Source organism: Pseudopipra pipra, chromosome 28 (genome assembly GCF_036250125.1).
Source record: "Pseudopipra pipra isolate bDixPip1 chromosome 28, bDixPip1.hap1, whole genome shotgun sequence".
NCBI classification, from domain to species: Eukaryota; Metazoa; Chordata; class Aves; order Passeriformes; family Pipridae; genus Pseudopipra; species Pseudopipra pipra.
The window spans coordinates 2,375,529-2,657,767 of NC_087576.1; the positions used below are offsets into that span (position 1 = coordinate 2,375,529).

General features: G+C 47.2%; 6 protein-coding genes and 2 long non-coding RNA genes across 22 annotated transcripts; 5 read left to right on the forward strand and 3 right to left on the reverse strand.

Moving 5' to 3' along the window:
• Positions 1-78,976: 78,976 nt before the first annotated feature.
• On the forward strand, positions 78,977-83,926 carry NEFM (neurofilament medium chain). Its single transcript, XM_064637946.1, has 3 exons — positions 78,977-80,075; positions 80,356-80,480; positions 81,828-83,926. The coding sequence occupies exons 1-3, from the start codon at positions 79,014-79,016 to the stop codon at positions 83,179-83,181; spliced, it is 2,541 nt and encodes an 846-aa protein (XP_064494016.1). The 5' UTR covers positions 78,977-79,013; the 3' UTR covers positions 83,182-83,926.
• A 4,811-nt stretch (positions 83,927-88,737) lies between these two features.
• NEFL (neurofilament light chain) lies at positions 88,738-94,633 on the reverse strand. The gene is made up of 4 exons (XM_064637949.1): positions 93,543-94,633; positions 91,746-91,870; positions 90,581-90,900; positions 88,738-89,324 (listed from the first exon to the last, which is right to left on the reverse strand). Exons 1-4 carry the CDS (start codon positions 94,593-94,595, stop codon positions 89,149-89,151), a joined length of 1,674 nt encoding a protein of 557 aa, XP_064494019.1. The 5' UTR covers positions 94,596-94,633; the 3' UTR covers positions 88,738-89,148.
• A 319-nt stretch (positions 94,634-94,952) lies between these two features.
• Positions 94,953-98,985, forward strand: LOC135403579 (uncharacterized). Its single transcript, XR_010425434.1, has 2 exons — positions 94,953-95,502; positions 98,743-98,985. It is a non-coding gene; the product is annotated as an uncharacterized LOC135403579 (long non-coding RNA).
• Positions 98,986-118,493: 19,508 nt separating this feature from the next.
• LOC135403722 (uncharacterized) lies at positions 118,494-119,822 on the forward strand. The gene is made up of 2 exons (XR_010425473.1): positions 118,494-118,549; positions 118,842-119,822. It is a non-coding gene; the product is annotated as an uncharacterized LOC135403722 (long non-coding RNA).
• A 4,827-nt stretch (positions 119,823-124,649) lies between these two features.
• Positions 124,650-208,686, forward strand: DOCK5 (dedicator of cytokinesis 5). 4 transcript variants are annotated; one of them, XM_064637982.1, is made up of 52 exons: positions 124,652-124,965; positions 141,762-141,845; positions 147,680-147,720; positions 148,634-148,689; positions 149,440-149,536; positions 152,587-152,735; positions 153,401-153,536; positions 153,664-153,821; positions 154,563-154,644; positions 155,219-155,348; positions 156,555-156,627; positions 158,052-158,194; positions 158,780-158,905; positions 159,433-159,557; positions 159,661-159,759; positions 160,837-160,909; positions 161,755-161,858; positions 162,184-162,376; positions 163,164-163,261; positions 163,852-163,941; positions 164,334-164,434; positions 165,746-165,880; positions 166,542-166,653; positions 167,709-167,779; positions 169,066-169,172; positions 169,811-169,947; positions 170,618-170,713; positions 171,796-171,894; positions 175,127-175,221; positions 175,797-175,875; positions 176,090-176,190; positions 176,947-177,005; positions 177,942-178,096; positions 179,627-179,712; positions 180,115-180,271; positions 180,835-180,875; positions 180,980-181,070; positions 181,440-181,559; positions 182,495-182,584; positions 183,787-183,891; positions 185,758-185,899; positions 188,976-189,057; positions 189,259-189,343; positions 189,736-189,822; positions 190,220-190,396; positions 193,141-193,224; positions 194,181-194,318; positions 195,138-195,322; positions 196,082-196,259; positions 198,270-198,405; positions 200,102-200,199; positions 202,259-208,686. In XM_064637982.1, the coding sequence occupies exons 1-52, from the start codon at positions 124,923-124,925 to the stop codon at positions 202,358-202,360; spliced, it is 5,631 nt and encodes a 1,876-aa protein (XP_064494052.1). In that variant the 5' UTR covers positions 124,652-124,922; the 3' UTR covers positions 202,361-208,686. The 4 variants fall into 4 exon arrangements, with proteins under 4 accessions (XP_064494054.1, XP_064494055.1, XP_064494052.1 ...); XM_064637983.1 differs by having other exon boundaries at positions 124,653-124,965; positions 195,156-195,322; XM_064637984.1 differs by lacking the exons at positions 193,141-193,224; positions 194,181-194,318; positions 195,138-195,322; ... (2 more) ...; positions 200,102-200,199; positions 202,259-208,686 and adding an exon at positions 189,474-189,603 and having other exon boundaries at positions 124,650-124,965; positions 190,220-190,359.
• Positions 208,687-209,030: 344 nt separating this feature from the next.
• Positions 209,031-213,239, reverse strand: GNRH1 (gonadotropin releasing hormone 1). Its single transcript, XM_064638001.1, has 4 exons — positions 213,145-213,239; positions 212,466-212,607; positions 211,735-211,830; positions 209,031-209,191 (listed from the first exon to the last, which is right to left on the reverse strand). Exons 2-4 carry the CDS (start codon positions 212,604-212,606, stop codon positions 209,153-209,155), a joined length of 276 nt encoding a protein of 91 aa, XP_064494071.1. The 5' UTR covers position 212,607; positions 213,145-213,239; the 3' UTR covers positions 209,031-209,152.
• Positions 213,240-215,346: 2,107 nt separating this feature from the next.
• KCTD9 (potassium channel tetramerization domain containing 9) lies at positions 215,347-224,375 on the reverse strand. Of its 3 annotated transcripts, none has more exons than XM_064637999.1 (12): positions 224,260-224,375; positions 222,352-222,473; positions 221,696-221,739; positions 221,316-221,412; positions 221,059-221,117; positions 220,318-220,446; positions 219,754-219,821; positions 219,560-219,655; positions 218,488-218,637; positions 218,146-218,251; positions 217,760-217,893; positions 215,347-217,550 (listed from the first exon to the last, which is right to left on the reverse strand). In XM_064637999.1, the coding sequence occupies exons 1-12, from the start codon at positions 224,305-224,307 to the stop codon at positions 217,524-217,526; spliced, it is 1,080 nt and encodes a 359-aa protein (XP_064494069.1). In that variant the 5' UTR covers positions 224,308-224,375; the 3' UTR covers positions 215,347-217,523. The 3 variants fall into 3 exon arrangements, with proteins under 3 accessions (XP_064494069.1, XP_064494068.1, XP_064494070.1); XM_064637998.1 differs by having other exon boundaries at positions 215,347-217,566; XM_064638000.1 differs by lacking the exon at positions 220,318-220,446 and having other exon boundaries at positions 215,347-217,566.
• Positions 224,376-224,502: 127 nt separating this feature from the next.
• CDCA2 (cell division cycle associated 2) lies at positions 224,503-237,091 on the forward strand. Of its 10 annotated transcripts, XM_064637996.1 has the most exons (16): positions 225,178-225,308; positions 225,853-226,431; positions 227,432-227,586; positions 228,134-228,281; positions 228,870-229,063; positions 229,363-229,441; positions 230,225-230,469; positions 231,124-231,211; positions 231,807-232,015; positions 232,482-232,560; positions 233,123-233,175; positions 233,835-233,975; positions 234,719-234,893; positions 235,359-235,486; positions 235,595-235,687; positions 236,060-237,091. In XM_064637996.1, exons 2-16 carry the CDS (start codon positions 225,912-225,914, stop codon positions 236,852-236,854), a joined length of 3,102 nt encoding a protein of 1,033 aa, XP_064494066.1. In that variant the 5' UTR covers positions 225,178-225,308; positions 225,853-225,911; the 3' UTR covers positions 236,855-237,091. The 10 variants fall into 10 exon arrangements, with proteins under 10 accessions (XP_064494060.1, XP_064494061.1, XP_064494059.1 ...); XM_064637990.1 differs by lacking the exon at positions 225,178-225,308 and adding an exon at positions 224,503-224,722 and having other exon boundaries at positions 235,359-235,687; XM_064637991.1 differs by lacking the exon at positions 225,178-225,308 and adding an exon at positions 224,503-224,693 and having other exon boundaries at positions 235,359-235,687.
• Positions 237,092-282,239: the final 45,148 nt, after the last annotated feature.

Here is a 282,239-nt window from a genome sequence, read left to right on the forward strand (position 1 = left end):
TTTTCAGGAGGTTCTGTCCCCACCTGCTAAAGGGTTTAATATCAATTCCCTGCCTGTCCTTGCAGATTGCATTAAGCAGTCTGGGACTGATGGACTTTTTAATAAAGTGAATATTGGAGACAGATTTGATAAAAGACATGCCACTCCTAATGATGGGTAATGAAAATAAAAGCTTTGGGCTTTGGTGTCCTGCCCATTAAGTTAAGTGTGATTATATTTATTGGCCCAGCAGGCAGCTCAGCACAAACTCAGGCAGAAAATGGAGTTTTAGTGGTACAGTAAAACCAGCAAACAGGGTTTGGTTGGGGGACAAACAGGGCTTGAGAAGGTTAAATCCATGGGAACAGGGACAGGGATGGAACTGGGCTCTGGGGGTGGGAAGGAACAACAAAACACTGCAAATATTCCTGCTCCTGCTGGGAGTTGGAGGGTTGGTGTGGAACCAGAGCCTTGTGCTTCCTTTATCTCCCTGCACCCAAGTATTCCAGGAGGGAATTCTGTCCAAGCCCCACACTCGCCATGGAATTCTTTGGGAATTGCTGAGCTGCACCATGGAATTCTTTGGGAATTGCTGAGCTGCACCATGGAATTCTTTGGGAATTGCTGAGCTGCACCATGGAATTCTTTGGGAATTGCTGAGCTGCACCATGGAATTCTTTGGGAAGTGCTGAGCTGCACCATGGAATTCTTTGGGAATTGCTGAGCTGCACCATGGAATTCTTTGGGAAGTGCTGAGCTGCACCATGGAATTCTTTGGGAAGTGCTGAGCTGCACCATGGAATTCTTTGGGAAGTGCTGAGCTGCACCATGGAATTCTTTGGGAAGTGCTGAGCTGCACCATGGAATTCTTTGGGAAGTGCTGAGCTGCACCATGGAATTCTTTGGGAAGTGCTGAGCTGCACCATGGAATTCTTTGGGAAGTGCTGAGCTGCACCGAGGCAGTGCCGTGACCTTTGGAGCCGCCCCTTAAACCATCTGCCTGGGCTGGCAATAAAAGGGGTGATTTTCTGTGCCTTCAGCTCCTGAACGAGATTTCAGCAGCGTTTTTGGCTGGAAAAAGAAGGATTTTTTGTGCCTTGAATCGGTAGAAAAGGCTGCAGGGAGGTTTTGGATGGAGCCAGGGAGAAAAGGAAATGAGCATCAGCACCGGGATTGTTTTCTACTCAGTCACCCCAGGGAGCTGTAAATATTCATTTATTTGGTGTGATATTAGTAAGATATTAGTAACTGATCTTATCTGCAGGCCTTGGTAAATATTATGAGTTAATAATGATGTATTTAAATTAAACACACGCCCCAGCAAGTCCTTTTGATCTGCAGCATGTTCCTGCAAGGGGAGGGGAATCCTGGGGAGCTGGAGCTGTGAGTGGCACCAGATGGCCAAGCTGGACCCTGGGGAACTCTCCCCAGCTGAGAGGGTTTGTGCAGGGAGTCAGCCCTGGGGGCTTCAGGAATAAGTGCAGAATCACCCCTTTGGTGACCTCTGCTTGTCAGGACGGGCTCAGGTCACAGAGAGAAATCCCAGCTTAAGTGCTCTGCTGAGGCAGAGAGATGCCCAAGCACGAGAGCAGCTTTATCTGCTGCTCCCTGGGCATTCCAGCCTTTATCCAGCCTGGGAATCATCCCCAGGAACAGCCTGACAGGCAAAGGTTTTCCAGTGTCAAACCACCATCATTTCCAGTTGCCTCTGGAATGCCACAGCTTGTTTCCCACAGCTCTTTGTGACTCCAAAACCCAAAGCTGAGCCCTTTCAGCCTCAACCTGCACCACAGAGAGTCACTCCCCAAATCTTCACTTTGTCCCTAATAAATTACCTATATTTTAGCACCAAAAAAAACCCTCTGATTACCTTTATCTTACGCCCAAAATGTTCATTCTGTCCTCTAAGAATTTCAACTTTTCCCCCTCATATTTTCCCTTTCAATGCTGATCCAACCTGTGCTCCTCTCCTCTCTCACACCCAATCCCAAATTCATGCACAATCCCAAATTCATCTACAATCCCAAATTCATACACAGTCCCAAATTCTCCTTTTGCCTGCAGGAACAGAGCCTCTGACCCAACAACCCCCCTTTTGTTTTATCTATTTATTTAATTATCCGAAGCCAGGGCTGCACATACCGACTCCATTTGTAATAACAAGTCTCATTGAACCCCAGAGTGGATTTCCCAGAACTTCCCTCCACCTTCTCCCCGACTATTCTGTCAGAACAAGGAGCAGGAGCAGCTGAGCATTCCTGGGATTGGGGAGGGGGGTTGTTCCAGCAAAAAGCACTTAGGTCAGGGACACCTGGGAGCAGAGTTTTCCCAGGCAGCCTCCCAGCTCTCTGCTGGCAGATGTTTGGGCTCTGACAGGGATCACACCTCGGGCACAGCAGGAAGGGAAGGGCTCTGAGCAGATGGGGTGGAAATCCTGGGTTTGTCAGCGTTGAACAAGCACAGTCCTCGGAGGAGGTTGGAGCCAAAAATCACAGAATCACAGAATCACAGAATCAGAGAATCACAGAATCAGCTGGGTTGGAAGGGATCTCTGAGATCATCCAGTCCAACCCTTGATCCAACCCCGCCGTGGTTCCCAGCCCATGGCACTGATGCCACATCCAGTCTCACCTTAAAAACCTCCAGGGATGGAGAATCCCCCCCTTCCCTGGGCAGCCCATTCCAATGGCTGAGCACCCTCTCTGCAAAGAAATTCTTCCTGATCTCCAACCTAACCCTCCCCTGGCACAGCTGCAGACCCAGCCCTCTTGTCTTGCTGATGGTTGCCTGGGAAAAGAGACCAACCCCCCCTGGCTCCCCCCTCCTGTCAGGGAGTTGCAGAGAGTGAGGAGGTCTCCCCTGAGCCTCCTCTTCTCCAGGCTGAGCCCCCCCAGCTCCCTCAGCCTCTCCTCCCAGCACTTGTGCTCCAGTCCCTTCCCCAGCCTTGTTGCCCTTCTCTGGACCTGCTCCAGCCCCTCCATGTCCTTCCTGAGCTGAGGGCCCAGAGCTGGACACAGCACTCCAGGTAATACCCCAAAGATCAGGTCATTCCAAGAGAAATCTTCAAAGTGGTGGTTCTAAAGCTGTGCAGAGAGAGAGAATGTCACTGCAAGGAATTATTTACCCCCCTGAAGCATTCCATTATCACCTGTAGCCAGGAAAACAAGTGGGTTTTATTCCCACGGGGCTGAATGCCACAGCTTTTCCTCCAGAGAATTTCGAGCTGTGTCTGGCACCATGTCCCAGCCACCATCCTGTGACACATCCAGTGTCACTGTCAGGGTGAGGGGAGGGTGGGAGCCACCACCTGGAAGGGAGGATCCAGCCATGAGCCATAGGGATATTTGAGCTGCAGAGATCAGAGGAACAGGGAATGGTTCGGGGTGGAAAGGACCTGAAAGACGATTTAATTCCAGCCCCCTGACATGGGCAGGGACACCTTCCACTAGCTCAGGTTGCTCCAAGCTGGCCTTGGACACTTCCAGGGATAAATGTTCTGGGAATTCCATCCCAGCCTTTCACCCCCCTCCCAGGGAAGGATTCCTCCCCAGCATCCCATCTACCCCTGCCCTCTGGCAGTTTGAAGCCAGTCCCCCTTGTCCTGTCCCCTCCAGGCCCTTGGAAATAGTCTCTCTCCATCTTTCCTGTTGGCCCTTTCAGGTCCTGGAAGGGCACAATTAGCTCACCCCCATTAAACCACGTCCATGATTTGACACAAATGTCCATCCCACAGCAGCACTTGGTAGCTTGTGGCAAATCTTCTGTTGAGATCTTGTGGCAAATCTCAGCAGAAGGAAAACTGGTGCCCAATAAATCCTCCCCATCAAGAATTCTGACCTCTCTGGCTTTGCCAAGTGGTGACAGACTGGAGATAACTCCCAGCACTTTGGTGGAAGAGTTGGAATGATTTCCACCCTCTTCCAAGCACATCTGTAACAAATAGGCTGAGTGTGTGTCCTATAAATCTTGGCAGGGAGATTTGTCTTTAACAAAGGGCTCTGCCCACCCCTCGTGCTGCTGCAGGGCTGGGATGAAACCCCCCCCTGTTTAAATCTCTTTATTAACGTCTCAAAGTGCCTGAGTGATGAGAGCCCTGACACAGCACGGGCTGAAAGCACTGAGAACAGCAGCTGCTTCATCTGAGGGAATTAATCTTTATAAAATTCATCATGTTTTGTGTCAGGGCTGGAGACATTTGTGCTCACCCTCTTTTCCCTCTCAAAAACACTTTCACCTTTCAAACAGGATTTTTTTAACAAGAGAGAGTGATATAATATATCCCAACACAATAAAAATACGTCTTGTCACACAATCCAGGACTTGGGGGGGAAACCTTTGATTATTTCACAAGGTTACATCACTATTACAACTTAAGAAACACGAAGAGGGTTCCAAATAACCAAGCAATTCTTTAACACTACCCACGATGGTTTTCTTTTCAAGGCAGCCGGGGAGAGACAGGATTTCAGGGCAGAATTGTCCTTCCTAAATGCGGGGAAAGAGAGAAAAAAAAAATGACAATGTGACCTCCAGGCGTGCTCCTCTTATGTTAACCTCGGGAGCTGCTTTATTTTCAGAAAGGCTGACTCTGCAGAAAGCTTTGTTGGAACATTCCCAGAGGGAATTGGAGATTACACCGGGACAGCTGAAATGTCCCTGCTGCCAAGACAGGCAATTAAGAAAAACTAACAGAAAAAAAAAAAAAAAAGAAAGAGGAAGGGGAAAAAAAAGCATCGTGGAGAAACTCGGTGTCAAGGTTAAAAATAACGGATGGATTAAATGGAACCACACTCCAATTACCTCCTTTGGAAAAAAATTTATGGCTCTCGGTTCCAGAGGGGGGAGAGGGATGAAAAACGACCCAGACAGACACAGCCGGGCTCGTTTCCCCGCAGTGTTTGTTTTGTGTCCCGCATTAATCAAGAGCGTGTGGGCACCCAGCAGACAAATGGAAACGTTTCCCAACCCCCCCCGTTTAAAAGGTTTAATTGGCAGCGATTTGACTGCAAAGCTCTTCCAACCCAGTCACAGCTAAAAAGCCACTTTGCTCACGGTGTGGAGGCAACCTGGGCTGGGGGGATGCTCTGGGGTTGGTCCCCTCACCCTGGAATTGTTCTTAGCAGAGGGTGGGAGCCCCTTTTGCCCCCAAACGGGCACCTGAGCCCTGCCAGAGGTGCCTCCGAGCAGGAATTTCCCCCCTGAGCCCCCGGGAGTGCAGGAATGCCCCCTGAGCCCCAGGGAATGCAGGAATCCCCCCCCTGATCCCCTGGGAGTGCAGGAATTCCCCCTGAGCCCCAGGGAATGCAGGAATCCCCCCCCCTGAGCCCCCGGGAATGCAGGAATCCCCCCTGAGCCCCAGGGAATGCAGGAATCCCCCTGAGCCCCAGGGAATGCAGGAATCCCCCTGAGCCCCAGGGAGTGCAGGAATCCCCCCTGAGCCCCTGGGAATGCAGGAATCCCCCCTGAGCCCCAGGGAGTGCAGGAATCCCCCCTGAGCCCCAGGGAGTGCAGGAATCCCCCCTGATCCCCAGGGAATGCAGGAATTCCCCCTGATCCCCCGGGAATGCAGGAATCCCCCTGAGCCCCAGGGAGTGCAGGAATCCCCCCTGAGCCCCCAGGAATGCAGGAATCCCCCCTGTCCCCAGGGAATGCAGGAATCCAGTAAGTGCAGGAGCCCAGAGGCAGGAATTCCTGCATCTCTGAAGCACTGGGGGGGTGTGGCTGGAAATCAGCCCCTGTCTGAGTCCCAGGCACTTTTCCCTGCCTGTGAAATGATAAATATCCTGTCTCACATCATCCCTGACAAAGGTTTCACTGGTGTTGGGCTCCTAAATGCCAAAACCCACGGGTTGCAAAGTGTTCCAGGTCCCTGACACAGCCTGGGTTTAGTCTGGGGGTTGGTTGGTTTGGTTTTAATTTGAGGGTTGCAACCAAATGATCTTTAAGGTTCCCTTCCAACCCTAAACCCTCTGGGATTCTGGGATTCTAATCCCAGGGCTGGCTGGTTCTCTCCCCCCAACCACATCCCAGCCTTGAGGTTTGGTTGGAAATCGAAATTTCTCAGTCAGGGCAGTGCCTTGGGGTGGATTCAGATTTAATTCCCCACAATCTTGCCTCCCCCACCCTGAGATCCTCCTGATCCCACTGCATTCCCAGCCCTGCAGACACAGCCAAGCCCTGGCTCAGCATCTCTCTGTCCCCCCAAAAGGACAAAGGACGTCACATTCCCACAGCCTGACCTTCTAAACCACTTCTCACCCTCAAACACCCAGCACAGCATTTCCTCCTCTCAGAACAGGGGCAGAAAGAAACCTGCTGATGTCAGGAATTAATGCAAAATCCTCCACGGACAGAGGAAGGTACAGATGTAAATTAATTCTGAATAATGTATCATAAATCATGGATTACCCCCTGAATTTTCTGCATTGCAGCTGAATCCCTGCTACAACTCACTACACTGCTGCCTGCAACTCCAGCTGTTCATTTAATTATTAATATTCTTAATGGGCGTTAAAAACAACATTTTAATTAGAAGTTAACTACGATCAGCCAGATCTTAATTCTGAAAAATACATTTCCAAGCCCCTGAATCAGATGTATCCCAGAAAGGTGAAGAACTGCGAGGTCTGCAGGACAAAAATCAACATTTACCTCCTAAATGCTCTTCTCTCAGTAAGGACTGAACATCATTGACTCAGGGCAGGGTGGGGTCCTACCAAATAAACCTGCTCTGCCCCAGCTGCACGGTCAAACTTCCAAAATCAGTTCCAAAATGAGTCTCTCTCTGTGTGTGTTCATTAAATCTTTACACATCAAGGCTCTACCCAAATATTTCCTCCCAGATCAGACTCCTTTCCTGCCCCAGTTTTGGTGTGCAGGTCGTTTTTACATCAATATTTCCCCTCCTGCAAATAAACCCTCCTGAGGGGGTGAGATTAAAATCACTGAGGGCGTGGAAAGGTGAGGGGGAAAAACCAACTGTGGTGGAAATAGCTGGGATGGGACTGATTGTAGCAGACACGTGGAAAGGGAGGGAAAGGCTCCTGAAGGGCAACTCAATTTGTTCCACATCAGGAATCTCAGGAAATCTTCCCCCTTTCCCAAATAAGGGTCTCCAAATCAGTGGGAGTCAAGAGTAATAAACTCCACTTATTGAGCTGGAACTGCCTGGAGTTGTTAAACTTCAGTTGTTTTCCCTTTCTTAATTTTATTTTTACATTTTGTTTTTAGATTTTCGAATTTCCTTCGTATGTTCCCCCCATTTTTACTCGTAGATTTTTATCATTTTATTATTAAACATCTCCCTCCAGGACTGATGAGCGAGTCGAAGCCACCAAGACCCTCCTGAGAGAGATCTCCTCTCTCACCCACAGGAATTTCTAGTTGCAGACCACAAACAATGTGAGATACAACCCAGCAACGACTTTTACTCCAAAGTTTCTTGCATTAACCCTTGGATTTCCATGGAGTTAAAGGCTGACACCCCACTGCTCCCACTGCAGGGATGTTGATCTGTCAAACCACGGCTCAGACTGGCAGGAAACCCACCCCAAATGTTCCCCCCCATCAGTAGGACAGCACAGCCCTGTCCCACATTCCCATATTCTTGACAAGCTGGTGAAGGTTGAGGAGGTCTGTGTGAGACAGAAGGTCCAGCCAGCGAGGTCAGAGCCACCAAGACCCTCCTGAGAGAGATCTCCCCTCCCACATGCAGGAATTTCTGGTTTCAAACCACAAATAACGTGAGATACAACCCAGCAATGACTTTTACTCTAAAGTTTCTTGCATTAACCCCTGAATTTCCATGGATTTAAAGGCTGACACCCCCCTGCTCCCACTGCAGGGATGTTGATCTGTCTGACTGGCAGGAAACCCACCCCAAATGTTCCCCCCCATCAGTAGGACAGCAGAGCTCTGTCCCACATCCCCACACTCTTGACAAGCTGGTGAAGGTTGAGGAGGTCTGTGTGAGACAGAAGGTCCAGCCTTCTGCCCAAGGAGAGCTGACTAATGAGAGCTGGCAGCGTGGCAGAGCCACAGGGAGAAGGTGGTTGTGTCACAGGGTTGTCAAACACTCCCAGTTACTCTCCAAGAGTTCTCTCCCTTGCAAGCAATCTGGCAGCTTGTTAAAATTCCCAGGCAAAGCTGACCTAACACATGTTCAGGCTGTGAAATCACATATACTTCTCTCCCCCTCTTTTAAAGTGAATTCTTATACTCTGTTATTGCAATAAATCCAATTAAACTTATCGACTAAACATCAACCTGTGAGTGCCCGTCACAAACACGGGAGGGCTTCACCAGGCAAGGGCAGTGCTGGCTCTGAGAAATCTTAATTACAGCCCAGGGCACAGACAATCCATTTTCCCCCAAGTTGTGGTGGGTGTCAGGGAAGGTGACAGCCTGCACAAGGCACGTGCAGCCAATAATTTGGTTTTTCAGCGCTGGCTCAGCTCGCCCTGCTCGACACTCTGCTGCACAAACAGAGTCTGCAGGAAACAGGGAAAAATAAAAAACGTTCCTGCTCGGAAGGGGAATGGAGACTGAGCCTGGGGGATGAGCTGAGCCACTGGGGGGGATTGATGCAGCTCCTGGAGAGGAGGGCGGTGGCCCCACAAAGATATGCATCACTTTGGTGGCTTTCCCCCCCCTCCTTATTTTATTTTTTTATTAAAGAGATTGAGTGCTTTCTCCAGTAAAGGCAAAAGTACAAAGGCTTTTCTTTGCAAAAAAAAGGAACAGCACAACTGGGAGATGTGGACAAATTAGATAATTTTCCAAAGCATTTTTCGCTCTGAAGGAACCTGAAGAAGAGCAGAAATTCTCCCCAGTGGAGAACATTTAACCCAAGTGGGATATGAGGCAGCTCAGTCCCTGCTCCAGCTGAACTCCCCCAAACTGGGCAGCTGAAATATCACTTTAATTCAGGGGTTTGGCTGCAGTTTTTTCCTCCCAGCTCTGCCTGTTTGTGAGCCAGATGTCAGCTCTGCATCCCCATTGATTAATGCTCTGCTCCCACAGCTAATTTTAGCCCGTGGTAAACGCTGGTAAAACACAGCAGGGATATTTATAAAACAACACCTCACAAACAGAGGCTTTGTGTATTTACACAGCAAAGGACAGGCGGGGTGGGGAAAACAGAGGATCCAACAGGGGTTGGAACACACGAGTTGCTCCGTGGGAACGATGGAAAATCAAATTACAGCCAGGAATTAAAGCAAATTTATATTCCCAGCCCAAACTGCAGCACTGATGCACCTCAGCATCCAGGCCTGGGGTTTGTTTTCTTCAGTTGTCACTCTGGGGTGTCTTTGGGCTCCCCAGTTGTCTCCTGTGCCAGTTCCCCCTCTCATGACTCAAAACCCAAACAGTTTGGGGTTCGTTCCATTATTAGAAATCCTCCTCTTGCATTCCAACTTTTCCCAGTGTCTTCCCAAATTTCCCACAATCACTGAGGTTGGAAAAGCCCCCCAAGACCAAATCCCACCTTCCCAATTAGCCCAGAGCACCGAGAGCCACGTCCAGCCTTTCCTTGGACAAATAAATCCATTGGAAAAAAACCCAACAAACCAAACCAAACCTCCACTGCAAATATTGATGTCAAACAATGATCCTAAATCACCTTTTGTATTTCCCAGCAGTTCTGGGACAAACCCAACCCTCAGACAAGATCATTTTTCCCCCTCTGCTCCTGCTGGCTTTTCAATTTGCACACGTTTAATAACAGGACAAGGATCCATCGGGGCCGGAGTTAAATCAGCTGCCATTAGTTAGTTATTGATTTAGGAGGGAGCAGCAGGGCATGAGGAATAGACTTTTTCCTTCCCACTGGCCCATAAAATTGCAGCAATAATCTAAAGCAACGTGGCTTGAGCTGTTCTGGAGGCTCTCCCCCACCTCCTCCTGTCGATGAGCAGTTTAAAAGATAACAAATCCCCAGTTTAAAAGATAAAAAATACCCATTTATTGCCCACTTAGCAGCTGCCAATGGCACAGAAGCACACACATGGATGTATGAGCAGAGGAATCACCCCTGCTATCAAAGGGGGGGCCCGAATGAAAATTAACTCAGACAAGCTGCTCCCACTGAATTAGATTTTTCATCACTCACCACGAGAGCTCTTCATTTTTTCCTCTCAAAGGCTGCATAAATTTGGATGCTGGTTCCAATCTGTGCCCCTGACACAGTAAATTAAAGCTCCTTCACCCTTTCCCTTTATTATTTCAAGATCCTTCCTTCAAACAACAACCAGCTGTTTGCCCCCCACCTCCTCCTGTCAAATAAAGTTTTTTCATTGCTTATTTTCCCTCTTTTTTTATCCTAAGGGAGTTGTACATGTGTGCCCTGCTGAAAACATCCTTAGCAAACACCCCCCAGCCCTTGAGACGCGTTTTATGGGGCATGAAAGTTGCACAAAGCAAGTACAAGGCAAATAAATGAGTGTTGAACACGTTGATAACTTGGCTGGGAAGAACATCAACCACTTAATCAGGCGATTAATAATTACACCGAGCTGGGAATATCTCCCTGGGCTGACTCCAGAGCTCCCATGGGCTCACTCCTTTATATATATAAATATATAAAAATATATATAAATAATATAAATATAAATATATTTATAAATATAAATATATAAAAATATATATAAAATAAATATTTATATTATTTATAGCCATTATTATTATTTAAGAGCTATTTTAATAATAATAATATTTTAATAATAATAATAATAGGTAATAATTAATGATAAAAAATATAGATAATGGAGATAATAATATATAAGGAAATAATAACATATAAGGGAAATAATAATAATAATAGATAATTAATGATAAGAATTATAGATAATGGAAATAATAATATAGAATGGAAATAATAATAATAGATATAATTAATGATAAGAATGATAGATAATGGAAATAATATAGAATGGAAATAATAATAACAATAGATAATAATTCATGATAAGAATGATAGATATTGGAAATAATAATATATAAGGGAAATAATAATAATAATAGTTATAATTAATGATAAGAATGATATAGAATGGAAATACTAATATATAATGGAATTAATAATAATAGATATAATTAATGATAAGAATGATATAGAATGGAAATAATTATATATAATGGAAATGTGGAAGGTGTCCCTGCCCATGGTAGGGGCTGGAATTAAATAACCTTTCAGGTCCTTTCCAACCCAAACCATTCCATGATTCCCTGATTATTTGATTTGGACCATTTTTCCCTTTGCCCTTGGATTTCTGGCCGGTTTGCCACTAACCCACCCAAGAGACCCCCCTGAACAGAGCCCATGGTGTGAGGAGGTGGAACCCAGGGAGCAGAACCACGAGATCTTTGTGCAGTGCCCTCCCAACATTCAGGGCTGACATTACAGAGGTGGAACCCAGGGAGCAGAACCACGAGATCTCTGTGCAGTGCCCTCCCAACATTCAGGGCTGACATTACAGAGGTGGAACCCAGGGAGCAGAACCACGAGATCTCTGTGCAGTGCCCTCCCAGTGTTCAGGGCTGACATTACAGAGGTGGAACCCAGGGAGCAGAACCACGAGATCTCTGTGCAGTGCCCTCCCAACATTCAGGGCTGACATTACAGAGGTGGAACCCAGGGAGCAGAACCACGAGATCTCTGTGCAGTGCCCTCCCAACGTTCAGGGCTGACATTACAGAGGTGGAACCCAGGGAGCAGGACCACGAGATCTTTGTGCAGTGCCCTCCCAGCGTTCAGGGCTGACATTACAGAGGTGGAACCCAGGGAGCAGAACCACGAGATCTCTGTCCAGTGCCCTCCCAGCGTTCAGGGCTGACATTACAGAGGTGGAACCCAGGGAGCAGAACCACGAGATCTTTGTGCAGTGCCCTCCCAGCGTTCAGGGCTGACATTACAGAGGTGGAACCCAGGGAGCAGGACCACGAGATCTCTGTCCAGTGCCCTCCCAACGTTCAGGGCTGACAATATTACAGTGAAAATCCAGCCCAGGCAAGGCCAGCTCTGCCCCTGCTCCTGTCCCAGCCTTGGCTCAGCCTCGGAAACAGAGAATTTCTTTCCTATTGCCTCCCAGATGAGCCCTGGGAGTGCCAGTGCTGTTGGCAGATGATGTGCCACTGTCCTTGAATCCAAGCTTTCCACCCCCTGTTCCATTGGAACATCCTCTTCCAGACGCTGCAGTGATGAAATCAGAGTGTGATGTCACCCCAGATTAATGTCACCTTCTCCTTCCTGGCCTCTCGCTGCTGGGATTGGTTCTGGCCCTGATTTTAGAAGCACTTTTACAACTTCAGCTCTCCCACAATTAACAGAGTTCTCTGCTCAGGGAATGAGTCCAGCCAGGAAAAAAAATTCCTTCCAAATTGAATTATTTGCAGCTCTAAAAATGCAAATAAATTCACACACTCAAAGTCTTCTTGGTTGAAATAAAAAAATAAAAGCCTCAAGCTCTTCTGGGGAGTGACTGAAGCAGGAGCAGCCCCAGCTGGGTGCTGGATTCAGCACCGTGTCCCTCTTTGGAATGTTTGGAATTTGTCCATCAGGAATGAATCTGTTGGGAACAGATTCCACTCCACACACCTTCCAGATCCACAACCAGTGCTCGGGGTCTGGGGCTCCTCCTCGTCCTTCAGAGCACATCCCAGCCCCCTGGGAGGGTTTCACTGCATTCCAGGACCTCCGAGCCCAAACCAGGACAAATCCCATGGATTCCAGGCTCCTTCTCTAATGGAAAACCCTGCCTGTTAAAGGGTTTTTAACCCAAGTGGGATTCACTTATCCCAGAGCTGGGAGGTGGAGCAGGGCACTGAAGGGCAGCTGGAAGAACCCCAACAGGAGCTGGGATTCCTGGGCCAGAATTCCCAGTTCCAAGCCCTGGGGTTGCCTTCACTTCCTACGAGGAGCAGGGCTGGAAATCAGCCCCTCTGGGGAGGAACTGCTGCTGTTTTCTCCTCTCACTCGGCTCTAGATTCACTTCTAATCCCAAATGTGGACTTCAGAGGGAGGCTGAGCACATCAAACCCCTCCAGATCCCGGGATGAGCCCGTTGCCTGATTCCCCTCCGTGTCTTGTGTGTGTGCTCAGAGCACAAACTGCTTCCAAAGGACTTGGAAATGTCCAACCTGCAGCTCCTGCTGCACCTTGGCTTTGCCAAACCCAGCTCAGAGGGGCAAAAGAGCCTGAACTGATGTTCCATTATTGCCAGGGAAGGACTGCCCAACCTGCCAGAGCTTGGGAACAGTCCTGGAGCCCCTCAGTGCAGGGTTTAATTACAGTTGAAACACTAATTGGCAGAAAATTACTCATTACTAGTTAATAACCTGATCAGGTCCTTAATGTTGGATTTATCAGCAGCATCTTTGGGCATATTCAGCCCAATTTCAGCCCAGGTTCAGTCCTTTAACAGCACAAACTGCTTTGCATTCGTTACAGAGAAGTGTTTAATTAATGAAGACTCGGGATGTGAGATGGAAAAGGAATTAAGAGCCACCCAGCAATAAAAGCAAACACAAAGACTCCAGGTGAGCCCGGGCCCTCGGTTCTAATTACAACCATTACCCAGCTGCTGCCAAATGAAATAATCCATATTTATTGCAGCAAAACCCCCCCAGGGATCTTATTGAAGTCACTGTGTGATGATGCCTTGAAGGGGAAAACTCAAGGTGTGGGGTTGTTGCCAGGATTGCCAGTTTTCCCACATTTCCCACATTTTCAGGGCTCCACAGCCCAGCCCCTTCCCCTGGCTCAGGAGCAGCAGCACAGGAATTCCATCCCAGCCCTTCATCTCCCTCCCAGGGAGGAATTTCTCCCCAATATCCCACCTAACCCTGCCCTGGTGCAGTTTAAATCCCTTCCCTTTGTCCTGTCACTCCCTGCAATATTCCTGCAGATGCCCCCCCTCTTGTCCAAGCTTTTCTGGACCCATTACTTCCCTAAAATTCCATATCCAACCCTTACATTTAAAGTGGAGGAACCTCAGCTTCTTGCTCAAGGACTCCAAGTCATAAAAGGCAGTTTCCCTGTTTGATCTGGGCCTACAGAAGCCACATCAAGGGACCAACTTTTGCCCTCCTGCATTTCCAGCCATTGGAACGTGCAATGCATTGCAAAAAAAAAAAAATAAATACGTTAATAAAAATCTTTTATGATCATATTCAATGCTTTTATCCCCTCCCCCAAACCATAATCAGGAAAAAAAAAAGTGGCTGGAAGCATTAGCATAATTTCCTGCCTGATCTTTAGCTGCCATCTTTTTCATGTCACACTGCAATTTCCAGAGGAGGGGAAAAAAAAGAAAAAGAAAGCCAGAATAAAATGAATGTATTGCCTTTAGAAACGCAGAGAAACTTCAAAATATTTGTCTTCTCGTGGCACAGAAAAGGTTATGGCTTTTTAGAAGGATGTTTAATAATTTTTTACCCTGTCCTTCCACAGAACTCTCCATTCCAACAGCACTCGGGAGTTATGTCCCAATTTGCTTTCTAAATGTCTTTTTTTTTTTTTTTATTTTGCTGCATTCAAGCGCTGGAAAACGTTCAAATCAGGAAAAATAATAACCCAAAGTACTTCTTATAGGAGCTGCCTCCCTCAGAGACAGAATGTTTTGCCCACAGGGAACTAATGGGACTCTGCAGGGAGCAAAGGTCCCTCCTGACACTATTCCAAGCCTGTCACCCTTCAAGTGACACCAGTGATTAAGGACCAGCCATCCCCTCTGGCTTTGATTTGTTGTTTATCCTCCTCCCCAGTTAAGCCTGGCTCTGCTAAGCCCAGCCCAGCAGCAGGAAAAGGGGCCAGCGCACCTCAGGGGCTCAGCAGCACCGAGGGAATAAAAACACATGGAGCGGGAATCAGTCCCTGGATCGACACAAAGTCACCCAGGACTTCCTCAGCTCCAGCTTTAAGTGCATTTAAGCCCAGATTTAGGCAGCCCAGGACTGATTTCTTGGCCTATCAGTGGGATTTCAGGGCACCAGAAATGCAGAGTTTGTCAGAGAAGGAGAACCACGGAATGGTTTGGGTTGGAAAAGCCCATCCAGTGCCACCCCCTGCCACGGGCAGGGACACCTTCCACTGCTCCAAACAAATCCTGACCCCTTCCTGCCCCAGCTCCCTCCTTTCCCAGCTTCTGCTCCACCTAAAGCAGCAGCTCTCAGGTTTAACAGCTCCACCTCACCCCATTTTTGGGTGGGGGTGTAACACAAGCTCCCATTCCACAGGGAACACAGAAATCTTGGAGGTTCCCACCTCCTTCCAAAGCTGTGGGACACAACTATTCCCCCACAACTATCCCGAGGGATAAAATTCCATCCCAAGGGGGTAAATTCAGGTTCATTCCAGTGGATTACACCAATGGATGAGAGTTGGGGAGCTCGGGTTGAGTTTTACCCAAGGATACATCAGGCAGAATTCCAGGGAGAGCAGAATAATTAGAGTAGTATAAAAATAGCACAGGGAGGGGGAAGAGAGAGCCCTGAAGTCAGGAAAAGCACAGGAAATTGGAGAATTTGGAACTATATCTTAATATACAAGAAAATTAAAGTGTAGGCAGGGCCTGCTGGAGGGGGGGCAGAAACGAGAAGGATTTTGGTGGAGATTTATCTATTCGGGGCAATTTTTGTTTTTCTAGGAATGTTCTGGATTGGAAGGGACCTTAAACATTATTTAATGGGCAGGGACACCTCCCACTAGCCCAGGTTTTGAGTTTGGGAGGTTATTGTGTCACCTTAAAATGCCATTTTTACTCGATTATCTTGATTTTCCCTCTATATTTTGCCCTGTGCACCTGTTTCTTTGCTGGCATTTTGTTTTCCAAGTCCCCAAAAAGCAGCATTTTGATGTGCTGACCCCCAAAATGTGGCAGAGAAAGGCAGAGGAAGGTGGCAGCCCATCAGTCGGTCTAATTAGCACTGCACACTTATTACCAGTGCCAGGAAATCCTGCTGGATTGATCCCTGTTTGTCTGGGAAAAGGAAAGGAGCTGGTGGAGAATCTCAGGCAGCAAAGGCACCAAACTCTGAGCCTGGGCAATAAAAAAACAACTCTAGTTCTCAGCTTTATTCTGCATCATCACCAGCTCTCAGCCTGCTTTGTGAAGCCCAGCCAGTCCTGCAGCAGCAAATATTCATTATCCCAGCAAAATATTCATTATCCCAGCGAATATTCATTATCCCAGCGAATATTCATTATCCCAGCGAATATTCATTATCCCAGCGAATATTCATTATTATCCCAGCACATCCAGCCCCTCCACACGAGGCAGGGGGGGTTTCCTGCTGCACTTGGCCCAGCCTGTCTGTAAAGGCATTTTAGCAGCTCTCAGAATTGCCAGGGGAGAGTCTTTTCTTTCCTGGTACGAAGAAGAGGAGGGAGGGGGAGGAAGGAAAAAAAACCAACTGCAGCCCCGTGGGTGGTGGGCATGATCTGCAGGCTGATGTCAGATCTGCTCATGCTGACCTAGATGTCCCCACGGGCTCTCGAATTCCTGCTGCAGAGACTGCAGAGAGATGGGTGGGGTTTTCTGGATGGGGAGAGGAAAAAAAAAACAACAAGCCAACAAGCCATCACCAAACTCCGGTGGAGAATAAAGAGATTTAAAGATATAATCACAGGGAGATGCTGTGCCTTTGGAAAAATGCGCTGAAATTAAACTTACAAGAGGAAGGTTAATTTTAAAAGTCGTTCTGGAGACAGTTTGTTGTTTGTTTGTTTGTTTGTTTGTTTGTTTTTACTTCTGTTTCACATAATTAAAAATTAATTGCTGCAATTTAGCAAACAAAAGGCACAACAGAGCAGCAGAAGGTGGTTTAGCAACCCCAAACATTCACCTGCTGGAAACCTCGCTTGGAGTTTGAACCCAAACTTGCTTTTGCTGCATTTTTAGAAGGTTTTTGTTTCTTTCTTTGTTTGTTTGTTTTAAAACAAATGAGGCTCCTTGCTTGGGCAAGGGCAAGTTCCCACTTCTCATTCCCTGCTTTGGTGCTGCCATTGGGATTTTTAGTCTCTTTTTCCATTTCCAACCCCCCAGAACCACAGAATTTGCCCCAATTTAAAGCAGAAACACACCCAGTTAACAGGTCCTGGAGGAGCTTTAAGGTCCCTTCCAACCCACTTGGCCAGGAGAACTGATTATTTTTTTTTAATTATTATTTCTTTTTAAAATTTTTTAATCTTTTTTTTATTTAAGTGCAACATCCCAACCATCCCCACGTTCTAATCCAGCGTGTGAACTGCCACCAAAAACATATGGAGGGAACAGATGGGAAGGGAACTTCCTGTAAACCAGAGGAGAGAGGGGAGGAAAAAAAAACAACAAACCACTACAGATTAAAAAAAAAAAAAAGGATTAAAAAAAATTAAAGATAAAAAAATTAAAGATAAAAAAATTAAAGATTAAAAAATTAAAGAAAAAAGTAAAGATAAAAAATTTTAAAAAAATTAAAGATAAAAATCAAAGATAAAAAATTAAAGATAAAACAATTAAAGATAAAACAATTAAAGAAAAAAATAAAGATAAAAAATTAAAGAAAAGAAAATTAAAGATAAAAAATTAAAGATAAAAAATTAAAGATAAAAAAATTAAAGATAAAAAATATTAAAGTTAAAAATTAAAGATAAAAAATTAAAGACAAAAAAATTAAAGATAAAAAATATTAAAGGTAAAAATTAAAGATAAAAAATTAAAGACAAAAAATTAAAGATAAAAAAATTAAAGATAAAATATTAAAGATAAAAAATTAAAGACAAAAAATTAAAGATAAAAAAATTAAAGATAAAAAAATATTAAAAACACTTCTTGACAATTTACACTTACAAACCAGACAGAAAAAAAAAATTAAAATAATAAAAAAAATAGGAGCAGGCAAGAAGAAATGGATTTTCACCCTGGTGGGAGCAGCTGCCTTTGTGTCTCCCACCTTCTCCTGCTCTCTCTGCTTCTAAACTTCACTTGCACAAAAAATTCAGGTTTTTATGGCATGTTCCTCATCCCTCCTCTTGGCTGATCCCACCAAATATCTCTAAAGATCTGGGTGTCCCAAACTGGTCCCAGAACATTCCCAGTTCCCCAGGACAAAGCTCTCCAGCCCCGGGCAGGACAAGGGCCAGGACAAGGACACACTTTGGGACCATTCCTGGCTCTCCTGGAGGTTTTGTTTTGTCTCAGGGCCAGAGCAAAAAGTGATGTCATCGGGAAGGTGACTCACCAGGCTCCAGAATTGGGAATGAACAGAAAATTCCCTTAAACCCCAAGTCACTGCTCTAATCAGTGATTAATTATTATTAATTTATTTCTGAGAGGTGGCAAATCTCCCTGCAAACCACCCCTCTGCCCAAAATCCTTGTATCCTTGGACTTATTTCCCTATAAATTAACAAGCAAAGACACCTGGAGAGCAAAGGGAAAATAAAAAAGAAGAGGAGAAAGGGGACAGACAGAGCCAGTTGTCTTCCCCAGCTGTGATGATGCATGTGCAGATATTGGATTAATCTCTGGATCAAACGAATTGCTGGAATGAAAAGATGATGATAATAATAATCCTGCAGCAGCCTGGGAGGTTGTTTGCTGACATACTGGGCATTTTTTCAGTTTGCCAGTGCTTTAATCTCTGTCTGAGTGATGAAACCCAGCCCAGAGCTCTTCCCCAGTTGTGATGGTGCACGTGCAGATATTGAATTATTCTCTGGACCAAACTAATTAGCACGCCCAAATTAGCCAACCACCTTTGGATCCAAGCACTGACAGATCTCCTCACAATAACTGCACCTTATAAATAGGTTTTTTAAAGCTCCACACACGTGACAGGGCCCTTCCATCACCCTGACCACAAACTCAGCTTTCAGACCCACCCTGGAGGCTTTCTGTGCCTCTTCCTTTTGGCAGCTCCTGTCCAAGGGAGCATTACATCACCTGTCTGGATCCTTTTAGCCATCCCATGCATCCCAAAGCCTGCAGTGCCTCCTAAAAGTGCCTCTGAATATGCATCCTGTTCCCTGAGCCCGAGATTAATCCCCTTTATTGGCAGGATGACTCAGGCAGTGGAGTCAGCCTCGTCTGGTCTCCCTGCATTGGCAATGAGATTCCCCTGATTTATTTTATCTGCAGTAATTAAGGCACTTCTCCCTCGCTGCCACCACGCAGGGAAGGTTTAAAAATAACCCCAGGAACAGCAGTAGGCTCGACAGAGGGATCAGCAAGAAAACTGCTCTGGTGGGGGGGGGGGTTTAAAATCTCATTTTCACACACAGAGAACAGTTTGTGCTGCTCAGGAGCCCCCCTGGCCTGGGAGGGCAGGGCAGGGCTGGGCTGAGGGGGTGCAGAGCCCACCCTGAGGGGGTGCAGAGCCCACCCTGCCACTGGAACCTGCTTTATTTTGGGGTGCTGACCCTCAGCATCCTCCCAGACAGGCCCAGGCAGCACCAGGACCCCTTCGTGCAACACCTGCAGCATCAACAAGAACCTTCAAGGCATCTCCTGTAAAGAGATCTTGCTCCTGCACTGGGATTCCTGCAGCATTCCAGGGGTTTTATCCTTGTGCAGCAGAGCTGCTCAGGTGTCTCCTGGAAAGAGAGGCTCCCACACTGAGATTCCTGCAGCATTCCAGGGGTTTTGTCCTTGTGCAGAGGGAGCAGAGCTGCTCAGGTGTCTCCTGGAAAGAGAAGCTCCTCCACAAGCTCCCACACTGGGATTCCTGCAGCATTCCAGGGGTTTTGTCCCTGTGCAGAGGGAGCAGAGATGCTCAGGTGTCTCCTGAAAAGAGATCTTGCTCCTGCACTGGGATTCCTGCAGCATTCCAGGGTTTTATCCCTGTGCAGCACAGCTGCTCAGGTGTCTCCTGGAAAGACATGCTCCCACACTGAGATTCCTGCAGCATTCCAGGGGTTTTGTCCTTGTGCAGAGGGAGCAGAGCTGCTCAGGTGTCTCCTGGAAGGAGATCTTGCTCCTGCACTGGGATTCCTGCAGCATTCCAGGGGTTTTGTTCCCTTGCAGAGGGAGCAGAGCTGCTCCCCGAGGCAGCTGCCAAAGCAAAGCTGCTGCTGCTGCAGCTGCTTTGCTCTTTTCCTTCGGGAAAAAGCTTTTCCTCAGCCTGGCAGCCCTGGCTGGAATGGCAGCCCCAGCCTGGCCAGGCTGCAGGAGGAGGGTGGGATGAGGGTGCTCAGGCCTGGGCAGGATCCTGGTGAATAAGAACCTGCTCCAGCTCAGCCCAGCCCTGGGCCAGCAGGATCACTCACCTTCCCCTCCCCACATTCCTCAGGAGCAAGGAGGGAAGGCAGTTTTTGCCCAGTTTTTGCCCAGTTTTTGCCCTGCTGCTGAATTTTACCCTTTTTCCAGCAGTGATTTTAACCCTTCACGTGCTTCCTGGGCTCAGTGCCCCAAGGCTGTGACTAAAAATGGATTACATTTTTAATGTGTGTTAATTTTCATCCTAATATCCCACCTAAATCTACCCTCCTGCAGCTCCATGATGCTCTGGACACGTAAATAAAATCAATTAATGTCAATAAAATCAGTCAGCCCCAGAGGCCGTTTCTGCTGCGTTAATTGCAAAAATCACCAAATTAATTTATTTTTTTTATTTAAATGCCTCATCTGAGAGCAGAAAGTGCAGAGGCTGGAGATGCAGCCTGGTTTATCCTGTACCTGCTGCATCACTCCAGCAGCACCTCTGCTCTGCACAGGAACAGATAAAACCTCTGGTACAGTAACCACACCAACCACTGATTACATTCTGTATTATATTCTATATGATATCTTATATATATATGTATCTCAAGGTTATTCTGTCACTGTAATGTTTTCACTTGATGATTCTATGGTATTTTTCCTCTGTATTTTTTCCCCCCTCACACAGGGCTGGATCCCAGCAGTTCACACCTCTCCCTCCCTGCAGACGAGCATTTGTCCCTCTCAGCCTTTTTTCCCCCTCCAGTCCCCGCTTTCTGCGACTTTCTTCCCTCTGCAAACTATGTCAGGCACTTAACAACTGAGCTAATTAAGGCAAGGATCCACACTGCAACCTCTTGTGCTAATGAAGGGCTGGGTGATTTGCCGGAGCTCTGCTGCGAGTGTTGCAGTTTCTGCTCCCTGGCTACGGCGAAATAATCCCATTTTCCTGGGAGGGAAGCACAGGCTGGCTGTTTGCTGCCAGCCAAGGTCAGGCAGGGCTGCCATCAAAATATAATCAGCAGGAACTGAACAATAAGTACAACCCAGAGCTGCAGGCTCACAGACAACAGGGGCTCCCACACTCTGGTGCTCCCCAGCCCAGAATATTTGCAGAGAACTTCCCAGCTACACCCAAAGTGTGTCCAGGGATCAAGTGATTTAGAAGGTGAGCTCGTTACAAACTCCTCCAGGCTGTGGGGCTGATCCCACCCCAGGAATGCGCCATCCTGCTGATTTTTACTTCCAGTAAACTGATTTTTACTCCCAGTTTACTCCGTGCAGAGCAGCAGTGGTGCCTCCAGGCTCCAGCAGCTGCCCCTGAGCGGAGCAGGGTTCTTATATTCTGATTTTTAGCAGCCTTTTGACTGATCCCACTCCCTCAGAAGATGCACATCCCGTTCCTGTGACAGAAAGCCTGAACGCAGCAAAAAAAAAAAAGAGACAAATTCCCCCAGTTTCAGCCGGTCCTGACTCAGCAGCAGCACTTTGTGCTCCATTTACTGGGCACTGGGCACCCGAGTGCAAATTTAAGTCCTGTATTAGCTCCAGGGGCCATCAGTCCTCGTGCTGGGAGGCAGAACAGACAGGAAGGAAATGCCCACTTAAATGGGATCACATCCCAAATTCCCCTCGGGTGCCTGAGGGGCTGTTTGGCTCCAATTTGGGTGGAGTTTGACCCCGGCTGGATCATCCTCTGTGGCCAGAAGGGTGGTTTCAATCTGTTCATGGAGCCAGGGCAGAACTGAAACCCCACTTTTCACTCTGAACTCGCAGCCAGCAAATGGGAACTGAAACAGGGGCTGGGTAATAAATGATTATCCGAGTGAAATTATTCAATAAAAGGGCTCATAACAAAGAGCTCTGGGCTGGGTTTCATCACTCAAACAGGGATTAAAGCACTGGCAAACTGAAAAAATGCCCAGTATGTCAGCAAACAACCTCCCAGGCTGCTGGAGGATTATTATTATCATCATCTTTTCATTCCAGCAATTCGTTTGATCCAGAGAATAATCCAATATCTGCACGTGCATCACAACTTTCCCCTTCCTCCTCTTTTTTTTATTTTTCCTTTGCTCTCCAGGTGTCTTTGCTTGTTAATTTATAGAGAAATAAATCCCAAATTACCATGATACAAGGAAAGGTTTTGTGCAGAGGAGTGGTTTGCAGGGAGCTTTGCCACCTCTCAGGAGCAGGTTCAGCCACATTTCCCAGCCACTAAAAGTGGTGCCTCTGGCAGCTTCCACATCCCTCCAACAGCAGCAGAGCCCAGACAACAGCAAGAATTTGGCCAGCAGAGTATCCAGAAGCGTGGGAATTAAGGGCAGAAGATGTCATAGAATCATGGAATGGTTTGGGTTGGAAGGGACCCTAAAGGTTATTTAATTCCAGCCCTGCCATGGGCAGGGACACCTCCCACTGTCCCAGGGTGCTCCAACCTGCCCTTGGACACTTCCAGGGCTGGGGCAGCCACAGCTGCTCTGGGAATTCCAGCCCAGCCCCTCACCACACTTTTTTAGGTTTTTTTTTCCCTCCAAGCCCCTTTTTTGTCAGTTTAAATCCCCCCTGCCCCCAGGAGGAGAGGGGGAGCTCCCAGCCCAGCCTGTGAACGACACAAAAATCACTTTGTCGCTTCTGGTTTATCACTTCCCATCCCAAAAAACAAGCTCTGCTGGAACGAGTCCCTGGTGCCCAGTGGAGCTGTTCAGCTGCTGCCAGTCACAAAACCCCCCCACTTGTCTATATTTAGCCCCTCCAGGATGCAGGTGAGGCAGCTCCCAGATTTATTCCCTGCAAAAGCATCATGCAATTTTGATGGCATCGATCCGAGGCTCTGAGTTGCCTTTAGTGCTCCTTCCCCAGCTCCCTGAACTCTTCAGGGCTTTGCAAGTGGTTTTAATTTGTACACTGCCACCACTACAAGTGCTTTCCATGAAAGTTGTATTGCCTGGATTAACATTCCCTGAGATCCCTGATGGGGAAGGGGAAGCCTGGAACTCCAGGGAGCGACAGAGCCTCCGGGCTTTTATTTCCAATTCCCATTATAAACCTTCCATTAGTTTTTCCTGGAGTGGTTTTTCTCCCTCCCCCAAGCCTGAGGAATAGCAGGAATTATCCCACTTGCTGGAAAATACATCACTGTGGCTCGTGGAGCTGTGAAACCTCTGATTTCCAGGCTTTGTGTGCAGAGATCTGACAGTGAATTAATCCTTTTAAAAACAAAGCAGAGACACTGTGCTGTGAAAGCAGTCCCTTAAATCAGAGGAATTCTGAGCCCAGATCTTGAGATCCTTTGAAATCCCATTGATTTTAAGAGGCATTTGAAGGAATTCTGCATTTTCAAGAGCAGTTTTTGAAAGGCTGAGGGGGAACAAACACGCTGCTGGTGTGGAGGTCACAGGGCAAGGCTTTCTTTAAATAAGAATTCAGCACAGTTAAGATTTGATATGCAGAGTTTCAGCCCTTGCCTGCATTATTTTATTCAAATTCAATGATGGTGTTAATTGGCACAGCTAGGCTGACTTTAATTGCACAATGCCAATTAACTCTGTGAGCTGGCACCCCCATGCTGGGATCCAAAAACAGGAGAAAAAAGAGAATTAGGGTTGTCTGATCTGCACATTGGAGGAAGACTTTGGCCATGGAAAACAGTTGTTTTGTGGGACACAGTGACATTGAAGTCCTTAAAAGGCAGGATTTGTGTCTCCAATTCAGATTGCCTGCATTTGGAAAATGATTGTTTCTATTTGAGGCCAAAGCAAACCAAAGACATCCCTGGCACTTCTCTGCTTTTCTCTGCCCAGCCAAAATGAAATTACACCTAAAAGTCATATTTATTTGCAGGATCTGCTTATCTACAATAGCTATTTATTATCATAATTACAGCAGGGCTTCCAGAATAACAAATCTAGTGCATTATTAAAGCCTGGAGCGCTGCAATTGCCACCAGCAAACACCAGCCCAGCACAACTTTGGGGTGTCACCAGATTTGAAGCCAAAATCCTGCAAAATCTGATGAGAGAAGCAGCCTGAAGAAGCAGAAATCTCTCCAGCAGTGCTAAGATGCAGCATCATGGCTCCCATTAAGAAATATCTTGGGTTTGGGGGGGTTTATTTGTCTAAAAAATATAAAATATACCTGCCAAGAAATGCCCTTGGAGCATTCAGGCCACGCTCTGTCTGCCTGGGGGTGCTGATAATGGGTTTTGGAGAGGGGTCAGGCTGCTGAAAGGCTGTGAAGGACATATGGGAACTATGAAAACCTCACCCAAACCCAGCAGGCAGGGAGTAAAATCCCATTTTTCAGGAGGATGGACATTCCCAGGGAGAGGGGCAAGGGCTGGGGCAGGGGGTTGTGTTCTGGAGGAGAAAGGATTGTTGGGCTCAGGCTGCAGAAAAGGGATGGAACAGGAAGGGCAAGAACAAAGGATTTAAACACTAAAAGCCCAATTAATTTCCTGTAAGTTACTTTGAAAAAGTCTGGGCTAATGAGCTGCAGCCAAGGCTGAACAAAATATCCAATATCCAACATTTTCCTGCCTTCCACAGGAGAATTCAGCGTGATCCTGGGCAACATTTTCCTCTCCCTCCCATGGCAGAATTCCACATGATCCTGGGGGATCCCTGAGCCACCTGAAATGTGGCTGATCCCAAATATTTAAGTATTTCTCAGCCTTCCACAGCCCTGCCAAACAGCACCACCAAAAAAAACCCCAAGGAGAACAGAAAAAAACAACCCAAAAGCAGGTTGTGCCTTGATTTTGGTGGGTTTTTTCCCCCTTTTTTTCCCTTTAAAATGCAGTTTGACCCAAAGGCCACTGGTTTGCTGGGAATTACAGCCACACATGAGCCATCCAGGGAGGATTTCAACTCAGGGCACCTCCAGGAATTGAGGATTTTAATCCCTGCCTGTCACATTTGAGCAGGAAATTTGATGGATTCTGGGATGTGATAAAGGGGTCTGAAAGGCCCAACCAAACATCTGGATTTCACACACACACATCTGGAGTCAGGTGGGCTTGGAAATGCATCTGCAGAGCTTCAGGTGTGATCAAAGCCAGAAGGAAAAGCTGCCATTTCATCCTCTTGGGCTGAACTGGAAATTCAGGCTCCATTTCTTGCCCTCGTGGTGATTTATGTCAGGTTTTCTCAGGTGAGAAGAGTCTTTGCAAGCAGCAGAGTCCCCCAGTTTCATGCCCAGCTCTGACCACAGCTGGAGCTTCCAGCAACAAAAATACAGTGGGCAAAGAGATTCCTTATTCCTGGGTGAAAATATCAGCAATTAAATTAAGGATTAAACGTTGGGCCTTGGGGCAGATCTCTACAGCAGCACTTAGAAAGAAAGAAATGCCAAATAAATCCATTAATTTATGGCAGCATCCACAACTTTCCCTTCTCAGTGCTAATTTAATCAATAAAGAAAGAGTTGAGCTGTTTGATTTTTCTTTTAATGATCAGATCATCAGCAGAACAGCCATGGATAGCCCCCTGACACTGGACCCCAGCAAACTGGACCTACAGGAGAGCTGGAGAGGGGCTTTTCCAGAGGGCACAAAGGGACAGGACAAGGAGGAAGGGTTTTAAACTCGAATTGAGGGGGTTCTTCCCAATATCCCTGAGTTCCTGCATCCACCTCGTCCCAAAGCACACGGGAATCTGCCCCGTTTCCTCTTTCTCATCACAAATGTGGGCCCTGGCACAGACACAGCTGCTCAGGGGGGTGTGTTACGTCTGAAAAATCCTCTCACACTGAAAAAAAATTGTGTGAGGGGGGCTTGGAAATCAGAAATTGGATTTTTGGGGCTCTCAAACCGCGACAGGAGGGAAACCAGAAGTGACTCTTCGGAGAAACACAGAATGATTGGGGTTGGAAAGGAACTCAGAGATCATTCATGGGCAGGGACATGGGCAGGGACACCTCCCACCATCCCAGGCTGCTCCTGGCCCCAGTCTTGAGGACACCAACCACGCCCTCAGCGAGTAAAAGAGATTTTACTACACAGCAAAAGGCAAAAAAAAAAGCTCCCTGCCGTGCTCTGCAGGAGGAGCCTGTGCCCAGGAGAGCTGACAGGGCAGATTTACCCCACACAACCTGCCCAGGCACATCCCCTGAGGGCTGGGGAGTGGGGCACCGGTGCCCCCAGCCCCTCACCATCAATAAAACATCCTGGCACGGAGCTCCCTCAGGTGCCCCCCAGGAGCATCCAGGCACGGATCTGCTGCCCCCAGGGGCACAGAAGCCCCGAGCAGCTTTTTCTACCCGAGCAGTTTTACTCCACCTCTGCAGAGCAGCCCTGCTGCTGGAGGGCATGAATGATTTAGAGGTTCCAGGAGGGCGAGGCAGTCACGCAATGTGTCAGAGCCACTCAGCCTTCACCCCAGGAAACCCCTCCTGCTCCTGGGAGAGGCCAACTTTGGGGTTTAAATGGGTTTAGATGGGTTTGCATGTTTGCTCTGAGCTCTTAATTCAAGCAAAGCTCGAGGGACAGACCCTGCCAGGGTGGATCTGACTGCACGTGCAGCAACTGGGGCACCTGACAGGACCTGAGGGACTGGGAGGGCAGGGAACGGCTGTTTTACAGCAAACAGGACCTGCAAGAGGGCTGCAGAGGGACTTCTCACAAGGGCACACAGGGACAGGCCAAGGGGAAATGGTTTTAAACTGAAAGAGGGGAGGTTATGCTGGGTATTGGGAAGGAATTCTTCCCTGGGTGGGTAGTGAGGGGCTGGGATGGAATTCCCAGGGAAGCTGTGGCTGCCCCATCCCTGGAAGTGTCCAAGGCCAGGTTGGAGCAGCCTGGGCTGGTGGAAGGTGTCCCTGCCCATGGCAGGGGAGTAGAACTACATGATCTTTAAAGTCCCTTCCCACCCAAAGCATTCCATGATTCCGTGCTGGTGGCTTTAGGGAAGAGCCACTTGCCTTCCACAGAGGAGGAACTGGCCCAAGGAAATGATGTGGGGAAAAGCAAAGCCCAGAACAAGCCAAAGTCATCAGCAATTCAGCTGCAGAGCCAAGAACACAGCCTTGGCAGGAAGAGCCAAATCCATCCGAGGAGGAGACCCTTCCAAGCCCACTTTCCATTTGCCTTATTAATAAAAAACCTCTTAGCAAACAACCAGGAGACAAATTGATTCCATCCTCTAAGAGAGTGGAATCTAATCAGGTTACACAAGGTGACATCTCCAGCAGCCAAGGGTTTGATCAGGAGGATGGGGGCTTCATTAAAGGCCTGGGGGCTTAATTAAAGGCCTGGGCACTGCAGCTCGAGGATCTAATCAAGATCAAAATAACCTTGGGGGACATTTCATCCAATCTGGCCCATCATGGAAACCATGGGAAAGGACAGGGAGTTCAGGAAAGCTCTGACTTCCTTTCCACTTGTAAAGCCTTGGAACTCTCTGCTCATCATCCAAGTGCACTGTTTAATTCTCATCACTTGGATGATGAGAATTAAACAAACTCTGGGTTTGTTTAATTCATAACAACACAGGGAACTCCAACACCCAGGATGGGAGATGAGCATCTTCCAGTGCTCCTTCCCCAAAAAAACCCACCCAGTCTCACAGGACAACACCGTGGAGGGAGGCAAAGATCAGCCTAAAAATCAAGCAGTGAAGCTGTGAGAAAACACAAGTTTGATGCTGTTATTTCTCCCAAGGAACAAGTGAATGTGGCTTTATAAGACCAGGAGTGATTCTGGTAAATACATCTTGCCATTTCCAGCTTAGAAGAAGGAGAATATAGACCTTATAAACTATAAATTGGGGTATTTTATACCATAAAGGCTGTTTTATGGTGGTTCCCAGACAGTGTCTGAGCAGGAGAGGAGGAGGAGCCCCCAGGGTGGGGAGTTTGCCCTCACTGTGCACTGGAAAAGAACCTTTTCCAAGGCCCCTCTAAAGGGTGACAGAGAAGGGGACAAAGCAAAGGATGGGAGGCATCAGGACAAGGTTTTTCCCTGCTGGGAATGGGCAGCAGATCCTTCGGGATAAGAAATCAAAGGCTGCACCAGCCACGGCCCCGGGAGCTGTGAAAAGCCTCGTGCTTTAATCAGCCTTCCCAAAAGATTCCCTTCTCCACTGGAAAACTCCTCATCTTTTGATCCAGAAAAAAAAAAAAAACAACCCCAAAAGAGTGAGAGTCCTGAGGAAAAAGCTTGGGGCTGCCTCAGCTCTGCAGCAGCTCTGACATCTTGACCCAAATAATGAGGATATAATTTAATCATGTGCAGAGGCACCAAAATGAATCTTTTGGAGGTGACTGGCCCCAGGCTGGTGCTGATGCAGGGAACATCCCTCAGAGGCTGGATTAGCAGAGATAACCCCCAATTTCTCTGATGATTCCACCCCAGAGGTGGAGACCAAAAGCCACGTTTCCTCTGGAACTAAAGCAGCAGAAGGGTTTTTCAATTAGGAACGAGCATTCACAGAATTAGGGAGGGATTTGGGTTAAAAGGGAGCTTCAGATCATCCAGTTCCACCCCTGCCATGGGCAGGGACACCTCCCACTAGCCCAGGGACACCTTCCACTAGCCCAGGGACATCTTCCACTAGCCCAGGGTGCTCCAGCCTGGCCTTGGACACTTCCAGGGATGGGGCAGCCACGGATCCTCTGGAAAAACTCATTAATTAGTGTATTAATAAGGATTGCAAAATGCAGCCCTCGCCCTTATCCCCAGGGCAGGAGGATCCTGTAGGGAAGGACAAACCCAGCAGTTCTGGCTGCCCCAAAAAGCCCTATTTTAGTGCCACTGAGTTGACACCTGAGCTGGAGAGGACACAGCACCTCCCAGCTTTAATCCCAGCCCTCTGTGATCCCAAACAACCCCCAGCCCTATGAAATGGAAATAATAATCCTGCCTGGGTGAGCAATTTAGGACCTTTCTGATCTTGGCTGAGGCAGCAGAGCCTCAAAACCACTTTCTTCTTGTGTTTCTATATCAAATCACTAGAAAAAATTGTTCCTTCAAGAAAAAAACCCTCCTTCCTTCTCGTGTTTCCACTTTAAACACCAAAGGAAATCCTCTCTTTGAGGCATCCCCCTTCTAAAATATCCATTTTCTTACACCAGGATACTCTTTGGTGTTGGAAAAGTCGAATTTCCATGAGTGGCACATTTGGAGACACAAAGAGGTGGAAAGAGACTTTTGATAAAAAAAAAAAACCACTTTGAAATGAAATTTCTATTCAAGTGCAGCTGAAGCTTCCTAAAATCTGAAGGTAGTGAAGCAACAAACCCCAAAATAACAGATGGAAAACGGGGGAAGCAGCTCCCAGGATTTGGGAGCCCCAGAGGACTTTCCCATCAATATTTCCCAGGATTAAATGCTAAGATTAATGGGCACATCTGTGACCAGGAAAAGGTAACTGAAACGAGCAATAACAGCATTTTTGCAACCACCCAGAGTCGATGAAATTAGAAATTAATTGGCTGGAAGTGGAAATTAATAACTGTTTGAACGTAATTTAAATGCAATGTACAATCAAACCCATTATTTAGCACGAAATGCAGCTACAGAAACATCTTTTAAAGCATTAATCTCTCCCAGCCTGACTCAGACTGGGAAGTTAATCTTTCTAAATTTCATTTCTTTTTTAACACAAGGAGGGGGGTGTTTGTGGAGAGTGTGTTTGAGGTTTTGTTGTACTCTAACGAGCTGGAATTGCTCAGGGCTCAGCATTTGTGTTTATCCAAGTTGGAAAGTGGATACATTTTGAAAACAACCATTTTTTTTTCCTTTCACTGGAGCTCCTGATTATCAGAGCAGTTGGAAGGAAGGCAAAGGAGAAGGGGCCAAGGGAAAGGAAATGAGGGAAAGGGGTCCAAGGGAAAGAAAATGAGGAAAAGGGGTCCAAGAGAAAGAAAATGAGGAAAAGGGGTCCAAGGGAAAGGGAACCAGGAGGGGGTTGGGTTTGTTCTCACTCCCTTTTCTCCTCCTTGCCCACATTTCAGACATTTATTACAACACCACAGGGATTTCCCCTAAATTAGGAATTTTGGGGGACCCAAACCCAGAGCCCAGCTGACACCCCCCACCCCCCTCAAACACTAAATGCCACATCTCTGCCTAAAACCCCCAAAATTAACCCCTTAATGCCCCTTTCCTCCGGGTTAACAATGCCAGGGCTCCTCCTGGAAAGGGATTATTGCCCCAACTCCATGTTAAAAAGAGCAGAGTGCCTTGTCTTTGCTTTTTGGTCACACAGAGAAAGGGGAAATTGGGGCATAAACCTGATGAACCCTCTGTGTTCATAAACTCTGCACTCCAGGACCCCCCTTGCTGCTCCACCCTCTCCCCCAAATCTCCCTCCAGAGACATTAAACCCCATCATCCCAAAGCTCAGCAAATTTTGATCATCCCTCCTCCATGAAGATGCTGCAGAGTCTAATTATTATTTGGAGAGAGGGATATTTTCCCTTTTTCAGGTAGTGCAAGGAGATTAAATGGGTGCAGCGTGTCCCCAGAGCGAAAAATCCTGTAATTCAGCTGCTTTTGCAGATCCTGCTTTAATTCTCTGAAGTGACTCATCCCAAGTGGGAGCATCTGTGGGTCTCAGCTCACAAAATCACTCTGGGGTTTTCAGAAATCCTCCAAAAAAAAAGGGAAAGCCTCTTGTCTAAATCCACCTCCAAGCACGGGAGGGACGTCTCCATCCCAGGACTTTGATGTTCTGCATCCCAGATTTCCAAAGGATCTGTCCTTGCCCTACAAAAGGCTTCCCAACACGAACCTGCCCTGCTGCCCCAGCAGGAGGAAATTGTGTTTTAACCTTCTAATTGCCAGGGATGGAGAAATCATCCAATTAATTGAAAGGGGGGGGAAGGCAAAGCAGATTTACAGCAGGATGTCCTCCCCAGCCATCAGCAGCCCAGAACAACATTTAAAGGAGTTTAACGAGGCTAATGAATGATTAATGGGCTTGTATCCTGCCTGGCAGAGAAAAACAGCCATAGATCATGGAACAAATCATGGCTGAGGCCACAGCAGCACATCCCAGAGCACCCAGGGGTGACTCTGCTTTTCCTCCCCATCAGCAGATCTGCTCCTGCAGCTTTGGCTCCTCATGCATTTTTTAAAAGCTTCTGTCTTTCTCCTTCTGTGCTCCACATGGCTCCAAAATCACTTCCCAAATGCAATTAGCACGTGAATTAATTATTATTATTATTATTATCGTTATGACTTCAGATTTTTGGTGGGGTTTTTGTTAATTCCTGCTCAGGTCTGTGAAAGCAGCAGGTTTTTTGTGGCCCCTGAACTGCCCAGCTCTGGTCTCTGCTCTCCCCTCCCCAGGAGGGAGACAACAAACAACCTCCAGCTCTTTATTCCCAGCCAGCATCACTCCACGCCTGAGAAACTTGTTTTCTCTTTCTGTGAGATCATTCACAGCCCTGAAGGTCTTTAATTTCTCCTCCTAATTTATGGTGCTGGCTGCAAAAACAGAAAGATGTTCGAATTCTACAACAGCTACTCCTACACCAACTTTGCAGGGTCCATTTTCCTGCCCCATCCCCTGGGGATAAAAGGGATTTTTTCCTTTCAGGGCCTGAAGGTGGGAAATCTTTTTGTTCAGACAACCCAGGCCCTGAAGTGCAGCAACAGCAGACACTAAAAATGACCCCTAAAAATGACTTAAGCTCAGCCTTGTTTGCTGGAGGCTCCTCTCAGAGCTGCAGCACTTCCCTCTGGGGGCAGAGTGAGTCAGGCAAGAAAAGAACTCATTTCCCCACGTCCTCCCTTCTTGGAGCAGTGATGTGAAAGGTTTCTCTTTTTAATTAAAGAAACATAAAAAAAAGAGCAGTTTGCAGCTGCCTTGCAAGATCACACAGCTCTGATGGCTCACCTTTGATTTCTCCTTTTTGTCTTTGCCAGCCAGGAGAATATTCAGGATTAAGTTACATCCCTTGTTGCTGACACACACACTGGAGCCTTAAAAAACCCACAGAATCGATCTCCAGCCACGCTTAACCTTCCTCTGCAAAGAGCTGGACAAGTATTAATGAATTCTGCTCTCTGGCAGGCTTGGATTAGCCTGGAAAGAGGGGGAAAAACCAAAACCAATTAAAAAACCAGCACCTTGTTGAAGAGCACGGGGCACGTCAGGATGATATTTGATTTTTATCAAGGATTCCCTTCCCTGCTGCTCATGGATCAGATGTTCCTGGTGCTCCAGACATAACTGGGGGGGGAAATAATCCAAATTTCAGCTGCATGTGCCCATCAAGGGCAGGCATCCTGAAAACCCAGGGATAATCCACCTTCCCCTTTCCCCTGGATCAGTGGGGAGGGTCAGTGGGGTGTGAGTGGTTAATTGATTTTTGGGCAGCCCTGAGCCAGCTGTGAGCCAGCTGTGCTCTGCTCCCCTCCCTGTGCTGGGCAAGCCTTTCTGGGAGTAAATGAAAGAGGAACACACTGAGCTCAACAGCCCTTCCCTCCTCCTGGCTGACACCCAACAGCTTGGCTGCCTGCAAAGAAATGCAAAGGCTGACCAGCAGCAGCTCAACAGCCAGAGGCAAAAATCAAGGCAAGAAAAATGGGTTTAAATCCACCTTCAGCAGCTCTTGTCACACATCTGCTCTTAGCCAGGCTCTTGTCCTCCACAAATCACAGCAATAAAGCCTCAGACAGCTCCAGGGGCTGAAAGGAGGACGTTGAGCTCATCTTTGGGCAAATGGAGTCACTTAAATAAATGACTCCCAAAACAATGAGCTGCCCTTGATTATTAAATAAATGACTCCCAAAACAATGAGCTGCCCTTGATTATTAAATAAATGGCTCCCAAAACAATGATCTGCCCTTGACTATTATCATTTGTCGTTGTAAGGAATGGGGGTAAAACCCAAACAAACCATGAGCTTCATCAGCATCCTCACCAGAGAGGCCGTGGCTGCTTCATCCCTGGATCTTTTACGAAGATTAGAGAAGTAATTTTGCATTTCTCAAGGTGAAACTCCCCCCTCCTGGGCAGTCCCTGAGTTCCAGGTGGGTTCTGTGTGACTGCAAAGTTGGGTAAAAGGACCTGGAAGGACCTGCAGAGCTCAAGTCTCACTGGCTGCCACCAAAACTTTAAAGAGGGAGGTGTTCAAAGATGCACAGAGAGTTTAAATGTTCTCTACTCAAAGCAAATGAAGTCAAAGAGAGAGGGAAAAAAGAAAAATTAAGTTCTTCCAGGTACAAAAGTTCTTTCAGGTACAAAAAGCCACCAAGATAGGGCAGAGCACTGAGATGTTACTGAGGCAAAAGTGCCTTGGAGAAATCCCTTTGTACCTGAATTTAAAGGGAATTAAGCCATGGAAGTTTTCTCTCTCATCTGATGTGAAAACCTGGCGTGACTGAAGAGAACAAAACACCTGCAAGGGGAGGAAGAGGCAGAGCAGGGACCTGCTTTTCATGTGTCAAGACTTAACTTGGCCGTGGGGATGCTCATCCCAGGGCAAGGAGCCCCCAAACACAGCCTGGGATGCTGGAAAGCCACACCAGAGCCCCAAAAATGGGCTCAAATCAAAGGAAATCTGATTTAATTCGAAGAAATTTCATTGCACCGAGGTTGGTTGGTGGTTTTTTCAGCAGGGTAGCATTAAATAGGGTGACAGGATAAGGGGGAATGGCTTTAAACTGAAACAGGGTTAGGTGGGATGTTGGGAAGGAACTTCCCCTGGGAGGGTGGGGAGGGGCTGGGATGGAATTCCCAGAAAATCATCCATTCCCTGATTTTCCAATTGGCCAATCCATGGATTCCTGCCTGGGGGCCTGCAGAGCCCCCCTAAACCTGCAGCAAAGGTGAAGCTGCTACAGAGAAAAAACTGTGAGAACTCTGAGAGAAATGCAGATTTCTGTCGGTCCCACACGTGGGCAGAACCTTCAAACCAGAGCAGGGGAGTGTCAGGAAGCTGCTTTTTTATCACTGTACAGATATTTCCCAAGGGAATTCCTGCCCCCTCTGCTGAGGCAGCACAAAGTGACCACATTCCCAAGGGTGCTGGAGAGGCTGGAACAGAGTGGGATCAATCAGGTAATTCCTGTCTGGCTCCTCTCTGTCCCCAAGGTGAGAGCAAAGGGCTCCACGCAGCAGTTTTTGATCTCTGCCGGTGCCAGATAATTGTGGGTCATCAATTCAGTCCTTTCAGCCACAGAAACAAATGCTGGGAGGAATAAACAGGCAGCTGCTGCCTGGCAGGGACAGATCCGAGTGTAAAACAGGCACAAAATCAAATATACAGAGATAAAACCCCAGCTCTCCCTTCAATTCATTTTCTATCTCCTTGCACGAGGGCCTAAATGCAGAATATAGAGATTAAAAATGCACAGAAGGATGGCACCAATTGCCCTGGCCACATAAAATGGTGAAGGGATTTGGATAATGGATATGTGACATTTAGGCAGCACTGATAACAGGGTTGGATGCTGAATAACCAGTGACTATGAACAACCAACTGACCCAGGATTCCAGAGGCTCCAGGAGTTATTAAGGGATGCTCACAGGATTAAGGAGCTGCAGGATTTGGCTCAGAGTGTGATTTGCAGCTGATTCAAGTCCCCAGAAAGGTTTCCCAGGGCTCCAAGGGGCTGTCACAGAGCTCAGACACTTCCTCAGCATCGTGTCCTTTCCTGGGATGATTTGCAAAGGAATTCCCACTTTTTTTGCCACTGTAACTCCAAGTTTTTGGGTCCAGTGGAGATGTTTTTGCAAGGTTTACACGTGAGGGCAGAGCAAGAAGAGGAACAACCCAGCCCATGTAAATTCATTAAAAATGAATTTACTGCAGCAAGTGTGGACTGAAGTTGTTCATCCATATCCCTGGAATGTTAAGGATATGTAGGAAAGGATGTCATAAAACTATCCCTGAGCTGCAGGACTGAATAACCACCTTCCACACAAATTTATAACTATATATGTACATGTGTATTGACACGCTCTGCTCAAGCTGCAGCACCAGGGTGGGACATTACACAACATAAAAAGCAGGTTTTGGACAGGACATTTTACTGGAAAACACCTCCCTTTTATTGGAAAACACCTCTCTTTTTTTTGGAAACCACCCCCTCCTCATCATCACCCCACAACCCTCTCCATGTCATCCTTGAATTTCAGTGATTAACTGGATGGAAAGGAGCCTGGGATCAGGCTTGGACAGAGCAGAAGAAATGGCAACAGAGAAAACAAGTCACAACAGGAAGGAAAAGGGAAAAATCAAGTTTAGGACTCCCCTATTTTCAGCCCCTTCAGGAAGCAGAGTCAGGAGGCAGAGAAGGAGCCTCCAGATAATCTGAGATCTTATAAATCTAATTTAGGGTAGATTTTAGTGGCATACACATCTCTGGCACCTCAGAAGGAACATGCCATATCATTCCAGGGGGAAAGTGTCCCTGCCCGTGGCAGGGGAGTGGAACAAGGTGATCTTTTAAGGTCCCTTCCAACCCCAACCATTCCATGATTCCAAGTGCCCTCAGATCTCCTGCCAAGTGACAGCCTGTGCAGACACAGCCTTTCCATTTTTGCTGTGTAATCAGAGACCCACCAGATCCACCAAAAACCCAGCCCTGAACTGCCCCCACTGTGTTCCCAGCTCCCTCCCCAACACCAAACATTCCCAGGGTGATCCAGGACTCTCCTGGAAGTGCTGCTAAAATGCCTGGGGCAGAACATCCCTTTCCCTGTGTCCTTGAAGGTCCCTCGGGAACAAAGCTGCTCTTCCCATTAACTAAATTCCTTTTCTCTGCCAGCTGATTGGAGATCATCCCCTTGCAGGGCACACTTTGGCTTCATTTCTTCTTCCTTCAGCTTTTCCATCTCCCAGAGGAATTTTTTTCCCTTGTGAGGGTGCAAAAGAAGCTCCAAAACAAGCGACAAAAAGCCCACGATGTTCTCTCACCTCCCAATAAAAGTGTCTCGCTGCTGCCACTTTGTCTCAGCAAATTCCAGTCTCAGCCCTCAGGAAATCTCGGATTTCACCCCTTTCTGAAAGCAACAAAGCAAATGGAATGTTAACACTGACGATTTTAAGGGATTATCAGCAATTTAGCTGAGGGAAGGGAGGATTTCCCCCATTTTCAGCATTTCCACGAGGAAGCAACAGGCTGGGAGGGAAATTGTTGCTCTAAGGAGTTATTTGAAGAGTCCCCCAAGAGCTCCTTTCCTCCACAGCAAATAAAAACTCAGTGTAAACCCAGGGCTGAAAACCTCTGAGAGAGTTTTAAAGAGTGTTAAAAAACAAGTTTAACCAACCAGCCCATTTATCAGCAGCTTTTCCCTCACAATAGTTAATGGTGGTGCTGAATTGGGGGGGGTTTTTTTTGGAGATAAAACTGTGCTGATTAATTGCTCACACCTCCTAATTCACTGAAGAGTTTTTCACTTACACTTCTCTGGGAAATGGCTGGGAATAAATGCAGAATAAGCAGGAAAAGGGTGTAAAACACAAGCTGAGGGGGTTGCACAGGGATGTAAAAGTGCATTTTTGGGATTGCTACAAAAAAAAACCAAATGGAAAAATCGTTAATGATGGGCTGAAGTGTCTTTTCCACGGGAGATGAAGATGGAATGTATTTTATGGGGGAAGAGGAAGATATAGGCTTGATCTATTTTAAGGAAAATAAAAGAAAACAAGCAGCAAAACAGGACAAAGGGCAGGAATCTGGTGGAAAGAGCACGATCTGAATGTTGGGGATCATAGGAATTGGGGATAATAGAAATGTTTGGGATCATAGAAATGTTGGGGAGGATGTGCTGCAGGAATTCTGTCGAGGAAGGAGCGTGTATGGGAGTGCTGGAGGACCTTCCACCCACCCCAAGGACACGAGCAGAGGGTTTTGAACCCCCCATCCTGCTCACAGGAGCTGGCAGAGGTGCCCACACACAGAGCAAAGTTATTTTGAGCCCCAGATATCGATCCCTGTCCCCCAAAGCAGATTTTTCTTGTCACCCAGGTGATGTCAGAGCCATCAGAGCCTTTGTGGCTCCTCACAGCCCACCTGCACCCCCTTTTCCAGCGTCTAAAATCCACTTTCGTGCCTCCAGCTCCTTCCCCAGCCAGCACAGGGCGACAGGATTGAGAGAGTGCCATCTACTGTCACCGTCTCAGCTCTTCCCGCAGCAAACAGAAATAAAACTAAACTCAGAAGAGCCCCAGAGCGAGAACAGGCTGAGCTGGGGGAGCTGCAGCAGTGCAAGGGGTGATCCCATTCCCTGAGGAACTCCAGTGCAAAGGAGGGAACAGCAGAGCAAGAGGAATTTTTGTGGCAGGGGCTGGAAAAGAGAAATAAGTGCAGTGCTGGTTTGTGGTAGGAAAAGGGATTTGTTTCTCCAAGTTCAGGGTTAGGGTTTCTTTGAGCTCCAAGTGTCCCAGATCTGGGAGGGTCCCACCTGATGGTTTCCCTGCCTGAGCAAAGGACAAAAGCTCGTGCCAGGCGGGAGTGGGACAGAGGGATGGGACAGAAAATAGATGGAGAGGGACTTTGGACAAGGGGGAACAGCTTCCCACTGCCAGAGAACAGGGTTAGATGGGATACTGGGGAGAAATCCTTCCCTGGGAGGGTGGGGAGGCCCTGGCACAGGTTGCCCAGAGAAGCTGTGGCTGCCCCAGCCCTGGAAGTGTCCAAGGCCAGGTTGGAGCACCCTGGGCTGGTGGAAGGTGTCCCTGTCCATGGCAGAGGTGGCACTGGATGGGCTTTAAGGTCCCTTCCAACCCAAACCATTCCAGGATTCCATGACCTGGAGTTGGCAGCCACAGAAGGGAAAGGAACACCCATCCACCCACCCATCCTCCAGCAAGTTTTCCTCTCCCTGTGCAGGATTCATCCTCTGAGCACCCCCTGGAGCCCCCAGGACGGGGCTGTGCCCTCCCTGCACCCCAGGGAGCTTTAACCTGACCCTGGCACACCCAAACTCTGCCCTGGAGCAGCACAGGGCTCCCCCCAAGCTGCAGCATCCCCCAAAACGGGGTGCCAGGAGACAGCCCCATCTCCTCTCCCTCCTGGGCATTGCTGGGCACCCTCAGCTGGATGGGCTTAAGGTCCCTCCCAACCCAACCCATCCCTGGATTCTCTGGGGCTCAGGAAGCAGAAGCCAAACCAGTACCAGGTCTCAGGGCTGCCCAAATCTCCTCAGTGCCACAGGAACCACCACCCACCACCCAGCTGGAGACAGAGACACAGGAACCAGCCCTGCTTGACTGGGAATGACCCCCCCTGGGATGCACCTCGAGGCACTGATGCACCTCCAAAAGCCTAAACACAGATCCATGGAATGCTCTGGGCTGGAAGGGACCTTAAAGCCCATCCAGTGCCACCCCCTGGCACAGGCAGAGCCACCTCCCACCAGCCCAGGCTGCTCCCAGCCCCGTCCAGCCAGGCTGGAACACACAGTGAGATGATTTTCAGACGCCCAGGAGCAAATTCCCAATGGTTCCATCAGTGCCCCTGTTTTCCAGCAGGATGCCAGGAGAGCACAGGGCAGGTATGGTGCCAACAGCCCTGAAGAGCAGAGCACAGGGCAGGTATGGTGCCAACAGCCCTGAGCAGCAGAGCACAGGGCAGGGATGGTGCCAGCAGCCCTGAAGAGCAGAGCACAGGGCAGGGATGGTGCCAACAGCCCTGAACAGCAGAGCACAGGGTGGGTATCATGCCAACAGCCCTGAACAGCAGAGCACAGGGCAGGTATGGTGCCAGCAGCCCTGAACAGCAGAGCACAGGGTGGGTATGGTGCCAACAGCCCTGAACAGCAGAGCACAGGGTGGGTATGGTGCCAACAGCCCTGAACAGCAGAGCACAGGGTGGGTATGGTGCCAACAGCCCTGAACAGCAGAGCACAGGGCAGGGATGGTGCCAACAGCCCTGAGCAGCAGAGCACAGGGTGGGTATGGTGCCAACAGCCCTGAACAGCAGAGCACAGGGCAGGTATCGTGCCAACAGCCCAGCCCAGCCCCCCCTGGAGCAGCTGCTTTGCTGCTCCAAGCCCGGACAACACTTGAATAATTCCCACTCTCTGTCTGGTCCCTCATTTCACCTCCCGTGCTCCCACTTAGGGATGGAAAGGAGGAGCAGTTGAGTCACAACCAGTTAAGCACTTAGAGCAGTGATGAGCTCTGGCTCCCAAAATGGCCCAAAATGACCCTGTCCCAGCTCGGGGGGGAGATCAGAGGGTGTGAGGACACAGAGCTCCCCCTGCTCCTCCTGTCCTGCTCAGCCAAGCTCAGCTCAGCAGAGCCGGGCTCAGTGTCACTGAGCTGAGCCCAAAGGAGCTCCCAAAAACTCAGAATGCACAGCTCACAACTCTCATTGCCAGGGCTGCTTCATTCCCTGCCACCACCCCGAGAAAAACAGAATTAGTCTGGTAAAAACATTAAAGAACCCACACCTTCCACACCCTCCTTCCACATCCCTCAGCTCACAACTCTCATTGCCAGGGCTGCTTCATTCCCTGACACCACCCCAAGGAAAACAGAATTATCTGCTATAAAATGATAGACTTTTCTCTTTTCTTCTTGGACTTTTGTTGAAGAAGAGGAGAAATTTAATTTAATGTAAATATATATGTGGGTGTAAATAAACCTTTGTAAATATTTTCCCCTTCCCTCAATAAGGAATGGTTGTGTTTTGTCTGAAAACTCTCCAGGTGGGGTGAAAAAGATATCAAGTCCAGACCATCACTAAACCCTCTCACAGGGGCAAACTGTGGGAGAGGGGGGCTTGAATTTAAAAATGAGATTATTGGGAGTTTCAAAGCACCACAAACCCACACCTTCCATCCCCTCCTTCCACATCCCTCAGCTCACAACTCTCATTTCCAGGGCTGCTTCATTCCCTGCCACCCCCTCGAGAAAAACACAATTATTTGCTAAAAAAATTAAAGAATCCACACCTTCCACACCCTCCTTCCATATCCCTCAGCTCACAACTCTCATTTCCAGGGCTGCTTCATTCCCTGACACCACCCCAAGGAAAACAGAATTATCTGCTATAAAATGATAGACTTTTCTCTTTTCTTCTTGGACTTTTGTTGAAGAAGAGGAGAAATTTAATTTAATGTAAATATATATGTGGGTGTAAATAAACCTTTGTAAATATTTTCCCCTTCCCTCAATAAGGAATGGTTGTGTTTTGTCTGAAAACTCTCCAGGTGGGGTGAAAAAGATATCAAGTCCATGCCATCACTAAACCCTCTCAAGGGGCAAACTGTGGGAGAGGGGGGGGCTTGAATTTAAAAATGAGATTATTGGGAGTTTCAAAGCACCACAAACCCACACCTTCCACACCCTCCTTCCACATCCCTCAGCTCACAACTCTCATTTCCAGGGCTGCTTCATTCCCTGACCCCCCCTGAGGAAAATAGAATTATCTGCTAAAAAAATTAAAGAATCCACACCTTCCATCCCCTCCTTCCATATCCCTCAGCTTCCACTGCCAGGGCTGCTTCATTCCCTGCCACCCCCTCGAGAAAAACACAATTATCTAAAAAAATTAAAGAATCCACACCTTCCATCCCCTCCTTCCTCATCCCTCAGCTTCCACTGCCAGGGCTGCTTCATTCCCTGCCACCACCCCGAGAAAAACACAATTAATCTGGTAAAAAAATGAAAGAATCCACACCTTCCATCCCCTCCTTCCACATCCCTCACTCCTCCAAGAGAGAAAACCCAGGGTTAAGGCTCCCCCAGCTCTGAGAAGCCAAACTGAGAGTTTGGCTCTAATTCCGTATATTGATTTAATTTGGCTTTAATTCTGCCTATTGATTTGTGCATTAATATGCCATTACCTCCACGATATATGAGGGCTGAAATCTAGACAGAGCTCAAATTTATTGCTGCTTTCTCTCTCTCTCTCTCTTTTTTTTTTTAATCCTGTTAAATCACTCTTATTGTTTCTTCCATCTCTCCAGAGGTACCTAATGAACAACCTTCGAGTCAGACATTAAAACTTCCAGTCAGGGAAAAATGTTAACTGTGCAAAAAAAAAAAAAAAAAGCCCATTTTTGTATCTCTCATAACATCATAAATCTTAATAACCTGAAATGTTTTTGATCTTCAGGGGGCTTTTATCATTAATTTCAGCCTTGGCTTCGAGATGCTCAAGAATTTTGCAGATCAAGGAGCTGCAGTGGAAGGAAATTATGGGATATTTTCATGGGATTGATTCTTCCTAAAGCCACATTTTGGAAATTCCACTGGCCAGTGACACACACACACAAAAATAAAGGGTTTAAAACCCAAAAAGAAAGTTTCCAAGGCTTCCCAAGTGAAATATCTGCATCAGGAGTGATTTCCACCCCCTGGATTTGAAATCCAGATTATGTGTGGGATTTTCCCAGTCACCTTTAACGTGGCAAAGAGCACTCAGAAACCTGCAGAAAAATCTAAAAAATCTAAAAAATCTATTAAATGCCAAAAATCGGCCTCTTCTGCCCCCAGTTCGACAGAGATTTCTGGCCACTGTCACACCTTGTGACAAACACTAACTGGGAGCTCAGGAAAAACCCCATTTATGTGTCCACAAACCTTGAAAGATCCTCCTGAGCAAAGGGGTTCTCATTGCAGACACCCAGGAGGCTTTTAGCACCTTTGGGGTTTTAATCTCCTTTTTTTTATTATTTTTAATTATTTTTATTATTAAATATTATAATAATATATTTAATAGATTATAATAATAAATATATATTAATAGATATAAATATGTAATATATAATATAGAATTAAATATAATCTATAGAATATATAATACATTATATGATATAGATTATATAATATTACATATACATATATAATCTATATAACCTATATGATCTATATAATCTAATATATTAGATATGAAATATATAATTATATAATATATATTATATATAATTATATATAATATATAATTATATAAAATATTATATATAATTATATATAGTATATATCATATACAATATATCATATATAATTGTATATATCATATAATTATATAATACATATTATATATAATTATATAGTACATATTATATATAATTATATATAATATATATAATTTAATACATAGATTATATATAGTATTATATATACATATATAATCTATATAATCTATATGATCTATATAATCTAATACATTATATATAATTATATAATATATATAATATAATGTATTATATATTATATAATTATATATAAAATATATATATTATATAATTATATATATAATATAATGTATTATATATTATATATATTATATAATTGTATATTATATGTAATATATAAAAATATATTATATAATATATTATATAGATTATATATAATTATATATATATTAATGTATATTAATATATTTTATATTATATATAATTATAGATTATATATATTATATATTATATATATTATATATATTAATATATATTAATATACTTTATATGTGTATACATATATTAATAAAATACCAAGGTAAATTCTACACCGTGAACTATAAAATAATTCATAAAATAATCTGAAACCCCCCAGGAAATCTGTCACTGGCCACCCCCCACCCCCCTGGGGGTTATCCCTCCACTGCAGTGGCTTTTTTGGGCTGTCATTTTACACGACCTCCCCTCCCCAAAGTTCTCTCAGGTGCCTCCTTTGGTATTTTTGCCCCCGGAGCGGAGCAGTTCTGCAGGAGGGCAGCGAGCCAGGAGCTGCAGCTGAGCTCAGCAGCCTGGGGGGAAGCGCAGCTCTGCCCAGCCCCGGGCACGGGGCCAGAAATAAAGGAATCCGGAGCTGCACAAACCTCCTGATGCATTGCAGATAAAACCCGGCTGGGAACATCAGTGTTCCTCCTTCTCCTCTCCTTGGCCCAGGGAAGGGCTGAGTTGGTGAAAAATTCCCTTTATAAAATCGATTTATGCCAGTAGCCCGTGGTCACAGCACACATCTCAGGCTTTGGGGGCCGTTCAGCCCAGCTCAACTTTCATATTAATGCAAATATTCCAGCTTTAGGAGCGATGGAATCATTTAATTAGGCAGCACTCCTCTGTAATTATATTAATTGTGCCTTTTACCATTTAAATAGCAGCTAATTGTACACCAGAATTCCATCAATCTGCTTCGGGACAGGGCATAAAATATTTTACTTCATTTTATTACTCTTTGCTCTTCTTTTATTCTTTTGATTTACCACTTCATGTTCTTGGTCAGAAAACCAGGAGGAACCTCAGTGGTCCTGCAAGACTTGAAGCTCAAAATTCCTTTTTCCCTCAGAAAATATCCACGTTTTCTGCTGCCTTTTCAATCAGTTCAGGGGAATTCTGAATCCAGAGCCACACCTGGAGGTCAGCTCTGCATTTCCCACCGTGCTGGAACAACTGAGGAGCTTGAAAACAGATCTATTTTTAATTTATAGCCAGAAATATTTTCTAAAAAAAATTAAATAAAAATAAAAATCTTGCTTGCCTCGCTTTCTCCTTGCTTTGCTGCCTCCTGACTTTTTCACCTGCTCAGTTTTTGGGCTCTATTTTACATTTTTATTTATAGTTATTGCCCCATCCTGCTGTCACACCCTTGAGAGCTCAGTGGGAGCCTTGGACTCACTAAAGCCTTTGGATCCAGCTCCTCCCTGTGCCACCACCAACCTCAGCCACGGATTTAATCCTATTTTTTTTGTCATGTTCTCACTCAGGTTCACTTTGAAAAATGGAAAAACTGCCACGTCAACCCTCCTGACTCCCTTTGCCAGCAGCCTGGGCAGGGCTTGGGGCCAGCTCTGCCTCTGCTCTCCCAGGGAAAACTTCAAGCTTTATTTATCCCAATGCCTTATTTATTCCTTATTTATTCCTTATTTATCCCTTATTTATTCTTTATTTATCCCAATTCCTTATTTATTCCTTATTTATTCCTTATTTATCCCTTATTTATTCTTTATTTATCCCAATTCCTTATTTATTCCTTATTTATCCCTTATTTATCCCTTATTTATTCTTTATTTATCCCAATTCCTTATTTATCCCTTATTTATCCCTTATTTATTCCTTATTTATTCTTTATTTATCCCAATTCCTTATTTATCCCTTATTTATCCCTTATTTATTCCTTATTTATTCTTTATTTATCCCAATTCCTTATTTATTCCTTATTTATCCCTTATTTATCCCTTATTTATTCTTTATTTATCCCAATTCCTTATTTATTCCTTATTTATCCCAATTCCTTATTTATCCCTTATTTATTCCTTATTTATTCCTTATCTATCCCGATTCCTTATTTATCCCTTATCTATCCCAATTCCTTATTTATTCCTTATCTATTCCAATTCCTTGTTTATCCCTTATTTATCCAAATTCCTTATTTATCCCTTATCTATCCCAATTCCTTATTTATTCCTTATCTATCCCAATTCCTTATCTATCCCAATTCCTTATTTATTCCTTATCTATCCCAATTCCTTATTTATTCCTTATTTATCTGAATTCCTTGGTGCCCCCAGCTCCAGCTGAGGGTTTCCTGCAGCACGAGCAGAGCAGACCAGACCAAGAGCAGGTTTAAGGCATTAAAAAAAAATATAAAAATAAATCCCCAAAGCCACAGATCAGCAAAATGGGCTTTTCTTTGAAATCACTTGGGGCTGGCTGAACATCAGCAATCAATAAATCCCCATCTCCCAGCCCAGGGGGGAATGAAGTGTTGGAAGCAGAGCAGGGATGTGGCAGAACTGTGGAGTCATCCTGCTGCAGGATTTAAAATATTCCTAATCCATAAAAAAATGACACAGCCCCCCACACTTCCAAAAGTCCCTTTTTTACACCAAAATTCTTCCTTCCCGGGGCAGGAACAATTTCCCTCCCACCTGCAGCCACCTGACAAGGTTTGCACAGGAGGATGTTTTAGTGCCAAGGATGGGATGCTCCTGAGGAGCAGCCCCTGGGCACCCCATGGCCCTGAAGGATCAAACCACAGCACAATAAAGTGGTTTTTTTCACTGCTGGGAACACAAAGAGTCGGTCTCCCAAAGGAAAGGCAGGTTTAAGAATTCCAGGTGGGATGGTTGGCACACCCTGAGGTCCGTTTTGGAGATAAAAGAAGAACAGAGGGATTAAAGCCACACAACTCTCAACTGCCACAGTCTGAAACCAAAATACACCCCAAAATACAAAACCCTACAGGCACCACAGTCCCCCTGAGAGCCAGGAGGACAAAAACCTCCCTGGGACAATTTATCAGTGGGGGTTTAAGGGGCTCAGGATCCCATATTATCATAAATAATATGTTATTTAATCCCTTTGAGTGCAGCACATCCCTTTGAGTCTGTGATTCCACATCCCATCAAGGCTTTGGATGCTCTTCCACTCCTGAGGAATAACTTTTGAGGGCAAATCCGTTGCTTTTGGGATGCACCACTAGAAATAGGACATGCACCTTTCAAACACCTGGTGAAGCTGATCCAACAGAAGGATTTTAATCTCCTGCCATCACTCCTTGAAATATTAGTAAAAATATTGAATATTAAAAATATTGGGAAAATATTGAAAAATTTTGAAAAATATTGAAAAAATATTGAAAAAATATTTATTGAAAAATATTGAAAGAAACCTTGAATATTAGGAAAAAACTCCTTGAAAAATTACATTTTCGTGTCTGATGGGGCTTAAATATTTCCAAAAAACTTGCCCTGGTGGTTTGGAAACAAATTTGGCTTTTTTCTGGATAATCTGCCTTTTCCTGATGCTGAGTGGAACTGAGACCTGGCCCGGGGTGGATTCCCAGATCCTGCTGGGATTTCTGGTGTTCTCCTCTTTTTTTTCCCTGCCTATTTTTCTTAAGTTGTATATTTAGTCTCCCTGCTTCATGCCTGACTTGCTCTGATATTTATAGATGCTCTTACCCAAGATCTTCTGAAAGGGGAAAAAAAAAACAAGTGAAGATGCTAAAAAAAGAAAAAAAAAAGGTTTTATTTTACAGTTCAAATCCTTGAATTCTCCACAGAATAAAAGAAGAGAGGGAGAAATCAAAGAAATATTCACAATAAAAACAAAACATTGGGGAATAATTTGCTTTAAGGATGATTTTTTCAGCTGCTTCAATAAAAAGTTGAGGTGGGTGAGGTTTTATGGCTCTAATAAGAAAGGTTTTGGCTGCCAGAAAACACCGGAGACTTTCCTCAGCTTTTTTCTAAAGAGCATAAAAAGGGGTTTTTTAATGAAAAACCGTAAAAATCTTTGCATCAGATTCTACACAGAAGGAAAAAAACCCCCCAAATATTGTCCACTGAGCATTTCTGCCTCTGCAGGACTTGGAAAACTCCTGCTGCTGTTCAGTAATTTCTATTTCAGCAGCAAAATTCTGTTTGCAGGCCCAGGAAAACTCCTTTGGTGCAGCAGCACAATTGCACATTTGGTGTCTGGCTTTTTAACTAAATCTCAATTAAAAAAAAAAATAAAAAAAAAGGAAAATTAACAAGATTTGTAGCACTAAAATCCTCCAGATTCCCACAGCTCCAAGTCTTCAGGATGGAGCAAAAGAAAATAAAACTCATTCTGTCCTAAAGCAACACAATTTCCAGGTTTTTAAATTATTTTTTAATATTTCCTGCTCAGCCCCAGCTGCTCTTTAGCATTAAACCGACTTGTTTAGGTTGAAAATCACCGTAACAAAAACAAGTTGGATGTTTATATTTTTCTTTTCCCCGACAAATATTTGGCCTCTTGTGTGCGTTTAAAAGTTACATTGTTGGTTAGGGGGAAGGGAAATAAATAAATAAAGCAAGATTGGTGCCTCTCTGGCTCTTTCTGCCCTCGGCAAATACCTACAAATCAAATTTTGCTGCCGTTTTTAGGCTCAGGGTTTTTTTTTTTATTCCATCTCGGGGTTTCTTTTTCCTCCCTGTAAATTGTGCCCTGGCCCTGGAGGTTCTGAGCCCCCCAGAACACACTTTGTCCCATCCCTGTGACATCCCTGCAGCCACACTCGGGCTCAGGGTGTTCCCTGCCCAGCCTGGGGTCATAAATCTCCAAAAAAACCAGAATATTCCACTTGCAAAACAATTGCAAAAATCACTTCTGAGCTGGGGGAAGCCCAAAAATGAATCCTTCTCCTCTCTTTGGAGCAGCAGCAGCTCCCAGAGGCCCCATTTGCCTCTATCCCTGTTTACACTTATTTTTTTTTCCCTTTCAAAGGCTTTTTTGCTCCCCCTGCATCAAACACATCCATGAGGTGGCAGCTGATGTGCAGTTAGAGGCAAATTTGATATTTAAAGGCTCCAAGTGACAGGTGAAAAACCCCCCCTGTGCTCTCCTCTTGTGTTTCTTGCCCACCAGGGCTCGACCTCCCACTCCTGAATAATTTCATTTTGATTTTCTCCTGCTGCAAACAGCCCAATTCCTACTCATTGTGTAGCATCCAAGTGCCATGTGGGTCAAATATGTGATTTTTCCAGCCCTCCCCAGCTTAGTTAAGCTGGACAAGTTAAGCCTTGATGACTAACTACTGTTAAACTCCATTTTTACCCACATACTGATCACTTGGGGGGAAAAACAATGATTTTATTGCATTAAATGAAGGGGTTTTTTTGCTCCTAATTGCTTTTCCTCTCAGAAATTTTGCTCCACTGACCTCCCCAGTTCCCCCCCTTCCTGCTCTGGAACTGCTTCCTTTGCAGAGCAAGGAGATAACTTGTGTGACAAGGCTTGGCATGTAGGAAAAAGAAAACCAACCCTCATTTCAGGGCTTTTTTGATTGAAAAGAGCTGCATTTCTATTCCCCCTCCCATCTGTCAGAGGCCATTAGCCAGAAATCTCATCAGAATTCCTCAGACAGTCCAAGAGATGAATTTCTTTTTATGCTCCTGCTGCCTGAACGTTTCTCTGGGTGGTTCTGGGAGACAAAAGAAAAACCACTTTTAATAATTTTCTCCCTTTCTCGTTGCAAGGGAATAAAATGCTGCTCCAGCCTTGCCTTTTGCCTCCTGAATATTCCCAATTTCCAGGAGCTGGGGGTGGATTTTGCAGCGGGGTCTCTGTCCAGGCTCGGGGTTTGGCTGCAGCTGGGGCAGGAGGAGAGACCAAACTCCAAAAAAAAAAGTGGTTTGAATATTTTCCAGCCCTTCCTGAGGTTCCTGGAGGATTTGCCTCACCTCAAGCCCCCAAAATTCCCAGGAATAAGAGGGTTTCCATGCCCAACTCTGTGGAGGATTTGCCTCACTTCAACCCCCCAAATTCCCAGGAATAAGAGGGTTTCCATGACCAACTGTGGAGGATTTGCCTCACCTCAACCCCCCAAAATTCCCAGGAATAAGAGGGTTTCCATGCCCAACTCTGTGGAGGATTTGCCTCACCTCAACCCCCCAAAATTCCCAGGAATAAGAGGGTTTCCATGCCCAACTCTGTGGAGGATTTGCCTCACCTCAACCCCCCAAATTCCCAGGAATAAGAAGGTTTCCATGACCAACTGTGGAGGATTTGCCTCACCTCAACCCCCCAAAATTCCCAGGAATAAGAGGGTTTCCATGCCCAACTCTGTGATTCCCTCCAAGCCAGATTTCTACAAGTGTCAAATCCTGCCCTGTCCTCCCCCCAAATCCTCGTGATTTTTAAATATTTTTAAACAAGATGCACACTGAAGACCTTCTTATTTATTCTGATTCCTGGGGGGGCCACGTCAGCAAAATATTTGGCTCCTTAAATATCAGTTCAGCCCCCAAATATTGCAGTGTGGACACCTGAGCCACGGAGAAAGGAGGGGAAATGGTTACACCAAACCCAGCTGACAGCAAATTTCGAGGTAAAGCCTGGCTGAAAACCCTTATTAAGCTGTTTAAAAGGAGAAAATCAATAACAGTCCTGCTTGGTTTGCTCCCTCATTTATCCTGCTGGAGTTTGCCCGGGCACCACCAGCCCAGTCACTTCCAATCAGCCCTCTGGGATGAAGCATTCCAGGAGTTCTGTGGCCAAGGTTATTCCAAGCCACAATCCTGGGGCTGTTCAGCATCACCCAGTGACTCCCAGAGCAGAGAACCTCAGGTGGGACCCACCTGAGACATCATATATTCGTTATATTTGATTATAACAAGCGGGATGAGGCAGGGCAGGAGGTTTTAGCTCTGCTTGCACCAGTTCTTTCTGCTTCCTCATGCTAAAAATCACCCTTTCTGTGTAAAATCACCTGTCCCAGTTCCTCATCCCCTGAGCACAGGTTTAACTCCAGCTTGTCCTGCTGTCCCCTCTGGCTGACAGCCCCACGAACTCCCTCCAGCAGCTGGTACCTGGCATTCCCTGCTGGATTTGCTGCTGGAGAAGGGGCCAGGCTGTTTGCCATGCAGGCTTTGCCTCCGTGTCTTCACTGCTGACAAGTTCTCTGCCTGCCAGGGCAAAGCTGCTCTCCATTAAAATACAGGATGTGACTTGCCCTTTTTTCCCCTTTTCTGAGGTGAATTATCCTGCTTGCTCATGTTTTCCTGCTGCCACTCACAGCCCTCACAGAAGGGAAGCTCTGATCCATGCAGGGACCCAGCAAAGCCACCTTGCACCCTGGCAGGGGGGATTTATTCCATCAAATACTCATTTCCATGTCAACACGAGCCCACACGAGTCCCTGCTTCAACCCTGAGCTGCTCAGGGCATCTTGGGCACATTTGGAAGGTTTTGATGGGCAAGATTAATATTTTCTGATATTTTCCCTGGAGATTTGAGGGCCTGTGATGTGGAGGGAAGCGTGAAGCAGTGAGTATTTGAACTAGAGAGTTTTTGGACTAGAGAGTCTGAGGAATTCATTTTTGCCTTCACACAAACATGTTTTAGCTACACTTTGTAACTACAAACACCCTGCAGCCCCAAAAATGCAATTTCTGTGGTGGGCTCTGTTCCATTACCTGTCCTGTCTTCAGTGTTAGGTTTTCCCTTTGAATTCCCACAAAGAGCCTCTTGCAGAGGTCAAGGACTTTGCATCTCCCAGCATTATTTCTGCAGCAATCACACACCCCGAGAGCCCAGGACACTCCAACCAGGGCAGAGCTTCCTGTCTGGACAAGGAGAAAAGCTGCAGGTGCACAAATAACCCTGGAAAAACAGCCCCAGGAATGAATTAGCCTGGATTTATCCCCCCTCAGTGACCTCAGTGGTGGAGGACAGGAGATAACCAGATCACTTCTCGGCATCCAGACACAGAGCAGTGCTTGAGATAAACATCACAACACGATGTTTCCTGCCTGCTTCAATAAAATTAATTAATTCCTTGCCTAGGAAGCAGCCCTGTCTCGAGGCTCATCCCTTGGACTGCTGACTGAAGAGTTTCTGCAGCTCCACATGTCATTAACCTGAGTATATAAAGCCTTTTCCTGGGGGAAGCAGCATTTGTTTGCTGAGCAGAGGCTGAAAGGGCCAGAAAAGATCAATTTTCCACTTCAAGATTTAGAAATGAATTAAAGAAATCCTTCCTGAAGGCCATGTCAAATAAAGACATCAACTGCAAGGCAGCTGAGGCGAGTCATGAACCAAAAATAGTCACTTTAGGCCTCGGTATTATCTGAGTTCAAGTGTTACTAGAGGTGCCAAATGTGACACACACTTCCCTGAGGGGGAAAAAAATCCAGGCTGCAGCTCCGCTGCCTGCCCTGAGCAATCCTGCAGCGTCTGCTTTGTGTATAATACATGTTTTATTGGCTAATGAAAGTTGTCTGGTGCTTCAAATCTCAAGTGATGCTTGTGTTTGAAACCCTTTTTGTGCCTCGAGCCCGTTTCTCCAACCAGGCTGGGGCAGATCAGTGTTCAAACCCCCCAACCATCCCCTCCTGACTTCAGGGCAGGTCCTTGGCACAGCCAGGAAGGTCCCAAACGTGGATGGATCATTAATATTAATTTACTACCTTTTTTTTTAGGCTCATTTGACACCCAGGACCAGCATCTGCAGCTGGTTATTTTGCATATAATGAGCCAAGTAAACTCAGAGCAGCCCCTCATCCATCCTGCACATCACTGTGGCCAGGAAAACAAACTGCTGGATGATCCAGAAATGAAAAACATCATTTATCAGCTTACCTCGAGCCTGAATTTTTATTTTTTCCCTCCCCTATCTACTAATCTTTCCTGACAAGAAGCTTTTGATCATCTGCTTTGAAATAGGAAGGCACAGTTTGCAGTGAAACTCTTCTGGAGGGGCACCACTCCCAAAAACTTGTGTTTGGGATAAAGGGAGGGCTGGTTTGTGAAACCCCCTCAGCTCCTGTGACCACATTTGGGGCTTTTCACTTTGAACTGAAGTGTTTAAAGGTTGAGATCAATGAGAGTCCTCCTGAAAGCTCCAAATAAAGCAAGTAAGGGTGGGATGTTTGGGAAAGGGTCTGCTCCCAGACAATGCTTTTGGCTTCCAGAACCAAAATCTCTCACCTTTCTGCCCCTAAAAAGAACTTGAAATGCTGAACATGCTCCTGAAGATGATTTAAGTGAAGAAATGGAATGAATTCCTGCTGGTCTTTGTGTGCCAAGCATCTGTTTGGGGCTCATTTATTCTGAGATCACTGCCCACTGCAGGCAGGACCCCTTTGAGATGACCCTGAAACCCCCCCTTATCTCCCACAGCTCCTCTTTAATATCTCCCCAGGATATTGAGCAGGAAGCTGGGCCAATTGCTTCTGCAATAAGTCACTGCAAGAGGATGCAGAGCAGGTAAAAAAGAAAGCATTTGGGTAAATCCAAGCAGTTTTATTCAAGCCTGAGGGGAGCAGGAGGGGCTGAGGGTATGAGGCACCTTCACAGAGGTCCCAGCATTGACAGTGCTCTGCCAGGGCAATACCAAGCTTGGATTCACTCTCAAATCCACTGACTTTATACTTAGACTTTGCTTTATTACCCAGCACTTGCTGAAGCCTGAATTAAAGCCAACCCCCTCATCAACCCCCACTGTGCACCCAGGGAAGTTCCCCTCCCTCAGCCAGAAGGGCAGCAGCTCATTAAAAGATGATAGAAAGGTCTTCTGGCTTCACCTTTCATGGAGGAGGGAAGTGGCTTCAGTTCTCTCAGCTTCCCTTGGAGTCGCTGCCTCCTGCCTGGGAAGAGTTTGATTGATTATTTCATCTCCCTCCCACCAGCTTTTCATTTCCTAATGTTTGATTTCTGCCCTGGTGAAGAGAGAAAAAGCCAGGTTAAAACAGACAGCAAGTGCTTCTCCAGTAACCTCTGAGAAAAACCTTAATTAACACTTGGGAACCCCTCACATCTCCCAGCATCACTGCCCTGGTGGCCAGGCTGCTGCTCTCAGCTGCCTCAAAGCCAGGCTGCAAGGGGAGTGTTCCAGCTGAAACCAGGATTAAAGTGCCTGGTAATAAAGATCCTGATGTCCCTGGTGCCCAGGCTGGCACGGCCAGCAGGGTTTTTAGGGATGAGAGACACAAACAGGAGTGGAAAGTGAAATAAAGGCAGGAGTCTCTTGGTGCTGCTGTGAAGTCAGGAGTGGTTTTGATCTATTTTTGGCCTCTGAGAAGCCCATAAGCCCAGGTTTGGCAGGATTAGTTATTCCTATGAATCCACAGAGCCACAGCCTCTGTTGTGCTGCCCCAGGAATCCCAGGGGACCATCAGCCCCTCCCTCCTGGAGCAGGGGCTGCTCTTTGTCCCCAGGATTCCTCCACAAGGTTGGGAAGTCACCAAGCTTAACGTTGTACCTGGACCCCAAAATTCACACTGTAAAAATTAGGATTACCCAGAGACACCCAAAAACCCCTCCCAGGCCCAGAGGAATCTCCATCCCCTCTTCAGAACGAGCTGCCTCCCAAATTGCCCAGCACTGCCTAAAATCCAGGCTGATTTGAGGTGCTGCAGCTGTTCCCAGGCGAGGAACAATGAAAATCACCTTAGAAGAGCTCGACCACACTTACATCCCCCCAAAAAACCCAACCCAGATCTCCCAGGAGCACAGGAAGAAACGAGCTGCTGGCCAGGCAGGGGGATTAAATGCCCCAGGAGGAAGGTGGGGCTGGAATTAATGCACTGGTAAAGTAGGATGGGGTCAGAATTGCCCTGTCTTGCCACTGGGTTAAACCTCCAGCTGCTAAAAATCGGTGTGGTTTGGTTGCAAATAGGATTGCAGGGAATATATTAGGAAAAATAAACCGTAAGGAATATGAAGCTCTTTCTATGGACACGGTTAAATTGCTTTTGAACGCCAGTGTCCTTCAAATATCTGCGAGGCAAAAGTTGAATTTTAATCCTGGAGCAGTTAAAAAAAGTTAAATTTTAATCCTGGAGCAGTTTTTTCCAAGGTCAGGAGCCCGTGGATGCTCTGAGCCTCCTCAGCTCTGAGCTTTGTTCTCTTCTCCATCTCTAATCACCTTTTTTTAAGCTCCCTCAGAACATATCGGGTTTTAAACCACCTCAAACAAGGGAGGGGATAAAAAAGCCACGCTGAGGAAGTGACATTCACACAAATAAACAATCAGGGCAGACTGAAACTCTTCTATTTCTTTTAGATTAGTTTAGAAAACAAAATCAACTCAGTGTGGTCAAAACAATCCGGGCTCGGTGAATCTCCTTTCATTCCAAGGGGGTCGTAAAGTGTGTCCCACTTCCCTTTATTATCCTGCTTCCTCGTGGATTTAAACTCGGGTACAACAAAAAAAATCCACTCAGAACTGAATGCTGAGCCTTGGCAGATCAGTTTGATGTTAAAAAGCAGGATTTTGGCTCCCTGCACAGAGAGCAGGGCAGACAGAAGAGGGGTGAGCGTGTCTTGAGCCTGATTTGCATTTCCACAGCCCCTGCAGTGAAACGTTTCCAGAGCTGCATTTTCCAGGGGATGAATAGAGTTGTACAGAGTTCATTCGCTGTGGGATAAATATTCAAGGTTTCTTGATGGAATTAGGGAGAATCTGAGCCTTTAAAGACACTGAAATTCAGCTGAAAGTCACCTGGAATAATGAACTAAGTGCAAGGAACACTCCAGGCTTTCTGGCACGATCATGGGGTGGCTGCTCTGGCTTTATCCTGACCCAAAGAGCATTAAAAGTCCACTTAGGACAAGATTTGGGCTTTTTGTCTCAAACAGCCCCAGTGCATCTGCCCACACAGCCCCCAGCTCTCCCCTGCTTTTCATGTCCTGCTCACTTCTCCTTTATCATCCCCAGAAAAAGGTTCTGAGTCCCCTCCCCCTTGCCAGTGACAGTTTTTCCACGGCCCCAAATTGCCAGGGCTGAATGCATTCCTTAAAAAGCCCCTGGGCTCCCATTCCAGCTTTGTGTGGGTTGAAATCAGGCTCCTCAGGTGATTCTAATTCCTCGTCTTCCTCCATCTGTGACTTGCAGATTTGTCCCTCATAAAGGTGCCAGTGGGGCATGAGGGGTATTAATAGAAGCAAATGATTGTACAAGCTTCCAAAAAGTGCCATAAATCAAACCCTCCAGAGCTGAACGTTCACAGCAGTCGGGGTGAAGTCACAGCTGCTGGGAAAAGGAGCAATTTTCCTCCCTGGATTTGCTCAGGGAGGATGAAATGACACCTCCAGGGCAGAGTCTCTCAGGAGAGAGCACGAGAGTGAAGGTTTGCTGGCTCTGAAATTTTGGTCAGGCTCCTGTTTGGTGGCTCCTGGTGACCAACTTGTCACCTGCCAGCAGATGAACAAGCTCCTGGTGGTCAGAGCTCACGTGTGTCAGCCCAAAAAAGGTTTCAGCTTTGTGCTGAAAGAGAAGCACAGCCTGAAAAAGCTGCAGCCCCAGCTCGGACAGGGGCACCCTGTGCTGGGTCAGGAGCTGCCTGCAGGGCCAGGCCCAAACCTGTGTTTCCTTCAGACACATCCCAATCCCTGCCATCCCTCCCCCAGCTGCAGCTCCACTGTGAGCTCCTTCTTTTATGGATTTTATAACCCCAAAAAAACCCCCAAACCCAACAGAATGAGCTGCATTTTGACCTTGAAGATGTCCCTGTGTTGGGACTGAGGGGAGCAGCTGATGAAATGTCAGCCTTTCCCATTAGATTTTCCAAGGGAAAGACCCTTATGGATCAATAATTCCTTTCTCTGGAGTTCCAGGAGCCCGTGCCCCTTTATTTCTTTATTAAACTTCATTCCTTCCTTAGGAAATCAGAGACACTTTTGCACACAAGGAAAACACAAAGCCCAACACAAACCCTTTCCAAATGTCTTTATTTTATCCCAGCTGGAATCCACTGGATGAAAAAAAAAAAAAAAAAAAGGCTCCTTTCTCTTGGAATCTTTAAACACAAAGCTGGGGACAAAGAAATTTTGTACATTTTCCTCTTCTTCTGGAAAAAAACCAGACACAGGTTCCAAAGTACAGATCTTATTTTGCATTTCAGGGATGAACTCCCTGCACTTGCTCACAGCAGTCTTTCAACAGGCAGAGCCCAAAATTAGGTTGTATATTTTGCAACCACATTTATATTTTTTTTTCCATGCTTTATAACACTCTCCATGCTGACAACAGAAACCAAGTTGAATTAATATTTATGAAAAAATCCCTTGCTGGTGTCAGAAGTACCTGGACCAAGCAGGGAGTTTCTTGACAAAAAGAGGGTGATTTTTTTTTTTTTTTTGTATTATCCTTTGCAAATTCGTGACCTAAATAATATAAAGTGTATTAAAGTGTTTGCAGCACCTCGTGCACCGATAGAAATATCAGGTTCCTGTGTACACCTGCCTGCATTTCATACAATAAAAAGGGATATTAAAATTTAATACTAAATAAAAATTCAGATGGGTATGGGGCCTCACGTGGAAAGCTGACAGGTAATTTAACCTGTGTGAGAACTGCAACTGGTATTTGCAAATAAGCTTTTACCTTCATTTTATTTTTTATTGTTGTTTTTTTTTGTACATTTTTACCAGGCAGGAATCTGCAAAACAAAAATTTAAACAGGAAAAGTCACTTAGGGGCGACTGGAATGTTTTATTCCAAGCAGGTTTTGTGCTGACAAAAGAGAAAACACGGTTTGAAACGGAAAATCCGGAATATTTCACCCTGAATGTTTTACTCCCCTTCATTGATTTTTGCCTTCATGGGCTTTCTGGGAGTCAGAATAACTGGGAAATAAAATATGGAGGTGACACCCGAGAAGAAAACATCCCATAAAAATCCCTTTTTTTGGGGGGGATTTTGGATTTTAATTTTTTTTTAACCACGTTTTAAGCAGGAAACGTGAGATTTTGAAAAGTCAGTGGATGGATCCAGGCAGAGCAAGCGGGTCTGGACTCGGGGCCGCATCCAGGGCAGGGCCGGGAGAGGCAGGAAAACCTTCCCCAGGAAAATTCCCTTGGGTCCAGGAGCGGGGGGAAGAGGCTGAAGCGCCCGATCGATATTCTCGGTCAGAGCCGGGGTATTTAATTCCGGGGGGGATGAGCTTGTTTGGAAGGCGATTTTTCGAGGCAGGCTGTTAAAAAGCTTTCCCTCTAAATATCCCGCTGGCCGGGGAGTCCCGGGAGGGGGTCCCTGCGCTCCCACCGGCCGATTTGGGGGAGCGGGAGCCTGGAAAAGCAGCTCTGCAGCCCCAGAGCCACCCTGACCCCCCCTCCGCTCCATCTCCCCCCATCCTGCGGGGAAGGAGCTGCTTCTCCAGCCTCTGGTGATCCATCTCCCCCCGGGAATGTGCCCCCCGGCGCGGGGGGGTTGCCTGGAAGGCCATCAGGAGCCACTTTGGCTAATTGGAATCCGGGCTTAAAAGCATCCAGGGTGCAAAGCAGCAGCCGCCTAATGCAGGGCCAGGGGTTAATGCACGATTACAGGGGAGCATTTCATCTTCCAGAAAGGGAAAGGGGCCCTTATTTATTTATTTACCTCTTGATTTGCCCGGGTTTGTCCCTTTAAAAGGGGAAAAAATGCTGCTCCACCACCAAATCACGGCAGATTTAAAAGGACGCCCTCCCCTCTCTGCCCGGCTCCTGCACTCCCTGATGCTTCTGCTCCTCCCGCCGTGTCCTTGGGGGCATTCCCGTGTTTCCATGGCAGGGAACTCCGGCACAGCCCCAGCCCTGAGCTCGGGGGGTCCCTGTGCAGCCCCAGGCTCTGTCTCTGGGTGCCACCCCCCCAAAAAAAATTAAATGGCAATGGGGCACCAGGCAGCGGCACAGAGGGGATGAGCTGCTCTGACCGGCAGAGCTCAGGCAAATCCAAGCCCCACTCGCTCAGCACAGCGAAGAAAACTCCTGCCAACGCCACGTCGGGGCGGGAAGGGGAAGGAGAACGATCCATCGGCTCGGCCGGGAAGGGTCAGCCCGGCTGGAGAGCGGCAGAGCCCTTTAATCCCGGGAATGTTCTCCCGGGCAGGGGGCTCGGCTTTCCTGACAGCCTGCCCGGGAAGGCAGCGGGGAGCTGAAGGAGGTTTGTTCCTGGGAAAGGTCTGATGGATGAGGAACAAGCCTGGCTGCAGCTGGAAGCCTTTTTGGGGATCTGCCACCAGCCCGGGCAGGGAGGGCTGAGCAGCAGCTCGGAAGGAGCAACTTGGCTGCTGCTCTCCTGGAGGGGTTTGTGGCTGCAGAGCCCGACCCTAAAAGGCTCCCTGGGCCTGGCAGCTCACAGGGATGAGCCCATGTGGGTTTGATCTTCCCCTGACAGCACTGGGGAGTCACTGGAACTGTGCAGGGTTTGCCAAGCAAAGCTGATTTGCACCAGCCGCGCATCTGCTCCCTCCGGCAAATCTGCCTTCAGGGGAGCCGGCAAATGTGTGCTTCCGGGGAATCTGACCCTAAATACACGGGGGATTCCGAGGTGACATCATTCCCTGGCGTCAGGGCACTGCCATGCCCCTGCATTCATCCCAAAGCCTTACCTGCTGTGCCCATCTGCTGCACACATCAGGATCGATATATCAGTGAGCTCTGCACACAAAACCCTGCAGTCAATCAAAAACTTGGCAGAATGGGGTTTCCCCCCCTCCCCTCGGCTGTCCCAATGCCCAGAGGGTGTTAGCAAGGCCTGGAAGCACTGACCTGTCCCTCCTGCACAGCTGCTGTGACAATGGGAGCAGCCTCAGCCCCCTCCCAAAGGGGCACAGAGCGTGGTGTTCCAGCCAGGCTGGGAAGGAGGCACCCAGGAGTCCGAGATGGGAAGAACAGCTCTGCCAGCCCCTCTGGTTAGCAATTCCTTGGGGAAAGATGAGGCCCCAGCAGCACAGCCAGGATAAATTTTGCCTGACGAAAAAATCCCACCAAAGTTTGAAGAAAGGAAAAAGAAAAGCCCACATGGAGCTCAGCACCCAGGGGAAGAGGAGGGGCACATGGTCCAGGCTGCAAAAGGGACATAGAAATGCTCTGTTGCCTTGAATTCAGTCTTGTCCCTGTCACTGGTCACTGATTTGTGCCCCTGTGCACTTCCAGGGTTTGTCTGATCCAGGGTTTTTCTGATCCCCCCAGGCTGGGAGCTGGGGGTGACTCAACACCTCTGATTAATGGCAGGGGCAGAGGCTGCTCAGAAAAAGCAATAAACCACCGAGCCAGGAAGGCAGGTTTGGGGCTGACACATGAGGTAATGTTTCAAGTGGAGATAATCTCCAGGAATGACCCTGTGTGGAGGGAACTCATTACAAACAGGAGCAGCATCCAGAGCCTTCCAGGGCATCCAGGGGCCAACACTCCCAATGCATTTCTCCTCCTGGTAATTCCCTGAGGAGAGAGTCACTGTTACCAGCACTGCACAGGCAGAGAATTCGGGTTTATCCCAAAGAAAATGTTGAGCAGAACAGAGACTGGACCCTCAGCCTCCTTAACCAGGGCTCAGTGTCCCAGACTGAGCCACCCACCTTCCAGCAGGGACCTGCAGGGGCCACAGAAGGGGAGAGAGCTGGGAGCCACTGTGCCATCCTTCCCTGCATCCCTCTGACCCTGCACATCCCAAAGGGGAGCCCAGAACACGGGGCCGGTGGGAAGATGCTTTTCCAGAGACAAGGTCTGGTGCACCACCTGCATCCCATGGGGAGCAGGGCCACCAGATCCCATAGGAAAAGTAGGTTTAACAAAGCCTGTGGGGTGTGCAGGACCACCAGATCCTGTAGGATGGGCAGGTCCCACATCCTGTGGGGTGGGCAGGACCACCAGATCTTATAGGATAAGCAGGTCCAGCAGCCTGTAGGGTGGGCAGGGCTACCAGATCCTGTAGGATGAGCAGGTTCTGCCACCAAGGCTGAGGGCTGCAGGATGCCATGCAGCACTCCCAGTTCCCTGTTTCCTGGCTGGTGGAACAGAGACAAAGCAGAGCTGCCTCCAGGCAAAGCACTTTGTGGCTCAGAGTCCCCTAGGTCTGATCCTCATCTCCATTTTCCACCTGCCCCTGTGTCTGGCCACTGGAAAGATCCTGCCACAAACCAGGAAAGAATCCAATTGCCACCCTTGGCACTCACAGCTCATCCTGTCCTCCCCCACATCCCGTCCCTGAAGGAATATTACCCGGCTAAAAGCCAGAATTCCCCCTGCAGCCCGTCCTTGCCATTAGTGAGATGTTGATTTACCAATAGATTTCTCATCAGGCCCCTCCTCCCTCCCTGGATCGATCACCAGAGGGGCCAGGGAGCACCTGCTCTCCTCATCTTCACCCCTGTGGCCCCGGAGCCTTTGTTAGGATGGCTGGGGGGGCTGTGGGGAGGGTTGTGGGGAGCCAGGCAGGCGCTGGGCTCAGCACAGGCAGCAATAAAAAACCCTTTAACAGCACAGCTGCCACCCCATCCCCCTGGCTGGTGCCTGTGGAGCTGTGAGGCTGCTCCTGAGGGGGGAAAAGGGGGGATCAGCTGGGCTCCTTCCCTCTGTGATGCTGCCAGGGGGTCATTCCTGTCACAGGGCACACGGGGCAGGGTTCCCAAAGGGCAGGCACTGAAACAAAGGAGGCTCCTGCAGTTTGGGGTGAAAGAAGGAGCTGAGGCAGTTTGCTTTGTAAAAAAAATAAAGGAAAGCCACAGTTTTGTGGATGGTTTGGCTCTGGAGGTGCAAAAGATAACAGCAGAGGCATCACACCCACACAGAGATGTGCAAGCCACTGATGGGAACAGGCTGCTCACCATCCACTGCACAGTGACTGGGACTTCATTTGTCTCTATTTTTAGGCTCAGTTTGAAACAGCTCAGGGAGAGATGACTGTGGAAGGAGAGACTTGGGGGGCTCTGAAACACGGGCATAAAAGGCACCCACCCATCCCACCTCAGCCCTGGAGCAGCCCCAGCCCAAAAAGGTGATGCTGGATGTGCCTTTTCACCTCCCAGCTCCTCCCTGAGCCCACGGGGCACCCAGACAGGGCTGAAAAAAAACAAACCCAAAAGGAATCAAGGAGGAAGAACAGGGTGACTCTGTCATCTATATATAGCCCAGGAGTGGTGCCAAGCCAAATGTAGGTTAGTGTAACATGTGAATCATCCTGCTCTGGAGAGCCAGGATGGAAATAAAGGGATGTGAGAAGGGGGTGGGGGCAGAAGTGGTTATAAAATCCTGCCTTGATTGACTACAAGTTGTGGTTTGCCAACAGCCTCTAGACAGGAGGATGGAGCATGTGATGCTCCCGTTCCCACTATGCTGGAGAGGATCTGCCTGTAATTCCCAAGCAATGTGCCAGCAAAATACTGTAAATATGCCAGCCCTGACAAAAGAAATCAGAACAGCTTCTCTGGTTGGAAATCTGTGGCTGGTTCCCCATAGAACAGATGGGAAGTGTTTCCTCGTGGGCAGGGCACGAGACTCTTCATTTCTTCCCCAATTCTTATTTTTCCCTGGGTTTGGGGAAGGGGTTAAAGGTAGTGACATCCCCCCCCCTTTTAAATCCCTTTGGGACTGAGCAATGAAAAATGAGTAGAAGCAGGTCAGCACCACCAGTGGGCACCAGCAATGCTGAGAAAGACACAGAAATCATGTGCAACTTGGGATTTAACTTAAATTCATTCCACTGCAAAGGGGCAGGTTCAGTGTGATGCATTAGGGTGTCTGTGCTCTTCCAGGTGTTTTATGACCCATGTGAAAATGAGGTGGTGCAGGGGGTTTTTGGGGCTGCTCCTGGGGCTGGCAGCCCCTCTCTGGGTGGTTTTTTAATTGGCAGAGTCAGGAATTTATAAATGTGTGTGATGTGCTTCACACTCGGCCACAGCACAAAGTCCCCTGAGCTCTGAGCAGCTCCAGGAAGGTGGGAGAGAAAAACAGCACACAGGGTTAACCAAACTAATGGTAAACAGGGGGGAGATTCTCACAGGGAGGTGTTTCTGTGCTAATGCACCAGAGCAAGACAGGGTGGGAGCAGGAGGAAGGAAAAGGTCGCTGCAGGAGCAGGTTCCATCCCCAGCTGGGAGCACCTGGGAGTTCTCAGAGAGGTCAAACAGAAAACCCGCAAGAAAACACCCGGAGGAAAGAAACCCAGAGGAACTGGGAGCCAAAGTTCCCCTTTAGGGCTGAGCAGGGCTTTGCTCACGCCAGGGCTGCCCAAAGTGGTCCCCAAAGTGGTCCCTAAAGTGGTCCCCAAAGTGATCCCCAAAGTGGTCCCCAAAGTGATCCCCAAAGTGGTCCCCAAAGTGGTCCCCAAAGTGATCCCCAAAGTGGTCCCCAAAGTGATCCCCAAAGTGGTCCCTAAAGTGAACCCCAGAGTGGTCCCCAGAGTGGTCCCCAAAGCATCCCCTGGCTCCCCAGGATGCTCTGAGCCCTCTCCTGGCTTTGCAGTGCCAAGGTGTCCGTGTGCCAGGGCTGTGTCATTGCCCAGGGGTGACCCAGGGCTGTGGCACTCGCTCAGGGGGTGCTGGAACCTGCCCCCCAAAATCAGCCCTCACTCCCAGCTCTCCTCCTGGGCTTTGGGATTGTTTGTTGCCAGAGTCTCCCCATGGCAGAGTGAAGAGAAAGGACAGGGCTGTGCCTGGGAGAGGAGGAAAAGAGGCTAAAAACCCCTCTGGAAATGAGTGTTAGCTCAGGCTTGGACATCACAGCCCTGTTTCAGGAGTGCTGGGGAAAAAAGCTGCTCTTAGAGGCAAATTTTTGCTCCTAGAGGCAAATTTTTGCTCCCAGAGGCAAATGTTTGCTCCCAAGGTGTGGGACTGCTGCAAACATTGTGGCTTTGGGCATTTTCCTGGACAGTCACTCACCCCTTTCCGTGCCCCAATCCAACCTTCAGGGATCAATCCCCCCCGTGATGTTTAAGGAAACCCTATTCCTGATTTTGTGCCATTAAGGCTGCCAGGCCCAGGGAGTTAATTAGCATTTGCTCTGCAGAATTGGAGTCCCCTGAGGCAGCTGAGCTTAAATCTGAGCTGTCATTAATCCCAGCTCAAGGTTTGGTCTTTGGGGTCACTGCAGAAGGGGGTCTGTAAATGCCAATAATCAGAAACCATCAATAGGAAGGCAAAAGGTCTGAGGAGTCAGATCCAGCCACCAGCAAATAAAGGCCTTTATTGCTGTTTGTTCCACCTGCCTTTCCTGGGCTCCTTTAACCTCTCATTATTTGCCTCACACATTAATTTCTTAATTAATTAATACACATCAACAGCAGCTGCCCAATCCAGCAGGATCTCCCTCTTCTTTTGGAAGACCCTGCACCTCGTGGTGTCTTTTTCCCGGTGGGGTTGACTGGCAAAGGCAGGAAGAAATGGAATTTTGTGGCCTGCAATGCACCAGCACAGGAATAAAAGTTCTTTGGGCAGCACTGTGTGTGTGAGGGACCAGCACTCAGCACCTGCTTTTCAATTTAACCCCCCCCAAAAAATCTCCTCAGCCTTATTTGTGTGGCCCTTCCATAAAAAAATGGGAATTCTTGCTTCCCAGCAAACAGTTTGAGCAAGGGGACAGTCAGCACCTGAGTTGCTTTTTTTGAAAATAATATGAAATTCAAATTCTGAAGGATTCAACAACAACAACAACAAAAAAGCCCCTTCCTCAGAATGTTCTCTCAGAGCTCTGCACCTGTTTTGTCCTTGGAAAAATCCCCAGCCCTGCTCTAGACAGCAAAATTTAACGGAATGAAATGTTTGCCATAGGAGGGAGAGAGTCTGGAATGCAGATGGTAAATATTCCTGGCAAGCTGCTCTGGAATGCAGATGGTAAATATTCCTGGCAAACTGCAAGCCGTGGCATTTTTGGTGGAAAACACACAGCAAGAAGTGACAAATTTACACCCCAGGAACACAAATCAAGGCAAGGGGTGGGGGTTTTGCAGGAAGCATTTCAGGATACAGACCCAGGGATCTTTATGTCTTGTTACCAGAGAGGACTTATTCCATGTCCATAAATCCCTGGCAATTCCTGGCCAGCAAGGACGGGAGTTCTGCACTACAGCAAAGCTCTGCACGTGGAAAAATGGGATTTTCAGCTCTAAGGAATCATGGCCAGGGCTGGATCAGAGAGTTCCAACCCCCCCTGAGCCAGAACAAAGAGCTTTTCCCTGGATCCTTCCATGGAGTGGATCCTCATGGGACTGTTCTTAGCTCTGGAAGGGCAGGAACCCCCTCTCCCCACTCCCTCCTTCCCTCTCACACCCTCCACCTGTTAATTTTATTTTTCTGCCTCGAATCTTTGTTGCAGGATTTCAAGGCACACCCCAAAAAAAGCGACTTTTTATCCACATCAGCCCAGTGACAGAGTCGTGGAGGAGGAGCATCGTTTATCAGGGGGTTAAAAAAAAAAGAGGCCACGCATTTCCCAGTCCCCACAAGCTCCTGAAGAACAAGATTTTGGGGGTTTTTTTAGGTTTTTTTTTTCTTTTTCTGTGGCTAAAATGCATCAAATAACTGCATAGTGACTCTGGTGTCTGGTCCTTGGAGTTTAAAGTTTCGTGCCTTAAAAAAAAAAAAAAAAAAAAAAAAAAAAGAAAAAGTGTCTATTTTTGTCTCAGTCTCTCCGAACGCGCTCTTTGCATTCCATAGAAATGCGAGCCATTAACGTTAATTAGGATTCATGCCCATTATCGCTTAGACATCCATTATCACCCAGAACATCCTCCACCCCTCTCTCCCCATCCTCTCCTGAGTCACAGATCCCTGGAGGATGTGCAGCAGCACCATCAGCTGCTCCCTTCGGGAGTTTTCCACACTTTCTCCGGGATAAATTGTAGAAAACTCCCCTCCTGTAATCGGGAATTTAAGGATGTGCCCCCCCACAGCTCTGCACGGAGCTGCCTTCCCTCGGAAATCAGCGTTTCCCTGGGAATTCCGCCTTTCCCTGGGAATTCCACGTTGCCGAGCTGCACATCGAGGGCTTCCCGGGTTCTGTGTCTCGTTTTCTGGGGGTGGAACATAAAAAAAGCCTGGAAAGCAGCGGGGTGGGAGCTCGGGGATGGAAGCGGGGCTTGGCCATGTTTAATTCATCGGGAGCTGCTGGAATCTTGGGAAGGAGCAGATCCAGCCCAGGCTGGCTGCTGACTCACGGCTGGGTGCTTTGGGAGCCTTTCAGGCAGGGATGTGAGGGAGAGGAGTGATCCCATAGCCATCCACAGGGAGAGGGAAAGGGGTGACCCCATATCCATCCACAGGGAAAGGGGTGAGCCCATATTCATCCACAGGGAAAGAAAGAGGTGATCCCATATCCATCCACAGGGAGAGAAGTGACTCTATATACATCCAGAGGGAGAGGGGTGACCCCATATCCATCCACAGGGAAAGGGGTGATCCCATATCCATCCACGTGGAGAGAGAAAGGGGTGACCCCATATCCATTCAAAGGGAGAGGAAAAGGGGTGATCCCATATCCATCCATAGGGAGAGGGGTGACCCCATATCCACCCACAGGGAGAGAAGTGACTCTATATACATCCAGAGGGAGAGGGGTGACCCCATATCCACCCACAGGGAGAGAAGTGACTCTATATACATCCAGAGGGAGAGGAGTAACCCCATATCCATCCACAGGGTGAGGGAGAGGAGTGACCCCACATCCATCCAGACGGAGAGGAATGATCCCATATCCATCCACAGGAAGAGGGAAAGGGGTGACTCCATATCCATCCAGAGGGAGAGGAGTGACCCCATATCCATCCACAGAGAAAGGGATGACCCCATATCCATCCACAGGGAAAGGGGTGACTCCATATCCATCCAGAGGGAGAGGAGTGACCCCATATCCATCCAGAGGGAGAGGAAAAGGGGTGACCCCATATCCATCCATGGGGTGACCCCATCTCCATCTCCAGGAACACTGTAGGATATGGGGTCACTCCTCTCCCTCTGGATGGATATGGGGTCACCCCTCTGGTGGATATGGGGTCACCCCTCTGATGGATATGGGGTCACCCCTCTGCCTGGCACTGGGGATAGATGTGGGGTCACTCCTCTCCCTGTGGATGGATGTGGGGTCACTTCTTTCCCTCTTACCATGGATGGATCCTCAGGTGATGTGAGATTTGTCCTGCAGGATCCCTCCCTGCCCCCGGGACACGTTTCTGCTTCCCGGACTTTTCTCCTCTTCTTGGGTTTCTGCAGAACAAAAAAATCCTTTTTGCCGGCACATTTAAACCCCGCTTTTCAACCAGCTCCCAAATCACCCGGCCCGAACAAAAGGCAATAAACCCCTCCCCGATGGCTCCGGTGAGGCAGCACAATGACCTGTGGCAAATGGAAAACGCTCCGGGGGAGGGAATTGCTCTGGAAAGGGAATTGCGGTGGGAGAGTCTGATAAAGGCACGGAAAATAATGAGAAATGAGCCCCCCCCCGGCTCCAAACAAAGCAGGGTGAACAACAGGATCCTTATCCAGGGCAGGTGAACCCTGGATGGGGATTTTACACCTGGATTTGGTCGAGTCACTCGTTCTCTGGGATTTGAATCAAGTGCAGGAGCTTTGGGATGTGCAGAGGGAAACGTCTCACCTGGGAAATGCAGCCCTGAACACACCAGATTTTCGGGGGGTTTTAACAGCACTGAGCCTGAATATCCTGAAAATACAGATACCCTGAGACACGGGTTAAAAAAATACAGATACCCTGAAACACGGGTTGAAAAAAATACAGATACCCTGAGACACAGGTAAAAGAAAAATACAGATATCCTGAAACATGGGTTAAAAAAAATACGGATTAAAAAAAAATAACGCTGTTCAGAGAGGGCAACGTGTAATAAAAGCAAGGAGGGCTTGGAAAGGGCTTGGAAAGGCTTCCCAAGCCCATGGCAAGCTGGCAGATGTTGTGCCCCGGGGGCTGGCAGTCCCTGCAGCTCCACAGGAGAGCAGTGCTCGGCTGTGGAAAACAGGGAAAATCCAGAGGCGGCAGGAGGGGATGGAACCGGCTGCTGATCCTGATCCCGGGGAAGGGGCTGGGCTGTGGAGCCCTGAAAATGCGGGAAAACTGGCAATCCTGGCAACAACCCCACCCCTTGAGTTTCCCCTTCAAGGCAGCATCACACAGAGACCTCAATAAGATTCCTGGGGGTGTCCAAGGCCAGGTTGGACAGGGCTTGGAGCAACCTGGGCTGGTGGAAGGTGTCCCTGCCCATGGCAGGGGGTGGAATTAAATCATCTTTAAGGTCCCTCCTCACCCAAACCACTCTGTGATTCCATGACTCTGCTGCTGAGTGGGAGTGTCTCTGTTTTGGATCCAAGGGCTGGAAGGGGAAGGAGCCAGTTTTGGGATGAGGATGAGGGAGGAGCAGGAGCTCTCAGCTCCCCAGGGTTGGGGCAGTTCTGGGTCCCCAAAGCCCCGTTCCCTCTGTACCCCCTGGCCCAGCACACACGTGCCCAGCACACACAGGGCTGTGCTGCCCCTGGAGCTGCTGGTCCTGATCCAGGGGAAGGGGCTGGGCTGTGGAGCCCTGAAAATGCAGGAAAACTGGCAATCCTGGCAACAACCCCACCCCTTGAGTTTCCCTTTCAAGGCATCATCACACAGAGACTTCAATACGATCCCTGGGAGTGTCCAAGGCCGGGGCTTGGAGCAACCTGGGCTGGTGGAAGGTGTCCAGTGGTGGTCCAGGCATGGAATAAGATGAGTTTTCAGGTCCCTCCTGACTCAAACCGTTCTGTGCTTCTGTGACTTTGTTGCAGGGGCTCAAGGTGAGCCCAAGGTCCAACCTAAAGCAGAGCATTTCACACCTGAGTGGTTCTCATTAGGAGAGATGACAAACAACCCCTCCCCTTTGTCTGGGAACTCTCATCAGGGGATCTCAAAGGCAGCACCATGGAGCTGGTTTCATCAGTGTCATTATCTCCACGTTCATCAGGCAGCAGCAGAAGCTGAGCAGGATGAAATGCTGTGGCCATGGGTCCCTGGTGGTAGAGGGGGAAAGAGGGGCCCTGTTGGGAGACCAGACAAACTGGGGGACCTCAGGGCTGGATTAAAGGTTTGGCCAACAAGAATTGCAGTTGTTGAAATGAGAGCTGCTCTTGGAAACAGCTCCAAGTCCCAGAGGGAAACGAGCAGGCTCAGACACTCTGCACCACACACAGGAGAAAAAGGGAATTAGAGAATGGTTTGGGTGCAAAAGGACCTTAAGGATCACCCAGTTCCACCCCCTGCCATGGGCAGGGACACCTTCCACTAGCCCAGGTTGCTCCATCCTGGCTTTAGACACTTCCAGGGATCCAGGGGCAGCCACAGCTTCTCTGGGCAACCTGTGCCAGCCTCTCCCCACCCTTACAGTAGAGATTTTTTTCCTAATATCCAATTTAACCCACTCTCTGTCAGGTTGAAGCCATTCCCCTTTTTTTGACACTCCAGGCCCCTGTAAATAGTCTCTCTCCACCTTCTTTGTTGGCTCCTTCAGGTCCTGGAAGGCCCCAACAATGGCATGGATTTCCTGGGTGTGAACACTACCACCACAAAGGGAAGGAAGTGCATAATTAGCCCAAATTCCAGCCCTTGGTGGGTGCTGTAATTAAGCAGTGACAGTGTGCTGGGCCCAGGGGCCACAGGGTGCAGTTCCACTTCTCCTGGAACACAAAATACATGGAAGAAGAGGATAACCCAGGGAATGGCTGGAGCTGTGTCAGGGCAGGCTCAGGTTGGATCCCAGGCAAAGGTTCTTCCCCCAGAGGCTGGTTGGGCACTGCCCAGGCTCCCCAGGGCAGTGGGCACAGCCCCAAGGCTGCCAGAGCTCCAGGAGGGTTGGGATGATCCTCTGGGGCACAGGGGGTGACTCTGGGGATGGACCTGTGCAGGGCTGAGGGTTGGACTGGATGATGCTCGTGGGTCCCTCCCAGCTCAGCACATTCTGTGGTTCTGGGATGCAAAGATTGGGGTTGTGGCAGAAAAAATCCCGGGAGAAAGTTGTGCACAGTGAAGTTTGGTGTGTCCAAGGAAGGTTCTTGTCCAAGCCCCGCTCAGAAGGGCAGGTTCCTTCCTTTCCTCCTTTCCCTCTCCCTAGGAAGCCAAGGAGGCCTCTCCAGGCTCCCACAGCCTGGAGCAGCAGGAGGAGGCTGCTCTCCTTTGCACCACTGCCGTCAGCAGCCACCCCCTGGGATTTGCTTCCCTTTCCCCTGCAGAGGGTCACCCCTGGCAAGGGCACAAATCCACTCCTGACTTTTCCCTGGGATGAGCAGGAAGAGTCTGTTCCAACCCCCCGTGCCTGTCAGTCCCATTCCTGACCCTTTTGCCTCGTGATCCCTCCCCCAGTGTGCAGCAGGCACAGGTTGTATTCCCCACCTGGCAGTGATAACCCGGGAGATAATTCCATTTGGGAAAAGCTTCTGAACATGGGGAAGCTCGTTAAGGAGCCTGATTTATGGCAGTGCAGGATCTGTCAGAGCAGCAGTGAGTTCTGCTGGAAAAGGAGCACGAAAATCCCTCTGAAGCCTCGCCAGCTGCCCCAGCCTGACCTTGGGAAGCTCCACTGGGTTCCATCCAAAGAAAAAGCTGGATAAGGCTGTGCCTGCTGCCTGCTGACTTGGGTAATCCACTCCATGCCAAGGACAATCCAGGAGAGCTGGGGATGCAGGGAGAGCCTCAGGCAAGGAGAGGGGAGAGGTGTTTTCATGTCAAATAAACCGAGGCCTCGGCACGAGCTCTGTGTCATCTCTGGAATTACAACTGTGGGACAGTTATAAAACCAGTCAGAAATCAAAACCAGTCAGAAATTGAACTTTTTAAGAGGGAGCAGCAGCATCCACAGAATGGGTGTTTTTCCTGTCGCTGACAGGAGAAGGGATTGCACTGAAACAGGGAAAATTCAGTAGGAAAACCAGTGGGAGCCACTGGAAGAAGTTTGTTGCCACCTTGGCCGGTGGTGTGAGGATGGAGAGGTCACTGCAAGGCACAGACAGGGGGGTGGAGGGAGCAGACTGTGGATCTCTGAAGAAATGAGATTATCAGGTGAAGCTTCCTCTCGTTCTCCACAAATAATTCCCACTGGATCCAGAAGGAAATCGGGTTAAGAGATCAGCTGGGAGAGTCTTTGTTTGCCTGGCTTTTGAATTCCTAACCCCCCTCTGACAGAATTCCAGACACAACCTGCTCTGCCCAGGCCAGGAGCATCTCAAGGGACGATGCAGGACATTCTGACCTTCAGATTGACACGTGATAACTTCCAAATTCCCTTCTCTGACTGTTTTGTGCCCGCAGTTAATTGAGGTGGAGTCAGTTAATGAGAGACAATGTCAGTCTGAGGCTCGGAATGAAAAAGAAAGCAATGCAGCAGCTGCACCACGTTGGCACCTCGTGGTCTTGGGGCATCACTGTGACCACAGAACCACTTGAAATCCTCTCTGTTGAGATGTTTTCTGCCCCTGTGGGTCCTTCTCACCCTCACTTTGGTGGGGAGAAGAAAGAATTCCACGTGGTGGTGGAGGGTCAGACAGACAAAGACTTGAAAACCAGGAATGTTGGAGTCTCAAAGCCAAGAGGAGGCTCCAGGACTCCAATGAATACAATCATTTCAAGGGTTATAGAAATACATTTGATGCTGGCAAATTTAAAAAAACAAACACATTTTTGATGAGCTTTCCTTCCATCCCAAAATGACAAACAAGCTCCTGGCTCGTGACCACCTCGATCATAATCCAATGTACAACTGTCCAGAACAGGCATTGATTTGAAATAACAGCAACAAAAAAATAGAAGCACTTAAAAAATATCTTTGGGGTTTTTTTTTCCATTTTTAAATCAGATTATGGAATAATTTCACAATTCCCTCTTCTCCTCCATCCCCTCAGGAAGGGTGGCTTTCCCAGCCTGTCCCCTGTGGGTGTTCTGTTCCCTCCTGGCTTTGACTCGCTGCAAACTGACACCACTGCTTTTAAATTTATATCAAAACCTCTGATTTTTTACCCCAGCTGAGGACCTTGAGATGAAAGGGAAGGCTCCCAGCTCCTGCTTAATCAAGACTTAGAGAAGCCACGTGGATTTTTTTTTTCCCCAGGAACATGAGCTTGCAGAACACGTTAGGAAAATTATTGATTTGCTTCCCCTGAGCCCCTGCATGATTGGATTTGATTCATATTTATTGCTTCCCTCCTAATCAGCTTATAGTTATTTCTACTCAGAATATTATTTAGATGTTACAAGAATAAGACTGGAAAAACTGAGCTGACATTCCAGCCAAAACACAGCTCAGATTTCCATAAATCAGGTTGCCCAGGCTCCTCAGAGCTCTTTGGCCAAGGTGATAATTAATATTATTAAATTGTCAGGTTTTTCACCCACACAGCACAAGGTGAGTCCTCCAACAAGCACCACTTTAATGGCCCCTTCTTTTATTTTTTTTAATTTTCTGTGGAACTTTCTTACCTGAAAAAACCTCCCCAGCTCTGCTCAGAAAAATAAACTCTTTTATGTCCAGCATCTCCACAATAACTGATCCCCCCGAGAGCCCAGCAGCCTTTTGCAAGGTACACTCTTGCTTTTGCACTAATTAAAAAGAAAAATAAGGGAGTCAGTGCAGTTCTGTGGAGCTGTCACTGAGCTGCAGCCTCTCAGTGGCTTTCTGCACACAAATCAATTAAACATCCAGCAGGAGAGCAATTAACCCAGATACAAATTAGCCTGGCAGGGGGAACGTGGTTCCTGGGCTCGGGCCTTTTGTTTTAGGAGTCAGGAGCATCCCTTTTGGAGTGCACTGCTTCTGCCTCAGTGAAAAACAAGGCAAGAGAAGGAAGGGAAAGGGGAATGTCCCAGGGATTGGGAGGAGAGGGGAGGGAAGGGAAAAAGAGGGACGGGGATGGGGGAGATGAACCCCAGTGGACCTGGAGGAGCTGAGCCCACACCCCAACCACTGAGAGGGGGCTGGGAGCAGAAATCCTCCTGGATGACCCAGTCATGGAGTGGTTTGAGTTGGGAGGGAACTTAAAGATCATTTTGTTCCATCCCTGCCATGGGCAAGGACACCCTCCACCAGCCCAGGGTGATCCAAGCCCTGTCCAGCCTGGGACTGGGAGGAGAGGGGAGGGAAGGAAAGCAGAGGGACAGGGAAGATGAACCCCAGTGGACCTGGAGGAGCTGAGCCCACCCCCAAAGCACTGAGAGCTGCCACAGATCATCCCTGCATGGGGACTGGGAGCAGAAATCCTCCTGGATGACACAGTCATGGAATGGTTTGAGTTGGGAGGGACCTTAAAGATCGTTTTGTGCCACCCCCTGCCACGGGCAGGGCCAACTTCCACCAGGCCAGGGCGCTCCAACCTCACCTTGGGCACTTCCAGGGATCCAGGGGCATCCAAAATTTCTTCAAATATCCAATCTAAAGCAGCACATGGAATGGTTTGGGTGGGAAGGGGTCTTAAAGCTCATCCAGTGCCACGTGGGCAGGAACACCTTCCACCAGCCCAGGGTGCTCCAAGCCCCATCCAGCCCATCCTTGGGCACTCCAGGGATCCAGGGGCAGCCAAAATGTCTCCAAATATCCAGTCTAAACCAGCACATGGAATGGTTTGGCTGGGAAGGGATCTTAAAGCTCATTCAACGCCACCCCCTGCCATGGGACACCTTCCCCTATCCCAGGTTGCTCCAGCCTGAACTTGGACACTTCCAGGGATCCAGGGGCAGCCACAGCTGCTCTGGGAATTCCAGCCCAGCCCCTCACCACCCTCCCAGGGAAAAAGTCCTTCCCAATATCCCATCTGAACCTGCAGTTCCAGGCTCTGTTCCCAACCACAGCAAATGGAGGCATCTCCCTGAAATTACTGGGGCACCACTAATTTCAACTTTGATTTTAAATTGGGGTTTAGTTTTGATTTCAATTTCACTTTCCACTCTCCCCAGAGCCTCCCCATCCCCAAAGCTCCACCCTTCCCAGAGCTCTCAGCCCCCTTTGCACCACCAGCACTTTGCCTGTCTTTAAATCCATTCTCTCAGGGGCTCTGTCAGGTCCAGAATATTCTGAACAAGCCTGTCCAGGGAGGAGATATTTGGGAAAAAATGATCCCTAAATATTGGGGTGGTTGCACATCAACCCAGGCAGGTTTTCCTGACATCTGTGTGCTGCAACTGTGCTAAAAAATGGGAATTCTATCCCAATAATTCCCCTGACTGCTGGGATGACACCCATGTGTGGTACCCAGGGGCAGAGTTCACTGTTCCTGTGCCCAACTCCCCCTAATTTCCAGCCTACAATAATTTCTCCCCATTTTTTTTCCCCTGGGAAGCAGCACTCTAAAAATAGCTTTGCCCTATGGCAGCCTTGTCATCTGGGATGTAGAGCTCCAGGAAAAGTGGTCATAAAAGGCAGAATTGCAGCCACTTTTCAAAGGGATATTTTTAGAAAGGGAAGACTAGGAGAAAAAAAAAAAAACACAACTAACACTCCAAAGGAGGTAGGAAGAGCTATTTTTGATCACTTTATCAGCAGAAGATTGCTACCCTGACCTGGATATATATATTTTCTGGATGGCAATTTTCAGTTTGAAACATCAGGGCAACACGTGTGGCAAAAAAAGGAGCAGTGAGAAAACCAGGCAGCACCAAGGAAATAAACCCAAAGGAAGTCACTTTTTTCATCCCAGGCAATTAAACCTGAGTTTTGCTGTGCCTGGGGTTGGCTCAGAGCTCCTCCTTTGCAGGGTTTGGTCCTTTGTGTGCCTGTAGGTGATGATATAAAAGAAGGGAAACTGAGGCTCGGTGTCTTCCTTCCCTTCAGAGGTGGGATCTTCACCTCCAAACTCTTTCTGCCTTAAAAATAATAATAAAAAAAGCTGTTCTAGGCAGGCTGCTTTCTGCTGTGTCAGGTTTTGGCTTGTCTGGTAGGACCAAGTTTTCCAAAACCTGTCTTTGTCCGTGGCCTTCGCTCCAGGAGGGTCACTGGGAAGGGTCACAGTTCCTTTGGGGGCTGAGTCTGCTTTTCCCTCGGATTCAAACTGTTAGATGGGATGTTGGGATGCAGTTCTTCTCTGGGAACAGTTAACTCTGCCCTGGGTACCACACATGGGTGTCATCCCAGCAGTCAGAGGAATTATTGGGATAGAATTCCCATTTTTTAGCACAGTTGCAGCACACAGATGTCAGGAAAACCTGCCTGGGTTGATGTGCAACCACCCCAATATTTAAGGATCATTTTTTCCCAAATATCTTCTCCCTGGACAGGCTTGTTCAGAATATTCTGGACCTGACAGAGCCCCTGAGAGAATGGATTTAAAGACAGGTAAAGTGCTGGTGGTGCAAAGGGGGCTGAGAGCTCTGGGAAGGGTGGAGCTTTGGGGATGGGGAGGCTCTGGGGAGAGTGGAAAGTGAATTTGAAATCAAAACTAACCCCCAATTTAAAATCAAAGTTAAAATTAGTGGTGCCCCAGTAATTTCAGGGAGATGCCTCCATATGCTGTGGTTGGGAACAGAGCCTGTAACTGCAGGTTCAGATGGGATATTGGGAAGGACTTTTTCCCTGGGAGGGTGGGGAGGGGCTGGGCTGGAATTCCCAGAGCAGCTGTGGCTGCCCCTGGATCCCTGGAAGTGTCCAAGGCCAGGTTGGATCAACCTGCTTTAGTGGAAGGTGTCCCTGTCCATGGCAGGGGGTTGGAATTAAATGATCCTGAAGGTCCCTCCCAACCCAAAGCATTCCATGGGCTGTGATTCCCACAAAAAGTCCATCACACACCTATAATTAATTGCTCAAAGGGCAGTTAGAGGAGTGGGGGGACAGAGTTCCACACCCACTTCAGTGGCAGGGACAGGGATTTTGCTGGCCAAGGATTCAACATTTTGCTGGAATTTATAGGTGGAAAATCAGAGACATGAACATCTGTCCCAGAGTTTCCCTCTCACCCAAGGGTGTGCTGTTATCCCACAGAACACCAGAGAAAGCTGCAGGAATCTGTGGCGGGATCTGAAACTTTTACTGGATATGTTTCAGTTATTAACCATCAAACTCCAGGCTAAAAGTCCTTCACTGGGGTAATTCAGCATCTCCTGCTGCTCTGTGGATTCCCACAGACCCTTTGAACCGAGGCCATGGAGGAGAACATCCCCCAGGCCTTGTAAAAAATCAGTGTGTGCAGTGCAGGGCTTTCAAACTGCAGGGGAAACACCACTGGGAGACGTGGGTGGGGTGGTGAAAGTCGAGTTCTTTGAAGTGAGTAAATGACTGAAGTGTGTCTGTAGCTGTGAAATTGTTCTTGGCAGGGGAGCTGCAGGGAATTTGGGTCTGGGTGTTCGACATCCAGAGGGGGCTTGGAGCAACCTGGGATGGTTGGTGGTCCCTTCCACCCAAAGAATTCCATGATTCCGTGGTTCTGTGAACTGCCCCTGCAGCCAATAAATGCAGGGGAGTGAAAGCAGGGATGATAACCTTTAGGAATCTGCCAGAAATTTCCCCTCACTGGTCCCTGCAGTGCAAAAGCTCAGAAATATTTCACCTTCTAATGCAACACAGAGAGTTCCTGCACGAGGCAAACACCACCAGTGCCTGGCAGGGTTTGTTTGGAGGCCCTGAATTACCACCCCCAGCCCAGTGGGAATGCTGAAAAAAGTGGGATGTGTTAGGAAATGTTATTGTGCTGCAGCTCTGCCTCGGGAAGGTCCAGCTTGGAGCTGAAAGAAAATGAACTTATCAATTTTTCAGAGCACAAGCCTTTGCCCAGCAGGACTTTTTTTGTGTTTTATGCTGTGGCCTGACATCAAAAAAGCCTGACATACCCTCCCCTCCCAGCAGGACAGAGGCTGGACAGCATCCCAGAATGGTTGGGGTTGAAAAGGACCTTAAAATCAGCTTATTCCAACCCCCCAAGTGCCCCCGGGGGCTGCTGCAGATGAAGTGAGTGACCCTGACAATCCATAATTAACCCCCTCCCCTGAATGTGAGTTCAAATCTCGAGACCCTTCAAAAAAAAACTACAGGAAAAATATAAATCCCTCTAAAAATTATAAATCCCTCTAAAAATTCACCTTCCCAGGAAGGTGAAAATTCACCTTCCAGGAGCCCAGCCCTGCTCACCCAGCCCGTCCTGCAGCTTGCTGGGCTCATTCCTTGCCTTCCTCCCTTCTCAAGGAGCATCCAACACCACCCAGGATGAGGCCCTGAATCCATAAATCCCAGTATTTTCATCCCTAGCTGTCTCTCTTGAAATGCTCTCAGGATTTGGGCTCAGCTGGGCTCAAATGTCCGTCCTTGCCTTCTTGACTCAGCTGGAATGAGCCCAAGTTCCCCCAGCTGATTACCTGGGGCGTTATTTATCCGAAATTTAGGGTGACCAAAGGAGGTTTGGGGGTGTCAAGGTCTCCAGGTGACAGAAATCACTATAAATTCCGGGCCTTGGAGGGTCACACCAGTTCACATCACTCCGTGGTGTGGAATAGAAAAGTGAACCAAATTCTGATTTCCTGCCTCTTCTCCCACTCTGACAAAATTCCTGCTGATGTTCCTGTTTGCCCTCCTTGCATGGATATCACTAAGACCCATTTAGGCTTAATTTCCTTAAGAGTAAGCTTAAATCAGGCTTATATTAAAAACAGGCAGTGACTTAGCAACACCCTTTAAGCTGATAAATGATTTTTGTATTATCTGCCCAGTTGCCTTCCTTCTGCTGCCTCTCCATAACATAAAAAATCCACCCCAAATCCCCTTTATTCTCTTCATCTGATTAATTTATTTTTTTTTAAGCTATTCTAGTGAATTCATTATCAGTGCCCCTATTTTATCTCCTCTCCCTGGAAGCAGTCAGGCTGTTGTCTTACTCCACCTCCTGCATTTTCTTCCCTTTTTTTCCTTTTTTTTTTTTTTTTTAAGGAAGCTGCAGGACTCAGTCTCGCCCTCCTGTAGCATTTCTCTGCTGCAGGTTTGTCAATAGTGAATAATCAAGATTCAGAGGGATGCTGCTGCTTTCCCACTCCGGGGGAGTTGCCCCTTCTTTCCCTTCTCCTGCCTCCAAGCCCAGACATCAGGCTGCTCTTTGCTCCCAAGTGTTTCTTCAACTTCCAGGCCAAAAATAATAATAATAATAAAAGTTCTCCAGAAGCAGAAATATGGGGCTGCATTTCCAAAATCTCCCAAGGGGAGATCAGAAATCTCCTTGGAAATAAGGCAACGTTTGAGGCTGATTTCCCTGACTCATTTTAACCTTCAGATCACCTTCAGGATGAGGGAGCAGGAGCTCTGTCCACCTGCACCTCCCCATTGCAAGCCTGGGTTTGAACTAAAACAACGTGGTTTTTATTTCAGGAGGGTTTCTGTCTCTCCTTGCAAATTCCTCTGTGAATTCAAACTTTTCCCTCCTCTAAAGAGCTCGATTTTTGAGGTGACCCACACGTTTTAGGGGAGGTCTTGTGTTGTTCTATAAAAGTTTGCATTGCTGCACCTCAGTATGAAATAAATAAGTCAAATGCTGTCACTGCTTGGTTATAAAGCAACAATTTATTTTGCATCCTGGATTTAAAACATCGAGGTCTTTAATGAAAGGGAGGTTTATTACCAAGTTCCATATGCCCCTCCTTACTTGCTGTTCAACACCATTCCCTTGTTTTCAGAAGATTAAATGGATAATAAAAGCTCCCAAGCACCTCTGTTATCCATGTGTCTTCTTCTACAGTAAGTTTTCCATATGTATAAAACATGGATCTGTTCCCCCCTCACAGTCTTTACTTACCAGGGGGGAAAAAAACATTAATAAACCAGATCATAGCATATCCTTTTCCTAAAAGGAGACAAAATGCAATGCCCTAAAAGGCAGTAATTTTGTTTTGACTTCCAAATGAAGTCCAAAGGGATGGTTTGTGCCTGTGGAGAAAACTTGGAGCAAAATTAATGGAGCAGATTTAGAACCCGTGATTGCATCATTAGAATAAAGCCTCTTCCCTGCGTTTATAATGTGAAATTCCAGAGGCTGAGCAGCGGCTGGAGCTGCCCGTGGCTGCAAATGCAAGGCAGCAGCTCCGGGGCTAATTCCGAGTCCTGCTCCGACTGCAGTGCTGCAGTCCTATGACAGCATCATATTAATGAGCCAGCAGAGGGGTGCGATGCTCCATGTGCTCGCAAAGTTTAACCCTGTCCCTCAGACTTCCCTAACTCTCCACAACCGCCTCCAGCCGGGAATTTTGCCTCTGCCCGGCCCAGGCTAAAGGCACCGAGGCGATTTTTGAGGAGCATTTTGCCCGTTGGGATAACCCGCTGAAAAATTCAGGCTGTGAGCACAGACAGAGCCTTTTCAGCACCTCCCGACCGACGAGTTAACTCTCCCCCCTCAGCGCTCCTCTGCTTTGCCAAGGGAGCTGTGGCAGGGATTTTTCTAGCACCACCAGGTTTGGGGGGTTTTTGGCTTTTGGTTGTGTTTTTTTTTTGCTTTTTTTTCTCTCTCTTTGCAGCTTACTAAACAATTTCCCCCGTAGCTGTAATCCCTCCAAGAGGAGTTCAGAGTCTGGCTGGTGGCCAGGCGCGGTAACGCAGCCCATACAAAGTACATTTGATCGTGTAAACATCGTTTTTTAACACGGTTTCAAAGCCGAATTTATTCCTGAGCAATGCACCAAGCGTTAGAACCGAGAGTGGGAGGGAAAGAGAGCGAGGAGGAGAAGGGGAGAAGAATCGAGATACGAAGGATTTGGGATGCCGGGGGGGGTTGAGGGGTGTCTTCCAAACTCTCGCTGCTCCAGCCCTGCCAGGGCTTCCCCCCGTTGCTCCCGCAGAGCCCCCAAAAGCGGCGCGGGGAGTGCCCGGTGCCGCAGAGCCGCCGCCTCCCCCCGCCCGCCGCGACCTTCACACGCCAGACCCCGCCTGGGGAAGGGAGGACAGGGGGGGCTGGACCCTTCCCACACATCCTGGGGTCCCTCTGAGTGATGGAACCCCTGAAACACCCCCGGTAAGGGCGGTCCCCCCGCCCCCCCTCCGCGTTCCCGGCGGGAGCTGTCCGTGGTGATGCAGCCGCCGGTTCCCGGTCCCCAAGCCCAGATCCCGGCCCCCAATCCCAAAATCCCAGCCCCCGACCCCCGGCCCTACCCTGCTGTGCGACCCCCGCGCTCCGCTCCGCCACGGCCGATGCGGGAAGGGGGGGCTGGGGGGCGGAAAAGAGAGAGAAAAGAGGGAAAAGAAATGAAAGGAAGGCGGAAAATAAGGAACAGAAGGGAAAGCAAGGAAAGCAAGAATAAATAATAGAAAGGCGAGGGAGAAAAGAAAGGGGAGAATGGAAAGAAAGGGAAGAAGAAAGAAAGGAGGGAGGGAAGGAAAGAAGAGGAGGAGAGAAAGGAAGGAAGGAAGGAAGGAAAGGAAGGAAGGAAAAAAAGAGGGTGATGGCCTAGGGAAGAGGGGGAAAGGGAGCAGGGCAAGAGGGAAGGAACAGGGGAAAGGGAAAGGGGGGAGCAGGAGGGAGAAAGGAGGGAGTGGGGGGAGCGCGGCCAAGGGAGAACGGGAAGGGCAATAGGGAGGGAGGAGCCGTGGGAAAAGAGAAAGGGGAAGGGGGGAAAGGAGCGGGGGCAGCAAGGGAAGGGGCAGTGGGGAAGGGGCATCGGGGGGCGTCCGGGGCCGGGCAGGGGGAGCCGGGCCGAGCGATGGGAAGGGCCGGGGGAGCCGGGGCGGGGCGGGGGGCGGGCGCGGGGCCGGGCCGGGGGGAGCCGCCCCCCGCACACGTGTGCGGGGCCGCCCCGCAGCCGCCCGGCCGGGCTTTATAAGGGGCGGCGGCGGCCGGAGCAGCCCCGCACCGCCGCCCCCAGCGCCCCCACCATGAGCTACACCATGGAGCCCCTGGGCAACCCCTCGTACCGCCGGGTCACCGAGACCCGGGCCACCTACAGCCGCGCCAGCGCCTCCCCGTCCAGCGGCTTCCGCTCGCAGTCCTGGTCGCGGGGCTCGGGCAGCACCGTGTCCTCCTCCTACAAGCGCCCCAACCTCGGGGGCCCGCGGGCCGCCTACGGCTCCACCGTGCTGAGCTCCGCCGACAGCCTGGACGTGAGCCAGTCCTCGCTGCTCAACGGCGCGGCCGAGCTCAAGCTGAGCCGCTCCAACGAGAAGGAGCAGCTGCAGGGGCTCAACGACCGCTTCGCCGGCTACATCGAGAAGGTGCATTACCTGGAGCAGCAGAACAAGGAGATCGAGGCGGAGCTGGCGGCGCTGCGGCAGAAACACGCCGGGCGGGCTCAGCTGAGCGACGCCTACGAGCAGGAGCTGCGGGAGCTGCGCGGGGCCCTGGAGCAGGTGAGCCACGAGAAGGCGCAGATCCAGCTGGACTCGGAGCACATCGAGGAGGACATCCAGCGCCTGCGGGAGCGCTTCGAGGATGAGGCGCGGCTGCGCGACGAGACGGAGGCGACGATCCGCGCCCTGCGCAAGGAGATGGAGGAGGCCTCGCTGATGCGGGCGGAGCTGGACAAGAAGGTGCAGTCGCTGCAGGACGAGGTGGCCTTCCTGCGGGGCAACCACGAGGAGGAGGTGGCCGAGCTGCTGGCGCAGCTCCAGGCGTCCCACGCCACCGTGGAGAGGAAGGACTACCTGAAGACCGACCTGACGACGGCGCTGAAGGAGATCCGCGCCCAGCTGGAGTGCCAGTCCGACCACAACATGCACCAGGCCGAGGAGTGGTTCAAGTGCCGCTACGCCAAGCTCACGGAGGCGGCCGAGCAGAACAAGGAGGCGATCCGCTCCGCCAAGGAGGAGATCGCCGAGTACCGCCGCCAGCTGCAGTCCAAGAGCATCGAGCTGGAGTCGGTGCGCGGCACCAAGGAGTCGCTGGAGCGGCAGCTCAGCGACATCGAGGAGCGCCACAACAACGACCTCACCACCTACCAGGTACCGGGGAGGCGGCCCCGGGCTGGCCCCAGCCCGCCGGGGGGTGCGGGGGGGGATGCGGGAGGTGCGCGGCGCCGGCTCCGCGGCGAGGGATGCGGGAGCGGGGCTGGAGGATGCCGGGGAGGGCGGCGGGAGCGGGTGGGTCCGGCTCCCATCCCGGCCCTGCCTCCCAGAGCGGCGGGGAGAGTTTCGAAAAGTCCCTTTCGACAACTTTGCCCCGCTCGGTCCCCGCGGGAGGCGAACGCCCGCGTCACCGAGGTTTTCTGCGTCTCCCTTGCAGGACACGATTCACCAGCTGGAAAACGAGCTCAGAGGAACGAAGTGGGAAATGGCACGTCACTTGAGGGAATACCAGGACCTCCTCAATGTCAAGATGGCCCTGGACATTGAAATTGCTGCATACAGGTACAGTAGGACCGTTGCAGACACGTCTGGAATATTAATAGCACTGCAGATGCTGCTGGCTGGGGGAAGCTTTACCACAGATAAGAAATATCTGCTTGCAGTGAACACGAGTGAAATTAGAGCTTGACTAAATTATTGCAGCAGTGAGAACCCAGAAGGTCATTAGGGACCAGCTAATCAGTGGCAGAGCTCCCAGCAAGCCCCGTGGGCACAGGACGGCAGTGACTCAGTGCAGTGGCACCCCTGTGCCGCATTCTGTCCTTGGCTGCAAAAACAGAAGATGCAGCAAAAGACGGGTTTATTTTTAATTCCTGTTTGCTTTGCATATGCCAAGCGAGCCGCGCTTGTCACTTGAATTCCCTTTTATCGCCTGGGAGAGACAGGGCACTTGCTTGATCGTGGTTTCAAGCGGGGAGTGCTAATCTGCCTGTCACAAACACTTTTGCTTTTCTTGCTCAACTTTCCTTCAGAGGCACCGGCTCTAATCTGCAGCCGAACGTTGCTTGCTGTTGCCATCACCTGGCAGGTTTTTTTAGTCTCCTTTGTGTCTCTTCAGAGCTCTCATCGGAGAGCTGCTGATCTTTCTGGGTCACGGGCTTAGATGACAAACGTGCATTTGAACAGAAGAAAAGTAAAAACAAAAAAACCCCAAACAAACATCTCCAGTTCTGTTTAAATTCCCGAGGTTGTTCAGACAGACACACAGACATCAGGGTCTACAGCTGGCTGCTGCCAAAGTGAGCTGAACCAAAGTCTCCAGCCCTCATATTCACCCAAATTACTGAAGCAGGACATGGGCTCTGATCAGCTCTGAGGGGCTCAGCCACATGTTTGCTTTGGGTCTGTTGGCTGGGTCTAATCCTGTTTGCCTAAGTCATGATGCATCCCATGAAGTTGGTTATTTTGCTGATTTGTGCCACCATTAATTTTTTCGACCTTTAAGGCTGAATTCCAGCTGATCCCTGAAGGTGTTACCCCTGCACTGTGCAAACCAGGCTAAAGGAGCTTTTTACCAGGCTCCAGGAAAGCTGGGCTGGGGCTGTGAGCCGTGGATTGTGCTGGCCAGTTCCAGCATGTTCCACGTGCAAACTGCCTCCATCCTGCTGGCAGGGAAATGTTAGAGAGTCATGAAAGGGGTTGGGCTGGAAGGGATCTCAAAGACCATCTTATTCCACCCCCCTGCCAGGGCAGGGACACCTTCCACTAGCCCAGGTTGCTCCAAGCCCCATCCAACCTGGCCTTAAACACTTCCAGGGGTGGGGCAGCCGCAGTTATTCCAACAGCTGCCCCTTATGTTGGGTTTTTATGCTCACTTTCTTGGTTTTTTTCTCCTCCTGATCCCCTTAGGAAGCTACTGGAGGGTGAAGAGACAAGATTCAGTGCCTTCTCTGGAAGCATCACCGGTCCCATATTCACACACAGACAACCATCTGTCACAATAGCATCCACCAAAATCCAGAAAACAAAAATTGAACCGCCAAAGCTGAAGGTCCAGCACAAGTTTGTAGAAGAAATCATCGAAGAGACGAAGGTGGAGGATGAAAAGGCCGAAATGGAAGATGCCCTGGCAGCCATGGCAGAAGAAATGGCAGCCAAGGCACAGCAGGAAGAGCAGGAGGAAGAAAAGGCAGAAGAAGCAGCTGCAGAGGAAGAGGCTGTTTCTGAGAAAGCAGCTGAGGAAGAAGAGAAGGAGGAAGAGGAAGCAGAGGAGGAAGAAGAAGCTGCAAAATCTGACGCAGCGGAAGAAGGTGGCTCCGAAAAAGAAGAAATCGAGGAAAAGGAAGAAGGGGAGGAGGCCGAGGAAGAGGAGGAAGAAGCTGAGGCCAAGGGCAAGGCCGAAGAGGTGGCAGCAAAGGCAGAGAAGGTCAAAACACCTCCCTCAAAGTCACCCCCTAAATCCCCCCCTAAATCCCCCGTAACAGAGCCGGCCAAGGCCGCCCCGAAGGAAAAACCCGCGGAAGCGGCGAAGGAAGCGAAGGTGGAGAAAGCTGAGAAAGCAGCCAAGGAGGAGGAGAAAGCAGCATCCCCTGAGAAAGCTGCCACCCCAAAGGTAACCTCCCCGGAGAAAGCTGCCACCCCTGAGAAAGCTGCCACCCCGGAGAAGGCGGAGAAGGCGGTGGCCCTGGAGAAGCTGACGCCAGAGAAGTCGCGCTCCCCCGAGAAGGCGGCGAGCCCGGAGAAGCCCCGCACGCCCGAAAAGCCTGTGAGCCCAGAGAAGCCCCGCTCCCCAGAGAAGCCCCACACCCCAGAGAAAGCTCCCTCCCCGGAGAAAGCCCCCTCCCCGGTCAAGGATGCCAAGGCTGTGGTGGAGGAGACCGTCACCATCACAAAGGTAACGAAAGTCAGCGCCGAGGCCGAGAAGGAGTCCAGGAAAGAGGACATCGCGGTCAACGGGGAGGTGGAGGACAAGAAGGAAGAGGAGTCCAAGGAGAAGGAGGAGGAGGACAAGGGGGTCGTCACCAACGGCCTGGACGTGAGTCCCATCGAGGACAAGGGGGAGAAGGTTGTGGTGACCAAAAAGGTGGAGAAGATCACGGGGGAAGGAGGGGACGGCGGGCCCACCTTCGTCACCAAGTCGGTGACCGTCACCCAGAAGGTGGAGGAGCACGAGGAGAGCTTCGAGGAGAAACTGGTGTCCACCAAGAAGGTGGAGAAAGTCACCTCACATGCCGTAGTAAAAGAGATCAAAGAGACCGAATAAAAAACCCAAAAAACGAGCCCAACCATAGCTAAAATCTCAACCAAATCCAAGAGCTTGGGTCGGTGCAAAAGGTTAAGCCATACGACAGCTGCCAAATGCATGTGAGTGACGGCTTCAAAGCAGAAAAAGCAGAACGGGTTCTCTCATGGAGGCTCCAGACACACAGTATTTTCCTTTTTTCGTGCAATATAGGGGGGAAAAAAAGGGGGGGGGAATGCATGCAGGCAGGCTCAGGATGTACTCCCTCCACAGAGCTTGGGGGATGGCAAAAAAGGAAAAAAAAAAAAGGAAAAACTAAATATAATGCTAATAATAGTGCATGAGATGAAATGTGCAACAAAGGAAGCTTTTTCTTTTTCTTTTTTTTCTTTTTTTTTTTTTTTTTTTTGGAATCTCCTGAGCTGTTTGTTGGAGGGACGTTATCTGAGGGATGACTCTGAGATGTATTATGCAAAGAACCAACTGAGCCAAAAAAACAAAAAAAAGGAACAGAAAACAGTCGTAGAATATTCATGAGAACCAGAAAAAAAACTCTCCTAGCCTTAAGAAAAAAAAAATTCATAATAATAATAATAATAATAAAAAAAAGCTACTTATAAATAATTATGTTTACCTCACTGGTGCAATTAGGGTGGACTTTTGCTCGTGGGAGAACCTTGTTGACATGCACAGTCCGCAACCTTTTGTTGTTTGATGTAAAACAGTCACAGCAGTTCTTGCTCAATAAAGGTCAATACTGAGAACACGACTTGTCTGGTGGCTCTTTTCCCAAAATTCCAATCCTTCCCGAAGTTTGGGGCTCTGCCCTGACTGGGAATGCAGTTGGATGGGTTGAAAAGCTGCTTGGTTGCTCTTTTTATTTTATTTTCCTTAGTATTCTCTTTTTTTTTCCCAGGAGTTGGGCTTTGATGAATTCAGGAAGGTTTAGAAATTGGATATGATGAGGAGGAAATTTCCTGTAACATAACACAAATACTGGTTTAAATACTTAAAAACCATAATCCATTTTTTTTCTGGAGTAGAGAGAGGAATCCCTTGAACTCTTGTGTCTGGCCTGGAGGTGCTTGGGGGGTTCCAACTCCTTTTCCTTGGAAGGGGAAGGTCTCTAAGCCATCAATCCTGCCTGGGCTAAGTCTAAAACTCTTATAATCTGCTGTAAGTGTCATTTTCCTCCTTGAACACCAACCTCCAGGTGTAAGAAGAGCCTTAAAGATGTGGCAATTTCCAAATAATTCCTTGATTTTTTTTTTTCCCTGTGTGAACCACAGCTGGGTTTGGCACCACTTTGTCACTTGAGTGTGCAAAGACCCACTAAAGAAACTCAACCAAGACACTCTGAGGTCATCCAGAAGGGGTTATTTCTGATTATTTTGCCCCCTCTTGCATTCATTGTGTGGGAACACTTTTCTTAATTCTCCCAAGTGATCAATCTGCTGCTGAACACGAAATTCTAAAATCAAATCTCAAAGCAAAGCATTTTTTAATTTCTAATAGAAAGGCCTGCTGAGTATTGGCCTGTTTCTACTGCCACTTCCAGCTTGGCTTTATTAAGAACAAAGCCAATCCAAGGGGCCTCTAAAGTCCCTCTAAATGGAAAATAAATGGAGACAAACAAAAAAAGGGAAGAAGAGGAAGGCCCCAATTCCATTTGGGAACCAATAAGTTGTTATGGGATTCATATTGTGTTTATTTTACATTTCTAAAAGAAAATAAAGAACATTGATGATGTCCCACCTCTCATAGCAAAGAAATGCAAATAATTCTTAATCCTGGGTTCAAGACAAGGACTGCCCTCAATTTTTTGACTAATTGAAATCTATGATTTTGATGCCTTCCAATTCTTTATCAATAATTGAAGATCAACTAGTTTTTAATTGCATGTTCTTCACTGGAGAAGTGATAAAAAATCCACAGCAGATCAAGCCTTTAAATAAACTCTGAGTGTCTTTGTGTAGCAAAGCACTGAATGTTTCTCCTGCTGGTATCAGTGATGGAAATCTGGGCTCTCCAGCTTGGGGGCTGAGTGAGGGTTAATTAAAGCAGAGTTAGCAAATTAAGTGGCAGCTTCTCTGTCCTGAGCTCATTTGTGGAAGTCCTGTGTGTGTAGGACACAAAAATCCCTTTATTTAGGGATAAGAAGCCAAGCAGCCCAGTCACACTGCCCTGTTTTCAGTGCTAAAACACAGAAATTCCCAAAGGGTTGGGAGCATCCGAGTTATTTTCCTCTTGGGTCTGACTGAGGGAACGCCACCATTAAACTCCCCAAATTAAAGCAGAGACCAATATTTACACTAAAAAGATGTTTATGTGCTTCCAAATGAGTTCTAGAATCTGCTACAACTTCCCGAATTTCAGCATGGAAAGCTGGGAATCTTCAGCCTGGAGATGGAGAAGGGTCACCCTGCCCAGGGAATGAAATGCTGGTGGCAGCTCAGCAACACTTAACGTGGGTTATGTGGGGCAGGGGGGATCCCAACCCAGCTGGGTTTCATTTTTAGGCTTCTTTTTCCCTTTTTTCTCCTCAGTTCTGGCAGGACACAACTCCAGGGGCCCCGGAGTGAGGATCTGGGTTGGTTTGCTCCTGTTTGCACCTTGGAACCCCCCTGGGTGGGAGGCAAACCGAGGTACCCATTGACATCTATCCCAACATCCTCATTTCTCCCCTTTTCCCCCCCAGAATATATCCCAGTTACACCCACAACTGCATTTTTCCCCCTCTGCTCTAACACACAAAATTTGTGAATTTAATCCATTTCTCACTGCAAATGTTTCCACCAAACCCTGAGAGAAATAAGCGAGCAGTTAACACACTTCTACATGTTTATAAAACTCTAAGAACTGATTAATATTTCATGGTGCCAAGAGGTTTTTTGTCTACTGACATCTGCAATCAAACAGTTTCAAAAGAGAGCAGAATTCCCGGGCAGAGATGCATAAATAGGATGTCATTTGCCTGTTCTGCACCAATTACTGCTTCAGACTGCACACAACCAGTGAAGGGAATAATTATTTTTGGGCAGGGAAGTTCGTTAAATAATACAAAAGTCCGTGAAGGGAGAAAAACAATAATTAAAGGAATTTGGAGTGAAGATTTACGAGTCTTGTTTAAGGTGGGATATCAAGTCCCCCGTGACTTCAGGAGCTGGGGGGCTCCAAACCAGGATCTTTGGGCTGTGCTGTGTTGTGGAGATGCTACAGGGAAGAGATTTTCAGCGTCCCAGAACTAAGTTCCAGGTGGAAACAAGCTGGGGAGTGTTACAAAACACAGCCAGGGTGCATTTGCCAGGGAGCTGCTGACTCAGGCACTGGAATGTTCTCCAGGCATCGGGGTCTGTGCTTTCCTCATTCCCAAGTGGGCTTTAGTCCTTCTCTGCTCAGGGTTAAACCACCTTTACCTGACCCAGGAAGGCAGCAAATAATGGATTGTCCATCATTTAGTCCCCAGAAGGTCCAGAATCTGGATGTTCTCCCTGTCCAGGGGTTCCCCTGGCTGAGTTTAGGGTTGGGGGGGGTGTATGTGCATCTCCAGGGGAGCATCCAGGACCTCCCTGCATTTGTGGGATGAGATCTCAGCCTGAGCCAGCCCCTGCCTGCCCCCAGAATTCCAGGACACTCCTGGCTTTGCTCGCAGCTGCAAGTGGGGTTAAAGTTTCTCCCGAGCCTCCCTCTGCCAGCTTTTACTGCATTGCGTCAAAGCAGGCTCCTGGTTTTCCAAGGTAAAGCAAGGATTGGCAGCAGGATCCAGCCCAGAGCCCCTGGGAGCCCCTGGACACACCAACCCACTCGTGCAGCCTCCCTGCCAGCCCTGCCCCCGGGCACAGGGGGTGCCAGCCTGGCTGGGCACTGCTGCCCGTCCCTGCCTGCAGCTCCTGCCTGCGGCTGACTCACGGCTCCTGCAGGGCTGGGAAACCTCTCCCCGAGCTGCAGAGCATCCAAAGGAACATAAGGAGCAGGGATGAGGCTGGGGAAGGCTGCAGGGAGAGGTGTGTTTGCTGCTGGAGCTCCTAAGGGGCTGGTTTGAGCGTCCCTGGGGGCACCTGGGAGGGGCTTTGCTTCCCAAAAGTGGAGGGGATGCAAAGGGCTCAGTGAAGGGGGAGTTTATCTGCAAAACAAAATGTGAGAGAAGAGGGAAAATCAAGTGTTGAAAAGTTAGAAAGCTCAGAGTGCCTGGAGAAAGGCAGGATGGAGGAGTGGGTTGGATGTGTCATGGAATGGGTTGGGAGGGACCTTAGAGCCCATCCAGTCCCGTTCCTGCCATGGGCAAGGACAATTTCCACCAGCCCAGGGTGCTCCAAGCCCCATCCAACTTGGCCTTGGACACTCCAGGGATCCAGGAGCACCCAAAATTTCTTCAAATATCCAATCTAAAGCAGCACATGGAATGGTTTGGGTGGGAAGGGACCTTAAAGATTATTTAATTCCACCCCCTGCCATGGGCAGGGACACCTCCCACCAGCCCAGGTCGCTCCAACCTGGCCTTGGACACTTCCAGGGATCCAGAGGCAGCCACAGCTTCTCTGGGCACCCTGTGCCAGGGCCTCCCCACCCTCACAGGGAGGAATTCCTTCCCCACATCCCATCTATCCCTGCCCTCTGGCCATGGGAAGCCATTCCCTGTGCCCTGGCACTCCAGGCCCTTGGAAAAAGTCTCTCCAAGCTGTTCAGCAGAGCTCTGGCCACGATGGGCTCTGCTCAGGATTGTTTTGCTCCTCAGCTGAACCTTCTCCCAGCTGAGTGCCATCCATCCCTTCCTGCTGGAACACTGCAAGGAATTCCCAAGAACCAGCTCCAAAATTCAATATTCTGCTCAATATCTGGCCCCTCAATCCCACCAGCAGCTTTTAAAAGCACTGAGCAAACACCACAAAGAGTCTCTGGCTCTTGGTCCTGTAAATTCCCCCCAAAAACTCAGCCCCGCTCTCCTGGAGATGGAAAATGAAATCTGCTGGGCAGGGAGAAATCTGCACAAACACAGGTGGAAAAACCTCCATTAGAAGCAGAAAGGAAAGGCAGAAAAACCTCCAGTAGAAGGTGAAGGCAAAAAGGAAGATTTAAATGAGATTCAGCTGAAGAAATTGAAAATTATTTTACTTCTGGTTCTCAAAAGCATCGAAAAAAAACCCCAGGAAAGAAGAGGGAAAATTAGGAAATGATACTGGAACTCCCTGAGCAGGAGTTACTGGAATTTCTGCGTTTCTGAATGGTTTGACCAAGCTCCTTTTTCTTTCTCCTGCTGTTTTGCTTGGGGATGTGGAAGAAAATACTTATTTTAAGTGCTTACTTCATCCATCATTATCTTCTTTATGGCTCTTTCAACACTGAAAAGGGAGATGCCTTTGGAACACCACAAAAATTTGTATATAAAAAGTAGATTTCCTTTCTCTCTGGACAAAGCCATCGAGGGGAGCCAATAAAAATAAATAGATACCACAAAAATCAGGGTATACATTTAAAAAGCACCCCTTTTATCCTGTCCTACAGACTTCAAATAAATGTTTTACACCCCTTTATCAACCTTTGAAGAGCATCAGTGACACAAGACACACACACCAGCACTCCATGTAAGCATTTCTTTATTGACTTAGCTTTATTGCACTTATTGAAGCCTCCATTATTTTCACCCACCCAAGGTTTCCGTAATTATTTTTAAATGCAAGATAAAGGTAACTTTCATTCCCAGGACTTTTTTTTTTTCTTTTTTTACTTCCCCCCCCCCATATTTTGAAATGTTAAAGTTCTGGATCACCCCAGGAAAAAGACAACCATGGATGGACCATGCAGCACTCGGGGAACAAGCCAGTGGGGGCTCTGCAAGCAAAAAACTCAGACTCTGCACAGAGAGAAACATCAGAATCAGGAACTTTAAACCCCAGTGGTCACTGAAATAAATATGTGGGACTGCAATTTTAGCTCAGTCAATCGTTTATTCTCTTGGCCTGATGGAAAGCAAAGCTGCCTTTAAAAAAATCAAGCCTTCTTCTTCACTTCACTCTCCTCCTTTCCTGCTGCTTCTTTCTCTTCCTTCTCTTCCTTCTCCTCCTCAGCAGTTTCCTGAGACTCCTCCCCTTCTTCAGCTGCTGTTTCTTCCCCTTCTCCTTCCTCCTCCTCACCCTCTTTGGCTTCTTCAGATTCTTCCTTTGCACCTTTAGAAGACAAAAAAAAAAAAAAAGATATTTCACCTGAATGTACCAATCCCAATTTAATGGGAGCCAGGGGAGCTGCACACCCTCTAACCCCCCACATTTTGGCAGCCTGCTGCAACAAAACTGCACAACCAGCTCACCCTGCCTTTCAGAAGGAGTGAAACACTTCATAAAACATCATGGCCTCCAAAAAAAATATCGATTCTGGACTCACTGCTTAAAGCTTCATTCAAAAACTTGGGTTCAAGGAGCAATCTTGTTGCTCTTTAGTTGTAATTAATCATTAGAATTCATCTTTATGCTAATAAATGCCTCAAATAGCTCAGTGGCAACCAGTGCATTTCAGATATGAAATATTGCCACCCCCTGACCCCACTAATTCCATCCCCAGACATCAGCTGACGTTCCCATTATTCCAGGCTGCTCTCTGGGAATTCACATTTAGCTCAGGATGTCCTTGTTCCTCCTTTTTGAGGGTGTCTGATAGCTGAGTGTTGCTTTGCTGCCACCTGAACATTACCAATCTGCTTTTTGGAAGCCTATCACCTGCCTGACACTGGACATTTCACCTTATCTTGGCACTCAACAGTCAGATTTTGCTGCTTAAATGGTTAATCCTGCCACGAGCAGGAAAAGGGAGAGGTTTAATCATTAATAATTGGGATTTCTGAGTTTTATCCCACACGGGCAGGGTGAGGCAGGAAAGAAAGGGGCTGAAAGGCAGGAAAGAAAGGGGCTGAAAGGCAGGAAAGAAAGGGGCTGAAAGGCAGGAAAGAAAGGGGCTGAAAGGCAGGAAAGAAAGGGGCTGAAAGGCAGGAAAGAAAGGGATCCTGGAAGGCAGGAAAGAAAGGGATCCTGAAAGGCAGGAAAGAAAGGGATCCTGAAAGGCAGGAAAGAAAGGGATCCTGAAAGGCAGGAAAGAAAGGGATCCTGAAAGGCAGGAAAGAAAGGGATCCTGGAAGGCAACAAAGAAAGGGGCTGGAAGGCAACAGAAAGGGGCTGGAAGGCAACAGAAAGGGGCTGGAAGGCAACAGAAAGGGGCTGGAAGGCAACAGAAAGGGGCTGGAAGGCAACAGAAAGGGGCTGGAAGGCAACAGAAAGGGGCTGGAAGGCAACAGAAAGGGGCTGGAAGGCAACAGAAAGGGGCTGGAAGGCAACAGAAAGGGGCTGGAAGGCAACAAAGAAAGGGGCTGAAAGGCAACAAAGAAAGGGGCTGAAAGGCAACAAAGAAAGGGGCTGAAAGGAGCTGGAAGTACCTTCTTCCTCTTCTTCAGCCTCTTCTCCTCCCGCTTCTTCCTCACCTTCCTCCTTCTCTTCCTCCTCCCCCTCCTCTGCAGGAGCTGCCTTGGCCTCCCCTGCCTTGGCAGCCTCGATGGTCTCCTCGATCTCGATCTGCTCCTCCTGCACGTGGCTGGAGTAGTAGGTGGGGAAGGAGCGGGTTGTCAGCAGGTAGGAGCTGGACTGGAGCCCCGAGTAGGCAGATCTGCCAAAGCTGGGGGCACTCTGGGTGTAGCCACTGGTGATGCTGCCAACGCTGGTGAAGCTGAGCCTGGTCTCTTCCCCTTCCAGAAGTTTCCTGGCAGGGAAAAAAAAAAAACAACAAAGGGCTTGGTTATTCTGCAGCAGATCCAGCCACGGAGCAAGAAACTGGGATGCTCTGAGAGCAAAATTAGTCCCTAATCAATAACATGAGGCAATGCTACTCTGCCTTCTTGGAATGATTTGTTCCAGAGATGCCTATCTTGGGGGAATTTATACTTCTCCTTGTTAGAAAAGACAGGAAAACCCCTCTAGAATCAGGGAGGGGAAGTCAGAGGAGTATTCTGGCAGCCTGCAGGGTTTCACAGAGCGAGGCAGACCCGACCATTTGAGGTTTAGCAGCTCTAACCCTCGTCTAGCAGCTTTCTCAGGATTCCCCCTTGTGGCATTCCCAGAAAATCTGCTTCGGCATTCGAGCTGCCTCCCAGCATCGGGGACAAAACACCTCACAGCCACTTAGCAGCAGTTCTGCTGCCAGATATTTCACTTTGCAGATTTGCAGGCTGGAAAGAAAGCCTGTTCTTCGAGAGCATTCGAGGGATCTCCTGTTCTGAAAACCAGAAATCTGCACTGAGAAGCTGCACTGACACAAAAATCTCTTCACTAAGCCCAGAACAGATACTTTGATGTGTAAAGACGGAGAACTGAGATCGTGTGTTGCCAAGGTAAAAATTAAAGCTCATTAAAAATTTTGCTTTAAAGAAGTATTTTACCTCAAAAAAACCCCAAATAAATCACAGTTTCTCCCAAGGACACAACACCAGAGAGGACCTGGTTAAACTCTGACACCCATCTATGGAAATTTCTGCTGGAGGAATGACAAGTAACACAAATTGCCTGGAAGAGAAGGGGAATCTGCCCTGAGTTCTGGCTTCCACATACCTGTAAGCTGCAATTTCGATGTCCAGGGCCATTTTCACGTTGAGCAGATCCTGATACTCCTTCAGGTACCGAGCCATTTCACTCTTCGTGGTTCTCAGCTCGTTCTCTAATTTGTTGATTGTATCCTGTTGGATGCAACAGCATAAAATTCTCAATTCTTCCAAGCCTACCAATAATTACAATGGATTTCTCCAATCCTATTAATTTAATCTCGCTCTAGCAGATAGAAAAATAAAAAAAGGACAGCTCCCACTCCACCCTCAGCCAAAAAGGCAACATTTAATGCCTTCCCTGGCAGGGTTTTCCCACCCTTGTATCTACACCCTTTTATTTCACTGCTATTTACCATAAAGAGTCCAATTTTCTGGTATCCAAGTGCTAAAGCACACAGGAAATTGGTGTATAATTTCATTTGGGTTTTAGCCTCTCTGTGCTTTCTCTAGTTTTAGCTTAACTTTTTTTTAATTTTTTTTTAAGGATATCCACCGAGTTGGACTCAATGATCCTCGTGTGTCCCTTCCAACTCAGGATATTCCATAATTCTATGGGGTTTTTAATGAATGAATGAATGAATACAGATCAATTCTTTACAGCTCTGGGGCATTTTGCACCATGATTTCCTGATGCCTCACAGTTTAGATCCACGACACAGCTCTGGCACGAGCTGGAAGCAGTGCCCCATCTCCAGGATCATATGGATCTATGGATCTGTGATACATTATATTGATAATTGATAGCTCTGGGGCATTTTGCATTACAATTTTGGGATAATTTGTGTGCAACACGGGTACAGCAGGAGCATCTCCAGGATCTGACAACCTCCCCCTGCAAACCTCGACCCCCTTTCACCTGCAGACCCCTGAGAGCCTCAACCCCCCTCACCTGTGGGACCCCACAACCCCCGACCCCTTTGACCTGCAGGACCCTGCAAACCCCTCATCCCTCCCCTGCAGAGCCCTATAATCCCCAACCCTCCTCAGATGCAGAATCCTCCAAACCCTGACAGACTCAGCTGCAGAACTGTGGAAACCCCGAGCCCCTTTTCCCTACAGAACCCCACAAACCCCCTCCACCTGCGGGGACCCTTCAAACCTTGACACCCCTCACCTGCAAACCCCATCATCCCCAACCTCCTTCACCTGCAAACCCCATCATCCCCAACCTTCTTCACCTGCAAACCCCATCATCCCCAACCTCCTTCACCTGCAAACCCCATCATCCACAACCTTCTTCACCTGCAAACCCCATCATCCCCAACCTTCTTCACCTGCAAACCCCATCATCCCCAACCTTCCTCACCTGCAAACCCCCATCATCCCCAACCTCCCTCACCTGCAAAACCCTTCAAACCCTGACACCCTCACCCGCAAACCCCATCATCCCCAACCTTCTTCACCTGCAAACCCCATCATCCCCAACCTTCTTCACCTGCAAACCCCATCATCCCCAACCTTCTTCACCTGCAAACCCCATCATCCCCAACCTCCCTCACCTGCAAACCCCCATCATCCCCAACCTCCCTCACCTGCAAAACCCTTCAAACCCTGACACCCTCACCCGCAAACCCCATCATCCCCAACCTCCCTCACCTGCAACCCCCATCATCCCCAACCCCCCTCACCCGCAGAACCCTCCAAACCCTGCCACCCGCACCTGCAGGACCCCCAATCCCCCTCACTGCACGGACCACGCAGACCCCTCACCCGCGGAGAGCCCCAACCCTCCGGCTCAGCATCTCCTCCCGCCCCCGCGGAGACCCGCCAGCCCCAAACCCCCCGACCCGCGGAGCCCCCCGACCTGCAGGGCGGAGATATCCGCGCTCTGCTTCTCCTCCAGCTCCTGCAGCTGCTTCTCCAGCGCCTCGTTCATGCCGCGGGTGGCCTCGATCTCCAGCGTCTTGGCTTTGAGGAGGCGGCGGCTCTCGGACACCTCGTCCTTGGCGGCCCGGACGGCGTCGGTGTTTTTGGCCGCGCTCTCGCTGAGCACGGTGAAGCGGCTGCGGAACCACTCCTCGGCGTTCTGCATGTTGCGCGCCGCCAGCTTCTCGTACTGCGCCCTGATGTCGCGCAGGGCCGCGGACAGGTCGGGCTTGGCCGACACGTCCATCTCCACGGAGAGATGCGCGTACTGGATCTGCGCCTGCAGCTCCGCCAGCTCCTCCTCGTGCACCTTCTTGAGGAAGGCCAGCTCGTCCAGCAGGCTGTCCACCCGCTTCTCCAGCTCCGCCCGCGCCAGCGCCGCCTCGTCCGCGCCCTTGCGCACCTCGAGCAGCCGCGCCTCGGCGTCCTCCCTGCTCAGCACCTCCTCCTCGTAGCGCGCCTGCAGCCCCCGCAGCGTCTCCTCCAGGCTCTCCCGCTCGCCCTGCAGCGCCTGCTTCTCGCTCGTCGCCTCCTCGGCGGCCAAGCGCAGCTCGCGGATCTCCTGCTCGTAGAGGGCGCGGAAGCGGGAGGGCTCGGCGTGCTTCTGCCGCAGCACCAGCAGCTCGGCCTCCAGCACCTTGTTCTGCTGCTCCAGCTCGTGGACGCGCTCGATGAAGCAGGCGAAGCGGTCGTTGAGGTCCTGCAGCTGCGCCCGCTCCTGGCTGCGGATGGACTTGAGGTCGTTGCTGATGGCGGCCACCTGGCTCAGGTCCAGGCTGTCCACCGAGTGCAGGAGGGAGCCCGAGGCGCTGGATGTCGCGTAGCTGCGCCGCACGGACACGGAGGACACGGGCGCGGACAGGCTGGAGTACGCGGAGCGCGCCGAGCCGAAGCCGCCGCCGCTGCTGCGCACCGACACATGGATGCGCGGGCTCTCCGCGTACCGCCGCTTGTAGGACGGGAAGAACGGGTCGTAGCCGTACGAGCTCATGGTTGCCGAGGGGGCGAGACGCTGCTCTGCGGAGGGGCGATGCCCCGGCGCCGCTATTTATGTCCGGGGAGGGCGGGCGGGCGCGGCCCCCGGGCGGGGACGGGGAGGAGCGCGGCGGCGCGGGGAGGTGATGCCTGGACCACTCCGGGCATCGTCACGGGGAGGTGATGCCAGGACCACTCCGGGCATCGTCACGGGGAGGTGATGCCTGGACCACTCCGGGCATCGTCACGGGGAGGTGATGCCTGGACCACTCCGGGCATCGTCACGGGGAGGTGATGCCTGGACCACTCCGGGCATCGTCACGGGGAGGTGATGCCTGGACCACTCCGGGCATCGTCACGGGGAGGTGATGCCTGGACCACTCCGGGCATCGTCACGGGGAGGTGATGCCTCGACCACTCCGGGCATCGCCACGCCGAGGTGATGCCAGGACCGCGCCGGGTTGCTCCGAGCATCCTCTCGTCGCGGCGATGCTCGGAGCGCTCCGGGCGTCACCGCGGGCACGGGGGGCTGTGGTCGGGCTGCGCTGGAACGGCCCCTGCTCGGACCTGCCTCTGCCCTCCTTGGCGGCAGCCTCGGACCCACCTTTCAGCCCTCCTGGGACCCACCACCCCTCAGCTCTATCTGCAGACCCTCCCCAAGCTGCCCAGGTTGTGTCCAACACCCCCCTGTGTTCTCATCCCCCCTTTGCCCAGCAGCCGCCCTGGCAGAAGCCTCGGGGAGGTCCCAGGTCCCCTCGGCGAGGCTGGGGGGACACACAGCCCTCTCTGCACCCCAGAACCCCCAGACACGTGTAAATAGCATTTTTTTCCCCTTCATTTTGCAGTTCCCACAAGGCACGAGAGCCCGTCGAGCCCCTGCATCCTCACCATGTCCTTTGTTACAAGTGGTTCCTAATAACCAGGTAATTAGAGAATCCCTGAATGGTTTGGGTTGGAAGGGACCTTAAAGCCCATCAAGTCCCACCCCCTGCCATGGGCAGGGACACCTTCCACGAGACCAGGTTGCTCCAAGCCCCGTCCAACCTGGCCTTGGACACTTCCAGGAGAAGCCTGGCTCTGTTCTTTGTTCTTTCATTACAAGAAAGAAGCAGCAAACACAGGGTGGTTCTCAGTCCTGGTAGGAGACATCAATACCTGGTTACCTGGCTTGGCTTCCTCTGTTCCTGGAGATTCCCTGGAGCCAAGTGTGTCTGAGACAGGGACCATAGGGACTGAACATTTATCCTTCCCTAATCTGGCTCCTACTGAGATTAAAGCTGGACAGCTGCATTGCAGCTACCTCAGAGGCAGGTTAGGAGCCACTGGTGGATTCAAACAAGGATTAAAACAAGGCAGTGTTTCTGTAGTGGAGCTTTCTCAGAAGGCAGGAAGGGATGTGCTGAGCACAGACTGCATGGGATGCTCAAAAAGGCAGCGAGAATTCATCTCCCTGAGCCAGAAGGGCAAACATTTTACAAAGTAAACTCTTCAAAGTTTCCCCCAGCAAGGAATAAATGTAGGCATGGACTGGGGGACATTTGTTGAGAGGGACACCCCAAAAATGCTTAGTGGGTTCCTGCAGAAAGGGGGAGGACTCAGTAATGTGCATAAATTAATCTGCCTGTCACTAATTGCAATGGACTTGGGTATTTCTGGCACAAAGAAGTGTTTGCTTAATACCAGTCACCTCCTAAAGGTAGAGCAGGGCTGATTTAATATGTCCCCTACTATTTTCTAGTGACCCCAAACAGAGCATTACCTGTTCTGTGGCATCTTCCTGAAGTTTCAGGGTATTTAAAAATGAGGGTTATTAAGCTGGGAAGGGCAGTGGCCTCTCAGAGGTACAGAGCTGAAATCTCCTCTTCATCTGAGCTCTGCCAGATGGAATGAACTGCACCAAGAGCTCCTCGAGGCTTCAGTGTCACCAGATCCCAGCAGAGCTGCTGAGAGATTTTATTTTGTGAATGCACAGAGTCCTCCTGAAGAGCAGTGGAGCTGCTCTCCCTTTACAAGCACTGCCAGCCAGGCTCCTGCTCCAAATTGCATCCACAGTGTGTTATCTGAATTCCAGCTGCATCCATGGATGTCACAACAGCTCCTCGTTACTCAGACGTGGAATATGCAAAGCAGAGCAGCACAGGCAGAGTTTTATGTGCTGATACATAAATAATAATAATAATAATACAGCAGAGAGTGGGTTTGAAAGGGGAAGAAATGAGCAACACAGGCATTGTAGAGGGGAAGGTTCACAGCAGGCTTGGTCAGGGATGCAGGGAGCTGCTGGTTTTTTCTGGGATGCTCAACTCCTACAAACTGAAATTTCGTGCCAATGGATTTCTGCTAATCACCCCTACATCAACTTGAGCGTGAGATTTAATTATTAATGCTCTCATTTATTAATAAATAATATATCTCAGCTTGTAAAAACACTTTGGGTCGCAGGAAAACGAGCTCTGTAATTGCAGGCTGGTAACATCCTTCCTCACGTTGCTTTAGGGAGGGCAAAGGAGTGGAAAAGCCTTTCCTCTGTGCCAGCAGCCTGTGCCAGGAGGATGGCAGAGTGTGCCTGCAGACAGCCCTGCAGTGTAGAGTTTCCCTGTGACTCAGAGCTAAGGATGGAGCTTTGCTACTACAAAGAAAAAAGAACTACTACTGGAGGCATCCTGCTCCCAACCCTTGCATTTCCAGGGCCAGGGCAGTGCTGACTGAATTCTGAATTCCCTTTGTCTCCATTTTAGTGCTTTTTGCCATAATGCAGAGGATAATGAAGCCCCTTGATATATTATTGTTAGAAAAATCAATGTATCAGTAGAGAGCAGAGGAATGGGATAAGGGCAGGGCTGGTTCCAAATGGACTGAAGTGTTCTGTGCCCTCACCTGCAGCAGCCCCTGGAGCTGAGCTGAGTCCCTCCTTGTGCCCCTTTCCATCTGCTGGAGCTAAAGCTGCTCTTGGGCTGGTTCAGGGAGGTCTCAGTGTCACCCTTTCATCTCGAGGTCCATGTTCACCCCTTGGAAACCTCCCCTGGCCTGGCTGGCCCAAATAATGCAAATTATTCTGATGAATGACACAGGAATAGAATGGCAGCTGGGGCTGCCCCTGGATCCCTGGAAGTGTCCCAGGCCAGGCTGGAGCAACCTGGGCTAGTGGAAGGTGTCCCTGCCACTGGAATTAAATCATCTTTAAGGTCCCTTCCAACCCAAACCATTCCAGGAGTCTATAAATTCTCCTGCTGCCTAAGCAAAAGCAACAACTCCAGGACAAACCATCCCTGTCCACACCTTTTCCTCTGCTCCATCTTTGTGCATTGAAGTCTAGTGGGGTTTGCCTTTGTTTTAATCAAAGAATTTCCCCAGCACAAAGTGTGAGAGGTGGAGGTGGGTGGCAGGGTGGAGCCTGCTCTTATTTCAGAAGCTGTGCCTGCACAAAAATGGAGCAGTTCTAAGTAAAAAAAAACCCAAAGCATTGGTTTTCCTTTATTTTTTAGATTGTTACTACTCCATAAAGCTCTGAGGGAGCGGGGAATCAAGCAGTGCCTGTTTTAATTAATTCATATTTAATTTATTTATGTAATGACATAATTTAGATTTGATTTATTTGGATGTTGAAAACATTCATTCAGCAGCTCTGATGTGTTGTACAACACAATATACAAAATGAGATATATAAAAAGAGATCAGTGCATGGTACCTACACCCACAAAGAGTACCCACACAGTATAATTCTACTTTCCACAGAGCAAAGGAGGATTAAACAATGTCCTTTCCCAGTGCTCTGGAACTGTGAATAAATCAGAGCCAATTCAAAAATCAGCCTCCAGTGGCACTGTGTTATGGATTGATGGATTTTTCTGGATCAGAGGAGTTCTGGAGGAGAAAGGGGGGAACTGGAACGGGTCCAACAGAGCAGTCACTGCTTTGTGCCACCCTTAGTGCCATGGGAATGCTGCAGCTTTAGGACCTGCAGGTCCTTGACCCTGTGCTGAACACACCTGAACCACCTTCTTCCCCTTGCCCTGAAGTCAGGAACGTGGATTTGTCTCAGATTATACCCAAATCTCTGCAGGAGCTGAACTGAAACAGGTGAATCAAAATGCTCTGCTGGGCTTTGATGAATTGGAACAAATCTTACATTTTAGGAATTCTTCTTCCTGTATTTCAAACAGCCCTTTTTAAGAGGAGACAACACCAACAGCAATTTCAAAGCCCACACAGAACTTTGTCTGCAAGGACTGAAACCCAATATCTGGAAGACTCAGAAGGAATGCAAATAAGTATTTAATTTCTTTCTTTTGAAGCCCTCTCTGCTTTGTTTGTGCCATATATAGCAGGTGCCTGAGCAGCTTTCATTCTTTTATTATCCCTTGCACCCATTTCTGAGCACAGGAACAGCAATTTGCTCACTTTGAGTTTGTTCTGTCTCTTGATTACAGGAGCTGGGGGAAACAGGCAGCCAATTCTTTCATCTGAGCCCTCTCAGGGAATGTTTAATTAGAAGATTCATTAGCTTTGTTTACTCCTTGGCTCAGGACTCCAAACTGAGGCACAGAATCTGGTGGCAGATTCCTCCTTGGTTCTTAACTCCCAGAATCAATCCAGTGGATGTCCTGCTTTTGGTTCCAGGAATTAAATGTAAACTGAAAGGATTTGGGGCAAATCTCACAATGGTTTGGGTTGGAGGGGACCTTAAAAATCATTTAATTCCACCCCTGCCATGGGCAGGGACACCTCCCACTAACCCAGGTTGCTCCAACCTGGCCTTGGACATTTCCAGGGATCCAGGGGCAGCCACAGCTTCTCTGGGCACCCTGGAAGAGAGGAAAGTGCCTTCACAGCACAGCTGAGAGCACAGGGAGGCTCAAAATGCAGCCAGAGACTCCATTTCCTCCCTAAAACTTGCCAGGATGAGCAAAAATATCCAAATTATTTATCCAAAATAAAGATAAAATGGGGGTCAAAAGGAGTTTTTATTCATGGGCTGCGTGGACGAGTAAAAGGCAAAGAGATCTTCTGGTTGTACCTGCAGGGAGGTGAAGCCCAGGGAGCTCCAGATTTCCAGGAAGGCCAATGGACCAGCCAGGTAAAGCAATTAATGTCCCTAAGGCAACTGAAAAAATCAGTGAAGATTTAGCCACGTGAACATTTGGGAATGATACAAATAAAATGTCTGAAATAGAAGTTTTCAGCACTTGAGTTTTTACCATTTAAGGTTCCCCACGAATCATAGAAATGGCTGAGAGTTAGAGGAGTTAAAGGGAAAAGAAAAGGAAAAAAATCAGGAGTTTTAATGTAAGTGAAATAAAAAATTGCACAAATGCAAAGAAAAAACAGCAACTCCTCGTCTTCCCTTATTAGTAGGATCAAGAAAACCCCTCCTGACCAAGCTCTGCCATGGGGACCTCTATAATTTCTAATTTAATGAATGTTTTAGGGTGGGGCAGAGCCCTTTGCTCTCCAGGAGGGGAAGTGCCAGAGATGAACCCCCTGCAAACCTTTCAGTTCAGTGAGATTAAATCAAAGCAGAGCAGGGGAGGCACCTCCTGTTCCATCCCATCTCATCCCATCCCATCTCATCCCATCCCATCCCATCCCATCCCATCCCATCCCATCCCATCCCATCCCATCCCATCCCATCCCATTCCATCCCATCCCATCCCATCCCATCCCATCCCATCCCATCCCATCCCACACCTGCACAAACTCTGCTCCTGAATAAACAGATCCAGCCCCAGGAATCTGGGGGATGCAGGAAGGTCTGATGGGGGAAACAAGAGGCTGCAGAAATGTAGGGATTTTCATTCCTGTGCTGCAGAGCTGAGCCAGTTCAGCTCATTCCAGTCCCTCACTGCAGCACAGCCCTCAGACAGGTTTATTGCTCCCTTTTTCCCAGGTTTTATGGGCAGCAGCACGTGCCAGAGCAGGAAATAAAGGATATTTATGTCCTGCCAAGAAATGCTCGTCTCTGTATGTGGGGGAAGGTGAGACCCACACCCCAAAAGGGGCTTTGTGCTCACCCCACGTGGGAAAATATCCCAGGATTTAAACAACTGAATGGCAGGGAATGTATTCCTGAATTGTTCATCCACGTTCTGAGATCCAAGGATAATCCATGGCTAATCCTAGTCCCAGGATATGTTTTCTTCTGTATTTAATTGATGGCAAAAAGAGCTCAGAGACTGTTTCTCTGAAGATCTGGACTTTTTAAGGTTTAGTATTTTCAGCACCTGCACTGTCACTGTTTTAGTCACTTTAGGAGCCCTCAGGTTAGAAACTTCCAGCAGGAATTTGCTTTTATATAAATTTTAATTGATATAAATAATATATAAATTTATATTATTATATTATATATTAATTTATACAAATAATTTATAATCATTTTGCTTTTCTATAAAAGAAATGCAATATTGAAACAACCACTTCAGAAGCTCTTGGCCCCAGTAATTAACCCACGGGGATGTTTGGACATTAATTGCTTTACCTGGATGGTCCACTGGGCTGGAGACAATAAATAGGGGATTGAGAGAAATGAGGGAGCCACAAATATCATTTTATCTCTCATTTTGTCACCATGAGGGGGATTTTTGGGGAAGATTTTGTGATATGTCTTCGTGCTTTTGAAGTCAGGGAGAAAAGATTTCAAGAGGACTTTTTACTTTTTACTTTTTCAAGAGGATTTTTTTATGGTTTTATTCTGATTTAAGATGACTTCTCAGATTTCAGGAGGAGATAACCCAGTTTGGTTTTTATACCCCTGGAAAGCAGATCCTTGAGTACTTTTTGTACTTTTTGAGTCTGTTTCTTTCTTTTTTTTTTTTTTAACTTTGGCTCCATTCCACTTGGTTTTAATCTTCCTTCTTCTTTTGAGTGTGGACACAAAGACAGCAAAGAGGGAATTGTCCCATTCCCCAGGGACATCTGCTGTTGTATTTATTGCAGGGATTTGGGCTTCTTTCCACTCCTTTGAGCTCAGAAGTGGCTGTTCCTGCCACTGATGGCACCTTTAAATCTGATTATTGGGTCGAGAGAGGTGTTTGGGTGCTCTGAGCCTGCAGATTTTGGAGGAGGAGGAGGTGTCGTTGCAGCTCCTGCCCAGCCTGGAGGGAGCAAAGGCCCAGGCAGGGAGGTGCAGGAGCATTTTTGGGCTGTCTGCTCCAAGTGTGGGCTGGCTGAGGGGGAGGAAAGGCAGAGGGAGGAGTTCTTCCTCCCCGAAATGCAGCTGATGAGTAAGAGAGGAGGCAGCAAACCGAGCTCAGTGGCCCCCGAGGTGCTGCCGAGTTCAGAGGAGGGGGGAAAAAAAAAATCCCGAGCAAAAACGCATTGCAGGCTTCATTTGGGCTGGGCAGGAGTGTCCAAGTGCACCTGGAGCTGCCATCCATGGGATCCCACCTCGGGAATTCCCTCAGGAGGCTTCACAGCCCTCGGAGCAGCTGCGGGGAACCGGGAAAGGCACGGTGGGATAGGAAGGATAAGGATGCAGGAAGGGTTAATGATGGTTAATGCTGAGTTTGCAGTTCCCCGGGGGAAAAAAAGCAGGAATTTGGGGCTCCCTGTGCTCCTCCAGCGCCTCCTGCTGGGAATTCACACCTCCCCCCTCCCAGGCAGCTGCGATTTTGGGGGCAGAAAGGGAGCAGAGAGTCCTTTCCTTGGACTTGTCAAGGAAGGAGAGGATGTGCCTTGGGCAGGAGTGTCAGGGGGGCACCAGAGGCAGGAAAAACTGGAGCAAAGTTTCTCTGGGCACCCTCGGGGAGGAACGGGACCCAGGGAAAGGGGATTTGACCTTCTGCAAATGGAAAAGGAGGGAGCAAACCCTCTGGCATCCGCCCTTGGCGGTGCCCTCTGCTTTTTCCAGACGTGGGGGTGAGAACCCCGGGCTGAATTCCCTGCAGGAATTGGGGATGGAGAGAGGATTGTTGGAGTGAGTGCTGTCAGAGGTGCTCAGGGAAAGCATTTTACTCCGTCTGCCTCTTCCCTCCTCCCTCTGGAAAGCTGCTGCTCCTGCAGCAGGTCCAGTTCCTGGCAGAAGTTCAACACTGCACCAGCTTGGAAGGGAGAGGAGAAGGGAGGGAGGGAGGGAGAGAGGGAGGGGGAGAGTCCCGCAGAAAGGAGGAGCTACCACGGCTCCCTTTGGCCGGGAGCCGAACTGCTGCAAGCAAGGAAAGGCTTGGCAAGAGCCACATTCCCCTTTTCCATGCAGCAATGCCTGCTGTGCCCCGGCTTCCAGAGGGTTAACAGGCTGCCAGCAGCCTCAGCACCTGCAGACCTCAGCCCCAGAGCTGGTGTTTGACCTTCAAACTCCACAAAACTCCCACCAAGACCTGGTGTTTGTGCTTTAAACTCCACAAAACTCCCCCCAGAGCTGGTGTTTGAGCTTCAAACTCCACAAAACTCCCACCAAGACCTGGTGTTTGAGCTTCAAACTCCAAGAAACTCCCCCCAAGACCTGATGCTCATACTTTAAACTCCACAAAACTCCCACCCAGAGCTGGAGTCTGTGCTTCAAGTTCCACAAAGCTCCCCCCAAGACCTGGTGTTTGAGCTTCAAACTCCACAAAACTCCCCCCAAGAGGTGGTGCTCATGCTTTAAACTCCACAAAACTCCCTCCAAGTCACCCAAAATGATGCAGAAAGGATTGGGATATCTGTGGGAGCAGAACAATTTTGTCCCAGAGAAGGTGGTTGTTTTCCCCCCCCCCCCCAAGTTTTCTGAGAGGAGGGGCCAAGTAAAATTTGGCGAGGGGAGGGAAGAGAAAAAAAGCCCATTTACTTCCCAAATCAGCAAAACTCGAGAGGAAGGTGTTCAATAAGGTTTAGAGGAAGGTGTTCAATAAGGAATAGAGGAAGGTGTTCAATAAGGAATAGATGGAAAGGTGGATGGGAAGAGGTGGAAAACCAAGGCAAGAGTGGGCTTGGGCCCAGCCCTGGGTCTCTCCCCCCTGGTTCCTCAGGGCCTTTGCCGAGCTCTGACACACAAGGCAGAGGTTGTGGACACCAAAGTGCTTCTCCCCAGCATGTCCAGCTCGCAGGAACTGGGCCCAGTTCTGCAGTGGGAACGGGAAGAGCCCAAATTCCCACTCTGCTCAGCAGGAAAGGAGTCAGGTCCTGCCCTGCCCACCCACCCCGAGCAGCTCTGGTGGGACAGACCCAACACACCCAGCTGCTGGTCCCCTCCGTGTGTCCCTGCTGGAGCAGAGCAGCCTCGGGGGTGTGGGGCTGGAAATTTGTCCCGTTTTCTCCCTTTTTTACCGTTATTAAATCAGGAATGTGAGAATCGGGGGAGTTGTGCAGGAGAGGAGGGATCAGCTGCTCCCGGCGAGTGGGAGGTGAACGGGCAGGGTGGGAGTTCAGAGCATCCCTGCGGCTCCCGGGGAGTGCAGGGGGGAGCTGGGAATGTCTCAGCTGGGAATGTCTCAGCTGGGAATGCCTCCAGCTTCCCAGGAAAGGCTCCGGGAAAGTCGTGGCCCTGGAGGAATTCGCAGCTCTTCGCCGGGAGATTTTGGGGCAGAGGGAGAGCAGCTCTCCGCGGGACGGGGGCTGAGGGTCTCTCCTGCGGGAGTCGCTTATTTTCACATGGAAAAGGAGGGGGAAAAAAGGGCGGTGGCTGCCGCCGTGTCCCCTCTTTGCCGCAGGATGCTGCTGAGTCACTCCTGCAGCGCCTGTGAACTCCTCCCTGTGAACTTCCCAGGCTCTCCCGCAGTGCAACTCTCGGAGACAGCTCATTCTTCTGCTTCTCTTTTCCCCTCTCCCTCTCTCGTTTTTCCTCCCCCCCTTTGTGGCTCCCAATCAAAAGGAAAAGCGTGGCTTTAAAATAAAAATGTATCTCTGCAGCTGCCATGAGGTGATGCCGAATCTATTCCTCCTTTGGTAATGGATCTCCTCGTTCCTCCAGAGAGCAGCAATAATGTTTGATGAATCCAGAGGATGCTGCAGCAATTTTGCTCTTTAAAAGGGCCCTCCAGGGCCCTGAATCAGCAGTGATTATCCATCGGGCTGACATTTCTTGGAAGAAGGGCTGGGCCAGGGAAACGTGGGGGTTTTTTTTGGTGTGTGTTGCTGGAATAGGCAGCAATAAAACCCCTCTGTGCTGCTGCTTTCCACTGCCTGCTGTTCAAGCCATTCCTTTAACCTCTTTTTCTCTCTGGGATTGCTGCAGGAGAGCTCAGGAAAACTCTCCAAAATGTGAAGATTTGGGGGGAATGCTGAGCAGGAAAATGGGAAGGGGAAAGAGGTACCAAGGCATCTTTTAATCTACAGATCAAAAGCTCTAATCTACAGATCTCAAGATGCAACACAAATACTACTCAGCTTCAAAGGAAATTTGGATTGTCCTGACTAAATATTAGGTAGAGATCATTTAAGGGGTCCTGACAATGGTTTCTGAAGATGTTCCTCTTGCTTTTTTGCCCATTATAAAGACCGTGGTGACCTAATGGCTTCTCAGGAGCTGCCCCAAAATTAGGCCACTGCAAAGTGAGACCAAACTGAGGGTGTTTTTGCCAGTGCCTTATGTTGATGCATTTCAATGTTTTTAGATCTGCTTTTACACACCAGTGGTTTTAGATATGGTTTTCTACTGAAAGGCAGGTGTTGTTTTGCCCATTGCCCCAAATTCTGCACATCTTTGCTTATGCCCCTTCCTGAACCAACCCCCACCATTAAATAGGTTGCTGAAGAGCCTGTAAGTTCCATTCCTTGTGCAGCTGCTGCAGTGTTTTTAATTCCATTTATTAAAGGATATAGAGCTCAGCCCTATTAAATTATCTGCCCATGAGGAATGGGGGGCAGGAGGGACCATCAGCCAATGCCACGTGCTCCTGGCAAGGAGCTGAGTGATGAACACTCACATATTCCCATCTGTGGTGACCTCAGATGGAAGAGAATTAAGGGGTCACCTCATCCATTGCTGCTGGAGATCCAGGGCTGGGCTCTGGGAGAGGGCAGCTGCAGAGCTGTGTGATGGATGGGCCTGATTCCAGCAGGGACAATGGCTGAGGAGAAGGATCCTGCTGAGAATTTACTCCACATTTAATGAGCCTCTGCATCCAGCAGGAATTTTGCCATCGATTGGCAAATATCAGGGAATACCAGGGAATATTCCCAATATCAGGGAATGTTGCTGGTGCAGTTTTCCTGCTGGTCCTCGGAGGTGCAAAGGCACAGGAACAGCACCTGCACAGGCTCCTGGCACTCAGAGAGTAAAACACAACCTGAGGCTCCTCTAAATCCCAGAATTCCGGGATATTCTGAGTTGGAAGGGACCCACAAGGATCATCAGGTACCTGGGTGGCTCATGGAGGGGCTGAACCCACACCCTGGGTGTTGTCAGCACCAGGCTCTAACCAGGCTCTCCTCTAATTAATCCTTGCCTTCCAAAAGCTGGGAATAAAATCCACATTTGATGCAGATTTTTTTCAGATAATTCAGATTTTTTTTACCAGCAGAGCCACATCTGATGAGACTCTTTCCTTCAAGAGCTTTTCCCTGGAGTGTTCAGTCCTGTCCAGGCTACTTTTGTCCCGACCACCTGATCCTGCTTGGCTTCCCAGAGCTATTCAGTGCCTCCCATTATAATTTCCTGGCTTAGGACTAGACTCTGGTGTTCCTCCACGGGAGAAATAATATATAAAACCAAGAAGGAAGCTTGTCTAGATCATAATTGCTTGCAGCCAGTAATTTGGAGTTGTATTTCAGGTTCCATTTCAGTGTAACCAGTCACCAAGGCCAATCAGATCAGCACAGAAGTTGTCTTGGCTATTGGATTATTGCTGCTCTTTCCTCCATCGATGTTTTTGCCCCTGTTCATTGATTAGATGTGCTGCTCCAGGCACAAATAAATCCCTGGAATCAGCTGATCAATGGGCTGGGCTGGGAGCCTGCAGATCACATTACAAGGGCAGCTGCTCCTGTGGGCTCAGCAGATGTGGCTGCAAGCTGGGCTTTGGCATGAAAATGGGATTTAAAAATACCCCAGTGTCCCCCTGCAGCCCACCCCTGTCCTGCTCACTCAGTCCTTTGCCAGAAGGCATTTGTTCAAACCCCTTTTTTAGGTGAGACCAGAAATTGGTTTCAGCTTTTCTGACTCTTCTGGTTTTTTTTGCACAAGGCAAGAGTTTCCCATCAGCCCAGCTGCTTCACTGCTCAATGCCAGTGGACACAGGGACTAAATATCCACTAGAAAAGCAATTAACTCCCATTATTTGGCCTGATTCCCATTATTTCACCCTGCAGGGAGCAGGTGAAAGCAGAGCAGTTGTGATGGAGATGAGCAATTCAGTGCATCCTTTACCACACCACGACCATGATTTATTCCCTTTCCCTTGCTGGGCAAAACTGTACATTTTGTTTTTGTCAGCAAGCCTCCCTTTTTGTCACTTCTTGACATTCTCACACAGGCAATTTTGACATCCTAATAACTCTCCTTCCAACATAAAGATGATATCAAAAGGCTGGGAAGGGAATAAATGGATTTGTCAAAGTGTTGTAGGAGAAGCACAAGCCCAGATTCCCCCAGAGAAATTTATACATTTATAACACAAGGAAACAGTGGAAGAAGTTTTGCCCAAAATGGCACAAGGCAGGAAGGAAAAGTTATCAGAACATGAGTGTTATTCCCAGTTATCCCTTAAATGATGCTGCTTTCCCTCCTTAAATCCCACATAATGGTAGAGGAAAACAACTGCAGTGCTGTGATCTCACCCAGCAAGTGTTTAATTCCATCTTTATCAACAGCAGGCCCTAATATATTGTTATATCCTAAAGCAGCCAAAGAAATTGGGACTCTTTCCTTGATTCCTCGGGACTTTTAATCAGGGACCTGCCTTTAATTAGGGACACAAACCCGCCTGAATCTGTTACTGGGACCATTTCCAACCATTCCCCCCCGGTTCAGGAGAATATTTATGCTCCCAGTTTCTCGTGGGGACATCTCTGTGCACCCCCATCCTCCCGTGGAAGGGTCAGAAATGCTCAGAAAATTCAGAGTTTCATGTTTAATTCAACCCCACCAGCCCACAGCCCCTGAACTAACCTTGTGCCCCAAATCTCTCTTTATTAACCCCCCTGTTTCAGCTCAGTGGTGCTTATTTCTGCCACCCCCAGCGTCCTCACCCTGTTCCCACAGCTGATGCTTCCTCCAGTTCCCTCTTTCCCCTTTAGAACAAATTGGTTCCTTTTGAAATGCAAAACAGGGGAGAGAATTCCGAGTCTGGAGCTGTGATGAATCTTAATTTTTAATAACAGGTGGGTTCACAGCCATGAAAAGAGGAGCTTTTGAGAAGGAGAGGGTTTGGCTCTGCCTCACCAGGCTGATGATGTTCTTGTTCTCAGTCTCAGTGGCTTTGAACCATCACATTCCAGTATGAATAAATCACATTTCAGCCCGAACTGCTCAGAGATCCCGGGTTTTAAAGGATGGGGATGACACAAGAATCATCCTAAAGGGTTTCAATTTTTGGTTCTGAGTCACCCAGGGCCAAATGCTGCTCCTTTGATTTCTATTTTAGCCTCAGGATGTCGTGTGAGGGTTGATTCGGGGCAGATCTTGCCTTTTATCTTCCCCAAGATCTTTTTTTTTTGGCTGCAGTGTCTGAGCTGCCCAGAGACCTCCAGTGACAGCAGAACATGACACAGATAACAGCAAACAAACTGACCTTCTGGATCGTGTGTCAATGCACCAAACAGCTCTGGGCTTTTGGAATTAATTTCCCTTGCCCTTTCCTGCTTGCTTGCCTCCCCCTGCCCCTTCCCTGCTTTTTTTGTTGTTTGTTTTATTTTTACTAATGGATTTTAATGTAGATATTTCAGGTTTTTTTATTTTGACATCTTTCTGTCCCGAGCTACAGATTTTCCAGCTCTGAGTGGTTACTCCAAGGACAAAAGCCAAGGGCTGCTGCCTGGAATTCCACATCCTGAGACCAGTGGTGCTTTAATTAATCCCCTAACCTTGTGATATCTCAGAGCAGAACTCTTTAAATGTCCTTTATTCCTTCCAGGAAAGATCCTTTATTTTGTGCAGCTTATTTATGAAAAGATTATTTATTTAGATGTTAATTTGCAATGCAAGCTCGCCCTTTCTCCACCAAATTCTCTGTTCCACCCTTGTCCCATGTGCTCCATCCTTTCTGTACCAGTCACCTCAGGACACTGACCTCATCCTCAGCAGTTCCCATTTTAAATTGAATTACATAATGCCAGGCAGGGGTTTTTTTTAGGAGTATTTTGTTTTCTTTTTAGAGCAAGGATAAGGAAGGAAAAGGCTATAAAATGCCTGAGGGCCTGCAAATCTGAGCCTTTAGGAGCTGAGTTTTGAAGACACCTACAACACATAGCTCAGGAAAATCCCAGACAGGCACCAAAGGGAGCAGGATCAGGGCTCTGGACTCTTCTAAGGGAGCCCCAGGCATTGCTGTGAGCACAAAAAAGCCCAGTTTGCCCCACAAGGCACCTGTGCCCAGCTCATGGGTGAGGGCTCAGTGTTGCTCCTCTTTGAGCTTTCCCAGGGCTCTCCATAGAATCAGAGAATCAGAGAATCAGAGAATCCCAGAATCAGCTGGGTTGGAAGGGACCTCCCAGATCATCCAGTCCAACCCTTGATCCAACCCCGCCGTGGTTCCCAGCCCATGGCACTGATGCCACATCCAGTCTCACCTTAAAAACCTCCAGGGATGGAGAATCCCCCCCTTCCCTGGGCAGCCCATTCCAATGGCTGAGCACCCTCTCTGCAAAGAAATTCTTCCCAATATCCAACCTAACCCTCCCCTGGCACAGCTGCAGACCCAGCCCTCTTGTCTTGCTGATGGTTGCCTGGGAAAAGAGACCAACGCCCCCCTGGCTCCCCCCTCCTGTCAGGGAGTTGCAGAGAGTGAGGAGGTCTCCTCTGAGCCTCCTCTTCTCCAGGCTGAACAGCCCCAGCTCCCTCAGCCTCTCCTCCCAGCACTTGTGCTCCAGTCCCTTCCCCAGCCTTGTTGCCCTTCTCTGGCCCTGCTCCAGCCCCTCCATGTCCTTCCTGAGCTGAGGGCCCAGAACTGGACACAGCACTCCAGGGGTGTCCTTGTTTTGCTGCTTCCCTCTGGAAGCAGATTTTCTGTGGAAGGAATGTTTCAGGGTGCTGCATTTGGTCTGGGCTCTCTCTCCTTTCCTGCAGCCTCAGGTAATTGTGCTGTTAAGGGAGGCAGGGCAGGAGTGTGAGTTCTGCAGTGCCTCCCTGCTGGCCGTGCTGCAGAGTCATTAATTAAGTCCCAGAGGTTCCTCAGCAGGCTCAGAATCTGGGCTGCCCTTCAGAGGGGAGCGAGGATAATGCTGGTTTGGCTCTTCCCAAATTCAAATCGGTCTGACCTCTGGGACTGCTCTAATTTAGTGTCTCAGCTCTGGCACAGCAGTGACAGCCAGCCCAGAATAGGTGAACTACAAAGCACCCTGGCCAGCTTTCCTCAGCTCCCTGCACTGGGCTTTGCTCAGTGGCAAGGAAGAACAGCAATCCAAGGGAAATATCTGTGTGGGATACATGGATTCAATAATCTAGACACAGATTTTGGTCTGGGAAAGAAATTCAGGTCAGCTGTGGAATTAAAAGTCCGAGGTGCTCCTGCAAGAAATGTTTCTCTGCTTGAGTTCAGCAAAGGTCCACTTTCCCTACATCCTTCTGAGCTTTACTGATGTGGAGCTGGATTTACAAATAGCTGACTTTTTTCAGCAAAAGTTTAACCAAAAGCCATAAGAGAACTTGTGTGGAGGCCGTGCCTCAGTTTACCAGATAACCCAGGTGGGCTTGGGAAAATCGCAGTGTCATCCTGGCCTTGGAGGGGAGGTTTGCAGGGAGCATCCAGGAACTGAAATTCCCAGGCAGGCACTTCAAACCCCCTTCCCTGCAGCAAACAGAGCAAAACACCACACCAAAATACCCCTCAATATATATGTGTGCATGTATAAATGTAAAACTTTGCTTTAAGGGCACCTACAGCGAATACAGATCACTCAGAGCTGAAGTTTCTTGCCTTAAAAGTGAATTTTGCCTGCATTTTGGAGGCAGTTTGCCCTGAGAAGAGTTAAGCTCTGGGTCTGACGCCAGCATTGCAGCAAGGGGATGGAATGAGCCTGAAGGGCAGCACGATGGATGTGCTGCATCTTTAACAGGGTGTGCCCAGCCACTTGCTGCAGTCTCTGCTGCAGTGAGGCTGAAACCAGGCTCTGCCTGCCTTGTTAACCCCTTTATTTAAGGATAATTTGGGCTGGGCTCATCCTCACACAGGGATGGTTGATGTGAGACAGCAGTGAAAGGGGAGAAGCTTCACCCAGCACATCCCCCAGCTCTGTCACCCCCTGCTCCCCTCAGTGAGAGGCAACTTTTCCCTGGCTGTGCCCTGGGGAGTTAAAAGGCTCTGCTGGGTATGGAAAAGGAGGCAGAGAGCTCAGAATTACTTCCCACGCTCATCAAACACCCTGTGCAGCACTTGCTGAGCTGGGCACTTCCAAGGAGGAGAGAACTGGGGCTGCTGGATTTCCTGGAGGTTTTGAACAGCCCCTTAAACTCATTTTGACACGTGGGCATAAAAGGTGCTGCTTCTAAAAGTACTGACAAGCAGGTTTTAGAGGATTAAAAGGCAAATTATTTTGGAACTGTGCACCCTTCACACCTGCAGCGTGGGCTGGGCAGTCACTGGGGGGTGAGGTTTTAGGGACACAAAGCTTTCTACAGTCTCTAGAGAACACAGAAAACCAACCATCCTTGAGAGAAAAAACCCTGGGAATTTGTGTCTTATGAACTTGGTAGACAGTGTTTGCAGCTTTTCTTACACAAAAAGGAGACGTTTTCTCAGCCCAACTTGTAATTTATTACAGCTCAGACACCAAGGGCTGCTCTCAGAAGAATTCCAATGGCACCAGATGTGTTTGCTGCTTCAAATCTCATCCTTTTTTAATAGGGGTTTTGATCACTATTTGCACCCAAGACTTGATCTTTCTTCTAAGAAACTGAAGCTGTTTTTTAACCTAAATCCAAAAGTAATATTTAACCATAATATATCTAATTTAGCTTACTGGTTTAATAGCAACTTGCACGTCCTTACACAGTCATGTTTCCAGCTCATGCCTGTGCCTTCCTGCAGAATGGGTGGAATTCAGATAAAACCCTCCTGCTCCTGTGAGGGACTGCTTGCAAGAGCAAAGCCCTGCAATCAGAACAGGGCAGGTGGAATTTCTGCTCGCCTGGGAAGCGTCCACTGAAGTTTGAGCCCTGGAAAATTCAGAATTCCCAGTCCTGTGGAGCCTCCAGAGGAGGCTGCAGGGAGCAGAGCCAGCACGTTTATTCCCAGAGGAAGCGCAGAGCCAGATCTCAGGGCTCTGATGGGACGGAACAAACAGTTCTGGACCCCGCTGAGCATCACCTGCCCGAGCAGCGAAATGCTGCTGATTCACCCGCGCCTTCCCCTCCCTCCCCTCGGTGAGCTCTGGTGCCACCAAGTGCCAGTTCCCAGCCAGTTCCCAGCCCTGCCCGCCTGCCACACGCTTCCAACCGGTCTTTTCCAGGGAATGCAGCGACCTGCACGTGGCAGGTGGGATCAGAGCTCAAACCATCTCTAAACCAGAGAAACACAAAGGCTCCGAGTCGGGATTTACAGCGTGGGCTCTTGCAAAGCCTTAAACCTCATTGCAGCCATTAATCACTCATTTAGCCACGTTCTCAGCTCAAATTTGTTGTCTGAAGTGGTAGAAACACTGACTCAGTGGTTGATACAGCAGGTATCGATCCTACAGGACGGTTTAGACCCCAAAAGTACCAGGTGCTTCATTCCTGCTCGTGTCTTTTCCCTCACCAGGCAGAGATTTTTGGCAGATGACTCAGCAGAAACGTGGAGGGGTGGCCTGGAAGCCAAGGGCTGGATTTTTGCATCCAGGGAAAGAGCTGGAAAAAGGTTTCTTCTGTTCTGTTTGCCTCCTTCTGCAGGCAACCCAAAAAAAAAAAAAAAAAAAAAAAAAAAAAGAAGAGAGATTAAAAAGAAGGAGGAAAAAATCCCAGTGTGGAATTGTGGCAGCTTTAAAGAAGTGCTGGGGAGACAATTCATCCCAGGAAATGCATTAATCTTATGTAATGGCAGAGCAGCAAAGAGCCAGGGCTGACGTAAATGGGGAGCTGGAACATTTTTAGGTTTCACTCTTGAGTCTCAAGTGGATCTTTCTGCCAGGACTCGCTGTGCTGGGAGGTTTTTTTGGTGGTTTTTTTTTTTTTTGTGCTCTCCCACTCAAGGTGATTCAGGTTTGTCCTGCATTCCTCCTGTGTTGTGGGAAGGCAATAATGCCTGGGGTTTAGAGCTCAGGAAATACATGGAAACTCTTGCTGGTCTCTTCCATCAGTAGAGTTTCTCTGAGTTGCACCATCTCCAGCAGTGTGTTCTCAAGAGCTGGGTCTTTTTTAGCTCTTTTGAACAACATTTGGGATGTTTTCTCCTGGCTAATTGTGGTGTACTACTCCAGCAGTGCTGCTAATGAGACTGCAGTGGTTACATATGGAATTAAACCCAGATTAGTGGCTATCCCTGAGTGTTTTCAGGGTATCCCTCTCAGAGTGGGGACTTCAGCCCAGTGGAGAATTGTTCCCCACCGTGGATTTTCTAATCCCTGTTTGCCCATAACTGACATTTCCCAAGTGGGTGAAGACTGGGAGCAGCCAAGGGATAGATGAGGCTCCAGGAATTTTCCTTTTCCTGTTTTTGAAGGAAGGATGGGAAGTCCCTCAGCCTTGGCAAGTGGGTCATGAACCTCCTCACCAGCCTGCTCCCTGCAGTGCTGGACCAAACCTTTCCATGCTCAGAGGGCTGGGGCTCATCAAAGTCCAGCTCCAGGCACCCTCTGCCTCCCCTGAAACAATCCATGGAAGTGGCTGTGGATCAGTCCCCCCCCAGTGGGAGCAGGGAGAGCTGAATCACCACATTGAGCAGCCAGAGCTGGGGCTGAAATCCATGGATTTATACCTTGGGATGAGAGAAACTTCCAGAGGCCTCAGTGGTGGCACTGAAGGCACCAGTGGGGCTGATTTACAGCTCCTTTGCTTTCCAGGGCAGACTTTGGGCTGGTAATTACAGATATAAGACAGGCACATATTTTCTCTCAGCACAAAAGGCTCCATCCTTTTTGTGCAGTTTTATAATTTGGTTTGTTTCATTATTTTTTTTTTAATTTCTTAAGTAGTGTGTGCCTCTAATTCACATCTAAAGGCTGAATTAATGTTCAGCTGAAGGCTGTCATCTCTCCATTTCTCTTCCCTCACAGGCCTAGAAAAGAATGTGCCTGATTCTGGAATCCCACAGATCTTAATCCTCCACCCCGTTGGGTCAAGCACTTTGTCTGACTCTGATTAGTCTTTGATTAGTGAAGCAATAATCTAATCAAGTCTTCCTGCCTTTCTCTGTGCAGTTTTGATGAACAGATTAATGCCTTTACACTGCTGTGTTAGAGATAAGTATCATTTGGGCTGAATTACTTGGGCAGGGTATTGACAGGCTGTTCCTCTTCCATATCTATCCTAAACTCCCTAATTAAAACCCAGACAAATAGGAAGGCAGAGAGAAGCTTTTCCTTAGCCACTCGAGCGAGTTACAAGTTGCCAGCAAGTAATTTGATTTTCTTTTGCTTGCTGGGTTGGTGCCTCGCTCCAGGCAGCTCACGGAGCTCTAAATGCCTGGCAACAGGGAGCTGACGTCAGCCCAGCTCTTCTGAGCCCCAGAAATGCAGTGCCTGGCCAGGGAGCTCTCCTTGGAGGGTCCTCTTGAAGGGCCAGGCTGGGTCTGACATTTCCTGGGAGCAGAGAAGTGAAAATACAAAGCTCGGTGTGGGTAGAGAGGGGGGTACAACCAGGGCTGCTGGGGGGTGTGAGGGCACAGAGCTGGGCACAGCTCTTCCCACGGGACTGAGTGATTCCTTCTCACCCAGTGGCACCTTCTTTGCCCAGCAAAGTGGCAGAGCCAGTGTCCTGCACAGAGCAAAACAGTTCCCTGCAAGGCAGTGCTTCCCAGTGCTTCCCAGTGCTTCCCAGTGCTTCCCAGTGCTTCCCAGGAGCTGGGGAGTGAGCTGCCCCTCAGCCAGCTGGCAGCACCTCACCCCAGTGCCTCCCGTCCTCCTGGGCTCCCAAAGGGACTCAGAATGTGGAGTTTTCTCCCAGATAAATGAATATCTGTGTGTGGCACCTCAGAGGCTGGCACAGTGTCCCGAGGGGAGCCCGCACAGGGGGTTTGTTACAGGGCTGGGAAGTTTATCAGCAGGGTGGGGGGTTCAAAACCCAAAGCTTAAATGACTGTTAAAATTTCAGGCTGTCACTGACGGCTTTGAAAAGCAAAGATCTGGGTGTAGGTGGTGTGCAGAGAGTCCTGACAGAGCATCCTGACAGAGAATTCTGACAGAGAATCCTGGCAGAGAATCCTGACAGACATTCCTGACAGAGAATCCTGACAGAGAATCCTGACAGAGAATCCTGACAGAGCATCCTGACAGAGGATCCTGACAGAGCATCCTGACAGAGAATCCTGACAGAGAATCCTGACAGAGAATCCTGACAGAATCCTGACAGAGAATCGTGACAGAGCATCCTGACAGAATCCTGACAGAGAATCGTGACAGAGCATCCTGACAGAATCCTGACAGAGAATCCTGACAGAATCCTGACAGAGAATCCTGACAGAGAATCCTGACAGAGCATCCTGACAGAGAATCCTGACAGAGCATCCTGACAGAAAATCCTGACAGAGCATCCTGACAGAGCATCCTGACAGAGCATCCTGACAGAATCCTGACAGAGGATCCTGACAGAGCATCCTGACAGAGCATGACTCTGCAAACGCCCTTTCTGTCGCTGCTCAGCAAATGCCGAGAGAACTCAGGGCCGGTTTTCTCTCCCCTTCTGTCTCTCTGCTGCAGGAGGGAGGTTTTCATGCAGGGGAACATCACTGCAGCATTTGAACCCCACACATCACACCTCTTTTTGCTGCTGCTCTTGGCAGAAATACTCGAGGCCAGCGAGGAGAGAACAGCAGGACCTGGAGCCCCGCAGGACCTGGAGCCCTGCAAACCGCTGCTTCTCCCCGGATTCTTCCCTTCCCTCCCCTTTGGCTGCTGCCAGGGAGGCGGCCCGCGGGTCCCAAATCTCTCGGGCCGTGCCGAAGCCTGGCCAGAAGCCGTGCAGGGCTGTTCCCCCCGCTCTGCAGTGCAGAGCATCCCCTCCCGCAGCGCCGGGGCTGCTCGGGGCTGGGGCTGGGGCTGCTCCGCGCTGATGTCTTGGTGGCATCTAGTGTTGAACTCCTGCAACAGCGGCTTTGGGGCCGCAGGAACCGCCTGGGCTTCGGGGATGAAGCGTTTTAGGTCTCTTTTTATGGAGAGTATCAGCTCCCAGCCGAGGCTTGGAGGCTCAGACCTCTTACAAGCACCCCCGGGACAAGGGGGATGGGGCTGAGTTGAAGGATGGGAGGGTTAGGTGGGATATTGGGGAGAAATTCTTCCCTGGGAGGGTGGGGAAGGGCTGGGATGGAATTCCCATCCCTGGAAGTGTCCAAGGCCAGGTTGGAGCAACCTGGGCTAGGGGGAGGTGTCCCTGCCCATGGCAGGGGGTGGCACTGGATGGGCTTTACAGTCCCTTCCAACCCACATCATCCCATGACTCGATGGTTTCCAACACCCTCCTCCTCCCTACCTTGATTTTGCCTTTGATGTGGATATTTAACGAGTCCTTTCTCCAACTTTGATCATTAATTCTCATTGTTTGGGAGCACTAATCCCCACTCCTCCACAGCAGAGATTTTCCCCTCCTAGGACAGTAATAAAAGTTTTGCAAGGAGGGAGCACCAAGCACTGCTCCCTTTTTCCTCTTTTTTTGGTCCCCTTTCCAACACAAAAAAAGCTCTACATCCAGCATATTGCATCCTGTGGCTGATTTACTGCCCCGAGCCAGCACAGAACCTTCTCTTGAAGCTACAAAACCTTGAACATCATCCAAACTTGAGTTCTTAGAACGAAAAGATTCCCAGGAAAATCAAACCTCAGGAGAATCACAACTGAACCCGCCACCACAATGAATTTCCTTTAAAAATTAAAGCCTATTTCAAGCCAGAGAGAACTGATTTGCAGAGGACATTTGGAGCTCCCCAGTCCCTTATCAGCAGCACTGCAAGCAGCAGGCAGTACCCAAGGAAAAGAGATTATTGTGTTGCTATTGTCTCTCAATTTTGGTTCCCTGTATTGGGAATAGGTCTCTTTCCCCTTTTTCAATGGGACAAAAGGGAAATAAAGTCGAATTAAAAAAAAATAGAAAGATAAAACTCATAACAAGAGTCAGTATTGGATGAATGGAGACATTTTTAGGGCTCTGGATGTATCAATTCTGTGCTCCTTTATTCCTATGCAAATGGAACTGAGTCATAAGAAGCCTACAGACTTTTTTATTCTAAATTCTGCATCGTGTAATGAACTTTGTGCTCATTCAGAGCATTCCCTACCAAGATCTCTAAGCTGCTTCTGCAAATAAATCAAACCCTGCAAGTAAATACAGGGGGTTTGTCTTTAGTGAGGATGCAACGAGCTGCATCCAGAGCCCTTAAACTGCACATTAAAACTTGGGAAGAATTGAGCAGAACCATTAATTGTTTGCAACCAAATAAAGCACAGCCAGAGCTTTAAAGCTCCACACTAAGTGGAGATGAGTCTGAGCCACAGAATATGTGTGTGGGTATTAAATTGGGGGATTCTTTGTCCTTTATTGAAGGCAACAACTCCTAAGAATTATTGGGAGCTCATTTCCAGCCTTGGAAATGGTGATTAAATCTGACCACACCCACCCCCACCCCCCACCCCTGCTGAGGGCACTTTCGGGAAGAAGCTCTTCAGACATTAAAGATGTAAGAGCTGCATTAAACATCAAATAGTCGATAGCCAGGGCTCAGCTGTGATGGATGGACACTGCCAGGGGCTCCTCCTCACAGGCACTTTGGAATTAGCCAGTGATTCCAAATGAAAATGCCTGCCAGGGCTTCCTGCTGTTCTTCAGCAAGTTTGCAGATGACACCAAGCTGGGGGGAGTGTGGATCAGCTGGAAGGCAGGAGGGCTCTGCAGAGGGACCTGGCCAGGCTGGATCCATGGGCTGATTCCAACGGGATGAGGTTCCCCAAGGCCAAGGGCCGGGTCCTGCCCTTTGGCCACAACAACCCCCGGCAGCTCCAGGCTGGGCCAGAGGGGCTGGAGAGCAGCCAGGCAGGAAGGGAGCTGGGAGTGGGGATGGACAGGGAGCTGAACAGGAGCCAGAGTGTGCCCAGGGGGACAAGAAGGCCAATGGATCCTGGCCTGGCTCAGGAACAGGGTGGCCAACAGGGCCAGGGAAGTGATTCTGCCCCTGGACTCAGCACTGGTGAGGCCACCCCTGGAGTGCTGTGTCCAGCTCTGGGCCCTCAGCTCAGGAAGGACATGGAGGGGCTGGAGCAGGGCCAGAGAAGGGCAACAAGGCTGGGGAAGGGACTGGAGCACAATTCCCATGAGGAGAGGCTGAGGGAGCTGGGGCTGTTCAGCCTGGAGAAGAGGAGGCTCAGGGGAGACCTCCTCACTCTCTGCAACTCCCTGACAGGAGGGGGGAGCCAGGGGGGGTTGGTCTCTTTTCCCAGGCAACCATCAGCAAGACAAGAGGGCTGGGTCTGCAGCTGTGCCAGGGGAGGGTTGGGTTGGAGATCAGGATGAATTTCTTTGCAGAGAGGGTGCTCAGCCACTGGAATGGGCTGCCCAGGGAAGGGGTGGATTCTCCATCCCTGGAGGTTTTTAAGGTGAGACTGGATGTGGCATCAGTGCCATGGGCTGGGAACCACAGCGGGGTTGGATCAAGGGTTGGACTGGATGATCTCAGAGGTCCCTTCCAACCCAGCTGATTCTGTGATTCTCTGATTCTATGATCTTCCACACGACCTGGGAGAGGAGGGAGGAGCAGGAGCACAAAGCTACAACCTAAATTCCAGGTTTGCAGGTCTGGCTTTGGTGCAGCTGTGCCATGGTGGCTCCATCCTCAGGAGCAGAGGGGCAGGAATAAGGGAAACTGGGAAAACTGGGTTCCTACTGGTGTAAATAAGCAGAGTTTTTGGCTAAAAGACCAAAAACCTGGCTGAATTTTTTCATCTCATTATCCTGAGCTCACTCCTGCCCATCCCTCAGCTCCTCGAGTGTTGGCCAAACACCTTTTTGTTTTCAAGTGCTAAACCCAATTTCCAGGCAGTAATTCTGTATTCCCTCACCTTTCCCTTTATCCCTCAGCCTTTCCCAGGGAAATGTCTCTCATGGGTCACTGAAAAATGCCCCAAGAGCAGCATTGGCAGAGTTTATCCTTCCAGCAGGAGATCAGCTGAGCTCTGTTGTGTGTCAGTGATTATAAAACCAGTTGAATTTTCCAAGGTAAAAGGGAGCAATATAACATAATAACCCCCCCCTCCCCAGTACCTTAACATTGAAATTAAGTCTTTTATCAGCCATAAATTTCCACAAAACACTTATCTCCCCAGTAATTACTCAAGAACTGACAAGAGGGTAATGAGAATTAAGGGACAAAACTGACATTATTATACAGATATTTGCCTCCTTTGGGTAACAAAAACCACGCAGTGAAATATTCAGATCTAACGTAGCTGGGCCATAAGATTTCCAGATAATATGTTAAATATTGTTCCATGTCAAAACATGCACAGGCAGATGGAAAACCCCACTGTTTACTCCTATTTGTGCTGTAGGTATTTGCATATTTAATTGCTCATTTACCCTACTCTGCTGCTTTTTATTTATGGATTGTGCAGGTGGTTGAAAATTAAGAGTCCACTTCTTACCAGCCCTGCTCATTCATCTTCTAGAGGGATTGACTGATTAAATTAATGAGCAGATGGCTTTACTTGTAGTTTTTAGTTGGTTTTAGTATTTATTTTTTTTTTCTCTCCACGGTTTCCACGTCCTTTCTCTTGCTTTAATGGAAACTGGTTGATTTATTTCTTTAGGTATTTATGTTTCCTTATTAAAGCGCCATCTTTTCTGGTGGTGTAAACACAGAACCCGGCTCGACAGGATCCAGGCTGGTGACTGCAACAGTTCTGAAGTGTTTTCCCAGGAAAATCCTTTTTATTTTCTTTATTTTCGGTTCGGTGAAACTTCAGTCCTTGCAGTTCTTATCTGGACACAGGAGGGCACTCGAATTCCGTTTCTTGAACTTCAGTTCCGCCACAAAAATAAAGAAACGTCACTTAAACGAGACTTAAGAATCTCGAACGACTCTTAACTTCACCTTTTGAAATGTTAAATTTAGAGAAAGCTTTTATTTCAGCGCTCTGAATATCCGTAAAGATGCTTCCCTTTCAGCTATAAAAGACCCAGGAGAAATGGGATTTTTAGTGCATTAAAAATGGGAATGAACCTTAGTCACCCAAATTCTCTCCAGCTCTTGGTCTGTACCGTGACCCCCTGAATCGTGGGGTTGATGTGGTTAAGAGTCACATTTAGAATTTAACTATTTATCCTGCTCAGGGCAGAGAAGAACAGGGTCCAGCCTGTTCACAATCAATCAACTTGAGCAGTAAAAGAAAGAAAAAGAGAAGGGAAACCTGTATTTGGTGATATAAAATGAAATAAAAGCCTTTCTGAACCAAACCTGCTTTCAGTGAGGGCTGGGCTTGCTTCCTTCACGTGCCCCTGACATCTGCAAATCACTAAATTTAATGAAACATCCACCACCTTTCCCTCCTTAAAACCAGCCCCTCCAGTTGCTACTTGTCTCTATTTTCATGCTTTGCTCTGGTTTTCATTGGCTGCCAAGAATTTGGTTTTTACCTGGGTTGGAAAAAAACTGGCCCAGCTCAGGATTCCAAAGGAAAATCAAGGTTCTGGGCTCTCATTTCCACTCCTGATGGGAGACCCCTCAGCCAGAACTCAGGTGGCCTCACAAAAACTTGGCAGCAAACTTCTCTTTTTGAATAATCTGCCCCCAAATTGTGTTCCCCAGTCTTGTCCTCTCCAAGGTACCACTCACCAAAAGCTGCTCCTCCTCTTTATTTGGGATGAGGCCACATAAATCCAGGGCCAAAAGGGAGGTGAAAGGGGGAGAAAGGGAAACTGTCTTGCTCAGAGAAGCAGCAGCCAGTTTTCTCTTGCTGAGGAGGGGAATTGGAACTGATTTTGGGGTGTCAGCACACCTGGAATTTCAGCAAGGAACGTTTCACTCAAAGCACTGAAGCTTGCACAAGAGCAGCACTGCAGGTGTTGTTAGAGCAGCTCTGGAGGGGTGGATGGAGTGTTCCCTGGATGGAGGGGTGGAAGGAGGGGTGGATGGAGTGTTCCCTGGATGGAGGGGTGGAAGGAGGGGTGGATGGAGTGTTCCCTGGATGGAGGGGTGGAAGGAGGGGTGGATGGAGTGTTCCCTGGATGGAGGGGTGGAAGGAGGGGTGGATGGAGTGATCCCTGGGTGGAGTGTTCCCTGGATGGAGGGGTGGATGGAATGGTGGATGGAGTGTTCCCTGGATGGAATGGTGGATGGAGTGTTCCCTGGATGGAGGGGTGGAAGGAGGGGTGGATGGAGTGTTCCCTGGATGGAATGGTGGATGGAGTGTTCCCTGGATGGAGTGTTCCCTGGATGGAGGGGTGGATGGAGTGTTCCCTGGGTAGAGGAGTGGATGGAATGATCCCTGGGTGGAGTTGGGATCTCCCTGGATGGAGTGTTCCCAGGATGGAGTGGTGGATGGAGTGTTCCCTGGATGGAGGGGTGGATGGAATGGTGGAAGGAGTGTTCCCTGGATGGAAGGCAGTGCAGGATAACACCAAAGAACCAGCCTCCTCTGCACCTCCCGTTGCCATACTCTGCAAAAAGGGCCCAGAAAAGCCACATCCCAGTGGGAGCAGGGAGTATTTGGCAATCCAGGTGCTCCAAGATCAGCCCTGGAACAACCATCGTGATTAAGTGCCTTGACAGCCCAGTCACTGCTCCTTCTGGTCAAGTTTCAAAGCACTTTAACGATACATTTAAATTGAAACAAAATTAAGTTTCCGCAAACAGACTCTGTGTGGATCTTCCAGCACAAAAGGATTTGCAAAATGCATAAATATTTCCTCTTCACAAGTCTTGGATGCCCTCATGCCGTGTGTTGTGTGCTCTCTGGGAGCCCCCAGCCCTGCCCAGAAACACAAGGACTCCCTTTAGTGGCCCCACTCAACCTTTAACCGGAGGAACTGGAGGGTTTTGGGCAGAAAAAAACCCTGATTTTCTGTGCCAGCACAACATCTGAGCAGGGCTGGCTGTGGTGAGCTGGTGTTTTACAAATAACAAATTAGTTAACCAGTTCCAGCTTGCAAATCTTTTCTTGCTTTCCCTACGTCCTGCCCTGACACCCTCTGAAGGGGTTTTTGTCCCCGACACCCTCTGAAGGTGTTTTTGTCCCTGACACCCTCTGAAGGTGTTTTTGTCCCTGACACCCTCTGAAGGTGCTGTTTGAGCTTTCAAAGAGCCCGTTGAACCTCTGGGGCTCCAGATGTGCACACACATCCCAGCACATCTGGGAGTATCTCAGCTGTGCCAGGAGATCCAAACATCATTTTAGGGAAGGGCTGGGCTGTCTGCTGGAAACTGGGTGGAACATGATGGGTGAGTAACACCCTGTGTGTGACAAATTCATGGGCCACACGTTCTTGAGAGATGACAGATCACTGGGCATTGTTTAAAAAAACCCAGTGTATTGTACACTGAGACTGTGCTAATTGTGATATCCAGTGTCCTTGAGTGCAACTTTCTGCTGGCAAAGGACAAGTTTACTTGTTACAGCAAATTACCCGTAATTAATCCTTATTTATATTGCTCTGCCCCTCAGAGGCACCAGAGAAGATGAAGGAAAATAAACTTACTGGAAACACAGGGGGGAGAGGACACAGTGTGGAAAACTGTGCTGGCCATGCAAGGCTGGGGGGGTGAGGGATCCAAAGGGATCTGCCCAGGGCACCCCAAGAGCTGAGCAATAACACTCCCTAATGCCTCTCACTTGGGATGGAAAATGATAAAAAATATCCCCTCCCCAGATTTTCACGCTTTAGTGCAAGGAAACAGGTGAGTAGGTGTTAAAATACCCTGAATTATCCTGGTTGTCACTGCTTTCCCCACACAGGGAAGGTGTCCTGCCCACGGCAGGGGGGTGGAACTGGGTGATATTTAAGGTCCCTCCCAACCCAACCCATTCCATGATTCTGGGGGCTTTAATAAAAACCAGATCCAGTGACTTATGGCTCCAGGGAGATGATGAGAAGCTGGATCTCCCCTAATGCTGACTGGATTTGCTCCATCCAGGGTGTGAGTGGGTGTTCCTGAGCATCCCTCTGCCAGGAACCTGCCCCCACAGCCAGAATGCAAAAGGATCACTGTGATAAAGTGAACACAGAGCTATACCAACCCTCTCATTTCCTAAACTTAAAAAAGCAGGACTTGAACCTACACAAAAGGAATCAAAACCCTTCATACTCCCTTTATATTATTTTCTAGTAAGGTCAGCTAATTAAGCTGGGGCCCATACCCCGAAAATGATGGTTCAACTCCTTCCCCTACTAATGAATCCCCAAGCTAAATTAATCTCCAGAGCAAGTTTACTCCTAGGAACCACTATTACAATCTCAGGTAACCACTGGATGATAGCATGGGTCGGCCTGGAGATTAACACCTTAGCTATTCTTCCTTTAATCTCAAAGAGCCATCAGCCACGAGCTGTTGAAGCTTCTACCAAACACTTTCTAATTCCAGCAGCTGCACCAACACTACTCCTGTTCTCTAGTATGACCAACACATGATTCTCTGGCAGTGAGACATCACCCAACTAACCCACATAGTACTGACAACTGCAATTTCAATTAAACCAGGCTTAGTCCCATCTCATTTCTGATTTCCAGAAGTCCTTCAACCCTAATGACACGTCTCTGAGTAGCCACAGTAAGAGATCCAGCCGGGATCTCTGCCCCGAGCTCCAGCCCGGCCCTGCAGGACCCAGGTCATGCCCAGCTGGTCCCTGTGCGTCCACCTGGGAATCCTTCACCGTGTCCCAGCTCCCGGCACCGCCGGGAAAGGGGGGGTTGGACGTCACCGAGCGCCAAGTCGGGCTCTGGAACATCGAGTCTCCTGCAAAGCGCAGCCCTGGGAGCGCTTCCCAGATTCCTGGAGTACTTCTGAAGCAACCCCTTTGTTTTCTTAGCTATTAATGAATTACTCTGAAAAAACGGAGCAGCCTCGGAGCGAGCCGGTGCGGTGGAAGGTGTCCCTGCCCGGGGCAGGGGGTGCAACGAGAGGGGCTTTAAGGTCCCTTCCAACCCAAACCGTCCCCTGCTTCTATGGGATCACGGAATATCCCGAGCTGGGAGGGACCCACCAGGATCACGGAGTCCAACTCCCGGCCCCGCACAGGACCCCCTAAAAATCCCCCCAAACGTTTCCCAAACGCTTTTTTCCAGGCAGACTTCGTGCTGCCACCGCTGCCCTGGGGACCCTGTCCGGGAAAAAACCCTTTTCCTGATCTCCAACCCACGGCCGGTCCTGTGACTAAAACCCCGATTTGGGGCTGACGGGGGGGGCTTTTTCCGCGCCCCTCCACATGGGATGCTCCCCTGAAACCATTCCCCTCCCTTCCCTGCCTCTCCCCGGGAGATTTATCCAGCCTCTCCCGACCTTCCCTGCCTCTCCCCGGGGGATTTATCCCGCCTTTCCCGACCTTCCCTGCCTCTCCCCGGGGGATTTATCCAGCCTTTCCCGACCTTCCCTGCCTCTCCCCGGGGGATTTATCCCGCCTTTCCCGACCTTCCCTGCCTCTCCCCGGGGGATTTATCCAGCCTTTCCCGACCTTCCCTGCCTCTCCCCGGGGGATTTATCCAGCCTCTCCCGACCTTCCCTGCCTCTCCCCGGGGGATTTATCCAGCCTTTCCCGACCTTCCCTGCCTCTCCCCGGGGGATTTATCCCGCCTTTCCCGACCTTCCCCGCCGTGTCCCGCACTCGGGGCGGTGCCGCTCGGGGGGCAGGTGATGCCCGGCGGGGCGGGGAGAGGAGCCACCTCCTCTTCCTCCTCCTCCTCCTCTTTCTTCCTCCTCCCTCCCCTGCTCCGGGCGCAGCGGGGGAGGCAGCGAAGTTGGGCGTTCGCCGGGTAGTTTTTCTGGTGGTTTTTCTTTTTTTTTTTTTTTTTTTTGGTTTGGACAAGTTCGGGAGCGTTTCGGAGCATGGAGGAGCAGCCCGGGGTGTCGCGCCCCCGACAGCAGCGCGGGGAGGTGGCGGGCGAGGGGCTGCGGTGACCGAGACCCCCCGAGCCCCCCGAGCCCAGCCCAGCGCTGGGAAAGCCGCCGGCATGGCCCGCTGGATCCCCACCAAGCGGGAGAAGTACGGGGTCGGTGAGTGCCAGCCGGGACCCCCGTGTGCCCCTTCCCTTCCCTTCCCTTCCCTTCCCTTCCCTTCCCTTCCCTTCCCTTCCCTTCCCTTCCCTTCCCTTCCCTTCCCTTCCCTTCCCTTCCCTTCCCTTCCCTTCCCTTCCCTTCCCTTCCCTTCCCTTCCCTTCCCTTCCCAAACCTTCCCAAACCTTCCCAAACCTTCCCAAACCTTCCCAAACCTTCCCAAACCTTCCCAAACCTTACCTTCCCAAACCTTCCCAAACCTTACCTTCCCTTCCCTTCCCAAACCTTACCTTCCCTTCCCTTCCCAAACCTTACCTTCCCTTCCCTTCCCAAACCTTCCCTTCCCAAACCTTCCCAAACCTTCCCAAACCTTCCCAAACCTTCCCTTCCCGGGCATCCCCCTGCGCGCTTTGGTGGTTCTTTGCTATTCCCAAGGTGTTCGCTCCCCGAATCCTTAGGGATGGGATGGAGGTGTGTGCCCAGCTCGCACCCCGGGCAGCTCCGGGAATGCCTCAAGTTCCGGGCTGGCCGCTTGAATTTTGCCTCTCCACCCGGATTTCCAGCGGGGAGAGCTCCGGGCACTAAAAACGCCTCCTGCTGTCCCCAAAGGATGTGGCTCCGAAAGGTGGTGGCAGGATAAGGAGGTTGTAAGGGCCAAATTTCGGGTTGTGGGTGCCACCTTTGCCAGGGGCTGGGAATCCTGACAGAGGGTGAGGAGTGGTGAAAGCTGGGCTGGAATTGTCCAGGGCCAGGTTGGAGCAACCTGGGCTGGTGGAAGGTGTCCCTGCCCATGGCAGGGGGTGGCACTGGATAGGATTTAAGGTCCCTTCCAAACCATTCCAGGATTCCATGGTAATTTATTAACACTCTGCCCTGTCCCCCCTGATGTTTAAAAGGAGATTGTTTGGTGCTGCTGGCTCGTTTTTCTCTAGGAGGAAATAACCCCTGGGGTTGCTGATAAAAGTTCTGCTTTTCTTGAGAGTTTGACAAATTGAAACCCGCAGTTTTGAGGTTGGCTGGTGAGAGTTGGGCAGAGAACACTCGACAGGAAACCACTAATGACATAAAACAGCTTCTGGTCGTTCGTTTTAATGAAGGGTGATCTCCTCTGCCACTTCTGTGCTCAGCAGTGGATTTCTGGGGGTGAGAAAAAAAATTAGTAATTTCATGCTTGCAAAGTGGTAATTCCCAGAACTCCCTCGAGGTTGCTCAATCCATGAGTTTGAAGGTGAAAAACTTTGATCTTGCACAATTTTCAGAGGGTGAATTAGAGTGGAAGTTACCTCCTGCTTTCCAAGTGGCTTTGCAGGGAGGCAGCTCCCTTCTCTCAGGGCTAAAGCTGCAGAGATCTTCCACCCAGCACAGCCTTATCTACTTTCTCCAGGTAACTGGGAGGGTGTGGAGGGTTGTACACCCTGAACTTTGCTTCTTTCTGTGTAGGGAACAGCCCACAGGGTTTCTCTGTGGCAGAGTGTGTGTGTGTGTGGCTCGGGGAGATGACTCCCAGCACCTGCAGCTTCCCAACTTTGCTGTTGTAATCAGGTAAACTCTGTCCTGCTGGTTTGTTTGGCTCTGCTGGATCGTGCTGAGGGTTTTTCCAAGCACACCTCTGAGCAGGGCTGTTCTCCAGCCCGGGATGGCCTTGGGCAGTGGGATGAATCAGAGGCACTCCTCTCTCTTCCTTTTTATTAGCTTCCGGGGGGAGTTTTTTGTGCTGCCCTGAGCCAGCTGCTGGTTGTGACAGCTCCTCTCCCACAAAAGGGCACTGGCTCCTGAGTAAGCAGGGTGGAGGGAAAAACTGCCTCTTGCCTTCTGCTTGCACTCCAGAAGTGTGGGATGGGATGGGATGGGATGTGTTCCCTGCCAGGATGCTGCTCTCCCTGGGTCTGTAAGGCTGCAGCTCTGGGGTTTTCACTGCTGAGGTTGATCCCCAGGCAGGAAAGAGAATAATTCCTGTAGTGCTTGGCTCTGTCAGGCTGTGTTGGACACATGGCACTGATGGAATCAGTGTGGTGTTTGCAGGCTGGACAGTTGCTGATCCACAAGTGTGTCCTCTGCTATGCTCAAGGGATCCATCCTCACTGGTTTGGGGCTTACTTGGAAGGAGTTGATGAGGATTCAGAGGGAAGTTTGAGCTCCTTGGGCTGTTAGTTGTTACCCAGGGGTCTGTTAGTGGCTGAGGTGGGATGTGTTCCCTGCCAGGATGCTGCTCTCCCTGGGTCTGTAAGGCTGCAGCTCTGGGGTTTTCACTGCTGAGGTTGATCCCCAGGCAGGAAAGAGAATAATTCCTGCAGTCTAGTTCTGTCAGGCTGTGTTGGACACATGGCACTGATGGAATCAGTGTGGTGTTTGCAGGCTGGACAGTTGCTGATCCACAAGTGTGTCCTGTGCTTGCTGGAGGAATCTGTTCCCAGCACTTTGAAGGAGTTGCTGAGGATTCAGAAGGAAGTTTGAGCTCCTTGGGCTGTTAATTGTTACCCCAGGGGCCTGTTAGTGCCAGTCCTCGAGGTGGGAATGCCCTGGGTTGTGTGATACAGGCCATGGGATGGTAACAACTTCCACCCAGTTGGGAAGGGTGAAAACACAACTTCATTCTTTCCAGAAAGAAAAGACTGGGAAGGGATCTTATCAATCCATATAAATATCTCCAGGGGGTGTCAGGATGGTGCCAGGCTCTGTTCAGTGGTGCCCACTGACAGGACAAGGAGTGATGTCCATAATTTAAAACACAAGTTCCACCTCAATAGGAGGCAGAACTTCTTTCCATGGAGGTGGCAGAGCCCTGGAACAGCTGCCCAGGGAGGGTGTGGAGTCTCTGGAGACATCCCAAACCCACCTGGGCAGGGGAGTTGGGCTGGGTGACCTCCAGAGGGCCTTTCCAACCCTAAATATTCTGAGATTCTGTGAAAGAACCCACCCCATTGTGTTTGTTGGTGATTTCTGCCTTAGGAATTACTGCAGAACTGCTTGCATTTATTTTAAACCCAGCCCTGGAAGTCATGCCAGTGCAGTCAGAAATTCCCAGAAGTGACCAATGTGATTCAGTGTCACTTGTCTGAAGGGGTTTTTTTTGGGTTTTTTTTGCACTTCAGAGTGGTTTGTGTCCTCGATTATATTCTACAGATTCCTGGATGGGGGGTTCCAATGGATTTGCTGCCTTTTAGTTTTGCCCTGAACTGGTTAAAGCTGGAGGGTGGGCTGGGACAGGTGGCACATGGGCCAGGTTTGGAAGTGCAACGTTGGGAATGGCAGCATTTTTAGGGAAATGTGAGAGATCTGGTGAGAGACAAATGGTTTAGAGGTTCTCACTTGCAGTGAGTTTTCCCCCAAGTGCCAGATGGGCCTTTAGAAGCTGCAGCCTGGTGAAGGGAGCAGCTGATGGGCAGCATCTTGTCTCTTTGAGCAACAAGATTGTCTGGGTCTCACTGAGCTTCCTTGCAACAGCCCTCACCTCATTTAGGAATCAAAGTTGCCACCTGGTGCATCCTCTTTGACAGCTGATTAGTTTTGGGGCCAAACTGAAGGAAATAAGCTTTTCTTGTCCAGTGCTTCTCTGAAAAGCAGGTTGTCATGTGCAGAATGCCTTTCACTCCAACTCCTTTCAGTCAAAAGACTGCTCTGAAGGGAAGAACACCTGAATTACTCCCTGTGATTTTTAATTTTCATTATCTACTTGTTTTAAAATTAGAGCATAGGAAAGTAATTACATTGTTGATTCCTTTTCTGCTGGCAGTAACACGGGTTTGCATTAACTAACTTTTAAGTACCACACTTGAGTTTTTAAAAGCAATTCTGTCATTAGTCATCAGCTGTTCTTAACATCTAAGTGGCCTTTGTGGACTGGGGAAGACTGTTAATGGGATGAGAGAACCTGGAGTCTGTGGAATCATAAATTAATCCATTCTAAGTTGATTATAAACAAGCAATCAGAGCCCTTTTTTCACTCCTTCCTGCAGGCAGGAGCTGTTGTGCTGAGCCAGGGCAGGGAGCTGACCCAGCTCCAAACCAGTTCAGAAAAGCAAGGACTGGGTTTTCAGCCAGGGTGGTTTCCAGGGCACTGGAATGATGGATCAGCTACAAGTGCTTTATGTGTCACCAACAGTCAGCAGGACAGGGACAGGATGGGAAGTGTTGGTTCATAATAATGCAGCTTGATCTGCTCAGTCAATACACAAACATGATCCCCCAGAGGCAGGAATTATTCATTGAGGTTTTGTTGGAAGAGCTTTGAGACGTGAAACCCAGAGGAGTTTGGATTTTGGGGAAAGTGGTGGGATGGTGAAGATGGTGGGAAGCACTGGGAGATTCCATTCCCTGAGGGAAGGGCTGGAGCTGTGCCAGGGCAGGGTCAGGCTGGACTTTAGGGAAAGGTTCTTCCCCCAGAGGGTGGTTGGCACTGCCCAGGCTCCCCAGGGCAGTGGGCACAGCCCCAAGGCTGCCAGAGCTCCAGGAGGGTTTGGACAACTCTCTGTGGGACAGGGTGGGATTTTGGGGTGTCTGTGCAAGGCCAGGGGTTGGACCTCCCCCCTTGGGGGTCCCTTCCAGCTCAGGATATTCAATGATTCTACAACCCTCATTTTTGGGGTATTTTTGGCTGGGGAAGGAGCAGGCAGATGATCATGCTGGACCTCTGACAGGTAATTCCCTCTGTCAGGTGCTGGTGGCCTCTCAAACCCGTTCCACTTCTCCTTGCTCAGGGCATGGGACTGTTCTCATGGCAGGGAAGTGTTTGCTTTGTCCAAATCCCCCGTGGTGCTTTGGTCCCAATCAGCTGCCTCACATCTTAGGAACAGCACTTGTAGCTGCTCCATCATTCCAGTGCCCTGGAAACCACCCTGGCTGAAAACCCAGCCCTTGCTTTTCTGAACTGGCTTTGAGCTGGGTCAGCTCCCTGCCCTGGCTCAGCACAACAGCTCCTGCCTGCAGGAAGGAGTGAAAAAAGGGCTCTGATTGCTTGTTTATAATCAACTTAGAATGGATTAATTTATGATTCCACAGACTCCAGGTTCTCTCATCCCATTAACAGTCTTCCCCAGTAATGTCTCGAGTGTGCCCCAGTGCCTGGCAGCCAGGGGGGTGATTTCTGTCAGGGGAGATGCCAAGGGGCAGAGTTGCTGCACAGGGAGATTTTTCCTGCTCCTGCTTTGATTTGGGAGCATTTCTGGGCCATCAGGTCTTGGCTCCCTGTTCCAGTCCCACCCACCTGCGGGGTTGTCTGGACAGACAGCTCGTGATCAAAGGGTTTCACAGGAGTTCAGCATGTCAAATTAGAGCAAAATTCACATTTGCTTCGACTTGCTGGCCTGCCCTTCCTGCAGGATGCCTCTGCCTTGGCACCCCAGGCCACTGTGGTGGCTCCAGAAGGATGGAGGAGCCCCTTCCTTCTGCAGGAGGGACCATCTTCCTCTGCATAGAAACACCCTAGAACTGCTCATTTCCCCCTCCATTTGCTTTATTATGATTTATGGCTAAAAAGTTGTCATGTTGATAGAAATAGAACAGAAACAGAAGAGCAGATTTCCAACAGGGAAAAACAAACTCTTGGCATTGCTGAGACCAGAAAGTTTTGTCTCTTTGGAGTAGCACATGACACTGTGTGAAGATTATTTGTATACATGCATTATATGTAATAGTGACATTTTATTTCTGATTAATTTCTGACTTTTTGTTGCTGTCTCTGCAGTTTATTTGATGTGAAAGTTGCTTTCCTAGTCCTTCTATTTTTTTTTTTAATCCAGTCTGTCTGCTCTGATTTTTTGTGATTTCCATTCTGTTCTTTAAGTCATCCCCTGTGAAACTAATCCTGTGGACTTCAAAGGCATCACTGAGACAAACAAGACTCGTAAACTTGCTCCTTATCTTATTCCTTCTTTGAAAAGAAGTATTTTTCCAAATGTCTGGTGACTTCTGGGTGCTTTAGTTCCTTGGGGTCCACCTTGAATGTTTAGGAATTATCTCAGGGCTCACCTTCAACAGTCCTAAATCCCTTTATGGAGGCTCTAAATCCTCTCTTGAGGTCTCCAGAACTTGTGGTTGCCTTCTAGAATAAGAATAAAAGTTCCTGAACTGAGGAAAAAACCTCATTGATCTGTTTAATATGCAGATGAGCAGTAAATGTGTAATAATCTTTGTGTATCATTCAGAGGATATTCATTCATTCGTAGCCCTTCTGTGGTCAAACTTGCTGAAGCTCCTATAATTTGAAAATCAGCATTTTTTTTTTGCTGTTCAGTTTGCTTCATTGAGGGGTAGGACATTTCTCTCAGCTGGTGCTCTGAAGGAAAATAAAGCCCTGTTTGTGCCAGCACGTTGAAGGCACCCCATGGCCAAGCCTCAAACCTCCTCAGCCCAAGGTCATAAACACATTTATCCCCCTGCTACCAGAATGAGGTGATGCTTTCAAATCCAGTGCTTTTAATTTATAATGCCTGAAATCCTGCAGTGAATTTGGGTGCCTTTGCCAGGAAACATGTGCTAATAAAACCAGGCCATAAATATGAATTACTGAACAGCTCCAGAGGCAGCCAGTTCGTGGTTGCCTCCAAAACCTGATGATTTTGCAGAATTGTGAGTTGGACCAGTGGTTTAAATGATAAAAAGTGTCTTTTTTGGAGCTGTACAGGCTGTACCTCCCAGGGAGATCTCCCTGGAATTGAGGGGGGAGCAGAGTTTGAAGGATTAATTCCTCTGGCAGCCTCTTGGAGCTCTCAGGGTGTCTGGCCCCCTGTCATAGAATGCAGCTAAAAAAAAGGAGTGGCTGTTCGGTGGAGATTCATCCTTTGGTCATTGACACTCGATTTTTTTTGGAGGTGTCGCTGCAATAAAAACGAAACTCATTCTCCAAAGTGCTGAACCTGGGCAAAAAGTTCCTGAGGGTGCAGTGGAGATAAGTTTCCTGCTCTTGGGGAGCTTGATACTTTGATCCTCTGGCGTAATAAACCCATTTATGACTCGAGCACTGAAGTTCTAAGAGTGGTTCAGAATGTCACAGTGGCCAGTTGGTTCTGTAAAAGTGCCTTTTTTTTTCCTTTTTAGACCTCATTCTTGCAGCACTTCCATCCTCACTGCTCTGATGGAGTGGGGGCTTCAAGCTGCGGAGAGATGGAGCTTTACAGGGGGCTTTACATTATTCCTTAATGTAAAGGAATAAAGTAGCTCTAGGAAATGAAAGGAAGGCCACAAGTGTTTCCAAATTCTTCATCTCCTGGCATCTCTTGCAGTTTCATTAAAACTAATCTGCTTATTGCAACTTTGGGGGTAGTTTGTTCTTCGTTCTTCTGGACAACAAAGGGTTCAGTCAACGTTTCCTGCTCCTCATTTTAACTCTTTTCCCCTGTTTGCCATTTTCTTGTTGCCTGAGATAGGTGGCAAGGGGCAAAAATGCTTTGGGATTGAAGGTCTCTGGAAAGGAGAAGCTGCAAACCAGTTCCTGTTCCTCTGCAGTGCCAGTTCTGGTGTCATTCTGCAGACACAGATCAGTGAACCATTAAGGAGGGTAAATTTGTTATGAAGCCCGTGTTGAATGAGAAGAGCTGGAGGTGCAGAGGCCAAATTAAATCCCTGGGGTTGTGCATGTTGGAAATCCTCCTTTTGGGAGCCCTGCCAGCACCAGGGAGCTCCGGGTTTGCACAGAGGGTTCATCCAGTGGAGGTAAAAACTCCTTGGCAGCACATCCCAGTTTCTCCAAATGCAGTGGGCTGAGCTGTGAATTCTCCTCCTGAGAATTCACAGAGCTCATGTTCCTCCTCCTGAGCACGTGGATGGAGAGGGGAAGGTGTTGGAGCCTTGGGAACTCTGGTTAAAAATTCCTGCTTGGAATCGGGGTGGGTTTTATTTGCAGCTGGTGAAGTGGGGACCCCTGAGACCCCTGAGCTTTACATTCCCTGGGGGTCTCTCAGCCTGGGCTGGGTGTCAGGAGGAGGAGGTGTGGTTGTGCCAGGTGTGGTTGTGCCAGGTGTGGTTGTGCCAGGTGTGACTGTGCCAGGTGTGATTGTGAGGCCAGCAAGGCACAAGGGTGAAGTTTGAACTCAAATGAACCTGATGGTTCAGAGCAGCCCGTGGGCACAGTTGGACTCTGGGCTCAAACTCCTCAGAGCTCTCATCTCTCCCCCCCTCCCTCCCTCTGGAGTGATGCAAACAGCAGAACTCATTAGATAGCAACATTTACAGCTCTCCACAGTAGCATTTCCAAGTTTTCATTCCACTTCCTTTGATGTTTTGCCCAGTAAGAATTAGGACAGTAATTTCAAGCCAGTGGCAAATTCAATGAACTCCTTTGAAAGTGCCACACGCCTTCAAGTTGGGAACCAGCTGAGGGGCCAATTTATCCATGATGGGGTTGGGGTTTGGCTTTCACAAATCTGAGTGAAAATGTCATTGAAACAGTGACTTCTGTGCTTCTGTGAACCCCTTCTTTCGGAGAGATCAACCCCAAGAGTGGCTTTGTGCCCTTTTTCTTCCGAGTCTCTTTGCCCAAAGTGCACAGAAGAAAGGAACACAATATTTTAGGAGCACTGAACTGCAGTGATGCCAACAGGCTGAACACAAACCAGGGGCTGAGCCCTCTAAAACCAGTGGCAAAACTTGATTTCTGTGGTCATGTGGTAGTTGAAACAGTTTTTTGGGGTCAGAAGGATCTCTTTAAGGAACAAGACTGTGTTTAAATATATTTTTGGGAGAACACTAATTATTCAGGCTGGCTGTTGCTGCTCAGGTTTCAAAGGGGCAGAATAAAGCTGCAGGGCTTGGAAGGTGGGCACCTTGCACTCCAAGCACCCTTTAACCTCCCAGGGTCTCCAAACCCCCTGTCAGGGTGGCATCCAGGAGATGGAGAGGAGCAGGTCTGGTGTCCTGAGTGTTGGGAAGGTCACTGTGGCACAGGGAATGGATGTCCTGGGGAATGAAGGAAGGAAGGAAACACTCAGAGGATGTGCTTTGTGGGATTGGAGCTGGTGACAGATGCAGCTGTGGCAGCACCAGGCTCTGGGGTTGGTGGAGCAGCAGGAACATCTTGGGCACTTTTCCACTTCCTCCTGCTCAGGGTGAGCCTCAGGAACTGCAGGTTGGTGGCACTGGTTTCTTGGAGGGTGGCTGGAGGAAGTCTGGCTGGATGAAGGGAGGAGCTGCCAGCAGCTGGGTTGGGAAGCCTTTGGTCCAGGAGCACCTTCCAGCTGGGAACTGGAGGGTCTGTTCATCCCCCGGGAACACTGGAGGTTGGTTTGGGATCAACCACACCTGAAACACAGGCAGCCTTAAAAAACTGCTTGACACTGGGGCTAAACTTCTTCCTTGATCTCCCCTTGTCATGTCTGAACACTGTTAGGGGGACGTTGTTCTCACTGGGGGCAGGAAGGAGACGGATGCTGGGATGCACTGGGAGCTAAAATTAAAGCATTCCTCTAAACCACAGCCTAATTAATCATAGAAGCACAGAATTCCAGCTTGGAACAGACCTCAAGGATCATCTGGCCCAACCTTTCTTGGCAGAACCTCGAAGAACACCTTAAATAGAAAGATATATCAAAGCAACCTGATAAAAGTTTACGAAATCTTCAAGAGGAGAGGCCAGGCTGTTTGATTTTTTCCACCTGTGGGGAACTTTCATGCTGTTCCAAGGAGACTGGAATTGCAGGTCTAGTTTTTTGGTTATTTTTTTTAATTTCTCAGGCACCAGGTTTGGTTGGGTGCTGGATATTCAGGAGCAGGTTGGCTCCCACCCTGACTTATTTCTGCCCTGGCTCACAGCACTCCCTCTCACTGCAGACATCAGCTGAGACAGCTAATGGAGATTAATCCCCTATCTGAGCTCAAAATCCCCAAGGGCCCTTTAGAGTGAAAATAAGAAAAGAAGAAGAGGAGAGCCCAGTGAAGAAAATGTCACAGTGAAAAAGATCTGTGTGTGTTACCTGGATGGAAATCAAACCACACATTTGGGGGGGTCAGTTCCCAGGAATTTGGCTGCTCCCACCCCGAGGGACAAAACAGCTCGTGCTGTGCTCTTGTTGTTGCTGCTGCCCAAATCAGTGTGTTTAGGATGTGTTTTCCCAGGCTGTTTGCAGTTTAGGTGCACTCTGAGAACCGAATCTCCTTTATTTTTACACCCCTCCTGTGCTATAAACACTCGGTGATAAATATTTGAGGGGAAATGACCCATGGGAGTTCTGCAGACGTGAAAATATGGGTATTATCTCTTTATTTATTTATTTTTCCCCCTTGTAATCAGCGTGTCTGTTGCTTCAGCAGTTCTGGATCGTCTCAGTTTGCCTGATTTGAAGGTGAGGAGCTCTAATTAAAATCCCTGGGCTGATTTGTGGCTGCTCCAGAGCATTGGTGTGGAGCTGCCCCTGTTAAAGCAGCCCCTGGGAGCCCTTGTGTAACCTCCAGAGCCACCTCTATTCCCATGGGCTGGGCTTGGGGAGTTGTTTTTTCTAAAGCAGTCCAGGCTTTAAGAGATTAAACTGAGTCCAGAATCTGAGCCAGTCTATGCTGGAGAGAGAGAGACAGGATTAACCAAAAGATACTGATGGCTGAAAACCTTCCCCGGGCCCAAACTTGGGAACTGGTTTCATGTCGAGTGTTTGTGCAGGATGGACTCTGCAAACCTGGGATTATCTGCCTGTTCCATTTCTGAGAAAACTCATTATTCAGGAAAAATCTTAGACTTTAATCAGCTCTAATCTGGCAGGAAACACCCTCCTTTGGGGGTGGTTATTGGGGTAGCCTGAGGTTGGAAATGGAAGTGTTGGAAGCATGTGGAGGACAGTGGCTCCTCCTGCTTTTTTTCTTGGCTCTCCAAAGCAGGAACTGAATCTAAAACCCAGCAGTTACAGAATCCAGACTGGAAAGGCCACGTCACATCCTCCTGCACAGGCAGGTGCTGTCATTTCTCATTTAATGCCCATTTTTAAGGCAACCCCACTTAAAAAAATGCTAAAAACAAGTAAAATATATTTCTGTGTGTGAGACCAGCCTGAAACAATAAGAACACAAGATGTTAAAAGTCATGAAAGCACAGAACCATGGAGTGGTCTGGGTTGGAAGGGACCTTAAAGATCACCTCATTTCACCCCCTCTGCCATGGGCAGGGATAGTCCCACCTCGAGCTCCTCAGAGGTTTGACTCTGAAGTCTAATGATGCCAGTTAATTACAGCATTTCCAGCTGCATAATCCTGTTATTCTGGATTACTTGTGTTCAAAATGCTGAGCAGCCACTTGGGACTTTGTAAAATTGAGACTGAATCTCAGCATCAACCCTTCAGCAGTGGGAATATTTTTAATAACAGTCATAAAATGTACATTTCTCCCAGAGCTGAACCATGACTTCCTTTTTTTTTGAAGAAGAAGAAGCAGCAGCCTGACATCTAAACTTTAATTATTCCATTCTCAATTTTTCAGACCCAAATTCCTGGGAAGTTACAAGAACGTTTTTCGCTCGAAACATCAAAAAGCCTTTGTTCCCGCCCGGAATTAATTCCTTGGGCAGTCCCTTGTTTTTTAAATAAAGCCCCTGTGTTTTTGGTGCTGTCTTGGCACCAGAGAACATACCAGGCTCCTCCAAAGGGGGCTGTCCAGCAGCGAGGCCATTTTTTAATCCGGGGTTGTGGCAGCATAAAAAGCAGGGGAACTTCTGTTTCCCTGCACTGGGGGTTGACTTTTTGGTTGAAAGATGGAATGAGATGGAGTCTGGTTGTTGCAACAGCTCTGAATGTGAGTCTTTGTTCCCAGGAAGCAAAGCCAGCCCTCTCCTATCAGATAGTGGGAGGGCAGGCTGGGGGGAAGTGGGACATGGCATTTGGAAGTGGTTCTCGTGTCTTTGTGATGGGTGGAGGGGGGGGTTTGGTTTGAGCCAAGTCAGAGATAATGGATCTTGCAGTGGCTGTGCTTTTCAGGCCAATAATCCACGTTTCAAATGCACTTGTTGAGAGAAGGATTCCCTTTCATTCTGCTTTGAGATCCACACGAAATGGGATGTGACAGGTTCTGCCTCGGTCGCTGGGTTTGGGTGTTTTAGCTGAGCTTTGCTTTTGGGACAGCCTTGACAATGAGTTATTCTGGGGGTAAAATGGGTCTGGGAATTCAACTATAGTGGAATCATAAAATGGGTTGGTTTGGAATGGACTTCCAAGTGCCAATCCAGTGCCATCCTTGCCACGGGCAGGGACACCTTCCACTAGCCCAGGTTACTCCAGCCTGGCCTTGGGCACTTCCAGGGATGAGGCAGCCACAACTTCTCTGGGAATCCCATCCCAGCACCTCCACACCCTCCCAGGGAAGAATTTCTTCCCATATCCCATCCAAACCTCCTCTCAGTTGGAAGCCATTCCCCCTGGAACTGCTGGATCTCCCCCAGGTTCCACCGAGATCCAGCTCAGGCTCCGTGAGCTGCTGACAGACCTCTTGCAAATTTAAGCTTCTCTCCAGGCTCTTTGTCCAAAAGTGAAGCTTTTGTGGGTTTTTTAGAGTGTGTTTGGGGGTTTTTATTCGTAATAGAATTGTACTTCTCCTTTTCTGCCCCGTGCACAACACCGAGGTTTCGTGCTGTGTCCTCTGTGTGGTGTCTCATGGATCAGGAATGTGTGTGCTGGGATTAATCCGGTGTCTTCCTACCACTGGGGGGGAGTGACACAGCTTAACCTGCTCTTCCCATCGGGCTGCTGCCAAACTGGGCCTCCTGAGAACCTTCCAGCTCTCCACAGGGATCCCTCCGAGCCCTGGAGAGCCCAGGCTGTGCCAGGTTCCCTCTGCCCTCTGTTTGTGGGGCTGGCTCTGGGGGAACCCAGCACCCACCCCCACTTGGGCAGTGCCTCTGGAGTTCCTTTGCCATCCATTCTGAGGACTCACCTTCTGCCCTGAAGCAGGAGAGTTGCTTCTTATCTTCACCTCTGGCTGCTGTCATCAGTCATAAAGTTATCTGCTGCCTTTTCCCAATGCTCACTCCTCTGACCTTCCCTCCTCATGGATTCCATGTCTTACACTTCCCACTAATCCAGCTTGGAGCACTGTGAACCAAATGACATGAGATGTTGCCTCTGTTTGTGCTCATCATGAAACAAACCCATCTTCTGGGTCACGTTCTCCACCTCAGTCATCTTTATTTAGATTAAATTTGTTAGACTTCAGTGCTGCTTTTCATCCAGGAGGATAAAAGGAGCAGGATCATCACTCCAAAGTGAATTTCAAAGGACAGAATCTCAGCTGAAGTTTAGCTTGGAGCAAAAAGACTTAACTTCAGATATTCCTGCAAATTGGAGGACAAAAGTCTCTGCCTTATTTTCCCTTCTTGCTGCTCTGTCGGGATTTAAATGAAGGGGTTTGATTTTTTTTTTCCTACCATGGCCGTGTTTGTTATGCACAGTCTCCTTTTGCTTTCAAGTCTGAGAGAGGTCAGATTAAATACACACACTTAAAAAAAGGCTGAGCAGCACAAATCCCTGCAGATGGGCTGTTTGGGACTCCCAGCAGCAGGAAGCATCACTTGCAAACAGGGAAAATATGCCAGCAATTTGTCTTTTCTAACCTTGTGCAGAAGCACTGGGGAGGAGGTTTTATGTGCAGTGCCCCTCTGCTCTGCCTTCACTCAGCCTGGCAAGGCAAGATCCTCCAAAATTGCCTGTTGTTGTTGTTGTTGTGCAGGGGCAGAAGTGAGTTCCTTTACTTCAGTGCTGGGATGTTAATGCTTAAATTTTGGGATGTGAAACCTGTCTGGTGCAGCAGGGAGAGGGAAGGGAACTGCAGTGTTCAGTTCTCTGGCTTGTGGCTGTTGTGATCTTTGGGGAGGGGAAGGGAACTGGGGAGTTCTTTGCTCTTTGGTTTGAATTCCCTCTCTGTGTTCTCACAAGAAAGGCTGCTCTGACACCCACCCACCTTTCCCTGGGCTCTGGGGCTGCTCAGGCTGCTTTTGTCTGGAGCTAAAGCAGCAATTTAGGGAAAAATGCAGCCTGGTATTTGTATAATGTCTGTTTGTCCCAGAAAAACCCGAGGCATCTGCAAATTGCATGTAGGAATCCCTGTGAGTGTGTGTGAGACGTGCAGCACAAGGATGAGGAGCTGTTGGGATGAATCCAGAGGGGGCCAAGAGCTGGAGCCCCTCTGCTCTGGAGACCCTCTGGGAGAGCTGGGGGGGTTCACCTGGAGAAGGGAAGGATCCAGGGAGACCTGAGAGACCCTTGCAGGGCCTAAAGGGGCTCCAGGAGAGCTGGAGAGGGACTTGGGGCAAGGGATGGAGGGGCAGGACACAGGGAATGGCTTCCCAGTGCCAGGGGGCAGGGTTAGGTGGGATAGTGGGAAGGAATCCTTGGCTGTGAGGGTGAGGAGGCACAGCCATGGCCAGGAATCCCAAACAGCACTTTGGGACAGCTGTAAGCACGGGAGGAAACTTCAGCAGACAAAGTGTCATCAGCCAAGTCAGAAATTAGCCCAGACACTCTGCCTTCAATCTCCTGAGTCTGCTGACACGTTCATTACCAGGTCATTAATGTCCATCCTCTGCCTGGTGCCTGGTCCTCACCTGGGCAGTGCCAGTGACACTGCAGTGCCCCGGGGCACGTCCTGGGGGACTCCAGAGGGAGCTGGGATTGTGTCATCCTTCCACTCTGATCCTGCTGCAGCTCGGGGAGGTTTGGAGATATCCCATCCCAGTCATGGATTGCAACATCCCTGCTTGATCCCTGGGATTTGGCAGGTTTATCCCAACAGGAGGCACGGCCACGGGGAGTTTGCTTCCCTTTGGGTCGGGCTTTGCTGCCCTCTGTGACCCCCTGCAGGATTATTGTCTGGGTCTGTTGGAACAAATTCTTCTGACCTGAATCAAGTCCAACGTTCCCCATCAGTCCTTCCATCAGTTTGTGATCTCAGGGTCTGTCAGGGCAAGGTAATTCCTGATGGATTACTTGGATCTGCCCCTGGGTACTCTGCTCTGGAGCCAGGCTGGGAGAGCTGGGGGGGTTCACCTGGAGAAGGGAAGGATCCAGGGAGACCTGAGAGCCCCTTCTAGAGCCTAAGGGGGCTCCAGGAGAGCTGGAGAGGGACAAGGGATGGAGGGACAGGACACAGGGAATGGCTTCCCACTGCCAGAGGGTTAGATGGGAGATTGGGAAGGAATTCCTCCCTGGGAGGCTGGTGAGCGGCTGGGCTGGAATTCCCAGAGGAGCTGTGGCTGCTCCATCCCTGGAAGTGTCCAAAGCCAGGTTGGAGCAACCTGGGCTAGTGGAAGGTGTCCCTGCCCATGGCAGGGGGTGGCACTGGATGATTTTTAAGGTCCCTTCCAACCCAAACCATTCCAGGATTCATATTCACGTTCATCTTCGGCCATGAACATTATCCAGATTTTTCTGTTAAAATGTTGACGGAGTTTTTTACTTTTGAGCCTATTCTGGGGCCTTTGAGGTGTTGATGAACATCCAGATCACCAGTCAGTTTTTAATATATGGATTTACAGCAGGGAGGGAGAGGAAACTGGATGTCAAAGCAGCTCGTGCCTTAGGAGCAAAAGCCCAGGAATATTCCTGCAACCTGGAATATTCCTGTAATTCTCTGGAAAACCATGTGGTGGATTCAATGCAAAGTCCATGTGTGTCTGCAGGCACAAATCAGTGCCTCTGGGAACACTCCCTGCCCTGCAGCACAGGAAAAGAAGCGTCTGCCTGTGCTCAGATCCAGCAGGATTCACATCTCCTGCTCCTGGGGGACTATTTTTAGTTCCAATATTTGAGAGGCAGCTCCTATCTGTGAGATAATTTCCTGTGTGGTCACCCACAGTCGTTTGGAGCCTTTCCAGGAGGCAATAATTCCTCATCCTGCCGGGAAAGATGGGCACTGGATGTGGATCTGTGACAGAAGAGCTCCACTCTTTTATTTATTTATTTGGTTTTCCAGGCAGAGCCCTTCAAATCCAAACCTTGGGCGGTCTCAAGGATTTTCCCAAAGCCTCCTGAAAATGTTTGTGGGATTTATTTGCTTTCTTTAAAACAAACACGGCGTTTATTCACTAATAAATTAGCTCAGGGATATGTAAATATAAGATTTCTGCGTGTGGGAAGGTTGCCTTGTGTGTGATCTGTGCTTAAATCGGTGTTTAAATAAATGAAGATGCCCCAGTTTGGTAGAGGAGTGTCTGTCCTGACTTTGCTGATCAGCTCATGGACCCAGAGAAAAACCTTTCCCTGCTTTTGTGTCTCTTTATTTGGGCTGGTTTGAAAGCAAATTCAAATTAAACTTTCTCCTCTTGTCTCCAGGGAGGGCTCTGCTTTTGGTCTTAATCCTATTCCCCCTGGAAATCTGATAAAATCCAGATTAGCTTTGTCTTTGGGAGGGATTAAATTTGTGGAGAATCTCAAGTTTTCTTGTCTGGGGAGAGCCTTGAGTAGCAAATAATCAGAGTATTTTTTAGCATGGAATAGGGGTTGGTTTTATTAGGACATCAAATTTGTGGTGTTTTCCAACACTCCATTAGTGAGTGCTATGAAATGCTATAAAAAAATGATAATTACTGATTGATCCCTGATGCCTGAGGTCGTGGGCAGGTTGTCCTAAGGACTCCCAGCTCTGTATTCTGGGCAATAAAATAACTGTATTATTATCCTGGCTGTGAAGAATAAGATTTTTTCCCCTTGCAGGGCAAAATCTGGGAATAGATACCCCACCCCCTTTTCCAGAGTATTCTGGAAATTAATGACTTTATATTGTATTAATGACTTTATAGTGCTTTTCCAGAATCCTGCCCTGCCTTTGGCAGTTGCCACCATCCAATAATTGAACCCCTGGCCCCTCATAATTGTGTTTTTTCCTTTTTTTTTAGCCATCTACAACTACGAGGCCGCTCAGGACGTGGAGCTGTCGCTGCAGGTCGGGGACACCGTTCACATCCTGGAGATGTACGAAGGTGGGTCCCACTCTTGGTGCTGCTTTTGGGAAGGAAAATGTAACAAATGGAGGTGATTTTTCTGAAATAACACCAATTTTACATCTGTGTTTTCCACTCCTGCCATGCCTGAAGCGCTTTGTTACTCGTCACTGAGTTTTAAAATGGTATTAAAAATGCAGAAAATAGAGAAAATTTAACGTATCTTTTGGGTTCCTGGCAGAGTTTAACAAGGTGAGATTTCTCTGTGTCTCAAGGCAGAGCTACAAGATAAAGGAACACTTAATTCTGGCTCCTCATTCCTGTTTTCACACCACACCTCTTTGCTTTGGCTCCTCTTTGGGCCATGCCAGGCCTGGCACTTCCATTGATCTGATGAAGTGATCCAGCTGGAAAATAATAATAATAATAATAATAATAATAATAATAAATAATAAAAATAGCTGTATATAACAGGCAAAATATCTCTACATAAGAGGCAAAATATCTGTCTATAACAGGCAGAATATCTGTACATAACAGGCAGAATATCTGTACATAACAGGCAGAATATCTGTACATAACAGGCAAAATGTCTGTACATAAAAGGAGAAATATCTGTGTATAACAGGGAAAATATCTGTAGGTAAGAGGGAAAATATCTGTAGGTAACAGGCAGAATATCTGTATATAATCCTACTAATTTGTGACTTGATTCTGCAAAAAGACCCAAGAAAGAGGGAGCATCAAAAAGCAAAATTCATGCAGAGGATTCATTTTATATTTCCCAAAACGTTGGGGTGTTTCTTTCTTTCTTTCTTTCTCTCAATTTTTAAGCAACCTCATTGTTCAACTTGTAATCAGCTGTTTAAACAGGTAGTCGAGAACAGGGAATGAACACCCAAATAACATCCCTTTTTTTTTTGCCTGGAATATCCCAGGCTGGAATTTTCTCCAGCAGGGGAGAGAAAATCACCTGGAAATTGTTCAGGAGAGAATGAATGTTTTCATCTGGGAAAGGGGAAAAGGGATTGTTTTCATCTGGGAAAGGGAAAAAGGGATTGTTTTCATCTGGGAAAGGGGAAAAGTGAATGTTTTCATCTGGGAAAGGGGAAAAAGATTGTTTTCAGCTGCTGAGCCCTCCATGTGCAATCAAACCCCGTGGCTGAGGCACCTCGGAATTCCCACCATCCAACTCCACCCTTTTCCCACAAAGTGCAGCCAAAAAACTCGGGCCCAGACGTTTGTGAGCGGAAAGGGGAAGGTGTGGATTGTGTCAGAGATGGGAACTCTGCTGTGGGTCTGCTCTGATTCCCCATAAATCCATCTCAACCCCCCCCCAGTTCTATATTCCGGCTGCTTGGCAGGAAATTCTCGTGTCTCGTTGTCTTCAATTTTTGGGACATCAGCTCTTGGCTCTGTTTCCAGCTCCCCATAGGTTGTGTTTTGGAAGGAGGGGTGTTCTCCCAGCTCCTTGTGGGTTGTGTTCTCCCAGCTCCTTGTGGATTGTGTTTTGGAAGGAGGGATGTTCTCCCAGCTTTGGGTTTTGGAGGAGAGATGTTCTCCCAGCTCCTTGTGTGTTTTGGAGGAGGGATGTTCTACCAGCTCCCTGTGGGTTGGATTTTGGAAGGAGGGATGTTCTCCCAGCTTTGAGTTTTGGAAGGAGGGGTGTTCTCCCAACTCCTTGTGGGTTGTGTTTTGGAAGGAGAGGTGTTCTCCCAGCTTTGGGTTTTGGAGGAGGGATGTTCTCCCAGCTTTGGGTTTTGGAGGAGGGATATTCTCCCAGCTTTGAGTTTTGGAAGGAGGGATGTTCTCCCAGCTCCCAGTGGGCTGTGTTTTGGAGGAGGGGTGTTCTCCCAGCTCCCCATGGGTTGGATTTTGCAGGAGGGATGTTCTCCCAGCTCCCAGTGGGTTGGGTTTTGGGAGGAGGGATGTTCTCCCAGCTCCCAGTGGGTTGGGTTTTGGGAGGAGGGATGTTCTCCCGAGCTGCCAACAGAGCTCCAGGGTTTTGTTCCTCTAATCTCTGTTCTTATCTGGGTACACAAGTCTCAACCCAGGGAAAACTTTCCATGCCACCAGGGCAGAGGCTCTGCAGGAAGAAAAGGCTCAGAGATGCCCCAGGAGGCCCTTTTTTGGGCAGGGTGTGAGTTATCCCTGCAGCTCCTGGCCAAGGCTGTTCCATGGTCTATCTCTGACGTTCCTTAGGGAATTGAGGGCAGCTTTTCAGCGTTGGTGTCAAGTTTTCACTTGGAAAATCTTACTTTAGCTCTTATTCCCCACCTCAGCATCTGGTGTGAGTCACCAGGAGGTTCTCAGGGCTGTTGTTGGTCATCTGGAATGTTCCTCCTTTCTCCTCCTGGTTTCCTCAGCCAGGTGTCAAAGAGCCTTCCCGGGAGAGCTCTTTGTGTGGGATTTGGGCTGGCCCTGCTCTGTCTGGAGGGCTCCAAGTGCCCAGTCTGTCCCCTGGCAGGGAGGCAGCAGGGTTGGGGTTTTGGTGTGAACAAGAAATGTTATCTGCCCCTGGAGACACAACACTGATAGAGCTGAGCCCCTGGGGGAGAGGAGAGGGCGATAAAGCGAATTAAAGTGTCAGCAGAAGGTGCAGTTTGGGCCTCTGTGCTGCCCAAACCTCTGGCTTGGCCAGGGGCTGAGGTGTCTCACGAGCCCTTAGGGAAGCACCCGCAGTCAGGGGCTGCTCTTGTGCTGCCTGATGGCTCCACAAGGAGGGAAAACACCTTGGAATTGTAAAATCCCTGCTCAGCTGTGCTGCCACGTGCTGCCTGCAGGTAGAGGGCTGTCACAAAGGCTGGAAGGCCTTGGAAGCGTGGAATTCCTGAGCTGGAAGGGACCCACAAGGATCAGAGTACAACTGCTGGCCCTGCACAGACACCCCAAAATCCCCCCCTGTCCCACAGTGTTGTCCAAACCCTCCTGGAGGTCACCAGTTTTCTTAGGTTAAAATAAACCCACTTGGCCTTGCTAGTTTAGATCTCTTGGCACTGGAACCTGCAAAGCCAGGGTTATTTTTTTTTTGGTTTTTCCCCTCCTTTCCCTGGCTGCCTGTGAGGTGCTTGAAGGGCACAAGGTATTTGTGCAGAATTCCTTGTTCCACTTGATAACGAGATAACGCAGTGTGGGCTTCTGCCAGAAATATTTGAGACTCTGCACACGCTGCAAAATCCAAGGAAAGAAGGAAAACTTGCTGCCTCCAGTGCTTTGGAGGCTGGTTCAGTGCAGGATTTACTCTCTGGGAATCTGTCCTTGAGGATGAGCTGGGAGGACACGTTGCTGTTTAGGGGAAACTCTTATTATTTATTATTATTATTATTATTATTATTATTTCAGGGAAGCTGTGGGAAATGGCCGAGTTGTGGGGAGAAGGAATGTCTGCTCACATACCTGGTTCTCATCGCTTTCTTCTCCTGCTGAAAATAAGTTTACACTGACTTTCTGCCTGGTTTCAGCCTTTTCTCTGAGCCCTGGAGGGGGTGAAGCAATCCCTGTGTGTGGGGGGAGACAGGACAGGGCCCTGCAGGAGGAACAAAGACCTTGTGGTTCAACCCCTGACCTGGGCTTGCCCCACCCTGGAGAACTTGCCAGCATCAAACCACTGCCATTGGAATATTTTCTCGTAGATTTTCCCATCTTTTCCATGCTGCAGAAAATCCATTGAATGAAAGGTAGAATTGAGGACCTGATCCCAAGAAACACCCAAACTTTTGGATGTTTTTTTGCCAGCTCAGTGTTCTTCTTGTGGTCTCAACCAGATTTCAGTTCGTTGTAGGAGCTTAAATTTTGCTGGGTCATCATCAACTGAAGAACTTTTGGTGAAAATACCCAAACACTTCAATAATCTCTCATTCCTCCGAAGTTTAGGCACATTTTGGGGGGTTTTTAATAAGAAGAAATCACGTCATCAATCGACCACTGGCAAAAGATCTTGTTCCTGTTCCAGTGATGGGCAAAATTGTTGAAAACAGGAGCAGAATTCCGATAAAAAATGGCACGAGGTGCTTGCAGAAATAGTTTTTGCATCATCAGACACAACAGGGTTTGATGCAATGATTGCAAAATGTTTGACAGGAATGTGCTCAGTGCCAGGAGGCCATTTGAAATATGAGGAAGTTGGGCTGTGGAGGGGCTGAGAGTGGCAGATGGAATTGAGATCACTGGGAAAACACTCCTGGCAAATTCCGGGGGCTTTGTCTCACACCCTGAGCAACTTGGACTTTACTGTTCAATTAATGACAACTTAGGTAAAAATAGAACCTAAATCTTCTCATCCCTAATCCAGTACCTCATCCATGGGTCCATGGTCAATGGATAATCTTATTTTCATCCTGTGCAAGGAATGGAATTTCTTCTTTGCTCCCGACTTCTTCCTGGAATATTGGAGTTTCTGTGGTTGAGGTGCCTCCTCATTGCTGCAGAAAGGGGTCAAAACTGCACTTGAAGAGAAAAAAAGACCAAATACAGCAAGAAACACACAAAAAAACCCCCATCAAAACACAAATATAACCACTCTAAACTCTTAATTTATGGTCAGGGGGTCTCAGATTTGTGGTTCTTCATGGGAGGTTCTTTGCTAAATATATCAGTGTTGGGGGGGAACAACAACAAACCCCACCAACAAACAAAAACCCAAATAAACCAGCCTCCCCTCCTCTCTTCTTCTCTCCTTTGCCTGATTATTCCCTTAAATCCCTTTGCCTTCTTGGTGCTGCCACTCAGCTGGACATAATCCTGTGGGATCAGGGGGGTTGTCTGGCTGACTCTGAGCACCATCCATGACTTAGGGGCTATAATCCATAAATATATATATATATATGGTCCCTGTGTGCTTGCTGAGGGACAGGGCCTGTGAGTTTAGTTTTTGGGCGGGTGGAACCTTAGGAAAAGAGTCCAAACTTGGGAATTGGGGTAGTGCAGAGTTGAGTCTTGAGGTTGGAATGTCTTTGATGTTTTCCTGGCTGAGGGTCGGGGTGAGACTCAACCCGAGGGATGTGGCCGTTTAAAACAGGGCAGATTCTTCTCCTCGTGGGTTCAGTTTGTTGTTTTCAGGGCAGGAACTTCAGGAGGCCTCAGGGGATGGAAACTTGAGTGGCAAAGAGAGGAACCCAGTGCAGAGGGTGCTTGGTCGTGCCCTGCTGGCACAGCCCAGCCAAGGGGTGCAGGGGAGGAGGGAGAGGAAGACCCCCCATCTCACATGGTTTGGAGGTGCTGGAGGAGAAGGGACAAGGACTTTCCCCCAGCTCTGCCTCTCTCCTCTCTGCTCACTGAGCAAAGATCCCTCGAGGATGCAAGAAATTCAGCTTTTTTTTTTAATATGTTTGTGTTTTGGTGACTTTAACATCAAAATAACCCCCTGGAAGTGTCCAAGGCCAGCTTGGAGCAGCCTGGGTTGGTAGAAGTTGTCCCTGCCCATGGCAGGGGCTGGCACTGGATGATTTTTAAGGTCCCTTCCAACCCAAACCATTCCATGGTTTGATGAAAATACAGGTCAGACCCCAGGTGCTGAAGAGAGAAGAAATGTCCCCCTCAGTGACACGTCCTTCTGAGTCCTGGGGATCACAGCTGTTATTTTTATCTTATACTCTCTAGATCTTGATCAAATAATATTAATAAGCAGGATCTGTGCCAGGACAAGCAGTTCAGGCTCCTCCCTAAAAAGCAGAAGTGTCTCCAGAGCTCAAACTGGCAAAATCAATAGATTGGTGCTGTGGAAAGGTGGTGGGAATTACACTTGGTGTTTCGTTGCTGTAGACAAGAAAACCATAAATATAAACTATAAATATAAATGAAACATAAATGTAAATATAAATGTAAATATATATAAATATAGATATAAATATAAATATTTTTGTTTCCTTTGCCAGGCTGGTACCGAGGATACACCCTCCGAAATAAATCGAAGAAGGTATGACCTCACTTTTTATGCTCTCCTTTTCATCTCACACCCCATCCAGTGCTGTAATCTGCTGTATTTCTTGTCTGAATATTGTGCAGCTCTCCTGGCCATTGTGTCCTTTTCTTTAGTGACAGAAAAAACGCCCCTGAGCTCAAAGTTTCAGAGCCATTAGCTGGATATTCCCCCTCTGGAATCAGGAGGAATGCAGCCTGAACTCCCCAAATTAACTGCTCCACATCTGCATCCACGAGTTTATGGCTTTATTATTATTATGCCCTTGGACCTGGACACATCCAGCATTAGTTATATTTAATGGTAATATCAGATTTTTTTATTTGGCTTGGAAAATATTCCAGGAATTGCACACAGCCTGGATCTCAGCCAGGCTGCTTGAGGTTTGTGGGTCTGGCCCTGAAGCTGCAGGGAAATCTGGTTTCCCAGAGGATTCCTGGCTCCTCTCTTGTGGTAGCATCCCTCAGCTGCCATTTTTTTTTGGTCATAAAAAAGAATGAAAAGGGAACAGAAAAAGTTTCCTGGAAAGTTGCTCTTCAATAATGGCAATTTAGGAATTTCTACAGATGCTGAGAGAGCTTTTCTAGAGAGAGACAAGAGTACAGGGCAACCTGGCAGATGAGTCCAGGAATGTTCTGTAGCAAGGACAAACGAGTATAATTGACAATTTGCAGGGATTTTCTGCATGTCATGCAGGAAGATGAGTGTCATTAGAGGGAAACAAGGAATTGCCTTCTCTGAGGTGCCAAATATCAAATATAGTGCTGAAATGTGGACTCTTTAATGGTTTTTTTTCCTGTGATGCTGGGACATTTCTTTCCCTTTCCCCCTCCTTTCTGCTAAATGTATTTTTGTCCCCCTCCTAACGCAGGCTGTGATTGATTTCTCTGATTTCTCTGTTTATTTTTAGGGCATTTTCCCAGAATCATACATCCATTTAAAAGAGGCCATCGTGAAGGACCGGGGGTAGGTCGGCAGCCAAACCACGGCAATGCCATTCCCTGTAAACCCCCAAACCCCCCATTCCAGGAGCTGTGTGCCAAACACTCCTGCTCTGTCTCTGAGCAGGGTGTGCCAGGCTTCCAGGGCTGCATAATCTCATTTTTCAGAGCGCTGCCATCCCCAAGCAGCTGTGGGGTGGGTGCAGGAGGAGGCTCTTGGCAGGATTAAGGAAGCTCTGCTGGACCAGTTGGGAGTGGGGCAGGTCAGTGGAGCTCCTCTGGGGACTCCTGCAAGTCAGAAGAGCCTCCTGCTCCCAGGCAAGGACCCAGCAGGAGTGTGGATTCCTTCCTGTCTTGGAAAACATTGAAGGAAATGACTCCTGGTTCAGTTCCTAGAGCTGAGTCTCTGGGTGTCAGAGCGAGAGGAAAACAGCAGTTGCAGAGGAAGGAGCTTTGTAAAGTGCTCTTTTATTTTTATTTGTTAAATGACTGTTACCACTGCAAGGGGTGGTTCTTCCAAACTGAATTTCTCCCTATTTGTTCTGGGATGGGTGCACTGGGAATAACTAGACTGAAAGGAGCTTGGATTAAAAATGGATAATGAATGTGCATGTGTGTGCTGGAGAACATCATTAGAGTCTTGCCATCCTGTGTGGAAATTATCCCCTCTGAAACTTCCTTTTACGTATTTATCAAAAAAAAAAGGATGTTTGACCGCGAAGTTTTAATCCTGAGTGTAAAACCTTCCATTTTCTCCTTTTTTTTCCCCCTCCAGGCAACACGAAACGGTGATTCCAAGTGAGTTACCCCTGGGCCAGGAGCTCACCTCCACCCTGAGGGAGTGGGCAGTTATCTGGCACAAGTTGTATGTGGTGAGTTTTCTTCACTTTTATCACAAAACCTCAGGTGAGACGAGCCTGGGCTGTTGGCAGGGATGTCAAGCAGCATTTTAACCCTTCCATTGTGGCAAAAGTGGTGTTGGGAGAGGCTAAAAGTGCTCTGCTGCACTGCTGTGGGCTCACAGAGCTGAGGTTTGGTGTCATCTTCCTGCATGACATGCAGAAAATTCCTGCCAATTTTCAATTATCCTCATTTGTCCTTGCTACAGAACATTCCTGAACTCATCTGCCAGGTTGCCCTGGACTTGTGTCTCTCTAGAAAAGCTCCCCCAGCATCTGTAGAAATTCCTAAATTTCCATTATTGAAGAGCAACTTTCCAGGAGACTTTTTCTGTTCCTTTTTCACTCCTTAACCCCCTGGCCCAGCTCCAGCCACCCCAGGGATCAGGGGCTGGTCCCTGGGAGCTCTCCCATGGATTTAGTTCCCAGTAGGGTGAGGAAAAACCTCTCCTCTGCTGGATCTGTGGAGCCCCCTGACCATGGCAGTCACCTCAGCACCATCCCAAGGCAGGACAGGGATTTTTTGGGCTTCCTCAGGTGGGTTTATCTTGCTCCAAGAGCTCCCAGTGAGTTGCCTTCTTTTGAAGGGGATTATTAAGGCACATTAAAAACTCAGACTTGACTTTTCTTCCCTTAGCAGCGAGTTCAGCCTGCCCAGAATGTGCTTTAATTGAGATGAGGGAGTTTAAATCTAATCACTGAGCAAATTTTCCTGTTGGAAATCTCACCAGGCCACAAAGTTCATTTTGTTTGTGTGCCACGAAACCACAAGAATTTGTTCCACCCTCTTAATTTAATGAGAAGCTGTATGGGATGGAATTACTGCCTGAAAAGAGAGTTTTGTTCCTGGTTTTTTATTTTGTTGTTGTTGTTTGATTCCTGAATGACTCAAGGATTGTAGCCTCAGAATCTATTTTTTTTTTTGAAGAGCAGAAATCTTTTCATGTTCTTGTGCTTCACCAATATAAGTCCTAAAATAGGCTTGGAAAATGTTGTGGTTTGAAATGGATTTGAGTTTGTTTTATTTTCCCTTGCAGTGTGTATTAAAAGAATAAAAAAAAAAAGGCTAAAGGAGGAAGGAGGTATTTAAGGAGAAAAAGGAAACATGAGGGGAATTTTTTTCCTTTGGCAGCATTTAATTTCACTGCTTTAATTCCTGTGGGTTTCATTACAGCAGTGGGTTTATCTCCACTGCAAAATAAATATAAAAATGGGGGTGGATTTTTAACTTGGTTTAGTTTATAGGAATTAGGTGTGGAGATAACTCAGCTTTAGCTGATGGCACATTGAGGTCTGCTCTGTATTGCCCTGAAACCCCACACAAATTGCCTTTTCCTTGCAAGTATTTTTATGCAAGGACACTCTTTTTTTCTTTGTTTATTAAATATATCTCTTTGTTTGTTAAATATATCTCTGATATCCTCCCTGTAGCAACTCAAACCTCTTGTAGTCTCTGTCACCCAAATGGAAAAGAAGATGGTTGTTTATAACTCCCGTTAGTTTTGGGGGGAAATATGAGTGATTTATATCCTTCATGTAATTTAATTAATCATTCACGTTATTTGACAGAGATGAGAATGGGGAAATCACTGAACTGAGTTTCCCTTTCTGCTGGGGGGGAGCAGTTGGGGTTTGCAGTTAAAAATTAACAGCCCTGCTGCTGTTAATTTAATTAAGTCACACCCCAGTCAGGACCAGCAAGGAACCACTGGCCAGTTCCCACTGGCTGTGGGTGGGATGGAGCCAAAAACCTCTTGAAAGGTCATTTTGGAGCTGAATAACCATAATCATTGTCCCAGAAACTTCCAATCTGGGGCCCTTCCCTGGGAAAATGAGCTGCTCTTGGCACTCAGGTGGTGAAGAGAGGAGGAGACTTGGACTTCCTCTTTAATGGTTTAAATGGTTTAATATTTTGTCTGACACTTTTAAAAGCTTATTTAGTTCTCCAAGCACACATTGCTCCCAACAGGGTAGGTTTGTACACACCCATCCACGTTTTAATTACAGCCTTGGAGCTTGGAACTGTAGGAACAAGGTGCTTAGATGGGAGTGATTTTGTCAGGGTGGAAGCAGCAGGAGAAGTATTTTTGTTAATTAAGGATGATAACAGCAGGGATGGCAGGAGGAAACTCTTCAGCAGGAGTTTTTGATGTCCTGTTCAGTCAGTGCTGGGTAATTAGAGCTGCTGCTCTCCCAGCAGAGATGGAAATGCAAACAGGAGGATCCACTCAGCTGATTGGTTTAGAGCATTTTTGGGGCAATCCCTGACGTGGTTCTGAGCAGCTACAGCTGGGGTGGGGTGTGAAAACATGGGGATGAAAACGTGGGCTGGGCCAAGAGCTCTCTGGGAGCAGGGACAGGCCCCAAGGGAATGGCAGGAGCTGGGGCAGGAGGGGGCTCAGTTGGGTGGGAGGGAAAGGTTCTTCCCCCAGAGGGTGGTTGGGTGCTGAATATTTGTTCTTTCTGTTTCCCCCAGGGTTTGGTCACAGCCCCCCAAACCTGAGAGAGCTCAAAGAGCTTCTGGACAATTCTCTCAGCACAGGGGGGGGTTGTTGGGGTTGGATGGATGATCTTTGTGGGTCCCTTCCAGCTCAGGACACTCCATGATTCTCTATTAAGTTGACATTCCTGTCTCAGTCTGCTAGAACACCCTTGTGGTCACTCAACATCTCTCTCTGCCCTGTACATAAAATTCCCCAGCAGAGCACTTTTGAAGTGCTGGAAAACACTAGAAGCCTATTTTTAGTCTGTGGGGGTTTTTCTGGAAAAAAAAAAATGTCCTGGGGAAAGGTGAAGCCCTTAAAGGCACTTAAAGATCTTAAAGACACTTAAACCTTGGCCGTGCAAAGCACTGGAGAACTCATTCCTGGGGTCTCATCTTGCAGTATCACACAGGGCCTGTTTCTCAGGTATTTGTAGTTAAATATAACTTGTGGGGTTCTGTAGCTGAGGACAGTTCTGAGCTCACTGAGCTCAGTGGTTTCAGGGTTTTCTTGTTTAAAATTGTCCCTTTTTTCCTGCAGAACAACAAGACAACCCAGTTCAGGCACGTGCAGCAGCTGACCTACAGCCTGATAGAGTGGAGGTCCCAGATCCTCTCGGGGACCCTTCCCAAGGATGAACTGGCTGAGCTCAAGAAGAAAGTCACTGCCAAGATTGACTATGGCAACAGGTAAACCCAAACCCTGCCTGGGGGGCAGGGGGGGATCCCAAATCCCAGGAAATGCACAGTGTGAGTGACCACACACTGAATTAGGCTGGGATTTTTCCCTTGGAAAGGCGATGGTGGCAGCTTGGAGTGCCCATCAGGGTGGGACTGCCTGGCAGGTGGGTTTGCAGCAGTTGGTTCTTCCCATGCCAGAGATCTCTTGGACTTGGCAGGAAGCCTCACCTGTCTTAATTCTTCATAAATCTGGCCTTGGTGGCATTTCCCAGGGAGAACAATTTGTTCCTGGTTGGCTGGAGCCAGGATTTGGCTGCTGGTGGTGAAATAAATAAATAAAATGCTTTATCAGCAACTGAGGAACAGGATTCTGTTGGCCACCAGAACTCCAGCTCTCACTGGTTTGCACAGAACAGGGAATGTCTCCAGAGCTCATTTATCTGCCTGTCAGACCTGATTCAAGTCAAATAAGTCAATTAAGAAGAAAGCTTGTGGCAAAGAATAATAATCAGCTTGGTAGGTACACATCCACCTTTTAAAACAAAGCCCTGCAAGCAAGAATGAGGGAGATGCCGCCCTGGAATTGAGTTCCCTGGTTCATCTGTGCTCTTGAAGCCCCCTTTGCTGCTCCCAAACTGAATCAAAATTCCCCTCTTGTCCCCTGTGCTGCTCAGGATCCTGGGCTTGGACCTGGTGGTGCGAGACGACAACGGGAACATCTTGGACCCGGATGAGACCAGCACCATCTCCCTCTTCAAGGCCCACGAAACTGCCTCCAAAAGGATTGATGAGAGGATCCAGGAGGAGAAGGTGCATCTCCTGTCACTGCTCTGTCCTCTCCAAGTCCCTGGTGTTGGTACATTTGTGCTCCTTTGGCAGCACATGGCCGAAATTCCTCTGGGTTTGTTTTTCATGGGAATGTTCCCGTCCCTTGCAGTCCCTGCAGCAGAGTTTGGACCTCAGGGGGCAGCCAATCTTCAACTCCACCCACACCTACAGCCTGTATGTGAACTTCAAGAACTTTGTCTGCAACATTGGGGAAGATGCCGAGCTGTTAATGAGCCTCTACGACCCTGATCTCTCCAAATTCATCAGGTAGGGGCTGTTTTTAAGAGGTGATTTAGTCATCCTGGTGGTCCTTTTAAAGAAGCCAGTAGAGGTTGGAAAAGAAAATCCAGCAGAGAAGTTTTATCCAGTTCTGTGGTTGCTGCCCCAGTGTGTGTGGGGAAATTAATTCTGATTAATTGGGAATTAATTTCAGCTGAGGTGGGAAGTCAAGGTTCTGACTCCCCTCCTTAAAGCTGAGCATTTCTGAGACACATCACCCAAAACCCCAAATTGTCTTTTTATATTCTCAATTTTCCCAAGACTGGATGCATTTGATTATTTGTTTCCCAGTAAATCATGTCCATACCTGATGTTTTCTGTCCAGGCAGTGCAGGGTCACATCAAATAACTGGGAATTACGTAGTGGTAGGGAGGATGTAAAGAACTTTATCAGGGAAGCAAGTCTGTGTCAGGAACACTCTGTCTCCAGCACTAAGTTATCAGGTGTGGAAATGCAGTTGGAATTACACAGGGAGTGCTCACAATGTGCCTTCACCCTCCTCTGAAATGAGTCACCCCAGAGTCATTTTGGGATAAAAGATGTAGCAGAATTCTTCAAATATTCCTGAAAGATCAAAATTGACCTCACAGTCCTCTTGGGATAAAAGATTTGGGCAGAATTCTTCAAATATTCCCAAAAGATCAAAACTCTTTCCAGCTTCTGGCAGGAACTGGGAATGCTGGGTGTCGATTTATTTGAATTTCTTATTTTATTTCCTTCATTTGCAGTGAGAATTACCTGGTTCGTTGGGGCAGTAACGGGATGCCCAAAGAAATTGAGAAGCTAAATAACCTCCAGGCAGTCTTCACTGTGAGTTCAGAGCATCAGGGAATCATGGAATGGTTTGGGTTGGAAGGGATCAAAAAGATCACCCAGTGATGGGCAGGGACACCTCCCACTATCCCAGGTTGTTCCAGCCTGGCCTTGGACACTTCCAGGGATCCAGGGGCAGCCACAGCTTCTCTGGGCAACCTGTGCCAGGGCCTCCCCACCCTCCCAGGGAGGAATTTTATCCCACTATCCCATCTGTCCCTGCCCTCTGGCAGTGGGAAGCCATTCCCTGTGTCCTGGCACCGTAAATGTCTCTCTGCACCTTCCTGCAGGCTCCCTTGAGGTCCTACAAGGACCTTCAGGGCTCTCTTTAGGTCCTACAAGGACCTTCAGGGCTCTCTTTAGGTCCTACAAGGACCTTCAGGGCTCTCTTTAGGTCCTACAAGGACCTTCAGGGCTCCCTTTAGGTCCTACAAGGACCTTCAGGGCTCCCTTTAGGTCCTGGAGGTCACAATTTTCACGTTTTCAGTCTCCCAGAGTGTCCTGCTCTCTCTGCCTTCCCTCCCATCCGTGCAGCAGGTTTTGATATCATTTTCTCTCACCTCACTTCCAGGACTTGAGCAGCTCTGACCTGATCAGACCCAAGATCAGCCTGGTGTGTCAGATCGTCAGGGTGGGGCACATGGAGCTCAAGGATGGCAAGAAGCACACCTGTGGGCTCAGGAGGCCCTTTGGGGTGGCAGGTAGGGCAGGGGGAGCCCATGGAGAGCCTGCCATGGCCCAGGCACCGGGACAGCAGGCTGGGAACGGGGAATTGTGGGCTGGGGGTGTCCCAAAGCCTGGCACCCACCAGAGTCAGCATCTCTGCTGCTGCCCAGCTATAAATAGTCCCCTCTGAGACCTCTAAGGTTGTCCAGGAGGATGAAACGCTGTCACTGCTCACTTTTGTCACCTCCCAGTGCAGCAGCTTTATCAGGGCGTTATCCAGGAGGGATTTTCTCCTCGGGGCTCAAGGGATAAAGCTGGAGGTTTTACAGAATGAGACACCCAATTCCTCTTTGATTCCTGTGATCTCCTGGGAAAGGACTTGAAATTTGTGGTGCAAAACAAAATGAATGAGCAATAACAGCCTTTGATTATAAATGTGATTTCTCTGCTGTGAAAGCCCTGAGCCCCACCTGGTTTTTATCACATATTCACACTCCCTACCATGGGCTGACTTGCCCATGAGTGAAAAGATGCTTTTTGAAAAGTTCAGATGAGGGTGGTGCTGTCTGGTGAGGATCCCAGAGTGGTTGGGGCTGGAAGGGACCTTAAAACCCCCCCAGTTTCCCCCAGGGACACTTTCCACCAGGCCAGGTTGCTCAGAGCCCTTGTCACGGGTGCCACTGGCCCCAGAGGAGCTGTTGTTGTTTCCATCATGAAGGGCAGAGCTCTCTGGGTGTCCTTTAGCAGTAAATGTTGTTTCCATCATGAAGGGCAGAGCTCTCTGGGTGTCCTTTAGCAGTAAATGCTGTTTCCATCATGAAGGGCAGAGCTCTCTGGGTGTCCTTTAGCAGTAAATGTTGTTTCCATCATGAAGGGCAGAGCTCTCTGGGTGTCCTTTAGCAGTAAATGCTGTTTCCATCATGAAGGACAGAGCTCTCTGCGTGTTCTTGAGCAGTAAATGCTGTTTCCATCATGAAGGGCAGAGCTCTCTGGGTGTCCTTTAGCAGTAAATGCTGTTTCCATCATGAAGGGCAGAGCTCTCTGGGTGTTCTTGAGCAGTAAATGCTGTTTCCATCATGAAGGGCAGAGCTCTCTGGGTGTTCTTGAGCAGTAAATGCTGTTTCCATCATGAAGGGCAGAGCTCTCTGGGTGTCCTTTAGCAGTAAATGCTGTTTCCATCATGAAGGGCAGAGCTCTCTGGGTGTCCTTTAGCAGTAAGTGCTGCTCTGGTGTCGTTGCAGTGATGGACATAACTGACATCATCCATGGCAAGGTGGATGACGAGGAGAAGCAGCATTTTATCCCGTTCCAGCAGTAAGTACTGGCTCCAGAGGTCACAGCTCTGGCTTATTAAAGCCATTGTCCTCTGCAGGAGGACAGATCTGTCTGGGAGGCTGGCACTGCCCCAAGGGCTCTGCAGATAGAGCAGGAGCCAGCTCTTGGAAGGGGAAGGTGTCTGTCAGTCCCCTGGAGCCTTTGTTCTGCTCTCTGTGTGTCCATGACAGGCTGAATTGCTCGGGGAGTTCTGGCAATCAGCTGGAATTTCTCCCTGGGAGAGAGAAAAGGAGAACACGGTGCAAAATATAACGTTGGGAGACCTGGGGGAGGTGGTTTCCAAACTCTTTGAGGGGTGAGTGGCAAGTGTTTCAGAAACACCTGAGCACAGGGACACATCCTGTCCCTGCTGGGTGGGACTTCTGCCTCTTCCCTCTCCAGATTTCCCTGGAAGGGTCAGAGGGCAGGAGGGAAGGGATTTTTCCCAGGAAGCCCAGTGAGTTCTGCATTCCTGCAGTGCTGGTCAGCCTTGTGTGCTCTGCCTGCTCTGGGTACTCACTTTTTTGGCACATTCCAGGCACTGAAATGGAGCTTGTTTGGGTAGACCCAGCCATGTTGTTACAGTCCTAAATATAGCAATGCAAGTGCTGCAGCCAGATGTTATTACAAGGTATTTTCAGGGGAGACTTTGTTCCCCTACCCTTTCAGGGCCTGGAAGGATGGCTTTTCCTTTGCAGAATAATGTCACTGCTACTTCATGTTTGAGGTTTTTTTGTTTGTTTGTTTGTTTGGGAGGTTCTGGGGCTTTTGTTTGGTTTGGGGTTTTTTTGTTTGGTTTTGTTATTTTTCTTTGCTTGTTTTTGTTATTTTTCTTTGTTTGCTTGGAGGTTTTTTTGTTTGGGTCCTTCCTTTGTGTTTTGGTTTTGTTTGTTGGGGGTTTTGTTTGTTTTGGGGTTTTTGTTTGGTTGGTTTTGGGTTTTTCCCCCATTTTCCTTCTGCTCTAATGAGGCTGAGTTTGAATGCACAGCTGGACACCTCAAGCTGTGAAGACATGATTTTGTGTGTCACTATTGCTGGTGTGGGTACAGGAGTGAAGTCAGGTTCAAGATCCAAAGCTCAACAGATGTGTCTGTGACTAGGGAGAGGTTCACCACTTGTGATCTCACAGCAGTCATTAATTCTGTTAAATTAACACTAATTAATCTGCGTGGCCTCCTAGGGACCAGCTCTCAGGTACAACTGAAATCAGGGCTCAGCTCAGTGTTACTCATCCTAAGCCTGATGTCCTTCCTAATTTGAGAGTTTAACTGTTCTTCCCATGGCTCTGTGCAGGTGAAGAAGTAAAAGGGAACCCTTTTTAAAGGGAATCCTTTAAAAAAAACCCCATTTCCCTGGAAAACAGCCAGCTGTTGGCCAGCCCTCTTCTTGCCCAGGTTGATGTTGGTGTGTGCTCTCTGCTTTAGGATTGCCATGGAGACCTACATCAGGCAGAGGCAGCTGATCATGTCCCCCCTGATCACATCCCACGTGATTGGGGAGAACGAGCCCCTCACCTCGGTCTTCAACAAAGTCATCGCTGCCAAGGAGGTGAATCACAAAGGCCAAGGTACAGCCCCAGCCTGGGGAAGGCTTCCCCTGCTTGCTGAGGAGATAAAAGCCTCGTGGAAGTCCAGGGATCAGGGACTGGGGGAGTTTGATCCCTTCCCTCTGTGGTGGTTGTCACCCAGCACACGTGGATCTAACCCAGGAGCTCTTCTCACCTGACTGAGAGGAGCTTCTCCAGCTGATGCTTTCATGCTAATAATGCAATATTTCCAACCTAAAGCTGCTTATAGGGACATAAAATCCTGTCAGGTGAATGTTGCTGCGTGTCCTGAATGGCTTTGGGTTTAATATGAATTATTTGGGATCCTTCTGCCCTTCCCTGGGTGTGTGACCTTTGCTCAAACACACTCAGGGTTCACCTCAGAAGGTTTGTGTTTTACTTCAGAGCATCTTCTTGCCCAGTAAAGTCTCCCTCAGCCTTAGGGAGATGCAGAACTGGGCAAGAAAGAACCAGCTCGGGATATTTAAGGAATTGTTGCAGGAAGGTCACAGGAGGAAAAAGGTTTTTATAAATATGGGCTTAAAATTCATGGGTTTGTACCTTTTTTTTTTTGGCAGTAAACAAGTGTTATCTTCCTTTTCTCAGGTCTTTGGGTCTCCCTGAAGCTGCTCCCTGGGGATCTGGCTCAGGTTCAAAAGGATTTCTCCCACCTTGTAGACAGATCCACTGCTGTGGCTCGGAAAATGGGATTCCCTGAGATCATCCTTCCTGGTAGGTCCCCTGTGCCTCTACAAAGGGAAAGAGCCAGTTAAAATTCTAGAATTTCTGCTATAAAAAGATATATTTTGAAGCTGTCCAAAAACTTTCTATTTTTCTTCACATTTCCGGATGATTTTCAATTGGTTTTGTCAAAAGAATTGAAAGCATGAGTTTCCTTTCTGATTGAAAAATGATAATTTTTTGGATTGAAATGTCATTTTAGTCAGAGACAGTTTTGTTGGGTGTAGGTTTGACCCTGTATAATCCATTCTACCTGGATTTAGCCCTGTAAAAAAATACATAAGGACAAGAGGTATATGAAAAGGAAAATGGTTCATTTTAAAAGGATTTTGTGTAATTTGAGATGGAGGTGAAATGCTGGGATGTTGGGTGTCATTAAAAGTCCCTTCCCATATTCTGTGATTCTGGGAATTACCCAAAGGCTGAGGAGATGAGGGTGACGTGGTCCCCAGGGATGTGAAATGTCCACCTGGAAAACTGTGTGAGGAAAACCCTCAGGAAACCCTTCTGGATTTCAGGGGACGTTCGGAACGACATCTACGTCACCCTGATCCAAGGGGAGTTCGACAAGGGGAAGAAGAAAACCCCCAAGAACGTGGAAGTCACCATGTCTGTGCACGACGAGGATGGAAACCTGCAGGAGGTACCAGGGCCTCCGAGAGCTGCATGACCCCAGATCCTCCCTGCTCTCATTCCAGCCCTCACCTTCTCCTCCTCCCCCCCTCCCTGTGTGTTTGTGTCCAAAGAAAGCCATCCATCCTGGGGCTGGTTACGAAGGTGTCTCCGAGTACAAGTCGGTGGTTTATTACCAGGTCAAGCAGCCCTGCTGGTACGAGACCGTGAAGGTACGAGGGGTCAGTCCCTGTCCTGCTTCCTTGGGGTGGAATCACAAAAACACAGTCAGCCAGGTTGGAAAAGACCTCTGGGATCATCGAGTCCAACCTGTGACCCAGCCCCACCTTGTCCCCCCCACCATGGCACTGATGCCACATCCAGGCTCTGCTCAAACCCCTCCAGGGACGGGGACTCCCCCCCCTCCCTGGGCAGCCCATTCCAAGGGCTGATCCCTCTCTCTGGGAAGAACTTCTTCCCCATGGCCAACCTAAACCTGCCATGGGGCAGCTCCAGGCTGTGCCCTCTTGTCCCACTGCTGGTTCCTGGGAGCAGAGCCCGACCCCCCCTGGCTCCCCCCTCCTGGCAGGGAGTTGCAGAGAGTGAGAAGGTCTCCCCTGAGCCTCCTCCTGTCCAGGCTGAGCCCCCCCAGCTCCCTCAGCCTCTCCTCCCAGCACTTGTGCTCCACACCCTTCCCCAGCCTCGTTGCCCTTCTCTGCCCCTGCTCCAGCCCCTCCACATCCTTCCCAAGCTGAGGGCCCAGAGCTGGGCACAGCACTCCAGGGGTGGCCTCCCCAGTGCCCAGGGCAGGGGCACAATCCCTGCCCTGCTCCTGCTGCCACACTATTCCTGAGCCAGGCCAGGCTCCATTGGCCTCTTGCCCCCCTGGGCCCCCCTGGCTCCTGTTCAGCTGCTGTCAGTCAGTCCCCCCAGGGCCCTTTCTGTCCCCCCACTCTGGCCCAGCCCGTGGGGCTGCCGGGGGTTGTTGTGGCCAAAGGGCAGGACCCGGCCCTTGGCCTTGGGGAACCTCATCCCATTGGAATCAGCCCATGGATCCAGCCTGGCCAGGTCCCTCTGCAGAGCCCTCCTGCCCTCCAGCAGATCCACACTCCCCCCCCAGCTTGGTGTCATCAGCAGATTTGCCCGTGGAACACTTGATCCCCTCACCCAGCTCATCAATAAAGAGATCAAACGGGACTGATTAAAACCAGAACTGGTTTAAAATCAGAAGGTGCCTCAATCCCCCAATGTCCTGTAGAACATCAGGAGGTGGGGAAGGGTGCTGCATGTCCCTGCTGTCCCCTGTGCAGGTGGCCATTGCCATAGAAGAGGTCAGTCGGTGCCACCTGAGGTTCACTTTCCGTCACCGCTCGTCCCAGGAATGTGAGTACCAGGAAGGGGCTGTGCTCTTCCCACCCTCGTGGGGGTTTCCTGAGCATCCACCAGAAGTGTGGCTCTTTTTGCTGCTCATTCCTCATTTCTGCTTAATTCCAGCATTGTGGATTTTTTTGCAAGCCAGAAGCAAAATAACTCAGATTTTTCACCGTGCGGGTTTGGTGCTGGTGCTGTTCTAAAACTGAAATTAGAGAAGGAGCAGCATGATGGCCCCCTTAAAAGGCAGTTGTCAGTGCTTATTATTGCTCTGGCTTCTCAGTGTATGGTTTTAATTTATATCAAGGCCTTGACAAAATTCAGTGCAAAGCTTGGTGGGCTTCTAATGGTCTTCCTGTAGGAGGATTTCTAATTAGGTAAATGAGAAACTAATGAGAAAGTGAGAGCCAGAAGTTTCATCAGGCAATTTCAGAGCCCTGAAACAAGATCAACAAAGTGAGAGTAAGCCTTTGAAAGGCTCTCCAGAAAATCCTCTGAAGGCACCTGGGAGATGCAGAGACTTCCACATCCATTCCTGACAAACAGAGGTGCAAAATCCAGACCAAAATATCTCTGCAGTTGTGTGTCATGGAATCATTGAATCATTAAGGTTGGAAAAGGCCTCTAAGATGATGGAGTCCAACCATTGATCTGTCCATCCATCAGCACAATGAAGCACTGAACTGGTGTGGTGGGAGATGCTGCAAAGAGGATGTTTGTGTAGCTGCAGGTACCTGTGAAGTGCCTTGAGATGCTGATAAATAAAAAAGCTGCTGCCTTAGATAGAGAGCTGCACTGTGGATTGTATGCCCATAAATAAGGCAGTTCCTAACAAAGATTTCTCCTGGTGTTTGCAGCCAGGGATAGGTCTGAGAGAGCTTTTGGTGTGGGCTTTGTGAAGCTGATGAACGCCGACGGGACGACGCTGCAGGATGGCAAACACAACCTGATTGTTTACAAGGTAACCCGGCCATTTGCAGCCTTGCCTTTGTCTGACTGATCAAAACACTCTCTTGGCTGATTTTCCCAGCTACAAAATGTGTGGGTGGGGAGGGGAGACCCTCCTAAACTCTGTGGTTTGGATCTCTGAAAATATCTCAGTCCTTTAGCTGCATGGGCAACTTATTCCCTGAAGTGAGAAGCCCAAACAATTCCAGAGATTAAGAAGTGTTTCAAATCCCTTGTGTCCATCACTGTGTTGAAGTTTGGCTGCAGCTGAGAAGTGCAGGTCAGATGAGTGTGCTCAGTGTGAAATAACCCTTCTCTCTGCTGCTCTCGACCCACAGGGCGATAACAAGAAAATGGAAGATGCCAAAAGCTATTTGAGTCTTCCTTGCACCAAAACGGAGATGGAGGAGAGGGAGGCTCCTTCAGGGAAGAACCTGCACCACCTGGCCAACTTCACCCCCACGAAAGACAGCACAAAGGACAGCTTCCAGATTGCCACTGTGATCTGCTCCACCAAACTCACCCAGAATGGTACGTCCTGCGCTGGGGGTCTGAAGTAAAAAGGGCATTTTCTTCACCCAGATGTTTTGGCAGTGCAGGATGGGTGGGCCCAATGCTTGAGCTTTAGTTTTGCTGTTTGGCTTATCAATGGCAGCCCTGTGCCAGCATTATTGGCATCACATTGCCAGTACAAGCTACAGAGGTGTTTGTGCAGCCACTGGCAACCACATCCCATGAATGTTGTATCCAAACTGCCCCTGTTAAATCCTTGTGCAGAAACAGCACCTCCCAGTGACAGTGTGTGTGTTCTCAGAGTTATGAATGTTTCAGGTTAATTATCTTCTCTGCTATTAAGAGAGCAGCAGTTAGAACTGAGCTCTGCAGGGTGCTGTTGGACATTAACTCTGCTTTTCGTGCTGCCAGAGGGGTCAGAATGAAGGGATGTACAGATGGGAACGAGTGCAGCGTGTGCTGGGAGATGATGGGAGACTTCCAGTAGCTCTGGAAGGCTCTTGGGCTAAGCCATGCACTCTGATAAAATCCCTGGCTTGAGATGCCTCCTCTGAGTGAGTGGGAAACCTGCAGAATTGCCTCCAAATGCCTCGTGTTGTCAGGGCTGCACCAAAGTTTCCATTTATAGCCAAACTTCCCTTCCACGCCAAGACAGAGGAACCACCTCCAGGTAACATTCTGTGCATCAGGGTGACTTTTCCTCGTACACTGCTGCTAAAAATAACCTCTAGACTCGTTCTGCAGCCCTTCAGTCAGCTGGGGGGGTTGGAATTGCTAATTGCTGCCGTTGTTGTGCCCTTGCCAGTTGACCTGCTGGGTTTGTTGAACTGGCGCTCCAACTCCCAGAACATCGCCCACAACCTCAGGAAGCTCATGGAGGTGGAAGGAGGGGAGATTGTGAAGGTATCCCTGGGAATTTGGGTCTCCTTTGTTGTTACCCAAGCTCAGGTGTGCGTGCCTGGGGTTGACCTTGAAGGGTTGGGGCTGTGCTGTGCCCAAAAAAGGGGCTGGGAGGGCAATTCCAGGGGAATCATGGAATGGTTTGGGTTGGAAGGGACCTTAAAATCATCTCAGTCCACCCCCTGCCATGGGCAGGAACCCTTTCCACCAGACCAGGTAGCTCCAACCTGGCCTTGGACATCAGGGGACTTTTATTTTCCCTGTATACTTAGGAAATATTCTTTCATTAATTTTGAAATGATGAAAAGTTATGAAATATATTCCCCTGCATCCTTATGAAATACACATTCATGTATCCTTATGAAAGATACATTCAAAGCCTAACTTAATTTACTATTATATTTTTTCCCCCCTCTAGTTTTTGCCAGCCACCCTTTTACCATTATTTTTACTATTTTACTACTATTCACTATTATTTTTTACTATTATATTTTTTCCCCTCTAGTTTTTGCCAGCCACCCTTTTACCATTATTTTTACTATTTTACTACTATTCACTATTATTTTTTTACTATTATATTTTTTCCCCTCTAGTTTTTGCCAGACACCCTCGATGCACTTTTCAACATCATGATGGAGATGTCAGAAAATGAAACCTATGACTTCCTTGTGTTTGATGCCCTGGTGAGTGAGTCTTTTGGGCATTTAGAGTATCTGTTTTCAGCCACATTTTCAGCCTCTTTGTGGTGATTCCTTTAGATGAGCAGCTGGTATTTTGCTCTGTTAATAAATTACATTTAAACTCTTCTTAAGGCGTTTTCAGAGCTAGGACTGAAGTGCACATTCAGCTTTTTAGTAACCCCAGTGAAAACAGTAATAAATAAATAAATACACCCAGTGTTTAGTGACTGCTAGAACATCAATAATAACACTCTCTGTGGCATTAATGCTGTTAAGAAAACAAACAAAACCTATAATCCAGCAAGAGAAATGACATGCAAGTGGAGACTGAGTTATGTTGGAGTTCCAGGCTGTGCAGCTCTGTACACTTGTTTCCTTTTGAATTTTTTTGGCAGGTATTTATTATTTCTTTGATTGGAGACATCAAGTTCCAGCATTTCAATGCTGTCCTTGAGACTTACATTTACAAGCACTTCAGTGCAACCCTGGCATATGTGTGAGTATTGGTGCACCCAGGCTTGTGATGGGATTACTTTTTAATTCTGGTAATGGTGGTATTTATTAGATAATTTTTGATGATGGCAACGTGATAAAAGCAGCAGAGCCCAGGGAGTCCCATCCCATTCTTCTCTACTTTCACAGGAGAGAAGGACAACCTGTAATACGTCTTTATACCCTCTAAAAATTTCTCTTGGGAGATTTTATTTTGGTTTTTTCTGTAAGGGAAAGGCACTCCTTTTGTGGATCTTGACTTCCCAACTCCTTGATCCAGCACCTCTCAACCCAAAGGTCATCACCCTCATGGGAAGAGGGAACTCAAGACTTATAACTGAGGCCAATAATCTCTTCTTTTGCTGATTTTTTCCTGATCCATGTGAATTCCTGGTGCTGAGTGCTCAGCATCTCTTTCTGGCTGTCACCCTAAAGATAATTCCATGAGGAAGCACAATTTGAAGTCCCCATCTCCTGGATTTCTTTCTCCTTCCATGCCCTGCCACACAATCCCTGCTTCCATATGATTTCCTTCCCTTCTTCCCTGTAACCTGTGGAAGAATCATCATTACTTCCCTCACAATAAACAGACTTTTTAGTCTGATTAATTGGCACACTCTGGCTTAGCTTTGTTGTCGTTCCCTTGCCTTCTTTTCCAGCTTGGCTTGACGTGACACCTGCATGATGCCAAGTGAACTGCAATATTCCAGAGCATCCTTTGTGTGTTCCACGTGCCAGAATTTGGAAAAAAGGGGGGAATTGGATGCTGGCAGGGTGGCAAATAGAGCAGCAAGAGCTTGGCTGTCGCTCTCACACTGCTTTGGGTGCTGGGAGTTGATTAATGAAGAGCATTTTGCCTGAGTATTCCCAGCCCTGGCACTGGGGGAGGATCCTGATCTTCTGATGGGGCAGAGACCTGATAAAAAAATGCACATCATGTGTTTGTGCCACTTGTCTGCAGCTCAGAGCTGCTTCAGGAGAGCTTTGTGCTGCACACTCGGGACTGAGAACCCACGGAGGAGGTGTCAGTCACCTCCAGCAGGAATGGGTTTTCCAGCTCGTTTTAGGGAAGAAGAAAAGGAGATCAGGAAGGTGGAATTTGCAGCCAGATTTGTAGACTCTGTGAGAATTCCTGAAGTGGTTGTGAAAACCTGGCATCCCGTGAAGCCAAAGGTTTCAGGAGGAAATGGGCTGGGAGGAGGAACCTCTGTTACTGTTTATTGGCCTGTAGTTCCCCTCTGGAATAAGGAAGCTGGGCTTGGGCAGGAACTGAGCTGTGTCTCTATTAGTTCTGCTTTGTGCTTTCTTTCCAAAGGAAGCTCACCAAAGTGCTCAACTGTTACGTGGGGAATGCTGAGGACTCCAGCAAGACAGAGCTGCTCTTTGCTGCCCTGAAAGCCCTCAAGTACCTGTTCAGGTTCATCGTCCAGTCCCGGGTGTTGTACCTGAGGTGAGACCATGGCCACTGCCAGCCCTGGGGCTCCTCTTGGAGCTCTTCCAGTCACCCCAGATTCCTCCCCATATCTTCTATCCCTTATTTGTTAAGAGGACCTTCCTGCCCTTTGCCTGGAACAGATAAATTAAGCAAAAATTGGAGTAGCCCACATGAAGAGGAGAATCCTTTTAGTCACCCCTAGCAGCATGGGGGAGCTGAAATGGAGCCCAGTATTTATTTTAAAAAGGAAAACATGGAATGGCTTCCTCATTTTAAGACCCAAACACACACCCCAAACACTTGTTAGGTGAGGTGAGGGTGGCACCTCCTCCAGTTGGGGGGTGGTGAATGGCAGGGGTTTTACTGGAGCCTCAAAACATCTTGGCAGAGATTTACAGTGAATCCTGTAGGGTGGAATCCTTTACCCGTGTTCATTCTGGCTTTTTCTTTGTTTAATACCTTTACTATTGGAACCCAAGCAGAATTTGCAGCTTGAAAAGTGCAGGTTTTCCCTCATAACAGATTCCAGCAGGAAATCACTGCAAAGCCCCAACACTGATTGCACCCTCATGTGCCTGTGGGAGGAGATTGCACTGAGATGTTGTTGCCCAGGATAAAATCCCATTTCAGCTGCCCTGGCACTGTTATCCTGGGTTTATGTGTCTGTTCTTTGCAGTGTTTATGGGAAGAGTGAAGATGGGAATGAATTCAACGATGCCATTCGCAAACTCTTCCTGTCCTTCAACATCCTCATGGACCGGCCTCTGGAGGAGGCTGTGAAGATCAAGGTGAGCAAGATTTGCAGGGAGAAGTAATAATATCTTTTATTAGATCAGCTCATACAGCTGGGAGGGAGCTGGGCCAGGAAAAGGAACAGGCTTTGGGGAATGTAAAACCCCTTCAAGGCGAGTCACCCCTCCCAGTGTCTGTTTTAATGAGCTGTGTGTGTGGCAGGAAAGGCATATTTAAAGCCAAAAATTTATCAAATAAAAAGAGCAGCATCCCTTCAGCATCTCCTGAGATAAGAGCTACCACCTGCCCCAGGGGGGAAGGCACTTCAACCAAGCCTGAGGCTGATGGAGATACAAATGTACAACTACTGCAGAAATCCCTTGAGGGTGGTGGAGGTACAAATGTACAACTACTGCAAAAATCCGTGTAATGCTGGGAATTAAAGCAGTGAAAAAACCCAGATGGTCTCTAAACGTGTCTTAGATCTTGTACCTGCTGGTTTTTCTGGTGTCAGCAGGATGATGAACCTTGTTCTGGTGCTCTGAGGAGGAGCAGAGCAGAGAGGCTGCTGAGTTGCTGAAGGCAGTGAGGCCTGGAGATTCCTTACTTTGTTTCCATTCTTCCATGCTTTTTATTTGAAGGAAAGAGTGACTCTGAATTTTTAATTAGCTCTGGGGTGATTTAAAGCCTGACTGTGATTCTCAGGCAGTCAGAGTAGCTGCTGGCAGCAGCTCAAGAACATCCCAGAGACATGGAGTCAGAGTTATCTGGATGCTACATTTATGAAAGCCTGGATAACTTATTCCTGGGGATGTGGATGTGCTAAACTGTGCAGAACAGAGCCAATTTACCTGCCCAGTGCTTTTTATGTCAGGCAATAAGGTGCTTAACCCCTGGAACTGCAGGATGTCTGCAAAAAAGGAAAGAACTTGGCCATGAATCCTTCCTCCCTCACCTTGCCAGCTCTGCACTGCACGTGTGGGGTTGTTGGAGGCTCTTTGAAAGCATAAATTTGATCTTAAGCCATTTCCCTGCACTTGTCCCCATATTTGCTCTTGACAAAGACTGGATGTGCCACCTGTGTTCCATGTCCTTGGGTTTTTTCTTGCAGGGGGCAGCTCTGAAGTATTTGCCAAGCATCATAAACGATGTCAAACTGGTGTTCGACCCCGTTGAGCTCAGGTAACTGTGTTAAGTTTGTCCTCTAAACCCAGCTCAGCTGGGTGGGAAGAATTTTGAACACTTTGCTTAAAAACAGCCACTCCAGTTCTGAGCTGGTGGTGCAGATGCTGGGCAGGGATTTGAGGAAGTGCTTGCAGGGTTTTAAAGGATGTGGTTAAAAGGGTTCTGTGCATCTCAGCTGCTTGCTCTGGAGGTGTCCAAGGCCAGGTTGGACAGGGTTTGGAGCAAGCTGGGCTAGTGGAAGGTGTCCCTGCCCATGGCAGGGGTGGAACAAGGAGAGCTTTAAGGTCCCTTCCAACCCAAAGCATCCTGGGATCCTGTGTTTCTTACAGACACCTTGAGTTTTACTGAAAACCAACCCTGGAGGACTGTGCAGTGAGATGTTGAAATGTTGTGCAGGTTTTCACCAATTCTTAGTGGTTGTTCCTGAGGTGAATTGAAATCCGTGGCAAAGGCAGAGCCTTGGTTAAGGAAACAAAGCTGGATTTATCCAGGGAATCCACAGCCCTGTGGATTCCTGTTCTTTGGTGTTCACAGCTTTGCCCAGAACTGCCCATCCCTTGTGTCTCCTCGTGCTGACACAAATAATTTGCTCGGAAGCAGCAGACAGACAGCAAATGTCCACGGAATTGAATTTAATGGAATCTCGGAGTGAAATGAGTCATCACTCTTGATGAAAGGGGCATCTGGAAGGATGTGCTTTTGCTGCTGTACATGGCTCAACTTTCAGCAGTGAGGCTGCTGGGTCTTTGCAAAATTCTGCTTTCATTTTGAGTGAGAAGCAAGTGTGATTCTCTTCTTCTGGCACTGGAGGGCAGAGAGTATTGTCTGTGTGTAAATGTTTGTGATGTGTCTAGTCTGCCTTGGAATAAAAGCCTAATTTTAGGAGTTTTAAGCCTGCAGTTTCTGAATACTGCCCAGTTTTACTTCAAGGGCTGTACTGAGTTTGTTAAAAATAAGTCAGGGCTGTGCAGTAATTTGCCTGGAGATATGTCCACACTGAGACAAACCTGCTTGACTTCTTCCCTCTGAGGGGGATGAGGCCTTGGCACAGATTGCCTGGAGAAGCTGTGGCTGCCCCATCCCTGGAAGTGTCCAAGGCCAGGTTGGAGCAACCTGGGCTAGTGGGAGGTGTCCCTGCCCGTGGCAGGGGGTGGAATGGGATTATCTTTAAGGTTCCTTCCAACCCAAAGCATTCCAGGATTCTGTGGCTTGCCCGAGTGCAGGATGGGATGGCATTGGGTGGAAGCTCTGACCAGCTGTTCCCTCTGTGGTTTGCACACCAGTGTCCTCTTCAGCAAGTTTATCCAGAGTATTCCTGACAACCAGCTCGTCCGCCAGAAGCTGAACTGCCTGACCAAGATCGTGGAGAGTGATCTGTTCAGACAGGCTGGTGAGTGGATTCTCCGTGGGGCCACACAGCCTTCAAACCAGAAATGCCTTGCAAGGTCCCATGTCAGCCACCAGTGCTGATCTACCCTTAAACCCATCTTTGGAAATATCCCTTCCCCTGGAAGAACTGAAATGGTTTTTGGCTGTTGGGTCTTTATCCAATTCCCAGTGCTGTGGGATCCTGAGGTAGAAAGAGGCAGAAGTTGAGTTTGCTGTTTGGTGCAATGTATATATATATATAATTTAGAAATAAGAGGACATGGTTAGATGGGATATTAGGGAGAAATTCTTCCCTGTGAGGCCCTGGCAGAGGTTGCCCAGAGAAGCTGTGGCTGCCCCATCCCTGGAAGTGCCCAAGGCCAGGTCGGACAGGGCTTGGAGCAACCTGGGCTAGTGGAAAGTGTCCCTGCCCATGGCAGGAGGTGGAACTGGATGATCATTAAGTCCATTCCATGACTAATTACAGGTTATTTGTGACTCTCTCATCTGTTGGTTATAACCCAAGTGGCTTTAAGTATGTTTTGGTGTCCAAGGTGAATTTGGGAGCGGAGAACTCCTGTGTGGTGCCCGTGTACCCTGAATGCTGAGGATCCTCCTGAGGCCAACATGACATGGTGCTGTCTCTCTCTCATTTTTCAGAGTGCAGAGATGCCCTTCTGCCCCTGCTGATCGACCAGCTGAGTGGGCAGCTGGATGACAATTCCCACAAGCCTGACCACGAGGCCAGTTCCCAGCTGCTCAGCAGCGTTCTGGAAGTGCTGGACAGGAAAGATGTGGTGAGCATCAACTCCCAGGGGTGCCACTACTTCTTTGGAGAGGTTATGGTAAAAAAAATCGTCTCAACTTATGCTTTAAAGCATTAGGAAGTTGTGCTGTTTACAGAAATCGTGTTGCACTGCTGGGGGAGTTCTTTGTGGAACCGTGGGGTTTTTTTGCTGTGTCTGAAAAGGAGCCAGGAAAGGTTGAGTTAGTCATTATCACACTACTAAAAGCCATTAGTTCCCTTTCTAGGGACCAAAATGTTATCCCAGCTACTCTGGTGGCTCGTTGAATAACTTGGAGCAAGTCATGGAAGTGTTTGGTTTCTGTGAAATGGGCACACAGCTCAGTCTGGGGAACACTGTTACTGCCCACAGTGGCCCTGGACATTGATTCTGAGTTGCTGGGAAAACACTGCTTTGAACTGAAGAGCTGTTCAGGGAAAACAAAGCCCAGTCAGAGCAGCAGGATGAGCTAATGAAGCTGGACCAGATCAATGAACTGAGCTCCCCACCAAGAGAACACCTCCAGCATTTGAATCGATCGCTCGAGTGCTTAAATCTCCTTTTTTTTGTTTCCTCTAATGGCAACTAACCACTGTCAGGGCAGTCCCCCAGCCCAGGGAGCTCTCTCTGGGGCAGTGTCCGTTAAGAGTGGTCTCTCATTTTGCTTTTTTCCCCTCCCCAGGGCCCCACAGCTCTGCACATCCAGCTGATCATGGAGCGCCTGCTGAGGAGGATCAACCGCACGGTGATCGGGATGAGCCGCCAGTCCCCTCACATCGTGAGAGCCTTTCACTTCCTCACTTCTACCACTTTCTCACAGTGGAATTTATTCCCCTGGGAGGTTTCAGCGTGTGGCAGTGGTTTATGGAACCACCTTTCCCTTTCCTGCAGGGCTTCTGTGCCACTCACCCATGGCTTTGGGTGGTTTGGCAAGGCCGGGGGTTGGGATCCAAGGTGTCCTGCTCCAGCTGCACCTCGAACTGATTCCCTGGGCTGTGATTTCCAGTCCCTTTGGGCCCTCGTGCACAGAGAAGTTGGTTTCAGTGCAGTTTCTAACTGCAGGCACGAGCAGTCTGCTGAAGAAATGCTCTTTTTATCACCTTGGCTGAATAGGATTAAATGCTGAGGGATGACACATCCCTGAGGGGCATTTCTGACTGCTGGGGTACCTGAGAAGGTGTAAGCCCTTGGAATATTTTGATTTGCCCTGTATTTCATGCCCAGAAAGATGGCAAAAATCAAGAGCTGGGAATATGTCTTATTTTTGATAACTCTGAAGTCGTGTTAATCTGTCCCCCGTGGGACTTGCAGCTGGCCAGGCTAAACCTGGACATCAGAGGATGGGGCTGGAAAAGACCCTGAAAATCAGAGAATCAGGTTAGAAAAGGCCCTGAAGATGTAATGAAGTAGTCTGTATGTATATATATATATACACACACACATATATATATGTATATACACACACATATATATGTATATACACACACATATATATGTATACACACACACATATATATGTATACACACACACATATATATGTATATACACACACATATATATGTATATATACACACACACACAGACACACACACACACACACATATATATATATTTATATATATATAAATGCCATGTTGGGAAGATGTCTTTCTCTTGCCAAATGTGATCCCTGAGGAGAAAGAAAGCAACACCCAGACTTCATGGTTGGATTTTAGGAAGTCTTGGCTGGGTCAGAGGACTGAAGGGAGCCCCAGGCTGATGTCAGGGCTCAGATGATGCAGGACTGTGCTCAGTGACATCGATGAGGTCACACTCAGGACTCACAGGACAATAACCAGGGTTTTGTTTTGCCATTGCAGGGGATTTTCGTGGCCTGCATGACAGCCATCCTGAGGCAGATGGATGATTTCCATTACAGCCATTACATCAAGACTTTCAAAACCAGGCAGGACATCATTGTAAGTCAGCCTGGCTGGGGGATGAGCTCAGTGCCCAGCTCTGCTTCGGGAAGGTCACTCCAAACTCCTGGCTCGGGTTTGGGCTGCACATAAATCCATAAAAACAGATTAAGAGCCCTGCCAGGGGAAACCTGCAGGCCAGGTTAAAAACTTCATTAACTGATAGGAGAACATTTGTATGGTTTTTTTGCAAATGTTTTAGTTTTCTCTTATGCAGACTTGCTGTGGCAGTTTGAGCCACATTAGAAATCCAAACTCCAATTTCCAGACTTCCCCACCCCTTCCCACAATTTCTCCCAACACCAAAGAGAGAACTTTACAAGCTGGTCTCCAGGAAGGTGTAGATTGAAACTATCACACTTGCCTAACCTTTCCAAGTATATTTTAAGATTGCAATAATGATCTCTATTTAAAAAAAGCTACAAGCTCTGGTGCATTTTAATGTGTGTTAATTTTTTATGAGCTTGATAAGTATTTCAGTTAAAATGCCTGGCATTAGAAACGTGAGAGGGGATAAACACAATGTACTAAAATCCCTCTGGCACTAAAAATGTTATTATCTCTGGATTTATTGAAGTTAATAGGAGTTTTGACTGAGTTACAAGTGAGTAAAGGTTGTAGTCATAACCACGGTGGGGTTGGATCAAGGGTTGATGATTTCAGAGGTCCTTTCCAACCTGGCTGATTTTATGATTCTGTGATTAAACCACATCCATCAGCAGGGAGTCCTGGGCTCCTGATGCCACAGCCCCTGGGCATTTATTCTGGGGTGGTGTTGACTCAGAGCAGCATTTGTGGCATTGAGTAAAAACATGCTTAATGACTTCTTTAAGTCAGGAAGCAGAAAAGGGAATGAAGATGGAAAGGAAAAGCATTTCCCTCACTCTCACTGGCTCTCCTTGTGCTCCTTTTCTCTTTACCTAATTCTTCCCCCTCCTCTAAAGTTTAATTAAATCCTTTAATCTTGCTTTAATGGGCAGCACTGCAAATAGTTCCCAAAATGGTAACAGTTTTGTACAATTCACATCCCCAAAGACTTCCAGTATGACATCAGGTGAAACGTTAGCTTTTGACTTTCAGTATGACACCAGGTGAAACATGAGCTTTTTATTTTTTTGAGGCCCTTAAAATGAACAGCTGTGCCCAGAGTTTTCTCCAAACTCCCCAAAATGGTCAAAACTAACATTAAAGCAAGTCCCTGGTGCACGACACAGCAACTCTGTGGCTTTTTTTGCCCCCTTTATTCCTTGTTTTTGCCACGGGGAGGTGCTTGATTATTGAAATACCAGCCTGGAGTTGTGTTCTGCCTGTGTCAAAACCCTCCAAAAAGGTTTGTTATTCATTTTGGACGCTTTTCCCTGTGCAGTAGGAATTTTGCTTTCCATCTCTGGAGCAACACAGCCACCTACAGGTCACACTCCCTCCGTGTGGGCTCAGAGCTGCTCTTGCTCTCACCCAAATTATTTGTTGGGGAGGGAGAAAGAAACCAGAATCAGAAGATGAGCAGGAATTGTGCTGCTGTCTGAGCCAGGAAATGAGGGAGGGGTTGTGTGGAAACACTCTGAGAGGGGAGAAGGGGGTTGGGGAGGTAAATCTGAGGGAGTTCAGGGCAGAGTTGAAACAAATCTGATGTTGAGTGGCCCTCAATTCAGAATTTCTCCCTGAAAATTCGAGTTGAGGGAGGAGGAGGAGGAGAGCATCATAACTGAAGTTCAGGGGGAGGTTAAGCTCACAAAGCTCCCCTTGTGGGTTCAATGGGTCTTGTTCTACCAGAGCTTTCTGCATCTCCTGACTCAAACAGGAGAATATTCCTTCTGTATTTCTCTGTGGCCACAGAAAGCTTCTGTATGAGGCCATATCAGGAGGGTGAATTGCTATTAATGTAATTATTAAAACTACCTGCTCATCATTTAGAATTCCAGAATAGAATCACAGAATGGTTTGGGTTGAAAGGGACCTTAAAAATCATCTTGTTCCAACCTCCTGCTTTAAACAGAATTAAAGCAGAATTAAATCATCTTGTTCCAACCTCCTGCTGGATTTAAACAGAAACTGATGGAAAATAACAATTTCTGATCTAATTTTTACACATCCTTAAATCTAATGAGCAAACCCACCTTTTGTAGTAGCTGTTCATACCAACAGCACATTTTGTTTCACTGCAGTAATTGACTTTATTTTTGCTGTTTGTTGGGGGGTTTTGTTGGCTCTGGTGTTTGCAGCCCTGCTTTGCATCGTGGCTTGGTTGGTTTAACACTGTTAGGAGCTAATTCATCTCCTCAAGGTGCCCCTGTGTCGAGCCCAAACCTTTCCATCAAGCCCTGATTTAATAATGCCTGAAGGATTTTTCCTGAGGCAGCACCCAAAGCCCATTTCTCTCCCTCCATCACTTGCCAGTTTTTTCCAGCAAACTGTTCAGCTCCACAGAGGGTTTTTTTCTTTTGCTGGGGATGATTTCAGGGGAGTGGTTTTTCCTGTGACCTTCTTTGTGTCCCTCTCATTTTTAATGCTGATGTGGTGTCGTTGTAGAGACTCAAATTGATTTCAGTGCTTTTATATCTGTAGAGACCACAATGTAGAGATCAATATTGTTGATATTCCCTTCTTTAGCTCATCTCTCTTCTTTTGCCTTTTCCTTTTTTTCCCTCATTGCACAATTCAACCTTGCCTTGCCCAAGTCTTAAGTCTTGTTTGGAGCAGTTTGGAGAACATAAAAGGTGTCTTTTGTGCAATAATGCTCTAAATTATGTGTCTGACATCATGTTCACTCCCTGGCTTTAGGTGTCCTTCTTAAACTGGACCAGAAAAGACTTAACTAATAGAATTAAATAATAAATACATTATAATTTAGGTGTAATTTAGGTCTAATTTAGATAAAATAGAGGATCCTGCATAGAGCTGTTACACTGTCATCATTCAGGGATTTGGAAACAAGTCCCTGACTATTGGTTTTGCTTTTTAATCCAGCTTGTGCACCAGGACTCCCTCCAACACAGCTTAATTCAAACCAGTAAAGACAGATTTAATTAAACAGCTCAACATGTCCTGTGGAATTATTTCTCCTGCTGTAATTGAGTGGATGGGATGTCAGAAGTAATTTAGTTATTGGAACATCCCCACCCAATGAGAGCTCCCCCTTGGGAGCAGCAGGGTATTGATTGGTAATCAATGCAGTCGTTAATCAATGCACTTGCAAACGTTGGCACTTCCCTGGGTTTTATTTTTGCCACAGGACTTCCTGATGGAAACATTCATCATGTTTAAGGACCTGATTGGGAAAAACGTGTATGCAGCTGACTGGATGGTCATGAACATGATGCAGAGCAGGTAAATATTTCTGTGTATTTGCTGCTGTTTGAAGTCCTGCTTTGGAGCCCTCGTGGTTCTGACAGGAGAGAGACTCACACAGGCAGGTTTATTTTCTGTGACCATTTCCAGGTGGTTTAAATGAGATTTCAGTGAATTGTGTTTCCTGGGCATTTCTGTTGGTGGCACTGGGAATCTCTCTCCTGTTTGTGGCTCTCATGCCCCACAAATCGTGGGTCATCCAGCTGGAGAGTGGCCATAAAGCAGAGAAACCTTTTTGGTTCCAGCTTGGGGGGAATCCCATGGCAAACCTAAAGCCAGAGCTGGACAATATTTAACCACTCTGTCAGTGAACAAACTGCCCCTAATATCCAACCTGAACCTCCCCTGGTGTGACTTGAGGCCACTAAACCAAGGAATAACTTTCCCTGAATGTTCCTCCCTTGGGAAAGAGGTGGAAGGGATTCTAGAGGAATTCCTGCCACCTTTGGGAGCATCTGCTCCTGGACTTACACACAGGAGCCATAAACCCAGAGCTGCAATGTCATTTCTTTGATTTCCAGAGCCACCTTTTATGGATGCTTTTATGTTTTCAGGGTTTTCCTCAGGGCAGTGAACCAGTTCACCTCTGTCCTCAACCAGGCCTTCCTGGATCAAAAAAGTTTTGAACTCCAGGTAATTGTCCCCGTTGTTCCTGGATTTTCTTACAGCCCCCAGACCTGAAAGGCAGGAAGGACAAATAAATCCCACTGTGAACAGATCCACAGGGTTGATTTTCTTCCTCATCAGGGGAACCAGCAGCACTGGGGGCTGTGCAGCTCTGTCGTGCTGCTTGTTGCTTTTCCTTTGTCTCCTCCTGTTTTATTTGAGCCCTGTTTCTCTTCCCCAGCTCTGGAATAACTATTTCCACTTGGCAGTGGCCTTCCTGACTCACGAGTCCCTCCAGCTGGAGACCTTCTCCCAGGCCAAACGCAGCAAAATCATCAAGAAGTGAGTTTGCATTTCAAACCCCCCAGACCTTTTGGCTTCATTTGTGCTGCTCCAGACGTCCCCCTGAACCCTCAGGAGGAGAGGAGGTGCCAGGGAAGTGTTTAATTAATGAGGGATGATAAAGGGGGGGTGACCAGGAGGGGTTATTGGGGGTGTCTGAGTCAGGGCAGGCACATCCTGAGCTGTTGGAGCTGAACTCTTTGCAGTGTAAGGTCTGTGACAGTGGCTTGTCACAGCTCCCAAAATTCCCTCATGCAATTCCTCAGCCTCTGTGGAAGGCAGGGGAGAGGAATCCTAAAACCCCTCCAGCTTTTCAGTCCCCCAGCTTTGGTGTTTTTCACTTCAGAGCTGCTCATCCCCCAAAAGTAGGAATAAATACCCCAATTTTTACTGACTGAGCAGCTTTCACTTCTTCATTTAGTTGGAATCAAGTCCCTAAATACCTCTTGAGGTTCTTGACACAGACTTCTATGAAAGCATCTGTAGTTTGCCACCTTTTTCCTGCTTTAAGAAGCCTGAGCATTAAATCTTGATGCATTCTCTCCACGTCAGCTTTGGGGAAAAACACCAAACCCTCCAAAATTCGGGGTGGCATTAATTGCCTGAAGCAGCAGAGCTGCAGCTTTGTTGTGCCCTCAGAACTCTGCAGTCTCCTGTCACAGTGACACATGGCCATTTGTGGGTTTGCCATGGAATTCTTCAGGTAATTCCAGCTCTCAGGCCTTTGTCACCTTTGCCTTTTAATCCTTTTTCCAGGTACGGGGACATGAGGAAAGAAATTGGCTTCAAAATCAGGGATATGTGGTACAACCTGGGTGAGTTCCAGCCAAAGAATGATCTTTATTTCAGCTCTCAAGCTGGGCCTCAGATCCTTTATTTCTTTAGAGAAGCTGCACATGTTTAATGTGAGGAAATGCACACAAAAATCCCTTTTCCTTTTGCTGGGAAGAACTTGCAAAAGCTGATTTTATTTTCTCACATCAGCTGCTGGGATGATGTCTTACATTCCCTATAAAATGTTCTGCCATATAAAGGAAAAGCTGAATTTTTCAGACCCTTTGTGATTTGCAGTTCAGCTCAGTTATTTTCTGTACCCTTGCTGAATTGTGGAGCTGGGGGGGGTGTTAATTCTGCTTTAAGTAGCCATTAACCACATAAAATACACATTCTGAGCACAATATTTGTGCTTCAGGATCTTTATAACGTGCTTAAACATTCAGATATCCAAATCCTGCCCTCGGATGTCCAGATCCTGCCCTTGGATGTCCAGATCCTGCCCTTGGATATCCAAATCCTGCCCTTGGACATCCAAATCCTGCCCTTGGACATCCAAATCCTGCCCTTGGACATCCAAATCCTGCCCTTGGACATCCAAATCCTGCCCTTGGACATCCAAATCCTGCCCTTGGACATCCAAATCCTGCCCTTGGACATCCAAATCCTGCCCTTGGACATCCAAATCCTGCCCTTGGACATCCAAATCCTGCCCTTGGACATCCAAATCCTGCCCTTGGACATCCAAATCCTGCCCTTGGACATCCAAATCCTGCCCTTGGACATCCAAATCCTGCCCTGGGATATCCAGATCCTGCCCTGGGATATCCAGATCCTGCCCTTGGATATCCAAATCCTGCCCTGGGATATCCAAATCCTGCCCTTGGACATCCAAATCCTGCCCTTGGATATCCAAATCCTGCCCTTGGATACCCAGATCCTGCCCTTGGCTGTGTCTGACTTTGGTTTTCTTGCAGGTCCCCACAAGATAAAATTCATTCCAGCCATGGTGGGGCCAATCCTGGAGGTCACTCTGGTGCCAGAGCCTGAGCTCAGGAAAGCAACAATTCCCATCTTCTTTGACATGATGCAGTGTGAGTTCAAGTTCAGTGGGAACAGGAACTTCCACATGGTAAGGGAATACCATAAATGTACAATATCTCTACGTGTGCAAGGCAAGAAAATATAATATATGCAATATAATACAGTCTAGGTGCAATATAATATATATATATGTGCAATATAATACATATCTGCACATCTGAATTGGGAAGCAATTTGGGGACCTTAAAATAGTAGGTTAAAAAAATAATGTCTGTTTCTTCACCTTTATAATAACAATATAAATTCCCCCCAAGACAGATTTTGGGCTGTAAATATAAGTTACTGTAGAGAAAATTGCTGGACAGGCAAGTGTGAGGATTTTGGGGTTGCTTAAATGCTGATTAATCCCTCAGTAACTCACAAGACACAGCACATTTTGGAATAATTCTGGAAGGGAGAACAGGGATATAGGGACAGACAGGGTTTGCTTGAGGTTCCACAGGTAAAAAGAAGAGCAGGAAGCAGGATCTGGATCCCTGAGTTCCAACCCTGGGATAATTTCTCCAAAAGTTGCCTTTTATTGCTGCTGGGAAGCACCAGCAAGTAAGGAAGGAAAAGGAGCTTCACTTTTGCCCTGAGGTTGAGTTTTCACTGCAGTTTTTAAGGATTTACTCTTCCAGCTTTCCCTTGGGAATACCAGGCATTCCCATCTCACCTGGCAGGTGGGGACACTGCAGCTGTGCTGCAGACAATGTGGTATTTATTTATTCCATTGTGGTATTTATTTTATTTTATATATTTTATTTTATATATTTTCCCAGTGCTATTTATATATATATTTATATATATATTTATATATATATTTATATATATATTTATATATATTTATATATATTTATATATTATGTATATATATGATATATATATATATGATATATATAGATACATTATATAGATATATCTATGTATATTAATATACATAGGTATTAAAAATGTATGAAATATATATTTCTATACTGGGAACAGTTAAGAGTGAGACTGTTTCCTTGCCCTGCACATCACAGGGTGTAGATGATCCCCCAGGACTTGGTTCTGGCCCCATGAGAAGTTGGTTTAATTAGGAACACCAGTGTTTGTGATGGTGGTGGCACTTTGGTTTTTCTGGAAGTGAGAACACTTCAGAGCCACTCATCCCCCAAAAGTAGGAATAAATACCCCAGTTTTTACTAACTGAGCAGCTTTCACTTCTTCATTTGGTTGGAATCAAGTGGTGGTGGCACTTTGGTTCCTTTAGGGTGAGTTCTGTGAGCTGGAAACTTCTCCATCCTGCAGAACAGATCTGCTGATGGATGGGGAGAAGGGGGAGTGTGACACCAGAGCATGACTTTGTAGGATGAGAGAGGGAGGACTTTGATCTCCTTGCTCCCCTCTTGTCATTTTGGCCTCTCACCCTTTTTATTCTGCTCCAGCAGTGGAGGGATCCTCTCCCTTGGGCTGTAAAACCAGTGTGTGATGGTGGGCTGGGGTCAGAAACACCAGCCAGGAGCGTTGCTGGTGCTCAGCTCACACCCCTGAGAGCTGCTCCCTATTTAATTGGGGGTTTTTTTTGCCTTTTCAGTTTGAAAACGAGCTGATCACCAAGCTGGACCAGGAGGTGGAGGGCGGCCGAGGGGATGAGCAGTACAAGATCCTGCTGGAGAAACTGTAAGTTTTATACAGGACACAGAGACATTTCTTTTACAGTTTATTTGGCTGTTTTTCTAGTGCAAAGAAACCCTAATTCATTGCTCCACTGAGGTGGGAGGCAGTGCAGCTGTTTTAGTGCCCAAAAACGAGGGGTTTATTCTGCAGCAGCAACTTGCACGACTGCCCTGAACTGGGAGGCCAAAACTCACAGTCAGGTGCCAAAGTGGAAAAGCTTGAGAAGAGCAGGCTCAAAGTTAAATCAGAGCTTTTAGCACCAGGAACCTGTTTTTTTTGCTCAACAAATCATGTTTTGACCTGCCTGACCTGGGTCTCTCAGGGGTGGGTGTTCAGCGCTGACCCCGAAATTCGATTTAACACCACTTGGAACCATAACTGAGCTGCCTTGGGGTGTCCCTGCAGGCTCCTGGAGCACTGTAGGAAGCACAAATACCTGGCTGCCCCCGGGGAGGTGTTTGCCCTGCTGGTCAGCAGCCTGCTGGAGAACCTGCTGGACTACAGGACCATCATGCACGACGAGAGCAAGGAGAACCGCATGAGCTGCACTGTCAACGTGCTGGTAGGGGGGAGGCTGGGCCTGCACTCCTCACCTGGCTTCTGGGCATCCTGAAGGAGTTGGGGTTATTGAGGGATCCTAAAGGAAGTGGGTTTTGTTTGGGGGGATGATTTGAATTCGTTCTTTGGGCCGGTTCTGGTTAATGATGTGCCCAAATCAGGCTCTCGAGCTGTGAACACAGGCAGGTGTACAGTCCATGGGGTTGATCCTTGGCCAGATGATAACCTGGAGCCCTGAAACAGAGGCAGGAAAGATGCCTAGTGGATAGTTTGGGTCCCTATTCCGCTGCCAAGAGCTCTGGACAAGTCACTTTGTGTGATTTGCCCCTTTTCTGGAGGTGATGGTGACCTCACCTCGTGTTAAAAGGATGGTTACAGGGATATGTGCACCTAACAGCAAAGATCTTTAATACACCTAAACCAGGGATATATGGATCTAAGCAGCCAAAATGGCACTAAACATCTTTAAAACATCTAAAACTGATGCTCAAGTTACTTGTCTGGGGATAATTATGCAAATCCCTGGTGCTTTACATTGTAAGTTTGACTTTTTCTAACTGTTGGCAGAACTTTTATAAGGAGAAGAAGCGAGAGGACATTTATATCAGGTGGGTTGTTTCCCTCCATAATCCTGCCCAAAGCCTGGATTCCCTTGGTGTTCTGGACACAGGATTCCTTCCCATCAAGGCACAGCAGCTTTTCCTTTCTCCAGGTATCTCTATAAACTCCGGGACCTGCACACCGACTGTGAGAACTTCACAGAGGCAGCTTACACCCTGCTGCTCCATGCAGAGCTGCTCCAGGTATCCCACTAAACCCAGTTTTAATTCCCACTGCCAGGGTTGGGGCTCTAAAGAAAATACAAACAGCTCAGAATAAACAATTCTTTCTTTTCCCCCTTTTTTTCCCCTCAACATGACTTTGCATCACCAAGGTCATTAAGGAGCTCTGTGAATTTTTCCAGTTGCACAGCAGTGGAATGAATAAAATGAAACATTATTAATATCAATTATTAATAATTGGGAGCTGGGAGAATATGCCTCAGCTTATATCACTGCAAAGCTTCCTTTGCACTGATGATGACTTGTCTTGAATGCAGCCCTGTGAGAGCCACTGGAAGGATTAATTCATCTGAAAATGAGCAGTTTTTTGCCCTTTCTCCCTCTGTGCAGTGGTCTGAGAAGCCCTGTGCCCCCCACCTCATGCAGAGGGACAGCTTCTACGTCTACTCCCAGCAGGAGCTCAAGGAAAAACTCTACCAAGAAATCATCTCCTTCTTCGACAGGGGCAAAGTGAGTGTCTGACCCTGCTCTGGCAGCAAATCCTGGCTCCAAAATTTGCTTTATTTAGTGTTTACTCACTGGTCAGTCCTTGGCTCAGTGGATGTCACTGGTTGAGGTTGGTGACAGGGATAAAAGCAGATGGGATTTCACGCTAGGTTTTGAAGCTTAGGCCTGGCTTAGTGCTGTTTGTCCTGGTGGGGCTGGAACCTTCTGTTCCCTTGTTGGTTGAGGAGCAGCTGGAAAATGAAGCCTGTTCAGGATGCTGGGTGGGAGAGAAAACTGGAGGGGTTTTCCTGCTTTTCCTGGGGAATGTCTGTCAGGTTTTTGGCATTGTCTGCTGATCCTGACCCTGCACTTTGGAGAGGTGCTTCTCCCAGGGCTGAATGTCTCCTTCGGATGGATTTAAGGTGAAAGATGAGAGGTTTAAGTTGGGTAGTGGGAAGGAATTGCTCCCTGTGAGGGGCTGGGATGGAATTCCCAGAGAGGCTGTGGCTGCCCCATCCCTGAAGGTTCCAAGGCTGGGGGTTGGATCTCTAAGATCCCTTCCAACCCAAACCATCCCATGATTCTGTGATGAGACAAAGCCAAGGAAGCTGCTGAAGTGCTGCTGTAGGAAGAGACCACCTGGGCTTCTCTTCCCTGTTTAGACTTGTCCTTGCACCTCCCTGGGCCTGAGTTTTCCCTGTCAGGATTCCAGTGGAAACCTCGCTCTGTAAATGCCTTTCAGCTCCACAAATGAGCAGCTCTCTGACTGTAACAACCACTGCCAAAAATGCACATCCCAGGGGCTGGGGGGGAGAGCTGGCAGGGCATGAAAGTCCTGCCTGGCTGGAAATCAGCTGCAGTTCTGTTCACCTGCCTGGGCTCATGGATGCTTTAAACTGAGTCTTTGATGTTATTTGTGCTCTTCTTCCCCCTCCTGCCTCGCTTCACCCTCCGTGGAGATGTGGGAAAAAGCCATCCAGCTGAGCAAGGAGTTGGCTGACATGTATGAAAACAAGGTCTTTGATTATGAGGGGCTTGGGAATCTCCTGGTAAGACTTTTTTCCTCTTTTTTCAGCAGGCTTCTCGCTGCTTGAATCAATCTTGGTGGGCAGGACTAGGCTAAAATACATTTATGTTAAAGACAAGCAAAGCAACATAACCCTGGACTGCTTAAATTAATGTTGTTGAGCAGCATAAGCCTAAAATACATTTATGTTAAAGACAAACCAACTGTTTAAATTAATATTGTTGAGCAGCATAAGCCTAAAATACATTTATGTTAAAGGCAAACCAACTGTTTAAATTAATATTGTTGAGCAGCATAAGCCTAAAATACATTTATGTTAAAGGCAAACCAACTGTTTAAATTAATGTTTTTGAGCAGCATAAGCCTAAAATACATTTATGTTAAAAGATAAACAAACCAATGTAACCTCCATGGCTTTGTAAAGTTTTTAATATTAGAATAATGTTTTTATAGGTTTTTTAAAGTAGGTTTTGACCTCCTAATTAGCATGACAGTACCATGGGCAGATGTTTAGAATTCTTGCTGTTAATCAAATAAAGCAACATTTGCAAGGTGTTTTTTCAGGCTCCCTAAATCTCATCACCTCGTTACTTCTGTGGTAAAACTGCTGTGTGAAAGCACAGAACTACAGAATCCTTGGTTCTGAATTATATTTTTTAGTAATTAAAGGTGGAACCAGATGGTCTTTATGTTCTTTCACAGGAGGATCATCTGCCCAGTTTGATTTCTGCCAGTTCTCTGACATTTGTCACCATTTGTGTCTGCTCAGCTTCAGAATATATTTATATTTAATTGGCTTTCAGGCAGTTAAGGATTTCAAGTATCCTTCTGGAATCCTGAAAGCCATGGCATCGTTCTCAACGTCTGCAAACCAGGAAATGAACTTGGTTCTGGTCCAGACAAACCAAATATTTAATCAAGTAAATGGACAAGCAGCAGAGAGTGGATCCAAAAGGCAAATTGTAAAATGCATTGTCAGGGAGAGCTGCTGGGAGCTCCAGCCTGGCAGTGGCCAGAGGGAAAATGTGGTGTGGTTTTTTATCTTCTAGAAAAAAAGAGATACTTTTTTTTTATTTTCCAGAAAAAAAGAGCTACTTTTTTTTTTTTTAATTATTTTCCAGGAAAAAAAGTTTGTTGTGTTTTGTTGTTTTTTTTTTTTTTTTTCCAGGAAAAAAAAGCTATTTTTTTCCAGAAAAAAAGAGTTACTTTTTTTTTATTTTCCAGAAAAAAAGAGCTACTTTTTATGAGAATATCATGAAGGCAATGAGGCCTCAGCCAGAGTACTTTGCTGTTGGATACTATGGGCAGGGTTTCCCCTCTTTCCTCCGGGTAAGAATTCCTCAACACTCCCTTCCTGCAGTGCTGGGGACCCCAAAAATCCCAACTTTTCCACGGATACCAAGAGAATTCGATGCCAAACTCCTTTTCCTTTACATGTCACTGACAGATATAAATCCCTCAAGTGTTTCAGAGCATTTCAGTGTCTAAAAAGAGACAATTAAGAGATGGAATTCTGTGTGTTCCCAGCTTTAATAGAGTGTTGCAATAGGGTTTAAACAGAATCTTCCTTTTGTATCAGTGCCCTCTGCCATGAGATTGTTGCTGTTAGGGAATGTTTAGCCTGGGAAGAATTCATCCTGGAGCTTTTCAGCCTGGATCAGCCTGATTTTCAGTGTGGATCATTCCAGTGCTCAGGCACATCAAGGAGAGTTTGTCCCACGCAGAGGAATTAAAGTGCAAAGGTTCTTCTTGTCTGAGGCAGGTGCTGAGCATGAATGAGTCCCATGGGCATGCCAGAGAATATTCCTGGCTATTATTGAAAATTCAGGAATATTTACATTCTCAGGCTGGAGTTGTTTGAAGTTCTGGCCTTCAGTGGAATCCAAGCTCAATGAAAGAGGAGAGGGTTTCATTAGAGCTCTGTGGTGAAATGGCATAGAAGGCTTTGGCCTCCAGGGCATGTTTTTGGGTCCTTCCCTTCCACAAAGCACCACAGCCAGGTGGACAGGCTGGAAAAATAATTAGCCATGGGCTGGTGTTTGGTCTGTCAGGCAAAACTGCCAGGGCTGGACATTTGGGTGATGGAGTGAAGGGAGTCAGGAATGGGCCAGGGAAACTCCTGCCTGTGCACAGGGGGGTCCCTCAGGTCACTCCCACCACCAGTGGGCTCAAGGACCAGCTCCCTGCATTAAAGAACTGTCTGGCACAATTGTTCTCTTGCTTAAAACCACCCCCTGTGTTGGAGCTGTGGGTTCCTGGGGTGCTGGAAAGCAGGGGCAGCTCAGTGACACCTGGATGTGTTTGTGAGGATATGAACACAATGGGATGGAGTTGAGGATGTCCCTGCTCTTTGCAGAGGGGTTGGACTAGATGGCTTATAAAGGATCCCTTCTCATTCAAACCAAAGGATCCCTTCTCATTCAGACTAAAGGATCCCTTCTAATTCAGACTAAAGGATCCCTTCTCATTCAGACCAAAGGATCCCTTCTCATTCAGACCAAAGGATCCCTTCTAATTCAAACCAAAGGATCCCTTCTAGTTCAAACTAAAGGATCCCTTCTAATTCAGACTAAAGGATCCCTTCTAGTTCAAACCAAAGGATCCCTTCTAATTCAAATCAAAGGATCCCTTCTAGTTCAAACCAAAGGATCCCTTCTCATTCAGACTAAAGGATCCCTTCTCATTCAGACCAAAGGATCCCTTCTAGTTCAAACCAAAGGATCCCTTCTCATTCAGACCAAAGGATCCCTTCTCATTCAGACCAAAGGATCCCTTCTCATTCAGACCAAAGGATCCCTTCTCATTCAGACCAAAGGATCCCTTCTCATTCAGACCAAAGGATCCCTTCTCATTCAGACCAAAGGATCCCTTCTCATTCAGACTAAAGGATCCCTTCTAATTCAGACTAAAGGATCCCTTCTAATTCAAACTAAAGGATCCCTTCTAATTCAGACTAAAGGATCCCTTCTAGTTCAAACTATTCTCTGATTCTGTGTATTTTGTAGGCAAACCTGAGGTTCCCTTGCCAGGCCTTGCCTCCCCAGAGCTGCTGAGCTCTCACTCCAACCCATTCCTTCCCTCACCTCTTCTGTCTCGAGCTTAAAACCCATCCCTTCCCATGAACCAGACTCTGAGACTGCTCTGGGGGTGTTGGGCAGCTCGTTCTCATTCTCTTTTTTCCTCTCCTCCCCCCAGAATAAAATCTTCATCTACCGTGGCAAGGAGTACGAGCGGAGGGAGGACTTCAACCTGAAGCTGCTGACCCAGTTCCCCAGTGCTGAGAAGATGACCAGCACTGCCCCTCCAGGGGAAGACATCAAAGCTTCTCCTAAACAGTGTATCTTTTGCTTCTGAGGAGTTTTGGGCACCTTCAAGAGCCGCCTCTTTCCTAGAGAGGGTCTCCAGGAATAATAAGCAAGGAGCTCATTGCTCCGGGGGGGCTCAGGAGGCACAAAAATAGGGATATCTGGAGTTGTAACAGGGAATTTAAACAGGCTGGAAGAAGAGGGGGCAGCTTGGTGCTGTCAGGGTGAACCAAGCTGTTGTCTGGGTGAACCCAGAACAGGTTGCAGGTGTTGCCTAAAGAAAATGCAGGGAGGAAAAAAAACTCCCAGGCAAGTTAGTCTGGGAGGTGAGATGAGAAAAGGATTTTAATTTGTGCCTCTGAGGCGTGAGATAACAAGACACAGGCTCCTCCTCTGTCCAGATGGTACAATTTAGAATATTGCTTGTCCAGCCCCAGGTTTCATCCACCCACTGGCTTTTGCCCTGCACCACCCTCATGGTGCTCGTGCCCCTTGGGAATTGGGGCTGGGGGCTTTTTGGGACCCCTTCTTCATCATCTTCATCTTCTTTTTGGGGCTATCTCAAACCATGACATAGACTAAACATTTTCTCCTGGAATTCAGGGGATAATGATATGGGAGCATGGAATGGGGTGATGGGGTGGGGGAATGTGTGTAGTTTCTGTGCTAAGTGAATAAGGGTTGCTGCTTCTAAAATCTACTTCTGCTATATAACTACTTATAAAAATTATAAAAAATATAAATATTATATAAAAATATAATATATAAAAAATATATATAATATATAATAATATATAAAAATATATTATAAAGTTTATAAAAATTATTAAAAAATCAAAAAACCCAAGAAGATCTTATTCTTATTAGTTTTATTCTTATTTTTATTCGTATTTTTATTCTTATTTTTATTTGTATTTTTATTCTTATTGTTTTTTATTCTTATTTGTATTTTTATTATTGTTTTTTATTCATATTTTTATTGTTGTTTTTATTCTTACTGTTTTTTATTGTTGTTTTTATTCTTATTGGGGTTTATTCGTATTGGGTTTTATTCTTGTTTTATTCATATTGGGTTTTATTCATATTGGGTTTTGTTCTTGTTTTTTATTCTTTTTGGTTTTTTATTTGTGTTGGTTTTTATTCTTCTTGGTTTTTATTCCTACTGTTTTTTATTTGTATTGAGTTTTATTCTTATTTTTTTTTTATTCTTATTGGTCTTTTATTCTTACTATTTTTTAATTCTTATTCTTTTGCCCCTCTGCTGGTGGAGCTCCAGGCTGTGTCCCAGCAGCCCAGTAGGCTTGAGATCCTCTTCACTGTGAGCCTGACCCAGTGCAGCCTGGTGAAGATGCTTCACATCCCTGCTGGTGACTCCAGCCAGTGTCAGGGGTGCTCCTGGCAGACCAACAGCAGGAAAAACCGAGTTCCTGGGCCAGACTGGAGCATCTGATGGTCCATTTTGGCCTCCAAATCCTGTGCCCAGAGGCACAGCTCAAGCAGTGATAGCAGATGCTTCCCTTGCAATAATCCTGCCAAGCACTGAATCCACAGAGGAAATTAAAATTCAGTCAAGACCAAACTCGGTATCAAAACTGCCTCTTCTGTTGCTGCTTTGTTTCAGCTACTTCCTTTGCATCTGTTTGTGTTTGTTCTAGTGTTTTTGGCTCCGGATGAACCTGAACTGCACAAGTTTGGATGCAGATCTGAACTCTACCAAAAGCTTGGGGGTGTTTGGTTCCGGGGCTCTGGCACAGCCCCACGAGGAAGGGGAGCAGCTGCACAGCTTGGATTTGGGACAGGTTCCTCCCAGCCTCCTCCAGACACCTTCTGAGAAGATGAGGAGTCTCAGTGTGGTGTCAGGCAGACCTTGATGGTTCTGTAGTTTGCCTTCATTTCAGGCTTTTTTACCCTCCTTTGTCTCAGGCTCTTTTTTCCTTCGGTTTGATCTGTTTTTGTGGCTGTTTTGGGATAAAACAACGGGTCCTTTTGCTTTGCTGACAGTGAGCTGGGCACAGTCTCAGGCCTTGCCTGGAGCCTCCAGCAGACCAGTCGTGCACCAGTTGGGGACTGGGAGTGTGTGGATGCTCCTCCTGGCACAGAGCCCGGGCTAATAAGCTCTCCTGAGAGAGAGGAGGAATCAGCTCGGGCTCAGAGCTTGATCTGATGCGGGTTGGGCTCAGCCCTGGCAGGGATCCAGCTGGATGACCTTGCTTTGGCTTTCCAAACACCCCTTAGAAGTGCCCTCAGTGAGGGGAAGGATGTGTGGGGGCTGCCTTTACCCCCTTCAGAGGGCAGTTGGCAGGTGATTCCCAGAAGTAATCTGCTAATGGAGGTCAAATTTCTTCAGCTTTGCTTTGCCATCCAGGGTTTTTCCCTCTGTGAAGCCTCAGCATGGTCCTTCCAACAGAATTTTGGAGGAGCTGTTGTGCTTGGGGATACTGTTACTGATTTTTTATTTTTTTTTTTGATGTCTGTGGTGGTTCACAGGTGCAAGAGCTGGAGGTGAAGTAGCTGTTCCTTGATTAAAAACAGTTCTTTTCTTGGGTTGGATTTATGAATTATTTAAAATGTATTAATTTAAGAAGTGAGAGGGAAGGAGGGGCAGCCCCACTGTGCTGGCAGAGTCTGATAAATCACTGGGGGTGAGAGAGAAGAGCAGAACCCAAGACAGAATCCTGCTTTCCTTTTTCTTGTTTCCCAGATTAGAAATCAGCAATTTCTGAGGCTTCCCAAGCGTTTCACCAGGGAATTTCAATAGTTGGAAGTGTCCAAGGCCAGGTTTGATGGGGCTTGGAGCAACCTGGGCTAGTGGAAGGTGTCCCTGCCTGTGGCACTGGATGGGCTTTAAGGTCCTTTCCAACCCAAACCATTCCATGATTCTGGGATAAGTACAACCCTTATCTTGATGGGCTTTTAATCCTACAAACTACAAGATGCAATGCAATGCCTGGGATTTGTGATGAACTAGTGTTTTCCTTCAAACTCGACAAGAGCACAGGGAATTGTGGGGAATTCTGACACTTGCTGAAAACAGGGAGGGTGTTTCTCTGGCTCTCCTGTTTTCCCAAAAGGATTCCTGGTTTTTCATCCTTAACTAGAGCTGCTCAGATGTGCAGTGCTTTATTGTGAAGCCTGTGATGAACCTGCCACCTAATTACAAAGACAAACCTGTCCCTGAACAGATCCTAAAGTAATTCCTTTTCTTTTTCCCCTCAACATTTCCTTTGCATTTTCCCCAGCTAACTTAGGCACAGGCTGCAGTGCCTTTATGCCCAGTGGAAATTTGTTTAATATCCAGTTTAAACTTTGTTGTGAGAAGAAAAGAGTTGAATATTTCTGCAAAGGAGGGTGGGAGGTGAGGAAACTCAGCATTTACTCTGCTTCTTTCCAGCTACTACAGAGCAAACGAGGTGCAGCAATTCACACACTCCAGACCAGTCAGGAAAGGAGAGAAAGATCCAGACAACGAGTTTGCTGTGAGTCCTTTGCCTTTTGTTTGTTTTATTGATGGCATTTTGACCAAAACTGTCAAAATGGTCGGGGAGGTTTGGTATTAAAAGGTAGGAGAAAAAAAAGGGCTGCCCTTGGCACTGCAGTCTTTGCCAGGGTGTTGGTGCCAAGGGGCTCCAGAGCTGGAGTTTTAACATTCAGAATCCATCAGAATCCATCAGTATTGAGCTGTGCAGCCCCAGCTTCCCACAGAGCACAGCAAGGGGCTCCCTCCCACTTAGTGCAGGTGAGAATGGTTGGGGAAGGTCCTACCAAGCCTGTTCTGGGAGCCTCACCCTCCACGGGGGGGGGGAGAATTGAATTGCAAGCCCAATATTTTCCTTACACCTTGGCATTTTTTTTTCCTTCTCTTGACCAGACCATGTGGATAGAAAGGACAACCTACACCACAGCTTATTCATTCCCAGGCATCCTCAAGTGGTTTGAGGTCAAGCAGGTCACCACGGTGAGTTCTGTGTGGGGCTGCATCTCCTGCCCTCCAATCCCTCCAGGAATCCCTTGGAACAGTTAGGATTGCCAGTCCTTCCCCCGTTGGATGTGGCACATCAGTCACTTAAATTCCTTAATTTTATATTCAGTGGGGAGGAATAAATCATAGACTTCTGGAATCATGCAATGGTTTGGGTTGGAAGGGACCTTAAACCCCATCCAGTGCCACCCCCTGCCATGGGCAGGGACACCTTCCACTAGCCCAGGTTGCTCCAAGCCCTGTCCAGCCTGTCCTTGGACACTCCAAGGATCCAGCTTCTGTGGGAATTCCATCCCACCCCTTCCCCACCCTCCCAGGGAAGGATGGTTATTATTCTAACCTGGTTTATCCTGGTTTTTTTTGTCTCCCTCAGGAAGAGATCAGCCCCTTGGAGAATGCCATAGAAACCATGGAGCTGACCAACGAGAAGATCACCAACATTGTCCAGCAGCACATCTGGGACAGGAGCCTCCCTGTGCACCCCCTGTCCATGCTCCTCAACGGGATCGTGGACCCAGCTGTGATGGGGGGTTACACCAACTATGAAAAGGTCTCGCTCAGGGGACTTCCAGGTTTCTGGAGCCAGGCTGGGAGAGCTGGGGGGGATCACCTGGAGAAGGGAAAGCTCCAGGAAAGACCTGAGAGCCCCTTGCAGGGCCTGAAGGGGCTCCAGGAGAGCTGGAGAGGGACTGGGGACAAGGGATGGAGGAACAGGACACAGGGAATGGCTTCAAACTTGCCAGAGGGCACGGAGAGATAGGGAGAGAGAGGCAGGGATAGTAGGGAGAAATTCTTGGCTGTGAGGGTGGGAAGGTTCCAGGGAGACCTGAGAGCCCCTTGCAGGGCCTAAAGGGGCTCCAGGAGAGCTGGAGAGGGACTGGGGACAAGGGATGGAGGAACAGGACAAGGGGAATGGCCTGAAGCTGTAAAAGGGCAGGTTTAGATTAGATATTAGGAGGAAATTCTTCCCTCTGAGGGTGGGAGGCCCTGAGGTTGCCCAGAGAAGCTGTGGCTGCCCATCCCTGGAAGTGCCCTTGGAGCAACCCAGGCTCATGGAAGGTGTCCCTGCCCTTGGCAGGGGTTTTGGGGATCTTTAAGGTCCCTTCCCACCCAATCCATTCCATGAGAAAAGGTGAAGTTGTGTTTCTTTCCCCTGGTTTCATCCCTCCCTCAAAGGCTCTCAGATCCTGGTGCTTCCCCTCGAGACCAGCCTGGACAAAGTTAAATTCCCCTCTGGGCTTCCAGGAGGAGACTTTTCCAGTAGGTTTGACCCCTGGAAATTCTGGTCACTTCACAAGCAGGGGTGGAATGAATTGATCTGGAAGATCCTTTCCAAGCCAAACCATTCCATGTCCCTCTGATGTGGAGCTCAGCCCCGTGACCTCTGCAGTGCTGAAGCCCTGGGTGGAAAGTGGAAACCTGGGAGGTTCATTTGAGCTTCCAGCTGTTCCCCAGCCACGGCACATCCCGTGTCCGTGTGTTCAGAGCTCAGAGAGGAGCAGGGAAGAACAAAGAGCAGAGATTCCCACTGCCTGCAAGGTGGGAAAACCTTTGCAGTGTTTAGTTTTGGTGCCATGGGGGGGGATGATCCAGCTCTCCTGGGCCTCCTTTCCAGGGGTGACAACAACCTGCTCCTGTCTCAGGGGGCACAGAGCAGGTGACAAAGAAAGCCTAAAAACTGCTCTTTCTCCCTTCTATTGTTAATGTGAAGGAAAATTAGGATTTCTCTTGCCAGCAAATTATCTGTCTTTGGAGTCTTGCAGCAAAAAGCAAATATTTCAGGGAAAAAGCAGTATTTCCTCCCTGGGTTTATCCAGCTGACCCCAGCATAGGTTCTTTGTTTTTTTGGGATGTTTAATTGAAGCTGTTGGTTCCCAGCACCTACTGGTGACATTCCCAGCCCAAAAATCTAGTGCTTCTTTCCCTAAACTGAAGGGATGGTGTTAAAACACGTCTGATCCTTCTTGGATGTGTTGCAGTCCCATGGAATGAAGAGCACAAGTTAAATGGGAGAGGGGCTGATTTATCCAGGGTCTGACTCTGCTTGTTCCAGAGGACTTGCACACTCTGCCAGGCTGAATTTGGCCCTAAATCCTCCCATTTTATGAATTAAGGTTGACATAAAGTGTAGAATTACGAAAGTGGGAAAGCAGTTAAAACCAGGAAACACAAAGTATCCGTGACCACATCTGGAAATACTCATTTCTGGTTCATATTTTCCTATTTCAGCTGAAGATCAGAACATTTGGCTTTTGTGGGCGGCTCAGATCTCAAATTTTAATTGTTTCATTGGAGCCAAAAAGCCAAAATCTGTGTTTTTAACATCTTTCTTCTTGCAATAATTGAACACTTTCAAGACAATTCCTCTGGGACCTCCCCAGCAGCCCTTTCCCAGGCTCACCTCCTCCTGCCATCAGCCTTTTTGGGATCATACCCCAGCCCTATAAACACTTGTCCAACAGTCCAGTTAATGGCACACAGGAGGAAAAAAATACATTCAGAGCCTGAAGTAGTTCAGGGAGGCATTTCAAAGCCAAATTAAAAAATGATTAGGGATTTTATCTAGGCAAAAAAAAGAAAAATGAAACATTTCTGCCCCGGAATTGTGATCCTTTCCAGTGGGACACTGCAGCACATCCTGGCAATTGGCACAATTTTAAGGCTTCAGTCCAGGAAAGGGCATTTGGTTTTGTTCAGCTTTAAACCAAGAGCAGGTTGAAGGTAAACCCAGGAGAAGTGGAGACTGAAGGTGCTTTGTTGAGCCCAAACCTCAGCAGAGGCTTTATTTATTTCTACTGAGTCTTTGTGACAAACCCCAGGTGAAAAGGTTGGATTTAGGGGCTTAAATCCCAAAGCTGAAGGGAATTGGAGCAGGTCACCTTGGAGCAGGTCTGGGGTGTCCTTGGCTGCTGAAAACTAGAGGCTTTTTGAGGTGAAAAGTCAAGATTTTGGGTCTGCTCCTCACATTGAAGGGAGACAATGTAACCTGGGTTATTCCAATCAACACTGGTTTATAAGAAGGGAGTTGGAATTGAGTAAGACCTTTCTTACTCAATTTAAAATATATGTTTCACTGAAATTATTATTTATGGAAACAAAAAAAGCCCTTTTTTCCCCATTTCTCCCCAAATAACCCCCGTTCTTTTTCCCTCAGCTCGGTGGCAGGGAGGTGGCAAAATCTGGCATAATACGAGGAATAATGGCAATGAATTGCTTCTGAATCCCAGGGATCTCCCCCTGGGAAAGCAGGGTGGTGTTTGTGTCACCTTTTTCATGTTCTCTCTTTGCTTCCAGGCCTTTTTCACCGAGAAGTATCTTCAGGAACATCCCGAAGATCAAGATAAAATTGAGCTGCTGAAACAACAAATTGCCATCCAGGTCTGGAAGTGGGGAAGGGCTGGGAGAGCACCATGTGGGAGGGCAGAGGTTTTTTCATCCTCATTTTTTTTCAGAGAGACAATCTGGACAGTGCCCAGTTGCTTTTTATTTTAAGGGAACTGCTGCATCCTAAAATTGTGGCCTAAAATATTCCACTTTATGCTTTGTGTTACTCTGGAATATTTGCCAAGGTGGTGGGGGCTTTTCCCTCCTGAGGATCCAAATATCTGTTACCTCTTCATGAAATCATCAAACCTGCTGGGGTGACCATTGGAATGGGTGTGTTTTGGCCCTCAGGGAGGTGAAAATTGCCTTGTTTTCTTGGGGTGTCAGTGGCATCCTGTGACATTTTACATATTCCCACCCAGCAGAGGGTGGTTAAAGCCACCTCACAGTCCCACAGCCCTGGGGGCTGAGAATTGGTGCTCTGACATTTAAATATGGCATTTTTCCAAAGCAGAATAAGGAACCTGAGGGGGCAAGAGGGAATCATGGAATGGGTTGAGTTGGGGGTGGACTTTAAAGCCCCTCTCGTTCCATCCCCCCTGCCATGGGCAGGGACACCTTCCATGAGCCCAGGTTGCTTCAACCTGGCCTTGGAACCGTGGATATAAGTGGGGAAAATGGTCATATTTTTGAGCACCTGGAGCTCACACTGTCGGGTTTGAGTGGCACAGGTCAGTAGCTGAGCTTCCTTGCCTCATCACTGCTTAGTTTTGCCTCTTCAAACACAAAACACGTTGATTTAAGTCCTTTAAGTGCACTGAATGTGTTGAACCTGGATGTGGCATCAGTGCCATGGGCTGGGAACCACGGCAGGGTTGGACCAAGGGTTGGACTTGATGACCTCAGAGGTCCCTTCCAACCCAGCTGATTCTATGATTCCATGAAAACCCCTTCCTGGAGCAGCAGGGCTGATTTATCTTCTTGGAACTCCATTTTTGCCCTCCCTGCAGATGCCCCTGCTGGCGGAGGGGATCCGGATCCACGGGGAGAAGCTGACGGAGCAGCTGAAGCCGCTGCACGAGCGGCTCACGGGCTGTTTCCGGGAGCTCAGGAGGAAGGTGGAGAAGCAGTACGGGGTCATCACCCTGGTGAGCCAGCTTGGCTGGGCAGTGTTTGCCTCCAAAGCATCCATGTCCCCCTTTTCTACCCCCTTGTGAGCTGGGATTTACCTCCTTCAGCCCCACAGGCTGGGCACAGAGGGGCTGGAGAGCAGCCAGGCAGGAAGGGAGCTGGGAGTGGGGATGGACAGGGAGCTGAACAGGAGCCAGAGTGTGCCCAGGGGGGCAAGAGGCCAATGGATCCTGGCCTGGCTCAGGAACAGGGTGGCAGCAGGAGCAGGGCAGGGATTGTGCCCCTGCCCTGGGCACTGGGGAGGCCACCCCTGGAGTGCTGTGCCCAGCTCTGGGCCCTCAGCTTGGGAAGGATGTGGAGGGGCTGGAGCAGGGGCAGAGAAGGGCAACGAGGCTGGGGAAGGGTGTGGAGCACAAGTGCTGTGAGGAGAGGCTGAGGGAGCTGGGGGGGCTCAGCCTGGAGAGGAGGAGGCTCAGGGGAGACCTTCTCACTCTCTGCAACTCCCTGACAGGAGGGGGGAGCCGGGGGGGGGTCGGGCTCTGCTCCCAGGAACCAGCAGTAGGACAAGAGGGCACAGCCTGGAGCTGTGCCAGGGGAGGGTTAGGTTGGATATTAGGAAGAAATTCTTTACAGAGAGAGATCAGCCCTTGGAATGGGCTGCCCAGGGAGGGGGTGGAGTCCCTGTCCCTGGAGGTGTTTGAGATGAGACTGGATGTGGCATCAGTGCCATGGGCTGGGAACCACGGCGGGGTTGGATCAAGGGTTGGGCTGGATGATCTCGGAGGTCCCTTCCAACCCAGCTGATTCTGGGATTCTGTGATTATGTGGTTTCTCAGCCCTGTTTTTGCCTGCAGCCCCCCTCCCTGACCGAGAGGAAGCCCAGCAGGTCTGGCTCTGTGGTGCTGCCCTACATCATGTCCTCCACCCTCAGGAGGCTCTCGGTCACCTCCGTGGCCTCCTCCGTGGTCTCCACCTCCTCCACCTCCTCTGACAGCACCTCCTCCAGGCCAGGCTCGGATGGGTCAGTACCAGCCTTTCCCCCTGATTTACAGCACTGGAAAAACGCCTTTGCAAGGATTTTAGTTACTCTTAAAATCAAAGTTTATTCCCTAGTAACACACATTGAAAAATTGTAATATTGCTCTGTTTTATAGGCAGGGAGTTTGGGGCACAAATAGGGATGATAATTCTGGGAATTGAACCCACAGCTGCTGTCCAAATTATTTGCCTGGCCCTGAAGAGGGATGGGGTGTATTTCAGACACACACATTGTCTCTGCTTCCCAGGAAAACAGGAGCTGTAAGGCACTGCAGGGTGGTTTATTTTGGTGTGGTCAGCAAAGAGGTGAATAAGTCACACAGGACATGTTTCCATCCTGTTTGCAGCTGCATCCATGGAATTGGAGCTGCCACACATGGAAACATTCCCTGGTTTTACTTCTCTGTACATTTAATTTACAGCTGTGATAAGCAGAAGGGTTTAGGGGACTTGCTGAAGGGCAGTGCAGGGCTCAGCATAAAATGAAGGTCTGGCTCCCTGTGCAAGCAGATCAGACTTTACAGTCATTATTACACATTACATAATGTGATTTAACAGATCTCATTAGACCTAAGACATAATACTCAGAATTTCTGGGGTAACCCAGCACGAATCTCGCTGAAAAATCCACGTTCATCATTCAGTTTTTCCCAATAACCTCATGCAAAGAGATGGCAGCTTTTTAACCAACAGCTCTTGAAAGGTCTGATGGACTTGTGTTTTTCCCTCTTTTGGGCCACAGGTCTATCCTGGAGCCTCTCTTGGAGAGGAGAATATCAACATCTTCCAGAGCTGAGGAGCTGCCCGTGAAGGATGATGGTGACAACAGGATCAGCAAACTCAAGAGGAAGGAGTGGAGCATTAGCAAGTCTCAGGTTATCGTGGAGAAGGAGCCAGAACCAGAACTGACTTCCAAAATGGTAACCCAATAATGCTGACAGCGAGAATCCAATCCCCAGCAGGAGGGTTGGGAGCGTTCCCACTGCTGCTCCTTGGGAGCTGCATTAACCAGTGGGAGGGGTTGGAATTCCAAAAGCCTTGCTCATCTGAGCCGTGCTTTTTTCTGTGGAAAATCGGTGTCACAGCTTTGGCTGGAGGGACAAACTGGCAGCAGGAGGCTCTGATGCTTCCTGGAGGTGCTGAGTGCCCCACTCGTGGTCAGAGCAGGGGCCCTGTGATGCTCTCAGCGCCCTGCAGGGCTGCCCCTGTTTTTGTTGGAGCAATCCCTGCTGCCCCAGTGTCTCAACCCAAGACACCCAGGCAGGAATCCAGCTGCCAGGCCAGATGTTCAGCTGCTGTCACTGGTGAGGAGCAGCCTGATGGGCTGGGCAAGGGAAAAAGGATGGGCTGCTTGTTAAGTCACCAGCTTGGGGCTTGGAAAACCTGGTTCCAGCCTGTGCTTTGCTCCAGACCCCCCTGCATGGGGGCAGAGGGGTTATTCCTTCAGCAGATTATTTGCAGGAGAGGAATAAAAAGGAATCTATCCCCCCCCCAGGAGGCTGTAATGAGGAATATCTTGGAGCTGTTGGGATTAGGGTTGGCAGTGGGATTCCCAGTGGTCAGTGATGCACAGGGATAAGTTTCAGCCCACAGGTAAAGCTGTAGAACCTTGGAATATTATCCTGATTGATGCAAAGGCTGTGCTGCACTGTCAGAGGATGAGAGAATTGGGCACCTGAGCATTTCAGCTCAGTGATACTAATCTGACTTAGCACAGGCTGTGTAAATAATGAGCAAACATGAATTCCTGTGTTTCCCTTTCTCTCTCGAGTGCCCAACGGAATCTGGCAGGAACAGGGCCTGCATTTTCAGGAATTCTCATCAAATCTGAGTGCTGCTGCCAGCACTTGGAGGCTGCAGGATGTTTATTAGAAGGGGAGCTGGGCTGGTGTAACTGGGGTATTGACAGGCTTTCCAGGGCAGGAAAACTGGGAGTCAGGAATGTTGGTGGTTCAGGAGGCCTGGCCCCTCTGCCTCTGCTGCTGGATTAAATGGCTTTAACCCACAGGCACTGCTGGCAGCTGCTGATCACTTTATTGACTAAAACTAGAGGGAAAATATCTGGGATAAAGCCCATTTGTGTGGTTTGCTGGGGCAGTGGGGAATGTCTGTCCAAGGCTTTGCACTGCAGGGAGCTGAGAGATGGAAACACAGCACCCACCCTCCCTTCTCCCCAGCATCTCTGAGGGCAAATTCCAAGTGTTATCAGCTCCCTGAAGGGAATGAGCAGTCCAGGGTTACAGCCCTGCAAAGCTCAGAGAAAGCTGGTTTTATTGCTGCTCGAGTGCAGCCCAAGAATGGGACAGGCTGATTTTATGCAGCTCTTGGCTGAGCTGTGTGGGAGCTGGAAAGCCAGAGGGAAGCAAAGGCTTGCTGTGTGTGTCCAGCAGATTTGGGCTTTAAATGTTTTATATTCACCAGTGTGTGGTCTCCTCTGTGCTAAGAGAAATCCAACTGATGGAGAATTGAGCTCTGAAGAGCCCAGTGAGTTTAATTACGTGTTTAAGTGACAGCCTGCTCTGTAAAACAACAAACTGATATTTTAAAAGTCCCTGATATTCCTGAACTGGACTCTTGTGGCCTCGTGATTGGAGTGAAGAGCACAGAGGACACACATGACACTGGAAGGAACTGGAACATCTCCCGAGTCCCAGATGCAAAGGATTTGCTCTGAAAAACCTAAAATAGGCTTGTTTCACAGCCTCAGGGAGCTGGGTGACACCAGCAGCCCTGACCTGCACCCAGAATTTCAGTGTTTTACTTCTTGGAAAGATTTATCCCCCACTGCCCTGCCCAGTTTATTCACAGAACTGCAGCAGTTTTTCAGCCTGACACCTTCCCATGTTAGTTAATCCTCTGAGGCCCCTCAAACCAGCCTGCTCTTACCTGGCTGACTTCTGAAGGGTTTTGTCTGCCTTTGTTCCAACCAGGGCACGGCAGGGAAAGCACAAAGGCCAAAGAGTCTCCAGCTGGGAGACAACAGACTGACTTTGCTTCAGGGCTCTTCGCTCCAGCAGTCGACTCGCAGCCCACCCCCCATCACCCCCAAAACCCCCAGGACCCAAAGTAAGTCCTAGAAATGAGTCTGTGTTTGCTGAGGTAACCACACTGGGCAGGGAGGGAAGGAGGGAGGGAGGGAAAGAGGAACTGCTCTGCATTAGAGCACAGAAGATGACTCTGAGCTGATAATGGTCGTGGATGTTTTTGTCAGCTCACAAAATTTGGCTGTGTTACCAAAGATCATCCTTGTCACTTAGAGATCACTGGTTAAAATTAGGATGTCAGAGGAATTCCAGACAAGAGGTTTTACCTTTTTCAGTTTGTTTCTTGGTTTCTTCTGTGTTGACTTGTACAAGAAAGATGGAGAGAGACTTGGGACAGGGGATGGAGGGACAGGACAAGGGGGAACAACTTCAGACTGCCAGAGGGAAGAGTTAGATGGGATAATGGGAAGAAATCCTTCCCTGAGAGGGTGGGGAGGCCCTGGCACAGGTTTTCCAGAGAAGCTGTGGCTGCCCCATCCCTGGAAGTGCCCCAAGGCCAGGTTGGAGCAACCTGGGCTGGTGGAAGGTGTCCCTGCCCATGGCAGGGGGTGGCACTGGATGGATTTTAAGGTCCCTTTCCACCCAAACCATTCCAGAATTCTATGACTTATGGAAGGTATATTAAACCTCAAGGTGAACATCACATGCAGTCAGTGTAGGTGATAAATCAAGGCAGGTCTAGAAGAGCATCTCCTGTGCATTCACAGGATGGAACCACAGCAATCCCACGTGGTTCTGATCAGCTGGATGCCTAAATATCCTGGGCAAGCCCTGAGGGCTTTGTTAATTAATGAACAAACTCCCATCACGTGGTAAAAAAGGTCTGGTAGAACTTGCTCTGCAGCCTGGAAAGTGAGCTGGTGAAGTTACACCCACAAGAGGTGGAATTTATCTTGAAGGTAATTAGCAAAATGAATAATTTGTGCTAAAGTCTCCAAAACATAAAACATGGATCAGAATAGCACAATCTGGTCCTGAAAAAGAAGGGGGGGAGAATCCCTTCCTTGCATATCCAGCAGTTAATGCTGCAGCAACATTTAAATATGGCTCAAGGTAAAAATCCTTGTGCAGGGTCACCCCTGGCAGTCCATGGATGCTGCATTTCTCAGTCTGCTGCTCTTTTTTTAAAGGAACAGGTTGGGTGTGGATGTAAATTCAGAATGCAGTAATGAACCAAACCAGCATAAAACTGCTGTGAGGGGATTTAAACCAAAAAAATACATATGAGGGGTGAGGAGGAGACAACCAGAAACACAAAATCAGGAATACTCTGAAGAAAGATGTGTGAGAGGAATGAGAAACCTCCCTCTCCCACTTATCCAGGGGGTTTAGTTGCCCTTAGGAGCAGGCCAGGATCTTTCTGGAGTTCAGGTCCTTATCTCCTCCATCGAGTGGAGTTAAAATCAAAGGGAGCTGTGGGGTTGAACAGGCAGATGTGCTAATGGATGCAGGGCTCTGCTCCCTCAGGGCTGCCAGCAGCTCACTTCCATTTGGTGGAGAGAGAGAAAAACTCTTCGGGGCATTTGGAACTCGAGGGAGACACGAGTGTGACTCCAACAAATCCAGTCAGGTTTAGCTGCTAAAGCAGAGAGCTGTTGGCAGATGGAAAGCACAAGATATTAAATGAACCCCCCTTAAAATTCGACGTGTTCAGTCCCATTTCCTGTTCCTTTTCCACCTCCTTTAATGTCTTTTCTAATTACTGTTGTTGCTCTTAGGTTTTCCCTCGTTGCAGGCTGATGGATTGGCAACCCCACCCCCTCCTCCACCCAAGAGCAAACCCTATGAGAACAGCAACCCCAGGAATTCTGTGGAGGTGAGGAAATGAGAGCTGACATTTTTTTGGAGAGCAGCAGCTTTTGAGAAAGAGGCACCAGTGGAATTTTCCGAGCTGCTTTCAAGGGTGGTGCTGCCTGAGACTTGTCTAATCATTTTACTGCCTCACTCCCTGAAACCACAAAAGAAGAAAAAGGTTTTTTTTTTTTGCTTCAGGAGTGAAGTCCTTTTTTCCTTTTTTTTCTTTTTTTTTTTCCAAGTGGGAGTTGTGTTGTCCTTGGTCAGGAAAACTGCGTGTGGGGGTGGGAAGAGATATTGAAAACAAACAGAGCACCGTGAGGGAAAAATTACAAAAACATGACCAGCGTGAAACAATGCAATAATTTGGGTCTGAAAAAGGAATAGGGGGGAAATTTCCCCCATTTCTGAGGTGATAAATGTCTCCTTTTAAGTCCTCAGCTCAGAATAATCAAGTTTTTGAAGTCATTAGTGACTTAAAAGAGCCTGTGTTAAATCCCTGCCTCAGCCACAGCCTTTGTCTCAATTCCATGAAGTGCTTTCCTGCGAGGAACATCAAATTGCCACTTTTTTTATGCTGTACCACTGATGTTTCTCTTAAACTACAGAGTCTGGAGGCTGTTTGGAGTCCCTGAGGTGCAGATAACTCCAGTTATTGTGTGGGAATCACTTCCCCTGCCCCTGAAATGAAGGTGGTTCTGGTACCAGACTAATTGTTACCAAGGGGCAGCAGCAGAAATCCTCCCTTTGGGGATAATTTGGGAGGGATGGAGTCTCCCCAAGCCCTGTTAAGAAGCACCTTTTGTAATTTAAAGGCATGAATGTCTCCCCCAGTCCCGTTGGCAAAGAGGATTTGGGGAGTACCTGAGTGAGATGAGCTGGGATGGGACCCAAAAGGACTTAAAGAATGATCACACTTTATAAATATTTTACCTCTGGCAGCACAGGAAGACAAGAAAACAGTTGATCACTTAATTCAGTGATGTGACACTGGGATGTGACAGTGCCATGAAGTGTGGGATGAGGAGGAGGTTTTGTCCTTCCCCCTTCCTTTGGTTGGAATTGGCTGTGCCCCTGGAAACAGCCCCTGGAGCTGCTGTCCTGGGGGGACTGGCAGAGATATTCCAGCCCCTGGGATGTGCTGGGGGAGCCACTGCTTCCAGAGGATTAATGAAAGAGCCTCTTTCCCTCGAGTCTTGTAAGGAAACTAATTATTAACATGTCCTGGCTTGCAAGGCTGCCCTTGGCTTGCAGCCAAAGGGAAAGGATTCACGGGGCTGCAAAGAGAGATTGTAAAGTATTTTCTGAAGGGTTTTGTTCCTTTGCTGTTGTAAAGTTGTCTCTGTCTGCCTTTGGTTAAAACAGCCCTGAAATCTTGGCAGTTTTGGCTCAGGAGTGGTGGAGCCACACGAGCTCTTTGCTCACCTGGCCTTTCACATCTCATTTATTTACAGGATGGCCCCTAAAACAGGCAGGGAAACAGCTAAAAAGAACCTCCTAATGCAGTTTTCTGCAAGAATAAGCAACATCCTGCAAGCCCCTGTGCCAGACAGGCAGGATGTGGCTTGTTTAATTAGAACATGTTTAATTAGAACTTGTTTAATTAGAACTTCACTTGCTCCCCTTTTTTGTGGTGTTAGTTTTACCAGTCTGATTTGGAAGTGTTGTACATCCATTTGGCCCCTGCTTGGTGCAGCTCAGCAAGCCAGCAGAATAAAAATAATGCACTTTTGGAAACTGGAAGGAAGGTGGGTTTATTGCCATTGTCCTGAGAAACAAAAGGTGGGACACGGGAACAACTGGCAAAGTTGGGCTGCAGGTCCAGTGTTTCAATTTAAATTTAAATCAATTTAAATATGTCCAGAAGCATATTTTAGGAGTCAAAAGTATCTCTGCTCCTGTTACCTCCTGGGGCTCTGTCCTTGTGTGCCCCTGTCAGGGATTGGTGGTGCTGGGAGGCAGAATTCCAAGATTTGGCCCTGAGAGAAGCATCGGGACCTTTTGGATCCCTCATTTGGTGAAGGAAAACGCCTCCACTTGCCACTAATGGTTTATTTTTCTGTGTGTTTTCCCCTTCTCAGGTTGCTCCACCACTGCCCAGCAGAAGGGAAGCCAAACCTCCCCCTCCACCCCCAAAAACCAGGAAATCCAGCGTGGTGTCCTCGGAGCAGGGGCTGCAGTGAGGGAGGATCCCCCCCCCAGCCTGCTGATCCCTCCTGCCACCCCTTGGAGTTTTCCTTGGGAAAGACCCAAAGGAACTGCTGTTGACTGTGTTCCCTAAGCCCTGCTTTCCCTGGGACACTAATCCCTACTGGAATTCTCATCTGTCTCAGTGTTGTCTGCCCTGAGTTCCATCCCTGCTGCAATTCCAGCGGCTCCTTCCCGGTGGAATCAATCCCAGGAGGGATTTTGCACCGGGGGGCTGGAGCCAGGGGAGGCAGAGCAGTGGGAGGGGTGTCCAGCAGTATTTTCACGTGAGTTTTGAGCTGTGTTTGTTGGGAGAAAAATTTCTCCCTTGAATTTAGAAAGAACTGCAAAAACTCACGAAACAAGAAGAAAGGATTTATTCAGCGCTCTCTGGGTCTGGTCTCACCCCGAGTTTTTGGGGAGAAAAGACCCCCTTGGGTTTAAATTTCATGCATTTTGTAGCTTTACAAAATCCCACCTTTTTCAGGTAAGCTTAGTATTTTTAAGCTTAATATTTTTAAGCTTAATATTTTTAAGCTTAATATTTTTAAGCTTAATATTTGCCTAAAAAGGGTTTCTTTTCTCTGAAAAGGGGCTTTCCCTTCTTTCCACTTGGCCACTGGGCATCCTCTGGCAAAAATGATGGATCTTCCTTTAGGCCAGAGAGAGAAGAGAAACCCCTGTGCACAAGATTCTCACGTGGCCCTGAAAGATTTTAATTTTTTAAGAACTTTTGCATTTCCCTTATCCAGGAAAAAAAGACCCTGATGCTCCAGTTCAGGTTTTGGAACTTGGATATCTTACAACCTCACGAGGCGCCTATATATATATATATAATATATATATATATAAAGTATTTTTATTTCTCATATTTGTGATCCCTGATGAGCCAAGATCTGATCCTCATGATGTGGAGCAGATCCCAGCCATTCCTGCTGGGAAGCAGCAGCTCCCAAGGTGTGGGGTGGGAGAAGTCCCTGAAGATCCCTGGTTGCAGGCAGAGACCTGAGCGTTGGGAGCAGATGTGAAAAGCCTTTTCTCTGCTTTTTTTTTGTGTGTGGGGGATGAAGAGCAGCCCCTGCCTCACTCCAGCTCTGCTCCAGGGAGGGTTCACCAGTCCTTTGCCAGGATTTCACTGGATTGAACCCTACAGAGCACTTGAGACCCTCCCTGAGTTGTGTCCCCTGTGTGGTCCCATCCCTGTGTCTGGGACTTGGGACAAAACTTCACCTTTGTGCTTTTTAAAGGGGTGGAAAAGGTCTCTCCTGGGAATGTGGGAGGTGAAGAGAAGCTGCACTTTTACCAGGGCTGGTCTTGTCCCAGTTGCATTGATACCAGGATTATACTGGTCCCAGTTGCATTGATACCAGGATTATACTGGTCCCAGTTGCTTTGGTACCAGTATTATACTGGTCCCAGTTGCTTTGGTACCAGGACTATACTGGTCCCACCTGCACTGATACCAGGGCTGGACTGGTCCCAGCAACTTGGAGAGGATGGAATGTGCAAACCCAGTTCTCCATCCTGACTCTGATTCTCTCCTGTGACCTTTCCTTTGGGCACATCCACACAAGGACAAGTAATTCTCTTTTTTCCCCCCTGCCCCTATTTGTGGCAGTACTTGCACTTTGGTTTAGAGCTTCCCTTGATCCAGGTTTTTGATAGACTGGACTTTAGGGAGCCATTTAGATCTGGGATGTGTGAAAGACTTGACAATTCACCACCTCTTTTCCTCTTGCTTGGATCACTCCACTCTTTTCTTTCCTTGGAGGATGGGGTAATGTGTTTAATTTTCCCTTTAGTTATTTATTCCCTGCTCTGTCTGGATGTCTTTCTGTTTGTATAGAGAAAAACCAACAAGATTTTAGGGTTTCACCTCTTTAAAATCACGTGGGCCCTGCAGGAAGGGCTGTGGCACTGCAGGAATAGCCTGTGCCCACAGTTGCATAGTGACCAAAAATCCAACACAAATATCAGTGTTATTTCTGGACCAGATGGGCCTCAGGCACAGAATTCCCATGGCTGAGCTGCCCCTGGAATCCTGTGTGGAGCAGGACTTCCCCAGAGTGCCTGTTTCAGGAATAATGCATCATGAAGAACTTTGCTTTTCCTGCCAAGCTGCCTAATTCAGAATTTCTTTAGATATCATCATTTATATCTCACTCTAAAGCAGAAAAGCAAGTGCAGGTGGAGGTTTCCTTGATTTGTAAGAATTATTCTCTTGCCCCGTTCAGGCAGAGGGTTTTGCCCTTCCACTCTGCCTCTGGGACTGCCCTGGTCGTGTCCTGGCTGTTATTTTTTCCCTGATGTTTTCCAGGGATTGGCAAAAAACTGCTTCTTGTTCTTCCCTTTTGCTGTGGAACTCGGGAAACACAAGGGTTTGCCTGCAAAGTTTAGATTGAGGCTTCTTGGAGAGTTTAAAGATTCTTAAAACTCACAAAGAGGGACCAGCTGAGGAATTTGGATCCAAATTTCTGAACTTATAAGAAACTTTGGCTGTTTGGAATTAATTTATCATCAGTATTGAGGAACATTTTCTTTTCCAGGAAATAATTTTACTGTAACTGTAACTTGTCATTTGACTTCTGATTATCTGGTACAAATTGGGGGGAGCCACCAAAAACCTGCTGAGGATGTTGCTGACAGTAGTAAATACAATTAACTCTTGGGCTGGGGGTTTTTTTGAAGGCCACTGCACCTTTTTTTGTGCTCACCTGACTGAAATGGGGTTCATTACAGCCAGAAATAGTTTTTCATTACACACAGAAACGGCTCCCAGTGAAAAAATGAAGTTTGTTAAACCTCGTGGAAGTTTTTCAGGGAAAAGCAAACCCAGTGAAGCCCCGGGGGGGGTTTTGTTCAGCCTGAAGTTGTCCTTTCTTTTGTTCCTCTGGATTCTCGTGACTCCTGTGTGACTCCAGGAGCTGCTGGCTCTGGCAGACAGATTGTCTGCATCCCAGTCACGCTGCATTCCCATCAGGTTGGGGATGTTTTAGGGGTTTCAGGGCAGTCACATCCCATCCATGCCCAGCCTGTTTGCTGCACACACTCCCAGCTGCCTCTGCCTCGCTGCTTCCCAGGGGGAATCTTGGAAACCTTCCTGGACCCCCTGGCCAGGTCCCCCCTCCCTGGAGCACCAGGGGACCTGTCAGCTCCTCCTTGTGTTCTGGGACACAGACTCTGCTTGACTTGAAAACCACGGGGGGGTTTCTTGTCTTTTGGTTTTTATCCACTTCTTCCTTCCTTGCAACCACTTCCCTCCTGCTCACAGGAACTCCAGGATCCTCCCAAACTTCGCTCCAACAAGAACTTTTTGTCCCCTTGTGAGAGTTTTGCTTCAGGCAGAACAGCAGGATGTGCTCTGAGGTGTCTGCAGAGCATCTCAACAGCACCTCTGGTGTCTTCCCCCTCTGGTGTCTTCCCCCTCTCTGAATCTGCCTGGTCCCTCATTCCTGGCTGCATTTCCTTGCCAGGGCAGGTTGGCTTTTAAATCCTTTGGAGAGACAGCAGGAGCAGAGTGGGGATCCCAGGGAATGAGGGGAACAAACCAGCTGCCAGATTTTGGATATTTTGCTACCCAGTGACTCTCAAGTCTCATTTTCCACCCTTTCTTTGTTCTTCTTTCACAACTTTAACACCTGGATGTACCTTGTGCGTTTTTCCTGGAGGGGGGAACCAATCCATGCCAAAAAAAAAACCCTCCCAGGAGGAGCTCTGACCTTGGCAAGGATTTTTCAGCTGCCCTTTCTGCCCTTTCCACTTTGCCCTTTAACCTGAGGAGGTTTGGGTCTCACTGCTTTTTGTGCAGTTTTATGGGTGAGGTTTATGAACTGAGGACTTGGGTGTAAGTGGTTAATTATCCTCCCCCTTCTCTTTCTTTGGCTCAAAAAAACCCAGTTCCTGTCTCTTCTGGATGATCATTTTTGAGCCCAGAGTCACCTGGAGGCAGGTGAGTCTCTAAAGAGGCAGGGGAGTGAGCAGGGGGTGGCTGGAACCCATCCCAGTGCTGCGAAAATCAGGAATATTCAGTGCTTGGTGTAATTTAAGCTTTAAAAAGCCCTTTCATTTGGCTTAAATAACCTTAAACAACACTAAAGGCGTGTTAAAATCTGATTATTGGAGAAGCCTCTGCCTGAATTAAGGTGCAAACAAGGCCATGTGCCAAAGTCAATATTATATTTATTATTTAACATGAAATGTGAGGTGGGGAGGTAGAAAGGAATAGAAAAGAGAGAGAGATCAGGCAGAAAATCTTCAGCACTCGTGGGTCCAGCAGCATCCTGTTGGCCCTTCTTCACCCTGAATTTTTGGTAGTGGGGGGTCCAAACTTTTCCCTCTTTATACCTTTTAGCAAACAAAGGAGTTAATGCCCTTTGGCTGCACCTTTCTCTTGTTCTGGTGGTTAAAAGCTGATTATTAAATCCCTCCCAACGCTGATTAATCCCAAGCTCAGTCTTTCTCTTCTTTTTCAGCGTTTTCATTGGCAAATTTGCCAGAAAGGGGTTTAAATCAGATGATTTTTTTTTTAATTCTTTTTCCCTTTCTCAGTCTGATTTTTGTTGTAGAGTCTGAATGGTGGAACTCAGACTCTCCCCACTTCTCTCCACTGCTCCCAAATTGGGGTTGTTTTCTTACCTGTGGATGTTCTTGGCTGATAAAAATCAGCATTTTTGGCTCAGAGGTACAAGGTGGAATTTCTGTTCTGTGCCTGAACCATTCAGAGCTTTGTGCCAGTTTTAGCTCCTCAAAAAAACTCATTTAATTTTCAGCTTTTTAAAGGCAGTTGGGCATTTAAGTGTGTGACTAAGCCTGGGGCCTGACTGATTTTAATTAAGTGGAATTAAGTGCCCACATCTATGAGAAATCCCACCAGAGCCCTGATTTTTTTTTTAGGTGTTTGCTCTTTGCTCCAGCACCTGCCTGAGTTCTGAGGTTTAATTTTCACAATTTAAGGTGTCTCTACTTAGTTATTTAAACAAGAATCATCTTTTCATGTTATTTGGATGCTCTTGGATGTGTCTCTGATGCTTTTTAAACTGGAGAGCTAAAAATGGGAGCAGGACAGTCCATAATGATGCTCCCTGCATATGGAAAATTAACAAAAAAATCAGTGTTTTTACCCAATTTACAGTTTGAAACCCCAAATCTCCAAGTTAAAAATCCAGAAGGCAAACCCCTAATCCAGTTTCTTAGCCCTGCTGTTCAAAGCTGGTGTCAAAATTTCAAGTTTTTGAGGGTTTTATTTTTGTCCCTTTGGAGAGAAATGTGCTGCAAGACTCGTTTGCTGGAACTTTTTAATTAAAACTGGTCGTGCTGGGCTAAATTCCTTGAAAAATGTTCCAGGCTCTAAATCCACATCAGGGGAAGATGGGCAGGAACAGGAGTTTGGGTGGATTATGGGATTAGGGAAGGACACAAAATTCCAGGGAGAGCAGCTCTGGGATGTGCAGTGGCAGAAACACCCCCCTGGATGTGCAAAGATTTTGGGGAATAAGAAATTACATCCCAGAAACTCCCCCCTCCCAGCCTAGGGTTTGCTCCAGACTCACAGATTGGCCCCTCAGATCTTCTCTTTATTTATTTTTCTAATTGTAAATGGAAATAATACATTGAAATCTGTAATTTAACTAATTTTTCATATATATATATATATAGTGAAAACATTCCTGACCCGTTTCTGATTTTTTTTTATTTTTAATTAAAAACTCTCTCGTTTTTCCTGGTGCAGACCAAATTCTCTGCTGTGTCAGGGTGAGCTTTTGCAAGAACTAAAGCAGCAAAGAAAAATTAAAAAATAATGTGATTTTTTTTCCCCTGCACTGGCACGTGAGGTTCACCAGATTCTGCTCTAATTAATTAATTAATTAATTAATTAATTAAAGCACCTTTAGGATACTTTGGCACTCCCAGACTCTACTTTTCTGCTGGTTTGTATTTTTAAACAGAGGTGGAAGTTCCTCAGCAGCTCCAAAATTCAGGTACATGGTATTAATTAATATCATTTCTCACTGGGGGGTTATAAAGGTTTAATCATGACAAACCTTGCTGTGATTTTGGGAGAATTTGGAGTTCGTGGGACGTGGGTTTGTGTGTCCTGGATGTGGTTTTTTTAACTCCAAACCCACCTCTGCAGGCTTTTCTTTTCCTTTTTTCTTTTTTTTTCCTTTTCTTTTTCCCCTCATTTTTTTTTTTAAAGTTGAATCAGCAAAAAAAAAAATACAGCTTTAATTAAAAAATAACAGCTCTCTGAAGAGAGCAGGAGCTTTGGGAAAGGAGTCTCTGTAAAGCAAGGTGTATAAATTTCCGTGGTGTTTTTTTAAAATGTATTGACTGTTGTAAAGTTTGTAAATACCTTTTTAAAATAAATGTAGTTTTTATGACCGAACCAGTAAAAAAAAAAGAGCATTTAAAAGTCTTTCCTACCTACACCGAGGCCTGAGGGGAGTTCCAGCCCAGCAGTAAGTTGGTTTTTGGGGTATTTCATGAAGTTTTGGGCTGTTTTGGCCACAGACTGGTGAGATCAGGGAGGGGTTTTGGCTCTAAATGTGAAATCAAAGTTTTACCACATCCAGATTTTCGTTGCAGGACCCAAAGTGCTGCTTCTCCCACCTCTGCACTGGGAGGTTCCTCTTTTAATCCAATCACCCACACAATTATTTCCAGCCATTTAAATGCAACTTCAGAGCAGTTTATTCACATCAGGACCCAAAAAGCAAAGACCATGTGAGGAGGAGCCGATTTTGCCACAGCTCTGAGACCTTATTTGGGCTCTGTTAATCCATTGGGGTTTAAATCTTTCTTCTTCCTTCCCCTTCCATCAGGTTTTCCTGCAAAAACACACATCATATTCCTGTAAATACACATCACATTCCTGCAAAAACATACATCATATTCCTGTAAATACACATTGTATTCCTGTAAACACACATTCTATTCCTATAAAAATCATATTCCTAACACACATCATATTCCTATAAACATCATATTCCTATAAACATCATATTCCTATAAACACATTATATTCCTATAAACACACATTATATTCCTATAAACATCATATCCCTAACTCACATCATATTCCTATAAACACATTATATTCCTATAAACATCATATTCCTATAAACACGTTATATTCCTATAAACACATTATATTCCTATAAACACATTATATTCCTATAAACATCATATTCCTATAAACACATTATATTCCTATAAACACATTATATTCCTATAAACACATTATATTCCTATAAACACATTATATTCCTATAAACACCATATTCCTGTAAACATCATATTCCTGTAAAAACACGCCATATTCTTGTTTTTTTAAGGGCAGGGATAACTGGGATGATGGAATATTTTCCAACCTGGAATATCCACCCTGGGGAGTGGCTTGGAAGGAGGATTGGAGTGACAATGATCCCTGGAAAAGCTGCAGGTGGAAAAGGTTTAATTTGTTTTCAGGGTCACTGAGGAGCAAGAAATAAGAAGTTTCTGAGCAAAGCTGAGAGTTTTTCTTCCTTGTTTTTGTGTGGAAAAGGTTTAATTTGGTTTTAGTGTCATTAAGAAATAAGTTTCTGAGCAACCCTGAGGGTTTTCCTTGGTTGTTTCCTCAAGGGCTCATTTCAAATATCCTGCTCATGATTCTGGTATATTATTTTGCTTAACCTTAAAAAATACTAAATTACTAGTACTAATACTAAAATACTAAAAAAATCCTAAATTATTGTTGCTGGCTCTTCGTTCTGCAGGTAGTGCTGTTGGAAGCCAGACATGAACCACCGTTCCAATATATGTTCAGTCCAAATAGAGTTTAAATGGCCTAAAATAATATTTATTTAGGTAGTTTCCACATGAAAATCCAATGGAATTAAGACTCTGCTTTGTTGTTACTGAGGTGATGAGCCTGTTTCAGGCCAGGAAAGGCTGGGGAGGGTTTCAAGTGCTTGAAACTTTGGGTCTTGGCTTTAAACTTGATGCCCAGATTGAGTGTTCCAGCTTTTGGGCTGGCTCAGGGGCACTTCCCAGGCAGTGGGGACCATCTGGCCTGGCCAAGGTGTTGCTGGATTAATTAAAGAGCCTGGTTTTTGCTGGTTTTGCTGTTTGGTTTTGCTGCAGAGCCCTTGTTCTGGGGCAGGGAACTTGCACGAGGAGCCGGGGCTGTCACAGCTTTAGAGCATCCCATGAAGTGCTACAGACAAACCCCTGAGCCCACGGGCTGGGCCAGAGGGGCTGGAGAGCAGCCAGGCAGGGAGGGAGCTGGAATTTGGGATGGACAGGGAGCTGAACAGGAGCCAGAGTGTGCCCAGGGGGGCAAGAGGGCCAATGGATCCTGGCCTGGCTCAGGAACAGGGTGGCCAACAGGGCCAGGGAAGTGATTCTGCCCCTGGACTCAGCACTGGTGAGGCCACCCCTGGAGTGCTGTGTCCAGCTCTGGGCCCTCAGCTCAGGAAGGACATGGAGGGGCTGGAGCAGGTCCAGAGAAGGGCAACAAGGCTGGGGAAGGGACTGGAGCACAAGTGCTGGGAGGAGAGGCTGAGGGAGCTGGGGCTGTTCAGCCTGGAGAAGAGGAGGCTCAGGGGAGACCTCCTCACTCTCTGCAACTCCCTGACAGGAGGGGGGAGCCAGGGGGGGTTGGTCTCTTTTCCCAGGCAACCATCAGCAAGACAAGAGGGCTGGGTCTGCAGCTGGGCCAGGGGAGGGTTAGGTTGGAGATTAGGAAGAATTTCTTTGCAGAGAGGGTGCTCAGCCATTGGAATGGGCTGCCCAGGGAAGGGGTGGATTCTCCATCCCTGGAGGTGTTTAAGGACAGACTGGATGTGGCATCAGTGCCATGGGCTGGGAACCACGGCGGGGTTGGACCAAGGGTTGGACTGGATGATCTGGGAGGTCCCTTCCAACCCAGCTGATTCTGTGATTCTGTCTAATGGAAAATGCATTTCCCAGCCTGGGGACCTTGGGAGCAGCAGCTTCCATCTGGTGGCTCCTGCAGCTGGCAGGGGGAGCCTTTGAAGTTAAGCAGCTGTGAGAGCTCTGTGGGTTTGGGTTGAGGCAGAGTGGCCTTGGCTTGATTTTGGTTTTAATCGAGGCAGTAATGGCACTGCCACAACAATTATGTATCCTTGCCTCCTGAGGGACTTGGGACTGATGCAGGTGACAATGGTCTGGTTTAGGAACAAGAGGATCTTTAAGGCCCTTCCAACCCAAACCCTCCTGGGATTCTTTAATAAGGGCAGAGCCAGCATTGCCTCATGTGAACTAAACTTACACCCCTTCTCCCTCCTCCTCCAGCACCTTTTTTTCCTCTTTCCTCCTGTATTTTCCCCTAATTTTCCCATAGTGGTAAAGTAAAAGGCATGTTACTCACCATGGCTTCCTCCAGATCCCTGAGCCTGGAATGCTGGGATGATCCAGGGCACTCAGAGTGCTGCACCTCCCCTAATTTCTCCATTTCCTTTGCCATCTGGATTGGGAAGTGACACAGCCTTCAGGAGAGGAGATTTTGCTGCCAAAGCAGCTCTTCCCCAGTTACAGGTGAAGATGAAACTGTTCCACTGCACAACTAAAATTCACCTTTTTCCCCACGGGCTCCAGCAGCTGAAAACCAGGATGCTGGAAGTGCTGCTGGGAGGGGCTGGACGTGAAGTGTTGGGAAGGATGGGAAAACCACTGGTGGACAGAACCTTCCACAGGTGCTTTGTTATTTAATTCCTGACCATCCACCACAGGGCAGTTGCCAAAATTTTAGGGGAGGTGGGTGAATGTCCCCGTAAAACAGCCCAGGAGAATATTGGCTGGAAATTAGGGAGAGGGTGAAACCAGGTTTAACCTGGACCTCCAGCCTCCATCTCTGCCTTGCAGGTGGCTGCCCAGGGGCTTTGGTTGCTGTTCTTGTGCCAGGCTGTTAAATACCAATTATTTTCCAATTACTGCTTAAAAACCTGGGTGTGTTTCTACACAAATGGATGTCTAGGGCAAGGAGACAGGTTTTAAGGGAAGGAGACAGGAAGGATACGGGTCTCCAGGGTAGCCTGTGGCACCATCTCTTCCTGGCTGCATGTTTTACAGGTCAGGGTTGTTCTCCAGCCCAAAACCCACCTCTTGGAATGAGCCCACCAGGTCCTCAGTGCTCCTCTTCCCTCCTGGCTGCAGCCCAAAGGACCAGTGCTGAGCCAAGCAAATCCCCACGGACAGCACCACCAGCAGGACACTGGCAAAGATCTTCCTGGACTTCTCCATCCTGGGAGAGGGGATAAAAAAAGCATCTTTTTTATCATCAAGGCATTCCAGCTCTGTTTTTACCTTGGAGAGTGATGAAAACGCTGCATTTCTGGATCACAGGCTCGTGGAATATCCTGATGAGATGGGAGGGACCCACAAGGATCATCAAGTCCACCCCAAGAATCCCCCCCTGTGCCTGTGCTCTGCAGTTCTGAGCTGCACCTCGTGCCTGGGCCTGAGCCACAGCTGCCTTGGGAGCCTCTCAAAGTGGGGATTAACTCCCTGTAAAAGGGCTTTGACATCTGAGGAATTTGGATGGAGATCTGAATTAGGATTCTGGAGCAGCCTCTCAGAGTTTGAGGCATGTCTGGACCTCCCAGGTCCCAGGCAGGTCCCTGGAGGGTTTGGGCAGATGTGTTCAGTTCCTGCTCTGATGTCCCTGCTCCTTCAGAACTGCTCTTTGCAGTCTCTTCTGATCCAAGTTTCTTCTCCTGTGAGCTTCTGTAAGCACTGAATAAGTAAAAAGGGAAGATGGGATGTTGTTCAAGCACGTTACCTGCTGCCTGAGAGGGGTTGCAGAGGAACTCCAACTCTTCCTGGATGGAGAACGTCCTGTGACTGTGGCTGTCACCTCCCTTTTATACACCAACCCCCTCCCAGCAGGTGACTTCATCTCATTCTGCCTCCCAGGCTGCAATTTTGGTGTTAAAATGACTGTGATGCAGCCCAAGTAAAGCCCATAATTGGAGCACCCCCGTGTAGCTGTTAAATTCAGCTGTTTTCTCTGAGAGCCATAAAAGTAACAGCCTGGCTTTTAAGAGCTTGTAAATGTGACATTCAGGCCCAGCTGACTGCTGGGAAATGCAGGAGCTCTCCTGTCAGTGGCTTCTGATTCCTAAGGAGAAGATTTTGGGTGAGTTTGTGTTTGGTGAGGACTCGGGATGGGCGAGGAATTCACTCTGTAAGAATCACAGGGTGGTTTGGGTTGGAAGGGATGTTAAAACTCATGCAGTGCCACCCCCCTGACACAGGCAGGGTCATTTTCCACCAGCCCAGGTTGCTCCAACCTGGCCTTGGGCACTTCCAGGGATGGGGAATCCAAAAGCTGAGACACATCTGAAGGGAACAGCCTGAACAGGAGCCTGGGGTGGCACAAGTGGACAGAGCAGCTGGAGAGCTCCTTGGAAATCCTCCTCCTCCACGTTCCAGTTGAGGTGCCTTGATATTCTTTGCTCTGTAAAATGCAAATTGGTGTCAAAGTGGTCGAGTGGAGGAGTCTGTTGGATTGTAAATGTGCTTTGCTGGCACAAAGGAGGCTCTGTTGGGAACAGGACTCCAAAGTGCTTCTTACAAGGGTGGAGGGACAGGACACAGGGAATGGCTTCAAAGTGCCAGAGGGAAGGGTTAGATGGGATGTTGGGAAGGAATTCCTCCCTGGGAGGGTGGGGAGGGGCTGGGATGGATTTCCCAGAGAAGCTGTGGCTGCCCCTGAATCCCTGGAAGTGTCCAAGGGCAGGTTGGAGCAACCTGGGCTAGTGGGAGGTGTCCCTGCCCATGGCAGGGGGTGGAATGAGAAGACCTTTAAGGTCCCTTCCAACCCAAACCATTCCATGTTCTCCATTCCTTGGAGTTTGTGCAGGTTTCTGAAGCAGCCAAGAGCTCTTTGCATGCAGGAGTTCAAGTCAGTAATTTTGGCTGCAGGAATGGGATTGTTTGAGGTTTTTTTGTTTTATTTTTTGTTTTATTTCTTACCCACCTGGCAGCCCTTCTGCCTTGCTCTGCACTGTCCTGGTGCCATTTGACTGTCTCATGTTCCCTGTTCTCCAAACATCATCCCCTGTTCCGGCTCCCGTGACCTCTCAGAGCTTTTTAAAGGGATTAAAAGTAATTTAATGAGTAAATAATTGAAGGAGGATTTAGTGACTCTTAGCAAAGAGTCATTCTTCCTGCTCTAATGCTCCTCCTACTCATGGCCAGAGCAGCCAACGTTGAACTCCAGCTGATAAAAAAGGATCAAGCTGTGAAAATAGTTGGTTTCCAGTGGGAGAAATTGTTCCTCTGCCGTGGGCACGGGGGGGTTTTCCTGGGAGGCTTTGGAGGCTCCTTCCTTCCCTGATGAGCCTCACAAAAATGAAGGTTATTTAGAGGTAAATAGGAGATTTTGGTGATCCTGAGGGATGGCATTTAGAGAGAAGGGACCCCTGCTTGATAAGCCCCTTAAAGGGCGTTAAAAATAAGATTCCAGCCAGGTTTTGTTTGCCCACAGAACCTTTTACAGCCCCAGGCAGTGGAATCCACCAAACTGCTCAGATCTGGGGTGATGGAGACGTTTCAGAAGAGCTGCCAGAGCTCCAAGTGCAGCAGTTTCTCTGCTCTGGGGAGGGAAATCTTCCTGCCAGTCCTGTTTGGTACTGACATGGAAGTCAAGGAATTGTCCAGGGCCTAAAGGGGCTCCAGGAGAGCTGGAGAGGGATTTGGGATGGAGGGACAATGGGGAATGACTTCTGCCTCCAACTATTTTATCAAGCAAAGAGGAAAGGTGGGGACAAAAAAGCTGAAAAGTATTAGAAATTAATTATTGACAAATCAACACAAAACCTCATGAAAATTCCCTAAATGAATGTATCAGAACCACTGCAGCAACCCCCACAAGCTACATTTGGGTTTTTTTCCAGCAGGTAAAGTTTATGCTTCGACCCCAAATTCTTGCTGTCAGGTAAGATTGGGGTGGTTTATTTAAATGAAGACGACCAAGACATTTTTCTCTTTCACACTTTTATTAATGCAACTTAAATTAGGCTGGAATTTCTGCACAGGCCACTTTGGGCTCCTCATCCAGCTCTGTGATAGCAAAAGAGGTACCTTAAATTCAGCTGTGAATGATGATGCCACGTGCTGTGATTATTTAACAGTGCTCCAGTGAAAGTTCAAATAGATTTTTATACACAGTGATTATGAAAATAGAGTATTTTTCCCCCCCCATACAATATTTTACTTCTGCCAGCTACAAAATATGATAAAGAAAAATAATTCATTTATTTCTCTAGCCCTAGGAATCTTCTTCTACTGCAACACACACATCACTCCCCACTGAAAGCCTTGAGGTGGGAGAAAGGACTCCAAAATCACACTGGAATATTTCCCTTCAATCTATAGGTCACTTCACCAAGGATCTGGTGGTGTCCTAGAGCCTGATCCAGAGGGATCTGGAGGAAATAATCCCAGTTCTGAACCACATGAGCCCGGGATTTTGAGTCCTGGATGTTCATGTCACACTCCTGAGTCGAGCCAACTTGAAAATAAGGGAGAATCCTGCAATTCCCCCCCTCCCAAACCAATCATATCCTGATCCAGAATAATCACTGATCTCCCCAGATTGGTGGCAAAGCAGCATTTTTGGAACAAACAAACTGAGACAAGAAGCCTGGAGGACAGGAAATTGCACTGCAAAGTGAGACACAACCCACTGAGGAACTGTGGAACTCCAACCCCTGGGACACTCCAACCACTCTCCAAGTTTTGGGATCCACTGGTTCTTCCTGTGTATTTGTACTGTAACAGCTGTATTTCCTTAGGATTCAAGGTGAGTTTGACCTTTGGGGTGGTTTAAGCATCTGAGGTAAGTTCTTGCTGCACCTTTTTTCTATTTTTTTTGGTATAGTTTCTTCGTGTGCTTTTTGATTGTGTCTAAAAAGAAATGTTAGTTGAGAAAACTCCCCAGATCCTGCAGCTCTTTTGCTGAGGGGCAGCCCCACAGGAAGGGAGGCTCACACAAAAAACAGTTTTCCCTGCTTTTTTCCACAGGTAAAGGAAGTGTGGAAGGGGCACTTGGCCCCAGGCAAGATGCTTTTACAGCCACTTTAAGCAGCCCAGAGTGGATCTGGCTGGGAAATGGGATTATGCCCATGCTTTCCAGGAGGATTTGCATAGTACATTGAGGGGAAACAGGGCCATTTCTTCATCTCCTGAAGGGATGAGAGGAGGGGAGAGCAGGTGCTGTGGCCCCAGAGCTTCTCTCTGCTTTGGGGACACTTCTGTGTTTGCCTCTGTACGTTGAATTCCCAACAAAGAAGGAAAAAGCTACAGGAACTCCAGTCTGGAGTGGCCAGGACATGTGGAAGCAGGGGAGTTTTTCATCCCAGCTGGGATTGATAGTGCAATTCCACACTCATTTGGAGAGGATTAACTGAGACATCCCATTTCTGCCCAGGGATCTCCCAGGGGTAACTCAATCCAGGCTGTGGGCAGGTCCCTGCAGGGGCAGCAGCTTCCCCTGCACATTTGAGGGGATAAAGCTGCTCTAACCCTGCACTCCAACCACTCCACAGCAATTTAGAGGACAGTTCCCCACTGTTTCCACCCCAGCAGAGACCTGTGGGCACTGTGTGACCACCCCTGGCATTAACACCCTGCAGGAATGAAGACACTGACTGTAAATACACTTGTCTACCTGTAAACCTGAACTTTGTTTGCTACTATACAGGAATAACATTTTCTATTCATATTGCAGCTACAGATTTAATAAATAGAATTGCATATATTGTGCTTTATAAATTAAAATGCATTCCAAAGTGAGGCAATGCTAAAACAATGAAAGTCTTGAACCCTCCCCCCCAAACCAGCCCCACTTTCTGGCTTGAGAACCAGCCCACTTCCTCACTCTCTTCACAAAGGGAGAAACTCTCTGTTTCCACCTCTGAAACAAAAATTCCCTCCCCAAAAGTGATCAAAGAGAGCCTACTTAGGCACTACTGCAAATGGAAGTTGTCTAATAACCATTACTTCTAACTCAGGAAGGGGAGGAGGTGAAGAAAGTCACGACAGATGTTTGGATTCCTTCTTCTTTGACGTGTTCTCTTCCCTATCTGACGCTCTGGGACATGTGCAGGGGGGTCAGCATCTCTTCAAAGATGGCTCCTTTCACGTTAGAGCCCCTCAAATTGGCTTCCTGGAGGTCACAACCTGATAGGTCACAATTCTGAAGGGGAAAAGAAGAAGAAGTGTCAATGGAATGCACCCAGAACTCTGTTCAAAGCTTTACTTGAAGTCCATTTACCTGAACTCCATTGTAGTCTGAAGCTGGAGAGGTCAGCCAAAAGCCAGCAATCCCCCAAATTATCAGCTGACTGTAGGATCTAAAGGAATAGGATGTAAAATGAACCCCAACTCACTTCCAAATCAGTTCCTGCCAACGTTGCTCCCCTGAGGTTACAGTTCTTTAGTTTGGCGTTTTTCAGCGTCGCGACTCGGAGGTTAATCCCTGTCATCTGACTGCCCTCCATGTCCACTCCTTTCAGGTTGGCACCTGGAACACACACACAAAGGGGTTCTGGGAGGAAAAACGGGCAGAGACACAGCAGCTCCACACTGGTGCTGCCTCAGAGCTCTGTGAACTGGAGGAGAGGGGAATTCAGTGCTGGGATGGTCACAGACTCGGCCCAGCCCTTGTGGGCCCTTCTCAGGGTTGGACAAACCACAGCTGGACCTTTTCTGGGCCAGAAAAATGTACAAACACAGGCTGCAGTTGGCACAGATTCACAAGGCAAAACCTTCTTACCTTCCAGATTAGCTTTAAGGCCTGATGGGTCCTCAAAGTTGCAGCCTTTCAGGGACGCTCCCTCTGCGTTGGAGCACAGCATCTTCACCCCTTGGAGGTTGGCACACTGGCACAGACAGGAGGCAGTGAGAACCAGAAGAACAACACCAAACCAACCAAAATACAGGTTTAATTTCTGGTTTGGGAGTGAATCCCATCAAATCATCACTGAGAAGAAGTGTAAAAGCTTTGGTAACCAGAACAACTCTAGAGTATATTTAAGAGCTCGATGTTTTACACCGCTCTGTTTGTTCCAGCTCCTCTCTGTTAAGCCCAGCCCTCCCAAGCTGCAGCAGCTCTTACATCCAGCACAGAGCCTGACAGGTCAGCCCTCTCCAGGTTGGCACAGCACAGGTTGGCATGGGCCAGGTTGCAGCGGCTCAGATTGGCCATCTTGAAGTTGATGTAGCGAAGATCCAGGCGGGAAAGATCCGCTCCACTGAAATTCAGGCCCTGGGAATCCCAAGGAATAAACCCCCCAAAAAGGTTACAGAAGGGAAGGGGTAAGTCAGGACACAAAGTTAAGATAATTGTGTGCATTATTAAGATATATGTGTGCATTAATATTTACAGTGTATAAGTATCTGTGTGTAAATATATGGATATAAATGTATTAAAATATATGCTGTAAATAATTATACACAGATACAAGAGAGATACAGACACACACAGGTCCTGGGAGGAGCTGAAGACACCCCACCAGGGAAGGGGGCTTATAAAAAGGAGGGAGAGGGACTTTTGATATGGGCCTGCAGGGACAGGACAAGGGGCAATGGTTTTTAAACTGAAAGAGGGCAGGGTTAGATGGGATATTGGGAAGAAATCCTTCCCTGGGAGGGTGGGGAGGGGCAGGGATGGAATTCCCACAGAAGCTGTGGCTGCCCCTGAATCCCTGGAAGTGTCCAAGGCCAGGTTGGAACAACCTGGGCTAGTGGAAGGTGTCCCTGCCCATGGCAGGGGCTGGAATGAGAAGACCTTTAAGGTCCCTTCCAACCCAAACCATTCTATACAGATAAATACACACAAGACCATTTATTCTATGAAATCTAAATGCAAAGCTCTCAAAAATTGTCCTGGGTTTATTTTACATTTAAACAAATTGTTCCTCCAGGAAAGCTTCCCCCCAAAGCAGGAATGCAGCCCAAACCACCCTGGAATTCCAAGCCAAGGTCGCTGTGCCACAGCTCAGAGTCAAAACTCAGTTCAAGAGAACACAGTGTTTGCATTTCACGTTGCCACGTTCCAGCACCAGACACCAACACTCCAGAGAGGGACAGCACAAGGGGAAGTGGTTTTAAGCTAAAAGAGGGAGGTTTAGGTGAGATGTTGGGAAGAAATTCCTAGGATTTTGTCAGAAAGAGGAATGTGTTCTCACCTGACAGCGCAGCTCGGACTTGGTGGGGGTTGCCAGCAGGAACCGGACAAACTCCTTCCGAGAGATGGGAGAGTGATCCTCAGCTGGCTGGGAATTCTGTTGGGAATGTTGTTCAACAGCTGACACAGACAGCACTAAATTACACATCCCCTGGAAGAGCAGGGCAGGTGCATTCAGGTGTTCAACCAAATTACCTTAATGGCTATTTCGAGGTGTTCGATTAGGGAATCGATACCAAAAAACCTGGCTTCCTCCAGGACACCTGGAAACAAAGAGTTTGTTATTTCCAGGGAACTGTGAATCCAGAAATCACCCTTCTCCCTACTGGAGAACAACCACAGACATTGTATTAGATGTAACTGGGCAGAGGGAAAGCTTGCTTGCAGCTAAAAGGAAAAAAAAACCACTCAGCCAGGATGTTTGCAACAGCAGCATTGGGTTAAAGGTATCAGCTCCAGAATTCCAGCCAGACATGAATCCAGGATGGAAAACTTTTAATGCTCCCAAGATAAACAAAGAGCCTGTCTTCATTAAATCAAGCAATCTTCATTAAATGAAGTGATCTTCACTAAATCAAGCAACACCTTCATTAAATGAAGCAACGTGGAGCTGCAACGCCCGAGAACAAATCCCGAGGAAATTAAAACTCCAAAGAAAACCACGGAGATGAGCACACAAAGGTCCCTCTGGCTTCACCTGGAGGGCAAAGCTTAACTCCCAAAGAGGAATAATTCAGATGTCAGACAGGTAATACCTACCTAGCAAATTAATGCCATCATTTACAATGAGCTGTCCGTGACGTAAATAGTTCAAAATGGGCTCAAAATACTCGGGACTGCGGTCAATTAGGAATGCTCCTCTATGATCCTGCTTGTTCCCCCAAGCATCTGTTTCCACAACATATATATATATAGATCATTAAATTGGATATATTACTATATAGATTTAAATTTGATATATTAATAGAAGAGCATTTGCTTGGCTTGCAGAGTTTTATTACCAAAGGCGGCGGGATGTGAAAATGCCACGTGTGAAAGGGTGGTTTGCAAAAGGAAAGGAGGAGTAAGGGGGAAAAAATCACCTTAAAATGAACTTGTTGCTGCTCTAAATAACTAAAATATTTTATCAAATGCATAAGAATAAAAGCAGCACTAAGGTTTGAGTCTGACTGTCTCCCAAAGGCAGTGTTTGCTCATGGATTCTCCTGACGAAACCGAGCAACAATAACATGAAAACCTAAAATCAAACAGACAAACAAACAAACAAAAAAGGACCCAAAACACTAACTGTGGGTGGGAGTTGTATTTTCACTTTGTGAGATGATAAACTTTAGGTGGGCAACAGAGAAATAAAGAATTATGAAAAGAATAATTCTACGTTCTGCTTTGGTACTTTTAACATATTTTTGATATTTTAGATTCTCAGCTCGACAGTGCCTTGTGCCTACTTTGCTAATTTATTACTTGAAAAAAAACCAAAGTTTATTTCAGTGTACTCACCTTTATCTTTAAACATGTGGGCCAACATGCTGTCAGGTTCTTTGTTAACCAGAGTGCTCCTAGAAAACAAAGGCAGTGCAATTCCCTTTTTACTTCATACACAAAGCGTTTCAGAATTGAATTCTTGCCAAATCGTGCTGGTGACCACAAAACACAAAGTTGCAGAAGTCAGAGACCTCCTGTTTCATAATAAGTTATTCTCCAAGCTCTTTTGCTGCATTGAAATCGAGATTTTTTGAGACTAAAAGCATTTTTACCTTGTAGTGGTGAAGTATCTGCCTCCCACATTGAGTGTCAGCCAGTCTGTGTGGGACCCTGTCAGCTCCTCCTGAGCTCTCCCATCAGTCTGAGGATCTACAGGTTAAAAGACACCTTAGGAATTCTTTATTTATACTAATTTTTATAACAATTAACAATATGTAATTAATATAACATTAATATGATATGTTTATAATAAGTTATTACGACACATTAGTAGTTATTAGAAAAACTGTGACTATTTCTTAATCCATTCCCTGTGGTGTCTTCTGAAAACAGCAGCAGATAAAATCTTAGGTTTTTATGGAAGCAAAATAAAACCTCTTTCTGTTAAACACAAGGGTTTATATATTTTTTTCTGTATTTTATACAGACTTACCAATGAAGGGCTCCCCTTCACAGACAAACAAAACATCATCATCCCTGAGAGAGGAGGGCAGGGGGGAGAGGAGGAGAAAAAGAAGATTAATCATAATTTCTTGTTCATCTCATTGACAGGGAAACCCCTCCTGGCCACTTTCAGGTGAATTAGAACCAGCTGCCATGAAGTGGAACTTCAGGATCTGGTTTTTATCTGAATTTTGCAGGTTCCAGTGGATTGGGCTGGACTGACTTCACCAGGGGTTTATCTGCAGTGACCAGGTAGGGCCCATTTCTGTCACTCAGCTGATTTTTACAAAATAGTTGCTTTTCTCCCCAGTCTGGGGCTATTCTGTGATGCCAAAGCAATGACAGGAGTGGTCTCCTCTTCAAAAAAATCCCCATGCAAGGGCTGACTGGAACAGTGGGATTTCCTGGTGAACACATTGCCCTGGAATCAACATGGGGGGGTTCAAAGGCCTCCAACACAGTTTGGATCAAGTTGTGATTAAACAGAGAAATGCTCTGAAGTTCAAAAGCCAGGATTATTTTTTAATGGAGGGATGAAAGGCCCCCTGGGCTGGAAATGAGAATATCTGGTTATTGATTAAGGAGGATTAACAGGCTGCTCTCTTAATCCCCCCCCCAATTTGCCTTTTATTGGCTCATCCTCACCTGATCAAAGCAATGTCATCAATGAGTCCCCCTTTGCCATTGTAAACACTGGTGGCTTTGATTCCAAGCTTGTTACTGGCCACAGAGAGCAAATCTGAGAGGGTCCCATACACAGCCACCACCTGGGGAGACGGGGGGGGATAAAATCAACTGCAGGACACTGGGCTCAGGTAGTTCTGCCACTTCAGGGATAGCAAGATGGCTTATGGATCAATATATCTTAGAGATCAATATATCTTATAGATCAATATACCTTAATATATCTTGTGCATCAATATATCTTGTGCATCAATATATCAATATATCAATATATCAATATCTTTTATTTACCAATATCTTTTATTTACCAGTATCTCTTATATATCAATATAACTTATATATCAATATCTCTTATTTACCAATATCTTATATATCAATATAACTTATATATCAATATCTCCTATTTACCAATATCTCTTATTTACCAGTATCTCTTATTTACCAGTATCTCTTATATATTAATATAACTTATATATCAATATATCTTATATATCAATATCTCTTAGTTACCAATACAACTTATTTACCAATATCTCTTAGTTACCAATATAACTTATTTACCAATATAACTTATATATCAATATCTCTTATTTACCTATATCTCTTATTTACCAATATCTCTCAGATACCAATATATCTTAATATATTTTACACACCTTATACCAATATATCTTGTATCAATATATCTTATATACCAATAGATTTTAATATATCTTATATACCAATAAATCTTATATAGCAATATATCTTATATACCAATATATCTTTTATCTCAATATACCTTATATTGAGATATATCTTATATGTCAATATATCTTAAAGTATCTTACATATCAATACATGTTATATACCAATAAATGTTATATACTAATATATGTCACAGGGAGAGGAAAATACATGAGGATTTTGACTAAAAACATGGACACATTTAGAACTGCAAAAAATTAAGGTACAGTCACATGAAGTGTCTTCAGTCCAGAGCTGGGCATGGGAAAATCAGGCTCATGGATAACATTTAATAGAAATACACCATTAAAGTACAGTCACATTAAGTGTTTTAGTCCATGGATGGAAAAATGAGGGTCATGGCCAGCATTCAGAACTGCAAGGTTCAAATACAGCCATAGTAACTTCTGCCCTTGAAGAGTGGATGGAAAAATCAGGATCATGAATGGCATTTACCAGAAATACAGGGTTAAAGAACAGTCACATCACTTGTCTGTGGATGGAATATCAGGATCATGGATAACATTTATAGGACTACAGTCACATTAACTCTCTGTGGATGGGAAAAATCAGGATTATGGATAGCATTTAATAGAAATACAGCATTAAAGCACAATCACAGTAACGGTCTGTGGATGGGGAAATATGGGATGGATTATGGATAACATTTAACAGAACTACAGCGTTAAAGTGCAGTCACATCAACTCCTGCACTCAAGAGTGTGAGTGGAAACATCGAGATCACGGCTTATATTTAGAACCGCATCACCGCGCCTTTCTGCCAGGGCCCAGAAATCAACTTTTTCCACCCCTGAGAGGACCCCAGAGAGGTTTTAAACAATTTAGTGCCATTATTCCCGGGGTCCCCACACAGGGTCACCCCACCCCCAGAGCGCTACTCCCGCAGGCTGCGACTGACAGGACGCGACTCAGCAAAGCCCCGGAGCGTCTCTAACACCGACTCCCGCCTTAAACCCTTTGGGTTTCCTTCAGGACCCTCCCTCAGCGCGGACCAGGCCTGGCAGCCAACGGAGCGTATGGCCGGCACCCCCCGTGGGCCGGCACGCCCTGAGGGGCCCGGACCCCCTGATTTCGGCTCCCCTCGATGCAGGACCCCCCCGTCCGGTGCCCCTTAAGCCTGACCTTGCCGTTGCGGGCGCTGCCGTTCACGAACAGCGTCACCCGCCTCATGCTGCGCCCGCCGCGCCGGGGCCGCCACAACACCCGGAAGCGCCGCGCGATGACTGACACCACCCGCGGCCAATCACCGCCGCGCTGCAAGCAAACCTATCCAATCACCGCCGCGCCCCCGCCGGAGAGGCGGGACAAAGCAGCCTTATTTGCATAAAGCGTGGCTTAGCGCCTGTGATTGGTCGCCGCGCGTCACGTGGGCGCGGCCCGTTGAATGAATTTATTGAATGCATTATTTCCCCTCCTCTCAAGCGGTGCTGCGACTCAACGGCCCGTGATCCCTCCGCCAGCAAAAGAGTCCCCCCGGTCCACGCCGAGCCCTGCGGACCCCTCGAGGGAGACGCGGCGCAGCAGGAGGTCGCGTCCCGCGAGCCGCAATCCCTCCGGTGCTGCGTGAAACGGGGGTGGCTTTTCGGTGGGAGTCAGGGGTGGGTGGGCGAAAGGGGCGGGGTCGCGGAGGGATACTCGGTGGCGGGGTGGTGCGGCAGCATTTGAACGTGAGGCGGGACGGGGTGAGGCGGGTTTGTGGAGGGTTGCGGGTGGGGTCTGTCAGGGCTCCTGAGGGGTTTTGGGGGTCGTCCTGCGGTCTGGGGAGCGCTGGTGAGGCGGCACGAAGGGATCGCGGGGTGTCTGAGGGGCTACGAGCGGCGCTGGGGGGGTGTGGGATGGATGCGCTGTGTGGGGTACGAGGGGCGAGCCCGGAGGGACTTGGGGGGGTACGGGCGGGCTCGACCCCCACGCGGGCTGGTGTGGTGTCTGATTGTGTGCATTGGCCTCCAGTGTGGCCTTAAAGCAGGGAAAAAAAAAAGGAAAAAAAAATTAATTGCCAACGCGGTGTTTACGGGCTTAATTTTGCTTCTAAGAACGCAGGTATTTGCAGAACCGAAGTTTCAGGCTGATGTTGTTGAGTTCTACATCGTCAACTTCAAATCCCGGAAACTGACAAACAAACACAAACAAACAAACAAACAAAACCCAAACAAAAACCCCCAAACAAACCAGTTAGCCTCTTAAGTTTTCTAGTTAAAACTTAGTGGTATTAAAAAAAAAAAAAGTATTATTGTTATTGTTCCTTCTGCTGGTTTCTTCTCAAGACTTGTCTTCTCTCTCTCTCTGCTGATACTAATGAGTATTATAAAAAGTAGTATTAAACTGCTGACATTTGTTGCAACACTTGAGGCAAAACAGTCACAGTGTGGTTGTGATTAATGTATTTTGTGCATGGATTTTACCCTGATATGAAGTTTGACAGATTGAAATCGTAGCCTTGTGTTCCCTTCCCCATGTACATTTATTGCTTATGTTATGTTTATTATGTTGCTTGTATTATGTTGTTTGTTGTGCTGCTTGCTGTGCATTCCTCTTTCCTGTTCCAGCCCTTTGTGTCCTTTCCCTGTAGCTCTCTGGAGATAAATTTTCCTTTCCATCACACTGGAAAAACACCTTGCTTGGGAAACATGTGGGTTTGGGAGCAGCTTGAGCATGGTAGGGAACTCTTGCTCTTAGCAAATAGCTATAATAATCTTTTTTTTTTCTTTTTGATAGGAATCTGTGATTACAGGAGCGAAGGCTGAGTGAATGTTTCTTAAAATAAATCCCAAACAATGCACAGACAACCCAAGAGTCCCCTGAAAGTCAAAGAAAATGAGGGTGGTTGTCTTGAAGAGAAAGATGAGGCCTCTTTCCCTCTGCCAAAAGACCAGAAGATCTGCAAAGGGACTAAATTCAGAGTCATCAGAGCGTCCAAGAAGGAGAATTTGAGCGATGGGAACCAGGCCTGGTCACCCAAACGTGCCCTGAAGTCCCCCAAGGGCCTCGGGGAGGAATTGTCCCCCCCCGAGGGGGATCCCGGGAGCTGCCCCTTCCCTGGGGGCTGCTGTGGTGCCCTCCAAGGGGATGTGGGCAGTGAACCCACCTTGCCTTTGAACAGGAAGGAGAGTTTGCCAGGCAGCAGGTCTGGTTCCTTGGGGAATGATTCCTACTCCACTCCTGAGAGGGACAAAGCTGAAGGAAAACCTGATTTGGGGACATCTGAAGAGCTGAGGGAAAAACCCGTTGATTTTGCTCCTGTGACAATTACTGAGTTTGGGATTGCTCCAGAAAGTTTCACCAAACGATGTAAAGGTGAGGCCGGGGTGAGTAAGGACTGTTGTCCTTCCCAGAGAGGCATCTTGAGGTCATCTAGTCCAAGCTCTTCCCAAAAGCTCCAATTTAGGCTGGATTCAGGTGGTCTGACAGCATTTGGATATGCCCAAGGAGCAGACTCTGAGAGGAGTTGCTATAATATCCTATATCTTATATATTTATATAATATTTACTTATATAGATATTTATCTATTTATATCACTTATATATTTATATGATATATTTTTCTATATAATATATGCAATATATGATACAGAAAATTATGTACATATACATTATGTATATGTATATATATTATACATAATATATATAATATATATTATAATAGATATGTATATATAACATATATAGGTATATATAACATATATATAATATATATGTATATGTAACATATATATGTATATATAACATATATACATATATATAATATATATGTATATATAACATATATATGTATATGTAATATATATACATATATATAATATATATGTAACATATATATCTGTATATATAACATATATATCTGTATATATAACATATATATACATATATATAACATATATGTATATATATTATATATACATATAATGTAATGTATAGGATATCTTATATATAAGATAATTACCACGTTTAACCAGGATTTATCCTGCATCCTACATAATTAGATGTTCCTTATTTATCTCTGAGCTTCACAAGGGAGTTGTAAGACAAATTCTGCAAATCCTGTGCTCAGTTCCTTACCTAGCAACTGAAAAACTAAAAGCCAGCCAGCCCCTCACATGGTATAGAAATCAGTTAAATATTAACTTCATTTGCTTTTGCTCAGGAAAACTTGAGCTGAGCAGATCACTTCGGGTCTCTCCAGAAATAGCAGAAATCACTCTTAAAAAGGGGAAAAAAATAGCATTTTGAAGCTTTAGGTATTAAAAGAAATGCCTGGCTTTTTCTGGGTTGGTTCTTATTTTGGTTTTTCTTTAAGCTCTGCTCTTGTCCCCCCTGGCAGGGAGTTCTCCCACCTCGCTGAAGTTGCGGCGCAGGTCGACCATCGGCTTGCGGGGCTCCCCGGAGAACAACTCCCTCATCCGCTACCTGGCCCAGCACAGGAGCAAGAGGCAAAAAGAACCTTTTACCCAGGTGAGGGTCCTTCCCAAATATCACCTGGGGCACTTTGGTTCCCCCCAGGAACCACCAAGGATGAGGCAAGTCCTGGGAGGAATCCAGCAGGAGAGAGAACCTGATTTTGCTGACTTCCCTTGGCCACTTGACTTTAGGCTAAGGGGATATTCCAGGTTTTGTTTAGAGGCTGGAATCTTCTCCACGTTGAGCCTGCTGATGTATTTTAACTTGTCTTACTTTCCAAGTTTGATTTTTGGGTAATTAAAGTGTTGTGAGTGAACATGAGCACAAGTGACTGGTTTAATCAGACTTGTTGTTAACTTGAACTATCCCAGGCTGTCAGAAAGCAAATTCTGGGCATGGCTTAGAGGAACAGATTATTAAAATGCAGTAAAACTTAAAATATTTCTCTATAAAGTTCCTTTTTTTGCTTATTCTTACCATCCACCTACAACTGCAGGCAGATTAAACACAAGACTCGGTTCTTCTCTCTCTCTTTTTTTTATCTCAAAGGATAAATACAAAGCAATAAAGAGTCTGATGAGGTTAATTTTTGTTTTGGCAGATTAGTCCTTTTAAACATGTGAATGTCAGGTCGTTGAAGGACAAGATTGAAACCTTTCAAACATCTTTTGAATCCCTCCAAGAAGCTGAAGGGGAAACTGGACTCTCTGGGCTGTCCCATGGGGATGATTCTCAGGAAGAAGGCTCTTGTAAGTTGATTTAATACTCTGCTCAGTGGTTTGTCTTAAACATCAGGTCTTCCTTTAGGGCTAAAAAGTGAGAAACTAAAAATACTTCACATAAAACAAAATAATCTTCCTGTATAAGGCTTGGCACAGGTGGGTTTGGGGTTTGCTTTGAGGGGTTTTTTTGTGTCCTTTAACCATCTTGGTGCATCCTGAATGGTGGTTCCTCAGAATAACCCCTGAAAAAAAATGAAAACTCGTGGTTTTGTGACTCTTTCCTCAGTTTTAGTTCCTAGATTTATAATCTTTGTGCTTTTTCACTAAGCATTAGTGTTTGCACACTTTTCCCATGAAGCTGAGAATGGTTTTTATTTTATTTCTCTGGTATTGATGATCTTCCAAACATTTACATGCAAAGGATAACTTGCTTTGTTTTGGAGGGGTGGTGATGTTATTTTCAATGTGTTTTCTTTTCCCTGCCTAAAACATGACCTGCCTTTTTGCATCTCACCATCCTCTTGGTGAAGAAACCTAAAACCAGAATTCACTGAAAAAACCTGAAGTTTGTCCTTGTGGTTTGTTTGGTTTGTGTTTTGTTCTTAATTGATGCAGCTCAGAACAAAGGGCCTCTTAAAAAGGAGCCAAACCTGGAGCAGTGGAGTGAAAAGTTCCTGTTGGACAACAGTGGAGCTGGTTTGAAAGAGAATTTTTGTAGGGAAAATGTGACCAGGAGCAGTAAATGTGACCCCAGGATCTGCAGCATCTTGTCTCCAAACCCAGCTGTGACTGAACCTGCTGCTCTACAGGTACTCAGAATTAAGAGGAAACTTCTAATTTAGTGATTAAAATAGCTTTTTCATGCCTTATGTTTTCATTTGTGCCCTCTAATCCTTTTAAACATTTAGTTTTGGGGAAAATAAATCCAACTAAAGTAGTGGCTGATTGAGAAAACACTGAAATCTTTGTGGGATTAAAAAGCTCCACAGTTTGTGCTATTTTAAGAGGCAACATTGTCAGGTAGTTTTTTATTTCTTTATCATGTGTCTATATAAATTGATGATATCTATTGACATATATATATAAAATCTTGTAACTTTTTCTCTAGGAATGGGTTTATGGGCAAAAATATCCTTCTGAGTCCTTGGAGACTGTTGCAATTGGAGATACCTTGGAAAGAGGCCATGGTAAGAGGATTCATCAGCATTAAAACCTTTCTTGTATTCTCCTCAGGAAATAAACCCCCTGGAATATTTGTCAGGAAATGTTTCACCTCATATCTGTCCTCTTGCCTGCAATTTATGGTGCACCAGAAACCTGAGGTCACTCTGACATAAAGGCTGATGGGGGAACACACAAAAAAAAGGGCTGTAAATAACAAACAGTTCGAGAGCTGCTGTGCCTCAAAGCCCAGCCTAAAACCAGAATTTGGGGTTTGTTCAGCCCAGCCAAGCATTAAACACGGTCCTACTGAAGCACTGAAGGAAAGAGCTTTTATGAGAGGGGCTGAAATATTGGGAAGGTGGGGTAGGGAAGCTTGGTAGGGAAAAAAGCTCAAACTGAGAGGCAGGTTGGGAATAACTGCTTAGTTTTCTGTAATTTTCTAGCCAGGATTTTTTTTTTTAAGGAAAAGGAGAGTTGAGTAGCTCCTGGCTGTGAAGGAGAGAGGGATATGAATGCAGAGAGTCCCTCTCTGTACATCAGAGAACACATTCATTTCCCCCTCCCCACAGGTGACAAAATCCCCATGCAAAATGTCTTTTCCTCCATGCAACACTCCTTTTTGGTGTTCTATAAATTCCCAAAAATATTGAACATAAATGTGGCGCAACAGGAGCCAGAATTTCCAAACAAATGGGTTTTCTGTGATGCTGCTGCACAGAATCTGTGCCAGTTTGTGTTGTTGATCCTAAAGTCTCCTTGATTTCCCTTCAGCCTTTAACTGACGTATCCGTGCCCTTGCCCCAAAGTTTTCAGGTCTGAGCCCACCCCTGCAGACACCAGAAGTGATGTTCTCTCAGATCTAAGCAGGAAGAAGGTTGGGTTTGTGGCAGGCCTGAGCCTGGGAATGCTGGAGGAAAGCAAAGCCCTCGTCACCCCCCCTGCCACCCCCCGACAAGCAGGCACCGTTCCCTTCAGTGACCTCCCCCAGAGCGGCTCCCTGAGGTCCATCCTGAAGAAAACCCCCATGAGGCAACTCCTGGGCAGCCCAAAGGTTGGTTCTGGGGTCCAGGGAGGTCCCAACACCAAGGATGTGCTGCTGCAGAGCCCTGAGGAGTGAGCAGCACTTGGGTTGTGGTTAAAGAGCTTTTGATGTTGATTGGAAATAATTTAATGCTGCTTGGCTTGAAGCTTTTGGGTTAGGAGGAGATCTGGCCTTGACCTCATTGCACCTTCCAGGACCTGCAAGAAGATGGAGAGACACTATTTTCCAAGGGAGTGGGAATGGCTTCCCACTGACAGAGTGGGTTTAGGTGGGATATTGGGAAGGAATTCCACCTGTGAGGGTGGGGAGGGGCTGGGCTGGAATTCCCAGAGAAGCTGTGGCTGCCCCTGGATCCCTGGAAGTGTCCAAGGGCAGGTTGGAGCAACCTGGGCTAGTGGGAGGTGTCCCTGCCCGTGGCAGGGGCTGGAATGAGAAGCCCTTTAAGGTCCCTTTCCAACTCAAACCATTCCAGGATTCTGGATATGATATGAATGTCTTCGAGTTTTATTCATTCAGCAAACAAATTAAGTTTTTACAACAAAAAGACTGGTTATTAAATGCTGCTCATAGGGAAACTTATCTTCACTTTTGAGAAGGATATTTTAATTAAATTTGAGATTTGATAATTAAATGGTACTGACTGCTATCACTTAAATTTGACAGGAATACTTGAACGATGCAGTTGGCAGAGGAGGAGGTGAACCTGTCCCAGTCCCCTACTATGAAAAAACCTTTGAAGCATCAGAAACAGGTTAGATTCCCCTTTTTAAAAAAGAAATAATTCCCATTTTGTTTTTTCAATAGGCAGAGTATCATCTGGGATCATAAAGTTTGGCCTCTTTGCTAAATCTTTTTGGTGATCTACTTTAACCACCACTGTTTTAGCTCCTGTGTGGCCTCCCACTGCATGACCTGGAAAATGAGATTGCCAAGGAAAATAAAATAAAATCAACTCTACTAAATAAAACAAAACACCACTAAATAAAAGCTACTAAAATTAATCCCACCCCAAAACTTCAGGAAGCCTCTGACACCAGAATAGAGTCACTGAACCCCAAAAATCTTCAGGAAGCCTCTGACACCAGGGCAGAGTCACTGATTTTTCCAGGAATTTTACACTTGTCAACTGAAACCTGTGGAACAGCTGGTCATTCCTAGTCTTCTGCTTTCTTCCTTAATTCTTTATACTGTAATAAAGCTACACTGAAAATTGTGGATGATCCCACAGGACATATAAAGGTGGATTTTGCTGTTTGTTTGGGATTTAGGGGGGATGTTCAGACCCCTGCAAAGCCCACTCTGGGACAGTCCCACACCCCCTGAGCTGCTCCTTTCTTTTATTCCAGCAGAGAACACTGCAAATCTCAACTTCAAAATGCCCAAGAAGAAAAAAGTGACTTTTGGAGAAGTTCTGAGCCCTGAAATATTCGACCAAACCTTGCCTGCAAACACCCCCCTGCGCAGAGGAGCCTCCCCAGGCCTGAGCTCCAGCCCTTCCCCAAGGCCAGGCTTAACTGCAGAACCTTTCCCCAGGCTGCAGTTTGACTGTGAGGATGTAAGTTCTTCATTGTTATTCTTTAAAGCTGCAAAACCAGCCCCTGCTCTCTGTGAATGGTCACTTTTTATTGAATTTTTATTAAATTCTTTTCCCAGAGCCTGCTTGGTTTTGCAAAGAAATTGCTGAAATGCTAAATTTAAGTCTGCTTTTATTCAACTTTCTTTTTGCTTTCTGAATTCTGAGCAGCACTTTGGCCTGTAAAGCTGGGTCTGAAGGTGGGTACTGGTGGCACAAGGAGTGGTTTTGCCTTGTTTTTTTCTTCTATTTTGCTGCTGTAATTCTTTTTGCCACATGTAGTGAATGATCTGGTGCCTTCTTTAAGAAAAAATAATAAAACCACTTGGCTCTTCCACACACTGATGGACAAGGGGTTTTTCAGTACATCTCTGGTGTAATTTATTGTTAAAAAATGTCATTACCTGGCGTATTTATTGCTAAAAAATGTAACTTTTTTTGTTTGAAGGAATGTGTTGAGCCTCCCCAAGATTTCCTGGAGACTTCCTTTGCTGCAGAAGACCCTCCACCTGTTGAAAATGCAGAAGGTAACTTGCATTTTTGCACCTGAAAAATTGAGAATTGAGGTTTTTTTGGTTTTATTTTTGTCTATTTGGCTTCTTTTTATACAGAGGATGTATTTTAATTATGCTAAAATTTAAATGCTTTCTTCTAAAGCTCTTGGCAGGAGGTTTAGGTTGTTATTTAACCTTGTATTTTCTCTGAAAGTGCCTGATCTAGTCAGGCTTAAAGAAGTAAGTCTGGACTTAAATTGGACTTACAATCACAATTCTGATATTAAAATGTCAAGCCAACAATAAAAGAATTGAAAGGGGGTTGTGCACATGTATTTATGAAAGCTGGGCATTGTTGTGTGTGCTAATTATTTCTCACCAAACCCTCCCCAGTTGAGTTCTCCTCTATTTTATAAAGCAAAATGTTATTTTTTTTATCTTGCCACGTTTAATATTCCTCAAGAATAAGTCACTACTCAAGCCAAAGGTGCTTCAAGTGCATAATATTAGAAATTATGGGGATAATTTCCTTGGGATGTGATCAACTTTTGCACTGAAACTGAATCAAAACTCTTTTATTTTTCATCTATCACAGCACCAACTGACAAAGCTGACATGGTAAAAACTCGTTCTTCTGCTAAAAGGAAGGTAAATTTCTTTAGTGATGATTTTTTTATCTGTTTTTTGAACTTCTTCAGGCAGAATTGTTATGTTTTATACCCCCTTTTCCAGCCTTTTCCTGAGGATTGTCCATCTCCAGGTATATGGAAATACCTCCTCTTAGTGCAGGGAATTGTCTCCAGGAAATGAGATTTTCTGAGTGAAAGTGGTTTTCCAGTTATTAAAACCATTATTTTTTTATTGATACTTAAATTTACTATTTCCATGGAATTTTCCAGGAGCTTTCCCAAATAATCTGACAAAGCCTTGTGGTTGCTGGAATTTTGATTGTACAACAATTTCTGTCCTAAGAGCTTTCACACTTCAATATTGGACAGCTCTGGGGTGGTTTATTGGAGAGAGGGAAGGCAAAAAAAAAAACCCAACCAGGAATATGAAAAAACTAACCCTGAAAGAAAGAAGTGAAGATGAAAAATTTAGCCTTTTTCTCATTAGAATGTCCTTTTTGTGCAAAAAGGGCTGTATTTACTGTGTGAAGACAAGCTCTGGAACATTTAATTTCCAGTTGTCTCTACCTTTTATGGCCCCATAAATGAAATTATAGAGACTAAGCCCAGTTGGATTCTGATGCCAGTTGGACTCTGGTGGGTTTTTTTATAAAAAACAACTCAAAATTCCCTCAACAGCACGGGGCTGAGTCAGAGCAGGCTGAGGGCCAACCCTCAGGAGCCACCACCACCAGGAATGCTGAAGGCACCAAAAATCCAAGGAAGAACAAGATCCCACGCCAGAAGAATCCAACCACATCTGCTCCCAAAAAACCACAGGTGAGTGGCAGCCACTGCACGGGGGGTTCCTGCCTTTATTCCCCAATCCAGGTGTCTCTCCTTGGGTTTTCTGTGGTTATTTTGACTTTTGTAAAGAGTCTTTGTTGTTCTTTCTTGCTGCCAAGATTTTCTTCTTCGTTCCCAAGTTGTTTCCCAACGTTTGCTGCCGAGTTCCTCTTCCCAAGAAAGGCTGATTTATTAGGATTTGAATATTTGTAGGGCAAAAAGGAGGTGAAAGGGGGGGTGTTTGTGTCACTTTTCAGGCTGATCAGCAGGGTTTGAATATTACTAGGGCAAAAAGGAGGGAGTTTTTATGCCTTTTCACACTTCAGGGACAGCAAATGAGTTTCTGGTTCTTCCCTCCCCAAGTGCCTGCAGCAGGAGATGTTTGAACCTGCCCAGTCCTATTTTATTTAAGTATCACAAAGCTTTGAAGCTTCTAAAAGATTTTTGCCCCTGATCCTTTTCAGACTGAGCAATGGGTGAAGAAAGTGCAGTTTTCAGAGCTGAAAGACTTATTTCTTTGCCTTCTGGATTTGGTTGAGTGACCCAAAAACCAGGTCTCGTGTTTGAAAAGAAATTTTGGAGTTTTCTGATTAACTTGTAGATCACAGAACAAGGGGAAACCTTCCTTTTAGGGGAAACAATTGTTCTTCCATCCCAATCCAGCAGTGGTGTCACTTATTTGATAGAAAAGGTTGTGGAGGATGTTGTGCTCTAGTCAGGCTTCTCAATGTTTGCAGAGATCAAGACAGACAAGCTATGGGAAAAGAAGAAAGAGAAAAGTGAAAAAATCTCTATATGGGGAAAGAGAGATGGCTTCTAAGAAACCCCTTCTCAGCCCTATCCCTGAAATTCCAGAGGATTTCTCTTCTGTCTCATCTCCAGACTCACCAAAGGCAGAGGGGCTTTTTTCAGGTAATTTGGTTTTTAGCTTTATTTTGCTGTGCTCTCTCTGTTCCTTCTCAGTTTTTGTTCCATAAAAACCTGTTCCTGGTTATCTTTGTGCATCAGTAACGAGCCCACTATTATATTTTTCAATTTAATTGCCTCTATAATAGCAGAATCTGGAGGATCTAATAGATCAGTAATGTCCAACTGAATAAATTCACCTCTTGGTGGACTCCAGTGTAAAGCTGACAAAAAAAGCTTTTTCTTTGGGCACTGATATTTTCAGTCTTTAAAGCTGGTGAGTTGGGCATGAAGAGTTAAGGAATGTGCAGAGCTTTCTGTGGGGTTTTTTTCCCACTATTCCTCTGGAATGGTTGTTTAGAAGGTTAATTTTACGTAGAATAAAATACTATGAAGCTTTTTTTTGTAATAATTAAGAGAGATTTTTGTGCATTCTCAGAATTAATTAACCACCTGTTTGTTCTGATTCAGAGGATGCAGCTGCAGATAATCCTGAATCCTGGAAAGCTTGTGAGGATGTCCAGGAGAAGGTGGTGGTTGAAGGGGTGAGAGGGAAGAGCATCATCCATGCAGTGGATGTGGATCCAAGCTCCAAGGACCTGGATGTGGATCCAAGCTCCAAGGACCTGGATGTGGATCCAAGCTCCAAGGACCTGGATGTGGATCCAAGCTCCAAGGACCTGGATGTGGATCCAAGCTCCAAGGACCTGGATGTGGCAGCTCCCAGCAGCAGCTCCAGGGATGGGGCCCCTCAGGTGTCCCAGGGGGACCTGGAGGCTCCTTCTGGCACTGAGCAGGAGGTAACTGAGTTGCTTAAGGATCAGGAAAGTCATGCTTGGGGGGAAGGAAAACCCAGGAAGAATGATGGATTAAAGGTTGGAACAGGCTGCCTGGGGAGGCCGTGGGATCTCCAGCCTTGGAAGAGGTGCTGAGGGTTTAGAACTGCACTGAGTGAGGCCTCGGAGCAACCTGGGCTGGTGGGAGGTGTCCCAGCCCATGGGACATGGGATGAGCTTGAAGGTCCCTCCCAACCCAGCCCATCCCAGGATTCTGGGATTCTCAAGCAACCTGAGCTTGGCCTCACACTGAAACAGCTTCCAACCTGTGGATTCTGGATGCCAGGATTCTGTGGAGTCAGTCTGTCTAGTCATTATTATTTTTATCCCCCTCAGGTTTCAAACGCTGTGCCAGATGCAGAGGGTGGTTTTGATACATCTGAGGGTTTCCAGCAAGGTGAAGATGAAGCAAAGGAGAGTAGTTCCTGGACAGAAAATGAGCAACTACAAGGAAATCTCCTGGGATTTCTGGAACAACAGGCTACTGATGTACCCGAGGGTGCCCAGAGAACTCAGTGCCCTCAGACAGGTTCTGTAAGTGGTAGCCCAGCAAGAGGAAGAAGAAGAAGAAGCAGCAGTGCCATCTACTTTCCTCCTGTTGAAAACTTAATGACTGGAATTGACCTCCCAGTGTCACCTTATAACGTGGAGGAAGTTTTGTGTGTTCCCAAAAGCTCCTTCCAGCCTTCCCGAAGGAAGGGCAGCGCCGGCGGCGAGACCAGGGTGCGGCGCAGCATGAGGCTCAGGGGAGAGGCAGGAACTGAGGGACTTGCATGGATTCAGCTCCCCAGGGAGCTCCCAGAGCAGCCTCCCCTGCCAGCTCCTGCTCCCAAATCCAGGAGGAGGGTCAGCACATCCATCCTGGCGGGGGCTGAGAACGTTCAGCCCCGAGAGCAGAGCCCCGGCCTGTTCCCAGCCCTGGGGAAGGAGAACGAGGCCTCTGCTCGTTGTGCCCACGGGCCTGGCAGGAGGAGGAGGAGGAGAAGTGCACCCACACCTCCAGAAACTCCTTGGGCTCAAACCCAGAAAAGGAGAATCACAAATTCTGTAAATAAGGACAGAAATAACACCAAATGGGAAGAAGCAGAAAAACCTCCCGAGGACACTCAGCGAGGTTTCAGCTGTCTCTGATTTTCTGAAGTGAGGATGAATATAGAGTCTTATGTTCTGGCTCAAGTGCTGTTTTCTCCTCTCTTCCACTTTTATTCCCTTATTAATTTTCTGGATAACTTAGAGCTAATTTTCCATGTCTTGATACCTAAAATGCTTGAAGATCAGACCTGTGGGGAAAGACTGGCTTGGCTCAGGGGGTTGGGCTGGTACAGCTGTGGCAGGTAATCAAGAGAATAAAAAATTCTTCACCCATGATGAATGTGGAGTTGTCTTTAGTAGTTAAACCATGGTGTAAATTATGTGTCCTTTCAGCTACAACTGCTTGAAGTGTTTGCTTCCCAGCAAACATTCCTTTTAAAGTGCTTGATCATGCCTTGATCATTCCTTTTAAAGTGCTTGATCATTCCTTTTAAAGTGCTGTTGAAATCTGCACGAATTTTCTTCTAGATTTCAAAAAAAATACACTTGAAAGCCCTTTTGAGATTTTTCTGCAAATAAGAAAGAAAGAACTGGCTTGAAGAGGAGGAGGAAGAGGTGGGGGACCTGTTACCATCTTCTGAAAAGACTGTTTGACTCCTGGACAGGAGCAGAGGTAAAGTTTCTGAGAGTAAGATTTTGTGTTAGAAAGAGTTTCTGAATTCTGCTTCTCTGCTCTGAAGGTGGGTCATTTAAAAAAAAAAGGAAAAAAGAAAAAAAAAAAGCTTTTAAATCTTTCTTATCTATAAAATTCACGTAGAAAAATGAGATTGGCTGAGGGAAGTGAACCAGCTAAAGCTGAGCTTCATTTCCAGCCCCTGAGCACAGAAAGCAGAGCCCTGGAGTTCAGTGCCTGGCCTGGCATCTCCCTGGTTGCATTTTTCTAGTTGGACCAGTGCAATAAAAAGTGACTGTCAGTGGTTTGCTCCAGCACTTGCTGCTGCTTTCATTTTTCCTGGTGTTTCCCACGAAGGAATCCCTGTGCCAGCCTGGAGGAAACGGCTTTTTGTGGGACACCAGCCTTGCTTTTATCATTGGTGATGTGGAATAAAATACTTTATGTACCTGGCTGCTTTTATAGGGCTTAAAAGCAAACAGAGCAGTTTGAGTTTTATGCCTGTTCCTCTCAAGACAGGAACTCCTCAGGCAGCTTGAAAGAAACTTTGCTACTTAAATATTGTTCAAGTTGTAGAATCGTTGAGGTTGGAAAAGAGCTTTAAGATCCCTCAGTCCAGGCCATAAACCCTGTCCCCAAAGTGCCACATCCACGGGTCTTAAATCCCTCCCAAACCAGTTTGCTTGATGTTTTATTTTGGGCTTTGGGAGCAGTTTGGGGGCTGAGTGCTGCTGGCTGCCAGGAGAGGGCAGGCTGACACGAGCTTTGTGCTTGGGAGGGAGCTGGGAAATCGCAGCAGGATGGACAAATGGTCGAGGTGCTGGCCGAGGTGAAAATCTGAAGCTTAAAAAGATGAGTCACTTAGGAAGAGCTGCTACTCCTGACGTTCAAAACGAAAAAAATAAAGCAAACCAGCAGCTGAGCCCTGGAATTTATCTGGAGAAGTGGAATGATTACCTGCTAAAAGGAGATAGGGCTTTTATATGGAGGAGAAAACAAAGCTTGGATTTTTGTCCTGGGAAAAAGGGTTGTTAGGGATGAGTTGTGGGTGCTTAGTGTGAGGTAGGAACTACAAGAAACAGTGAGGTTGAAGTTGTTTCCAGCAGGTATTTCCACTCAGTGCTTGTGGTTCCTTTTGTCCAGTCTCTGTAGAGAATTTGTCCTCAAATTCTCACAAAATCAATTGTCTCCTTAATCCAGAGTGGATTTGAGAGGAGACAAGTCTTCAATTATGCAGAAGGTTGTAACAGAAGCAGGGGCTGATAATTTTTCACACTTGGAATGGTCTCTGCTTAAATTCCCTCGATTTTAACGAGCTCAAGGTACAAAGAACAAACTCAGCCTTGAATTCTTCAGGAAGTTTTTTTGAAGGGAAAGTGTTAATGTTTCCCAGGAATGACTTTGTGCCAATATTTTGCTGTCATTAAGTTATAAAAATGGAGATGAGATGACCAAGTTTCTCCCACATGAGTTAATAGAAGTAAAAAGTTTTCTCATCCCGACGTGGTAACCAGGGGGAAAAAATAACAAGGGCTGCAAATGCCTTTTGATTTATTTGACTTGAAAATAATCAATTCTTTAAAAAATGCTACTGAATTCCAGCTTATTTTCAATGGGTAGGTGAGCACTGGAAAAATAAAACAAACTGGAGTGGGGTGTTCCTGCAAATTGCAGGGGTTTAAAAGGGGGAGAAAAATCCAAGGATCCAAAAAATCCAAGTATTTAAACACAAGGATCAAGAGTGGGCAGGGAAAGAAATCTCATTTTCAACGGGCAGATGAGCACTGGAAATATAAAACAAACTGAAGGGGAGTGGGGTGTTCTTTCAAATTGCAGGGGTTTAAAAGGAGGAGAAAAATCCAAGGAATCCAAGGATCCAAAAAATCCAAGTATTTAAGGATGGGTTTAAACACAAGGATCAAGAGTGGGCAGGGAAAGAAATCTCATTTTCAACAGGTAGGTGAGCACTGGAGATATAAAACAAACTGGAGTGGGGTGTTCCTGCAAATTGCAGGGGTTTAAAAGGAGGAGAAAAGCTGCAAATCCAAATGTTTGAGCTGGAAATGAGCTCTGATTTCCCCGGGTCCCAGCAGAAAAGCTGCACTTGGGCCCGGGACTCGCAGACAAGCAGCCTAATGTATTAGTTTTGTAATTAAGTCCTGCAAATTGTGCAGAACAGAGCAATTAACTACTTGAACCAGGCTTTGGAAGAGAGGGGGGGGGGAGATGAAAAACCTGCATGAGCTGGGAATGAGGGCATGGAACACATTCCCTGCCTCCAACCTGAAAATCCTGGTGTTAGTCTTGGGTTATTTCCAGTGACCCCTTGACTCCCATCTTCCTGCCCCCTGCACAGATTTGGAACTGGTCAGCCCTTCTTGTTTTTGGAAGGCAGAGGAGACAGATATAATGAATGGCTTTTATTGTGCAATATTTCAAGCCCCCTTTTTTTTTTTTTTTTTTTGCCTGCCTTGGGATGGGATGGAAAATGTTCTCCCCCCTCCCCTTTGCACCCGCAGCCAAAATAAATACAACGTATTCCCTAAACCTGGCTGGGTGTTTCACTCCAACTGGCAGTGCTTCCAGCTCAGCTCTTAAACAAGAATTCAGTTTGACAATTTTTAGGCCTCGTTCAGCTGAATGTAACAGCCAAAGAAAATACTTGGGGGGGGGGGTGGGAGGACAAAAAAAAAATGGAATAATGCATATATTTACAGCTTGCAGGTGGCATTAATTTTTAAGTTTTAAGGATCCCTGTAAGTTGGGTTATAATGGAGATTTTTTTAAAAAGTGTTCTTAATTGTCTTTTTTTTTTCCTTTCTTTAAATTAGGGGTTTTTTTTAAACAAGAACAGTCATTCTAAAGGAAAATACGTTTTATGGAGCTCCCTGATGGGTGATAAATAGTTGTGATTCGAGGCTTTAAAAGTTTTTTAGGGTCTACCAAGAAACTGAAAAACCTACAGGCACAAGAAATGAGCAGTAAAACCTCTGACAGAAGCCTCCAACTCCACTGAGTTGGGTTGAAATATCCTCTTTATGGTGCAGGTTTACTGCTGGGTTTTAGCCTGGCCAAGCAGTGGACTCTTCAGACAAGACATTTCTTGTTGTGCAATGTGTTTTGTAACATATTTATAATGATGTTTATTACTAATAACAACAACACCAACTTTGAGTGGAGTCCCCGTGCCCAGAGGCCTCTGAGAATTCAAACAGCAAACTAAAAATGCAACAAAGCTTTTATTCCTCAAAAACCCCTCTGAACAGCTAATATGCAAAATTCCCTATTTTACAGTGGCCTCCTTTGTTAAAAATCACCTTAAAAATCATTAAAGCTTCCAAAGTATCTCCAAAGCTGCAAACACCTCGGAAGCCCCAACGCTGCAGGGAACTAAACAAGGGAGGAATCTGAAAACTGGAGGGGTTTTATTCCCTCTCTGGGCTGGGTTTGGGTTCCTGCTGTTCTTGGATGAAGCTGCTGCTCAGTTCCCTTGCTCTTTTTAACTTCAGGGCTCTCAAATCCCCATCCATTAAATGCAGGGAGTTCTGCTGGAGGTGGGTGGAAGCCAAGCTTCACCCTGCCATAAATAAGCCAAGCTCTGGACACACAAATGCCCTCAGTGCCGTGTTCTGCAGGTCAGGAACGCTGAGGTTTGGGAGCAAATAATCTCCACTAATGCAAATCTATTAAGGCTGGGAGGGAATGCACATTTGAGCTGCTGAGTAGCCTCGTGTGTGCTGTTGAGGAAGGAGTAATTGTGTGGGTACAAATATTAATGATGACAAAGAAAGGTCGTTTTACTCTCAAGGAAAAAAAAAAAACAGCAAACCAACCCCCTCAAGTGCCAGGGTGAGTTTTGCAAGGAAAGCTAAGAGTTTATGTAAGAAATAGGTGATGCAAATGGAGCTTATATCAGTGCTGAGCATGACATAACCCAAGCTATGGAATATAATCCTTAAATGTTCATTTTGTGTTTGGGTTTGGCCTCTCCCGCAGCGAACAGGGGTCGGTTGTGCAGCGCTGGGATTTCCTGCATCCCTCATTCCCCCGCCTCGGATTGGGAATGTGCTGCCCTCTGGCCTTGCTTATCTTGCTTCTGTGTCCCCAGTGCTGCTTCCTCTTGTTTGACACCCCGAAGTGCAGCCCTGGCAGTGCCAGAAATGCCAGGCTGGCTGAGGGAGGTGCTGCAGGAAGGGCAGCTCAGCGCTTGGGAGCGCAGGGAACGTGGGGACACGCTCATTAAGCAAATTAAAGTTTTGCTGCCAGGACACTTGGCAGAGTTGCCTCCTCCTAGAGCCCCAAAAAGCCTCGATCCCAGCCAGCCCCGTGGTGGGAAGTGCCTTGGAACTGCACCTTTGGCTGGGAGTTACAGTGATAAGGCTTCAGGCAGCCCCAAACCTGACACCCACAACAGCCCGGGCCTTAAATGGTCCCTCTTTTATTAGCAAAGCAAAGCTCTGCTGCTGAAAAAGCCTTTTTCCTTTTTTCCCTCATTCCATAAGGATCGCTGAGGACTGGGGACTGAGGGTGGTAGTCGAGGAGAAGCCTTAAACTAACCCCTCAAACTTTCCCTTCCCATATTTTTAGCCTTTCTTCTGCTCTCGGCCCCGAGCGCAGCGCAACCGGCGCGCCTGTGCCAAAAGCTGTTTAAACAATATTAAGATGTTTTCTTCAAACTTCTCCCCAGGAAGATACTCTTTTTCGAGAGGAATGTTTTCCCTGGAGCATTACATCATGGCTTGGTTGAGTTCTTGGAGGAAGAAATTGGACCAAATGGTGGGGAAGGTCTCCAGGGGAAACATGCTTATGCTGTTAAGTATTCCCAGCAGAAAGCTTAGAAACCACTTACATATTCCCATTCTGTCCACATTTAGCCTTTCACCTTGCTGCAGCTGAACACAGGGAAAGGGGGGCTGGACTCTTTTTGGAAGGAAATTTGAACCTCCTTTGTTTTTATCCTCACATTTCCCCGTGATCCGGGCTGGGGTAAATGGGTTGTCTCAGTCCTGACAGGGAAGGTGCACCGGGTCTGTGTGTGCAAACTGTTAATGAAATCTTAATTAGGAGAACTTCCTCGGAAACTCTGGATTTAGAGGGTTTTTTTTTTTTGAAGATTAAAATGAGAGGAACCTCTGAGAAGAGCAGAGGATGGAGGGATTTGGGTGAACCATGGCTGAGCTGTGTTTCCTCCTGAGCAGGGAACAGTTCCCCATCAACTTGAGATGCTTTCCTCTATCAAATGAAACACTTAGAACAAGGAGGAATCTCCTCCTTAAATTTAACAGTGCAGGGGTTTTATGATTTTTATTTTAATATGGCACTTCTGCTCTGCAGAATTATTCCTTGGGAGCTCACAAGTGGCAGTTCCACCAGGATCTGCCTTTTGGTTTGCAGGCAGTTAAGGAAGGACCTGAAAGCAAGTTGGATTTGGAAAGTTTAGAACTGTTCTTTAGTTCACACAATTACCTTAGAGGGTATAAAATGAAAATACACACCAGGGGAATAAAACTTGGAGGGAAAACTCCCTGGGAAAACATTCCCCAGGGCACTGAGGGGCTCACGAGTGGCTTAAATTGGCCCACGGAGCTGAATTAGAGGAGCCTCCTGTGCCACTCTGAGCTGTGTGACCCAGATGGGTTGGATGGGCAGAGGGAAGATTTTCATATCCCAAATCTTTTGTTTGGCACCTTCAATTGCACCTTAAAAAAAAAAAACCCACCACAAAAACAGGTAAAAGCTGAATTAAATTTGGTTTTCTCACTCAAAGGGTCTGACACTCAACAATCACAAGAGGCTGAAAAGAAAGTCAAGCCCTGCAGTTGCTTTTTCTCCTCTGTTTGGTATCCAGTCTTTCTAAAAAGTGGGGTTTTTAAAATAAAAAAATCCCAGGCAGACTTTAACTGTTCATGGGGACCATTAAGCTGGTCCAGCTGCTGAGAGACTGGCACTAAAATTGGGGATGGGAATTGGCCCAGGACTGGAAAAGCCCTCTGCCAAAACAGATTTAAATTATGTAATCATGTTAAATACCCAGTAATTACCCTCATTGCTGCATCCAGGTCATGAAATCATTCCATAGCAAAGTGGAGAGAGGAAAATAGAAATGGAAACGTTCAGGTTGGACAAGGCTTAGAGGTGGTGGAAGGTGTCCTGAAACCAGCTGAGCTTCAAGGTCCAACCCAACCCATTCCAGGATCCCAATAATTCAGATTCTCCTTTTATTTTAACTCACAAATTCCTCGAAATTCAAAAACTGGCCCCTTTGTTCTTGGCCACTTCGTCCTCCTGCTGCTGGGAACCCAATGGAAAGGAAGGAATTTGCTTTTGCTCCTTTTCTCAGCCATTTTTTTCCACTGCAAAGAACAAACTTTTGCAAAGCTGTTCCACCAGGTGATTTAACAGCATTGGCCAAACAGTCCCTGCTTGATTAAGATGGATGGGAGCTGGATTTGCAGCAATAGTAATTAAGACTCCCGTGGCAAGCGTGGAAAAATAACAAATTAATCTAATAAGAGCTTGTGGGGAAACTCTGAACACGCTGAAAAGTTCAAATTCAAAATGCTGCCCTAACAATCTTGGTTTGCTGAAGCTCCCAGAATTATTCAAATCTTGGGTAATTATTAAAATCCAGATTTTTTTTTGGGGGGGGGTTATATTTTGATATTTGTAGTTTTGAATTATTTTTTTTAATGTAGCAGAAAGTTAAGATCTGAGTCTTTCAATGCAGATATCTGCAGTTAAATCAGATTTCTCTGAGTCTTTCAATGCAGGTATCTTCAGTTAAATCAGATTTCTCTGAGTCTTTCAATGCAGGTATCTTCAGTTAAAGCAGATTTCTCTAAGTCTTTCAATGCAGGTATCTTCAGTTAAAGCAGATTTCTCTGAGTCTTTCAATGCAGGTATTTTCAGTTAAAGCAGATTTCTCTGAGTCTTTCAATGCAGGTATTTTCAGTTAAATTAGATTTCTCTGAGCTGTGTTTGTGCTCTGTTTTTAACAGCCCTGATACATGTGACAGAAAATGTCTCTCTGTCCCAAAAGCTTTTTGATTTCTAGGTTTCATTGTCTGCCTGGGTGGGGAATAACTTCTCCAAGCACTCTGGGAAGTGAGTCTGCATGGATGGACCCTTTGAGTGAGAAACCCAAATTTTATTCAGCTTTTGCCTGTTTTTGTGGTGTTTCTTTTTTTTTTTAAGGTGTAATTGAAGGTGCCAAAGAAAAGATTTGGGATATGAAAATCCTCCCTCTGCCCATCCAACCCACCTGGGTCACACAACTGGCACAGATGGGCATCACCCCCTGGCCCTGAGCTCGACATTCCAGAGCCTTCCATGCTCTGCTGCCTCGGTTTCCACGGGTGTAAAACGAGATGTCCCCTCTCACAGGCATGCTTAGAACATGTATAACTTTTTGTTGCTGGTTTTACCTGTTTCTCCCCCGTTTCTGGGTGCAGAGGTGAAGCATTTGATGCCTCACACCCCTCGTGTTCCCGCCGTTCAGGTGCAGCAGCAGCCAGAGCCCCCATGATTTAAGGGCTGGGGCTGCTCTCAGAAGAAGAGAGGTGGCTTGTTCAGCTTTTGAAAGTCCTCGAGATAATGTCTTTTATACCTATGATTGATTCAGCTGATATTTGTGCAGTTGGCAGTGGGATTTGAAATATAACATAAGCACTTCCTGAGATGTCAGGGCTCCGATGCTCGTGGCCTGAACAAGGATGTAATTCATATCTGCAGGTGCTTGCTCTGGTATCAAACACTCCAATAACATCATGCCTGTGGAATCCAGAGCTCCCCAGTGTCCCATTTGTATCCTGATATGCCCACGTCTTTCCTATGTGTGTTTTTCTTTCTTAAGGAGCTCTCATTTCCTTCAATAGGATATGTTTTATTTCATCCTTTTTCCTGCATTTACTCATATTAATGTCACCATGTTCACTGGTAATGGCTGGGCTTGGAAATAACCCGTGGATCCCTGCAAACACTGCCTGAAATCCAATGCCTGGGGGGCTTTATTAGGGAAGAATAGATGTTTAAATGGAGGGAGGGAATCATTCCTTTGTGGACTCCCATCTAACCCCTGTAAAGGTGCATCCAGCATGTTCAGCTGGATGAAATGTTCAGCTCCAACCTGGGCAGGGTTGGAGCCCTGGAATGGAAGTTTTTTGGGTTGTTTTTTTTTTCTGCTATGTGGCTGTAAAATTTGGCATTGGATGCTGCAAGATAGTGCCATGGAATGGTTTGTGTTGGAATGGATATCATTAAATATCCACCTTAAATATCCTCTCATCTCACCCCCTGCCATGGGCAGGGACACCTCCCACCAGCCCAGGGGTGAGTGGATGGACACTTGGACACTCCCAGGGATCCAGGGGCAGCCACAGCTTCTCTGGGCAACCTGTGCCAGGGCCTCCCCACCCTCCCAGGGAGGGATTCCTTCCCAATATCTAATCTAGAGGAATTTACACCTTTTCTAACAGGTACCTCCCCACTTCTCTTCAGAGCATTTATTCAGCATGGAGAGGGCAGGAGGCAGGTGATGGGCTCTGCTGGGGAGGGATCCCATCAGCTGCCACTCTTGGGGCTGGATTTTCAGCCTGCTGAGGAGCTTTGTTTGCCCTCTGTGTGCCAGGAAATGCCTTTTTGTGCCTCCTCTCCTTCTGCCCTTTCCCCTGTTTCCTTCCATTTGTGCACAGCCAGTTCAGTTTGCAAACTCTTGAGGTGCCAGCAGTGTCTTCCCTGGCTTTGCCAAGGCCATTTGGGGGGTCCAACCATAAAGTCTGGTGCAAAGAAGTGCTGGGTGGAATTCCTCTGGAACTGCAGAGTCCCTTTCCCAGGTGCTTCGTAGATGGCTCATGTTGAGACAAGGAAAAATTTGGGATGTGGAGGGATTTGAGCCTCACACAGGTAACAGAGCTGATTCCAACCACGACAGGACCCCATGGGATGTCCTGTGCGGGGCAGGAGTTGGACTCAATGATCCCTGGGGGTCCCTTCCCACTCAGGATATTCCCTGACAGTGCCAGGAGGGATCCCATTCCCACAGCTCCAAAATGCCACAGTGAGTTTTCCCTCAGGAGGCCCCTCTGGAGCAGCATTTTGATTAAACAAACTGGAGTGTTCAGTGCACAAACCCTTTTTATTTCCTGTCATTGTCTTGGTACCATCACAAGTGCCTCTTTTATTGTTTTTCTGGATGTGCTCATCAGCTGTTGCTTTTCTCATCCCGGTGGGAATTCCCTTGCCCTGAAAAGCTGAACTTCACACTCTCTGGGAGAAGCTGAATTTCTTTTTCCCAGCTGGGAAGTGCAGCACCAGCAGCTCCAGCTTAACAGAGCTCTGCTGGGGAAACACTACAACCCCAAATCTGCTGGAACAGCTCACTGGGGTGAGTTTGTGCTTCGCTCTAAACTCTCCCAGGTGCCTCAGCTGGGACATGACAAGGAGCAGAAATAAAGAAATCCCCAATAAAGGGCCTTGCTTGCAACTTGAACTTGCCCTTTACAAGGCAGAGGAGCTGTATTTATACATCTTACTATAAAACCAGCCTGCTTTAACGTTTGTTTGCAGCATGAAGGGATTTTTGTTATCAACCTGGTTTGGTTCTAATCGAATTTAGCTGGAGGAGTAACCCCACATTCACAGTGGAAGCAGCCCCATTCCTTTATTCCCTTTTATTTCCACATCAGCTGCCTTCTTTTCCTGAGACATCTTTGCATTAGGCTCCCTATAAACTGGAATAATTTAGGAACAATCTTTGCTGTGTTGGGCTGACATCACCCAACACTGTTTGCTTTGTTCTTGTGTTGTGTCTTTAGATACATAGTGTTATATATATATATGTATAAAGTTTATATATAATTCAGATACATTAGATATATTTCAGATGCATATTTCAGATACATTTAGGTATATTTCAGACACATTTAGGCATATTTCAGATACATTTTGATACATCTTAGACATATTTTTTGTATATTTTTATATACATGAAGGTCCGAAATGTGAATACATGAAGATAGTATTTTTTATATATATATATGCATGATGTTTATGTATAATTCAGATACATTAGATATATTTCAGATGCATATTTCAGATGCATATTTCAGATACATTTAGGTATATTTCAGATACATTTTGATACATTTTAGACATACTTTTTGTACATTTTTATACACATGAAGGTCCAAAATGTGAATACATGAAGATAGTATTTTTTATATATATATGTATAATGTTTATGTATAATTCAGATACATTAGGTATATTTCAGATACATATTTCAGATACATTTAGGTATATTTCAGATACATTTAGGTATATTTCAGATACATTTTGATACATCTTAGACATATTTTTTGTACATTTTTATATACATGAAGGTCCAAAGTGTGATTAAGTCCAGGAGAACAAAAAAGACCTGCAAAGGACTTGTAGCCCTGTCAGGACTTTATGACTTTCACGTGGTGACAAAGTCAATGCAGACAAACCATCTTCTTCCAAAACCACTGGAACTGCTACTTGAAATGAAGAAAAGCCCTTTAGCCTGAGCTGTGCAGGAGCTGTGGCCCAAAATGGCATTTATCCAGCTTGATACCTGGGAAGGCAGCGGGGAAACCACGCTGAGGGTGTTCTGGGTTGGCAGGAGGAAAGTGTCCCTGCAGGAAGCTCAGACTGTTGGGGTTTATGGGAACCCGAGGGGGCTGGGGAGAGCCAACCCTGCAGAGCTGCTGTGCTTTCCCTCTCACGGTTCCTAAAAAGCCAAACTGCAATTTCCTGCTGTCACTCAGGGCAGCTGCAGCTCCAGTGGCCAGTGGCACGGGGCCAGTTGGGCTCGGGATTAAGCCCCGGTGCCCACGTGGGTCTCACCTGCCTCAGCCAAAGCTCTGCTTAAGTGAGGGCTTAATGCCTTCCTTTCTCAATTTTCCCCCCTTTTGCCCATCACACCCCACGGGGTGTTTGAAGTTCTCTCCCAGAAGCTGCAGGGCTGTGCTGGGTGATGGTTTCTCAGACTGCTCAGCCCTTCCACCCAGCAGGGGTGTGAGCCTGGGCAGAGGGCACTGACCTGTCCCAGCAGGGCTTTGGGGCTCCTTCTGGGTTCTCTGGGCAGCCATAGAATATCCTCAGCTGGAAGGGACCCACAAGGATCATCCATCCACCTCCTGGCCCTGCACAGACACCCCAACAATCCCACCCTGGCCCTCGGAGTGTTGTCCAAACCCTCCTGGCCGTGACTAAACCCTGGGGAGCCTGTTCAGTGCCAATCACCCTCTGGGGGAAAAACCTTTCCTTGTTATCCAGCCTAACCCTGCCCTGGCCCAGCTCCAGCTGTTCCCTGGGTCCTGTCCCTGCTGTCACAGAGCAGAGTTTGGAGCTGCCCCTCCTGAGGGAGCTGCAGAGCAGGACGAGGTTGGACACAACAGCCATGGCAGGGGGCAGGTTAATTCACCTTTCTGGCCATCCATTTTCATTTCCATCTCATTCTTGGCCTCCAAATGACTTAAACACCTGTTTAACATTCTGCTCTGGGCATGAGTGTGCAAGCCTGGTGAGAGCAGGGCTCACACTTGTGCCTCAGCAAGGTTATTCAGAGCAGGAACTCCGGCCCAGGGGCATCGTCCCGGGATCAGGGATGCAGGACACTGGCACTGGGAAGCAGGGCAGGATGGCCTGGGTGGCACTGCTCACCCCCCACAAATCCAGCTCCTCAAACTGCCAAGGTGGAAACGATCTTTGAGGGTGGGGAGGGGAAAGGAAAAGTTTATCAAAAGCAGAAGAGATCTCAAGGAACCCAAACTTCGCTTCGTTCTTGCGAAGAAGCTTCGGATCCAACAGGGAAAAAGCACTGGGAGTAATTATCCAAACTGGGTGGCACAAATCCAGGCAGAAAGTAATACAGCAGTTTTAAAGCTGCTCATTTCAAACTGTGAGTTAGATTTATTTGACCTGCATTGGGGAGCAAATATTAATGAAAGGGCGAAGGCAGCTCGTGGCTCTTTCAGTTCTTTCATTTCCCACTAGATGTCTCCGGTGTAAAAACTAATTATGAATGTTCTTGATTTAATTTGGGGAAAAAAATTGGATGGAGGTTTTTATTTTTTTTTTATTATTATTATTATTATTTCTTTTAAAGCCTTGTGCTATTGTGGAGGGTTCAGCTTAACCCTTGATCTTTCTTCAGTAACTACTTCAGCTACGACAAGAGAAACGAGGCAGTTAATGAATTCTGGGAGGGTTTTAACTAATAAAGAGTTGTCCAAGTATTAGGAGAATGAAATCTTTGCCTGGTATCTGCAACTTATCTCCCAGCTCTGATGACACATGTTCAGCAATCTGTGAAACCTCCCTGGTTTTTTATTTATCTCTGTTTTGACTTGTGTGTCTGAGCTTGGACCTCCTCTTGGGTTTTCTCTTTAAAAAGTAGCTTTATAAGAAAAAAAAAAATCTAGGTTTCTTTTGTCTCACTTGCTCTTTTTTAAAATTAGTGGGGCTCTAAGTAGATATGAGGATCCCCCCATGTGGATCTCACTGCAGAGCTGAGGCTTCATCCTCCAAAAAACCCAATTTTTTGGCATTTTGCTGTTGCCTGAGGATGAGGAGCCATCAGGAATGCACAAAATCAGGTGGCACTTTGAGGAGCTTGATGTTGCAGAGTCATTGAGCTGCTCACACTTCATTCACAATGAGATTGGGTGGGTTTTCCTGCCTGGTGTCTTTGCCCTGCTCTGGGGGTGGCTCTGAGAGAATTCACCATCTGCTGTTTGGGCCAAGCGAAATGTCCACCTCCACCCCTGCCACTTTGGAGGTGAAGAACAAAACTGAGATGTCTTGTCAAGCTTGGCCTAAAGCCCAGAGAGCTCCCTTTGTGCCCTTGGTTCTGTGTTTGCTTTGCCTCTGGGGAGATTTTCCCAGTCCGAGGTGAGGGTTTGTCAGCCCGTGACCAGGTGGGAAATTCCTCTGTTGAGTTTGGCCTGTGCTGGTGATTTACATTTTCAGGGAGGATCTTTGAGGTGTATTTTGGACATTCACTGTTGACATATTTCCATTTTTACCAGTGCTGCTCCTGCACTTTCACCCTCCTCCTGACAGAGTTCATTATTATCTTCTGCAGAGGAAAAATGAGGTTGGGACAAGACTCTTGTGGAAAATTCATATTTGTCCCTTTCCTTCACCATTTCAGTGTTTAGCAGTGTTTGCCCCACCCCTGGAAGTTCCCAAGGCCAGGTTGGAGCAAGCTGGGCTAGTGGAAGGTGTCCCTGTGGAGCTGGATGGGCTTTAAGATCCTTCCAACCCAAACCATTCCGGGATTCCACGATTCTGTAGTTACAGGTTGGAGCAAAACCACTCCAGCCCACAGTCTGTGTCACCACCAAGGCCCTGTCCAGGCCTGAGCAGGTTGGTGGTGGCTCCTCACTTGGAATTTTGGGATGTACCAGCTCCCCAGCTGCGTTCTTGTCCTCTCCAGCCCCTGTTCCCTCAGCTCTGCTCTCCCAGGGCAGCCAAGCCATTAAACACAGAGTAATCACTGGCACAGCAGGTGTGTGGGGATCCAGACAGCCAGCAAAGCTTTAAATAAAAGGCCTGAGTAAGAATAATAATGCTAATAATAATAATAACAACAATAATAAGATAAAAAAAAGCAAACAACCCCCACCACCACTGCCAGTCACCACAAGCAAAGGTGTCCACTGGGAAATTAATAATTGCCCTCTGTGGACTGCACAGCGTCTGCTGGCTGCATCCAGCTGCCATTTCCATTTAAAAATGGGCAAGTTAAATTATAACATTCAAAGGAAACACTCTCCAAAATCCCTGCTTAAAGGTGCAAAGGCAACAACAACCCAAACTGGAGTGTCTTTGGGGCTGCTCCATAAACACAAGGATGGCAGAAAGAAGGGAACCAAAAGTTCTTCTCCCCAAAGAACCACAAGTGGTTTTTTTTCCAGTTAATGACTAGGAAGCACAAACAAGTGTTTGAAAAGAGCTGATGACATTTGTCTCTGTTTTCCTCTCCTGTTCACATCACTGGGTGCTGGGGTGCAGTTTGGGGGGGATGGATGTCCTGTGCTCGGTTTTGGGTTAAACATCTCACAGATCATTGCCCAAAATTACCCCAAAGAAAATTTACCAGAAAATTTACCCAAAAGATAATGTCAGGAAAAATTCTTGATGCTCCATCTGATTCAATACTCCCAAATTTCATCTCTCTGAGATCAAGCCATGGAATATTTGTGAGCAGCTGAGTTCACTGAATACGCTGGAAAAGATATTTGAAACATTTAATGGATTTTTTCCATTTGTGTTTGCTTGATTGTTAAAATCTGGCTGCTCAGATGGCAGTGGAGTTCCTAAAAAGACTGGGTGTCCCTTTAGTGGCTTCACTGCTCTTTGCTTGTGCAAATATGTGATGAGGAAGGTGATTCCTCCCAATCCACCTCCCCCTGCACTCCAGAAATCAAAGGCTCCACAATCCAGTGAAGCACCTGAGCTTGGGGCTGCACTCACACGGTGTAGAGCCCATGTTTGGGTTGGAAGGGACCTTAAATCCCATTCAGTGCCACCCCTTCTATGGGCAGGGACACCTTCCACTAGAACAGGTTGCTCCAACCTGGCCTTGGACACTTCCAGGGATGGAGCAGCCACAGCTTCTCTGGGAATTCCATCCCAGCCCCTCCCCGCTCTCACAGGGAGGAATTCCTTCCCAATATCCCACCTAACCCTGCCCTCTGGCAGTTTGAAACCATTTATTGTCCCTGGTCCTGTCACTGCCCACATCAGAATTCCCTCTCCCTCCTTTCCACCATCCCCCTGAGCTTCCCCTGAGCAGCTTTGCTTTCACCTGCTGGGGGGGGTCGCACTGACTCACCAGCACCTAAATCAGCCCAAAACACACAAACCCCAGAATATTCTGGGTTGGAAGGGACCCACAGGGATCATCAAGTCCAAATTCAGTGACTGACCCACACATGGATCAAATCCACACCCTCCACACCCCAGCACGACCCATCCTCCTCCTCTCTTCCTTAATCTCCCTCAGTCTCACACATTCCTGTCCTTCCTTTCCCCTTCCAACCTTATTTCTTGCAGTTCACCTCCAGCCCTGCTCTTCACTCCGGCCTTCCACGGGCAGACAATTCCAATCCCAGCTCTCTCCCAGTGCTCCCAGATCCAGAGGGCTCCAGGTGCCTCTGTGCCCCCCCCCGTGGCACCTCTGGGGGTGCCCAGGCCTGGCAGGGAGTCCGTGGGCATTATTCTAATTAGATAATAGAATAATTTCACATGCGATTGAAAGCGCTGCAGGGGGAGGGAAGAGAAGAGGTGTTTGGGAAAGTGGATTGTAATTACCCGAGCTGGAATTTGGCCAGGACACAGAGGTTAGTCTTGCAAGGAGCACCGGGGGACCTTCCATGAACACAAGTAGTTATGATCTCAGCCAGAGCCCTGATTTAAAAGATGCAGCTCTCCCAGCCTGGTGCCCCCAGTCACAGAGCCACCACCAAAAGCCACAAGCAATTTTCCCTGATAGAGGGAGGGGGGGGAAAAGGAAATAGAGGTGACTGGGAAGAGGTTTTATTCCGCCCCAAATTGTCCTTGACATTTTCCTCGACGCTTTTTTCCCCCGTGAAACAAAAAAACCAAAAAAGTGGTTCTGTGTCGAACAGTGTGGGAGCTGAAATTCGAAGTCAAGTGGCTCAAGAATGTTCTGGTTATGTGAGAGACCTCAAAAATTGGGGCTTTGGCACCGTTTTAAGCGAGAGATGAGCTGTGTGACCCAACAGAAAATCCCAGCCTAAAATTCAAGACTGAGCAGCCCAGTGATCCCCGTTCCCAGCCGTGCAGAAGATGCTGGTATCACGAAGGGAGACCCTGGCTTTGCCTCCCTGCGAAGGCCCTTTCTTATTTCCATCTTTTCCCCTCTAGTCAGGAAGATATATACTCTCCAAATAATAGCAGTTTCCTTGTGCTGGAGTTATAGTGGCTTTGTGATACAATAAACAGCACCCTGTCATAAGTCTTGTGTAAAAAATGGCCTGACATTTCTTTAAAAGTAAAGAGAAACACCACTGCAGCGATGACCTCTGGGCAAGGGCACAGATGTTTTGCATGGTGGGGGAAACCGTGGTTCCAGGCTTTATCCACGAGGATATATTGCTTACTTTTCACAAAGTGTTTTCCTGAGAAATTACAGTACATTAAAAACCCGTCGGGCGAGCCCCCGCTCGGCCCTTTAGTGCTCATTTTTTGAAGTGATAAAAAGCAGAATAAACGTGGCTCTGGTAACTTTTTTTGTTTCCCCCCTCCCCACACCCCTTCCTTTTCATTTTGCACTTTAAAAAAAACCAAAAAAGCAAACCAAAAACCTGAAGTGCTCGACGGTCCAAAGGGGATGGGATTTTGAAGAATAAAACTGGAAGGTTTGTTGTTCGGCACAGGATTGGAGAATGGCCCGAATGTTTGGATATTTATCAGGACATCTGCAGGAACTGAAGAGCTGAAGGGGGGGAAATCTTGCCACAGTGGTTTATTTATTGGATTTCTTGCACGTGGGAAATCAACTGGTGGGACTCGGGGCCACCATCCAGCGCTGGAGGGATGTTTGGGGGGTGTAAATGGATTTACACCCCCCTATATCTGCTCAGAGAGGGCTCTTTAATTTCCTGCTGATGGATCCAGTCGTGCATTTGACCCTGCACACACAGATATTGATGCATCATCAGCGAGGAACTCGCTGGGGTCACCAAAAACCATTTCCCTCGGGAATTTCTCCTTTACTGGCCCGTTCCCTGGAGGCTCCGTGCAGCTGCTCCTGTGTCAGCTCGGGCTGAGGGGAACAGAACTCCCTGAGCTCTGGGGGAAGGGGAAAACATTGCTGATTTACCAGCTGAAAATGGTCCTGGCCACCTCAATCCCGTGGAGATCAGCGGGCCAGGAATCCAAAGCAAGGGCTGGGGCTGATGAGGTTAAGTTGAAATAATTCTGATAATTCCCTTTACAAACTGCCTCATCCCAGGTATTTGGGGAATCCAAAATCAGAGCTGGGTGAGCTGGAAACAGCTGCTCTGGGAATATTTGGGGATGTCTAAACCCAAGGACCAGACCAGAGCCTGGGCTGCCACACAAGCAGCAGAAGCTGCAGGAGAAATGGCTGTGAATGAAGATTTGGGTTGGTTGTCCAAACCAACCAGGTTATCCAGGTTCCCACAGCCCAAATTTCTCCAAGGAACACACTGAGCTGTAGCACAGCAAGGCCATTTTCCAGTTCCAGCTCCCCACTCAGGGTAGTTCCCTGCCTCACAGCCAGCCCGTGTTTGAAGAACAAAAGTTGATTTTTATGGACAACGAGAAGCTTTTCTTCCCCAACCAGCACCTCAGGAAACGTTGGGAAGGACACAGGCAGCACAATGAATGTTTCACTCCTTTCTTTTTCCCCCCAAGATCATCCAGCAAAGGCAAGAAAAGCACCCAATTCCAGAGGCTCCTGCTTTGGTGTTGGATCTGTCAGAGCAGGCAGGGGGATAAAGCCCAGACTGAGGTTTTTTGGGGAGCCCTGCTGGGATATTTGCAGGGTGAGGCTCTGCTGTTGGCCCAGGATGTCCTGTCAGAACCACTTTGAGGCTTGACTCTGGTTCAGCACCAAGTAGGGAGTGATCCCTGAGCCCTTCCCGGGGTGCTTTGCAGGCAAATAATGCAGATTTTTAGTTACCACCCGGGACTAGTAAAGCTCTTAACCCAAAACTAATTTGTCACAATTTAACGGTGGGCTGCCCTTCCTAGCAGGGTAGAAAATGATCATCTCCCTTGCCTGGGGACAGAATATAATGGGGAAACGTTTTCCCTGCTCCTTAAATACTGTCCACTGGATATGAATTAACTTAACTGGCAGTCTGATTAAAGGACAAATAATGTTAAATGTCAATATGTTTGTTCTCAGAGATCTGGGGGGTGTTTGATGGTTGGTTGAGAGATGCTGGGGGTGATCTGGTCACTTCAAATGAAGATTTTTCTTTAAACCTCTTTTTCTTTAATTTTTTTTTCTTTAATTTTTTTCCTTAATTTTTTTCCTTAATTTTTTCTTAAATTTTTTTCTTTAATTTTTCCTTTATTTTTTTCCTTTAATTTTTTCTTTATTTTTTCTTAATTTTTTCTTTATTTTTTCTTTATTTTTTCCTTTAATTTTTTCTTTAATTTTTTTTCCTTAATTTTTCCTTTAATTTTTCTTTAATTTTTCCTTTAATTTTTTTCCTTTAATTTTTTCTTTATTTTTTCTTAATTTTTTCTTTAATTTTTTCCTTTAATTTTTTCCTTTAATTTCTTCCTTTAATTTTTTCCTTTAATTTTTTCTTTAATTTCTTCTTTAATTTTTTCCTTTAACTTTTTCTATAATTTTTTCTTTATTTTTTTCCTCTAATTTTTTCCTTTAATTTTTTTCTTTACACATTTTTTTTCTCTACCCATTTTTTCTCTTTATATGTTTTTTCCTTTAAATTCTTTTTTTCTTCAAATGATTTTTTCTTTAAATGCTTTTTCTTCAAATATTTTTTTCTTTAAATGTAGATTTTTCTATGGTTTTGGGGGATCCCTTCTTTGATTGACTAAATATAAATGAGTCTGGAATTTATATCAGTGCCTGACTCATGGCATCTTCCTTACGTGTTCCTGAATCCCTATTTTTCTAATATGGATTCTATCACAGATTTTTTGATCTCGTTCTTGTGTTGGCACAAAAAGTTTGGAGTTTTTTTTTTAAAATAACTTGTTAATAATGGTTAATAATGTTTAAAAATAAACTTGTTAATAAGGACTCTGTTCAACAATAAATTAAGCTCGAGGTATCAGCTGCAGTTTCTCCTGTGGGGAAACTGAGGCAGGGAGACTTTTCCTGGATTCTGTGGCCCGGGATGGAAACGTAGGAGCTGTTTTTATTGGCAGGCTCTGAGCTGGGCTGCTGCTGTGATCCGAGCCAGCCTGCATAAATCTCCAAGGGGAGGATCAGGAATAACAACTCCTCCAGGAGCAGCTCCTGCTTCCCTCTCTTGCTGGTCACTCCTGTGAACTGGGGACTCCAAAAAAGGGGCTGCCAGGCACAAAACCTGCTCCTTTTCCAGGATTAGTCCCACGGCTTGGCATCCTATAAATCACATTAAACACTTTCATCCCCGGGTAAACTGCAGCAGGAGAGGAAGAGCCAGGAGGGAACTTGAATCCCAACTGTTAATGACAAAAGAAAACTTGTCTGTGTCTGTTAATCTCCTGCCATTTCAGATGTCTCACTTTGGGTTTTCACCCCTTGACCACTGCTGGATCCACGGAATTGCAAAGCAAACCCTTTGTTTGCCAGTTGGCACAGGTTTCATCTGCTGTCCCCTTCTTCTTCGTGTCTCAGCCTCTTTCAAACTAATTAAAAGAACTCAGGTCTGACCCAGGCTGTTCTTTCACTTTTCAGTCAGCAGGAAAAAAGAATTCTCTTTATCTGAAAAGCAAACAACAAGCAGCTGATAACACAGCGGAACAGGAGTTCAGAGCTAACCCGAAGGGAAAGACACTGAATTTTCCCGAGAAGGGGATTTTTGGACCTTAACTTACAGCTCCGATTTTGGCATATATCGTTTTATCCACGAGATGGCAACAGCCAGCCACCTACAGAGCCCTGCCACAGCACAGGCAGCAGGGGAGCTTTCTCCCCTTTATCTTGGGGACTTTATAGAAAGGCAGAGAATCCAGTGACCTTTGCTGCCTTGGACTCTGCAGAGGGATGTCTGAGACATGTCCAATGTGCTGCCTTGCTTTAAACAGACGCTGTCAGGGGGTTGTAGGTCTGTCGTTCCAACCCCCCGGGACACCCACGGGCAGAACAAATTTCCTCAGAGGGGTTTTATCCCCTTTGCACCTGTGGGGTTGTTTGGGAAGGGCTGTTGTTGCCAAGATGTGACCTCGGGGGGTGTCTCGTGGCTCACCTGCCCCTTTGCCCGGCCTCAGCTTCCCACCTGGAAAATTGGGATGCTCAAGGTTTGGGTTTGTGAAATGTGTAGAAAAGCTCGTGTGTCCAGGGGTGGGAACAGAGCTGGGAAGGGGCTGGAGCAGCAGGAGCAGCTGAGGGAGCTGGGGGGGCTCAGCCTGGAGAAAAGGAGGCTCAGGGGGGACCTTCTGGCTCTGCAACCCCCTGACAGGAGGGGGGAGCTGCCAGGGAACAGGAGGAGAGGGAACGGCCTCCAGCTGTGCCAGGGGAGGCTCAGGTTGGATATCAGGAGGAATTCCTTCCTGGAAAGGGTTGGTTAAACATTGGAACTGCCCAGGGAGGTTTGGAGTGCCCACCCCTGGAGGTGCCCAAGGCAGGTCTGGCCGTGGCACTCAGAGCTCTGGGCTGGGTGGGCTGGTGGAGATCTTGTTGTTCTTGAAGGTCTTTTCCAACCTCAGTAAATGTGAGATTCTACACGACTGCTGGGTGAGAAAGGTGACTGAGCACGTGCTGAGGTTTCTGTTTGCTCAGATCTTTAGCAAGCCCTGCTGAAGGGAGCTCAGAGTCCTGGCTACCAGAAGGTGCTGCCGGGCAGCAAAACACTTGGGACTTGTGTGTCCCTGAGAATCAAAACTTGAACAGGGAGAAATGTCTTTCCTGCAGCTCCTCTGGAAGGAACATCTGCCCTGAGACACACGGATTTCCAAGCTGCTTTGCCACAAGAGCCAACAGGGTTTCCCAATTTTGTCTTCAGGTGGACTGGAGCAGAAGCTGCCTGTGCACCCTCGGTGTGACCCTGAGCCCACCACCTCTCACCCCCCCAGGTTATCTTTTAAAATAAAGTGCAGCCTAGAAGTGGACAGTTCTGCCCGTTTCCACAAGCGTTTCCAACTGAGATCATCTCCTGACTTTTCCCCGTTTGGGTTGATTTTTATGGACAATGAGAAGCTTTTCTTCCCCAACCAGCACCTCAGGAAAGGTTGGGAAGGACACAGGCAGCACAGTGAATGTTTCACTCCTTTCTTTTCCCCCCCCAGGATCATCCAGCAAAGGCAAGAAAAGCACCCAATTCCAGAGGCTCCTGCTTTGGTGTTGGATCTGTCAGACCAGGCTTTTCCAGTCAGCTCCTTTCCACCATATATTTATATAATATATAAATATATATAATATTTATATATTATATATAAGATATATCTTAATATAAAATAATTTTATCTAACATACAATATATTACATTTTATAGTTATAATATATTTAATTTATTTATATATTTAATATATATTTAACACTATATATTTATAATATTTGTATTATATAAAAACATGCATATTATATATGATATATGATATATTATATATGATATATAATATATGATATATTATATATTATATACTATATATTATATATAATATATTATATATAATATATTATATATTATACATTATACATTATATATTATATTATATATAATATATAATATATATTATATAATATATAATATATAATATATAATATATTATATATTATATATTATATATTATATATTATATATTATATATTATATATTATATATTATATATTATATATTATATATTATATATTATATTGTAATATTTATATGCAAACAAGAATATATATAAAAATATACAAAATGTATAATAACTATATATAATTATTACATATAATATTTATAATATATATAATTTTATATATACAGTAATGCCCTCCATAAATACCACAAGCATTATGTTCTTTTTATGGCTGATAAATAAATGCAGTGATTGCAGGAGAATTGATGTAATATTGACTCCAAAATTCAAGTGTTCCAGTTCACTGTTGTGATGGAACTGCCCCTGAGAGCTGCACACTAATTAAATTCCATCCAAGCCAGTGGATTATACACAAAAAAAATGTTGGGATTTTTTTGTTTTTCCCTGGCATTTATTTTGTATCTAATATCTAACAAGCTGACAAACGGGCACGAGAACTCCTTCAAGAAAATGGGAATATCATGAAACGGGAAGAGCACAGAAACTGCGAGGAGCTTTAGCCACATTTTATTTCTCTTGCTCCAAATGCATCCAAATCCACTGGCACTTGCAGGGATGGGGCAGCCACAACTTCTCTGGGAATTCCATCCCAGCCCCTCCCCACCCTCCCAGGGCAGAATTCCTTCCCAATATCCCAATATCCCAATATCCCAATACCCCAATACCCCAATACCCCAATACCCCAATACCCCAATATCCCAATACCCCAATATCCCAATACCCCAATATCCCAATATCTCAATACCCCAATATCCCAATACTCCAATACCCCAATATCCCAATATCCCAATATCCCAATACCCCAATATCCCAAAATCCCATCCAACCCTGCCCTCTTTTTGTTTAAATCCATCGCCCCTTGTCCTGCCACTCCAGGCCCTTGGAAAGAGTCTCCAGGAAAGGAAAAAAAAATGAGAAACCCTCAGAAACCCTCAGTTAAAGTCTCTGCTCCTTTCCTGTGTCTGACACGATGCTTTTTCCTTTGTGCCTCACGTTCCCACCTGAAAAAAACGGGATGATTTTCTTTTCCCTTCCCTTTAACGTTCTCTGGGATTTGCAGGTGAGGTGTCCCGAGTTTCTCTGGGATTTGCAGGTGAGGTGTCCCGAGTTTCTCCCTGATGAGCCTTTGGAGGAGGAGGAGGGAGCCATTGAGGTCAGACCTAAACACCCATAAAGGTGTTTGGATCCCGAATTTGGAATTCCAAGCTCTTGGGATCCGCAGTTCCCAGCTGGAGCCCGCGAGGGGGCTTTTGAAATCCCGGGAAAGGTCTGGATGGAATATTTAGTCTTGGTCTTTAACTGGTCAAGGTTAAGGAGGTTGTTTTAAGGCTCAGCAGTTCAGGGAGGGTTTTATTTGCCCGACAACACAGCAGTGCAGGGATCTGAGGGAATTTTAATTGGAATATCTGCTGATGCTCCAACGTGGCCACCACTCGGGGCCTCAACCGGCGTTTTTTTGGGGCAGTGAGGAGGAGAGAACCAGGGAATGAGGTGTCCTCACCTTAAATCCGGGAAGCAGAGCCTGCCAAGTGGGTGCAGATTTCTCCCCCACACGTGGCATTGTCTGCAGGCACAGGAGGGGGTTTGTTGGCCCAGGTAGCGCCGGGGAAGTGTGAGATTGTGAGGAACATATGGGCTGCAATATCACGGCACAGGAGCCAGTGCTGGAGGATGCAGCAGCTCAGAAAATAGCCCTGCTTTTGTCAGTTTAAATACACGCTGTTGGAAGCAAAACATTTGGATTGAAATAAAAAAAAAAAAAGAGAAAAAAACAAACAAAAAAAACCCCCACGCTTCGCCCTGCGTGTCTTGAATAAATTTCTGCCCAGCTCGTGTTGTGTTTCTGTGACTGAAATTAAGAGCAAAAGCAAAACCCAAGGCAAGCAGAGAAAAGTTTGTTAGTCTAAAAAATGTTCCTCCACTGCAAGAAAGTATCAGTGGTGATGGAGGTCTTGGCAAAGCGAAGTCAATGAGGGTCAGAATAAACTGCAAAGAATAAATGAAGGGTCTGGTTGGGAAGGATGATGAGCCCTTTCTGCACTGGCCATGACACCAAAAAAAGCACTCTGTATATAGTATAATCTGGAAGATATATATAGAATATAATGTTTGCTATAATGTAAGTCATATAAGGAGAGCTGAGGGAGCTGGGGGGGCTCAGCCTGGAGAAAAGGAGGCTCAGGGGGGACCTTCTGGCTCTGCAACCCCCTGACAGGAGGGGGGAGCTGCCAGGGAACAAGGGACAGGAGGAGAGGGAACGGCCTCAAGCTGTGCCAGGGGAGAGTCAGGTTGGATATTGGGAGAATTCCTCCCTGGAAAGGGTTGTTAATCATTGGAAGGAGCTGCCCAGGGAGGTTTGGAGTGCCCACCCCTGGAGGTGCCCAAGGAAAGCCTGGCTGTGGCACTCAGAGCTCTGGGCTGGGTGGGACAGTGGAGATCAGCCACAGGTTGGACTCGATGACCTGAGGGGGCTTTTCCAACCTGGATGATTCTGTGCTTCACACCGAGGTTCTCATTCAAAATCCAGCAGTTCAGAGGATATTCCATCATGCCAGCGAGGGTCAGATTGGTGCTATCTGGGTTGCAAGACATTTTATTATTTTAATCATAATAATTTTTAACTCTCAGCCATTTGAGGGGCTGATCCTGCATCACAGCCATCAGAGGGAGGATGTAATTCCAGCACTATCTGCTCTCCACACATTTTGCTGAACCAAACCCCAGTTATTGTCACTGCTTTGGAGGATTTGCCTTCACATGCCTTTTGCATTATTGTAACCGACAAGTCTAAGACACTGTCTAATGTTAATTCTGCTCGTGGCTGCCAATTATAATCAGAGCCAGTCAAAATAAACAAATTAAACAAATAAACATGTCAAAACATCTCAGTCCTAGAGAAAATAAGCCAAGTCTGAGCTCTCCCAGCGCCGCAGTGGAACCGTGTTGGAAAATGTTCCGTCGCGTTTTTCACCTTTTGCTGCAGAAGGGGAAGGAAAGGTGGGTCAAGTTTAGAGTTACAGCTGAGTCCTGCCCTGCTAAGGAGGCTGCAACTGAACCCAAATGAAACCCAAATGTTCCTTGAGCTCCCCCAGCCACCCTAATGATCATCTGCTGTACGTTTTAAATGGGGTTTTAGGGTTTGGTGGTTTGATTTTTTTTTATGTTTGAGCGATTCTTTGCTGTCAGAGTGCCAAGGTGCTAAATCATCCTAGGGGCTGGACAAGATGCAGGTGAAAAATATCCCAAATGTGGATGTGCACTTCAATATAAAACATGCTGCTGCTGGGACCATCCAAAAAGGTCAATATTCTGCAATTTAAATTAGAAAGCACCCCAAGTTTAACAGATAAACACACAAAACATGCTTTTGCTACATGGAGGGGACATCACAGCCTGGGCTGGCTGAGAACTGGTGGTAATGGGAGGAGGGGGTGGGGTTTTTTTTAGTGGTATGTTAACTTTAAAAATATGTTCTGAGGTTAAAGGAAAAAGCTGTCGCTTTAGACAGGTGGTTCTTGTAAAGAGGTGATCTTTTAAAGTGCAGTCTTACAATGTCAAAGCCAAGTCTGGGCAGAGATAAAGCTATAACACAGGTAATTGCTGGGACTCTTCTGGGCTCTGTCACAGGGCTTTAAAACCTGCTTCAAAACTTGCAGTTGGAGAGGGACTCGCTTTTTCTTTTTTTTAATATAAGACACATGCAGCAGAGACCTGTCTCAAAGAGGGAGACAGAAATGGATCCTGGAAATGCAAGGCATGGAAACCATGGCCTGGCTTCCACACACCGTGGGATATCCCTCTCATCAAAACACCAACTGGGGGGGAGGCTGTGCCTGATTTCTGGCTAAGGAACCATTGTCTGCTGTAAATTATTGTGAGCTCAGGTCATTTCCAAGTTATCCAAGGGGATGGAGGGAGAGACATCCCCAAAAAGCAGAGACTGACAGAGCAGTTTAACCTGCTCGTCCCGGAATAAAGTTGGGAAAACACATTTTGCTCAGCTCTGAAGGAAAAACCCAAGCAACTTCTCTGAGGTGTGTTGGGTTTTGCAAGGGCAGCTTGAAGAGAGTGTGAATTCCCCTCAAAATTATTCAGGACTCACAAGTGCCTGGGCTCTTCCTCCTCTCCCTCCCTTCCTCCTCTTCCCCCCCTCCCACAAGGTTTTGAAAGCACAGAGGGTCTGGGGAGCAAAGGAACACTGTGCCTTTGAAATGTTGTTTGCTGAAGACAGTATATAGAATCTTGGTTATTAACAGCCTCTCACAAGACAGTTATTTTTGGAGTGGCCTCTGAGGAGGCAACCTCTTGGAATCGAGCTCATTTATTCTGCGTTTCACTGTCCTGCCATTTCCTGCAGAGAGAGGGGAAAAGTGAAACCACATGTTTTGAGGAGCGAGCGTAGGAAACCCCACTGAAGACAAATGACTGCTCCTCTCCCCTGGCAATTAGTCAAGGCTGGGCCCGGTGCCAGCCCAGGTGTTCCCGACTGTGTATAAATTTGCCAAAGAACAATGAAAATAGCAGCTGATTGTGCTGACAGATTCTTCTGGTAATTTCCTGTTGTTTGGCATCTTCAGGTTACTTTCCCACAATTATGGATCCTGGGGCCTTCAAATCCACTTTTTAACTGGAGACAAAGTCATTGTGTGTGTGTGTGTGTGTGTATGTGTGTGTTTTCAGTCCTCCTGTCCAGCCCCTGCCTTTCCTCCCAGCTTCCAGATGTTTTAATTTAATTCGTTTTGCAAAATACATATTTTAATGAGTCTGAATTAAAAAAAAAAAAAAAAACAACAAAAAAACCCCACCAAACCAAAAAACTATTTGCACCTGCATCATATAGAATTTCCTGGCAGTCCCTCCACGGGGTTTGCCAGGATTCCTGCTCATTCTATCACTTAAACCTCTCACTTGGAAGACTTTCCTCTTGTGCCTTCCGTTGTCTTCTAGTTAAAGGATGGGATGGAGCTGATCCTGAGCTGGCCACAGGAGGGGGAGAGAGAGATTGGGCAGCTTGAGGTGCTGAGAAGGTGGTGTTGAACATGAGGGTGTCTCCAGACACCAGGCACTGATTCTGGATCTGGAGGAGAAGTGGCTCTCCCCGAAGAGCCACAAGTTTTATCGTGTGGAGAGAGGGAGAGAAAGGAGGGAAGGCAGGACTTTACAGGGATCTTAAAGCTTTGTGCAATCCAGCCTGTCAGGAAGCTATAAATACTCGTTTGGGTTTCTTGAGCAACTCCAATGCTTTGTTTCTGGAGTTTGGAGCAGAGCTGGATGGGCACCAGGGGACATCAGCCCCGGCTCCGTTGTCTCCTTCCCTCTCCATGAGCATTCCAAGGTGAGGGAGAGCAGGACACACTGGAGGGGTGTTGCTGCAGTGGGGCTGAAAGGGAAGGGGGGGGAATTCTGGCCAGCCTTTCCTGCTGGTTCAGTTATTCCTTCAAGATCAGTTCTGAGGGTAACCCCGAGGTTTGAAATATTTTGCAGGCCTGCACTGATTTTTTAGGGTGGTTTTTTCCTTCGTGCTTTAAATGTGGGTTCCAGAGAGAACTGACATGTGTGATTTTAAATGAGTAAACATCCCCCTTTGGCTGGAGGATTTTCTGCCTTTTTGTTGTCCCTAAAAGGAGGAAGTTTTGCACTAATTTTGGAGCAGGTGAACTGGAACTAAGGTTGGTAAAACCACCACATTTTTTCAGTCTTTCTCAGCAAATTGCTGTTTCACTAAGTGAAAATTTCTGCTGGTTATCTGCCTTCCCTTAAAAAACCAAAACCCAACCCAAACCCCCAGCCAGAGATCTCAGGTAGATTCTCTGAGTCTGGTTGCTTTGGAGGAGGGGAAGGACACACATTCAGCAGGTTGAGGATCTCAGGTGAGGGTGACAGTGACTCCCAGTGCACAATTACAGGAGGAATTGAGGGGTGGAGGAACCGGGTTCAGTCTCCTTTAGATCCTTCTTCTTTGAGGGATCCACGTTGATCCACTCAGGTAAACAACTCACAAAGCAACTTCTCTCTCTCACTGTGCCAACCATGCCATCAGATTCCTGCAAAGCTCCTTGGGAGAGAGATCTCTGTGTGTTCCAGAAGGTCCCTGCTTGGATTCTGCTGCCAGAACCATCCCAGCTCCCTCCGTGCTAACGGCTCCCAGTGTCCCATGTGGATTCCACGGAGCAGGTTAGGAAAAGGAGGGGAAAAAAATGTTGTGAAACTCCCCCTCTTCACCCTCTGGTTTTCATCAAAACACTGTTTTCGGTGGAAATCTTCTCCCAGCTGGAGTGTCGCCTTCTGTTCAAGCCCCTAAAATTAGCCTGAGATTCTTCTCTCACTTCAACAAATCCATGCTGGCTGCCTGCTGCTGATTATCCTCCTGGAGCAGGGCAGGAGATGGGCAGGTTGGCAAAATTCTCTGAAGGTGAAAAGCCCATCTTTTTGTCCTCGTGGACAAACAGGGAGGACACCTGGGAAGTGCAGGAGGGTTGGAAATGCTTCTCCCCCCCAGCAGGACTCAGTGTCCATGCTGGGAATCCACCTCACAGGGCCTGCTCCAGGTTTTTGGCTCTGGCAATGGGAGAACTCACTGGGAAGTTACATTCCCATGTTTGGGATTATCCTTTTAACGTCTTTCAACCTTTCTAAGATGCTATTTGCTGCAAATTAAACTTCCTTCAAAGTCATGAAAACAATATTTTTCCCCTCTCGACTGTCAGGAATTTCCATCCCAGATCTGCTTCTTTCAGCTGTAGAATTTGGTGCACAATTTCCACTTATTCCTTGGAAAAAAAAAAAAGGAAATAAAAATCCCATTATCCTGCCTGAGATGTTTCTGAGATGTTGGAAACTGAGATGTTTCCAAGGTGTGGTTGCAACTTCTTCCTGAAGAGATCCACGTAAAACATCCCACGTGCTGCTAAATCATCCCAGGAATCATTCTGGATTTGTCCCTGTAAGAAAGACCAGGATCTTCCCTCCCTGTTTTCATGTGTGTGACATTCTTCCACTAACTTTCAGCCTCAGGCTTGTGACCTCTGAACACAAACTCCAAAATTAATGATTTTTTTTTCTCTTTTTCTGAGCCAGAGCCTGCGTTTCTTCCAGCCAGTTATCACGTGTGGCTTGAAAAATGAGCTTCTAGAGCCCTGAAACTTCTCAGAATGTTATTTTTCTTCCTTTTACTCTTGTTCTGTCAGAGCATCAACTTGCTGCCTCTCAGCCCTGGATGTCCAGAAAGTCCTTCTGTGGGTTTCTTTAGCTGTGCACTGCTTTTAGGTGTCCTTTGTCACCACTGAGACTTATTTAGCTGCTGATCAAGATGAGGATTTCATGGAATCACAGAACCATTAAGGTTGGAAAAGACCTCCAAGTTCATCCAGCTCAGCCTTTGGCCAATCCCACCATGCCCAGTCAAGCCTATCTTGGAGTGCCACATCCAGTCATTCCTTGGACACCTCCAGGGATGGGATTCCACCACCTTCCAATGTTTAATCACCCTTTCCACGAAGGAATTTTCCCAGTATCCAACCTGACCCTCCCCTGGCTCAGCTTGAGGCCGTTTCCCCTTGTCCTGTTGTTAATTGTCTGTAAACCAGAAGGGGAAATAAGATGCTGATTGTTGGAATGCCAGCACTGATTTCCTGGGATCCTGCCAGAGCCAGCTTTCCAGGGGCAGGGCAGCTGGGAGCAGTGGTGTATCCAACAGGGAAGGGCTCAGGAGAGGGATAAGAGAGGGCAGGAATGGAGCAGTTGGAGTGTCTGATGTTCATTGTGGTGACACAGAGCAGCTCCTGCAGGACACTGGAATGTTGGACTCCCAGCTGGATTTGCATCATGCACCGTGTCAGTCCACCTCTAGAAGAGTGTCATGGAATCATGGGATGGTTTGGGTTGGAAAGGACCTTAAAAGTTACCTGGTTCCACCTCCTGCCATAGGCAGGGACACCTTCCACTGGCCCAGGTTGCTCCAAACCCCGTCCAACCTGGCCTTGGACACTTCCAGGGATCCAGGGGCAGCCACAGCTCCTCTGGGAATTCCATCTCAGCCCCTCATCACCCTCCCAGGGAGGAATATTTTCCCAATATCCCATCTTACCCTGCTCTCCTTCAGTTCCAAGCCACTAAAGGCAATTTAAGGACTTTCTTCCTACAAATTCAACAATTACTGTCATTTGGGAAAGCACAGGTCAGGGGGTCATTGCAGAGCTCCCAAACCTTTTCCTGGGTGTGGATACCAGTCCTGCCATCCTGGGGCCAGGATTTGGGGTTTTCCCTGCCCTTCCAGTTGGCTGGAATATCCCAACCTGCTCCTGGGCTTTGCTGTGGGGTTCCACAGCTGAACCTCCCCGAGGTTTCCTCGTGTGCTGCTCCCGAAACTATTTGGGACTCCAGTAGGGATTAAAATAAAAAAAAAAAGGATTGATGTCCTTTTAATGGGAAACCTGGGAGCTGAGTTTTACTTCCAAAGTGAAAAATCTGGCTGGAGGTGAAGCTGTTCCAGTCAGGTCCCTTTGACTTTTCTTAGAGGGAATCAGTTTATCAGCAAGGCAGGTGTTTTTCAGCGGAGCTCACTCCGAAAATCATTACTCATGACTGGAAAACCTTGTTCCTGGGGTTTAAATTTGCCTTTTCCCTCTTTTTTTTTTTCTTTTCCCTCTTTTTTTTTTCTTTTCCATCTTTTTTTTCCTTTTTTTTTTTTCCCTCCCCTCCCTTTTTAATTTTCAAAGCTAAGCAGCCAAACGTTGGGAATTGCTGCTCCCTCTAAGTTTTCCAACGATTTTCATGTTTTTTGGAACGTTTTGCTGATCTCTTTCAGGAGGAATTCTTAATATTTTTTTGGCCCCCCCCCTCTTTTCTCTTCCCAGTTATGAAAACCAGCTTTGCTGCCTTTTGGGGGGGGGAAGGGAGAGGGAGGGAGGGGTGAGGAAAGCGAGGAGATGAATTTATTCTGCCTTTATCTTTATTTCCTTCTCCCCAGTCCAATTCTCCCCCGGTTCTCTGTGGCCAGCTGGTTTGAATCATGGCAGGAGAACACTATTTATTAAGTGCCTGTTTCAGGCAGTGTCAAATCCTTCAGCTCCTTCTCTATTCTCCATTGTGAGCCAGAACATCAGTAGCCCAGGTGGGCTTTGAAGAGCTTTGGAAAGTAGGTAGGTGAGAATCTATTTATTACTTACTGGAGCTCTCAGTAGACAGAGACTCCAATTAAGGAGGAAGCTGACACACTTAGCCAAGGCTTTCCAGGCAGAGGATGCAAAAGGAGGCGATAAAAAATGAAATAAAACAGCCCAAACTTCTCTGTCTTCTCTTCCCCAAAGGCTGGAACTCAGAATTCCTCCGTGCTATGCTCTCCTCTCTGTCTTTGCTGCCCAGCTGGGTGGGAAAAGCTGGGTTTGGGGAGCTTCCAAAGCTCAGGGGTGCTCAGCCCAGGAGCCAGTGGATAACCCTCAACTTCATTTACTGCAAGACTTCAGCCCCCTTTAGCCTTGGGCCTGAAGTAAATTAATTTAAACCCCTGAAACTGTTATAATTGACAATATTGGCACTTCAGATTGAAATCAGTATTTTGGTTTTAGAGCATCAAATAACATCTGGTGTCAATATTCGTATTCAAATCTACAAAAGAAACCTAAAATATCAACAAGCAAATTATTTATTGTAGTAACAAACGTGCAGGTGGTAAAGACACTGAAGGGCATCAGGAAATTAAAAAAAATAAAGAAGGAATTACTGATTTTCCTTATCTCAGGGAATTCCTGCTTTCCTTCTCCAGAACTCCAATATCAGCCCAGGAGCCAGTGGATAACCCTCAACTTCATTTACTGCAAGACTTCAGCCCCCTTTATCCTCTTACCTGAAATAAATTAATTTACAGCCTGAAACTGCTATAATTGACATTATTGGCACTTCAGATCGAAATCAGATTGGCAGGATTTTGGTTTTAGAGCATCAAATAACATTTTGCTCTTGTTTAGTCAATAGTTGTATTCAAATCTACAAAAGGAGCCTAAAATATCAACAAGCAAATTATTTATTGTAGTAACAAATGTGCAGATGGTAAAGACACTGAAAGGCATCAGGAAATTAAAAAAAAAATAAAGAAGGAATTGCTGATTTTCCTTATCTCAGGGAATTCCTGCTTTCCTTCTCCAGAACTCCAATATCAGCCCAGGAGCCAGAGGATAACCCTCAACTTCATTTACTGCAAGACTTCAGCCCCCTTTATCCTCTTACCTGAAATAAATTAATTTACAGCCTGAAACTGGTATAATTGACATTATTGGAACTTGGTTGTAACTTAAGACCAAAATCAGATTTGCAGTATTTTGGTTTTAGAGCATCAAACAACATTTTGCTCTTGTTTAGTCAATATTAGTATTCAAACCCATAAAAGAAGGCTAAAATATCAAAAAGCAAATTATTTATTGCAGTGACAAATGTGCAGGTTCTAAATAACCTGAAGGGCATGAGGGAAGTAAAAAAAAAATAGCGAAATCAGGGGTTTTTAACATATATTATTGTTTTATGCAAAGCAGATATAACTGCAATTTTGATCTTTGCCTTATCTGCTCTCATGCTAAGGCTGGTTAAATAAAGGTTTTTTTCATGCTCTTTTTATTGAAACTTTGATTTTTTTTTTTTCCCCTATAGCTTTTCAACCTCCATTAAATTGCTTTGCAAACAAAGCAAGAAAAAAACCAAAACAAAAACAACCAGAGAATAAAAGGAAACATAAGGAAAAAAAATTCCAAACTCTGGATGTTCTCCAGTAAACTATTCTTGAATGAAAACTGAGTTTAACGTTGGCTCTGAGGGAGATAAATCAGAGCACTCAGTTCCACTGCAGAAATCTTTAACTGGATTTTTTTATCAAAAAAAAAAAAAACAAGGAAAAGAATTATCCTGATAATTTGCATTTATGTGACAGCTCAGCAGGAATTTGTTTGTTAAAGCACAAAGTGCAGCTGCTGGTGCTTGAGGAGGAAAAAAACCCGACATGTATTTATTTTATTTTTATTTTTAAATCTCTTTTTTTTCTGGAAAACTTGTCAATTATTTGCATTAAGCCCCGCTCCTGGATTCTGAGGCAATACAAAACAGTCTGTGTGTCTTCCTTCCTCCTCCCTCCAGCTCCTGCAAAGAGCCATTTCTTCAATTAAAAAGAAATAAATTCCAGATATTGCATTCAGAGATTCCTCGAAGTGTTTTCCCACACCTGCATTTTGCTTTCTTTCTCCGGGGGTTGTTCAAACACCATTTTTAAGATGAGTCCTTGGCTCAGGATTTGGAGCTTTGAGATGTTTCAAATTCAGCTACAGGGTGTTTGGTTGGGTTTTTTTTTTCTTTGCCATTAGCACTCAGCTTCTGCGAAATAAACACAGAAAAACGGGGAAAGCTGTGGAAAGAGTGGGAAAAAAAATACAAGGATGATGGAAAAAAGAGTCATGGAATGGTTTGGGTTGGAAGGGACCCTAAAAATCATCTCATCCCACCCCCTGCCATGGGCAGGGACACCTCCCACTAGTCCAGGTTGCTCCAACCTGGCCTTGGACACTCCCAGGGATGGGGCAGCCACAGGTTTTCTTGGAATTCTCATCCCAGCCCCTCACAGGGCAGAATTTTATCCCTAAATCCAACCTCAGTTTCCCCTCTTTCCAACAAATTCCCACACAGACTGCTACAGGAACTGAGGGAAACAGATGCCAATTTTATTTTGTTTTATTTTTTTTTTTAGGGTTTTAAACAGCTTTTGATACTTCACATTGGTGTGGATGATATTTGGGGATAATTATCCTTAAAATCAGATTGGAGGCAATTTTTCAGTGCTGCAGAGGTGACTGCCCTGGAGTCGCTGGGGCTGCAGCCACTGGGGTTAAACTCCAACCACTCCGGTTTGCAGAATCAGGTGTAATGTGATTTTCAGGAATTTAAAAGGCCCTGTAATGTGATTTTTAGGAATTTAAAGGGCTCTGCAACTCCCAGCAACTCCTGGAAGAGTTGAAAACCAGCCCAGGGACTCTTCCCTCTGACAGGTCCCTGTTTGAGCAGCGTTCGAGGGCCAAACATTTTTCTGCAACCCACTTTATTTTGGTGGGGTTTTTTTGCCAAGGGTGAGCTGGTGTGGTCCAGCAGCACGACACATGAATTCTTTAAACCCACCAGCAGGTTGAGAGAGGACTCCAGTGCTCCCACACATCTCCTCCACTTGACATTTCTGCAACCTCGTGTCATTCTGCAGCGGATCCTCTTCAGATGAACAGCAATTCATCACTAATCCATTTGAATAACACTTTTCCTTTCTTGTTTTGTTTTTCTTTTTTTTTTTTTCCAAGGGAAAGAGACAGAAAACATCTGCATATTGAGTAATATTAGCTCAGTTTGGGTCTCAAGTGAGCCAAACTGACAAGCCTCATTTATTATGGCTGTGTGGGCTTAATTGGGTTGACGTAGGATTTGGACTTTAAGGGAAGGAGAAGCAGTTGGAAGATCTTTTCAGACAAAAAAAACCCCAACCAAACAAACACAAAAAAGGCACCAAAACCCACAACAAAACGCTTTCAGGGAGGGAAAGAGCAGGGGGGAGGAGAGAATGAAAGGAGAACTCTGTAAAATAAGGATGCTGAGATGCTCTGGGAAGGCCCAAACCTTCCCAAGGTGCTTCCACGAGGCTGCTTAAAGGAGGGATTAGTTATGGAGCCATATGGTTCGTGTTACAGCTCCCATCTTTTGTTTCCTGCTTATGCTGTCAAAGCATTAATGTGATTGTTTTGATTCTTAATGTCTTAATGCATCATTCCTCCCGCTGCATTAGGCTAATAACTCTGCTCCTCCTAAGGGCAGCCTTGCCATTCATTACCTTCCCTGTTTGGGCTGACCAGAGAGCCTGGAATGAGGGACTGGATGGATGGGAAGCTGAACAGGAGCCAGAGTGTGCCCAGGTGGCCAAGGATGCCAATGGATCCTGGCCTGGCTCAGGAACAGTGTGCCCAACAGGGCCAGGGAAGTGATTCTGCCCCTGGACTCAGCGCTGGTGAGGCCACCCCTGGAGTGCTGTGCCCAGCTCTGGGCCCTCAGCTCAGGAAGGACATGGAGGGGCTGGAGCAGGGCCAGAGAAGGGCAACAAGGCTGGGGAAGGGACTGGAGCACAAGTGCTGGGAGGAGAGGCTGAGGGAGCTGGGGCTGTTCAGCCTGGAGAAGAGGAGGCTCAGGGGAGACCTCCTCACTCTCTGCAACTCCCTGACAGGAGGGGGGAGCCAGGGGGGGTTGGTCTCTTTTCCCAGGCAACCATCAGCAAGACAAGAGGGCTGGGTCTGCAGCTGTGCCAGGGGAGGGTTAGGTTGGAGATTAGGAAGAATTTCTTTGCAGAGAGGGTGCTCAGCCATTGGAATGGGCTGCCCAGGGAAGGGGGGGATTCTCCATCCCTGGAGGTTTTTAAGCAGAGACTGGATGTGGCATCAGTGCCATGGGCTGGGAACCACGGCGGGGTTGGATCAAGGGTTGGACTGGATGATCTCGGAGGTCCCTTCCAACCCAGCTGATTCTGTGATTCTATGATTCTGTGATTCTATGACTCCAAAACTCCCAACCTGTTCCAGCATTTCTGGACCCACCCACTGGATCAGGGCTGAAATCTGAGGTGCATTAAGAGCTGCTGCTTCCCCTGTGCTGGTGACATGTGTGTCATGCCCAGTTCAGCCTCCCCCAGGGTAGATTAAAACCCGTCTGTGAATCACAGTGAACGTGATCTAAGTTTGCTGCCTCGGCTCTGGATGAACTTTTGGGTAATTTCTTCACCAAACTTCAGGAAAACGATGTGTTTAATTGTAATTTCTTACTCTTTGGGCAATGGCTGCATCTGTGTATCTGGTTTTATACTAAAATACATCTTTTATTCATCGATACAGGTCACTTTTGGGGTGAATCACAGGAGTACCAACCCAGATGATTCTGATCTGCTGCTGTCAAGAAGCTCTGAAGTCAACCTGCTCCATTAAATTTGATTTTAAAGAGCATTTACACAGCTTTACAGCACTTTCCCCACATGAGAAATGGAATTTCCAGTGGACTGGTCACCCCTGAGGCTGAGAATTGTCCATGTTGGTCACCCTTCGTGGTGTAAGACTTTAAGGATATCCAAGCAGACTAAATGGGGGGGGCTTTGGTGGAGCTGATTTCCTGAGGAAGAGCTTATTTTTTGGCTTTCCAATAAATCAGAACAGCAGTGAAATGGGCAGCTTTATTTTCCAGGGTCTGCTGGGAAGGCTTGACCTGGAAATGATAAACTTTTGATAAATGAGACGAGTTTTGATTAAATGATTAAGTTTGAATGGGCAGGCAAAGCAGACACCTACAAAATATGAAATCATAACCTGTTCCTGCCAACTGGGATTTGAAAAAAAACCTCAGAGCCATTTTTTGTCAGGTTTTTCTAAGGGGGTTATTCCCATTCTTTCTTTGTGAGAAACTTCCTGGGATCCCCTGTCCTGGTGCAGAAATGCTGCAGAGAAACCTGCAAATCACCGAGGAACCCCCTGGGATGGAAAGTGGAGCATCACCAGGAGATTCTTGTCATTCCATGGCCACCCCAATTTCTACAGCAAAGCTGGGAGGAGGCTGAAAGGTGTGACGAGCTGCTCACAACATTAAAATGACCAGTGTCCACTGGGGAGCCTGTTCCATATTCCACATGTCACCAGAACACTCCTGTGACGGGATTGCATTTGAGGAAGTGTCAATATGAAAGACAAGGGGATGATTTAAGCCCGGGATATCCCCAGCAGTGTTGTCACCCAGGCTGCAATTTAAATCCACAGCAGCTCCCGGGCTGGGAAGAGCCAGGACTGGAGCTTTGTGTGGGAGAAGTGGTTTGCCAGGGAAATTATCACTGGGTTTGGGTGGATTTTTGCTTTTTTTTTTCATCCCTAAACAAACTGGGGGTGTGAGGTGCAGGACTGCAACAGATTTAGAGGGATTTGAAGGAACTGAAGCTGCAGGATTCAGCCTGTGGAGCAGGAGCTGAGCCTGGGGCACAGAACCCAACGTGCTGTTGGGCTCAGCCACTCTCTGGGCTCAGTTCAAAGACCAAAAAAGTGGATTCTCATATTTGATTGTGTCAGAGTTGATCCTTTCTGTTGCTTGGCAGAACACTACCCTTTTATAAAGAGCAGGGGAGGTGAAAATGCTTTTAGGATGGAGAAGTGTAGAACTCATTGAGGACACCCCACATTTCCTGACTTCCAACCCAGCACTCCTTTCCCAGGGAATGGTGTTTATGTTGATCTCAGGTGGGGTTGCTGGAAAACTGGGATGTGTAAGGAGGGAATTCACCATAACTGAAAAAAAAATCTCTGGGTGGTTTTCCTTTCCCCAATGGAAATAATTCAGGAAATTCCAATGTGACACAGAAATGTTCTCTGCAAAGCAGGTGGATAGTGGATTCCCACATTTGATTGTGTCAGAGTTGATATTTTCTGCTGCTTGGCAGAACACTACCCTTTTATACAGAGCAGGGGAGGTGAAAGTGCTTTTAGGATGGAGAAGTGTAGAACTCATTGAGGACACCCCACATTTCCTGACTTCCAACCCAGCACTCCTTTCCCAGGGAATGATGTTTATGTTGATCTCAGGTGGGGTTGCTGGAAAACTGGGATGTGTAAGGGGGGAAAAGAATTCACCACAACTGAAAAAGTATCTCTGGGTGGTTTTCTTTTCTTTTCCCCAGTGGAAATAATTCAGGAAATTCCAATGTGACACAGAAATGCTCTGTGCAAAGCAGGTGGATGGGAAGGTTTTTATGGGACAGGATTCCCTTGGATTCTCTTCAGCATTGCAGGGGGAGGAGAGGAAGATCAGATTTGGGACAGGACAGGGTTAAGCACAAGCTGAAGGGATAGTTTTCCACTTGTGGACAAGGGTTTGATCTCCTCATCACCCCCCTCCACAGAGTCATTTCCCCAAAGCTCTGCACTCCTTCTCCCCCCAAAAACTGAGTGGTGCTCAGGTGTGGACAGAGGCAGCATGGACAGGGTTAAAGCCTCCTTCCCCTAAAATCCAGAGCTGTGTGTTCAAAGGAGCATCCTGGGAGTCCTGGCTGTGGGGGGGAGCTGGAGGTGCATTAAGTCATCTCCCACCTTGGAGAGAAAGGCTCAGGCTCTGGTGGCTGCTGAATTAAACAAGGAGAAATCTGTGCCAGCTCTTTCCATTTGCTTATTAATAGGTTCTGTGTCTCGTGCTCCAAGGGGATTGTCCTTTCTTTGGAAGTGCTGGCGGGGAAGCATTCAAGCATTCAGCCCCTGTAAATGGAGAAAAATGGGGAAGGAGAGAGAAGTTTTTTTTCAGGAAAGGTTGGAGCGTGGCTTTGGAAATGTCAGAGCTCTGCAGGAATCCCCACGCTCTGGTTTCCAGGAATTTGGGTGGAATGCTTGGGGTCTCTGTGAATCCAGCACTGCCTGGAAATCCTGGAATTTCCCCATTCCTTACCCAGAGCAATTCCTTGGGATAGAGGATGATTCCAAGCCTGTGCATTCCCACCCTGTGCAATTCCTCCCCTGTGCAATTCCTACTCGCTGGCTCAGGTGAGCAAGTTCAGTGTGACATTGTATGGAGGACTAAATATTTTACCCTCTTCCTGAATTTTCAGTGCCTTTTGAATACAGTTAAAGTTTTTTTTTTTGGCTGAGATTTGTAAATGTATTTGCTATTCACAACGTGATATTTGTGAAACGTGAGTTTTGAGCTCCTTTTTCACTTCAAATCCTTGATTTCCAGTAGAGTTCTTTAGGCAGTTTTGAAAATCTCAGCTTTGTGGTGGTTGCCTCCCCAGAAATTCCTGGTGGTTTAACAAACAATTACATATTCACGTTAATATCACTCACATTTCAGTGTTTAAAGGGCTTATTTCAGGGCATCTTTACCATTTGGTAATAGAGTTATAGGCTAATTTGGGCTGAAAGGATGTCTGGAAGTCATTGCTCCAATTCCCCCTTCAAAGCAGGGTCACTTCCAAGTTTGATCAGGTTGTTCACAGCCAATAAACAGATTTATGCCAAAGGAAAATAAAGCAGGAATAGTCCTAAAGGAAATATGGGATGGAAATTTGAAAGTGCTCACATGTTCCTTTTTCAACAGAGATTTTTGAGATTAAATTTAACTGTCATTCCCTGTTTGGGGTTGGGTTTTTTTGCCCCAATTTTTGAAGGTGTCTAGGCACCTAAAAACCATTGTTCACTTGACCCCACAATTCATTTTCCTTGGAAAATGGAGCACAGGCTCCCAGTCTACCCATGGACTTTAACTCCATATTAATGAGGTCATTTCCTTCAATTAAATTGTTGGAATCCTTCACATGAGCATGGCCACAATCTCCAGATGATTATTCCAAAGCATCAGATAAATAGATAAACTTTGAGGTGCTTTCAGTCTCGGTTGAAGGTTGGGAAGAGGTGAAGGGTTGGCTTTAGGGTTTTCCAACATGTCCCTGCCCAGCATTCCCATGACAAAATCAGTGCCAGAAAAACCCTGTGCAGATGGAGCAGTAATTTCATTTACTCTGGGCTTGGATAAATGACAGCAGGGGCATTTAATGCCATACATGGGATTAAACTCAGAATCTGAGAGGTTTCTATGAATGGGATTAAACTCAGAATCTGTGAGGTTTCTATGAAGGAGATTAAACTCAGAATATATGAGGGTTTTGTGAATGGATGGTGTGATTTGCACTGGAAACCCCAACATTGGTGTAACTTTATTGTACCTCCTGTGGGATTTAGCTCAGAATCCTGGGATTTAGCTCAGAATCTGTGAGGTTTCTCTACATGGGATTAAGATCAGAATCTGTGAGGTTTCTATGCATGGGATTAAACTCATAATATATGAGGTTTTTGTGAATGGATGGTGTGATTTGCACTGGAAACCCAAACACTGGTGTAACTTTATTGTACCTCCCGTGGGATTTAGCTCAGAATCTGTGAGGTTTCTCTGCATGGGATTAAACTCAGAATCTGTGAGGTTTCTCTGCATGGAATTAAACTCAGAATCTGTGAGGTTTCTCTGCATGGAATTAAACTCAGAATCCGTGAGGTTTCTCGGCATGGGATTAAACTCAGAATATTTGAGGGTTCTGTGAATGGATGGTGTGATTTGCTCTGGAAACCCAACCACTGCTGTGACTTCCCCTCCTGTGTCCAGCTGACCCTTCACCCCCACTTTTATTCCCTCGAGAACCCAAGTGACCCCAACCCGGGCAAACCCCGTCGTCACCAACATTCCACTGGAAAAAACAGGGGCATCCCCCAAAGCTGGGAGTTAATTAAGGCAGAACTGTCTATGATTTCATCTCCCCTTTTCTTTGCCCCCCCAGCTCGGGCAGGTCTGTGCAGTGGAGCTGCCTCTTGCCCCCCGTGCCAGGATGATTAATGGGGGGAGCAGCGCGGGGTCAATTAGCCGGGCTCGGTGTGGAGCTGGAAGGTGGAGTCTGTGCCTTTATTGAGCGCTGCATTCACACTCCAAACCTGACCTGGGCTCCAGTGATTTATTGCAGGGGCACTCTGGTGATCACTTACCTTCAGTGCCTTACCTTGCCTTCAGAAATCAGCTTTTCACTCTCAATTAAGGGCCGGCCAAAGGGATCGGCTCCGAACGGGAACCCCCAGGAAAGGATGGGGGAGCCCCAGGAGGGTTTTCAAAGCTGGCTTGGGGAGGAACAAAGAAATCAGATGGAATTCTGTCTCGGGGAGAAAAGAATTCTGAATTCTGTCTCTGGGAGAAAAGAATTCATCCAGAGCTCTGATTTTACAGCTTCTTCCTGAGTTGAAACAGAGGAGCCAAATCCACCCTAATGAATTTTAGAGGTACCAGGGAAAAACCCCTGCACTTCATGCTTATACTGGGGTAGGTTGGGTTCTTTTTGTAATCCTGACATTTCCTGAGCTCCTGAGATCCAGAATTCAAAATGTGAACCCCCAGAAAAGGGTGAGGGAGCCCGAGGATGGTTTTCAAAGCTGGCTTGGGGAGGAACAAAGAAATTAGATGGAATTCTGTCTCAGGGAGGAAAAAATTCAGCCAGAGCTGAAATTTACTCCTAATTGAGTTGAAACAGAGGAGCCAAATCCACCTTAATGAATTTTAGAGGTACCAGGGAAAAACCCCTGCACTTAATATCTTATATTTATATTTATATATAGAAGTGTGTTGGTGAAGACCCAGAACATCCTCCTGCTGTTTTTGAAGCAGGTTAAAAAGTTCTCTTATGTCTCTAGAAGGCACTTCTTAATGAATAATATTTCCCAGTTAGGAGGAATCTTTCACCTGGGGAGGTTGAACATGTGCTGTGGACATGGAGGAAGCTTTGAGGGTGTAGGTGGGGAAACAAATCCCTGCAGGATCAGTCCAAAAGTAGGAATTATTTGGAGTTTGGTCATCATAACAATCCTGTTTTAATCCTGCAAAGCTCTTCCCAAAGGAGGTCAGGGAATATCCCTCCTTTTTAGAAGGGAGGAACTGAGGCACCAGGCAAAGTGTTTGGGTTTTTTTTGTTTGGGTTTTTTTGGGGGAGATTGGTTTATTTGGGAGATTTTGTAGGTTCTGAGGGTTTATTTTTAGTTGGTGGTTTGTTTGTTTTGTTGGGGAGAGTTTGTTTTTGTTGTTTTGGTTTCTTTTTGTGTTGTTTCATTTTTGTTCAATTTTGTTTGTTTCATTCTTGTCTTTGTTTTTGTTTTGGTGGCCTCGATTTCTACTTTTATTTTCTTATCACCTCAATAAGCAGCTCAGCCCTTTGCCTCATGGTCTCACTCCTTAATTAATGAAGTCTTTTCCTTTTCTTGTGTGTGCAGAACCTCTCCTGTATCACAGAGCAAAATAAACAAGGTAACACTAATAAAGATGCCATTTAAGTGATAAATCTTCCTCAAAAAATTTATCAAATACAGTCAATACCATTCAGATTCATCTGAGTAAAATTCCAGCAGTCATTTTGCCAAGGTAAAATAGTGTGATTCCTCCTTCATGGCATTTAATTGTAAATTATTTCCTCTTCTAGTCTCCTCATAAGCTTTTATTTCAATTGCAGGGTGTAAAATATGAGCATTTAAGAAAAGACAACATATTTTAAAGCTTCATCTGTCCTTGTAGATTTTGGAGTCATTTCCATGGCATCCTGTTTTATTCCTACAGACTCCTGTTGACTCAGTGCCTATTAATTTTTACCAGACTTTCTCCACGAGGCTCTGTAAGGCAGAGACATCTCTTTAGTCCCTGGCCTGGTAAATTTTAATGACAATTTTGCATGCTTGACTTAACTCCTATTTTCGTGTCCCAGTCGTGCCTCTCCCTCCCCTTGTTCTTTCAGGGCTTGATCCTTGTCTTTGGAGGATGATCCAATAACCCACATCAGCTCTGGGAGGTCCCAGGGATGGGAACACAGAGGATTTTTCCAAGGTGAGTTGGTCCCCAAACCTCTGTGACTTCCAGAGGGAGTGGAATCCAAGCTGCCCCCTTTGCCTTCCACGTGAGTGCTCCCACACAGGGACTAAAAGAGCCATAAATCAGGATGAAAAGAGATCTTTTAGTACTAATTGAAACCTTTTGGAGCCTTGGATTAAATCCTACACCGTGGAATAGTGTAAAAGGAGATAATTTCCAGGAATTTTGTCCGGAGACAAAAATCCAGTGAAACAAGGACAATATTTCTTCACCTGCTCTCTGAAAACAGACCCACCTGGGGAGAATAAGGAGTGAAGGGATTCAGGTCTTCCCATGAACCAACCAGTAGATGTGGGACCCAAAATTTCTGCTTCTTGATGTGCACTTTAATACCAGTTCCACAGCTCTCACTGATGGCACTGGGACCCAGCTCCTCCCCTGGAGCTTGTCTGGAAAGTTATTTATCAACAACATGATTAATAGAGAGCTTGGAGAAGTAAGATCTAGTCCCAGATGGATCCCAAACCCAACGAATTGGCCACTTGTAGCAGGATGTTCAGGCTGGAGTTGAAAAGCCCAAGTTGTTTCCATCCCTCTGGTTTTATTTCCTGCTGGAGCAGTAAAATCCCTGAGGTTCCAGAGAATCTCCTGTCATTGCTCTGCAAAGACAACCACCAGTTTCCCTTTCCAAAGAGCAGCTTGCAAGGCAAAATTCCCAGTTTTTAACCTGCTGGTTTGCGTTGTAGGCAAGACCAGGCTGATAAAAGGCTCCCCAAACACCTGGATGGCCTCAGGATCTGCCCCTGCCTGTCCTCCTCCCGTGGATATTTCCTTGGGAATGCTGCTGCAAACAGCCCCAGTCCATGTGTCAGCCCATCCTGGGATATTGGGAAGGAAAGCAGCATCCTGCTGCCGGGAATAAACCAAAAGAAACCCGAAGAGTAAATAACAGCATAATGGATTTTCCATTTCTGTGACATTCCTCCGGCATTTCAGTGAGGATTGGATCCAAACCCCTGAATTCCCCAGGATACCCTGCAAGCCCCATCCTTGAAATAACCCATGGAAACCATCTGATTTAAATCCTGGAGTGTTTAGAGGTGTATTTATAGAGGTCCCTTTTGGCTTTCTCCCCAGTAATCGCTATAAAACTTTCCCTAAAGGGAACATGAATATATGTAAAGGGAACATGAATATATGTAAAGGGAACATGAATATATGTAAAGGGAACATGAATCTATGTAAACCTTAGCAGGGGCAGAAAAACAAAAATAGAGCTAGGAACCAGATTTTCAGCAAATAGAAACTGGCTTAACTCTTTTAAAGACCAGTTGAAGACCTGCTGAAAAAGGGTTTTTTCTACATTCACTCTCCTGCTTTTATTCCTTCCCCTTCTCCCCCTATTTGATTTCTGCAGCAGGAATTTTAAGATTTCGAAGCTCCTTTCAGCCTCAAAGCCAAAAATAATCCCCCAACCAAAAGCTGACACCAGGAGAAGCTTTTCTATCTTTCCTTTGCCACGTTGATAACGATGACAATGATGATTATTATCATTATCATTATTATTGTTATTTGGAAGAAGGCAGTGAAAAAGGGAGAATTTGTCATTGCTGTATAATTTAAAATTGCACAGCTCCTGTTATTGACCAGCCCCTCCAATAAAAGCAAATTCTGGTGGGTGACTGGAATCAATTCCATGGCCATGCTCTCAAGGCTTCTCCTTCATTCACTCTCCTGCTTTTATTCCTTTCCCTTCTCCCCCTATTTGATTTCTGCAGCAGGAATTTTAAGATTTCGAAGCTCCTTTCAGCCTCAAAGCCAAAAATAATCCCCCAACCAAAAGCTGACACCAGGAGAAGCTTTTCTATCTTTCCTTTGCCATGTTGATAATGATGATGACGATTATTATCATTATTATTATTATTATTATTTGGAAGAAGGCGGCGAAAAAGGCAGAATTTATCATTGCTGCAGGATTCCAAATGGCCCAGCCTACAGCCCACAAACCAGAGCATGTAATTACACACTTACTAGAGGTAACAGCAGTGCTGATAATTATTCTTTACACAGGAGAATCTCGCTGATATCCCAGAGTCGGAAAGTGGGAACTACAATATCTTTAATACCATCCTTGGAGACCCTCATAAGCAGAGGAGAAGTATGAGGAGGCACACAGGGTCCAGAGCAATATCTTCATCGCTCCACCATGTCAGGGGCTTTGCTACAGCACAAATCAATAGATTCAAGTACATTCTTTCCCCTTTTTTTTTTCTTTTTTTACCTTTTTTTTTTTTTTATTTCTTAAGGTACAATATTTTTTTTATGACCCTTCCTCGGGAAGAGCTGTGGGATGAAACAAACCCTTGGAGTGGGAGCTGTGGAGGTTTAGAGGGATGGGGAGCCGAGATTTATTCTGTTATTTATTTATTTAGTCGTTTATTTCTCTGTTTTTAAGGCCTGTTCTGCTGCAGGAATGTGTTAACCATTTCTGGGCTGTTAACCTTAAATTTTCTTAGGCATTAAACCCCCAGTTATTTCTCTACTCTTTTTTTTTTTTTTTAGTTTATATTCCTCTCTCTAGCTGTTCTCTCCCAGCCTTTTTTTAGCATTTTCATTCCCTTGATTTAAATAATTAGGAATTCAGATTTCATCTTACCTTTGGCATTTCTCTTGGTGATTCTTTATCTGAGCTAGAAAACAACCTGCTGGAGAATTTTCCCCCATCCTTAATGTTTTTTTAGGGCTTCATTTAAATCAGAGTGTGGCTGATGGGCCAAACATCTTTCCCTTTATTTCTGCTTATTTTGCAAGCAATTAATTCGAATTTTAAGGCATAAAATCCTATTTACTGCCCAAACTTTGCCATGTTTTACCATTTCCCCTTGCCCAGGTGGTGCA

Excerpts from the sequence above, each read along its gene's own strand:
- KCTD9 (XM_064637998.1), bottom strand. The coding sequence starts at position 224,307 with ATGAGGCGGGTGACGCTGTTCGTGAACGGCAGCGCCCGCAACGGCAAG. Across the intron at positions 221,413-221,695 it reads TGAAGGGGAGCCCTTCATTG|ATCCTCAGACTGATGGGAGA; the intron begins GTAAGTCTGTAT and ends TTTAACCTGTAG. Across the intron at positions 217,894-218,145 it reads CCTTAAAGCTAATCTGGAAG|GTGCCAACCTGAAAGGAGTG; the intron begins GTAAGAAGGTTT and ends TGTGTGTTCCAG.
- DOCK5 (XM_064637982.1), top strand. The coding sequence starts at position 124,923 with ATGGCCCGCTGGATCCCCACCAAGCGGGAGAAGTACGGGGTCG. Across the intron at positions 149,537-152,586 it reads TCTGGCACAAGTTGTATGTG|AACAACAAGACAACCCAGTT; the intron begins GTGAGTTTTCTT and ends TTTTTCCTGCAG. Across the intron at positions 163,942-164,333 it reads TCCTTGTGTTTGATGCCCTG|GTATTTATTATTTCTTTGAT; the intron begins GTGAGTGAGTCT and ends TTTTTTTGGCAG.
- GNRH1 (XM_064638001.1), bottom strand. The coding sequence starts at position 212,606 with ATGGAGAAGTCCAGGAAGATCTTTGCCAGTGTCCTGCTGGTGGTGCTG. Across the intron at positions 211,831-212,465 it reads TGGTGGGCTCATTCCAAGAG|ATGGCAAAGGAAATGGAGAA; the intron begins GTGGGTTTTGGG and ends TTCCCAATCCAG. Across the intron at positions 209,192-211,734 it reads GGGATCTGGAGGAAGCCATG|GAAAACCTGATGGAAGGGGA; the intron begins GTGAGTAACATG and ends GTGTTTTTGCAG.
- NEFL (XM_064637949.1), bottom strand. The coding sequence starts at position 94,595 with ATGAGCTCGTACGGCTACGACCCGTTCTTCCCGTCCTACAAGCGGCGG. Across the intron at positions 91,871-93,542 it reads CGGATATCTCCGCCCTGCAG|GATACAATCAACAAATTAGA; the intron begins GTCGGGGGGCTC and ends TGCATCCAACAG. Across the intron at positions 90,901-91,745 it reads ATCGAAATTGCAGCTTACAG|GAAACTTCTGGAAGGGGAAG; the intron begins GTATGTGGAAGC and ends TTTCCCTGCCAG.
- NEFM (XM_064637946.1), top strand. The coding sequence starts at position 79,014 with ATGAGCTACACCATGGAGCCCCTGGGCAACCCCTCGTACCGCCGGGTC. Across the intron at positions 80,076-80,355 it reads ACGACCTCACCACCTACCAG|GACACGATTCACCAGCTGGA; the intron begins GTACCGGGGAGG and ends TCTCCCTTGCAG. Across the intron at positions 80,481-81,827 it reads ATTGAAATTGCTGCATACAG|GAAGCTACTGGAGGGTGAAG; the intron begins GTACAGTAGGAC and ends TGATCCCCTTAG.
- CDCA2 (XM_064637990.1), top strand. The coding sequence starts at position 225,912 with ATGCACAGACAACCCAAGAGTCCCCTGAAAGTCAAAGAAAATGAGGGT. Across the intron at positions 229,442-230,224 it reads TACCTTGGAAAGAGGCCATG|TTTTCAGGTCTGAGCCCACC; the intron begins GTAAGAGGATTC and ends CTTGCCCCAAAG. Across the intron at positions 232,561-233,122 it reads ACCTGTTGAAAATGCAGAAG|CACCAACTGACAAAGCTGAC; the intron begins GTAACTTGCATT and ends CATCTATCACAG.